Below are 214173 nucleotides of genomic sequence, written 5' to 3'. Positions count from 1 at the left end.
ATCAATTTTACAGCATCATTTAAACTTTAAATGGGGAAAGGGATATGCTGAAAAAGCCTTTCTCTGCAAAACACGAGGGGTTAAAAACCACCTCAAGATTGCATTCGCAGCAGCTGACCTGAATTTATACATAAATCATATCAATCTATGAAGAAGGTTAGATGGGGTCAAGGCAACCGCGAACATGAAGCATTCAATATTTCATTACTTTCAGAGTTCTTCTTAGATAGAATTTGTGATGCAAGAATTTGCTTTTGTGAAGAGTGAGTTATTATTTTAACTGCTAAATGTCTTGGAACACACCTGGCAGCTTACAGTTTTGAACGCCGTAGGATGCTGTCCACAGTCTGTCACACTGCAGGTATACATCTCATGTGTGTGTTTCTTTGTATTCGCCTGCTCGAATGAAGCTAGCTTCTTTTTTTTTTCTTTTTTTTTATTGTTTCCTTTTTGCACTGATGTCAATTTGCCCCTCTCCCTGAGGAGGATAATGTATTTTATATTTTTTTCTACTGAGATGAGTCAGCAAATCACACCATTATTTCACACTAACTTTCATGGCTGTAAATTCAAGTAGATGTTCATAAACTCTCCCTGTCGGCTATTTATGTCTGAGGTGTTTGGGGTGTAACAATGAGTTGGTGAGGTTTCTTGCTGAATTTATGGTCTGCCATGTCAGAGTCTCACATTGAATTGCCCCCTTGAAGTTTCACCCAAGACTCTGTTCTCCTCTACTTCTAATGGAGAGAGCGAGCTGGAGAGCATTGTCTGAGTTGTTAGTTGCCGTCTCCGTTGAAGTTTGCTGTGCAAAATCTGTCCTCTCGCACAGAAGTAACACAAAAAGTCTCTCTCAAAGAATTGTCTCTGGAGAGAAGAATCTAAAATTCTCTTTTAGGAAAGTACAAAGTCGTGCTTTTAACCCCCCATACTTAAAAATAGAAATGTGGGGTTTCGTGACTTTATTATGTGTGGGGAAAGCTGTGGAAACAAAACATTTGACAGCATCATTTTTCCAATTCAGTCACCCTTTTGTGTTCTCAAGGCAACCCTGGATATTTGTGTACCCATCTGAAGGAGAAAAAGTGTTCTCTGTTAGGTCTCAATCTTCCCTGACTTTGTTACACTAGGTCAAAAGACCCATAGGCAAACACATGCATATAATATATGCTGTTACTGACTGTATATAACTGCAATATGGGTCCATAAAAAGGTCATTTTATGTTACACTGGATGGTATGGAGTCATCTTGAACTTATGCTGACACCAGGGTTGTACGCTATATTAGATTTTCACTACACGATTATTGTGGCCAAAAAAAAAAAAAAAAAACACCACATTAATGATATTATTGATATCTTTTGGAAAAATAAATAAATAGTGCAGTTAAAATAATTTGGTTTATTTTGTGTTTCTAATAAATAAATGACACTCAAATAATGAGTACAGGGAGGCAAAGAGAGTTTGTAACAACACTCGTGGTAAAATATATGTGCATTGCAGTGTCCATACATCTATATACTATATCATCAAAACACACAGGGACTGCAAAAGTGAATGATGTTCCAATAATATCCAATAACTTTCCTGACAAATTGTTTTTTTTCTGCTAGCTTTCTATCACTCTTTAATGCTTTCAAACATAACAGTGTGTTTCAGTGTTTAGGTGATATTTCTTGTTGAGTTTGGATGATACATAAATATTGATACAAAAATTTGTGCTCCTCTGCCTCTTGCAAAAGTGTAAACATGCAAAAAGAGAATGAAGCAGTTAAAATGTAAAACTGATTAAATATGTTAACTGCATTAACACAAAAATAACATTTTTAAATTTGTTTAACTGCATGTGTTACCATGTTAACTTTAAATCCACTTTTTAAGTGCCTCATCTTCTTATGCAACTCCATCATTATATTCTCACAGCAGGTTTTTCCTTTCACTTTATTCTCGAAATATCTGGCAGTATAGAGGATGGAGAATACTGGTTTCTATCTAAAGGACAATATTCGGAAACTTTACGTCCAACACGCTTTTCCATCCCGCGTTGGATTCTACTGATGTTTTCCTTTGGTGTTTCTCTCACGGCCCTTTTATCCAAACAAACAACTGCAGAACATCCATACCGAGACACACTCAACCCTCTACAGAGAGGCCGACTTCAAAGCACTGCTGTCAGTCACTAGAAACCTCACACCTTTCCTTTCTAAATGATTCATTCTTTACTCTGTCTCTCTCTTTTTAATCTGCACAAGCCCAAAAATCCCCATGGAATCACGAAGGAGCTGAATCTCACTCAGGCATTCTCTCTGTCACCAGGAGAAAAACGACCATTCAGGGCTGGCATAACCTTCCAAAATTGAAATAACAAAAAAAAAAAAAAAAAAAAAAAAAAAAAAAAAAAAAACCAACAAAAAAACAACAACAACAAAACATCAGTAGTACTGGAAAGAAATTCTGGGACGGACAAAAAAAAAAAAAAAAATCTCCCATCTCCTCATTTCTATTCAGGGATGCCAACATATCAGTAGTACTGACATTATTATTTATTGAGTGAAATGAATGAATAAAATTCCATGCTGTGACAGACACGTGTGTGGTGCCACACCACATACACACATGCCCTCATGACACAAAGCTGTCAAAGTATTCATTAACATTCAAACCAACCCGCTGAGCCACACGTTCTAACCTGCACACATTTAAAAGCACCCACACACAATCACATTTATTCACCTCGTCTGTTTTTTTCTGTCTTTTTGCTCCCAGAGACCCTGGCATGATGCATTAGATCGGCTGTCACATAACCAGCTGGTACAGAGAGGGTAGGACCGCCTGTGATTGATGGCGTGAGGATAAAGCATGATTGGCTCTATGACTAATGATCATGGTGAGTGAGAGTGACACAGTGGAAAAGAAACATGAAGTCAGGAAATGATTATGACGGGCCAAAACAAATGACAGCTACTCTGACTTCACCCACTGCCCGATGACACACAACAGAGCGATGAGGGCAGTCAGAGAGATTGAGCTGTTGCCTGCCTTCTCTACTGTGATGAACAATGCACCATTTACCCAGGTTTCCTTGCTTCACGTCAGACTGCATACAAGTGCACAGAGGTATGTCAATTTGGAGTGATCTGTTTACCTGAAATTATGCACTTGGGGTCATGCTGGTGTTATTAGCTCTGCTCCTAAATGCTCTGAGTGTGCTTTGCACAATGCAATACCTTAAAGGGATACTTCACCCAAAAATACAAATTATTTTAATTTTTTCACCCTCATTACATCCAAGATGTACTGTATATGACTTCCTGTCTTCTGTGGAACACTAACAGGGATTTTCAGAAAAATAAACCATCTCTGTGAGTACATGATGATGGGCCCCTCAAAATTGATGCTTCACAAACTACTCAGAATGAACACGACTGTAATCCATATGACTCCAGTTGACAAATCAGTGACAGTTCTCTGTGCTTCTGTTTTACGTTGTGTTTTCATCAAGCTTACCTTTGTGTTCATTTTCTGTGATTTTAGAATCTTCAGCTTTGAGGATCCCAAATATCTACATTATATGGACTCATGGAGATGGATTTTTTTTTTCTAAGCATTTTTTGGTGATTTATTTTTTACTAAACTTTTTTTCGGTGGCCAAGAGAGCTCACACGCTGCAACTAAAAAAAAAAACCACATGCAAATAGAAAAAAACACAAGCAAATTGAGAAAACATTCATCAGTTTGACAACACATGCTGCAAATACTCACAACGTAAACAAATAAAGAAACATGCTGCAAATACTCACAATGTAAATAAATAAAGAAACACACTGCAAATACTCACAACGCAAAAACAGAAATCCGCTGCAAATACTCACAATGCAAACAAATACAGAAACACACAGCAAATACTCACAATGCAAATACAGAAACACACTAAAAAGATTCACATTACAAACAAATACAGAAATGCACTGCAAATACACATAACGTAAACAAATACAGAAACATGCTGCAAATACTCACAAATGCAAAGAAATACAAAAACACTGCAAATACTCACAAGGCAAACAAATAAAGAAACATGCTGCAAATACTCACAAATGCAAACAAATACAAAAACGCAGTGCAAATACTCACAAGGTAAACAAATACAGAAATTAATTCTTATGATCTGCTTCACATCATATGAATTTATATGAAATTGTATCCTTTTAAAATAGTTATGTTTTCCCATGAGATTGGGTTGGTTTGAGCATCTACTAGTGACGGGAATCCAGTTCTTTTTTGAGAACTGGTTCTTTCAGACAGGTTTTCCCAAAAAAAAAAAAAAAAAAACTTTTGTGTCAAAATCAAGTAATCAAATAATGACATAATGAACATGTAACACTATCATCATATTAGGTGAAATTAAAGACAATACTCAGTAGAAAAATTTATTCACATGTCTTGACAGAATTTTTTTACATTTCACACCCTCATTTAACTCCACACATGCTCATACTATCAACAGCTCACTCATCAATGCCTACGCCTTCAACTTACTGAAATGTGTGATCACTCATGTAATTGTTTAAAGTAAACAGTGTTTCAACCACGGTACGACTTTAATAAAACAACAGCTTATGAACAACACGTCACTTGCCATTAGGCCTACCTCAAGCAGGTAATTCAGTGTCCATAGCTCGTTATTAGTTAGCTAAAAAAAACAACTTTCTTATTGTGAAAAGATTGTTAAATATATACACAAATATATGTTAAACAATACAAATGCATTATATTTTTACTCAGCCTGTTATTGGTGTCTTTATTATTTCACAAATATTGTGATTATCCTAATCCTGTCAAAAACTGTAAATAAATGGTTTGGAATCATTAAAAGGGGTCATAGGATGCCCATTTTCCACAAGTTCATATGATTCTTTAGGGTCTTAATGAAAAGTCTGTAACATAGTTTGTTAAAATTTCTCAATGGTAGTGTAAAAAACCCATTTTACCCTGTCAAAAACAGCTCTTTTCAGAGCACACAGTTTTGTAGCATTTTTCCTTTAAATGTTAATGAGCTTTGCTGACCCCGCCCCTTATTTCCAAGCCGCTCTCAGAGAGACTGTTTACTTTAGCCGCATTCATCGTAAAACTTGCTAATTAGCACATTATTAGGAAAGGTGATTTGCAAAGATTCATTAAAAAACCTTACACTCACTTTTTCTGTAGGTGAAGCTGGATCATGAATAATTTGTGCAAACATAGATGCATTTATGTAGATCAGGGGCGCATTCCCTTCAGAAACAAACATAATCCACTGTGTCTTCAGCAGCTCAGACGTCGGGAGTAAATGACGACTGCTATGTTCATTATTACATCCAACAACAGAACACCTCAACTGCTCTGGTGGTGAAACAATGGTGGACTGATGACAGCTCAATCAGGGCAGGCCTATGGTAAGACGCCAGTCCAGTCTGTGCTAAAACGCTACTGTCAATCATACTAACATGGGAGGGGACTGTTTTTGTGACATCACACAGACAGGTATCTGAGATCGGCTCGATTTGAGACAGGGATAAAGATATGAGCAGATTTAAAAAAAACACTGGGTGGATTTTTATCATTATAGGGTGTTTGTGTACACACACTGCCAACAACCATTTCAGTTCAAACAACTTGTAAAAGTGCATGTAGCCCATTTGACCCCTTTGAAGCCCATTTTCCAAATAGAGTCAGAATTCAGAGACTGTATTCAGTGCATAAAAATAAAAGTGTTTCTCACATTTTTATTATGAACATTTCTCTTATGTGGCCATCTTTGATTTATTGTCTTGACGCAATGCATTCTGTCATTGCCATCTCTATTTAGTCAAGGATACATGTATCCATCAAGGATACACGTAATGTTATCTTGGAATTTGGCCAAAATATCTTAGGAGGCAGCATAATTCAGTTGCATACTTTTTGGAACAGTCTTTGCAGCAGGAGAGCGCCTATTATGTCATGAAATTCTGCCTTCAGAGACAACTTACTAGATTCATTTTTCGAATATGAGAATAGCACACATTTGATGTGATTCTGGTGTTTAGCACGCTGATGCACCCTGGTTGGGTTTTGTTGGAGGTTTTCATGGAAACACACACAAACACAGGTAAATACACACTTTAAAGGTTACAGCTGATAGGAAGCCCAATTTATTTTGTGATGGTAGGTGAAGACCGTCTGGGTCTCTCATCTGTCAAGCTCTTTTCAAAATGTCAATGCAGTTCCTCAGTCAATCACGGCGACGGTAGAGGTGTCCCACATGAGTGCATGAGAAGAGCCTCTCTCATCTGTTTGACTGGCTGGCCCCTGCGCTACACAATGAGAGCATTTATTCAAATGTAGCACACAGTCATGCATATCAATGTGTGGATTCAACAGATAACATGAGTGGTGAAGCAGTTATTTGACAGAACTGCCAAATTCCCAACTATTATAAGTACCGAGTAAATTCTATTACAGCTATTACAGCTGAGTAAATTCAAACAGAATATCTTACTGGAGCAACTCTCTTAGATTCCAGATGTTTAATTTTCTTTTAATTGGATAGTTCACACACAAAAAAATGCTGTTATTATTTACTCACCCTCATGTTGCTTCAAAAACTTATTTCTTCTTTAACATTAAGGTAAGAACATGATGATGACAAAGCTTTATTTATTTATTTAGTATTCTTTTCAAATTTATATTAAAATAATAATATAATTAAGATTTAGGAATTATTCAGATTTTAGTATTTTTGAAAGAAGTCTCTTAAGCTCACCAAGGCTGCATTTTTTATTAGGGGTGCACGATAAATATCTGACGATAATTAATGCGCTTCTCGTCAGTAAAGCTAGTTCTCTAATCAGCGGTAAATTCTATCAGGTGCGTGATTGCACATAGAGCAGCTGTTACTACACAGAGCCGTTGTTAACTGACAAGCTGTGCAAATCCAAACCTGATGGAATTCACAGCTGCGCATTAATTATCGGCCGATATTTATTATGCACCCCTATTTTTTATTAAAAAAGGTAAGGTTAGGATATTATTACAATTTAAAATAACTGTTTTCTATTTGAATATATTTTAAAATGCAAAGCTGAATTTTCAGCCATTACTCTGTCTTCAGTGTCACATGATCCTTCAGAAATCATTCTAATAGGCTGATTTGGTGGGATTGGGGAAAATATCACATATTCCAGAAAAATATGAAGAAGCACATCATATGTAATGTAATGTAATTGCTGCTGGAGAGTCAGCTGTGCCATCATAGGAATAAAAACAATAAAATGGAAATCAGTTATATTATATTATAATAATGTTTCATAATACTTCTATTTTTACTGATTAAATAAATGCAGTTTTGGTATGTTTATGGATACATTGATTTGGACTTTGAGTGCAAGTTTCAATCAAAAGGCATCATTGTCAATCCTCACATGTGCAGGTATTATAATCTAGAACAGTTTCCTGGCACCCTGCCATTCATATTCCATCCAGAGAAATGTCAGGGCTCTACAGCCTTCTCTAGGGTCAGTGCTCAGGTAGAAACTCAGCCCAGAGGCTCAGCTGTGCCATCGCCAGCGGAAATAGAAGAGGTCACTTTATGACCTGTGAAACACCTGAATGAAGATTTAGAAATCAATGGAACTCTCTCTCTGAGTGTTTTGCCGTTTTTTATTAGGTTTGCCTGAAAATACAATCCACTCACACAGACCACAAAATGTAAGTACGTTTTCTCCTTGGTGGCTAAAGCTAAAAAGACCCCGATTTAGTATAAAAATAGCACAAAATGTAGTGGGGAGCAGTCATTTTTGTTCCCCTTTACAAAAAAGTTAAATTAATTAACATTTATTAATGAATTGGTTACATGAGAGCATGTACAACATTTATTCATCTAATGGTAATTTATAAATATATGACTGCTCATTGTTAATTCATGTTCATTCATAATGCATGAAGTTGTTCATTTATAACTTGAAATGTTAGAAATGTATTAGTATATATAGAAAATAGCATTGACCTAGATTAATAAATGCTGTAAAGTTAGTAAAATTATAAGTTATATAAAAACCCCACCTGAAATTATAACCTTAGTTCTGTACCTTTCCAAAGAATAGATGTCACACTTTTGAGCTCATTAAGCACGGAGGAAGCATGTTATTGTAAAATTTATCCCATAACTATGAATATAAAAATATCCCAATGCAGTATATCTTTGATCAGTGTGAGGAATCAATTATATGCTGATGGCATCACTGCTGTGGCTTTAAAGAAAGCTGTCTTCATCAGAACACCTACATGTACCTTCCAGAAGATTTGGTCTTTTCTCAGGCAAACCTTCCCAATTTACCTTTCAGGAACAGCAGGGGGGATGAGAGGAAAAAAAGAGATGTAAAAATAGAAGCAGTGCTAATAATAAAGATGAAAAGAAAGGATGGAAGGAATGACAAGCAATAAGAAAAAGATGATGTGTTGTACTTGGTGTCCTGGTTTAGCTGTCCCTTTCATGCTTCTGTCTGAGTGATAAGCCTTTCCTTTGCCCTGGAGAGAAAAGGAGCCAGCTCTTTGTGTCTATTCCACGCTGCAGAGATCACGAGATATCCGTTTATGATTAGTGTTCTATGCAGCAGTAGCACCAGTAACACAACATTAAAAAAAAAACGTGGAAAATACAAACAGGATCCGCTAGACTAATTGTATTGTGTAAGATGATTACATTTCAAAAGGCTTTAAACATGAACATTCTGAAATTATGAAACCATCTGGGATGTGGAACCAATCACAATGTAAACACTCTCTTGTTGCTTCTCAGCTCACGCATCATCACCCCTCTTCACTACTGGAAGCGTGTGATTTGATGGGAAGGCTTGCCATTCCATCCTCTGGTTGGAAATCGTCCAGCTGCAGTGATAGGGCTATCTCATCAAAGGACAACAGTGGAAGTGTACAGAGCCCCTGCCGGTAGGCCATATTGTGAACATGAATTGTATTCTTTTATTTTCTTTGATGGTGTAATAGGTCTATCTTAAGCAGCTTTGGTGATGGGCCATCATATGGAAAACAGGCAATGTCATTGACATCCAACCGTGTTTATGATTGCATGGCCATTGGCATGGTACAGCCCATCTTGAAATGAGATTGGTAACTGTGGTTCTGGGTGGAAAATCCTACTGTTTAAGTATTCACAATACTCAAGGTCATAGGATGTGGCTCCTTCTCACTCACATGTTTAGCTTGGAGTTTTAAATTGCATTTAGCTTTTTACTAACCAGGGTAAAGCCATCCTATCATAAGGGTTATCTTCAACAGCAGCACATTTAACAGAATATAACTGGTATATCTCTATAGGATCTGTGCTGATGTGTTTAATTCCTTTTAAAGCTATAGTTTATCATCTGTTAAATGTTTTCTCAATTATTCCTATAATATAAAGATATATAGTTGTGTCAGCAGTGATGACTATGAACTAGAAAAGAGTGTCAAGATTCTTAAAAATGGTTCCCTTCATGTTCCACTGAAAAATAAATCAATACATAACTAAATAACAGCGCAACTTGGAACATTTGGGTTTGTGTTAAAGACAGATTTCTTAAGTGAACTATATCACTTAAATCACACAAATGAATCATTCATTTCAATTCACTCAGTTCACTTGGCAGCCATCTTGGCAATTCCCCCAGGCAGCTATTATCTATCTAGGCAACAGGCATGCAGTATAGTTTTTTATCGACTTGATAAGACTGAAACCTCCTGTTGGCAAAGCTTATGTTTTAACATGCCAAATCCCCATTGAAATCGGACAAAATATTTGCTTGTAAATTCTGGCGTAACAACAAAAAAGAGGGATAATGTCACAGTATTAAAAGCCTCATATATGGATTTATATAGGATGGACAATATTCCTACTTAAATACCTCTGCAGTTCTTTCCAAATATAATGAAATCTTATGGAACAAGTGGTCACTTAAATATTTTTTCAGAAACCTCCATGCTTTTAATCTTATGAAATGCATTCTTATGTAAAGCTTCAACACAGCTGGATTATTTAAGATGAATTGCTAATGTACAGGCACTGACAGCTTACTGAACACTTCCAAATTAGTCCTAGATCCTCAGAAATAGGGGACAAAATCCTGGATTTTCTCTCCTTCATATGTTATCATATTTTTGAGGGACAAAAGGGACACAGCTTTTTCAAGGGAAAACAATTGATGAAATTGCCTGCAAAGACAAAAAGACCAAAAACAGTCCATGGGTTGTCTGTTCAGCTTGAAAATGAACCACTGAAACGTGGCAGTAATGAAAAATCCATAATGCTCTGGTACGTTCACCATACTAAAGTACACTTATCATGTAGGATGTATGTGCCGCCATTCATCTACTCACTTTAAAAAATGACATTACCCAGGTTCATCATCAATACAATGGCTGAAAAGAATTCCCTGATATATGGCCATGTTGCTGAACATTAACTGAGATATATGAGCTGATTTGACTAAGTTTAAGATGGAGAACGAGCCATGGATCGGTCCGACCGCCGCCGGTGATGCCGTTGAAGCTAGTCTAGTGCTTCTCCGCTTCCATCGACCATCTCACATTCAGAACCCCAGTCGAGACAGCTCTCCCCCGATAAGGACGTCAACCCCACTCCAGTGCACTCTACCACAGCCATGCATGAAATATGACACTGCAGACTGTAATAACACAATACACAGAGCATTCAATTACAGCACTGCCATCACCAAGGTCCTTCTCCTCAAGCCAGGGGCCAGTATTTACACCAGTCTGCCTACAGCTGTCCCCCCAGGCCTGAGTTATTGCCCCCACCCTGTGCACTGGAGCACAGATGAGTCCCACACTCACATCCTCAAAAGCACACAAAACGTCTGTGCCAAAGCCCAGAATACTGATAGCAACCACCTCACATTTAATTAAAAACACACAATTATTTCATAATGATTTATAGAGCTGTCAGCAGGCAGGGAAGGAGATAGAGGAAGGAAGAAAACCTCTCATTTTTTCTCTTGTTTTGACAGGTAAGGAAAAGCAAAGTCAATTGTTTTTTTCCCCTCCCTTTTATAATCTGCCAGGCTCTTAAAGACTTGAGCAAAATGGAGAACCATATCACACTGTGACCTGTTATTTGTATTCATTGGAATTCAGAAGGATTCTTTTTGTATTTAGAACTGTGGAAGAAAGATAAGACAAGCTTGCCATTATGGCCCTGAGCATATGATGAGTCAAAAAAATAATTATACAGAGATGGGCTTTTTCACAGTTAATTACACAGCTCTCATATCTAAAATTTGGGAAGATGGTAATATATTTTTTGCTACTTTCATTCTCAGATCATTTCAGCAGCTTTTGACAAATTTGATGTGTTGTACCTAAAGAAATTAACACAAAAAAGTGAGTGTTTCAGGACTGTGTGCCCAAGATGAGTGATCACCTCAGCATAAACTCTCCCCGTCCTCCCGAGATGGAGCACAGCAATCATTCAATGGCTGAGACACCTGTAACAAGCTAATGAAAATATGGAAATAAAACTTGGAGAGAGGTTGACAGATGAATATGGCTGGGTGCAGCTAAAAATGGTGAGACTCAGTTCAGATATTATCATAAAAAAAGATGTTACACATTAAGTAAATGGAATGTACTTTTTTTTCTTAGCTGTTCTTGCTTTAGCCATCTCTGACATTTTTTTTTCCCTGTTGAGGACAACATGTTTATTTTCTTTATATTATTATTGTAATTACACCATTTATATCACTCAGAGTGATAACAATCTCTGCAGGGAGCAAGCAACAAAATCTCCAATGATCCCTTTCTTGCTTCAGATGTAAAGAGTTGTCCGTAGGGTTATCTGTCATCGCTGTCAGACAGCAGATGCAACCTTTGATAAATCACGTCGCTGCTGAGAATATCCACATTTATTGAACTCAAGAAATCATTGCCTCAGTCACACCAACTTCTGAATAAATAGATTAAACCTCACATAAGGTCATTACATGGAGCTAAGCAAAGAATTTTAAAATAGCGAACACTATTTATTCCCTGGGTGTGCGTGGATATCCATTATAATTTCAACAAGGTTTGCTATATTACAGTTAGTTCCAGACTTCTAGTTTGACTGGACAAGCAGGTGATTTAGATCTCACCACCAGTGACATGCCAAGACTGTAAGTTTGGGTATTGGGACAGGCCCAGATTCGCTGCCTGGCAGGCTGATACCGATTCCTGGATATGGAATTGATTCCAATATATTTTTTTCCCTTTTAATTCTTAAAAAAGATTGGAGAAACAATCATTAGAGTTCATCTTGCTGTGAGGATATGGAGTCTTACCTCCATTTAAATTTCCTTAGTATTCATTGATTATTATAAGCATGTTGTAGAAGTGGTGCTCAGAACTTTCCATTGTGAACAACAGAACAAGGCAGTTTCAACCTTTAATAATACCTTAATTTTAAGTGTATCAAAATAAACTACAAAATACAGCAGACACACCATGTATCAAAATAAACTACTGCATTTTTGTATTTTAAAAATGAAATTTCCACACAAACCTTCCATCAATTGGCCTATTTGATCTATCCCTTTACCATTACACACTGACTCAGTCTGGGAGGTTGATAGCAACAGTCATGTAGCCATGACTCTGCCCGAGTCATGCAATAAATGCAATAAATCTGACATATGCAACAAGTTAACAGATCAAATATTCACATATCCCTGTGATCTCCCAGATGAAGCTTAGTTTTAAAGTAACCAACAGTTTAATGTTTAACTGTTTGCAAATGACTCATAATTGTATCCTAATTTAGTTACTTGGTGTTTGGTAACGAAGGGCCTACTTTGCATCAGCAACACTGACTCAATGACAAACAAGTCATTCATAAGAAGACAACTGAAGGCACCTGTATTCATAGCAACTAGTTTCTAACTTATTTGATTGTTAATCATAAATATACTAATATATTATGTGTCAGGTAGTCATGCATGCAATGGTATGCAAAATAATGATCCTACTAAACAACTACTTCAATCAGGGTACAGTATTCAGCAATCAAATATTTATTTATCAATCACTGGCCACCTATTTGGAAGCTGAAAACAAACATTTTAGCATTACAACAATTAATAAATGATCAATATGTTTTGATTTTAAATGTAGCCAGAAACATAATCAGAAAGTAGCAACAGAACTTGTCAAGGAGTATTAACCCAACTCCAACCACTGAATCTATTGAGAGCCATAGAAGTATAGAGGACACATACACTTATAATAAGTGCAATTGCACCAAGCAAATCACATCCTATTACTCATTCATTCATGCTTCCTTTTCCACTCCAACGTTCCAATCATTTCTGCCCACTAAAAGCTGCATGGCGCGGATATATTTGCTTACCCTGACAGGTCTATCTATTTAGAAAAAGTTCAGTTGATTCATATATCATTGCCACAATATGTGTCATATCACCCAGCCCTAACATGCAGTAATATTTTAAACACATTTGACAAGCTAGTTAATAAAAGACACCAACCGATTGACTGTTAAAACTGATTGGCTAACGTTATTTTTTGCCTTGTTGGATTCCTTGTTTATTCTTTCATGTTAACTGATGGTAAATCTGAATGATGCACTATTTTAACTTTAATCAACATGTACAATTGACCATATTTTATTTATAATCAACATGTGCATATCTTATTTTTAATCAACATGTACAATTGACCAATTATCTTATTTCAGTAAAGTCACTCATCCAATGCTATATGTAGTTGTACAGCTGCAGCTCACGTGATGAATGTTGGGGTTGAGGAGAGGGGTGTGTTTGAACTAAATCAGCACTCTGATAAAGAGGTTGACTGGCACAAAGTAGTTTATGTATTTTGAAATGACAAAAATACTAATCTAGTATTTAAATACAAATTACATTTGATTTTTGCTTAAAGGCTTTAAAATACAAAATTGTATATTTTATTCCAAATATGTATATTAAATACATGTATCTGAAATACTGCTCATCCCTGCCTATGTCGTACAGTGAGAGAGGTTCAAAGCAGGGGCGTTGCACAAGATCCCGGGCCCTATGCATAGGCAGTCCTGATGGGCCCCCATGCCCACCCCCCATACTATTTTAGTTTTTTAATCCCTACATGAACAAACTGCTGCAGATTGACTAAACCATTTGGTGCATTAGCAAGGGGGGTGGGATCATGAGACCGTCAGTCAATCAACCAAGTTATTCAGCCAATACACAAAATTTAAGTTTCATCTGACATTCATTATGAAATTTAATTAGGAAATGAAAATATTCAGGTAAAATAAAATATATTCCAGACTTTTCAAGGGCCCTCTCTTCCTTTGGGGCCCTGGTAATTAGTACTGGTTTTACCCCCAGTCCGACGCCCCTGGTTCAAAGATGGCCATTTTCATGGTCCAAAGATAGCCTACGACCAAAGATATTGCGACCAAAGATAGCCTACAATCATTTTCTGACAGTGTCAGAAATTCAGCATGATCATCGCACAGTGTTCCCTTTCGAACGTTCTCTCACATTGTGTATGGGGAAACTCCTGTTTACACTGAAACTGAAACCTGATTTGTTCACATTTGTGTAGCTGCACAAACTAATGGTGCTCAAGCCTGCCAGAATGGGCGGAGCCGACCTCTATATAAGTCGGCTCAGAGCGTCATTTGAGAGAGCATTAACCTAACCTAGAAGCACTTTTGAGAGGAAAGGAAGGATCAGTTCTTGCAGAGGTTGGAACTCCCTCTAAGAATGCTTGTGCTCGCTCTCCATCCCTCCATTCAACACTGAGTGATGGAAGTTTTATTCAAGCTGGGCACGTCCTTTAAGTTCAGTGCATGCCCAAGTGTACAGTGAACTTCCAGCTGTAAAATTAGAACCCTTTTGCCACCCGGCATTATTCAGGGACTGGCACCATCTTTCAAGCCAGGGACTTCGCTTCCCCTCAGGAGTTTCCAGAGGATACTCTGCATAATGGCAGCCACCTCCTCTGTGATTCCTCTAGGCCTGCTTCACATGCGGCCTCTCCAATTTTGGCTCAAAGCTCAGGTCCCTTCCCTCGCTTGGCGCCTAGGTTGGTTTTATGTCAGGGTAACCCATCACTGTATCAAAGCTGTGGCCCCTTGGACAACTTCTCGCCAGTTGGGACTGACCTCCAGAAGGAAGGTAGTTTCAATGGAATCCTCCAACACAGGTTGGGGCGCCCTGTTAGAGGGCTGTCTGGCTTCCGGCTCCTGGTCGACCCACGAGCAGCTCCTTCATATCAACTGCCTTGAAATGATGGCATTTTTTCTGGCCCTGAAAACCTTCCTGCCTGTCTTAAGAGGGCAACACGTCATAGTCAAATCAGACAACATGACGGTGGTAGCCTATATCAACCACCAAGGTGGTCTCAGGACATGTTCCCTTTACATGATGGCTCAGTGCCTCCTACTTTGGGCACAGAGCAGACTCCTCCCAATTAGAGCGGTTTATATGCGGGGCAGTCTGGACTAGGACTGCACGATAAATCGCATGTGATTGTCATGCACATCTCGTCAGTAAAACCAAGCTGCATGTGAATCGATGATTGTCCCTTCAGTCAAATGATTCTGATGAAATGATGCACTGAGCTGACTTATATAGAGGTTACCTCTGCCCATTCTGGTGGGCTTGAGCGCCATTGGTTTGTTCAGCTACACAAACGTGAACAAATCAGGTTTCAGTATCAGTGTAAACAGGAGTTTGCCCATACACAACGCTCATTCCCTTATCTTAGGGAACCAAGGTTACGTCAGTAACTGGAGCATTTGCTGCAACGACCTACATTTAATGACCAGCCAATAAAAATGTGATATGAAATCAATGTGATGCGGCACTAAAACATAAAACTTCTTATTTCAAGCTCTTATCCCTTCTTCTTTCACCTCTTCCACTTTTTTCAGCACACATAAAAACTACAACTGCCAAAGTGTGATTCATCATGCTCTTTTTGTTTACCACTAGCGCATACTGATGACGTTTTATTATTCTATAGTAACGTGTGTTGTAGCCTACGGTGTGTTGTACCATACAGTGATATATGCATATATGTACAGTCTGCATACAGTATATGTCGTACTCAAGTTTATCAGTTTCATGTTGCATAGTGTGATTTGCAATGATCTTATAGGATTGCTAAAATCATGCAGTGTGTCCTGGGCTTAAAGGGAACATTTTGTCATTAATCACTTACCCCCATGTCGTTCCAAACCTGTGAAAGCTCCGTTCATCTTCGGAACACAATTTAAGATATTTTGGATAAAAACCGGGAGGCCTGTGACTGTCCCATAGACTGCCAAGTAAATAACAGTGTCAAGGTCCATAAAAGGTATGAAAGTCGTCGTCAGAATACTCCATCTGCCATCAGACATGTAATCTGGGTCATATGAAGCGACGGGAACACTTTTTTGTAAGCGAAGAAAATAAAAATAACGACTTTGTGATTTAGTAACTTTGTGACTTAGGCCTATGTTTTTTTTTTTTCACTCTCAAAATGCAATCTTATACAAGTTTTTTTTTTTGTTTTTTTTTTTAAACAATGCAGCAAACATTTTTACATATCTTAAAAATACTTTGATGTCTTTAAAGTGTTGATAGAATTTTTTTTTTTTTTTTTTTAGTAGCCTACATTTGGCCAGAATCTAGAAAAGATGACGCTGTATTGGCTGTGAGTAAGCGCAGCGGGTTATTGGCTAACTTTCCCAGATCTCTCTTTTTCCTTTTCTTTTTGGGTAAAGAAAACGCTGTACTTTATTATTATTATTATTATTATTATTATTATTATTATTATTATTATTAGGCAAATTATAGGCAAAGAAAATTGTTTTCTTTAAAATAACGTTATTAACCGGTATTTCTTACACCCGAACCGGTTTCAGAACGGTAGCTAATAATATCAGAGGAACGAAGGAACAGAAACGTTAAAATATAGATTCTGCTCGGAGTGAACCGATTGAATTATTTTTCGGTTTGAAGCCCTGTTAAAAATTTGAAACATTTTTTATTATTATTATTCAGTATAAAATGACCGAACGACACCAGAGGGTTAAAGAGAGTCGATTCCATAAATTGGAAACGATTCAGTCAAATGGAATCAACTCCAGCGTTTAGAATCGGCTCTCGATTCCAAAAACATTCACAGCAAGTTCAAAGGACAGCACGGTGTGGAGCACGAGTGAATAGTTAATATCTTCAAGTTCATTCTAGCTGCAAGCTTCAGCAGGAAATAATATTGAATGAGCATCAGAGGGTATGTTGAATGCAACCGCGGAAGGACGATGCTAACTTGAGAGTAATGTCACCTGGCTATAATTTGTGCTTACAAAATTTTTATGCCAGCGTCTGAGTAGGCTATATCTTTGTATTTCTCAAACTCAGAAAACAGTAATTATACTGGAGTGACAGCAGAGCTGAGGAAAATTGCGTCAATCATTTTTGTTATAAAGCCTTTTTATTTAATGTATTTATATTGTATTTGTATTTATTTATTTATTTATAGAGCACTTTTCAGGCTACACAGTAACTCCAAAGTGCTGTACATCACAAATAATTAAGGTAGCATTAAATAAAATATCATCAACAATGATAAATAATCAAATAAAAGGTATTGTTGTTCCTCAATCACTTTGGATCACTTTGGATCAATTCTCTAATTATTAGAGATTATTTTCTGAAAACAATAAATTCAAATCTTGAAACAGTTAGTTTCTTGTTCACACCAGATTTGAATTTCTTATTCATTTAAGCAAATTTCTCATGTTTTGGCATGCAGTTTGCACAATTCACATAGCATGCTGATTTGATTCCCAGTGAAATTGTCATACTCTTCATAACTTCAAAATATTGTTCCTGCATGTTAGCCATCACATGCAAAATGATCCAGTCTGTCAAACATGGATGTAAATCCCATAAATATCTGTGATGCAGAATGTTTTCTGTTTAGATGAAGACCGTGCTAGAAAAATCAATGCATTATTCTTTTTCTGCATACTACAGTATTGACTTTTCCTAAAATTTTATCTACTATTGAAATCTGTTTTTTTAAAAGTTCAGTGAAATTCACATAGACATCACTCACAGTGTCAACAAAAATTTCTCTATAACAAACATTTCCAGGGCTGACTGCCATTTTCTGGCCAATTTACTGATACAGTGACTAGGGTTTGAAGCATGGATGTTTTGGGCAAGTTACTATTATGTCCCATTAAAACAGTTGTAACAATTGCAGTTAAAATTTGGAGAATGTTAAGCCCATTTCAAAATATAAGCCAAAGTGATTAAGAAAAACTAAATAAATAGCCATTTCAGCTCATTTAAAAGTTTTGGGCATACAAAATCTCAGGCAGGCTACTTCCATCCATGTTTCAAAGTGAGTGTAAAAAATGACCTATAAAAATAGCGATTCCCACAGACCCATAACGTTCCGCTATTCCCAGCCGTTCCTCAGGTCAAACCCTGCCGCTGGCGTTGTACCCGATTAACTAAAATCATGTTGAATTAGAGCAATGATTAACTGTGTGTTTTGCTAAATTCCCATGATTAAATATTTGGCTCTTGTTCTAACAGCATGAGGTGATGAAAGCTGACTCACTTGTGGTACCAAATGGAAATGCTAAATTGATGATTATTTTCAAACAGATTTTTCAAAGTCTTAATGCCCTTTCCACCCTGTCCTGTTTTCCGTTGTTCTGACAAAAAGGTTGTCCCATCACAAATACATTCAGACTCAGATCAGAGCCAAAGTATAGGGCTGAGGGTAGGATTAGTAGTTATAGAAGCAGAATGGAAGAATGTTATAATACATTCAAAATATAAAACAAGATAATGGCTAAACTGAGTGAAACACCATTAGTAGCATTAACAGGGGCTGCAGTGACGTAGTGATGGTGCTTGGCAGAGGGGGTGTTTGGAATGGTGTGTGTGAGCTGAAATGACGTCAGCTCAGCACAAAGACAGTGGTGTGATGAGACTGCTTTTTTGAGTCAGCAAGAGCTGGTCAAGAACATTTGCATTTGATTTCTATTCACAAAACTACAAATTTGACAATCTTTAAATAAAAATTCTGCAAAAGAATCTGTAAAAGTCTACTATCCTGTTGATAAATAATCGTTTGCACAGCATAGATGCTGTTAGATAAGTACGTGTGTAAAGAGTTCTGAGTTTTTCAGTGCTCTGGGAAGTTTGCCTGCTAACAGATCGGGAGGAATAAAGATCCATCTGTTATATAAGCCCATCATCAGGTTTATTAAAAATTGATTTGTGCATTCTGAAGAATGCCTCTGCTTTAGACCTTATCAGAATGAGATCCTCACCAAGAAGCTTCTGCATCCACTCAGCCCTTCATCTTCAGGCAAATATATAAACATTGTTTGTCCAGTGGATAATACATCTACCATACAAAATAATAATAATAATAATAATAATAATAATAATAATAATAATAATAATAATAATAATAATATAAAAATATAAATTAGTCTATTTGGTTTACAGGGTTAGGGTTAACTGTTAAAATGGCTTGTTTAAGCATTCAAATATGAGTAATTAATGTTTCTAAGAAAATAAATTGTCATTTTTCATTAACGTTATTTTTGCATACTGAGTCCATTTCTGGCACTGAAAACATATGGGAAACTGGCTCTTCATTATAAGGAATATCTAGGTTTAATTGAATATATTTTTAGACCCAGGTAATGAAAGCCATTTATTAAACTAAGCCCACCATTGAAAATATTTTTTACATTTACAGAACAGTAATGGATGTCAAACTGCTTAATTCATGTTCACATGTCAGGTCGATTTTAGAGACTGAGAAAAATATCAAGTTGACGAAAACAGAACAGGGTGTTGAATTCAAGGTGCTATGTCATGAAATCAATCATACAGAACCTTCAAGGTGAAGCCTCATGATGAATGATGTTAGTACTGAAAGAGATGGAGTCTTTTATACATCTTAAAACCGCATGCAATTTTAAAAACCATGTTTGAATCCCAAATCTACACATGACTAATATCAGTTCTTTTGATAACAGAAGATATATGGTCCACATTTCTACCCCCTCCCCCCAAACCCAACCCCAACCCAACCCCAACCCAACCCCAACCAACTTTGATTATGACAATTAAATAAAACCATCACAGAGGTTTTTTTCAAGGCCGGCCGTGACAGACCTCCAGCTCAGCTGCCCCTCCCTCCCACACCCCCTCCGCAAAGTGTGTTGAAATGAGGCCTGATGAAAAGTCTATGGCGGGTGTGAATAATTCATGAATCATAAATTACAGCGCATGCCTCCCAGTAGGGGTAGTTATTTCACACCAGCTGTTCCGTGGCTGCCTCCTGTGCGGAAAATTAAAGAGAGGCAGTATCCTGAACCATCCACTGCACTGTCCGAGTCTCAACACTGTCCACCTCTGCCAGAGCTTTTATCATGACATCTTGTTCTTCGATTAAAAAAAGGAACAGAACTGTGTGTTTTCTTTGTTATGCCCGATCGATAACTTCATTCAATATCTTCACACAGCACAACACACCCCATAGGGCTCCCTGGGATTTTTTTTTTTTTTTTGAGAAAACAAAGTACTAAGTGAAACTAAAAAGAGCTGACGCTGAGAAAAAGTCCTATTTCTGATGTCACGTGTGTAGTGATTTAAAGATAAAGATTCAGCAAAGTATTTTCTTGTTGACTTAATATAACATGGCTCTTAAAAATGTTTTTAACAACAACAACAAAAAAAAAATAATAATAATTGAACACCACAACATTTTCTAAAGCCCTTTAATGTGTTTTATATACTGTATAAAGAACAAAGAACAAATGCTTTCATAGGTCTTAATATTTTATTTATTCATTAGATTTTTCAAAACTATTTTTTCATAATAAATCTTCACTTTGAGGTCATCAAAGAATTGTCACAATAAAAACAAAAGAAGGTATTATAGAAAAATTGTACACAAATAAAAAACACACAAAAACAAAAAGCAACATTTTATTCAGAATGTCATATTTTATACCTCTTGTACATTCCACACAGTACAAGATAGCAGAGAGAAGCATGTTTGCAAACACTTTTGAAGGGGTGTTTTTGCTATCTTTGTGCTTTTGAGCTATAATCCAATACTCAGTTTTGGGGGGCTGAATTCATTTGTTACTTTTTGAGATTATGATATTGTCTCTCGGTAGACTCGGAGTCCTAAATACCATGCATAATTTGTTTGGTCACTAAGACAAGCAAGAGGATATTGCTTAAACAGTCCAAAATCTTATTTTCCACATGTCTGTTTGCTTTCCAAAACCTATACTCATACTCGTCTTTTAATGTTGACACAACAGCAATTGCAAAGAAAAAAAAAAGAAAAGAAATTAAAACAAACAAAGAAATAAAAAAGGAGTATGTCAAAAAAGAACAGATGTTGGAGATGCACATAACAGAGGGAAAATTAAATCTGTATAGCTAATGGCAGAAAAGGTTCTATCGCTATAGCAACACATTAACATTTAATTTTCTGTTTTTCATTTATTTTCACCTTGGTTTTTTTCTAAAAAAAAAAAAAAAAGAAAAAAACATTTGAAGAGCAGGTATACTGTAGTTGGCATCATCTATATAACAGGCTATAAAACACCACTTCAGCCACAGTCCAGAGAGCACACAGATAGTCTTTGCACCGTATATAAACATGTAATAAGATACTTTACGTGCATGGAGATTTTCCTCAATCTATCCCGAATGGCCCCAGTATTCCTTGTCGTCATCTGTCATCGTTTTGACAAACATACAAACAGAAAGAAAATCCATCATCCTTTACACTTGGATTGATATTTAAGGCCTCCACAATTCTCTTTGACACCAAGGGTTCTGTCCACCGAATGGAAATCAGTTCAGATCCTACAAGGAGGGGTCTTTTCTCATCCAAACCTGCAATACTGCCATCAGAAAAGGGAGTCAGATACTTTGGCTGATTTAACAATCATAGGTAGCATCTCATTTTTAAGTCCTTCATTCCTTTTCCATCTGTCCCATCGGTGAATGTCTGTTTGGATTGTTGCAGATGGTTTGTCTGGCTTTAGAGGGAAAATGTTCCGGCAACACATATACAGGCAACATAATATGAAATACAATTAATTCTAACCAACGGCCTTGTCTCTCAGTGATCCACAACTGTAGTGACTATGTGGATTCTTCTTGAGCAGTTCTATTCACACTTTTCAGCTTAGTAAAGTTCTGGTGTGCTTGGTTATAAATTATGTTTTCTTGTTGTTAGTAACAGTTTATTGTGTCTTAGGTCAATCTAAGACAGTTTTGTCTTTTTATTTTTTATTTTTCTCAATTACTATACACAGGTGGATCTCCCCTCCCCTTTTGTGTGTGAGTTCAGAGCACAAGATCTGTGGTTGAGTTGTAAGGGGCGGGGAGAAAGTCTGTGAGATCAGACATAGTACTCCTTGTCCTTGTTCTTTTTATCTTTTTTATTTTTGGGCACGCCAATGGGCTTTTCTTTGACGGCAGCTCCGTTGGGCTGCGTGGCGGAATTACTAATGTAGTTACGGCTCTCATCCACATGGTACGAGCCCTCGTCGCGATTTCGGTATTTGTACATGGCGTAGAGCAAGATTAGGATGCAAAGGGCGGCTGCCGCGACGATGCCTACGACCATGCCCGTAGTGCTACTGGACTCCCGAATCACTTCCGGGCTGGGGTAACCCTTGGCCTCAGGAGGTGGAGGGTGAGCTGTGGACACACAGGAAAGGAAAAGAGAGAGAGAGAGACCCTTCATTACAATCACAGTGCTATTCATTTAACTCTATTATTACAGAGCTTCCTATAACACTTGATTCTGATTGGTTACTTGGGGCTTTCAGTTGGTAGTTCACTTTTTCAGCTATTTCCCAATATGCACCATCATTCATGACAATGCTAAATATTAGTCAGGTCAATTGGGTAACCAAAACCCCCACATAACTTGATCTTCCAGTCAGTGTTAATTTCGTTGACAAATTATTTTCGTCATAACTTTCGCCAACAATTTTAGACCAAAACGAGACCATAATGAAATAAAAACTCATTTTGAATGACAAAATCTATTGACATTTTCGTCAACGAAAAAAATAAAAACGAAACAAATGTTAAGGAGGGATGATTTATGGGAAGAAATCCAGTCAGAACAAATCTCCTGCGTAATTTAGAGGTTAGATGCGAACATTTGAACTGTAACAGTCTATTGATCTATCCGGCGGGACATAAGCTAGCATACACTTGTTGCACTTCCCATAAAAAGTTAAAAAAGGTCAATATCTGCGAGTAAGAGAAGAGCAGACGTGGATAAATTTGAAAAGCATGACGATGCTAAACAAAACTCAATTTGGTCCGGTTCTGTCACGCACACAGAAAAGTGCCTCTCACACAGCGCACAAGTACTGAATTCAGCCCTCTTTCGCGTCACATGAACAGAGAAATACATACAAAATTATGTTGAATCTTATTCACGTTAACACACTCGGTTACTTCTTAAGTGAACGTAAACAGCTGGGAAAATACTGGATGTGTAAAAAAAAAAAAGATCAGATGTATATCAGTATAAAGCACCCGTGCATTCGGTTTTAAAGGGACAACAGCCTAATTTACTTGCTGTTGTCTGTCATTAAAGTTAATCAAGCAACCAAAGAAAGAGAGAAAATAACTCACTGCTCGACTGAATCACTAATTTAAATTTATATATGTATATATATATATATATGTTGGCTTGAAAAAATAAAGAATGTGGTAAGTTGTTATAAATAATGCATATTATATAACCATTGGTATTTCATTGAAAGGAGGACCATGTTCTGGTTTCTTTATGAAAAGTGGTTTTAATTAATTTTAATATAAAGGCTTCTTGTGTGTCACAGCAGTGAAATCTGTGTCTATGTTGCATGATGAAACCTTAATATCAAACCTATATAATGAGTTTGGAAATTTTAGAGAAATGCTTAATAAATGCAAAATCTACTGTAGATTTAGTCTACTAAAATATGACTAAAATAAAATAGAATTAGTCTACTAAAATCTTATATTTAGTCGACAAACTAGACTGAAACTAAAACAATTTAGATGACTAAAATAAGGCTAAAATTAAATGGCATTTTAGTCAAAAACTAAGACTAAATCAAAATTTGTTGTCAAAATTAACACTGCTTCCAGTGGTTCTCCAACCCTGCTCCTGGACCCACAGACTTCAGTAACAACCCTGTTCCAACAAACCTTCCTGTAATTATCAAGTAACCATGAATACCTTGATTAGCTGGTTCAGGTGTGTTTGATTGGGGTAGGAACTAAAGTCTCCCATGGGTTCCCAACCCTGTTCCTGGGGTAACCCAACAGTACACATTTTGGACGTCTCTCTTTGGCTGCGTTTACACTTGCCATTAACATGTGACCTGTATCCAGATGTTGTCCACATACACATTGAAAAGACAAGTGTAAACGCACTTCTGATCAGAATGTTATCCGATCAGCGTGTCCTGGTCCAGAGGTAGTCGAGGACGCATTGTGATCATATCTCAGTGTGATGTAAACGCAATCCAGCCATCGTGTCTGCATTCGCAGGTGGACGTCAAGCAAAACGCAGACTTTGACACATCCATTTCAGGTCTTGATGTCTCTACTAATGAGGTGTTAGAGATTCAGGTTGGGGATACTCCAGGACCAGGGTTGGGAATCTTGTACATCACAATACTGAAGAAATTACCCATTGCTACTTCTGTTTCATTGCGATATTAGTACTATAATATTGTTGGAGTGCTTATCTTGTTGCTAAGCCATTTGTTTCGTACACTAACGCTTTTTATTTTCCTTAGTTTTAAGATAATACTCAGGTAAAATTATAACTTCAACACACATCGATATTTCATGTCCACATATTTAATATATTTATATGGTTAGAAGCAATTTAATTAACTCAATGTTGGGGTCGTCCATCACCCTGTCAAGATTTAATTTGCAATAATGGCCAGCTGACTGCATATTACCCCTTTCTTAAAAACCTAAAGTAATTGTTCTTTCTTCATACTTCTTTCACACCAGTAACAATATTATTCAGTTCTGAGCAGACAAGCAATACTAAGAGGAATGAAGCTAGAAGAAACTTCAAAGAAACCCAAAAATCAATATTTCTTTGCCAAATTGATTTCTCTCCTGAAGAGATTAGATATCCCACTGAGAACCTGCTTCACGACACCATACAGTCACTTTAGTAAATAGGATATGAACCACAAAAACGACACTCAACCTTGCAATATATGTATAGTATGTGCCACCACTGAACGGACAAACTTGTAGTGTAAGCTTGTGCTAACATACTTTACTTAGCAAACAGTCACAAAGCACATCTGGTGAAAACAGAGTGATCAGAATGGATATGTTGCACATTTCCCATGAGTCGTCACCACTGAGTGAACCTCACTTCCTGGCTATTTATTCCTGGCAGAGAGTAGCGTGGTGGGTAGAATAGTGTGGTATAGTTTCTTCTGATTTATGTCTCTTGGAGAGGGGACAGTAACTGTGAGACAGTGCGGCTGCAGGCTGTGCGCAAATGACAAAACAACACCTGTGACAAAGCCGTTTACAGCTTAGGCCCGATCCTCTGCAACCTGCAGGTGCAGGAAATAAGAAGATGACAAAGTACAGCAGGGAATTATGGATGGTGACCTCTGCTCAAACATCTGTTTTTAGAAATGTTGTGTGGAAGGAGGACACTTTGGGGATCCGTAACATCATTTATCGGAGACCTTCTGAGCTTTGGCCAACATTTTATGTTTCTGCTTTTTTCTGTGCTTATTATCAAGATCATTGCATGATTTGTTAGCATGTTTTTCCATTATGTCATGGACATGCTTTCATTGCCCCATGTATAATGACTGCTGCATGGGCCACTAGCGGCTGTAACTAAGCCAGCTGAAGGAACCCAGATTTGGTTAACCTTTAAGCTTCATTTTTCATGTCGAAAGTGGTTTGCGCAGTCGACTGAGTAACCAGGATGTGCCTGCTGCGTGGAGAAATGAGAAATGCAGTATGTGCTACGCTAGCATGTTCTCTGGCCTTTTCTGAATTTATACCTCAACAAAATTTGCCAGCTCTCTTTAACCTGCACACAACCAATGAGACAGAATAGGGATTATGGGTAAAATTTTAAAAAACATAGACTTTAGCAAATGTATTATGTAACTGTGCATAAAACTGGCAAAAATGAAATATGTGAGCTGAAATTATACAGAAGCACAAAGAAATTTGATGACAGGCACAAGTTTAAATTTGTTTAATATAATGACCTATTTAAAAACTCATCTAAGGAATGAGCTCCCTCTGTGCCAAAAAGAAAATTAAAATACTATATTTACAGCACATAAACAGAGTAAAGGATTTAATGTGGTTTAATGAGGTATTAATGTCTGTTTAAAGAGGCAAAGGCAGATTATACAAACATATATTTCAGCGCACACTGTGAATACTTTGATAAATGAGCACATAAGCAACAACGCAGCTCAGGTTACAGCGCATCCTAACTGGCAACAAAACGATAAAAGCTTTTTCGAGTTAATCTGAGCTCCTGTTTAAACTAGCTGCGACAAGCGGTGACTGCCGCTACATTTTCTATTTTTGCACAGCAGCTTCGGATTATTAAACATCAAACATAGATGAGCCTAGGAAAGGTTGTTTTTGGAAGCTGAGAAACATCGGATATGACAAATCCCTCAAGATCCACAAGGAACACCACAAAATGGATGCCGCCTCATGGAAGTGAAGAATATACAATGTGTTATAGGTTTTTATGCTTTTCACTTCACCCTCGCTGTTATGATTGGCTGTTTTATTGCATTGAATTTTCGGATTCAGTGTGACCAGGAAAATGACTTCTCGCTGGAATCTCGTCGCGCTTGACACAACGGACACATTATTTCTCAGATTGTTTTTATTTTTCTTCTGTACAACGTGTCCACTTGGCTGAATTTTTGAGAAGTGCTGCCATATGTTATTTTAACACACATTTTTGTAATGATTTGTAAAATGTCAAATCTAAGGATTGTTTCACCCCCAAATTATAGTAAGCAGACACTACACAGAAAATGGGTTTGCGTTCTCTTACTTGTACTGTAGTCAAATAATCTTTCATGGAGTGGTTTCAAATAGAATGATGAAAAAATGGTGAACAATTTTGGAAGAAAAGAACACATATGGACGGTAATAATATAAAAGAAAGATGACTAACCTAACCCACCTGAACTTGGGTCGCAAGGGTCAATGTCCTCATCGTCGCTGGGACATTCAGCCGACGCTACCAGAAGATCATCCTGTACCAGAGAGACACAGAAGAGACGAAGGGTTAGTCAAAACACCTACAGTAGTGGCATCATTACAGTTTTATAGGGCTGCTGTGTCATCTAAGGCCTCATGCTGTGAAAGAGAGAGAGGAGCGAAAAAGGAAATGTCCTTTTCACTGCCACTCTGAGATCTCTCACAGGTCCTCTGAGCTTTAACTCACAGGCGTGATCAAAGTTGTCCTAACCATCAAAGGTCACAACATTTGCAAAAACGACTGTTTCTGTGTTCAGATCACCTTATAGTACAGTCTGGAGAGACTTCCACATCAAGGCAGTTGGAAATATCGTTTAGAGCAACACAAACACAAAGATTTCACAAATCCCTTGACGAATGCAATTTTGCCAGCAGTTGCTTAATAAAGACAGTCACACAGGAACATGTGGTGTGAGGAGCATCAAATCCCCTCACATCCTTCCGTCCCACTGGAAAACAATCTCATCAAACATGCCTTTTAATCTGAAATAAAACCATAGGAAGCAAATCTAAAGACAAGCCCTATCAAAGACAACACATGGCGCTGAGACGCGCACAACACCACATACTAGAGGAAATCTTGCCTCTGCTCCAGTGATGGTTCCGAAGGGAAAGAAAGCCATGCTGAGATTTCACGGTTTGAACTCCAAAGATGGTATCCGACTGAGGTTTAATAGCTCAGAACGTCTCTCCGTGCAGGAATTCTCCATCAACTATGCAAAAAGGCAGCGAGCTCAACATTCCTCTCAGTGCTACGGCAGAAAATTCCATCTGACGACGTCGCATTGGTTGCATCCATTTAGTGCCAGTCTTCACACTTCTCTCTCTCTTTCTGCAATTAGCCAGAGTGTCTATACATTTGCCAGCTGGCCAAACGTGTACAGGCATGTGTGTTTGTCCCAATAGAAATGCAGGACTGGCTGAGTGTGTGCACGCAGGGAGGAAAGACATTGATTTGTCTCTCTGAGCTCACACAGTCTGCCCACAGGCTGCGGGGCAATGCCCACGCCAATCAGGACCTTTCACCATCATCACAGCCACGAGGACCACATGAAACAACATGGAAAGAGAAAGAGACTGAGAAGAAAGGGAGAGGAAGGTGGGAGTGGGTGGGCACCCTGCACAGTTGTTTTAAAGTGGTTGCTATAACTACACGGTTACCATTTTCTTTGCAGCGATATCTGTTCAACTCCCAGCTCTCAAACACCCTGCAAGTAGGTCAGTGCGGGTGAATAATTTAGATCCCTGAAGTTACAGTGCTGGTTTATGTGCTGCTGCTGCTGGATGGCTGGAAGGCTGGGAGACATGGAGGTAATGTGTTGCAGCAGGAGTGCACAACAGAGCCCTCACTAAAGGCCGGCAGCGGCATGTGTCTGCCTGACTCTAGAGAGAGAAAGAATAATAACACAGAGGTCCTAGGAGCCACGGGCCGATGGGTGAAGTCATCCATACCGCTCTGTCTCTCATTCTGTGAACTGACATGTAATGCATAAAAGACCTCAACTGCCATAGACACTGAATTAAGTAGTCAGCCGAAATGTGGTTATGCTTCTGATAAAAGGGATGGGGGAAAGTTACACAGTCTTAATAATACATAGGCATAAGCATGACAGACAACCTAGAAACAATGTTCCCTCTCTTGACATGACCACAGACAGAAAGGAGGGAGTTCTAGAATGGTGAAGGAGGAGTGTGGAGTGTGTTGTGTACTACTAATAGTAGTATTGTGAAATATTATTACAATTTATAACTGTTTTGTATTTTAATATATTTTAAAATATAATTTATTCCTTAACTTTTTTTCCCAGAATTCTTTGATGAACAAAGTAAAAAAAAATATTCAAAACTTTAGTAACATTATAAATATCTTTACTGTCACTTTTAGTCAATTTAGTGCATCTTTGCTGAATAAAAGTATTAATTTCCTTTACTGACCCCAAACCTTTTAAAAATTGTGTATTTCCAATTATTCTGTAATCAATATTAAATGAAATTCTAATTATGTTTCCTAAATAACATGTCATTAGTCATTTAGAGATCCTTCCTTGAATTCTTTTGTTCCAGTAAAAACTATCCTTTTCAATTAATCATTCAAAACTCGGATTCACATATTTGTGTGCTCACTCAAAAATGTTCAAGGACATACTCGAATGGCATTTTTAATGTTTTAAAAGACATGTAATAGAAAACATGCCTTGACTATTTTAACTAGATTTTATGTTTTGAATTTTTTTAGAGCTTACATTGAAGTGTTTTTAGTCTATTTGGTCACAGTTAACTCTTTGGTTTCAATAATGGTATGAAACAGTATATATAAACAGTAATTGTAACCAAATAGATTAAAACATTTGAATGTATTTATATTTAAAATAGGATCAAAATGGAAAAAACTGATAAATCGCCAAACTCTAATTATATAGAGCAGACAGGAATCTTCTAAATAACTATATGACATTGTGACTGGCGGCTTTACATGAACATGCTCCACCCAAACCTTTGTTAGGATCTGTATTTGAATTCCTCTCACACAGCTGAGTGCCTGAAACCATCCTTCTTTTGGAAACACTGCCCTTCAGCAAAGTGTCAAAACTCGAATCTAAGTCCTCAGATGTGGCGTTACACAAGCGCATGAGCATGAGGCTGTTTTCTGCAGAAAAGTCACGTATGACTAAGACCGAGCCTTCAGCATCCATCTGCCTAAGATTGCCGTTCTCCATCCACTGCCCACTCAACAGCTGTGCTGAGGCGGGTGAGAGAGACAGAAGCGGCCTACATTATGACTGTCCATTTTCCTCCTAGTGAATAACTACAGTGCAGCATGTTAGAGACTGTGTGTGTGCTATCGGAGCAACATTTACGCACACACACAGACCCACATGCACAGTATCAGACTCCGTTTTGTTTGCTCTTAATTACTGTACTGCCAACAGGCACAATAAGAGATGTGACACAGAGCCAAAATGGGCGGGAGAGCAGAAGGAGAGAGAGAAGACGGCACTCGGTTCACCTGTGAACGCAGAGGGGGAACCAGCTGTGCCCTAATGAGAAAGGAGTAACCTCAACACACACTCTCTCACGAAACACACATTTCTCAAGCTCCACCTCCATTCAGCCCATTCCAATTACCTCTTAGCTGCGAGACTGATCTACAGAGACACAGACTGAAAGTAGGACCTGACTGAGCCAACTGTACATGCCCTGGATAAGACAGGAGCAGGAAGTGGGTGGATCTGACCCACTGATCTCTCCAACCCTAAACTTTTTTACCTCGTGTAAGTAGGTTTTATGTTATTACCTTAAGTAAGTGTGTCATATATTGTCTAGCAGTTCCAGCCAACTGCTCAGTAACACTATCGGACTCTTACTCTTAATTTTGTAGTCAGCAAGTGCTGACCCTCAAAACCCTCTAACGGTTGCCTAAATTTCCATCTAAAATATATCACATATCTCAAGTCCTTGTTCTGTAATCATTTGCAGTCAAAAAAATTTTTTTACAGCCCACCTGAGATGGCCAGGCTCAGATGCTCACATTAACCTCTATCTCTCCATCTCTATCTCTTTCAGTCATTAAAATGTTAGTATTCCACCACGAATACGAATATCTCAGAACAGTGCACTGTCTGTTGTTGTTGCCATGGTGACATGAAGATTCAGCTTGTTCAAAATGATAGGAAATAAAAGCTGAATCGCCTTGGTGGCTCAGCTGGGACCTGCAAAGCAAACCATTGATTTCTCGCTACCTGTTTTTCCTTTTTCTCCATATTCCTTTCCTCCAGCCAGAGTGAGAAAAAGAAAGAGTGAGAGAAAGCACAAGAACATCAAAGTGTGCCAGCTAACTCAGCAGCACCACTAATTAAGTGTGAATATTCATAGAGAGGTCCTGGTGCTAAATGCAGCCTCAGTTCGCTGAGAGTGGTGTGTTTAAAATACAGGGAGCTCATACAATGAATTAAAAAAAATGGCCACTGATGCACTGCAGTATTCTCTGACAAGAACAGTTGTAAAAAAAAAAAAAAAAAAAAAAAAAAAAAAAAAAAAAAAAGTAGGAAACACAATGGAAATACACTTGCTTGTATAATGCCATATAGAGCTGGCCCACAGGGCCTCCATATATGCGCTCACTGAATTCCTGTATGTGAGATTCAACACACACACACACACACACAGTTTCCCATCTCCTAATGCCATACTAAGATGAGTAATAGAGAATCTGGACCTTTCATAGAAGATGAAAATTAAGATGGCTTCCTGTGCAGGTCTTCACAAATCAAATCAAGAATCCTTCTAATTTAGAAATGAGATTATTTCAGCACATTCAAAAGCTTTACAATACCTGGTTATTTATAACACCTAATTAATATTCTCTTATTAAAGGTGGCATAAAATCAAAATGAACCCATTTAATTTTTAAATTCATGTTTCTGCTTGTATTTTGAATGATACATTGGTGCATTCTATTCCAAAGAAAACAGTTTTTGTCTTCATAGATATTAACTGAATGTTGGATAATGTTAACCATTAGCCAAATAGTTGTTTTTATTGAGCAAACTCACTAAAAGCATTCAGTCTGGCTTCTTTTCTGGTTTGTAACATTAACTTTTTGTTGTCCAATCGATTCCAGAAGGATAAATTCTAGTTCAGTCCTATTTTTTCCCTGCTTAGTTTCAAGTTTTACTAAGAAATATGAAAAATTGCTTAAGTAAAATAGGTTGCAAATGGCAATTCAAATTGACTTGAGTAAATGAAAAGGCTTTTAAGATTTTTTTTTTTCTTTAAGTTAAATACAATTGAGGTCTTTTATATTATCTACAAGAATATAACATTTTAAAAATAAACAAACAAAAAACAGGCAAATGCATTAAGGCTGACTATGAAAGTACTCAAACAACTCTTGACTCATTCTGAGAAGACATATGAGTCACAAGTAGCCATTACAAGGTCATCCAAGTGGGCATAAATAAATCTGATCATACACGTTGCCCACAGACAGAACATGCCATTACAGACTGAAGCTCTAGATTTTATACAAAGAGAGAGAAAGGGCAACCTGCAGACTTCACGCAACACAATTTACACACTTTTTTTATCACAGCACACTGGGTTAAACTTTACTGGAGGACAGCACTTAATCTTTGCACACTTTTAATGAGGGGCAAAATAAAATGAGATGCAGATCAAAAAAGACAAATGACAGCGTAAGTGGGCGGTCGAGAAGACAGAAGGAATAGAAAGCGTCTAGTCAAGGAGGAGAAGAATCGTGCATGCCACGAATGTCTCTGGAAACGCAAATTCGCTGCAACAGATGTGGACATCGGCGACTTACGATGCCAACCTCATGCACGCTTACAAAAGCACTGCAACTTTTCCTTCTTTTCCCTTTACTACCTCCCTGCTACCCCAATTCACTCTTCTTTTTCTTTCTGCCCCCCCCACCACCGCTCTCTCTCTCTCTCTTGCTTGCTCTATGTGCAGAGCGCTGCAGACAAATGGTGCATGCCTCTTTCACTGCATGGATATGACAACATCAAAGACTGCATGCGATGATGGCTGGATGGAGAAGGACCGTGAGAAAGAGAGACTACCTGGGATGAGGAACAATGCCACCTCGCATCCATGATGGCAGCCTGGCTACACTGTCTGCTTCCTCTACAGAGCTTTGCTTTTCTGTTTAGGTGAGAGTTTGTCCTCTCCCCCTCTCTGATCTCCCCGTCCCTGCTCCTAGAGCAATAAAAAAGCCCCACACAAGTAAAATAAAGTCCGCTCTGTCAGATCAAAAGTGTTGACTGGAGAAGTCCTACTTTGGTAAGCAGATAGGGATGATAAATTGTCTGTGCATCAGAAGAGACTATGAGTGCCTTCTACAGACTAGAAGAGAGAGAGAGGGAGGGAAGGCGTAAGCGAGTGAGAAGAGAAAATGAGAAAGATACACACGGATAGAGGCGGGAGAGAGAGAGGGAAAATACGGTACGGCTGCAAGCTGATCACCTGACTCATCTCAGCCAATCACCAACGCCCCTCAGCTTGAGGTTGCTAAGGGTTTGCTCAGTTGGAGACATTTTATTATAGCGTTTTTTTTAGAAAGAGATTGATGTGTGTATATGGATAGGAGGGGTGTTGCACACCTTCTGCCCTGCCATGAAACTCCACAGCGACTAAACCTACAATCTAACATCAAACATGCATGCATACTCTCAAAATACATTCGAGAAAGCGAATGTTACACAACGGATGGCAAAAGCTTCATGTTTTCATCTCCACCAGCCCTCCTGATCCTCTGGGACCTTGGGTTATTCGGCTCCATCTAAATGCCTCCACCAAATAAACTAACCAGCATGAATGCTTGTTTAACTCGCATTCAAATTTGTGCTTTAGGCACGTACACACCCACTGAGAAAGGAGGGGTCGGAACAGATAAAGACAGATATTCAGTAGGCAAACGTTTTATTCGCACCATGGTCAGTCTCACAGGATTCTATTTGTCCCCTGTGTCTGCAGAATCTGTGTACGGACACCAAACACAACCATACATTATGAATGTGACAGAATTCATGAAAAGGAACAAAAACTGAGCCAAGGTCTCTACGGCGACACACATTAGAGATTAGCAATGACAGGTCGGAACACAAATATCTGGTTTATCATGAAGACTACACAAGAGACATGAAAAGCCTTTTGTGAATTAACAAGGTCATCATTACCCAAAAGCACACAGATTAATAACTGTTTGCAATATCTACCACCTCTGGAGAGAGAAAAATATATTCAACAGAAAAAAGAAACCCAGGAAAAGTAGCTGAGCAGTAGTCCATTTTATTTCTCACTTTGTGCCAGCTTAAACAATCGTATTGATTGACTGATTTAAGCGGTCAGTGTAAATGAGCACTGGGACAACAGTGCATGCAGGGCAAGTCACAGGATCCATTAATTAGACACAAGTGGAAAAAAGGCACAGGAATCTGGACCAGTTTAAATCTATCTGTGCTGAACATTGTCCTGCCCTCGTGATGCAACAGAATGAAATGACTGGGTACCTCATTATGCTGGACTGTTGTATTTTGGGAATTGTGACACAAGTGGATCACACACACACACGCACATCTAACTGAGGTCAAAGTACAGCATTTAAATGTAAAATATTAATGATCACTACTAGGTAATACTAGGTAATATACAATATACAATAATATACAATTTAAAATTAAGCAACATCACAAATTTCATTTGGTTCTTTGCCCAAAAAAGTGTTAATAGACTAATTTTGTGATAGACTTCTGGTTTGATTTTGTGAGGCAAATATTGCTGTTTAATATTATGTATTGATATACTGGTTTATATAAATGAAAATTAAATATAAGATTAAAGATTAAATATAATTCGCACAAACAAAACTGACACAATGCCTGGATTGTTTTGAATCTAGTTGGCAACAACTATTGTTTTTTCAAAATGATGATTCCTTTAAATAAAATAAATCACCCTATTTTAAAGAATTTCAGAGTGTATGAGAGAGTGTATCACTAAGTATTGCTAGGCTAGGTTAGACAGACTACACACACACACACACACACACACACACACACACATAGTTGAGCGCATTATTTGTAATCACAAAGGCAAAACAAAACAAATTTAAACACATTTCCACATGCAATTTCCATATATATATGCTAGCATTGATTTGTAATGACACCAGGACCACACATTGTAAACACATTTCAGTAATTCTTTGTGAATTTTTCCACCAAGAGAAAAAGAAATATGACCTATTTTGCATCTGATGGAATCAAATCCACTCGGCGCCAACACAGGGCATCTATAAATGTATGACTCTCACGTGGCACACGCCCACGCTGCCATTTTCTAGGCAGAGAAGTGGCGCTTCACTGCCCTCTGCCCATCTCTAGATCTAAAAGATACCCTAGGGTGTTTAATGACATGCACAGCTCACACAGGAAATGCTCATTTATTATTTAAAGCCCAGCACATAGCCTGACGGCCCGCTGCAGCAAGATGTCCCTATAGAGGAGAATAAGCACACGGGTTCCTGGCATGCCAAATCCCATCGAGCCAAACACCACGGCCACAGATGTGGAAGGGGTATCAGAAACAAGGCATCAAAAACAAGACAGACCAGCCACATCATCAACGTGGTGATGTAACAGGTAAAATGCAGAGAAAGTATTCTTCAGAGAAGAAAAACCAAAGAGAAGGAGTGGGACAAAAGATAAAGAAGATAATAAAAAAGCTGAAACTTCTGAACATCACTCGTGCAGGACGTAGTCACAAAGGAAATCAACTTCTGATAGAAATATTAAACATCTCATCTGTCAATCACAAGCAGACAGTGCATGCATGTGTTTTTTCTAAGCATGTTGGGCTCTTTTGAGACAGCCTCGGTTGTTTGTTTGTTGTGGCTGCTGTTTGAACAGAAACGAGTAAAACACAGCGCTTCTCCTCTTGCTGCCTTTCTATCATTAACGCTTCTTTAAAAAGCTTATATGCTGTGAGCCACTGTCAGACAATAGCAAAACCAGTTTATCTGAGGATAATCCAAGCTCCACACGTCATTTTAAGATTAAGTGTTCTCACAGAGCAGATCTGAAGCCATTAAACGAAAAAAACTGGTCATGCACAGTATGCAAAATTATTCCAAAGACTACAGACCTCATTTATACTACAGACAAATTTGCTGTATTACAAGCAAATCAATTGATCTGCATGAAATACTATTTCCTTTTGTAAACCATTTGTACAAAAAAATTATCTCTATTACCTACAGCGACTTTATCTACAAAGGCCACACTGATCAAAAGCTCACTAATCAAACAATAATTATATGAGTCAGTGATGCAATGCTCATTTTTTGTCTTATCTCTTAGTTTATTCAGAAATATATTAACAATGAAGTTCATTCATAAAATGACTTGAATATACATCATCTATGATGAGCATGTTTTTAATCTCTGAATTAAGATTCATTTTTCTTTTTGTGGTTAGTTTAGAATGTAAAATATAATGCGGTGTGACTCCCCAAAAGCAATGATATTGTTACACGCATTAGGTGATTAAATTTAATCTTTTCTTGAAAATTCTTTAAAAACATAAGTACATTTTTTTACAACTTGACAGGTGTTTTAAACTTGATTTTTTCTTCTTTTTAAAAGATTTTTCCTTTTTTTCTTGTGCACAGTATTGTATGTCACTGACCCACATAATATAATCCAATCAAATAATAATCTGCGTTCATTTTTCAGTTCTTCCAATTCACAAACTTTTCATACAGATTGGACAATTATGTATTTATGCAGCTCACTATTCTTTAGCATAATGCGCAGCAATTTTCACACTCTCAAGCGCCACTTAAATTCCTTTAGCCCGTCTTTCAGGTCTTGGCTAATTCGAGGATGTTTAAGGGGGAGACCTCGACGGACACTCTGGAAAAGTGTTAAGAAGATGAAGAGCCCAAGAAGTTCCATTAGCTCTTATTACAGAGAGCTCTCTGGTCTAATGGCTGCTCCAGTCTAATGTGCATCACAAAGGTCTGTAATCAAAGAACCACAAACTCCTCTTTGATTTCATATCCCTCTCTATCCATCTTTTATCATTAATTAGATATTAAAAATCCATCTTAAAAAAAAATGAAGAAGCTGATTTGGAAAGCACAGCTGTGCAGGGAGAGAAAAAGAGATTGTAATGGATGATAATGGAGTGCAGATGGCGCAAACTTAGAGAGTGTTGTAGACACTGCTGTGCTGAGAAGAGAAGAGTCTCATATTTCCATGGCAACATTTACCATCATCGACGGTGTGTGGAGGGCGGCGAGCCCACCATTTTGTAATGCAATCCACACATGAGGCCATGATAAGCCAACAAGGGCGTTAATAGTTCGAAATATCTGTTATTGCACAACTATCGCTTTCACACGACGTGCCTGGAGTGCCCTTGAGCAGGGAGGTAATTTAATATGCAGTGCCAGAATCAGTTTTAACTATATCAAATTACGATTTTATTGTTGTGGAGGCTAAATCACAGTGCGTAAAGTCACGCACGAGGAGACGAGACTGAACTGGCCTTGGCAAGCCTGTCAATCACCCTGCTCAGCCTCCTGCTCTGACATGTAATTACAGCGCCACCATAATTAGAGCTCACTGTCAGGGCCCTGAATGATGCCTCGCGCTCGACTCAAAGAGAGAAAGACCAGCAAGAGAAAACCTGCAAGTTATAAAGGAGAAAAGCATGTCCACCTACACGGCGCTCATCTTCCCCACTGATTTCTCCCCTTTATGGCCCTGATTCCATTTGCCTGTGGGCTCTCTCTGTTCACACAGACTTATTGACTGACTCTAGTCTCCCAGCATCCCCCGGCACACTCTCTCATCCTGAGCCCCAGCACATCCACAAAAGAAATGGGCCAATCACTTTATGTCTGAAAGCAATTGAATTGTGCCGGGCCGAAACCCTTTGCCGGTTTGGTAATATGCGATCCAGCCACTGGCTTGTCTTTAAGTGCCCTGGTCTTAGTCTCGAGGCCTCTTTTGCTTGAGAGAGCATGGAGTTCAGTTTAAACCGGCCTCATTGCTGTCTGGGTCACTTATTGAAACACCACTTGTAATGTTTTGGATGGTAAAAGAGAAGCTGAGCGAGTATATGTGAGAGGAATAAAGAGCAAGGCCAAGAGTAATGATGTAGCCAGCCGGTAACAGCATAGAGACCCAGACAGCACACAACCTGTCTGCACAGGTTGAGCCAATGGAATCTTCGTGACCTCTTCATGACTACTGGATAAGTGTTTTTAAAAAGAATCATTCAAAGTGAGACCTATTCTAATGAGTCATTTGGATCACTTTGTCAGCTGAAGATTCATTTGCTCAGACATCGGTATGATCGGCATGCAAGTTTTACTCTACCTAAAAGCAACACCTAGAATATTAATTTCACAACTAGCGCAACATGTTTAATGGCATGAGAAATTTCTAGACTTTTCAGAGCCCAGAAAACTCCTTTTTATAGGTGCACTCAGCATTTTTTTCCTCATTAAAATGTTTTACACAAAATAAACAAATGTTAATTTGGAAAAAAAATTATTTAAACATATAATATCATCATGTGCACTCACATGGGATGAAGACATTTTAATGTTATTTAAAATGAAGCAGGGGGCAGAATTTTTGAGATCACATGACCAGTCTAATACTGTTCACTAATCATCTCAGTAACCCCCTTTATTGCACACTTTTGCTTGTGTAATAAATGAATAATGTCTGACTGTAAACAGCACATTTTTTACAGAGTCAATGTTAATGGAAAACTTTTGATGTTGCATGATTCCAAAATTTGTACAATAATCACTGAGTGCATCTGTAAAATTCCCGGTTGATTCCAAGTTTTTCAGGAATGTAAAACACTAGTGTTATTCTGACAAGGAAAAAATAAAAATCAAATGCCAGCATCAGCTTTCACAGGATATTGGTCTAGAATAAAGTGGCGGCTGACCTGTGGAGTTGTCGTCTGCTTGCCCTGGCGGTTGGATGCGGTTGTAGTGGTGATGTCGTTGATGGAGGGTGACGTATCTGAGCGGTTGCCCGTGGCAGAGGCGCTGGACTGAGGTGTAATAGACGAGGAGGGCATATCTCCCACAAGCCGGGCACTACCCTCCACACGTATGTTGGGGTCGCCCTCGGCGGCCATGTTGAGCACTTTTAGGCCATTGTAGTAAAGCCCTGAGAGCTGGCCCTGGAAGGGCCGACTGCCCTTCTCCCAGCCTCCAATCTTTATGGTGGTCTGACTGTTGAAGATGGTGAGCTGCCGACCTGCCGGGGAAGAACGTTACAGAAAATACAAGAGTGTTCAACGGCCCGCTCCCCCACGCCATGGACACGCACACATACACATGCACACGCTAACAAACATAGACGCGAACACGCTCACACGCACACGAGAAAACGAACTGATGGAAGTCCTGATGGTAAAACACACAACAACCGTAACCTTATTTTCCCTGGGGATCATGAAGCAATAAATTACACTAATGCTAACAGCAACACTGGTAATTTATCGACTGTAATATAATGGCTGCTGTTGGCAAAAAGTAAATAAATGAAGGGGATGAGAAAGCTGCCCCCCCACCCCTAAAAAAAAAAAAAAAAAATCAATGGGACTTTGCTAAAAGGACAATCAAATACCAAAATATTCTTCATCTATAAAAAGTACAAATTTCCCTTTTTACGTGAGAAAATTACTTTTAATCTTTAAATACAGCAGTTTATTACAAATTACAAAGCCTGTATGCACAGGTCTAGTACATTTTATTGAGATTGCCTTTCAGCAAGGGCAATGGTAATTAAAATTAATTAGACTGAAATAAGGTTTATGTGAGAATGGCTTTACAGCTACATGACACATTACAAATGATACATCATGGTTATAATTCCATTGAAAAGGGAAAGCAAGAAAACAAGCAAACTTGAAAACAAATCACTTTGAACGATTCAATTTGTTACATACATTGCAGCATGCATTCAATCTTTTCCCTTCTGGTGTGTTTAACTTGCTTGTTAAAGGGACTTCATATCTGATGCCAATAATCATTGAAGCTATTTAAGAGACATTTGCTTTGAGTTTTTAACTGTGCACTTTAGCAGTTTCCAAAAGAAATATGTTTAGCATGACAAGATATGCATATATACATTAAATAGTGTGTGTACATCATTATGAATTCAAATAATTTCAACTGTGGACATGTACTTTAATTAGTCATTTAGATTATTACTGCTGCAAAATAACATTATTTAAATAAGTATTTTAATGATGTAAACATATTTTGTTAATGATTGATCTAACTTCAGTTATCAGTATATTACCAGTCCCTTTAACCTCTGACAGGTTTACAAGTACAGTATAACAACACATTATTGAACTGTACAGTGCAAATATTACAAACTACATTTGTTTAATTTTTAAACTTGGTTATACAGGGGATTTATGTTTTAGATGGTTTATTTGCTGTGCAAAATATCACTTGCTTATGATCAAATTATCTTTTATTTAAAGTTTTAATCAGTGTTTTTACCTTTGTCGAGTAGCCATTCATCAACTACTCGACCAAGCCGATATGGGATTCGCTGTCTAGCAATCGCCAGGCGTTCGTTATCAATGTTGCCTTTAAAGTTTAAAGAGACATTTCATTGTTAAAAATCTGAAAGGTCAAAGATTAAAACCTACAGTGAAACATATACCTTAACTGTCTGTTTTTTTCCCTTTTCCTCTTATTTTTCTTTCTTTTTTTTTTTTATTTGGAACACCAAGGTTGCATACATAAGAATGATGAAGCTTTACATTCAATTAAAATTTAAGCAAACAAATTAACCCTATTTTAATAGAAGCACTATGTTAAATATGCACCTACTCTTCTTGTGTTAAGAGAAACCATACAAACTCAATAACGTTTATACACAATATCACTCATTTACATAATACATTTACAAAATTGTAATCTTTTAAATCTTTTTAGCAGATTTTTCATCTAGTTATACATGAAAACTAGCTCATTTTAATCTAAATATTGTCATTACAGTACATTCCAGCGTTTTGCAACCAATTTGATTTTAGCTTCACATTTGCTATCTTATCTAAGGTATTTTCAGTCAATTTTGATATGATAAATCTCACATTATCAGATCACAATACATTTAAAAACATCAAAGTAGCAGAACAAAACACTCAAAGGATTAAAGCAACAGGAAGATTATCAGTTCATCAGTAATGCATGTAAGATCAGTCACTAATCATGTTCATGTTCCCCCATGTGAATTTGAAATTGCTCTGACAAAAGCTTGACCTCAGAGATGTCCATATGCACACATTTAGGTACTCGTCCCCTACAGTGGGCGCCATGTGATCTCGAGCAGAAGCTGTGCTTGAATGCAGATATTTATGCAACATATCCAGGCTGAGCCAGCTACAGTAGCTCTATTGAATTGAAATTATTTGAAAACATTTCCCATTACAGCCCACACATAATTACCACTCCTGACTTCACTGAAAAATTCAACACAAACCTGACTTGCTCAGATTTCCAAAGAGTATAATTATGCCTCACAATTTTTACTCTATGAGCCATTAACTTGTTATTTGTCAATCAAAAATGAGTTGCACTCTCTCTATATGCGATTAAAGTATGATTAAAAGTATGATTAAAATATGAACGCGTGAAAATGTTTCCTCAACGAGATAGTAGCAAGACAGCCCGAAGGCTATGATGTGAGAAATTCAGTGTGAGAATTACTAGCAAATTTCCATTCTAATGTGTCCTCATTTCCTATATACATAAGCACAAATACTATACACTAAACTGACAGAACCGAAAATTCGATCATCAATCCTACATTACTTTTTTTCTTCAGTGGAACACAAAAGAAGAAATCTGAAAAAATATAACGGATGCTCTTTTAAGACATTATACACACTATTTCCTTTTGTGTTCTAGAGAAGAATGAACATCCGGTTTGAAATGACAAAGGTGAAAATTTTTGGCAAATTATTCCTTTAAAGCACCAAATTTAAGCGTATACCTCCTTACATGAGTATGGCTGCTCTAGCCGACTGCACTTTTGAGGTAAAGCTCTTTATTCTGTATCCGACACTGAAATGACATGACTAAATTGCTTCTCAAACACAGTACAATACTGTTTTTGATAGGTGATTGCAGGAGGAGAACACCCGCGGACAGGGAAATAAGGCTTGCACAGGGCTGCACGTAAGGACAGATGGAGTGCTTGATTCTGGACTTGAGTCCTAGAGTGCCGATATTCTGCTGTGAGAGCAGAAAGAAGTTCGAAACTCAGTCTATTGCAGTAGGCCCCCTTTCCTTTTACTTTCATTCATTTGTATTTCCCCCCCTTCTTTAATTCTGTCATTTTCTCTCTCCTTCCCTGGGCTGTCAGGTCTAACTGTGATTTATGTCCACTTGTGCACTTTACCTACAGTAATCAAGAGTGAAAGGAGCAATTTGTCTCAAATCATAGCTTAAAAGAAACAAGGCAAGAAGGGGAAAAAGCAATAGGAGCTCTTGAAGTAGGACCGGATGACTAAGTTGTGCGCATGATTGCTTGAATGCACATAAACACATGCACGCTCACACACCCACCCACTCATACACATACACACGCAGTGGTCATGTTCTGTTTAAATGAGGGGGCAGCTGCCTTAGGGCTTCTTGGTAAAGTGAAAATGACTGCCTAGTTAGCTTAGCATGCTAATAGTCTGAACACTCTTCCTTTCTAAATATTAGGCTAAGACACTTTCCTGTTTCAGCAAAGGCATCTAAATAATCCAAGAAAACATTTTTGTGCTTTTATATCTGTTCTGCATCCTTTTGTAATGTTAGGCAATACACAGTGATTTTCAAGGACAGTAACAACACCTCAATTTATCCCTCTGCCAGTCCAAACCTCATGCTGTGGCCATTTTGTGACCGGCAGTAGCTGTATGGTAGTAATTTTGTCAGAAACATTTTTTACTAAATATGAAAAAGGTCTACTTAAGTGCTTGCGTAAATTTAAAATGTCTACAGATGGACATAAAGCATAAGTAATTTTAAATGCTATATATGGGGTTGTGGCCCTCAACTTTCATCAAAGTTCCTTTAAAAATCTGTGATTACCTAAGCTGTCAGAACTTTTTAAAAATCTAATTTTAGGCATTTTATTTCACTCTCAATCCTACATTTCATATAGTCATTAAGAAACAAGTTTTAGAAGTTTTATTTTAATTTGATTTAATTTCATTTTAAGTAAAAATAAATTAATAAAAAAAAAAGTTAAACGGACAAAACTTTAGAGAGATGAATTGATGAGAAAGAAGTTATACAAATAAGTGTTTCATTTTGTAAATTAAATTTATTAGTTTAATACATCCTTTATTACTATATGTAATTACTATATTACAACTGCATTACAATACAATTGGTTAGGTGAAAGAATGACGGCATAGGTTAAGAGTGGGAGGAAAGATTGCATGATTTCTTCGTATGCTAAAGCTACACTAGTTACAGAGCTAATTGTACAAGATAAACAAATCCCCCATTTTATTCACCCTCATTGTCAGTTTAAATTCTATGCATTTATTATCTCGCCTAACGCAGAGCAGAGTCAATCAAGCGCTGATTAAAATTAAGCGGTCATGACTAATTTTCTTTTTTTATATATTTCATTGGAAAAGTTTCTTCCATTCTGCCACGGACATCTGATGCATTAGTATTCGGGCAATCACAAGCACACTGCTCACTAAATCCACAGACACAATGGAAACAGGAAGCGAGGAGAAAATGGCACATTACAATGACTCGATTTTAACAAGCAATTGTCTTCCACTCCAAATGAAAGACGCTGCTGGTATTTGGGTTGTTTGTTTACACTAAAACAACAAGAGGGTCTCGACTGGGAAAAACAGTACCTCCACATCTGTTTCTATTTCTGTCCCTCTGTATTCTTTATAGTCCTGTTTCCAAGAACTTATGTCTATTTCCATGATATTTTGTTTCAGCGTATGTCCTAGTTTGCCTAAGCTGTTGTAAATACAAAATGTCAACTCTTGGATTTGGATAATCCTGTTAAGTATTTTACTGTTCTCCAAATTAAATAACACAAAATGCAATTGTATGCAAGCAATGTATCTACAGCTGAATCTACTGTGTCTCACGAGTATACTGTACATTTGCATTTCCCTGCACATTTTGAATTTAATGACAAGCTGTATTGAACGCAATGAAGAGCAACGTAGCACTTATGGGAAGCATGCGATTTTCCAAGCTTCATTACCACTTCAGTCGTCGAACACTCTAACATTTACCACCAACAATCTATCACGTCTGCTCCCAAGAAGAAAAGACGTTTGCGAAGATCAAGAGCAAATAATCTCTGTAATGGAAGAGATGGTTTAAGAAGAGCTTGAAGTAAAATACTAATTAAAAGACTAATACAGCCGCCTCCTTTTCATCAGGATTGACAAACGAGAGCAATGGGATTATTTCTCATCTCTGATCTCTTGTCAAGCTTTTGTCAGGGCTTTTCAGGCGACTGAGAGGCTGGTGAATTTGATAACCCTGGCTCTGACATTTTCAGCCTTCCAAAGCCCCAAGAGCAATCATCTCTGCTGACATTTGGAAAGGATACCAGGGTTACCTTTTTTTAACTGTGAGAAACCACAATCACAGACAAAAGCATTTTATTCTTAACCCTGTGATTCAGACTCTTTTTCCTGAGCTCTGCCAGCCTTTTATTGTTCCCGTTGTGCATAGCTGCATGGCTGAGATTATGTGTGTGTGTGTGTTTGAACATGCGTATAAAGGCTGAGGGCTCTTACCTGTTGGGTAGCGCTCAATGACTGGCAGATCATCCACCTGCAAGGTGGCGTTACCACCACTTCTTGTAAAGCGAATTATGTGGTACTTTCCATCATTTACAAACTTAGAGGTTTCTTCAATGTTTATGTCATCGGTGCCCACATTGAACACCACTTTGATATTTCCTCTTTCCTGTAAAGATAGATAGAGAAAGGAAAAAAAAGAAAGAAAGAGGGAGATAAAAGAAGAGGACTTTAAGGTTATATCATGGTTATTCTGTTCTGATTCACTCCGCCAACATAAAGCTTCAAGTTATATGCCCTGCCATAATTTAGCATATGAACATCACATTTAATGATCATCACTCTGTTTTAGCAATCTTGCAGAAGACAATTTTTGATTATTAATAAACGCTCTCATAAAGAAGCAGCTATACTCCATCTTAACTGGCAGAATAACAGATGTACCGAATTTATTGAGGACCAAACAAGGTGATAGTTTATCAGCCTGTGCACAATTTCTCCTGACAGCACAATGCATCAGAAAGATTTAACACCACTTTAATTCACCAGCAAAAGGCGACATTCATATTTAATAACAAAAATATCCATAATTTATGTTTTAAACATGAAGGAAATGGATAGTAATAAAGAAACTGGCAAGTATTTTTCTCCATTTTAGCAGTTTTGCTATTCTCTTTTGATAATAATTAGTGGGGATATATTTGTTATGTCTGTGTATATAGAGAGAATATTATGGTTTTGGTTCAGACATTTAGTAAATATTACATGAAATCAAATTTAGTGTGTATTATTGTATTTGCAATGTGATATGTAAGTGATGTACGGGTTAATAAATCCTGACAGGTTGATCAGGACACCATCGTGCAGCGGGAGGGTCTTGTATCACCCTAAAATCGTTTATTTTAGATTAATGACCGGTTGACTGTACACCATCCTGCTCATTACATGATTACTTACCAATTAAAGAAATAAATGGACATGAAATATTGATTTCAGTTGAAAGTATTTAATTACAAGAATGAAAATGCTGCGTGATATGAGAGACATACTGTAGCTGATACCTTCTACAATGTTCAATTAAACAGCTCAATGCTAATTATACAAAAACACTATATAGCTTTATAGAATACTGCGATTCAAAAATTGTAATAAATGACCGCTACAATGTATAACTGCCTGTTGTCAAAGGCAATTGATATCCTGCATAGCTGTGCAAGTTTCATGTCTCTCGTATCACTCGTGTCCTCTTACTTCTCATATCTTAAAATAATTTAAACTCAATCCCCTTTGAATCAATTCTGCAGGGTGATACAAAACCCCTCAGCTTTGTGTGGGGTTCTGATATATAATGTATAAAACAACACCGATGGAAAGACATAAACTTACATGCTACATTAATGGCAAAACAATATTACCAGCAGCAATCCGTAATTTTAAAGAGGGTGGCACAACGGCTGCAGATGTCAAAATAAAATTTACTGTGTCACACATCAAGCCTTGTAAACTAAATAATACTACTTTTTCATTAAATCACAAGCTAAAAACTATATCAACAAGTATGGAGGTAAATCAGTAGCTAAACTCGAGAGGTTGGACATCTGAATGTGAGAACTTGTCATTTTAACATTCGTATTTGTAAGTTGAAATTTACACTCACAGCTCTGATGTGAAAAGCTGAATCTTTCAATTTGCACACACAGACACAATGATCAAACACCCGTGTTTTGAATTGGAAGTTGTATATTAATAGTCACAAATGTGTAAAATGACATACACAAATGTTTACGACATATTTACTTTTGCACTTTACTTCAGTTTCGCTGCACAACGTCAAGTCGGCACTTACAACCTCTCAGATCTGGCAGTACGAGTTCAAATCCTAGCGCTCTGACTTTTGCTACTCTTTTTGCAGTATTCCTGTTGCAAAACTCACTTGTGCACTTGTATATGCAGATGTGAGAGCGCAGAGCCAGGGGCGGGGCTTTGGTGCGAATGAAGACATTTTATTGGTCGATGCCTGACCAATGAACAACGCCAGCCATCGCGACTTGCCAAGAAAGAAATTTGTGTTTTATTTTATGCATATGTATCAGTTAGGCCTATTTGTATATCCTAAGCTTTTACATGATTTTAAGACAGTGCATTCATTTTGTCATTCAGGTATTATCTAGTAGACAAATAATGCAACATCTTTCATATGTATATCCCACTGCATATTGCAGAGTAATATCGCTGCACCAGAGCAGCTGAGAAACAGTTGTGACATGCTTTGATCTCACCGCCACGCGGTCATGTGGAGCTATCAATAGTACTAAACATCTCGCGCTGTCAACCTATTTGAATGGGATTAATCAGGACAGACAGCGGTTTCACTATATTTGCAGCGATTTTTAGTAATTATTAACACATAATGTACATTGATTGTGCATGGCTGACTACGCTTAGCATTTTATTCTGGAGATGAAACAGTATTATATTCGCATTTGCATACTCCTTAGCAGTCAAATGTGATCAAAACACCTTCAGTGGAACTTTTAACCAATAAAATAACTGTACTACATAGCTCTTACATAGCTCTTACTTAGCTCAGTCCTGTTTAGTTAATTTGAAGAGATTATGATACTAAATAATATGCGCAATAATTATGATCCATGAATGACCATTTAAAATATAACAATTTCTAATATGCTTATTATTTATATTACAATAAGTGTAGTATTTAGGGTTAAAATAGAGAAAATGTTTTTAAAATTCCAGTGCAAAGAGGCAAATTAGAGGCATTTGGTGTCCAGAAAAGATAATATTCATATGTAATGCCATTGTTTAACCACTAGATGGCCTTATTGATGTTTAATAAATAGATGTATTTAGCTCTACTCTAGTTGCTCAAAACAGTATTGCTGGTCATAACTGCTTATTTTTTAGGTTTTGCTTTTTAATGTACATTTAGACATTATCAAACACTCGATTTTTATAAGCTTTTTTTTATGTTGCATTTAAAAAGGTTCATTACGGACAAGCAAATTAGGAATTTAATCCAATGAAGAAATTTAAATTATTTTTACAAAAATAATAAAAACAACAGAGTTATGTTGCAATTCTGGTACAGCGATATGCAGTGGGATATACATATGAAAGATGTTGCATTATTTGTCTACCAGTTAATACCTGAATGACAAAATGAATGCAGTGTCTTAAAATCCTGTAAAAGCTAAGGATATTCAGTGAAAATACTTTGCAGTGTTTTACAAATAACTGATACATATGTATGAAATAAAACATTTCTTTCTTGGCATGTCGCGGTGGCTGGCGTTGTTCATTGGTCAGGCATCGACCAATAAAATGTCTTCATTCGCACCAAAGCCCCACCCCTGGCTCTGCGCTCTCACATCTGCATATACAAGTGCACAAGTGAGTTTTGCAACAGGAATACTGCAAAAAGAGTAGCAAAAGTCAGAGCGCTAGGATTTGAACTCGTACTGCCAGATCTGAGAGGTTGTAAGTGCCGACTTGACGTTGTGCAGCGAAACTGAAGTAAAGTGCAAAAGTAAATATGTCGTAAACATTTGTGTATGTCATTTTACACATTTGTGACTATTAATATACAACTTCCAATTCAAAACACGGGTGTTTGATCATTGTCTGTGTGTGCAAATTGAAAGATTCAGCTTTTCACATCAGAGCTGTGAGTGTAAATTTCAACTTACAAATACGAATGTTAATATGACAAGTTCTCACATTCAGATGTCCAACCTCTCGAGTTTAGCTACTGATTTACCTCCATAAACAAGCCTGCAGGCAGATAACATAATCGAATCACAGGAAATCACAGGAAAAAAAATAACCTTATAAGATTTTCCCCCTTCAAATCAGTGCCTCAAGGCAATATGCTGGTCATACAGAATAATGTGTGACAGTCTCACTGAAACGGAATCTAATCTGTATTCTGATGCGGCGCTTGTCATTTTCAGTGTAAATTCTCATCAATGCATGTTTCTGTCTTATTAATGCGAGCAGTGAGAGTGAAATTATTCCGTGTGCTTCACTTCCACACCACTAGATGGCCTCAATCCTTAATGGTTTCCTATTTGATGCAGCTCAGTGGTTGTGTTGTCTTTTGCTAATTACAATAAAACGCATTCATGTGCACACAATCTCTTCTCATGAAAGTGCATGCTAATAATACTCACTCGATCCACTTGGTGCTTGTCTTATATAAAACCGTAACTATGCCCACTCTTTGCTCTGCTTGATGACCTGCGTGCCTACATGCACTACTTGGTTAACTAAAAACTTGTTGTAAACTTGTTATGAACGCTATTACAAGCCTGCACATGAGTGCAAGCAATCGTGCAAATTATTATTTGACATATTTACGACAGATGAAGGCCATTAGTTTCAAAAAACTGAAATAGGCTGCTGTGGGAACGTGTGGTCCTTTCGATTGATTTGTTGCAGATTGCAAAAGCTACATGTGGCATTTGAAAATAATGAAATGAGGTGTGCATGAGAAGATCCCTTTGTGAATTCCCCTAATTCACACCTATCTGCAGGAAGAGAGCAAGCAGAGGACAAATCTCAACACCAGACTTCATTATACCCTCCCAGGAGATGTGTGTTTTTGTCTAGAGCTCTCTTTTTTTGACACACACACACACACACACACACACACACACACACACACACACACACACACACACACACACACACACCCCCATGTTGTCATCTCCAGCTGGGCAGAAGCTGGATGTTCCTTCCGCCTCTCACACCTCATAATGAAGACAGACTCTGCCTGTTAGCCCTATCCTCTTTCCATCACAGGGAACAATGGGGCAGTGTCTCCTTCACCCTCCTCTGCGCTCTCTAACAGTTTTTCTCCAGGGCCAATCTCTCACTCCCTGCCCATCTTTTCAGCTTTGTGGTCAGAGAAGTGATGTGAGAGCTTGGCCTGCATTCCAACGGGCTGTTACATGCCACGCCCCCTTCTAATTGGAGAACGACCTCTCTTTCACCCTTCCATCCAGGCCGTCCCTTCGGGTAGCTGACCTCATCCTTCATTCTGTGTTTGGTGGCTGGGACCAACACCAAGGGTGGCAGGCCTTTTGAAAACTCTGTAATGACAGCGTTGAATCAACCCCATCCTGGCCAGGGGGGACGTGGACATGGTAATGAAGTTTGTAAGCATTTAAGTTAGTTCTGACTTGTATGAGTGGGTTTGGACTTTTGCAGGGGTCTTCGTCCTGCAACTTAAAGTGGGCATAGTTTAAGAGAGACACCCAACGTCCTACATTCAGTCCCGGGTGTGATAATGTCCCAGTTTCGCAGAATTTTCTGTTTAAAAGAAGAAAAAAAGGCGGCTCTATTATGAATGCCTCAGGGGCTAAACATACGGGAGGGGAGAGCAAAAGTGAGCCGTGACACCAAATCCCAGATTATCACAGAATAACAAATGTTTTGGGTGCTGTGCTCAGGATTTTGTGTTCACTAAATGATCCCTAAAGCGAGCAAAGGATGGGGTGTCATTTAAAAGGAAGGCCTGGTTCCACACGGCTGCCTCTCGGCCGTTCCTGTCCATCTCCAGCTTCGTGTCACCTCTCCACCGAGACCTGCACTGCAGCTCTAAATATAAAGAACTAATACAACTGGATTCTCATTAGACTCAATGGGGGTTGTTATAGCAACACTGTTCTCTAGAGTTCTCTCGTTTCTTGTAGGCAATTAGATGCCAACCATGGTGCCATCCTGATTGACAGAGCTGTTCATCTACTCTGGAACTGCAACGACCTCCTCTTGCCAGACACAAAAATAATTCAGTTGTTCTGAACTTGAGAATATATATTTTAGAGCAGTAGGTTTCTTGTGCTTAAAAATATACTTGTTAGCAAATATTTATTTATTACTTAAGGCAAGACACCACAGGTGAAAAAAAATAAAAAAAAATAATAATCATCACCTTACTTCCCAATTTTCATATTTTTCACAGTACATTAAGTTAATACATTTTGTATTACATATTTTAAAAAAATGTTATGTTTAAATATGAAAATGAGGCATTACCTAATTAAAAATACACTAATTTACAGACCTGAAATCTGGAATATTTGATAAATCTAGGTTCAGATTTCATGTTTTGTTGATATCTTAGAGCTAAATGTTTTCAGAGAGGGGATTTTGAATATTTTTAATCACTTAAAAAAAAAAAGTCAACAGCCAGAAAAAAAATAAATGAACAAACGCCTCTGTAAAAACTTTAAGAATATAGATAGGAATAAAACTGGAAAGTTTGCAGTATCTAAGCGCTACTAAAGTGGAGATTTCTGGCTTAGTGCTTAAGAAGAAGAAGAAGAAAAAAAACTCATTTAGAGAAAATGGCCTTTAAAGATATGTATTGTAATTTAAATCTACAGACATAAATAGATAAAGTGTAATAAAGTGTGTATTTTGGAATGAAGAAGACAAGTTACTAAAGCCAAATAGCCCACAATTTCAAATTGATCATTGCTTTAAAAAACAATTGCCTGTGGGGCCTTGCCTTAAAGTGGCAGTTTACCAAGCGGCGGAATTTCCAAAAATGGAAATTCTATCATCATTTACTCACCCTAATGTCATTCCAAACCTGAAACACAAGCTGTGAAAAAGATATTTCAGAAATGTAACTGTTTTTCTCTATATAATGAATGTCAATGGGGTCCAAATCCACCCCACTGACTTCAACATACCTTCTTTTGTGTTCCACAAAGAAAATTGCACTGGTTTGGAAAAACATACGGGTGAGTAAATGACGACAATTTTCATTTTTGCGTGAACTATCCTTCTAAGCTCTAAATAAATCGATGCAATAACTGTGATATTAGAAAAAGGCAGAACATTCCATCAAGAGGAGCCAAACACACACACACACACACACAAACACACACACACACACACACACACACACACACACACACACACACACACACACACACACACACACACACACACACACACACACAAAGGTCTGGGACAGTTACTCCGGAAACCTGGAGGACAGAAGAGCCACTAATGATGTGTCTTATTTTAGGAAAAGGTGCAGGCAGAAGCTTATGGAGTATGACGGAGTGTGTGCCACAGCGGGGATGCTGATCTGCCATGGCATTCAGCTTAAATGAGCTGGTGCATCCAGGAAACCTCAGCCACTTTACATAAAGAGCCTCTCAGTAATGCTCAAGCTAATACCAAGGGAATGCGCTTAATTGGATAGAACACCCAGACATGCAATATACGCTCTCATAAATAACTTGTGTTTGATATTAGATCAAAATATCACACCGTGTGTGACACGCTCCAGAGAGCATGTGCCCTTATGTTTGAGTACTGCAGGTTTGGTGTAACAGATAAATTTGTTGTGTCCGCAGAATAATTCCACTTTGGCAAGCAGTTCTTGTTGTTTCACCTCCTCCTCCTCCTTTCTTTGTGTCTCTCTCTCCCGCTCTAGTATTCGCTTGCTCTCGCAATCTCTCTTTATCGTCTGGTAAGGACTGGATCTGGTGAGATCATGAATCTTTTTGGCAGCAGAGAATTCTTTTCCAAGTTCGCTAACAACTGAAAATAGCACTCTGTCCTAGTTCCTCTCGAACCTGAAAACCAAATGCATTCTATGGGCGTTGTCTACTACAGAAGATATCCAAGAACTCATGCACATTGTCATTGTCACTGGTGCGACTTCCTGAGAAAAAAAACAACAACAACAAACAAATACAAGTGCTGACCTGAATGCAATATCTCTCGCAGACAATATCATTTCATATTACAATCGACAAATCCACGTCAGACTGGCGCACTGCTATTTTTGTAGTGATCCTTGTCAACCCGTCACTGGGCTTCAATAGTAACACGTTCTTTCATGCACTGACTCTAATCTGAAGAAAAAAGCGTGGTAAACATTTTTTTTTTAAAAAAGCAAAAGAACGAGTGGGCTGAGTTTGTCACAAAGAGAGCATTTAAAAGAACACCTGTCTCTTTTATTTTGATGAATAAATTTAAATATTCGGCTTTTACTTCTGCTGCCATCTGTCTGCTTATCCTTTCAGATACTAAAGATAGCAAAGGCACAGTTTGCCATATGGCGCACTTATTCAAGGAAAAATGGCTGACGAAGACCAAACATTAAATCGTCTGTGACAAGTCAAACTGTTTTCCACACCACTCGTAAATTGTATAATGACCTGGCATATAGTTTGACGGTATGTAAAAATGACAGAGTGCATGAGTGACTTATACTCAAATTATGCGGGTAAGTGGAGAGAGGAAACAAGTGTCGCTGGGTTTCAACTGAGAGAAACAAAATGGCATTTTTCCAAAGCACTGGCTGTTTCCATCTAAGCTGCTGGGTGGAGACAGGCTTAGTCTGCACTGACGGTATGAGGTCAGAAGACATTTGCTGTCACTCAGAGCCATGTCACACTTCACTCATGTCTGACCAGGTATGTCCTGCCCACTCAGACACAAGTGAAGCAGAAAATCAGCATCTGTCGCTCTCTTTCACTTTCACCACCATCTAAATGTGAGTGAGTGTGCGTGCATATGTGAGCATATGAGCCTCTCGGGCTGCCCGAGTCACTTTGACTGGAGACATCAAAAATATATACAAAAATATACAACAAAATATGGAAAAAAAAAAAGGATTCATATGGATCTAATATCAATTTCCCTATTTTAAAGGAACAGTTCACCCGAAAATGGAAAAATGATGCTCTAAAACAACAAAGATGCAGCATAATCTTATCATGAAACTGGTCCAGATGAATTGTGTTCTATATTCTAAACAGTAGTCAACATTTGAAGTGAAAGTTCATCAAAGTTGTCCTAAGACAAGAATGGGTATTGTTATGGTTTTAGGACAACTTTGGGTTTTGATCCACTTCAAATGTTGACTACTGTATAGTCTTCTGCTGCCATATGTTTTGCCAAATGAAAGTCTGAAATTTGAAACTATGAAAGTTAAGTTAATACACTGATCTTTTCTTCTGCTGAAGAATTTGAATGGACTACATACACACAACTGTTCAAATTTAAGTTTTTTTTTTTTTTTTTAATTCATGCTTTTATTTAGAATGCAAGGGCATATTACACTGATCAAAAGTGACAGTAAAGACTTCTACATAATAAATGCTGCTCTTTTGAACTTTCTATTCATCAAAGAATCTTGAAAATACTATCACAGTTTCCACAAAAAATATTAAGCAGCACAACTGTTTTCAACAGATAAAAATGAAAAATGTTTCTTGGGCACCAAATCAACATATTAGAATGATTTCTGAAGGATTGTGTGAGACATTAAAGACTGAAATAATGACTGCTGAAAATTCAGCTTTGCTATCACAGAGATAAATTACATTTTAAAACATATTCAAATAGAAAATAATTTTAAAATGGTAATAATATTTCTGTATATTTTATCAAATAATTGCACCCAACATTAAAAAATTTAAACTTTTGAATGGTAGTGTCATATGAACAAGTTGCATATACTACAAAAAAATGGCACTTTGATGCTTTAAAATATTGGTTCTCTCATCACAAATATCTTAAGTGGTAATGACACCACTACATTCAAGACTGTGATATTATATGGCTCATAAATACTGGGAATATAAGCATACAAGTCACACTAACCACTTTGAAGATCATTCTGTGATGCTTTTTTCACAGTTGTTTAGTCTCCATTCATTTTCATTGTATTCTTCAAAAATTCACACTTTGTGCATCACGGAAGAATGAGTGATACGAGTGTTTTGAGTGCTCTATCCCTTTAACTATCCCATGTCCAATGTGCCCATTCTGCTATCATCGACATCTCAGCACAGGTGCTCTCTGAAAGCTTCCCTTCACATCCTTTCTCTCCTTCTCTCTCACACACATTCTCTATCCCCTTGTCAGTACTACTGTTCACACCTCTGTACCTAACACTGCTGTGTTAGCTGTGATCGTCACCATTCTTCATTTGGACTGATGTGCTCATTAGACTGCCCGCATGCTCACACACACAATCATTTGGCATCGAGAGTGTAAGAGGTCAGAAAGTGCTAATGATTTGGTCAAACCCCAGGAGTATAATCACTTGGCTTTGACTCGATTACAGTCATCATCCATTTCTTCTTCGCTCCTGTCCTGCTTGGCGCCTTGCAAGACTGCCACAAATGGCCAGGCGGTCTGCAGGGCATTTGGCCATGGGTTCCAGCAGCTGGCAAGCTCATCCTGAGCAGAAGAAATATATTTAATAGGCCATTACCCCTAAAAATGTGATGTTATGCTGAGTGAAAGAATGTGTACCATTTTTTTCTTTTTCTGTACAGTGCCTGTCTCACCATTCCTTACAGTTCTCACTCTCCATCTTGTTATTTCTCTCTCTCTCTCTCTCGCTCTCTCTCGCTCTCTCTCTCTGCATGAGCAAGTGGCTCAATGATTTGGGGTGAACAATGACTAATGATAATCCCCAGTGATGGTGATATGATGAGATTTAAATGAACTCTGTCACAAGTGTTTAGGGTCATAAGCAGAAACGGGGCGCGGGGGGAGGGACGCCACTGTCTTGTTTGAAAAATCAGGACATCAAGGGCCGCTCATTAACATGGTCAATGATCCTAAGTTAATTCACTTTCAGAAAGGCAGTCTCTGGATAATGATATCCTCCCAGAGTACAGACAGGTTTATCAAAACATTCCGTTACATCACTGAACAGTCTCGCCATTAATGTCAATACTGACATACTTAATCTTGTCAGTGCCTAAATATAATTAACGGAAAATGGAAGGGAACCCCCCCCCCCATTAATTATGGGGTAAAATTGGTACTAGATATATGTTTTATGGATGGTTAGCGATGTAGGTACAGCTAATTTACCCTCCTACACAAGGCTGATTCATTTAGTAAATACCTTTTATGCTGGCTTAGCAGTCATCAGTCCAACAAGCATCAAAAATGGCAGACGTAGCACTGCAGAGACTCCACCAGTCACACATTAGAATTAGCCTAGATATCCACCGCTAATCGCATCAAGACATTAAGGGGCCTTTAATTTGCTCATAAACATTCCCTGCCATCCCTATGCCAAAAAGCCATATATCAGTCATGGATGCCTGATTAATTGTCATGCGAATATATGGAAATATATCATCTGTGATAATCTTAATTACAGGCATTATGTAAAGTGTTACATATCTAGGGCTTATGCAACTCCTGCGAGCTCATTTCAAGACGTATTTCACGAAGACATCACTGCTACCTACCACCTTGCATTCTAAAGCACATATCTGAACTGGGAAGCGAGGAACACAATGTTCAGAGTACATGAGATGGTAAATCATAACCCACAGCACAGTCTACTAAGGCATTTGATATCATTCTTGTGCTCTGAGCTTCTGTGATTTTGCCGATTGATAACACATACCGAAGCAACATGTCCGTGCTGCAAATTCACACAGGGCACAGGGCATGCCAACTAAACCTACCTACTGTTGCTACTTTAGCTTCTCGTGGAGAAAATGTCTTTTATTATAGGAACGGTTCACTAGAAATAAAATTATGTCATGAAAATGGCGTTAAAATATGAATTTCTTTCTTCCGTGAAACAGAAAATCTGAAATTCTGAATAACGTGCTGGTTGCACTTTCCATGCAATTAAAAAATGATGGGGACTGAAGCTTCAAAATGAACACAAAAGGATCATAAAATCATAAAATGATAGACAAACCTATTTTTTTCAGTGTTATTTTGAAGCTTGACAACCCCAGTTCTCATTTACTTGTATTTTATTGAATAGAACTGTTAGGATACTCTTTAAAAAAAAATACTTATTGTGTGTGTGTGTGTGTGTGTGTGTGTGTGTGTTTAAAGAGAAAATTAAATTTGAAATTTTAAACAAGATGAAGTTTTCATTTTTAGGTGAACTACCCCTTTAAATAAAAACGTGAAGTACATCAGACACCAGCACGCATTGTAAACTCCAGGGCTCAGCTGGAGAAATCATTACCTCACCGAGCTCGGAACGCATTTGCTGAGGCAGTCATGCAACAGTCACACCATGATGCCACCCCTGAGAGAGAGAGCTGATTCTTCTGGGAATCAAGTTTGTGATTACAGCAGGAGTGGGCGTCAAAAAAATAGAACGCATGAAAAATAAATAAATAAAAACACATACAACTCTTCGAAGCTCAGTGCCAAACACTTTTCCATCCCCCTTTCCTCCACATCCTCCACCTCCCACTCCTCCAGCACAGCATGTCATAGGAAATGCGGGTTCTATCAAATAGCATCCTCTGAGCAAGCACTGGTAGCGCCTTCTATTCTGAACATTATACAGATTTTATTCATGAGGGCGGTCTGAGGCGCTGGAACTTTCTAAAACAGACCAGCACTTGGAGTGTTGGAGGAGGCGTAGAACACTATGATTACCCTAATGATCATTCACAGGGCTCGTCGGGAGCATGATTTTCTGTGAATTTCTACTCTAGGGTTTATGTGAAAATGAATGAACAGCAGGGGTTCTCAGGGGAATCTGTGCAGGTTTGAGCAAGTTTAAACAGTTGGGACCAAAAGTCCATATTGACCATATTGAAAATCTGGGATTTTTTTTATTTTTTTTTTCATTTAAACCTTGGAAATAAAGTTTTAAATGTTTGAAACATTAAAATCAAAATAGAAATTCTGACATAAAATGAATAATAACTACCATCTACACTATAAAATTATTTTTCTATGTCAAAATTCCAAGTTTAAATCAATGTGTGATTCTTTGTAATTATTTGAAAAATTTAGTAACAATTTCTAAATAAAAATTAAACACCAAATTTTCATGACAGAAAATGTAAAAAAATATTTTTCAGAGTTGAAAATAAAAAAGATTTTTGGCGTACATTTTACAAGAAAATACTATTTCAGTCTTCCAAGTTTAAATCAATGCTATTTGCCGATTCGTTGTAATTATTTGTGAAATTTAGTAACAATTTCTGAGTAAAAATAGTTTAAACACACAATTTTCATAACATAAAATGTAACAAAAAATATATATACATATATTAATAAAAAAAACAAATTAATATAAAACAAGGGAGTACATTTTAGAAGAAAATACTCACTCTTTCTATTTCAAAATTCCAAGTTTAAATCATGTTACTTTTTCAATTATTTGATATGTTTTCTGAGAGAAAATAGTTTCAAGTTCAATATTATTTAAGTGTATTCAGGATTCTGCAATACTTCTTTGTCTAAATGACTATATTTGTGGCATCTATCATGCGACTCTTTGCACAGACGGTCAGATGTTCTTTCAACTCACTGGATAATTCTCAAATAATGCTGGATAACATGATCATCAGGTCTGACACAAACTTGTGGAATTCATGCAGTTTGTTGCTGCTGCATTAAAAAAATGGGTTTGTAATAAATACCAAGAAAATCTGTAATACATGTAAATTATTTAAATAAAATTTTCACTTGAATTATGATTTTCACTAGTGGCTTCAAACTTTGTGACCCAACAGTTAAGTGTGTGTTTGTTTCTGTAAGACTCACAATCTGAAGCTGCAGGTAGTCTCCCAGGCCAGAAGAGCTGTCCACCCTAACCAGCACTGCATCCTTCTGCTGGGTGCTAAAGCCGACAGCCAGTCGGTCAGCTCGTGTGCTCGGTCTGTCGTTGGGCGGCCATGTGTACACAATGAGCCCTCCATCACGTCCAAATATGTATGTGGTTCCCGCTGCAGAACGAGAAAGAGAGATAAACATAATATTAAGTGTAAGAACATCAAAATAAGTGGGAAAAGTATTTCCATGTATATGCATGGCTCTGCTCCATTACATAAAGTGCGGGAGTATCTTGATGAACCCATCAGAGTGCCAGACAGCCCCTGCTGGTCCCTGATTGGCTAAATTATAGGCCTTATCTGACCCTCGGTACGCTGATGTCACCAGGAGCACCTGTGTCTGCCGAAGCATGAGCTAAACAGAGTCGCTCTTGCTACAACCACTCAAAGCACGCAACCCCCCATCCGAGCCCAGGGCTGATTGAGCTGATTACAGCCACTCTCTTCACCCGCCGACACACCGGACAATCAATCCAACCCCTCAGCCCCCAGCCCAGTGCCTACTTCTGCATGCATTTATTCTGCCAAAGGTGGGCAAACACAGCACAGACCAGACAGCTATTCCTGCTCAGCGAGATGCAAGCTAATGCCTGATGGAGCTAATTACAGTGTCAGAGGCAGGTAGCTTACTGTGAGCAGGGTCACTGTGATTCAACGCCTGCAGGAAGGTTTCAATGGGAAATCAACGTAGCTTTTTGCATCAAGAGATAGAGAGAAACACTACTAATGGAGCTGATCTCATTAACTGGAGGACTGCGCAAGCTCTTTTGATTAGGCGTGACTTCAATAGCAATACAGGGCGAAAACGCTTCGATTGTGGCAGGTGCAGTCGGGATAGTGTTCGCAGAGCAAAGAGCTCATCAACCTCAAGATAACAGCCTCGGGAGATGCGAGACGCACTTCAACACTCTCCTCTCTGCGGAGTGTGACTGCTGCGCTTCTGAGCTCCAGATGCAGATAAGATGGGCGGCGAAGCAGCACAGGGAAAAAAACCCAGAGGAGGCTGGAGCTCTCAGAAGAGCAAAGTGCTGAGAGTGGTTTCAAAAGGGCTGGGTTATTTCCTGGCACATTTCTCTATTTGTAGAGCCGTGCTCATTAGCTCCACTCTGTGTGATTTTCACCAGTGGGCTCTCGCCGGGCCCCTTGAATGCATCTCAATGAGACTGTTTCACACCGTGTCAGCAATCAGCTTGACCCCCTCCGAAAACAACACCCTCGGGGCAGGCACATTCGCTTACACAGGTACACAAATGTTCAGGAGCGCTCACGGATTCACACGCAAACTAATGCCTGGTTAGTGATGACTCTCTTGTCGGGCTTGTTTGAAATGCAGGGAAATGAGCTCTGCTCATTAGCGGGGCTCAGATGGTTGAACTTCACACACACATATGCGCACAGGCCATCATGGATGTGAAGCGGACAGGGAGAGTGAATGGATGAGATTTCGGCTCTGTTGAAATCTGTTTCGTGTGAACCGATACGGCTGCCTGCCTCATATCTGTCGCTCAGTATGACTGCAATTCACAGCTGTGGGTGAGTGAATGGATTTGCCCAGGAAGGGAAGCGTAAAGCTGTGCAGAGATTTATGGGCACAAATGGGTAATGCACAGTGTACTGAAAGTTACAATCAGCGCAATCAACTTTTAAAAATACAAGATGACATCTGACTCATAAATGCATTTGTAGGGATAGTTCACCCAAAAATGAAAATTCAGGCATCATTTACTTACCCTCATGTCCTTCCAAACATCTATGACTTTTTTTTTCTTTTGTGAACGACAAATAATATTTTTTTTAGAATTTTGAAGAATGTCTCCCTTATTTTGTCTATACAGTGGAAGTCAGTGGTGTCCAAAAAACCCAACTGTATAGGCAAATAAAACAAATAGACATTATTCAAAATGTCTAAATTGTAAGGTATCCTTGTTAGAGAGTAATTACACAAATAAATACTGAGTGATATTATTAACAACATGTAGTTACTATAGGGTTAGGATTTTGTTGAGGATCAGTTGCTTGTAATTATGCAAAATTATACAGTTATACACTGTGAAATAAAGTGTTTCCATATCTTATGTTGTGTTTCCCGGAAGAAAAGAAAGTCTCGCAGGCATGGAACGACATGAAGGTGGGTAAATAATGACATTTTTGGGCCAACTAACCCATTCAAGGGACAACAGATCATAAAATAAATTCCTAACAGAGTGATTAGTGCTTCAATCAGAGGGCACTGACTGAACATTATCCATTTTTTTTTAATGCAGCCACTGATTAAGTAAATAAATGAGCATGAATTATTGATTGTGCTGAAATATGCTAAAATAATTTTGTCATAAAGAGACTGTAAAGTGCTATGAAAGACAAAGAGCTGTGAATTAATTCTCTTGAAATACCCGCTGTATTCTTGGAAGCACGGTATAGTGACACATTCTTCAAAACCAAGATGTGTTGCAAAAGTGGGAAATGTGGGTTCGAATCTGGCCTGTCAAGTTTTGATCCTATTCTGCCCTTTTCTCTCCATCATTTCCTGTCATGTCTCCACATTCACTATCAGTGAAATGGTGAAATGCTGAAAATATCTGCTGGATTCTGTGTTTGTGCAGTTGGCTCTTATCCCGACTACTCGGGAGCTTCTCCAAGACACCCTCTTTTCTTTCTTTCATTCATTTCTTATCTCCCTCAGCCTGACTTTTCACTCCCATCCCTGAAGTGGTTAAGGAGCTTGCTGCCCTCCCTCTAACGGGGTTAAACCTCTTCTCTGAAAACTATTTTCTGATGCTGTTAAATGAGGCAGGCTCTTTGTGCAAGCCAGACCATTAGCCCCTTAAATATGTTCAATCATCTTGGCTGGGTGGACAGCTGGGTCTGGGTTTTAAAGAAGACCCTCGCTACCTAACAACCGTGTGGGTCTTTCCACTCCAGCACCCTTCTAAGGTCAATCAGCAGGAACAAGCAAAGGAGAGAGGGCCGATTGCCGCCCCATAGAAAGCTGTGTGTGAATGCTTGAGAGAGCTGTTCTAATGAGATAGATATTACCTGGCCCTCTGGAATCCCATCATAGCTGTAATCTCCTTTATGTGCTGGTGAAATTAAATTACGCACCAGCTTCTTCTTCTGCCAGGGTCTTGGAGGCTCCATATGGATCCCTCTCCACTTTTATTCACAAACTAAAATACTACTTTTGCTTAAAGGAATAGTTCATCCAAAAATGAACATTCTGTCATCATTTATTAGCTCCCATGCTGTTGGCATACAGGTTTGAAAAACATGAGGGTGATTAAATAATAACAGAATGTTCATTTTTCAGTTAATTATACCTTTAAGACTCTTTATTTGCATAACACTGCAAAAGTTCCTGTTAATGTAGCCGATCGACTAGCATATGTGACCCTGGACCAAAAAAGTGGTCGCTGGGGTATATTTGTAGCAGTAGCCAAAAATAAATGTATGGGTCGAAATTATTGATTTTTCTTTTATGCCAAAAATCATTAGGATAATAAGAAAATGTCATGTTCCATGAAGATATTTTGTAAATTTCCTACCGTAAATATATCAAAACTTAATTTTTGATTAGTAATATGCATAGCTAAGAACTTCATTTAGACAACTTTAAAGGCGATTTTCTCAATATTTTGATTTTTTTGCACCCTCAGATTCTAGATTTTCAAATAGTTGCATCTCGGCCAAATATTGTCCGATCCTAACAAACCATACATCATTTGAAGGCTTATCTCTTCACCTTTCAGATGATGTATAAATCTCAGTTTCAAAAAATGGACCCTTATGGTTTTGTGGTCCAGGGTTACATATGTGCTTTGACACATTGAGACATAATGAGTTCGAATCTGTTGTGTAATTTCCCGATCCCCTCGTCCCCTCTTCAAACTATAATTTCATACATAAAAGAAGTTATGAGGATGGAAAAATTCATATTTTATCATCTGATTTCTCGGATCCATGTTTAAATGTAAAATCAGTGACATCCAATACAGTCATTGTCTTGGGGACTTATACGCAGCAAATCATACTGCTGAAAACACAATATTTATAAGCTGTGCTGACTTTCCATCAATAAACATTTCAGATACACAAAACATTGTGCTCGTGTCTTGGAATGGGAAATGAATTGAGCTCCCACTCTATTCTGCTTCATGTCCCTAGATGCCTCTTTCCTTAGAACAGATGCATTGTGAGGGCCCTGGCAGTTTGGTCTAAAATTACGGTGCATTGTGTTGGGTTGCCCACCTCCTACTTGCATGCAAGAATGAGGAACATCAGTCAAACTCTGCAGGGTTGGAGTCATTCACCCGGTGGGCAAACACACATACACATGCACACACACTACAATACAGTTCTGCACATCAAATGTGTACACGTAAGTACACACACTCACACGCAAACACACATGCACCCCACTGATATGAAAATGCTGTCAAAATAAACAGATGGCAAAGTGAAGACCCCACACAGAGAAGTATACGAAAATCTAAAAGTAACACTTCAAACCACCAAAAATGAAATGGCATGCTGTACTGTAACCTTCACTCAAGTCTCAAGAGCATTGCAAGTTACTTATGAAATATATTAGCTTAATTTGAATTATATGAATTGAACAATTTACATTACATTTCTAAATGTCTTAGAATACTGTACAGTTTGTCCCCTGCAACTATAAATATAATTCATATTCTCCCCCCATATTCTCCCTATATTTAAAAATTTTCAAACTGTAAATTCTTCTGTTTGTTTCCAGGTAAAAAAAAAAAAAAAGTTTCTGGACCCCACTGTATGTTTTACAGGTATGTGGTGTATTGTTTTCTGTGTGTTTTGCTAGCTTATCCACCTGGCAGGTTATGGCCAGAAAACTGTTTTTGTTTCATTATGCTGAGAAGAATAGGTGTGTGTGTGTGTGGGCAAGAGTGAGTGTGCTGATGGTTTTTTATGTGAAGCAATTATAATGTTTACGTGAAATATGAGTCTGTGACATTGTATTTGTTTATTAAACATTCAGTGCGAGCTGTGCTGCAACTACAAAACTGAGGCTTCTGCAATAATAAACAGGCAATTAAAAAGTGAATTACTGCAGCTTCAATTACCAGACTGACACCACAGCGCTCCACACCAACTGGGTAATTACAGGCAACAGCTCGAGCGGAACACTGGCCAACCTAAGAGGGTGTGGATGTGTAGATGAATGTGTGTATCTGAATGGCCGTTATCTTCCACAGAAACAGCAAGATAGAAGCGTTCGTAAATTTGACTGCAGTTTCTCCCTCCCTCCCTCTCCAAGAATCGACTTAAGACGCAGGTTTCAAAACGAGACGTCATGTTAATGACGGGTCTAGCGCAACGCATGGTTTTATTGTCTACCCGTGAAGGAATCCTCCGGCTGACTGACAGAGACTCCATCTCCAGTTGGGAGAGATTTTAGGACCTATGGTGGGTGGGTGGTTGGCTGCCTCGGGAAGCAGTCGAGAGTCCACGTGGACAGCTCTACTACTGTTCAGTTCCTGCACGCCTCATGGGTTTGATTTTTACATGCATCATTGGCACTGTCAAAACATTTTCCTTTCCTTTCTTTAATACTCTCTTCAGTTTTTATTGTCAGACCTGAGGGGGCTGAATGAATCAGAACTAATAAAACAATAAAACCCACTGTGAAATGTAAAGTCTTCTGATTTATTTAATGTTTAGTGTAACGTGATTCAAAGACAACAGCCTGGCACAAACTGAATTTTCTACAAATCTGGATAGCAGTGCATTATACAGCATATTATAGCAGAACAATTTACCTTTGAGGATACTCGCCACAGCCAACTCTATGGTGCTTCACAGACTCAGAAGAAAAAACAGCAGTTCATAAGTAAAAAGAGACCACTGAAGAGTGAAAGAGGCAGGGAGCATTGGGGTTTGTGGTCGTGGTAGAGCTGCTGCTGACCTTTACAGGGCTAATTAGGGTAGAGCTGGGAATGAGCGGTCAGTGCTGTGCTGGCTGAAAGCCTGTCTGCTGTGGCACTTTAGTGGATGTTGTTTTGATTTGCTTTGTGTTTTTATAACGAGCTTTCGGCTCCTGAGCATGTCCAGGGGGTTTGGGAGAAGATGAGGCTTATAGGCTTGGGGTGTGTGAGCGTGTAAATTATCCTGTGAGTGTACAGTATATTTATGTGTTGATCTTTGGTGATTTGCATTTTTTTTTTGGATTGAAGGAGTATTTAGTAATGAGAAAAGAAATGAAAGGAGGAAGGAAAAAATTAAAGAAAAAGGGTAAGGAAAAGGAAGTTCGAATGAAAGGAAGGAAAGATGGACAAATGACAAGAAGGAATTTAAGCAGAGAAGGAAAAAAAGGAGGAAAAGAGAGAAGGAACTGGGGGAGTAAAGAAAGAAAGAATGAAAAAGAAATTACAGATGAAGAAATTAAAGGAATGAATGAAGCAGAGGACGAGGAAAGAAAAAGCAGGGAAGGAAAGAAAAGAAAGAATGGAAGAAGATGGGAGAAGAAAGAAAGGAAAAAAGATAGGAGGGAAGTAAGGGAGAAATTAAATTAAAGAATGGCAAAAATGAAGGAGGAAAGAAAAGAGGGGACAAATAAAGTAGAGAAGGAAAAAAGGAGGAAAGGAGGAGAGAAAAAAGCAACAAGGAAAGAAAGAAAGAAAAAAAGTCAAACAAACAAAAGGAACAAGTGAAGAAAGAAAGGAAGAGGAGAAAAGATGGGAAAAGTGAATAAAGGAAAAATGGGGAGGAACGAAAGAAGGAAAAAGTTAGGAGGAAAGAAAGGATGGCGAGAAGGAAAAAGAAAGGAGGAAGGGAGGAAAAAGCTGAAGGAAAGAAAGGGAGAAAGCGAATTAAGAGGAGGGAAAGACTGAAGGAAGGGAAGGTAAAGAAATAAAAACTAAGGAAGAATAAAAGAAAGCGCTATGTCGACTTTGAGCGATGAATTCACAAATAACTCTTTTATTAGACGGAAGCATGTGTAATAATCTCTGCAGGTGTGTGTGTGTGTGTGTGTGTGTGTGTGTGTGTGTGTGTGTGTGTGCGTGTATCAGTACGTCCAGTCTAAGCCTCCCTGAGCCCCATGTGTGAGCTACAGTGACATAATGAGAAATCTCTCAGGAGGTTTGGCTTGACTGGGTTTAGATTACACACCAAAGCTATTGTTCCTTCTATCTCTCTCTCTCTCTCTCTCTCTCTCTCTCTTTCTGCAGATTCTCTCAGGAGAGTGTATAGCATTTAAAGAATCAATCACCTCCATACTATCAAGGGGATGATATGTCTTTCTCATATAAACTCGCACACCCATGCACAATGCACCCACTATAGAGTTCAGCTTGCAGCCCTGTACAGTCACTCACTGTCTCACTGTTTGCTGGTGGTGATGCTATATTGTTCCCAGTGGAATATCACTGTCAAGTGCATGTAGACTTTGACCACTCTGCTCATCCGTTTGCCTCTTTTAATTCCCTCTATCTCCCTCTTAGTCAAGACAGCCTACGCTTCCAATTCTCAGCCTCTCAGAGTATCATACAGTATTTAACTGGGCACAGCACCATTCACAAGCAAATCCATGCTATCCTCTCATTACAGCAATTCGGGCCTCTCAAACTATAGCTCTGACATAAAAGAGAGAAAATAAGACAGAGATAGATAGAGGAAGGTTTCTCAACCTCACGAGCTCACTTACTCCAACTCTACTCAGATTTGCAGTGATGGAAGAGAAAGAAAGAGAGGGGCAGCATACTAAAGCAGCTCACATAGTCATTAATAGCCTTTGGAAACATATGCAAGAAAGAAGACACTCACACGAACACACTTTTTTAAGAACGAGGGGGAGTGATGTTGAACCTACATGGTTCGATAGTTTTTCTGTAGGTGTGAGAGAATGCAGCGTTCTTCTACTGTATAACTTCATCTAAATGTAGCTTCTGTTATATTTGTCAGTGTAACTATGGAGGAAAGAGGAGATAAAAGTGCAAGACTGCAGCAAAATGAGAGGGGGAAAGAGGGGGAAAAAACCCACTGTGCTGGAGCCCAGGGTAACTTCTGATAATTTGCCTCGCTTTCTGCTTTCATTTTTTTTATTTTCCATCCAATCATTTCAGTGGGAGAGAGGGCACATTTACTGGTGCACGCAGACAAGGGTGCATGCACACACTTTTCTGCACTCCACATAACCTAATGTAAATGGTTTTTAAATGATAATTTTGCTGCAACAACAGAACTCGTGCTGTTCTCAAACTCCTTTTTGCGGCATACTAAAACAGTGCTGGAAGCAGGTAGGGCTGGACAGATTTGAGGTTTGGCTGAGGTGGTGTCCGCTGGTGCTGTAAATAGCATAGCAGACACATAGCTGGAAGCGGTTTCAGTTTATTATTATCAGAGCTCGTGAATTATGCTCAGCTGCGAACAATGTCGCCGAATATTCTTTGCCAAAAGAGGTCCGGAGGTTTGAGAGGTTTAGATTAGCTTGGCCGGGAGGGGGGCAGAGGCAGAAGCAATGGACCCTGATGCACTGCCTCGCCGCCTGGGGGGACGCATTCCAGCAGCGGGGCTCTGTGATCTCAGCACACCCTGCCATTAGAGATGCCAGCTGTGTCACACACACACACACACACACACACACACACACACACACACACACACACACACACACACACACACACACACACACACACACACAGAATAGAAGAATATGACAAAGACAGAAGGAAAGAGTGATAGGGAGAGAGGCAAGGAGGTAGAGAATAAAAACTAAGAGCCTTTCAGAAAGGATGATAAATGGCTTGTCTCACTTCACAAGCTTCCACTCTCTTCCTCCTGCCTCTATTCAATAGTATTTTTAATTTTTTTTTATCAAACCATAATCTGTGAGGATGATGCTGAGATGCAGCCAGGTCTCGTTATATAAGTGCAGTGGATCACATACTGACAGCACAAGCCCCTCTGTACACACAGCGTGGAAATCGCCCTGATAGTTTTAAACAGCCAGCTGCAACGAGACATTACAACACAAACTGGGGAGGAAAATCTGGTGCAATAAAGCTGAAGGCAATTTATACTGTATACCAGTCTCAGGAGTGGTGGCCAGTGGGATTAAATGGGAATGTAGAAGTAATAGAGTTTCAAAGGTGGTGTGGGGGGTGCTCCAGTGTGAAAATCTCAGGATAGCTCTCAGGTCTAATAGTGGCAAAAAAGTCTGTCCACTGTCCATTCTAGACCTATGACATTCAATTTGGCTGGTTTGCTGCATTAAATCCACACACAACAAGCTACGGTGACCACGATGCAATTTGAATATAATTTCATCATGTCAAAGGTCAGCTCAAGTCGGCGTGCATGGATGTGGCCTTTTGAACAGGAGAGGTTAAGGATGTTGCCCCAGTGCTTATATTAAAAACACAGCCTCCTCAATGGCCCCTAGAAATAACACAAAGACGCATGTATTCAAGCATAGTCAGCGTAACAGAAGGCTGAATCGCCGGTCGCTAAGTGATTGTGGTGCAGCCAACATTATGCTCTCAACATTTGTACTCTGCATAATGCATCTGCATAATGTTCACAAACACCTCTTAAAGATCGCATTTGCATCCTGACCACATAATTGCGCAAGTGCACTCATAGAGCTCGGCCAATTACTGTGAGATTACAAGTGCATGATATCGTTTCTTATGCTAAAATCTCGGCACACAGAAAACAGAAGCTCTAGGAACGAAAGGTTACTGATTTGCAAAGCGGTGAGAAGGTGAATGTGGCAGTTGAATAAGTTACGCACCATGTCCTGCCCGCAGGGGGGCGTGGGATCTGGCGGCAGGCACGAAGTGATGAGGCATATGTTGAGGGACGTACAGCTCCCCAGGCCCCTCTGCCAGAGCCAGGACTGACCCCAAAGTCAGCGGTGGCAGCCAGAGAGCTACGCGCAGGATGACGCGGAGCAGGATGGAAGCAAGACCACCAGGTGCCCCGCAGGGCCACAGACGCAGCATGCTACCGGAGTGCAAGGACTTTAAAGAGGGGCGTCCTTAGACCACCTGGCAACCCATGTCCTGCTCAAGCCTTGGATCCTCACCATGCAACAGCCCAATCACAGATGGAGAGGCAGAACAACAGCACGTGCCGAATCCACATGGAGAGGGAACTTCCACAGAGTTCTTCCGAGATATGAATTGAAAAAAAGAGCATAGATGAGGTAAACTTCAGAAGGTTAATGATCCTGGTTTAAATTCCTCTCTTCACAGCATTCAAAAACACAAAATCCTGCAGGAGAAAAAAGAAAGAAACCACAGAATCCGATCCAGTACTCCAGTAAGGTAGGCGTAGTGGTGTATTTGAGAACAGGGAGAAAAGAGTGAGCAGCCTTTGTTACAGACCTCCCAGCAGTCCAGGACTTTTCCTATCACCTGAATCCCAGCTGTATCCCATGAAGACAAGGTTGCATCCCTCGTTATCCCCGTTGAGAGAAAAGGAGAGAAGCAGGGAGACTACCAGAAGCGATGGCACACACAAGACGAGATCGCCGCTGCAGCATTTAACTCAATACAGAGTGCCTCTCCCCCTCCCCAAACGACACACACATTCTCCCTCACACACACCACACAAGAGCTGCTGCTGCCTGGCTGGCTGAGACCGCACTGACTCTCAGAGGAAACATTAGCAGACACATCACAGGAGAACAGGAAGAGAGAACCAAGAAAGGGCAAGAGTGGTCAAGTGGTCCGCATGTGAAAAAGGTTGTCAGAGTTTCTGAAAATGTCAGCGTGAAGAAAGTATTTCTCTTCTCTTACTCCTTACAGCGTCTCTGTAGCGGAAACATTCCTAAGCAGCATGCTTAGATGAAAAGACCCTCTGAATGAAGAGAAGGGGAAACAGGGAACGGTGAAGCTTGGCTGAGTTTTCCTCCCCCTCTTTTTCTCTCTTCCTCCCCCTCGATCATCACGGAGGCGCGTGCAGCTGTGGAAGGGGTCTTGTGTCTCGTCCTCCTAATCGTTCTTTCTCTCTTCCTGTCTTCGTTTCTCCTTGACAGAGGGGTGGCTCAAGAAGAGTCCAGCTGGAATTCAGAGAGTGTGGGCTCTCTTTCCCTTCACAAACTAGTCAAACCTTTATATACTCCTCCCTCTTCGGCCATTGTGTAGCTGAATGAGTTCTCTCAAGATGCAAAAGTAGCTTCAATGTTTTAAGTAAGGATTGTAATTGTAACTGTAGTCTGTTTTTATCTGAATAAATTTGCAAGGTGTTTTATAGTTTGACATTTTGTTTGCAGATTTTGTGATTAAATTTTACATTTTATGAAAATGAGGGCAAGTCATGCAACTCAATCATGGTGCCATCTGCCTAATTTGTACCAAGTCAAAATACTGCTTAGATGGATGCCCAGGCTTTGACGTCAACAATAAAAAGACACAGGAAACATTTCCTTAAAGGGGCAGTTCACCCAAAAATATAAATTCGGTCATCATTTGCCCTCCAATCTTGTACAGGTTTAGTTCTTCTGTGGAACACAAATTAAGATATTTTACAAAATTTCAACCATTTTGTTCATACAATGGAGTACAAAACAACGTTGAACCCTATCGACTTTCATTGTATACTCAAAATATTTTCTTTGCGTTCCACAGAATAAAATGTAAGTCAAGTTTTAGAATTTACTTGCACAATTATATGGTTAGCATTTAGCATATTTTTTTACTCTACTGTCCATAACTGGTCACAACCCTCCAGTTGAGAACCACTGGTCTAGGTAAAACACAATCTATTCTACTAGAGAGTGGAATAGGATGTGTAAATGAGCAGTTTAAAAGTGCCATCAGTCAAAACCCCAAATACAGTGTATCTCTGATTTATATGTGCGAGTTTGTCACTAACAAATGAAACAAAAAAGGACATACTAAATTAATATTGTGCGAGTTTCACCCTCCCCCTCATGTGCACCCCATGTTGTGGGTGTATTTGCTTGTTGGTTCAATAAGGAAGACTGCAGGTGTGCTTCTCCACAGAGAATCCAGTTGGAGTGTGAAGAAAGATGCACTAAATGTGACACTGGTGTCATCTCTTCTCACACAAGGAGATCGTTGCTTCTCCCTCGTCTCAGCTTTGAGCATCGTTAGCACTGTATAATTAAAGTTGACAAAGCCGGGTGATCAGAGCTGCCTCACCAGGGGCTCCAAGACAGACTGCATCAGGAGCTGAAACTGCTCTATTTGGAAGACAATTTTACCACTATGACTTGAGCAATACACAGTATAGTACGCAATGAAACATCATATCCAGAGGTTTATGAAATCATTTGGGAACCAGTCGGCTGCATTCATAGCAAGCTAATTGTTCCCTGAGATATTAAAAGAATATGAGGACCCAGCCTGTAAAATGAGCATGTACTTTATTTACTGTTTACAAGGCTGCCACCTAATGGTATACACTGTGTTGCTTTGAGCAGAGGTCCTTGCCATTCTCTGGCAGTCACATGTTTGAGCCAATCCATTTCTTTTTTCAGCTGACCTCAAAAGCAGATTCAAAGGAAATAGAGCATGTTTTAATACTAGTGCTTTCATTCTCTGTAGAGAAAAAAAGGTTTAGAGTATTTTAAACAGTAAGGGAGAAATAAGTGAAAAGGTTTGTTTTTCCTTCCTCTCATTTCGCTCCAGTTTTTGTGTCCAATTTTTATGTTCTGTTTTTTTTTTTTTTTTTTTTTAATAAATAAAGGAGGAATGATTTATGAAGTGAATCTCCCCATCTATTCATTGACTACAGGAAGCATGAATCAACTCCCCCCACCAATGATGCTCCAGTAACCGGTGGGATGTTGTTTATTAAGAAACAAGATCTTTGATAAGCAACAAGCTAATTAAAAATGAAGCACATATTTAAATATATATTGTTCGGCTAGAGAGCAGATGGGTGCACTGCCGTCATGAATAGCGCAAATCATCTATCTCTTCACATTTTTCTCTACAGCTGTGGTCATTTTTAAACACGTAATTCTCTCGTCTCTTATCTACGCTCTGCGTCTTTAATAGTATTTATACCAAGCAAACCAGTGGAGAACCTCGGCTCTGCTATTTCTCCTTGCTAGTTTTCTAAAGTGTTCTTTGATAACCAGCTCAAACCAAACTGTTCATGTTGATAGTAGCCATTCAGATCTGATGTGTGTTTGAGTCCATGCATGATGAGACTAATGGAAAAATGAACCCAAGCAGCGTTCAGAATTAACTTTTGCCACAAATTCCAATGATGAAGAGATTGAGAAAATAGCCTAATATTTCTTACAGACCATGAAATCTTGTTTTCTTCTTTTTTTTTTTATTAAAATTTTAATATTAATACTTAAACATACATTTGCCATTTTGAAAATAAGGATATATTTACTTTTAGTGCCCTGAAGTTGGCGATATCACTTCTTTTGAAGCAGAAATAAACTGATGCAGAAAAAGCTAGGGGCAGTGCAAAATGTAATGTGTAATTGGAACGCTCATTAAAAATGTAGTGAAGTAAAGAGTAAATGTTGCTATTATCTTTGATTCTCAGTAAAACTACAAAGTAGACAAAAATATACTAAAGAACAATAATTAATTACATTTACTGAAATACTTTACACCTTTGGATTTAGTTTTTATTTTCTTGCATAAAAATAGAAATTTAGAAAATTTATCAGTTTAAAATTTCCTACAGGGCATGAAGCCATATTTATTTATGTATTTATATTAAAATATGAATATGAATAATAAATCATAACAATATTCATGCATTTGTCATTATACAAATTTGATTATTTAGTTTAATATTAAAGATTTCTTACTATCCATGAAGCAATGTTTTTAACAAAAATATTAAATGTCGTTAATTAAAAATAGTAATAATATAAATATTACTAATTTGGTCATTATCTCACAGTTTAACAAAAACAAAAACATGAAGATCATTATTTTGTTCCTCAAATTTTTATATTGGCAGATTAATACAAGAACTTTTCTAAATATGTTCTTACAAATGTACTCAAAACATAAATAATGTTGCATTTGTGAATAAAGCTGTTAAATAAAGGTGAGTCACTCCTCATTTTTCCTCGTATTTGGCACGTGACAACTGTTAATTCTGGAAACTGCACCCACCCCGCAGGGATCTGTGTATTGATCAGTGTGCGCATGTGTATGTGTTAGTGAAAGCTTGTTTGAGAGATGGGGAATTGATGCGGAGTGTCCATACCTTGGACAGCTATGGGTTTGTAGTGTATGTAGTGCAGGTCTTGAGGTGGAATGATGTGGTCATGCATGTCCACGTCTGAGTTTCTAACCCAGGCTTTCCTCCCTGCCACTATGCTCAGACAAAGCCTCTTTCTCTTTGCACTGCCTTCACGGCCTGATGATCACTGGGCTTCTACTCATCTAAATGAGCCTTTGTGTGTGTGCGCATGAGCATATGACCATGCAGGAACATTAATATTGTGTGCACATATCATCCTTGCTCAAATAAGTGCCCAGTAAAAAATGGATTCAGTCTGTAATCATTAACCCCATGGGCTTACACACAACAATGAAGGCGAAATGTGTAAATCCACCAATTTGTTTCATTTATCGGTCTGAATCACTGTAGAAGGGGGGGGGGGGGGGGGGGGGGGGGGGGGGGGGGGGGGGGGTAAACTAAAAGAAATGTGTTTTTCTTTAGAATTCTAATTAGGTAGCAAAATGATCCTATCGTCCTCTACCGTTCTCATCTCTAAAAACACACTAAATAGATTCCAGCGAGGTGTGGGGATGCGGTTGATGTAATGCAAGCCATCTATGTGACTTCTTCCTCCTGAACAAAGGCGGGCTCTTATCAGAACCCGCAGAATGGATTAGATGTGCATGGATTGAGCCTGCATTAGATCTTTTCTGTAAACCATCTCAAGGAGTTTCACTCTGCTTCAGATTCCTGGCACTCAGCACTTTCATAGGCCACAAGCACTAGAGGGTTTCACATCAAATTCAGTCAATGCTCTTGTCGGAGTACAGCTCAATATTACAAATCCATTCAGAAATGCCCACACATGCTTATGCGATGTTTCCCTCTAGATATAAGTTATATCTATGAGAAACAGTCTACTAAGTCTATTTAATAGCTCATTGCAGCACATTGTGATATACAGCATGGTGCAGACCCCCAGCTATGCATTGTCCACCAACCCCCTCTAGTGGTGTAGCAGAAGACTGCACAATTTTGAAAGTGTGTGCAATAAGAACAAAATGACTATATTTAGAATGGAATACAACATACTATTAACTGTAATCAAAATAACCAAGTTTTTTTTTTTTTTTAATAGTGTGAGCATGTGGTGTATTCTGTGTAGTAGGCTATACACAGCACGCTAGTATTCAGTTCTGGAAATAGCCACTTTCTAAGGGTCACTGAGATTCCATTTTAATTCAGTGTGATTCACATCTGATGTGAATATGAATCGGTCTGTTTATTTTTCACAGTTTATATATTCAATACCATTTTCAAAAAATACAAACTGACTGATGTTTTTTAGAATACCAAAAATAATAGTGGCGCAAGTGCTCTCATCCATTGACAAACCAATTTAGGTGGTTCTGGATCAGTGCGCTGGGTTTCCCTACAGTAGCTCTAAAGAAGGAGAGGTGATAGACTCACGGTCATTGCAGAGCGGCCCTCCAAATGATGTCATGCTGCAGTCGCAACTGAACCCCTCCCACTGCTGCAGACACACGCCCTGATTGGAGCAGGAATCCTCTTGACAGGTAGTGCTGGGACCTGAAGAGACCGATGACAGAGTAGTGTAGAAAGAGAGAGAGAGAGAGAAACAGACAGAAAAAGAGGTATATAAATTCATAGGCCCCTTACGACATAAAAATCCAGACAAGTGAAAAGCTTTTATTGCAGCAGAAACTGGCACACAGAACCATCCCATCTGCTCACTCCCCTAGATGAAAAACCAACTACCAGTGAGGACAAAATCTTCTGTTTAACTAAATATTAATCTTTCTCAGACTCACTCTCTAGACACACTTTATGTATATGTTGGCAATGACATATGATGTCAGCTACGTCACTGTTTCCCACCATTTACAAATATGATACGATGTCCAATGGGTGCACACCTGGCATAATTACGAATACTACATTTCCGGACAAACTACTCATTTGACATACTCCTTTTCACATGTTATATTAATGAGGAAGTAGCCATATTTGGACGTCCTTTTTAGACTTACACTGACACCTAGTGGCTTTGATGTACACTTCTGCTCATTATTTTGGGTCAGTAAGATTTTTAAATTTTGGACAGGAGTCTCTTATGCTTACCAAGGCTGCATTTATTTAATAAAAATACAGTAAAAGTAGTAATACTGTGAAAATATAAAGACTTTAAATAACCATTTTCTATTTGAATATATTTTAAAATGTAATTCATCCCTGTGATGGTAAAGCAGATTTTTAAATTTTTTTTATTTTAGCCATTACTCAGGTCTTCAGCATCACATGAGCCTTCATAAATCATTCTAATATTCTAATTTGGTGCTAAAGAAACATTTTTATTATTATCAAATGCTGAAAATATGCTTATTATTGCATATATTATTAGTTATTAAAACTGATTTTTAAACCTCTTTATTAAACTGCTTAATATTTGTGGAAACTATTATACTTTTTTTCATGATTATTTGATTAATATAAATGTCTTAACTTTTGATCAATTTAATTCAACGTTGCTGAAATTTGGACATTAGTGTAGCATTACTCAAACAGCAAATATTTGTATTAAATGTCACTGTAAAAACATGCTATTCGCAGCAAGTCATGATTAACTTATTAAAAGTATATAATAATAGGGTAACCTCCCTATTATTATATACTTTTAATAAGTTAATGAGTGATCTCAACATGTCTGCTCTCATGAGGCAAACTGCTCCATGTAATCAACTACACTCTTAGAAAAAAAGGGACAAAAGTTGTCACTGGGGTGGCACCCTTTCAAAAGGCACACATTTGTACCATATTTGACCCAAAAGGATGCATATTAGTACCTTAAAGTCACATTTGAGTACCTTTTAAAAAGGCACCGCCCCAGTGACAGCTTTTGTTCCTTTATTTCTGAGAGTGTAGTATTGAGTCTCAGGTGAGTACGATTTTTAAAAAGTACTATTTAAAACTTTTTTAACAAGGTAAAAACAAATAAAAAATAGAGAGTGCACCTTAATCGGTCTCATTACTCAAGAAGACATTAAATGTGGACAGGTGACTTGATTAGTGCAATTCAAGCATTGCACCAGTGGCTGTGTGACAGAGTAGCATTGGCGGTAATGTGCAGTGTATTGGCTGCAGTAATAATAAAGGCCCCCGTGTGATAATAACATCTGCTCCTAGTATTGCTGAGGTGGGTTTAAAGCAGCAGCACTCCCTGGGGACTCGGGGCTGTAAGATAAATGGGGGCCGTCTGGAACAGCTCATTTTGTGTTCTGTCTACAGAAGCGAAGCGACGGGCGACGGGCCAGGCATATTACAGCCTGCGGAAACACTTCTGTTCTCATTTCTCTCATTACTTCAGCCAGCATGTAAAACAGGCCCCTGGTCCTCAAACGCTCCCTCCTCTCCATCACTCAGCCATTTGGCCAATCAGTCGCACATTTGGGGCTTGGCCATTTGACTCGGAAGTGAAGCGAGTCTGGCAGGGAGAAGGAGGAGGAGGAGAGAGAGATGCTACGACAGCCGCCGGTACGATCCAGATGAGCTGCGCTCTTCCTGTCTCACCTGATCTGTCTGAGCGAAGCTCATTTAAAGTCTCCGGCAGAGAAACAGAGGGTTGGCTCGCTCCCCTAACGACACTCTCTCAAACCAAGTGTTATATATCTGAGCAAAGTAATCTGCCTTTGAACTCATGGGAGAGATTCCCTAACCGCTTGAGAAATTCCATCTAGTTTTAAGGCCCTTATCGGGGGATAAAGTCTATAGACTATTTCCGTCGCATTTTGGAGTTGAAAACGCATGCAGTGGGTGAAGGAGGGCACTGTCAGAAGAAGATCTCTTGGCAATGAGTGGGACATGTCCATATCGTTCACCCCTAATCTACACCCCTGTTGCCAACAGCAGAACACAGAATCCTGAAACCGGTTAAAACTGGCCCAGCATGAAGAAAACACAGAACAGATGAAGAGAACAAGAAGCAGCAAGGATGAACAAGTGCATGAGAGGAAACAAGGATTGGAGATTGTAGTCATCAAGCGAAGGAACTCGCTAAGCCGACCTGGTGTATTTTTCATTCATACCATTTTCCTCACCTTCGCATCCTCTCTCCACCTGGCCGGCGTTGGACAGTGCGTCTGACAGCAGGTCTGGCAAACGGCCGTTCAGGTCTACAGATGCCAAGCAGCCTTGGAAGCCCTCTTTAGAATGCACCAGTTTTGGCAAGTCCTTATACATCTCTTTGGCCACACCTCCCACATATAAATCACCTGTAGAGACAGGAAATATTATGCTCTGACTGACAATGTCTTTTCAATTCAACTATGTTGAGCATGTTTAAATGCCATAGAAAAGGGACACCACTGTCCCCTGCTGGTTCATTTGTTTGTTACAATACACAATGTGTGTGTCAATGTGAGGCAAAGAACACACACCATATGTTGTTTTTTTTTTAAAAGGACAATATTTAATTCAGCAAATATGCATTAAATTGATCAAACCTGATAGACATTTACAATGTTACAAATAATTTCCATTTCCAAAATATTAAGTTTTCAAAATTGACAATAACAAGAAATGTTTCTTAAGCACAAAATAATTTCTGAAATATCATGTGACACTGAAAAATTGAGCTATTGCTGCAGAAAATGCTGCTTCGGTCAAAGGAATTTATTACAAATAATATTTCACAATATTAATATTTTTGATTTAAAAAAAACTAACCGAGCCAAAACTTTTAAATAGTAGTGTACACCCAATATAATATAATATATTATAATATAATAGTTTTTTTTATTTTATATAATTCTAGTGTCATGTTATGCTCTAATGATCAGTTCAAATCATCCAGAGATCCTTCTCATTAAGAAAACATCAAATGTACCTTTCAGATCCAGGTTCTTGGCTCCCATGGTAGTCTGTGTGGTGATTTTGGTGTCTATTTTGACCGTATGGAGGTTGTTTGTATCTCGTGAGATCATCACATTGTGCCAGTGATTGTCATTCAGCGGTGTGTTGGAATTCCCTTTGATGAGATGAGCTCCATTTCCAAGGTCTGACACATAATGGAGATATCTGCATGCAAACAGTCATGAAGAAAATTATTGATCGACTTATCACATGTTCTATGCATTCCAATCAAACATGGTGCATTAAAAACCAATGGGGCTCACCCTTTAACCAGCTCTACTACTATGAAGTCATTGCCATCTCCTCGGTTGTACAGGATGAGCCCATCTGGTGAAGTGGTCTTAAACTGGAAGAACAGGTGCATGGAGTAATAGGCCTGAAGGGTGGGCAAGGTCACATAGCTAGAGCGAGACTTGAAGGTCACCGGGTCTGCCACGATGCTCTTGTAGCCGATCATGGCATTCAATTCGCAGTAGTCGATGTCGCCGTTCTTGCACAGGTCAATGTAGGACATGCCATTGAAAGACAAACCCTGCAGGTGTCCAATGAAGTTGGAGGGCACAGCGGGCATATAGCGCTTCTCTGTGACGATGCCCGTTTCCACATTGTGGAACTCCAGCTGCGTGTGGTCTCCAGTGATTTGACCACAGGGCAAATAATCGAAAACAGATTTAATGCAGGAAGGGGAGAGTGTCAAAACAGGCCCTGTCCCAAAAGGTTGAGGTAGTATAGACTGTCATGTAGTAGACAAATGGCAAACCAAAAAGTCTTGTGGAATTCACGGACACGTTGCAAGTTGTTGCAAGGCCGCATGTACACAAAGTGAGATATCTGGGACAGGGCCGCAGTATTGCCAACTTAAATTTACTGCAGCAAAATGAGATTTTTAATAAACATAGAAGACTAGAAAAACCTAAAAGCATTAAGAGTTGGAAGAATGTTAGAAATATTTTAGGGAATTTGAAGGAAAAAAGGTTAACTTAATCTTTCTGCAATCCAGTGGGAGAGAAAGAAGCCCTTAAATATTTTAAAAACCTCTTTTAAAGCTTCCCAAGAGGAAGTTCTTTCACTCTAAAATCTGTAAGGTTATGCGAGTATAATGCATTCCCTCAGTGGTTTGGCCTCTGAATGCATCAGCATTAAGCGAAATACCAAGTCTATTTCAAAGTGTCAAATACACACCAGTAAGTTCAGCAAGAAACTAAAGATGATTGTACTGCACTGTGGGAAAGAACTACCTATTTCTTATGATTCTTCATTCCGTGGGCAAATTGCAAAAGGTGTTTTTGCCCTTGAGGAGCACTGAGGGAAGGCTATTGGATGTGAGCCACCCAATCTCTTCACAAAAGGCCTTTCCACAAGACCGTTAGCAAAGAGTACATGCAATTACTTAAAGAAAATAATTATGATCATGTAATAATCTGTGGTGCGTCCCTGAGATTTTTCTTAACACTACAGGTGATTTATCTTACATGGGATTTTAATTAATTTACTTACAGTACATAGAAACCTTGGCATACACCTAAAGGCTATATCAACAAGGTTATCTTTACATATTTTATATGATTTGTATTTATAAAATTACACTACTATTCAAAAGTTTGGGGGATTTTTTTAATTAATACTTATAACTGTTATCTCTAAACTGTCTTTAGTATCATAATAATAACTTTTTTCAGCACAGACAGCATATTAGAATGATTTCTGAAAGAGCATGTGCCACTGAAGACTGGAGTAATGTTTGTTGAAAATTTTTTGCCATCATATGAATAAATTACTTTTTAAAATATATTAAAATAGAAAAGTTATTTTAAAATATAATAATATTTTACAATATTACTGTTTTTACAGTATTTTTTTTATCACATCCCAAACTTTTGAATGGCTTTTGTATATGCATGTATATACGTACAAACCAACGGGAAATATTTTAATAAGTAGAAAAACAAAAAAAAAAATTAACTAGGTCACTGTTAAATAGGTCATATTTGACGAACAGTTTTATTTGCCATTGCAATCTCAATTTTTTGGTATGCTGTCAAGGTAACTTTCTAATTCAAAACAAAACATCACATATATATTCATATAAGGCGAGACAATAACCTTCATCCTTCCAACTCCCCACTTTAAGTGCTCTACACATCATAATAGGACATAGGGTGCTCACTTTCAAATTTGCATGTGTGTGAGTGTGAGTCTTAAGATGGTAGAATACTTGGGAATGTGCTGTACCTTCAGAGGGCTGCAGGTCATCCACCATTAGCTTCAGACTTTTGCCTCTTCTGATGACACGAACTGTGTGCCATTCGTTGTCATTCAAGTTCTGGCCAGCAAATATGGTCTCTGGACCTTTACCTATAACATGTCCCACACAGTGGTTAACACAAAGAGCACAGAGAAAGAGAGTGATAGAGAGACAGAGGAAAAAAGGGGTTGTGAAACGGGATAAACTAAAAAGAGAGGTGACTGATATTCATGTAGAGAAAAAGAAGAAATAGCGGAGGAAATGATACTCTCACACATCGCATTCACACTATAGATCTATCTATGTCCTGTGGTTCATTTTATGATCTCTACAACAGCCCTGTTATGAATTCGCTCTTGCCTTAAATAATGCATTTGTAAGCACGTACAGAGTGCAGTGAACAGAATCATCCCACCTCCGCCACTAGATGGAGCCATGTAACTGTTTTATAAAGGCCCTTCTTGAGGAACCATCTTTATCTGTGATGTCAGTCGAGATGTTCAGCTACATATGCTTCTCACGTTCTTACAATTCCTGAGTGGTTTAGGAAACGCATCCAAAAACCTATACAGACTGTAAACTCGATTCAAGAAAGCAATTTCTTGCCTGTAGAGCCTCCCCTTACCCTCGTGTGCGTGTGCAGCGAGTTCGACGGGGCCCCTGGACCTCCAGGCTCCAATCGAACCCCCACTAGATGATCAGAGCACGCGAAGAGGAGCCTGCAGGCTTTGTGATTTCAGTCGGTCTACCTCTCTTTGACACGTCGTTGTCTCTCCTAATAAGTCAAACTGCTGCTAAGAGGGCAGCGTGTCATTGTCAGAGGCCCCTGCAGCCCATCTCACTTGATAACAGGTAAAAAGAGTCGCCATTAAAGAACTGCCAGGCTCCCAATCGATTTTCTATCCCTCCCTGCTCTCAATTACTATGAATCCAGATCGGCCGGCCATGAGCCAGCTCTGAAGGCAAGAAAAGCAGCAGCATGTAAGGTTTCAGACTGTGCAACAGCGCCCCTAAAGGAATCTTTGCAAATCTAAAAAAAAAAAAAGAAAAAGCCACCTTTGAGAGGTAACACAAAGGGGCAGTACCGTTAAGCCTCCGGCGATATACAAGACATGACATGTGCTTTTTTTAGGTCTCTGACCATTGCTGCAAAAGGATGTATGAGAAAAGGTGACAGCGTGTGATTGGACAGCTGGAGAGACAGCTAAAGGTCCAGGGCTGCTATGCCTTTATTAGGAAGTTGTGTTCAGACAAACTCACAAGCAGCAAAGACAAAAAGCCTCTCTCTCTGTCTGGGAGGGCAGCTCGTTGCCATGGAACTGGGGCAGATGGTTGCGTGTGTCTGGTCACTTTGATTCTCATCTCCCAGGGTGGAGAGAGAGGGCAGAGTTAAATAAGACAGAGGCGGGCAGGGGCTGGCTAGAGCGCTCTGACAGGACAGGACTAGCAAGAAAACACAGACCAGACGCGCACACACACACATACACACAAACACTCATCTCAGCCAGAAGAGATGAGATATATTCATATCTAGCTCATCCAGCTAAGAACCATACCCATGTGAAACAAGTGCAGGCAGCCATTTTGAGGCAGGACGAGCTTCATATTGAGGACACAGTAATTCAACTCTACTGGGACTGACTAATCAGCAATGCTAAAGGCGTTTTACAAACTCTTTGATCAACTGGCATTTTTAAAATATGGATGTGTTACAGAAAATATATAGAGTAAAACTAAGGTGAGGTAAAACCAAAAATAAATAAATAAAAATAAATATATAATGTAATAAATAAATAAATAATGTAATAAAATAATATGAATAAAAGAATAATGAATAATGTAATAAATAAAATAAAATAAAATAACATAATAAAAATGTGAGGCATTAATTGACCCTTTCCCTATAATAAAATGAATTTCTGACAATGGTATAGACTCTTGTCTGCAACCACCCGTGTGTGAGGGATTTAATATATTAGAAATTATGGTTACTGAAAAAAGGTACTGTTATGTTAAATTATCATTCAAACTGGGGGGGAACAGGCAGTCTTTCTGTTTATTAAAAGAGCACAGCAGGTTAAAACATTAAATTTCATATCACAGCATAATAAATAACCGCAACATAAAACTCCAACCTTATACCAATACGCCTCACATTTCATTCTGTCGTATGAAGCATTTTTATAGAAAATAATTTAAAGGTCATCAAAATCCGAACAGCTGAACCATTTCGATGGTGCAACTGTAAATGTCAGAGACCCAAGGTGAAAATATGGATCCCTGGAGTCTAAACCTCTAACCAGACAAAATGCTGCTCTCAACCTATAGCCTGATTCAGCCAAGAGCGTATAGTGACCCCACTAGTTTCTAAATATACATCTTTCATGCTGCTGACACTAAGACCATATTAACAACCCACGAGCTGATGTGACAGCACGCTCTTAGTTGAACACACTGTCACCCAGGGGTAGGCAGAGTCCCTAATTGGCAACGGCTTGTTCTTTGTGTCAGAAGAGGAACAACGCTCATAAACACACACACACACACACACACACACACACACACGCACCAATGACAGGAGTAGCTATGGCTGACACAGATAATTAATGAGGATACAAAAAGAGAGAGATGAGACTGCACAATAGCAAGCTGTTCAAACATGTAAAGCCCCTGCTTCTGTTTCTCCACGGGATAAAACATCTCCTTTTGCTCAGAATCCCTGATTCTGGTTTTCTGTCATAGATTCAGACAATTAGAAACTGTGTCCTTGAGCACATCAACACTCGCACTGAAAAAGATGCAACAAGACAGATAGCACCACAAAAGCTCATATATTTTGAACGTTGAATTGATTAATCAATTTAATGCATCCTTGATGAATAAAAGTATTCATTACTTAAAAAAATTAATAAAAATAAAATCATGACACTGACCCCAAACTTTTGATGGCCACTCTGTTTCTGATGCACACATGAATCAAACAGATACTATTTTTCTCTTTCAGTTCCTCAGTGGAAAAAAAAAAGCAATAAACACAACAGAATAAATGACATAATGGCTCATAATAGCTCTGAAAAACATCTTACTCAATTCGCTTCTTGGGTAAATAGAAATAACAGAATGTAAACAAGCAACACACCGAGTCCTACTCGTTTTCTGTGTGTTGTGTTAAAAGGTAAACTCTCAGCAGGGGACTACAGTGTGAAACTTTTCCCATTTCTGAATTGTTAAGACCTTGTAACCAACTGTACCTGCAGGTGACAAACCACTCTTCAGACATACCCGAGCTTCCTTCTTCACTATCGATGTGGAATTGGTTCCTGTGGTTTTCATGGCACCATTCACACCTTTTCCAGCTTCCTCTGTGTTCATATGTAGTTGTGTATAATTATCTCCCAAGGCTCCCTATTGTGTGGGTAGATGCCCAACTGCGAGGGAGATGTGGAGGATCCTGACAGCTCCTGGCAACTTTGTGTTTCACACATCGTCAAGCTAGAGCTGTTTTGCTTCTTCGATGCCAAAACACCCAGCGCAACCAGCAAGACTCTATGCTTCGTAGAGGTGAGCGCTTGATGGCGTGGGTCCATTTCAACTGTTCCCCCTGCAACCGTTTCCCTTTAAGGAATAGATGCAGGTGAGAATGTTCTGGTAGCTTTATTTAACATCAACAGCATGTAGTCCCATCGGGGTAAAAATACATACATTTGTTGAGAGAACAGAGTATCACTTTGAACCCCTGGGGCTCCTGATGGCTCGCTTTTGGAGACAAAATTGGGTCTTCATTAGGAAGAAACAAATAATTTAAAGAGTCATGTGGGATAAAAGGTTTCGGGTCTGATGCCCAGTGGTTCAAACAAAGTCATCCGTCCTGTCCAGATTTGAACATCACTGAGGAAAACTGGGATACTGAGGCTGTGATGGAACAGGGGGCATCATGATGTGACCATCTGCTCCATCACTCAGAAATTAGGACTGGTTAGGGCTGAAACTGTGGGACCTGTTTAAGTAAACGGCCTTTTAATACTATTCTCAAAGGACAAACTCACAATGTGTGAGATATATATATATATATATATATATATATATATATATATATATATATATATATATATATATATATATATATATATATATATATATATATATATATATATATACAGTCAGCCACACCATGTAAAGATCAGTAAATACAGACAAACAAACAAAACACAGACAGTGGTGTGGCTCGCTCAGGCTCGGAGGGCTTGCATCGCTTTTCACCCTGTCCGCCGTTCTATCTGCATCATAAATGAAACAGGAGCATCGACACTGCATATTTATGAACACTGCTGCTTCGGTAAATGGCAACTCTGCTGCATATTTATAGAGTAGGTTGTTTCAGAGAAATGAGGTCCTCTTGAATCAACATGAATCTCTTGATTCTGGTAAAGGATGTGCTGAATGCATCGAAATGTCTTCCACTTGTCATCGGTAAACACGTTTCTGTGGAGATCGAGCGCAAGGTGTTATTAAATAATCAGAGTGGAGTTTGTTCATGCGATCTGCTGTTGGGGGACATGTCAGTGTGCAAAGGGATGTGTTCTTTCATTTCACCTGTGCTGTCTTTGGAAAATATAGTTACATTTTTTATACGAGGCTTGGCAGCTCAATGTCTGTTTTAAAAATACGGACCAATCAGATACATCGTAAATGCATTCAGTGTGCACATTATCTATGGTGTATGGGCATTAATGCGCCTGTAACAACACCTTCTGTTCAATTATGTTATGCTCTGTCTAACCATTTTTAATCAAGAATTCATCATATGTGCAGTACATCTGTGTAAGTAAGTACATTTACATTCACCATTATAATTGTGCTATAGCAGATTATTGCGTAGTTGAGTTACAGTCTTTATCTGTCTAAGCATACATGACACAATACGTAATCAAATATTTGAAGTATTAAATACACACCAAGTCACCTCTGTCTCTCAGAGCAAGAGCAAATTGTTGAGGCCACTTGCAGTCTCTTTCATGTGTATATGCAGAATAACCCCCTTCAGGTTGCTATAACAACCGGCTGGATGTACATTATCCAATACTTAACTAATGAACCTAATTGTAAAGTGTGACTGACATTTATAATGTTTCAAAAAATTCAATTTCAAATAAATGCTGTTATTTAAACATTTATATTCATTAAAGAATTCCACGAAAAAAAATAAGCTGTACAATGGTTTTGAATATTGATAATAAGAGGAAATATTTCTGGAGTGAGAAATCAGACTATTAGAATGATCACAAAAGGATCATGTGACAAAAAAATCAGCTTTGCAATCACAGGAATAAATCACATATTAAAATATATAAGAACAGAAAACAGATATTTTTAATTCATAATATTAAAAAAAATTGTTTTTACTATATTTTTGTTGAAATAAATGCAGACTTGGTGAGCATAAGCGACTTAAAAAAAAGTAAAGTAAAAAAATCATCAATAATAAACTTCTGAACGGATGTGCTACACGAATCCAAGCTACGATTGCATTATCCACATCTGTTAGTCTGACTTCACACACACACAAAAGAACTGAATTGGAGGCATGTAGCTATGAATGCAGCTTGTCAGATTGTATGATTATGAGCCAAGTGAGAAAAGCCAAGGCAGACTGTGTGACATCAACAGATTTTACGATATACGTCATTGACTGGGCACTCTGTGCCCCGTCTGACATCCTTATTTGAGAATCAGCATGTCACACTAAGAGTTCGAGTCTGCTGAATTTGCCCTGTGACAACAAAATTTTAAATTAACATTTTACTATCTTTAAAATTCGTCCCAGTCTGCAAAATTGTGGCAAAAATCTTAATAACATGCACTCTAATTCGCGACTGGCCTGTTTATAAGACTACTATGTCTGAGAGTGTGTTGTGCTCCCTTTATGCAGAGGGAGCAGACAAAAGGATGTGGCAAAGACCCTCGAGGAAGCTCAGGTGCTTTGTTATCTTTGGCATTCAGGTTAACAAAGATGACTGCCTTATTGTCAAATTAGCCAATATACTGAGCTCAGGGTAGCAATGAAATAACAAAACAATAATCCACTCACAAAAGCCTGTAAAGACGCACAAGCAAAATATACTTAGTAAGACCAAGGGACAAAACACTTTATCAGATGATGTGATTAAAGGTAAAATCCTTGAAATGTCTGAATGCTCTTGATTGGACAAGAAACTCAGGCTTGCCTATTTCTGTGAATGAACAAATTTGCTTTTGTTACTATGCAACAATACAAGCCAAATTTGGATGCAGAACCATATTAGTTTGATGATGAGGGAGCTGATCATTAAGTTCATTCTTTGAATGTGAATGAGCAATGGCAGTTTGGGAACATAACATTCTATGATGAGTCACGCAAAGAGATACGTACCGGAAACAAGCAAACACAAAAACAAACAAAGACTGCTTTGAAAGAGCCTTTAGAGACTGCCATTAATTACCCTGAGACTTTTGGAGAATCAATGCCAGGGAAGGCTGGAGCTCTCACAATAATATATATATATATATATATATATATATATATATATATATATATATATATATATATATATATATATATATATATATATATATATATATATATATATATATATATATATATATATATATATATATATAAAAAAAAGAGTGAAAAAATAGACTGGCAAAGCCTGCTGAGATCTCTTTTTTTCTTCTTCCAGTACCTTCCCAAACATGAAGCACATCTGTCTGCTGTTAAAATGCTAGTTCAAGAAAACAGTAGAAATCTGTCATAATTAAATCATCCTCACATTGGTTCAAATCTGCTGTTATTGTGGAAGTGGAAAAGAAAAGGCGAATGTTTAGCAGGGTTTGCCATATATTGACTTATTTGTGGTGGCCACAATATCGACAAATTGACCTCCACAAATAGATTTTTCAAAATGCTTTGACTTCGTTGAATAAACATGAGCACTGGACATTTCAAAATCAAAACGTGGCACGCATGTTTTTATATAAATTTATCTTTTTGGAAAGGAACTGATTGTCTTCAGAAAAGTTTTGATGTAATTTTCATTTCAACTTTCCTATAATGCCTGATAAAGATGCTTGTAACAGTTCACATCTGTTAAGCTCCAAAAGAAAAAAAAAAAAGAAAAAGAAATAAAATCACTTTGACTAGTCAGTAAACTGAATCAGTACACGATTGTCTCTTTTATAGTAGTTTGATTCATTAATGAATCACATTTGATTCAGTGATCCAGTCATAGCAGTTTTCCAATTAACAGCTCACTGTAGAGGAAGACTGTCAGTGAATCATTTCATTTAAATATTGTATGACTTCAGAAGAATTAGAATATAGCGTACACCATATGGACTACTTTTATCATGATCACCCCCCCCCCCCCCCCCCCTTTTTTTTTTTTGTAGTGGTACAGCTGTGCTCTATGTATGCCTCTATATGGAAAAGACCTGGTGAAGATTCTATTATCTAATTATTTTTGTTGCAGAAAAAGGAAATAAATTCATATAGGCATGGATCAACACAATGGTGAGTAAATAATTACACAATTCTCAAAAAATAGACACATTTTCCTCTTCCCACCGAAAAACAAACACTTCCTGATGGTCTCTCCGTCTGCAGTGACCAGGAAGCAACAAAAATATGAGGGAAGGAAAATAAAAGGCAGACAATGGCTCTCAAGCTCGGGGCTGAGGAGGGATTTGAAGAGAGGCTCTGAGGAAATGATCTTTGTGAGGGTTATTGGAAGCGTGAGCTGGAGTGTGATCTAAAAGTGAGAAACTTAATCGCCTCTCCTCTCATTCCAGTCAGCTCCATTTCTCACATTCCTAGAAAATGGCTGCCAGGGAGCCTGAAGGCTCCTGCAGCCCACAGGCAAAAACTAGCCACACCTGACAGCTTGCTTGCACTTTGGAAACAACACTCAAAGCTCTGCTGGCCGCAAAACAGAGGCCTCGTAACCGCAATGTTTTACACTTCTAAAAGCATACACGCGCACACACATACATACAAATGAACAGTACACATACAGAGGGCACTTTGGTTCAGCATCATAGAGGCAGAGAGAAGAGGAAGAGAGGGGATAAGTCACTTACTGGTAGTACAGTTTATCCTGATACAGTCTAGATGGGGGAGAACAGACAAGATGTAAATTCAGCCTTCAAGGTTATGACTGCAGACATCCATTACAACACATCGCCCACAAACTGGGGACGGACACGCAAACCAGGTGGAACGGAGAGGTGCTGTTTCTCTGACCAGATACGCACTCCTTATTTTTTACCTCCTGCATGCTGATAATGAACCCCAGGTGGAGTGAATATGGACTCACTGTCTGTGCTAATGAATATTCATGCCTTCACTGTGCCATAATATATTTAGAATTAGGGAAATTTGGCATGTATTGAAATGTGATTATACCCAGTTCCATACTAGTCTCGAGACTACTGAATATTCAGAGGTAATTGATTAATTTGCTCTCTGGGTTAGCTCAGAAAGCGGCCCAGGAAGCAGAAAAGAGAGAAAATCTTGCCAGAGAAACAGCCTGTCCTCGCCAATGGCGCTGCTGATGCTCTCATATGCACATTTTTTAAAACCATTTCCCTTTAATGAGCCAAAACAGAGGAATTAAAGAACGATTCATATATGAAGAATTTGGAAATGGGAAAAAGGCCGCAAGATAAGAAGGAGAGGGAAAAAGTAGTGTTTATGGACATGTCGCAGCAGAGCACCAGAGCGTGTCCACAGTAAGCCTTAGCCTCCTGGGAGAAGAGCTGAATTCAGAATGCTCCTGTAGATAAAAACACTCCAAAAACTCACAGCCCTTGACTTGAGGTTCACTTTTCCTGCTGGCATGTGAGAAGAACCCCATGTGCATGAATAAATATAGCAATAACACGTTTTATAGTAATCTCTCAAGTGAAGCTTCAAGGAAAGCTAGTATGGGTGAACAATAAAATAAAATAAAAAAAAAAAAAAAAAAAGAAATAAAAAAAGAACATATGTCTCAGTAATTTCCCTAAAGACAGTATACTGACACGATCATTATTAATGCTACTAATACCGCTTTTAAACAAAATCTCCACAGGGCTCAACAATAAGGAATTTTCTCAAGTTGTTTTTACTTGCACTGCCAACACCTTCACTGGCCCCATGACAAAAGAAAGATCACTTTAAATGCTAGAAATTTATTGTATGTGCTAAACATGAAATGCTAGAAATCAATTTTTATTTTCAATTTACAATTTACATTTTCAATAATTTAAATGCTAAATTATATATATATTTTTAATTTAAATTATATATACCCATCATTATATCATAATCATTCTTACTGAAGATATTCATAAGTGATTATTGCAATTTCAATGCTAGCCAGCTTGATATCATTATGTTAGTCACAAATCAACAATTTGTCACAACAATGTTAACTACATCAAATAAAACCAAACGGTTAAGTTTTAAGGCATAAAAATCAACGTGCAAGATCAATGAACGTAAAATTGGCCTGTCAAGTGACCCAAAACTCTCTCACACTTACTGTCGAGCCCTGATATCACTTAAAATTCAAGATGTTAACTGCTTTTCCAAACCCCTATGTTCCCATTGGAATTTGACTTAACTGACTTAAATCTTAAAAAAAAAAAAAAAAAAAAAAACTCAAGGTGAATGGTCTTTAAAACACTAAAAAGTACAGTACCACTGAGACTCCTTACTGAACAGTGCAATACAACTGCTTTTGTTCTGGCTGGTACTGTATAATATAAAACCTTGCTTGAATCCTGGGAGGATGTCCCCCTTTTCCCATTACTATCTTTTGCAAAGCGTCCTTCTAGAATGGAGAATCGATATTTCTCATGCACAGTCTGGGCTGTCCCATGCTTCAGTGTGTGCTATGATGGAGTGGAGGGCCGAGAGGAATTCAGAGCATTACACAAATCCAGCTCTCTCTTTTTCCCATGAGGCTGCAGCCCGTCGCGTGTCGTCAACCACAGTGAAAATCGTGGCCGCTAACAGCCAGAGAGCAACGTGTGTCCACCCTAACAGGGAGTGCAGTACCCTCCGGGACAGAAGGAATGATTGGTGTTTGTGTGGGTGCGTGTCTGTTTGTGTGTGCGGAGGTGTGCAGGTTTGAGCCTGCCGGGACTACTGGAAGGTTTTAGACATGCTATATGCAAGCGGACATGTTAAGTGGCACAGTGTATGTCACACTGCCAGATGGGAATGGCTGACATTCATCTTAGCAAGGGAATGTTTGGTTCTGCACATTTCTGCAGAGGAACTTTTTTAGCTCAATTTTGCATGAGAAATACCTGACATGATGTGGGAGGACAGTTAAAGACTGATGTTCAAATTTACTTAGTCTGAACTAGCTTGAACTCGTGAACAGCAGAGGTGGTGCTTTATGAGTGGAGCAAGACTGTATAATATAACGAGGGAGGAAAGTGTAGTGGCTTCTGGGTGGAACAATGGGTGGAACAATGGCTTGTCAGTACTCCTGGCACGTGTAACACTCTAGCGGGGAGTCTAAAGTATGCAGGAGTAGGACTATTGTGTATCTGTATAAGACAGGGACTGTGCACTCTCTGGTAGGGAAAGTCTACAGCGTGCTCATCTGGGAGTGAGCGCTTGGCCGCAGACTCTGGCAATTGAAGGTTCTACATCTTTCTCTTCAACACAAAAAGGATTGTAAAATGTTTAATGTATGTTTAATTTAACACAACAAAATAACCCAAAAAAAGCAAAACAAAATTTTAAAAACACCCAGGAATGTTCTAATTTTTAAAACGTATAAATAACACATGTTTAATGCAATGTAATGTAATATAATATACCGTTCAAAAGTTTGAGATTTTTTGTTTTTGAATTAAGTCTCTTATGCTCAACAAGTCCACACATAAATCATCAAAATATAATAAAATAATAATCAAAAAAAATAATAATCACTAAAATTTACAACAGCAGCTTCAGTGTCACAAGATCATTCAGAAATCATTCTAATATGCTGATTTGGTGTTCAAGAAATATTTCTTATTATCATCAATGTTAAAATCAGATGGGGTGCTTAATCTTTTGTGGCCGTGATATAATATTTTTCATGTTTTTTTTGTTTGTTTGTTTGTTTTGATAAATACCAAGTGCAAAGAAGAGAATTTATTTAGCATGAATAGAATCATTTGTCTTTACTGTCACTTTGATCAATTTAATGCATCCTTGATGTATGGAAATATTCATTTCTGGGGTCTTATTGACTTGCAAACTTTTGAACGGTAATATAATTTATATAATATAATAGTTATATAGTCTAATAGTCTATAGTATAAATAAATAGCTGTATATAAAAACAATAGCCTAATAGTCAATGATATGTCCCTATAGGCAAGTAAATGTGTAGGTGTTACCTGAAAAATAAAGGGAAATATTGGCAAAAAGAAATCTTACATTGTTAATCTTATTAACATAGACAATAGATGAAAAAATAATGTAGTAATATAATAGTAATATGCCTGCAAACTAATACCAAAATATTCCATGCTGTGTTGTGTGACATTTCAGTACATTTCATATCTATGTGTGGTGTTAACTATTAAGGTGAGCGATCCAATTGGCTGATGTACCTAGATTGACAGTGAGCCGGACACGCCCTCCGTCCAGCTCCAGTCTCAGAGTGTCTGCTGAGTTCCGGGAGGTGGTTGCCATGAGAACACCATAGGCACGCTGGGAACGGAAGCGCAACGACACGTCTTCTGCTTCTGTGTGCATCACTACTGGCAACTGAATCTTCATGAACTTACTGCCATCATAACTGAGGATGGTGGCATCTGAGAGAGAGAAGAGGAGAGAGAATTTAGGAAACACTAAAAAAGGTGGGTGCTAGGCAGTGACAGCAGCTCTGTAGCTGATCATAAACCCTAGTGTTGATGGCGACAGATGAATGACTGGTTACTAAAATGTTTTACAGCCAGACACTGAAATTCTCTACAGCATTGCACAACAGTAGCACAGAGCTGCTCAGTCTAACCAGAAGATAAAGGCCATAAAAATGACTCATTATACACCACATTTTATTTGTTCTTTTTATTGCAAAGCAGTATTTATCAAGACACCATATAATGTATTCCTGCTGAGGGGCTTTTGAAGCACCGTTTACCGCCGTCCGTTGCTTTAATCTGTTTATTCGTATCACAATTATTTTATTGAGCGATTCAATTTAGTGGGCCGGATCTCAAGACATCTCATTTGCAATGGGAGATAGTCAAGGTCTCAGAGCGACTGGCATAATCTCACCAGCTGCTCAGTCAGAGATATACAGTCCAGAAAGAGAGGATAAGAATCACATGCCAACTGACAGGGTGCTGATGTCAGAAGCAGAAGCTATTATTTTACCCAAGGCAATGTTTTCTTGAATTGTATAACATTACGTGAGAACCACAGTTACAATAAAATTATAGGTTATTATTTACAAATATTATATAAAATGGTACTTGGCAAATACAGTACTTTGTAAATGTACTCTAGTTATTACAGTAGTTATTAGTGATGTCAATAGATAAAAAAAGGATCTAATTAATAGCACTTTTTTTTTTCTGAAATTAATCACAATTAATCCCACCTATATACTTTTATATTGCAATAATTTTACATGCAATCTTCAAATTAATGTAGAAATAATATAAATATTATATTTTTTAATAGTGTCATCTTTTTTTATTTCTGAAGGTGAGTATCAGTAGCTGGGTTTCCATCACACTTCTTTTATTCACATTTTGAAGCATCGCATCAGAAAAAAATGATAGAAACAAAATAATTCTCAAAAAAATAAATACACCCAATAGAATCAAATTTTTGACTTTTGCGTAAAAGGGTTAATGCGAATAATGGGAGATGGAAATGCATTTTTTTGCAAATAAATTCCTCCAAGCGCATCAAAAAAAAAGTCATGTGACTTTGCACTATGGGACGGTAAATTATTATATTCAGTAGCGTCTCTACTTTTCTTAGTGATGTATAGTGCCAGTTAATCAGCAAGTGACGATTTTGTTCTCTTTGACTCGTTGGATGGAAACGGTGCTTTTTCACAAATGTTTTGTGCGATATTCCTATTTTGCGCAGTTAAAGTTAAATTCGCAACTTTGGATGGAAACCCAGCTATTTTGTTATCCGGCTATATTATTTTGGCTGCTTTAAGAGCTGCCGCTGCTGAACATGATGCGGATCTGACACGCATCATATTTTCTCACAACACTTTACCTTTTCTGACCCACTTCAGGTCTTTAAGTCTCTAGTAATGAGCTGACGAGACGAATCGAGTGTGTTAGATAAAGGAGACGGTGCTGGGCTACTCCAGGACAGTTTTGAAAACCACTGCATTTCAGAAACATGTTTTTAAATCTGACTCATATAACAAATAATTATATGCACAATTTTAAGGCAGCTTTAAATCGCCATTTTTGGTAACTTCCTGACTTAAATGATGACATAACTACGACATTGCAAGCTCAAAGTTTATTTTTCGCTTTAATATGTTATAGTGCTTTAATATAATACAGGACACACCAAAATGTACACTATAACATCTGAAAAGAAAGCAAAAACGATCACAGTATAACGGCTGACAGGACAGGAAAATTGGTTTTTACTGACATACGGCCTGACAACATGTCATCTGACAGCAGCTCACTGTTGTTCTACTGAAGCTCCTCATCATCTGTACCTTTTCCACACTCGTTTGACTAGTGCCTGGCACTGAGGTGAAGTTGGAGTGCGCGTCTGAAAAGTCTCCCGTTTGATGTGGTTGTCTAAATAAACGCAATTATTGTCAAGAAAAAAACAGACAGCACTTGTGAGTGGGGTGGCCAACCCTAGCTCCAACCCTGTGTTAATCATGTTAAATATTTTTAATGCTGTTAAACTGAAAAAAAGAAAAATTAACTGTATGCATTAACATGCTAATTTTGACATCACTAGTAGTTATATCTGTGTTCTGTTCTTAGGGGAGAAACAAGGGCCAATTCTAAGAGAGGTTTGCAGATCACTAGCACAATTTTGTTGGAAAAGGGGTACAGAACAACAGAAGTGCTGAGTGTGAGAGTTTTGTTTAAAAAAAAATAGAGAGAAAAGAGGCAGAAAAAATTCCCAAATACAGTAGGTCCGATGAGGTACTTGGTACTGTGTATATGCCTAGATAATTTAGCACGATAATGGAGGCCGGACACATCTGCCTCTGTGCAAAGACCAGCCTCTCAGCCAGAGGACAACATCTGGCATGGAACCAGTACAGAGACATCACTCGCTTGTGAGGAAGCTCTGGAGATGACGAGGCTGCAGGCTATCACCAATTAGGCTGCCCTCTTCTTCACACACACACAGACACACGCTCTTCCTGTAATTTTTGTGCCGGTCTCGTTTCAGCATCCTCTGTTTCTGTTACACCATTGCCGAGCCCGAGAGCAAACAGAGAGAGCGAGACAGCGGAAAACAAGATGAAGACAGGAACACAAGTATGGCAGCATGCATACTAATCAGTGCAGCGATGTACATTCACCCCCTGAGGAGGAGAGAGTGCGTGAGACAATGTAGCCATTGACAAAAGGTACCCTAGTCATGTTGCACGAGTATTATGTGTCTCAACTCTTGCAAAACATTGATTTACCCAACAAGCACCACCTTACAGCAGCTGTCAATGTAACTGTACTCAATTTTTGAGAGGCTCTGCAAGAATGCATAATGTTAGCTTTATGTTTCATAGTTTCTCGCCCATGTTCTCCAACGTGCACTTCGAATAGTTTTATTCTACCTCCTGCCCAGTGTTGTCCTCCAAACAATGCACAAACATAAAATAAATAGCTGTAAAAATAATGCATTACTGTTATTTTTTTTCTTGTTCATTTATATTAGTAGGAAGTATTAGTTAATTTGTAAGCATAGTTGTTACTACGCACTTAAATATACCATTACTTTTATGGCATGTAGAATTTCAACACTTTTTATTTAGTTAATATTTATTTCAGTTGTTTATTTTTAGTTGTTGCAGCCCTAAACAAATATTTTTTTTTTCCTTTTTATTTATTTTATGACAGTAAAGCTTTTTTATTATTATTATTATTATCATTATTTTTTTAAATAAATGCTGCAAAGAATCCTGAAAAATAGCACAATATCACAATTTCCACAAAAATATTAAGCAGCACATCTGCTTTCAACACTGATAATAATGTCTTCAGCATTTTACAATATTTTTTAAAGGACCATGTGACACTGAAGACTGGAGTAATGGCTGCTGAAAATTCAGCTTTGCTATTACAGGAATAAATTGCATTTCAAAATATATTAAAATCAAAAACAGTTATTTTAAATTGTAACAATATTTCACAATATTTCACCCTTTGTTTGGTTAGAAGGTTTTGTTTGTGTACCGTTTTAATTACCGATAACTGGCTAAAACCAACAGTAATTTAATGTTAGTTAACATTAACAGAATAAAATAAATAGGAAAGGAGCTACATTATTATAAAACCTCCTAGTTCCACAATCAAATTTCCAACTTGCATTTGTCTTCGGCTCTTTTCAGGTACAGTATTTAACTTTTCTCTATCTAATCAGTTCTCAAATGATAAAATCAAGTCCTACCCTACATTACAGAAGGATCTCAAATACCATATCATGTCGATTTTAACAAAAACTAGGATGCACCACAAAGCAGGTGCCCACCTACTCTGAGCTGGAGCTCCCACTGTAGCCTTTAACCCTAAACCCAAATCTAGCCTTTCCCACCAAGGCCTGCTCCAGAGAGGAGGCAGCCTCAAAACAATGACAGCTTGACAAACGAGCCCCCCTCTCGTCTCCAGTGCAGCAGTCTCACTCCAGGAGAGAGGATAATGAAAAGAGAGGTATGGCCAGTGGTTCAGAAAGACCCTCATTGCCTCCTCAAACAGCGCTATGCAGTCACACAGCGGGAGAACGCAGCAGTATGGCATCTGCACCGCTCGACAGCCCACACATCACATCCAATCTGGACAAGATGGAAGCGACGCTCTCTGTGCCTCGCAGTGGTCTGCAGAGGTTTCAAATGAAGAAACATGCTAGGAAAACAGCATGGAGATGGAACAGAGGGAGAACGGGAAACGACAGAATTGAAGGACTGATCGACGGAGCTCAAATGTTGATAAATCTAGACACTAGAAAAGGATGTTTCTTCAATTACAGGCACTTCTGGATGCTGTGGACTTAAAATAACTCTCTTTAACTAGTTTAATATATCTACTAACAATTCCCAACAGTGTAGGACAGCAATATTATGGAAGTTTTATTAATTTTCTGAAACGTCATGAGTACTTCCGCCATAATGCCACAACATATCAAATAATTTATTATTTAATAGCATTCTAATGGAAATGTAAACATTTTTAGAATGAAATGTTTAATTTTACATGTAGTATTTTATAAACCCTCAAAACATAATTGAAAAATTATATGCACCATAAAAATGTTGTTCACAATAGACCTATTTACCATGTTTTTTTTTTGTTGTTGTTTGTTTGTTTTTTAATGTTTCATTTCTCATGTTGTATTAATGTTATAAAAAATTATTAAAACATTAAAAACATTTTTTTTTTCACTTTTTGTTTAGATCACTTTTTTATGTATGTATGTACAGTATGTATTTATTTATTTATTTTAGACTGAAAGTCTTGATCTGGGCAGAGTGTAATACAAGGCATTTCAAAAGAAGCACAAATAGGTGATAATAATGCTTTTAATGTTACCTTTCATACAAAAAAAAAAAAAACAGCTCAAATCTTAGCATTATAATTCCCTTAGTTGTAGAAACACTGATAATACAAATATATATTATATAAAATATATAAAAAATTACCTTGATTTTTTTTTTTTTTTTGACAACCAATTTGATAACAAATGATAGCAACTGGACAGAATTTTAATTTTTTTTTACTCATTGTTTATATCATATATATATATATATATATATATAGATATATATATATATATATATATATATATAGTAGCTTGAAAGTCTGGATCTGGGTAGAGTGCAAATCTATATATAAAGCATTTGAAAAGTCGCAAAAATAACTGATAAAGGAATGGGTTTAATGTAACCTTCGTATAACAAAAATGGGAAAATCTTACTGTTATAGTGCCCATAGCTTTATGAACACCCGTGACGACTTCATTTTATCTTTTTGAATGACACAGATATCTCAATTAGAGGACAATCCTGTCGCAACAAGCACTGACCAGTCACGAAATCTCCTCAAACTGCCGCTCTCCTGGTCTGTAATGAGAGAGACGGAACTGGAGGACCGCAGGTAGAAAGGAGTGTACATGGCTGGTCACTCTCTCCATCTGCCCCTCCATCTGTTGCCACTTTCGTTTAGTGCTCTGTGCCGTCCAGCTCCTCTGATATGCAGAATCAGCCAAACACATGCAAAAGGAGACACTCACAGCTACGCAGGAATATATACCTCATCCGTTTCGGTCTCCCTTTCCATCAAGCTCCCACATAATCTCACATGAAGCACTTTTTCTCCTCTATCTCAGACAAAACCAAATTAAATAAAATAAAACTGGCCTGGCAAAATTACAATTTTATCTAATAAATTACATGATGTGCCAATCCATAAATAGGTCTAATCATTAATCGCATACCAGTGTTATTTTAGTATCATTGACATACTAGAATTTTTTTAAATCTTATTTTATGTTAATTATTATTTATTTAATATTTGAATTTGATTTAATATTTTTTTGTTTTTATTTCAGTTATAAGAATTTGGTTTTGTTTTTAATTTTTTTTTTTTAAATATGTCTATTTAGTTTTCAAGTTTTTTTTTTTTTAGTTAATATAGTTTTATTTTATATTAGTACTTGAAAAATGAGAAATGTTGCCTTGTCAACTAGTTAATAATAATCATTTTAGTTTTAGTAACTTTGTTTTTTGTATTATTTATGACTATTTTTTTTTCTTGAGTTTTATTTTTTCAGTTTTAGTTGTAGTTATTTTAGTACTTTAAATGAAAATAAGAAATGTTACTTTGGCAACTAGATGAAATAAAATATGGTAATGATTTTTATGGGTTTAGTTGTGTCACATACTTACAATATTTGCTGAATGATAAAGAAAATTTTAAATAATTCAAAGACATTACTGTCTGTACTGACAAATGTCTGACTTGCTAAAGCTAATTTCATGAAATTGCATTTCATATATCCTTAATATGCAAAATTACATAATATTTTCATGTTTTTCATGTTATTTTGACATAATTATAAAAAACATAACATTTCAACAAAGTAAATTAATATTTATCATGATTTTCATCTTTTCTGCACACATATAGCATGCTCTACACTAGTTTGTAAACTGATAGCCCCCAAAATAAGCTTTTACTGTTATTATCATTTTTGGCCTTTTTGCCATTTAACTGATAGGGATAATAGAAAAAGAACTGGAAATGCTGCAGGCAAGGAAGAGCAGTTTCAGGAAATGACACAAGTCAGACGCAAATTTGCATCATCTGCATAGGTGCTCAACATTTCATAGTGCATTTGTTAATCACTTCTAGGCCATGCAAATGGTCTAATCTGACTACATCTGAATACACTCTCCCTGAATTTTGAAGTTCTTTGAGTTTAGCTTGCTAGGTGACATCCGGAGAGTCAGCAATCACATGGTGGAGCCGCAGGCCCTCCCTGTTAGAATACTGCAGTGCACAGGAGCTATGGTTGCCACAGGGATTAGGGAAATGTATGTTCAACAATCATGATAAACAGGATGAGTTGGCTCAGAGGCATCATACATTATTCAGGATTGCTCGTGGTGAGTTCCCGCATGCCGATGGAACCTTCACCGTAAATGCATGTTACAATTTTTCTGCTCGCAACACTACACCTCATGAAGTCTAAAAGCATGCAGCGGATGGGGTAATGAAACAAATACTGACATGGGAATCAACATGAACGACCTGCCAACCGTGCAATCAAGCAGGTGTGGCTGTGGGAAATAAAAGTGAAGTCTATAATGGCTTGGCTGTTTGAACCCGCTTGTAGCACATCCTATCGCCTCTCTAAACAAAATGAACGCTGTAGGGTAAAACTAAAACTATCAGGTACTGAGGGATGAGCAGGGGTTACATGCTAAGTTTAGTCACTATAAGAGCCCATTAGGACCCTTGGAGACATGACAGGAAATTAGGGCAGATGTTATTCTGGGGCGTTTGTTTTCCTTCAATGCTTTGTTCAAGAAGAGCAGCTAGATGGTTATGGATTTATGCACTGAGTTTATTTCACCTCAGACAGCTGGGGAGGGCCAACTGTGAACGTAATGACATGCTCAGATAACTTTTTGTATTTTTTTTTTCTTTTGCTCACCCTAACTCACCCCTTCTACATCTGTCGGTGGTGTTCAATTTCAGTTTTTTCTTCTTCTTTCTTTTGTCCTGTAAATTTAGCCTTTTGTCATGTCATATTCATTAATTTAGACTGAAATATACAGTACATAGAAATATCACATAATCATTTGAAATAAAATAATTGTATACTAAATAAAACAAGAATTTTAGTATTCCACACTTTAAAAAAACAAAATTCCTAAAAAAATCACCTAGAAAATTCACCAATTTTACTTCATTTCATATTCATTAATTTTGTCCAATTTACTCTGATTGAAATATAGAGTACATAAATATCTAATCTACTATACAGTAAATTACTCTACAATAAATTAATATTATATATATATATATATATATATATATAACATTAAATTTCTTTTAGTATACCATACATTAAACAAAAAAATCTTTTACATTTCAGTAATGTGTAGTCAAATATTAGTCAGATTATAGACTGAAATATACAGTATATAAAATGATTATCATATAATCGTTTGAAATTTTGTAATATACTGTATTTATATAAATAAAACATTTTATGTAATTAGGTTAGATCAAACATTAACAAAATTCTGTAAAAAATTTCTACATTTTTTGAAAAAAGAGAGAAGAGATTTATCAAAAAAAAAAAAACAACAACAACAAAAAAGCCATTATGATGGGTAAATTATTCATTATTTTTCAGTTACTGTGTTCTTCATGCATTAAAGACTGTTATTAATTTTCCACTTTAGAAACTTTTCTGAATATTTCTGAAGTGTAACGTGTTATGGCAACAACAACTTGCTCATTCTGACTAGCACTCAAGTTTGTCTGTCAATTTGCTTCATTATCTGTGCAAATACACACACACACACACACACACACACACACACACACACACACACACACACACACACACACACACACACACACACACACACACACACACACACACACACACACACCACTGTTCAGCTCTTTCAGATTAAGCTCTTTCAACATACTATAATTAGATATTTTCAACCAGTTCTTTCTGCATTTATCTTCTTCTAAAATCTTTTACTGCATTAATATCTTAGTTATCTTTCCCTCATCATATTTTAAGCATGTTTTAATTAAAATAGTTTAATTATTGTCATAAAGCATCTTTGTCATCTCATCTTCATTATCATTGACAAATACAGTATATAAAACTTTGTTAACAAACATTTCCATTACTAATGCTTTTTGTCTCTCTGTCTCTTTCTCTGTACGTCTATCAAATTTAATTTCTCCATTCTACCATTGCACAAAAAGCTGTTTTCTGTGAATGGATTCTTATAAATGTGCATCTGGAGGAAGCTGGCAACACCCTAAACTGCACCAGACTGCACCATTCTCTTTCTGATTGCTGTTTGGGGTGAACTTTGCTCGGGTGATGATAAAGCAAGCCATCTTTGATGGGTTAATTGACCGAATCATTTCTATAATTCCTGCACAGAGCTTCAACAATGCGCGTATAATTGATTGTATTTTCCCACAATGCCGGCTTTGCTGCAGGGTGATATCAGTGTCCAGACAACAGCAACAAGCTTAAGAGAGATGCACTTCCATTAACGAATTACACACTATAGCTTAAAGCACTTCGCAGAGGCCAGCCAGAATGAATATAAGGAAACGCCTATAAGGGGTACGAATGCAAAGCTGGACTTAGAGCTCTCGCTGGCTCCCTTTTTAGGAGGGAGGGAGTGAACGCTGGCTGCTTTGTTCATCTGGAAAAACAACAGAATTAAAATTCTGCTAGGGAGGGAGACAGAAGGCAAAAACATAATCCATGCTTGAGTGGCTCTCTCTGAAGATGACATGGACTGAAGAGAAACACAATTACCACGGTAACAGTAACGTCAGCTCAGCTGCACTTTCTTCCTCACTGTCAAAGATGAGCTGACAAAGAGAGAGATTTTTCTATGCTAAGGCAGAGGTGACAAAGCGGTGAATGTCACCCTCCCCTACACATCATAATGGACAAAATATCTCTGAATGAGTGCCACGTCGTATAGATCTTTCACAGAAGCACTGATTACGTCAGTCCTTACAGTGAAAGAGAAAGAATGCACTAACCAACAAAATCACAGCTAATGAGAAAATACGTGGTTTATCCCTAAAATGTATTTGGCTATTTAAGCCACACTTCAAAACGTATGAATGCCTCATATTAGAATTAAATAAATGATAAAAATCAAACCAAGTGGCATTTATGTGATAGAACTATAGTGCACTTCTTAAACAAAGCATTTAAGGTGAATAGGATGAACATTATAACTAACAGATATCACCATTCTTCCCCAGTTAAAACATATGTATTTGAAATCAGATGCAACACTTAAATGTGTATTTTTGTAAGTTGTAGAAGCAAAATAGCCTAAAATCTCAAAATTGTCAGGGCCATGAAAACAATGGTTTTGCCTACAGTGTCTGCTCATTAAAAGTAAGTTTGTTAGATAAAAATAAATTAATAAATCACTCTCATGCAAGTGGTTAAAAAAAAAAATGTTTTTAAAAAGTTCTTGCATCATTTGTTTTGAGATCAGACTATTATCTATTTGTTAAATCAAATTTTATTCTAATACAATGGAATTCATATATTTTAAGTGTGGCTTAGGTGACCAAATATGATTAAATACTTTTGTGGGCCACTATTAAGTTAAGGTCGATTTTACACCAATGAGATTTCACTGTGAAACTGAATTTTGGACTACAAAAACAGAAAACAGAAACCAAACTTACATCAAAACTGATGTCATGACCATCATAAAAATATTTGTCAAGTGACACAATGTACGATCAAAACCTAGACTCTAAATGCAAAATACAGGTACTCACCTCTCTCACAGGAGCGTCCCAGATAGCCCGTCCCCGAGCAGTCACATACATATCGGTTCCAGCCCTCTCTGCAGGTGCCGCTGTTCAGGCAGGGGTTGCTTAGACACTGTTTGGGAGGTTCCTTAGAGCAGGACGGCTTCACCCCGACAGCTCTCTGGGCCTCCGCTATCCGCCGGATGTCCTTGCTCTGGCCGTCCATGAACAGATCTCGCACACAGCCCACATAACCGTAGTTTAGGAGTGCAGTCCAGACCTCTGTAGGGAAGATCAGACCGGCACGCTCCTCTGGTAGGCCGCCCAAGTACAGCATGTCATCCAAGTCCAGGATCTCACTCTCACCGGGAGCGTTGTAGGGAGTACGGATCGAGTTGACGGAAATGGTGCCTGTCACAAAACCACAAGGAGCAAATGTAATTTTGTTAACTTCATGTTTAGATGCTATTTCAGCAAAAGTTTGATTCAGTTTTAATGAGAAATTATATATGCAAATTACAGACTATGCAAATGAGGCTCTTTAAGGGTATTGAAATTATCCTTCATTCTTTCCTCTAAATAAACCCCCCTTTGCTTTCAAAGCACACAATGCAGACGAAAATCTCTCAGTTTCAGTCTCCTCAAAGTAAATTTGAAATTATGTAGCTACTGTATATTCATGTTTAAGCCTGGAAGTGTGAAAGATGATTTCAGAGCAACACTTTGTCACCATTTGTCAGAACAGCGCCTATAGCACTGATCTGTCAGTTTTGCATTTGTAGATATGTGTCGAGTATAAAAATCACTCTGGGGATGATCAAATCAGCTTGATATAGATGTCAATAGCAGAAATATGAGTTATGAACAAGACTGGAGCTTGAAAAAAAATAAATAAATAGGAAGCCCGGGACAGAATTTGAGCCATCGGAACATTGAGGAGTTTTTAGCATAATTTCTGGTTAAGGTATGCCCTTATTTAATGTATTCAAATTGTTGGAATAGACAGAATTATTTAAATAACATTCAAAATAATTGTTTATTATTTTTTATTACAAAAGTTTTATTTCATTACAGACATCATTTTGTTGAGGGAATCTGTATAATAAAGTCCTCTGTACAGTACCATATTGTGTGTATACTATTACTAGATGTATATAGTAATAATTTAAATGTTACATATTGTTGGAAATGGGGCCTCGCAGTCACAAAAACATCACAGATGGATTACCATTCATATATGTCCACAAGCTTTAATATTATAATCAGTTTTGGGCTGTCTTGAACTGAGAGTGCAAACCCTTACACAAAGACAAAAATTCAAAAGCAGTCTCCATAGCAACAGTAGACAATATGTAGCAGATTCACTGCATAGTCATCGCTATCAAAAGGGCATAGAACAGAATAAACGCTGAGCTCTATTCATATCTAATTTATTGGTTGTGACTGATTCAGTTCTCACTAATTATTTGTGTACCCTTTCAAAGCACGCTTCAGTCCGCCCTCTTCTTTTATGGTTTACGTCTAAAATACTGCTTTTACAACAGTGGTTAATATAAAGAGCAAAAACACAGTGCTCTCAGGTGAGGCGAGCCTTTCATTCGCTCTAATAACGCTAAAACACTTTCATGAGTTCCATAATCATCTTCATTGTTTTCCTGGCGACTCCAACAAACAGGCATTTATACTCAGTCGACAATTCAGAATTTTTCTTCTCATTTTCCACCACTGTGCACTGCCATTATTCACGCCTTGAAGGCGGTTACAAAAGAACAGCCATTACTGGCAAGATAGGAGAGAACAGGCAGGGATTAATGCAAAGCACTGGCCACTGCTGAATCCTGTTTATTAGCGTCCCAATACTCAGTCCAAACTCAATAAAAGGCGGCTTAAAATGAAAGATGCCACCTTTCAGTGCCAAAACCTTATTTCTATAGTGACAAAAATGCAGCTTCTGTTATAAATACAAATTAGTGTGACTGTAACTGAGGGGTCAGCTGGAGGTGGTACTGAAAGGCATGCAACATGTTAAAGGGAGAGCTTATTTAATGAAGCACTAAAGCAATTGCTCATGGAGGTGCAAGTTAGGGAAAAAGCCTCAGAAGTTTGTTTTTACCAATGGTTGGGCAACAAGCAGTTTTTATAATCATAGATGTGTTGGGTATGGGTATGTGGCTGGTGTATAGGATCTTTTTTCATGTGCTGGTGGTCTTTTAGGACTTATTTATGCTTCATTGTTAAGTAGGAAATGTAATATACAGATCAGTTTGTGACCTTAATTGTTTTAATAGATCAAGACAGGCTTGTTATTAACTAATTATTGAACACTGATTGCAATGTAACCATTTTTCACCTGTGAGTGATCCATTATCGACTTTATTTTATTTTATACTTTACTTTATTACAAAATTCTATTTTGAGGAAACTGCACCTTGACAAACGCTTGTTGCTGAAATATCGGTAAAAATAAGCTTAGTATTTATGGGGACATTCCACTGGCTTATATAGGCTTTATACTGGTCAAACTGTATTTTCTATCCTCTTCCCCTAACCCTACCCCTTACAGAAAACTTTAAATTTAGAGCATTCTGTATGATTTATAAGCTTGTTTCCTCATGTCCCCACAAGGTCAAATTTTACTGGTATTACTATTACTGTTATGACTTTTTTTAGTGACTTGTGACTTTAAGTCAGTCTGCAAAAGCTAACTTGGACAATAAATGGCTCTAAAATCTAAACAAACACTGGCCAAAAATGTATGGATTTTCATTAACACAGGAAAAAAGCGGCCCTGTTAGTGAGTATGTGCATTTATATGTGTGCCAAGCTCCAGTTAAGGATCTATTTGTTCTCAGATCTATGATTTATTTTCATCATTAATGGCTATTGTGGGATTTGAATGAATGGCTGCAGTATCGTTCTGCTATGCTTTCCAGTCTATGATGTAGAGCTCTGGGCCTGAGCTCAGATGTGCCTCACATACCTCGAGAGGGAGAAAAATTCACTTTGAGATTAAATGTGATTCCATAGACTGATTGCGGCCTCCTGTATCTGACTCATTATTCACAGGCAAACCCAAAGAAATGGCAGAAACACTTAACGGCCAGACATGGTGACACAGTATAATTATGCTCCGTGTAAGTCGTTCCCTGCCAAGCGTTTCAGCGAATATGCTGAAATAGTGCTTTCCATTCTATTCCACTTGATACATCACTGCAGAGATGCCACTTGTAACATGCTAGCAGTGTTAGTAAATAAGAATTTCATTTGCCTCTAAGTCTGTAATAAGTCTGTGTGGATTTGATAAGGCATAGTAGCACTTTCTCCTCCTCTTGCACGCACCCCCCCAACCCCACCCCACACACACACACATTATCTTGTCCTATGTTGAGCACTTGGCGACTGTACCCCTAAACAGCAGCCAAACATCTCCCCCGGGTCATCAGTAATGAGCATTCTCCATCATCTCGACTTCCATTCACTCTGTGATTACATAGCACGGCCTAATGCTGGGCCGGTTTTACTTTATGTACACACACACAAATATACACACACCAGTGGAGTAGAGTGGATTTCTAAAAAAGTAGGCAAAGTCCCATTTGTTTTTTTCATTCCAATGTAAATTCATGTTCCAGTTCATTTGATGTTTACATGGTGTTGGCTTGAAATGTGTATGGAATTTATCTTGCACTATCAACAAACAATAAATGCTATAATTTTTTATTTTTTTTTGTATGCATTATATTAACATACTATTTCTTATGGATGTGCTTGAAGTCAAGTATCTTATTCAGAAGCGTTCAAAAATAGCTAAAACATACAATGCAATGGTGAGTAACATTACACTAAGACTATATTTTAACCCCCCCCCCCCCATTTTTTTAAAAGAATAATTCTTCATTTAGATCATTTATGCACTTTGTGCAAATAACCTGCCTTATTGGCAGTAACTCCACTCTCCAACGTATATCAACACTTTAAAAGCAGCTGAAACTAATCTGTTGCAGTGGTGCAGATGGTTAAGTGTGTGCCCTTGGCTTTTTGATGCGATTGACCCGGGTTCGATCCCACCTTTTGGCAAACTTTTTTTTCTCCCTTTTCAAATCTTGTATCACATCGTAAAGGCATTTATTTTCAATTCAAAATTAAGGAAATAATCAAAAAGGTGAAAATAAAGTATAGGGTAGGGTTAGGGTAGGTCTAGGGAGGGCTTTATTGTACCAATAAGGTGGCATCCATTTAATTATTTGAATTAAAATTATAATTTACACTCAATACGTCATTATTGCATACTGTTTTATAATGTACTACAATACTAAAGTGCAGATAATTGCCACTATATGCAACAAGTAGTATACATAACAGAAAATCCTGCTATTTTAACATAGTGTAAATAGTGTAAGTGTAAATAGACACTCTGTATGTTTTATTCCATAGTAAGTGCAATTCATACAATACATTTAAACTGAGCTACTTTAAGACCATCTCCGAACTTTCTACCACGACTCTGCTGTTCGTCAGCTGGTTCTTTCTGTATATGTTGATTGACAGATGTCTCATCCAGTCAGCGGTGAGTAATCCCAAACCAATGGCACTGTCTCAAACTTTGCCTACCTCTTCCGGTTTGTCTGATTTGTCCTTGTGTTTTCTGACTTGTTATTTTGTTTTCTGAATTTTTATTTTGTTTTTTTTAGATTTGCATTTATGTTTGTAATTTATTATTTTGTTTTCACAATTGTAATATGTTTTGCACTTCTCGGCCACCGTAAATTCTATATGAATACAGATACAGAACAGATTATTTGTCAGTGCAACAGATACAAAGAGTTAATGACTTCACACTAGTGATGGGTCGTTCTTGAACGATTTGTTCATATTTTAAGGAAGCTTGTAAATTAATTTATCTATCCACTGCGGTCACGTCATGTGACAAAAGAAAAGAATAGGTTAAAGCCTTTTATACAGTCTGTGGTTAAAGCTTATGGGGCTGTCACGTGATGAAGGAACGTCACAAACCCAAAGACTGGATAGATGAACTAATCAATTCTCTTTCTGGCTCAGACTGCATAGGTTAAAGCTTATGGGGCTGTCACGTGATGAAAGAACGACTCCAACCCGAAGACTTGTCAGATAAGAGATGAGGTGAGCTAATCATAGACTAAAGATCCAGGTAAACAATGAATTAATCTTTTCTGTTTCTTATAGCATTATAGTTTTGTATTGTTTGTAGTGTGATCAATGGTTGCACAAGTACTAGTAGACATGTTAGGGAAGTAACACATAACATTTTAATTATATTTTGATAAAATGAATGAAATGACTCACATAAGATTCGTTCATTTTGCTGAACGAGACTCAAAGGTCCGAGTCGGTAAAATGATCCGAACTTCCCATCACTACTTCACACAATTTTTTAAAACCACATCACATTAAAATCTCATCAAATTTAAACAATTTTTAATATTGTTGAAAAAGTAAGAACTGCAGTAGTATAGTATTAAACGCATAACTCATGTGACTTGTTACTGGTAACTGATGTTTGGCTATTATTATTAATAGTAACCTTCTTTTTGGACCATTAGTCAACAAATCCTCTGTAAACACTGTAGATTTTATGATGGTCACAGGCACGGAAGTGCAGCTTTCATTTAACTGAACTGAGTGGTCACTAAATCCTCACTCACATATCATCACTTCCAGTTCGTTTCAATTCAGAAGTGACCGAAAGTGGTGATGTCTGAGTGGGTGTGTTTACTTTGTACTTAGCCTGTCCATTTCCATCAAATTTCCATTTGACCCATTCTTTCAGGACAATTTGTGGCCTGGCTGACTGTTGGACAGTGTCACTTTAGAAATCTAAGTGGTTTATACACCAAGCCATCTCATATTTCTATATTCTCTCATCCTACTTTTTTTTTTTTTGTGGAGGCACAATAACGCCCCTGACACACATCTATACATGTACATGTGCACATTCTCATTAATAGATGCATATGCAGACGCACAACCGTACATGTTTGCATACACGCATGCAAAAACACCAGCATGCCCACACACGCACTCGCCCTGCACAAGTACAGCTGCCTATATACGATCAAATGGCTTGCGTAGGCAGCCAATTCATGCAGGCGGGAGAGTGACACAGCTCATTCTGCGGGCCTTAAATGCAAGGTCCCATCTGTCAATGGTGTTTCAGATTCCCATGAAATGCTACTAAGAGAAAAGGTTTATTCTCTCTTTCAAAATGTGCCTGAACTCACAACGACAGCCATTGGATTGTGCAGCGATAAAGCCTGGAGAATAAGATCAAACCGAGCCCTGTGGATAAAAACGATTTGATGAAAAACGCAATTTAAAACCATAGAAAAAAAGACCTGTGCTCCTAACGAAACCGTATCCAATCCCAATTGAATAATGTATTGGCATTTAACTAAAATACCACTCTTATTTTATAAATCTGATTTCATAATTGCTCCAAAAGCTATTTAATTTTCTCCTTATAACTTTCACAGTTTAATCTTGCAGTATATGTCAGAACTAATGCAGGTGACTGGCGTTTCTATATCCGGAAAGAGAAGATGAGAGATTCGCAATAACCACGGATCAATAGAGCCTTTTCCCACTTTTTCACAGAAATGAGAAAATGAACGGGTACCAAAGGCCGTTCCTTTTGACTCCAGGCAAACGGCATTGACATGCGAGGAAAAGGGGAGTAGGGGGAGAGTTAGGGATGAATGTCTTTACTTGGCAGAGCTGTGCTCGCTCTCTCCTTTGGGAAACCAAATCTGGTTTCCATGGCAACTCCGCCAGAGAAGACAGAGCAAGAAAGGAGGAGGAAGACAGGAAAGACTGCGGGTCCTGTTCATATTCAAATGCCTGCCTGACAGTGTGCTCCGGAAGGCAGGGTTACGACTGTGTTCACGCGAGCGTGAGAGAACACTGCTGTCAATATTTCGTAGACCTTGAATATCAGCCAGTATCTAACCATACTTTGAATTCATTAGCAGAACAAAAGAACAGCTGTACAATTAAGTCACAGAGCCAAATTCTACCTGATCTTCCGTCTCTCTGAAAGTCCACGTGGTACCATTCCCCATCGTTGACTTTTTTGTTGACGGCACGGGTTTTGGTGGTGCCTGAGCCCATGTCAAGCAGAAGGTACAGGTGCCCGTCCAGCATCTCAATGGCGAAGAAATCCACCTTTAAGGTTTTGGGGCTCTTGGGGTCTTTCTGCTGCTGTGGTTTGGGTTTTCCGTGGCTGAAGAGGAGAAGCCCGTTGGGCTCAGTGGTGCGGAAGTCGAAGGAGATGGAACCGGCTTTTTTGGCGGACCACTTGTCAAGGGTAATGAATGACTCTGGAGTCTCGAAGGTGACAGGATCTAGGGTAGCCACGTTCTCACATTTGAAGGCCACCACACCGCTCACCTTCATTTTGGGGTCTCCTAGCTTGGCCAGTCGAGACAGCTCGAGCCTTACATCATTGTTCTTGTACACAACCTTTATGTGAAAAGAGAAGAAAAACAGACTTCCAATGAGTTAACAGCAATAATTCACATTGTTTATTGTATGTTACTGTGTCTTGCAATTAGAAACAGGAGTGTTGGACAAGGGGTAGAAATCACATTAAATAGCGTTAAACTAGTTCCACTACTATACAATTTTCAACCAAATTTGTACAAAAGGCCCAGAAATCCTATACCGTCGCCCCTGACTGCACCTGCAAATAAATAAATTTGTTGGTAGATTTACTTGTAATATTTGCATTTGTTATAAAATAATAAAATGAGATAATAATAAATAAAAAAAATCCCCATTCTATCTAACATGTACTCATCAATGTATTGATGAACTCCACTTGTTCATTGCTGTTAAATCCTTCAAAAATTCAATAATCAATATTTTGACTATATGTGAAATCCTTTCTTTGACTGCTGCATTAATCACAAGCAGGTTCAATGACACTAAAGTGACACTAAAAGCTTGGTTTGAGAGGTTACTGATAATTATTGGTTATTTATGCAACAAACTTAATGTCTTTGCCTATTTCAGGTGCATTTTTAACAAATAACCACCAGTCTCCTCTGGCATCTGTGTCGTGATTAAAACTCATGATATCACAGTATAAATAAAAACAAATATTTCAGATTTTAAATAAATTAATTGTCATTTCAGTTGTCATGCTCATTTTGAATAAATTTTTATGGAGGATAAAACCTGTGTCATTTTTGTGAAGTCTTTGAAAAAAAAAAAACTTTGACATTCACAATTTTGGTGTCTCAAGCTTCCCGGTGTTGTTTTACTATTCAATCCGAATGGAATCAAATAACAGAGCCTTTTCTGCCCTTTCAGAATGTGAGGCATAACTCTTTTCCTCTCTCCTCCACAAGGCCAAAACCCGTGATATAAACCCGAGCACCGGACTGTGAAGTGTACACGACAACACTCTTTTAATTCAGTTTCGATTTCATTTGAGCCCTTGCCAGGAAGAAGATAATGGTATGCGGATGCAATAAAAGCTTATTGATGATGCTTCAGAAATGCCAATCACAGGCAGGCACAAGAGCCTTTCCAGCCATTAATGGGATACAGGAGTGAATCCCCCCTCCTCTTTCCCGCTTCATAAACTCACACGGGGGAAAAACACAAGCGATCTGTGATAAAACACTGCACAACATGGCCGCCGGAGAAGGATGCATTACAGATGGGAGGTTAGGGGCAGGGACAGCAGGTGGAGGACGACGCATCTGTCTGTGCCACCTGATCTGAATGATCAGGAGCCTGGAAAGCACTGACCAAATGCCCCTGAGAGGAGGGGTGAATTAAAACAAATGCACTAATGATGAATGGGCTTCTTGTTCACCCTGCTCTGAACGCCTGAATAAATCAACCTTGGCGTAAATAACTACTCACGTATGGTAACGAACACACACCTAGAGGTCCTCGATGTACCTCACACACACTCATAATGCTTGAAAATATAAAACATGACCTTTGCAAAGCAAAATAATGGCAAAATAAAATGTTAAAAGGTCCCTTGTACTGCCTACACACAGTCGTCCTTTTAATGTCAGTAAAGCTTATGAATGAACCAAGAAGAGGATCCATTCAAAATCCTCTAAGTATGAATTCTTGTTCATGAGTTCAAAGCACTGGAGTGTTTGTTAACACAGGTCAATGACCTTAGGTCTGCTGCTAATCTGTGGAAATGATATCGCCTAAGCACAGACAAGAGACACCAAACGCCTACATACGGCAGCAGACCAAAGCTTACACTAGTCTGCACTTTCATGTTTTGACACTGATTGATTGCTTGTGGATTGGTTTTGAAATGAAGGCTGGAGGCTTAGAAGGGAAACAAATGGGGAGTCTGCACTGTTCCAATGCTTCCAAAATGTGACAAAATTACATATTTTTCATGTTTGTGCCTCTTGTAAGAATTTGTGAGCATTTAAAGTGTTACATTTGCATTAAGAAAGGCACTAGTATTACTGTCTATTTGATGCATTAGATGCTGCTGTCTAAAACCAGGATTTACATCTAAACTACTGGTTCTCAAAAACTAGTTTCTGGTATATTCCAAGAGAGCTACAGACAGCCAAGAAAATCAATGCTTATTATAAATAAAAATGCAATAAATAATAATAAAAAAAAGGAAGAAGAAGATCTTCATTCAACGTACAATAACCATTAATCACTATATTATAATTCTGTTGTATTTTATCTAACTAAATAAAAATAAAAGACTAAACTAAAACTAAAATCAATCATTTTAAATGTTAAATGTGAATTTAGGCACTACAATATTATAATGTACACTGTATAAAAAAAATATTCATTGAGTTATTACAATTTGTTTTTAAACAATTTACTTTACATGAAGGGTTCAAGGACATCAAAGGTAATCTTAATGTAAAAAAACAGGTGTAACAATTAGTCCACTGAAAGCAAGTTGTGATGAACCCATGTGCAGTTTAAAAAAATCCAAAAGTCAGCCAAAACACAAGAAGCAAGGCTTGGCATGAAAAAGACTCGGCATGGAAACAACTCACCAACAGCAGCTTACACAGTACAAAGATAGACAAGAGACAATGGCAACATGAGGGATATTTATATTAAACTATAGGGTCACATGACAAGCATGACACAACTAGACAACCAAAAATTTAATTAAATTTATGCATTTAGCAGACACTTTTATCCAAAGCAACTTACAGTGCAATCAGGCTATCAATTTTTACCTATCATGTGTTTCCAAGGATCAAACCCCCAACCTTGCACTTGTTAACGCAATGCTCTACCACTTGAGCTACAGAAACACTTTTGAAACAAAAGAAACAAGACACATGATGGAACAGGGAATCACATGACTAGACAGGAACAATGACCATGAACAGACATGAAGACATGAAAAAATTAATAAAATGTTTTAATTTTCTATTTTATTTAAAATTTTAATTTTCCTATTCAATCTACAGTATGTCTGCAGTTTCCAAAACATACCTACGTCTAAGGAAACCCTGAACAAAACTATGCAAAACTATGCAAAACTATGCAATTTTATTATTATTATTTTTTTTGTTTGTTTAATTTTTAGTATAAATTTTAGTATTATTTATTTATTTTTATCAAATGCAATAAGCAATTTTGATTCTGTGTTGGGTCAGATGGTGACCAATGAAAAAAACTACTCCCGGGGAAAAGCTAGTTGAGAACCACTGACCTAGACAGTGTAAGATTGGACATGATAAATAGACTAACAAGGTAAATGCCAGCGAGCATCTCTCACTAATTGTGGGTCTACAGGTTAATGAATAAATCACCAAAAGCTATAACACCTTAAGTTCAAAAAGAGCAGTGCTTCATTGTCTCCCTGTTTCATAAATCAATCACAATCAGCTCAATTTAACTGGTTTTCACAGGCAAACCTAGGTTACATAAAGATGATTTTTTCTATATATAAAACAAAAATGGCTGGAATTTAATTTCTGTTTATAACATCAAAAGCATTTCCGACTTCCTGGCAGTCAGAACAGCTCTTTACTTCACCAGCTGGCGTATCAGAGGACATCCCATTCCACAGAGACGTGAATCTAACATGTAGGATAGAAGCTGATGGATGAGACGACATGTTCTCTACAGTTTTCCTCTGAGGAGTATTACTATCACAGATAGCTCATGTCAAGAAAATGTGAGGTAGTGGACCGATGATTTGTCATGCAGACCCATCAAATATTGCTGGAAATTGAGTGATTTGAATGTATTTCATTAGACAGGCTTTTAATTTTCACATGAACTGAAATTTATTATTTACTTATTTATCCTATTTGTCACACTCTTGTTTATATGTTAGTTCTGTCACTGTTGACGATCTGTGACCCATTTTCAAATTAACAGTCTTCAGATGTGAAGAAACCTCATCAGCAATGTTAATTAGAGAATGCATTTCAACTCTGCTGTTGTGTTTCGGCTCCTGAGTCCGTGGCGAGTGATAAATAATTCCCTCAGTTGTTGGTGTACGTGACGTGTTATGAGTTCACACAGGCCAGAGAAAGCAGCATAACCATAATGTGTACTGGGACACATCCTATAGAAAGTCTAAATCCTATAGAAAATCCAATAATCCTGAGACAGCAGCACAGCATTGACATCAATCAAACATATAAAAAGTAACTATGACAAATGATAAAACCATGCATACGTGTGTACTGTATGCTGCAGTGGCATTTAAGTAAGGTGACATTCATTGTGTGAGTTTGTGTGTGTGTGTGTGTGTGTGTACAGTATACACACACACACACACACACACACTCATTTACTTTTTTAAATTCAGACACACATACAGACACATAAGCTGCAAAGTAACATCTCTCTTTTTTGTTCCAAAAATAAATGAATATTTTTAAATGAGGATTCTTTCAAAAAGAAACTAGTTAAATCAGTACATTGCAAATCAATATAGTGAATTAGCTTCAAGGTCATATCTTTCTACCATTTAAAAAATAAATGAATACATGTAATACAGTAGCAATATAAGGTGATTCAATTACTGGAAGATTTCTGGATGGAATGATTTTTCCCAAGAAGAAATTTTCAGAGCACTTACCTCTTTCAGGCAGCCCATAAAGTTGTTGCTAACGGGGGATCCGGGCAGATCGGCAGTGCTGGGACTACCCCCGACATAGAAAAAGTCATCCGAGCCTAGCATGGTGTAGTCCTCTTGTGTATATCCAGTGGTGGTCAGAATTCCATCCACGGATATTGTAACCTACACAACAAAGCACAGGGAAAGGACACGCTATACTCACATATAAATTGAATACTGTTACAGGGATTTGGTCCCCCCTCGTAAGGATTTGGATGCTTGGCTTTGTTTTGTTTTTGCCATTAATGCTTCTGATTTATGCATTTATTTATTGCTTTTCTCTTTTAATTGGTTTAATGTGAACCCATTTTCATGTCTGTTTCAGGAATTCTTTTTTTTTTTTTTTTTTTTTTTGGTCTTTCTAGATTTACGTTTTTGGTATTAACTTCTAGTAAGTCTGAGCTGAGGAAGTCTGCGGCACATTAGCCCAGGCTCAATGTTAGTGGTGCCATTAATAGAGCACAAAAAGTAAATCAGCAGACACAAAAATGGTGTTAGTAGTAGGTGTGTTTCTGAGAGTTAGTATTGCTTGAATCCAGTGCGTGTGAGTAGTTTCAGCAGTTTTCAATGTTATTGTATGAGGTAAAACAAAGAACACAGAGTGCTAAGAGGTTAGAAATGAAAGCACAGGCAATTAAAGGCACATCTCTCACAGATCTGGTTGAATGGATGCATGCTTCATTATCCCTCCCTCTCCACATGCAAGCAATGGTTGGTTAGAGAGAACGATTCTTCTCACAGATTAGATTGCACAGGAATGAGTAAAGAGAGAAGGGGAGGGAGAAGGACACAAACACGACGCAGCTCATGAGACCAATCACAGCAGAAGTGTCGGCATGCATAAGCGTGTTCACATGAAGAAAGAAAGTAAAAACTACAACAGACGAGATGACCGGCCACCCATGCCAGCCTCAAATGTACTGATGGAGCAGAGGTGTTAGTACACAGGGTGGCCAGGGAGCACACCATGCTGAACAACGGGCCTCAAATCTAGCTGGACCAATGAAAAAACTCAGAGCCAGCCAGCCGAGACCGATTGGTGAGCAAAACCTTATGCAAAAGAACCCAAAGAAGGAAAAGATGCAAGATAACCTAAGAAAAAAGAAAAGATGGACGGGACATAAAGAGCTGAGGAAACCCAACTAATGAGAAGAAAAAGAAAAGGGGAATTTGGGCAGGGCAGGGGAAGTAAGCGTAAAGAGAGTACCAACCGCATTTTCCCCCTTTTTTTGTTTAGAATTGATGTCTACGATTCAAAAAAAGGAAAATAGACACACGGCAAACCCAAACTAAGAAACAATTAGAATGATATCTACCGAACAATGTAGTTTGTTTACCATAGCGTGTCCAATGCCTGAGTGCTTTGTGGAAAAGGGGGGAGAAAGGAAATTAAAAAACTGTGAACAGAACACCGTTCCTCAATCAAAAAAGATGGTCTCTTGCCAAGGTTAGTACATCAGCGTTGCACGTTAGTAAGAGGTAACAGGTTAGTAAATGACACATTCCATGGATGAAAGGTTAGTTTCTTTCCCCAAAAGCAGGTTAGTAAACATTTAAAAAGGGCAACAGAAGAGAAGGGAAGGAGAAGCAGACGAGATCTGCACCGTGGAGTTCCTCTGGGACGGATCTAGTCTATTCTGTTCTAAACACTGTCTCTTCCTATTCCTGGCTCTCTGCTAACTTTACTGGTGACAAAATGCACCACAGAGCTTTTTATGTTTACTGCCTGTCCTATCCAACTTTGTGCCACACATCTAGGATCTTTTCTGAGTCTTGACACTTCAAAAGTGTTCTGCGCTGACAGGTGACGTACTCATGTAATGTAGTGAGAGGTGGCGCTATCAAATAGTGACAGTAAAATATGGATGCCACAGCGCCTGAGGTTGAATTTAAATATTAGTCAAGGGGAACAGGGTTAAAGGTATGTTCACTCATGTCTGAAAGATGAATTAATGGCTGCTACTTGAATACTTTAATATTGGAAGCATCTTTTTACATCAGCTCTGCTCTGTGCTACATAAATTAGCTCTAGTGCTAATTTAAAATGTTAAAAGTGCACCAAATTCCTAGAACTTTCTCTTTTAGTCTCGTCTTTAAGCAACTTTCAAATACATAATTTGGAAACTATTTTAAATGGGTGTATGTCTCGATCAGGGTCGGAAATTAACAGGGGCTTGGGGCAAAAATGCCACCAAAATGAACAAAAACGCCCCTCAAATTCAAGATTAAAGGGCAAAAATTGCCCCCTGCACAATTAAGCTAGATCAGTTACGTCTGTCATGCTTAAAGAGAAATATAAAATGAATTAAAAGAGTTGATTTCCGCATGACATTTACAGTAGATTTGCTCACATTACATTATATTTCTTTTTATGCATTGCTTGCAGTGTTGAGCGTAACAACCACTGACACACATTTCTGTTTAGTATATGAATGCCATGTCCAATCAGAGACGTCTGGATTCGTCACCACTGAGAATGCCGGAGTTGTTCAGTGTGCGCTCTCATTGACAGAATTCTGCATCTGAATTCGCAAATTCTCTCATCATAAACAACAAAGTGCTTAAAAGTTCTAAGTAAGAGATTGAATTAGCAGTGTAGATAGCTTCAGTGATTATATCCCCACAAAAAGCACCCTGTAATTAGTTTTAATTTATAGGCGATTTACATTATGGAATTTTTGTGTAATTACATGTAAATGTGGAGCATTAAACAGTCATACTTTATTAGTAACACAGTCACATTTGATTAGGTAAATATAAAAATCTCCCTTACAAAGGTAAAAATGCCTCTGGGAATTAGTTCCAGAGGGCAAATATTGCCCCTTAATGGAAAAGTTCATTTCTGACCCTGGTCTTGATTTAAGTGGTTACATACATTTAAATAAGGTCTGAGGGTTAGTTTGATGCTACTGATCTGAATCTGAATGTATCCAATCTCGACCTCAGCCTTTTCTGCGCTGTTACCTGACGAAGGTTCCTGGTAACCTTCACATCATGCCAGGCATTGTCATTAAATTTCCCATTGACGGGCTCCACCAGGGCCTCGAAGGCCCCAGAGCCCAGGTTGATGACCAGTGAGACAGCACCATTCTTCAGCGCCAAGTTGACGTAGTCTGCAGATTTTCCGGTGTGGAGCATCAGTCCATTGCGCTGCAGGGTCTTGAAGGAGAGTGTAATCTCATCGCTACTGCTCTGGATGGGGTTCGGGGACAGGTCATAACAGAAATACTCTGAACCCTTGAAGGTGGCCACGTACTCTTCTCTCTCTGCAAGAACATGGAGAAACAAAGCAGTTAAGCTGGGAGCAGACCAGTGTTTTTTTTATATACTCTACTGCAATATAGTGCAGAATAAAAGTCCAGTTGGAAAGATGAGCAAGTATAGGGGTCAATGACTTAATTTTTTTGGCCAATCTATTTATTTATTCAATAATACAATACAAATGCAATTCATAGATATAATGAACAATCAAACCTCTTGTATGATAAGCACATTTGATATTTTGGGGGCATAAGATGATATAATGTGATATAATGTAGCTATTCTTTATGAAAAACTTGTTTAAATTTTTTTTTTTTTGGTCATAATCCTTTATTACTATTTTTAAAAGATTATCACTGCAAAATATATCTGAAAACCTTCTGACTGTCAAATCAATAGTAATGTGCTCCAACCAACATACAAGAAAAAAAAAGAAATGACATCACAGAGAGGACACCTGCAGACCCTCACGACTCTGTGTCAAGATAAATACGTCTCTTAAAATATCAGATCATTTGAACTTTTCATAATGAGGCAAGGTTGTAAAATGCCATGTGGATGTGGCTTCCCAAAACCTTAGTATTATGATACTTATGAAATAATAATTCATGACATTACAAAAGTAAAATAAATAAATCCTTTTTTGAATGGTGGAAAAAAATTAATAAATAAAAAATACACATGTACATTTAAGCAAAAATGTCCTAATACTTCTCATTTTGTTGCATCATATGACTTTCTTGGAGTCATTAAATTCAAACCTTTCTTGAAAATGGTTTGAAAGTTTTCCAAAACCATATGAATGCAACATCAAAGCACCTTTTCTTTGTTGTGAATGCTTTTATATGTCATTGACCCTTTAGATATGTGATCATATGGAGCCCTCCATCACATAGTAATACGGAGTAGATGACTTACCGTATAATCTATCAGCTCCCATGCTTACTGGACACAAGACTTGCTAATTTCAAATGACCTACCTCTACAAAGCCAAAAGCCAGTCTAAAGTCATACTAAAGGGGTCAAACGTATTAGGAACTCAGTTGCCGTGATCTTGCCAAGTAAGACATGTTCCTGGATCAATGTCTTTTGATGATCCTGAATCAACATTAATGTCCAAAAATATAGACTTAACACAATCCCTACCCCTAAACCTAACCCTACCAATAATTTATTCCTAAATCAGTGGGAAATGATAGCTGATATACAAAGGTGTAGAAGCACCTAACCCTAATTTTAAGCCTAAAACAGATATTTCCTGAAACGTTATCTCTATTCTGATTGGTTGATTGGAATGTTGTTCCAGGATCAACAAGGATGTTGATCCAGGAACATATTGTACTTGGTGAAATCACACTCACCTAAGAACTCACCACAGTCAATCTGAGAGTGATTGGTTGCTGTCAGTATGTGCACAAACACCTACGAGATTGAGGTCAGAGCCATCTTGCTCATAAATGAGAACCAAGGTCCTTGATGATGGTGACCATAAATAAAGCAGCCACACATAGAAGGACATAATTACCAAATCAGTCAGTGAGACCCATTACTGTAAGTGTGCTGGCACAGAACCCAGGCGCACACACTCTCACTCCTCTTCCCATTTGCGCAAACAACTCCGACTGTCACCCAGATCCGAGTGTATTTTTGGAACTTGGTTAAAATATAAACTGAAGAGGCGCCCATTAATAAAGTGTGAAGTCCTATCTCCACAGCTACCGGTAAATACAATTTCATTATTACAGAGCAGAACTGAGTCTACTTCTCATCAGAAGTATTAATGACTTTAACAGGCAATTTACAGCAAGACTGAACCAAATTACCATAAATCCAGGAATCTTGCAACACAATTAACCTAACACACCATAAGACCAGCTCATTTGCTCTGGAATTATCTGGAATATTCTTAAGATAAACCCTGGAGATATCAACAAGGCTCATTTACTCCATCTCTTTCTCCATCCTTCATCACCCTTCCTGTGTCCACTTCGAGTTAAATAAGCTTTTTGCCTCGGCTGATGAAGTGTTTGTGTGTGTGCACAAAGAGCCAAAGGGTGGTGCTGTATCTGGCTCTCTTCCACCTCCTCTATATACCACTGAGTCAGCTATAAAGTGACTCAGTGCAGGAAGGCGCCCACAGAGTCGCACCAGCACACACAAACTGGCTTTTGCACCAACACACACACATATTGGGCCATACACACACCGTTTCACACAGGTATGTATATATTGGATGCCCAGAATAACAACAAAATCCCTTTAAATCCCCATTTCAATGCCAGTAACAGAGTGCTTTATGAGTCTTTCGTGGCACCATCAGTCTCTTTTGGGACTTCCCTGTCCAATCTTTTATCAGATTTGATCTCTGCAAATACTTTTACAGGAAATCAAATCTTCATCTTCAAGAGCAAATAACTAGGAAGGCTCATTTAAATACAGCATTATGCTATCTGTTGGATAAAGGTGACCTCCAATCACCTCTTCGTACGATAGCACATAGCAATTTGCTCTGATTTCTGCATAACATCATATGTGCTTTAAAAAGCCTACCTGTTATCATTTATCTTTGGCAGTGTCTATTTACACAAACCTTGGTAAAAGCTATTTTTTTCTTACTGCCACTACTCAGGCAATTTACCCTTCGTACAAACAGCACATTACTTCCATTTGGTCTTAATGCAAACAAGATGCTATTTTTGCCATTTATTGTACACTTGGTGGAACCTATATGTGCCTCTTTTTACACTTAATGTACTGTACCTTTTTTCCTGCACTGTAGGCTACCTGTAGTCTATTTTCATGTTAGTCAATTTTCTTGCAGCAAAACCACATTATATTTTCTATCCTTTCTCTTCCTTATCGGATTAAACTGGGTGTTTTTGATACTCTGCCTTTAAGACAATATATTGGATGTCTGCTATGACTGGTTAGACTTTTTGAATGTGAAAGGAACAACATTGCTTGTGTATTTGCTGTCAGGTCCAATATAATTGGCACTGCTTCATCTTTCAATAACAGCTTTTTTGTAAAGTTTGCTTTCACATTCACCAAACAATCTACACGCAAATGTGTCACACAAAATGCTAAAGTAGGTCCTTTACTTTGAAGTATCGAAGTACAATCCATGACATCAAATGCTGTATAATTTGTCTATCAACCTACCGACATTGCATTTGAAGATGCATACTAGTTCTGATATCACTGTCTCACCCCCTATCTGCTGCTTTAACTCTTATTAATTTGGAGTAGCTGCATTCTGACATATTTTTAAGCAGCATTCTGCTGTTCATGCAAAAAAACTGTACATACATTATTTTTCTTATTATTGTCAATTTTGATATTTTTGAGGATACATAATTTTTTTCAGGATTCTATGATGAGTATAAAGGAACAGCATTTATTTGAAACAGAAATATTTTGTAACATTATAAATGTTACATCATTATCTTTCTTTTCTTTACTGCCTCTTTTACTTGCTGAGCAAAAGTCAGTTGTTTCAGTAACCTTACTGATCCCACTTTGTACTATCACTGTGTAGATTCTCCACTAGGGTTGCCAACTTCAAAAGAGGAAAATATGTGACAATCATGGTTCTTTATAGGAAAATAAGGGACAAAATAAGGGACATTCAAAATATTAGTACTGTAACACATAGTGAATGTCATTTCAGTTTCTGCAGTTAAGTATGTGTATAAAAGTTTCTTAGATATAAACACATTTGTTTTGCTTAACTCATTTATGTACATTTTATTTTTAAAAAGAATTTTAATGTCACACCAAAAAACAACAACAACAACAACAACAACAACAACAACAACAACAACAACAAAAACACGATACACAGAAACCATAGGCCTGAGCAAATTGTACCACTCTAGAATTGTGACTGCACCACTGGTGTAGTAACTTATATATAGCTATATCAAAACATTTAAAATATCATCAACCTCTCTTCAAAACAATACATTTTTCTTTTCTTTTTTTTTTTTTTCCTTTTTTTGTCAGGAAGATACATGGATACATACATGTAACCCTGTTACTAGAAAACCTTTTTTTTTATTTTTAGTGTGCAGGTGTGTGTATTTGGTAATGTGTATTGCTGCTTTAAGAGTGTAATGCACTTGGTTGAACGTGCTTAACAGCATGTTTGTATGTTGCTGTTATCACTTTGGTCAAAGTCAAGTGTCTGAGTTCATTCTTCCAATCAGGATGGAAAGGAGGCGGGATTTGGAAGAGAGGGAGGAAGATTGAAAATCAGTCGAGAGAGAGACGCGAGAGAAGCAGGATATTGTTTAGACAGCCAAGGATTTTAGGCCATAAAATCCAAAACGGTTCCAGCGATTATCCTGAAGGAAATATAAGAAACAGTGTTTTAGACCATAAAACGTATAAGTTTCTGGAGTATAGTCAGCATTTCGTCAACATAGAGGTATTACTCGTGCCTTTATAGAGTGAACGAGCGAAGAGTGTGACGCAGTATTTAGTTTGGAGAAACTCGGGATTTTAAGCCATAAAATCTTTTATTGTTTCTATCGATATTCATGTATGCATTTGTCTAGCGATACTACTCATGCTGCTAGAGAGAAAGGAAGGAGAAAGATTATAAAGATTCGTGATTTTGAATGATTCATTGAAGTGAACTGATAGTTTATCGTTTGACGTGTTTCAACACGAGAAGATGGATGGAGGACGTCACCAGATAGCCCTTTGAGTACCGTGAACTCAACAGGTCCTCTGGCATCGTTGGATGACCAATTCGACGCATCACCAGATAGCCCTGTGAGCGCCGTGAGCTCAACAGGTCCTCTGGCATCGCAGGACGTCGCGTTTCACCTGAAGAGCTGAATCATCGTGCACCAACCCAAACAATCTGATCAGCGAGGTAACACAGACTTTTTAAATTGCTCGGCTGAGCGAAGGGGCCTTTGTTTACTGGTCACAACGATCGCTAACCTCAAATCAGGCCTGCAACGGGCTGGGTTTTAAAGGGATTCGTGTGTGTGTGTGTATGAGTGAGTGTGGATCCACAAAATTAGTTAATCTGACCGGTCTTAAGTATTTCACTGTGATTTTCTTATTTGAGCTGATTTATACTGTTAAAGTTAAGGGTTGTTAAAGTTTTGTACTAAGAGGAACACAAGTTGTTAGTATAAGTTGAAGTGTTATAAGTTAATGCTATAAAAAAGTATTCACTTGATGTGGAAAGGTAAATTTCAGTTTGTGAGATAATTTAAAGTGAACGACAGGGAAGAGGGAAAAACTAGAGCATTATAGTTAAAAGCAAACTGTCGAAGAGAAAGAAAATAGTTAAAACAAAAAAATAAAAAAACAAAACACATTAAACCAATCAATTTAATATTATATTTTGTATTTCATTTCATTTAATTTTTTGAATTTAAATTTACTTGTCAAAACTATACATATGCAGCATTTATATCATTGCCTACTCTAACTTTAATACATTGCTGAAGTCACTCACTCAATTGTGTAGTGTGTTATGTTTCATTGCTGGGGTTGAATTTAATGAGTACAAAAAGTGAACCTAAGTTAACTAGAATTCATTTCATCATACCTTTAATTTCATAATACATTTCCCTCGGAAACAGTTAGACAAAGGATCAATTAGAATCTTGAACTCAGGCCCTTTATCGTGTCCAGCAGTAAAGTGATAAGGGGGCTACATACATGTGGCATACAATTTGAAAGCATAACAACGGAATGTCTATGAAACGTTAGTCAATAAAGCATTTTTTAAACAATGACACTGGCTGTTTCTCAATATGCGTTCTTTAGCGATCTTGCGTCCTTGTGTTCTCGCTATACGTCATCATTAACCGTCGAAGTTCAATTCCAATTCTCAAGAACGCAAGTACAGAGGACGCATGGAAGTGCCCGGATGTGTTCTTGATATCGAGGATGCATCGAGTGCAGACTTGATAGAATCGAGCCGTTAGAAATCACAGAAGACGCTGCGCGCGGCCGGTGTACGGAAGCCTGTAAGCTTTAAACTCGCTCTCGCAAATGCTTAACGGCTCTTAAAAATAAACATTTATCGTTTTGTTTTACTTAATTTTAATAAAGATATGAGACCTGGAGAAAGTCTGCATTATTTTTTATTGGCACAATAAAATGAATCTTAACATAGTCATAGTTAAACAAATAACACTGTAAAATAAAACGTTATACAATTATATGTAAATAATATCTATAATAGTATAAATGTTTTAATAAGTTATGAAATTTGTTTCTAATGTTATGTTATATTTATGGTTCATTGGCCGCTGCTTATGCTGTGATTATGCGGTCCGTTAAGCAAGAACGCAGCACATCTCAATACTCGTAATGGTGTGTTCTCGCGTCCTTCCGAGTTCGTTCTTCCAAGGAAGCTTAGCAAGACCGGTCTCCACGAGAACGCAAGTCCGTTCTTTGCGTTCTTGGAATTGAGAAACAGCCACTGTTGTTGCAAACTATGTACTGTATGAATGAATGAAGATGCATATTTTTCAATTAGCATTCGTAGCTTTTAACACTTTATTGGTCATTTTTGTGTTTTAATAATGAGGTCCAAGGTTAAGAATACGCTAGAAGTTATTTAAATGTGAAATGTTTTTCTCGATTTAACAACATTAAAGGTGCTGATTGACACCAAGTGGTTGAACTAGGTATTGCAGTCCAAATTCAAAATATTGGAGAGGGTTTTTTCACCCGCCACCTCCTCCTCAGACTTGACACAAACACAGGTTGCCAGATTGATGACACAAACATAAACAAGCGCACTTGACGATGAATGAAATGGAATATGTTGTTTTTTCCCCAACTGGCAACCCAGGGAGCCGAAATATCATTGGGTAAACTGGCAGTGGGCGGGTTTCACAAACCAAAACAAAGATTGACATTCCGGCCAGATGACACGTTTTCAAAGGAGAACAATCAACGGTAGCATTGTTTTTCAGATAAACAGGTATGTTAACTTAGCATGTTTCTTAAATTTCTGCAAACATATTATGGTATTGTTATGCTTTAGTTGATTCAAAATCTTACATACAGCACCTTTAACTAAAGATGACTTGCCTTTTTGATCACGTCTTCCCTCAAGTATATTACACATTTTCTTGAGAGGTTGGATGTTGGACTCATGAACAATATTCATGTTGTTTGCATTCGCACCAAACTGATTTGCTAAAAACTAAATTACCATGTTTTCTTTTTAGGTTATTATTAGGTTTTAAACCCTTCCCCGAATTGGTATGTTGGCGAATCAAGTGACTTGTCCAAAACAAATTATTCATTCTCATTTTTGAATCTGATATTCGTATGGTCTAGGGGGTCATACGATGTACGCCTGTGAATACGGGACAAACTATGTTCCATATGGCTTTCATACAGAACAGTTCTTTGATGCCTTAAATACAGGACGATTCTGTATTAAACATAATGGTTTCCAGTGATGTCCAAAGTAAATTCTGAGAACCACTGCTTTAGCTTCTGTTCGCACTTGTGGAGTGATGCGTTGTATGCTGAATGAGCAATTATCTCTTCATCAGCTTAAATTTAGACAGGAACGTTGGGGGCAGCATGTCTGTGGGCTTGTTACCTCAAAGTTGCTACAGGCGACAGCCTGTGAACGCCAAACACAGCCAGTCAAGCATTGAGAACTCCCATGTTACAGGAAGACAAGCTGTACTATGTTTTCCTATCGCTGTCTGAAAGAAGAGCTTTACGAAAGCCATTATTTAATGACTCCCCAGTAAGGGTGGGATATTTACAAAATAAATCTGATAATAGTGTCAACTTTAATTATCTGTATCGTGCTGCACGTAATACTCACAATATGACAGAATTTGTCTAATTAGCAGTACTGCAGGGGTGGTAATGAATTAATACTTTTTTTCTATTCAACAACAGACATCTCATAAAGTCATTTTGACATACCCATATCTTATTCAATCTAAGCCTGTTTTTTTTTTGTTTTTTGTTTTTTAATGGACATACGGTAGTAAAACATTAATTTTGTAATCACTTACAATGGCATAATCTACAGGGGTCTCAGCAGCAACAAAAACAATAATGCTTCACAAAACATTAATAATTGACAGTGAACATAAAACTAATTAATTCTGGCCTTTGAATATGTCCCTAAAAATCTATACCAAAATGATAAAATTACAAAGTGTCTAGTTAAGAAAAGAAAATCACAGCAGCTTCTCTGACTGTAAGCTGATTTTTAACTATAAGTGACCATTTGGTGTCAGACTGAACAGGTACTAGGCACCAGTTAAACTGTCAAAGCTGTCTACATTGATCTTTCATAAGATGCAAGTTCGATCACAGTTATGGGAAATTAATATGTAAAAAGTAAAGCAATTTCAGCACTAGCCCACAGACTTATGTGAATTTTAAATCTATAGAGAAATACTGCACTGTCATTTACTAAAGTGTAAATGATTCACCTGTCAACCATGTACGTCAGTGGCCACAGCTAGCTTGTGCAATCAGTTTATCTGTATGCTTTGATTCTTCCTCTCTTTGTGCTTTAGCCAAACGACCTTTGCAGGCTCTCCAGAGGTATGTTATGGTGAATCACATATAGCTTTACCACCATTGCCCAATTCACGCTGTAGGGAATACAAGAGCGGAGATAAACGACAGAGGGGCTGAAAGGGAGACTGAGGCTCTGGGCACAGATAAATCTAGAGGGAGGATACACTTCTTCAAGCTAGCCCACTAGATCAAGATTACTTACAAACCCATTCAAGTAATAGCTTAGCCACTTGTATTTTATCTGCTTGAGAAAGGGGGTGGGGTAACAGCATACCGTTAAACACAAGCTATCGTTCTTTTATTTAATAATGACGTCTAACTGGACCACAAATATTAAATCACTCTACACAACATTATAAAGCCTAACTGTTTGGGATTTAAAAATGATCACCACTGTTCTGTTTTTAAGTTGGAATTAAAAACAAAGATTATACACCACCCTACATCATGTTTGCTATATAAAATCCAATACTTGTTTCTTAATCATTTTTTGGGTCCTGTTTTGCTCTAGCACATCACAATTTCTCACAAAATATGATATGAATTGCATAGCATTTGGAAGGTGGAATGCAATCATGACAGCTGACTGTAAATCTATAAAGAGGAAGTTCACTTCTAGAGTGTGTAAATGTCATCTTGTTGAAACTTACATCAAGTTCTTTGACATAAATGGGATGTTTGAACATATTTTTCAAATACTTTGATGTGGCTGCCTTTGTTGTTTTGATAAGTGCATAAGCTGGTACATACTGTATTTATATATTAAGAAAGAAAAAGCTTTTATTGATATTTTTTATTCTGCATTGCCAAATTAGGTAATATTATGCCTTTTTTTTGGTAAAAAAAAAAAAAAATCATTTTTTTTTTTTCAAGATGTATGGCTTCAGTCTTTACAAATGTCACGTTTAATTCAATGTGTTTCTTGCCATTTCTTGGTAATAAAATTTAGTATCAATTTTAGAGGGAAAATTGTTTCACCAACAATTTTTTTTTCTTCAGTATATGGAAAATATAAGAAGCTTGTTCATTCTGTTAAATATCTTCTTTTATCTTCCATCCATGGAAGAAATACAAAGGATTTTTTAATGACATGAGTTCATTTTTGGTTACGCTGTCCCTTTAAATAATTTTGAAACACTTTTGTTCTTACCTGCAAAAAACAATGTGATCTTTTTCTAAATAAAAACCTTGCTGCTTTATTGCAATGCTGCGAGGAAACTCACTTCAAATCTCTTGGAAATATCAAAGATGCAATGCATTCTGGGGAGAAGCAGAAGCAATTAAGTAAGCTCATATTACATGCATGTGTATTCACACATTTCCTTCTCCCTCTTCCATAACACATCCACCCTTTCTATCATTTATCACCAGCCTTCACTTCGCCTCTCTCCATTTTTCACACCTTCTTTCCCTGAGCCACCAGCCTTAAAATTTGAGCAAAATATTGTCCTCCACTCTAATTCATAGTAGGTGCAGTGCATCCCCAAACAATTTGCACTTGGTGTGTGTGTGTGTGCGTGTGTGCGTGTGTGTGTGTGTGTGGTTTTTATGTTAATTGTGTGACACTCACCTCACCTTCACAGGATTAAATCTAATCTGTGGCATAAGGTACACAGTTTTGTGTGTACGTTTATGTATCCTTTGCAAGATTCTTATATTTGTGTTGTTTACTTTATTTAGTACTGCAATGATGAAACCATTATGTAAACTTTTGAGCAGAATAATAAAAAAATAAATTACACATAATAACATAAATGTAATAATATACAGTAAATGTATATACAGCATATATATAGTTAATTTTGTTTTGTTAATTAATATATTATTAAGCAATGAATATGACTGAATTAAATAGATCAAATGAGACAGTAAATCCATTTATAATGATTTCTAGTCAAAACACTTATTTAAAATAAATGCTGTTCTTTTGAACTTTCCATTACAGTCAAATAAAAAAAAAAAAGTATGGATTCTGCAGTTTCTTCACGACAGTACTAAAAATGTATAATTAACTTATAAAAAACTTCTAACAGATTTTGGTAAGACGTACACAGTAAAAATTATTTTTTTAAAAGTTTTACAAGACAATAATATTTCAATCTTTGTATTTCAAAATCTTATGGTTAATGCAGTTATTTTTTATTTTTTATTTTTTTCAGAAATTTACTAGCAAATTGTTTCAAAATAAATCCTACAGAGAAGTATATAAACCAAATGTATATTACTGCACATCCAGTACATATAGGGGCTATAAGAGAGAATGGGTTAAAGTGGCTCCCAGCGAGCAGTACACTCACTCAGGTGGCTTGATTTGCCACTGGAGACGATAGCACATTGAATTAATGAGAGCAGCTCCAAAGCCGCAGCCGAGTCTCAATCTAACAACGGCAAGAAAAACAACAGGAGTGACAACAACAGAAGATAATAACACCACAATTACCCAAGCTAAATATATACCGGGGGCTATGGACCATGGACAGCAATGATACCATTAGACTCTGAGGTCTAGTTATACTGCCAGTTAGCTCTTTCAGCTACTAAGAAGTGCCTCAAGTACATTCACTGCATCAACTGACATAATATAAATATAAATACATATTGTTGGATAGCAAGGAACCATTACATCCATAATTTCAATTCATTTCTCTGCGTGATGTCACACACCCACCCCCTCCCCCCTCCCCCCAATGTTCAGGCAGGGCACTATATTACTTGTGACAAGTTTATTCAGTCTGCTTAGCTGTGCTGACCTTGATAAGGCCAGTTATCAAAATTTCTCCATCTCAGAGCGTAGCCGAGACCCATCAAGCTATCTGAGCTGGCACTACGGAGGAGCGTTTCACACTTGACTGGCCACAGATGTGTTTTGTTGAATATTGATTTATTGTTTGATTGATTATTCCTCACGTCATAAATCTGCCAGTGAATGGGATCAGACGGTGAAAGATACAAAAAGCACAAAAGACTGGCTGGCTCATTATTTCAGCTGTCGAGGCAGCTATATTGTGGATGCTGTTCAATCTGAAATTACAATTTCTCCAAATGGCAGTGTTTCCATTTCAGGGAGAGAAATAATATTTGAGTCTTTCTTTGCTGAGATAAGAGCTCATATCTGGTAAAACTACAACTGAAGGTTTTGGAAAATCATTCTAATGATTCAGTACTGATGAGACCGAAAGCACCTCTTTTACAAAACAGTACATGCAAATACTGGGCTTCTCCACCTTAAAACATGAATTTGGCAACTGATCTCCCATAAACATCATTCATAATATCTTTTATTAACAATCGGAAAGGCTGGGTGCTTTTCTGAGGTTGAAAACGCATTCACGCGTCTGAGATTCACTGAAAAAAAAAAAGATCCAAGTTTCATAGCTGCAGTGTTCATGAACAAGGAGTCCAATTATCATTGGTACTATTAAATGTCTTTCTTTATTTATCTGTGACCATACACCTTTAGCTAAACGCTCCAAACACATATCTCTCAAAAAATAGCCGTGAATCTGTGGAACATGCAGCACTAAGTCACAACTCACTTCAAAACGCTCTATCCACCTCCACAGCACCTCATTACTGCCTTTCTTATGCAAATGCAAGGAGACAAACCGGCATCACACAGACACACAGCCTGCCGTCCTAGAGGCATCTCTTCCTCTCCTAACGAATCCGTCTCAACTTTTGAACTCCCTCTCTCTATCGCTCTCCCTTTCTTGCAGGTGTGGAGGCTCAGCGTTTTTAAATGCTGGCATTTTCTAGGACACCATATCAAATCGAGAAGCCTGTGGTTGAGTGACATAAAATCCTCAGATCTCATCTCAATTTCACGGAGAAGATTCAGTTCATACGGCATCTGGAAACCAGCCAAAGAGATGAAAGAAAACAGATTCTTCCACTAACGTTATTTATTTCACAGCTCTTCTTGAGAAACCCGTGTGGGCACTTTTATTTTGGAAAGTCCTCCTCCATGCGTTGGGACCTGTCCGACCTGTCAGAGCCAGCCACCTCTCTGGAGCATCAAACCAGCAGCCAACCATCTCACTCAGTCCCTGCCATATGTCCTGGTGTTCTGCCAATTCCTTGCACACAAGACCTCAGAGCACCCCATTAGCGAAAGTGTGAGAGAGAGAGAGAGAGAGAGAGAGAGAGAGAGAGAGAGAGAGAGAGAGAAGATGGGGAGCGAGACATGGATATAAACATATATCGAGAAAAACAGTGGGGAGATGGAGAGATCAGCAGAAAAAAAGAGCCTCAAAGAGAGCAAAAGTAGAACAGAAACATGCCTGAACTGAGTAACAGAGAAGATCAATCAGGAGAGAGAAAGAGAGAGAGACAGTGCAAGAGATAGATATTAAAGGAACAGTGTGAATGAAAATTTTAAAAAATTTCATCATTTGCAATCCAAATGATTGTCCTGACCATAAGTGTGTAAAATTATATTTTATGTAATAATATTGACAAACCCCATTTGGTGTATCTTTAGTCATTAGTCAATTACTCTATGAGTCATAAGTTCAGGAATCAGACTATACTGACTGTGCTGTATGTTTTTGATTCACTAAAAAGAACAGACTCAAGGTCATTCATTCAGGACTTTTTTTTTTTTTTTTTATTATTGCTTAATTTACATAACAAGACAGGGAACCAACATTGTAAGACACTTTCATATAGACCAGCACAGAGTTTACATTAAAGAACAAAAAAATAAAAATAAAAAAAATAAATAAATAAATAAATAAAATAAATAGGAAATACAACAAAAACACAATAACAAGGAGCAAGGATGAAACCAAAATTGTAGTCGATGAAGTTATTTAAAAAAAAATTTAAAATAATAGATATTTTGACAAAGAGAAGCATAACTTTTCCGATTTTCGATTAAGTTTTTTGAGGCATTTTAAGCTCTGAAACATTTTAACAAACTCACATAAGAATATATTGAAGGAAGGTTTACATTTTTTCCATTTACAAGTATGTATATGATATTTACCCATCAACAAAACAAAATTCACAACATCAGAGAAGGATGAATTTAAATCACATTTAAAAAAGAGCACATCTTGCTGGGTTATAGGAGAAACTGTCTTCATTTTTACTGACAACCAGCTATGTATATCAAACCAAAATTTAGAAGAAACCTCACAGTAAAAGAAAAGGTGATCAAGTGTTTCAGGAAATGAAGAACAGAAACCACAAGGATCCACCTCGAAATGAAATCGTTTTTGTATAAAGTCAGGTAATCCTAAACACAATTTTTGTAATAAGTCTCCTTGACCTTTGGAGCAACTGGGTATGCCGTATAACGGGTAAAAGCTTTGTCCCTTACTGAGGTTTCAACATCTCCCAGAAAATAACATTTATAATCACCAGTGATGATACGTTTAAGTTCTTTATAAATAAGTTTGTTATTACACTTATAGTCTAAGAGGTCAACATTACATATTTTCAAAGAGGGAAGAGAAACTACTGGTCTAGATAAAAGATCAGAAAAACTACTTTGAATTGTTTCTTAACAATCCAGTAGGTATAGCATTGCATACCTTATTATAACCTTTTAATGTAATTTTAACTTTGTATTTACTAATGAAATCAATATAAGATAAGAAAAAGCCATTATCATCTAACAAATCATGAATAAAAAAAAAATACCTTGGCTATACCAATCACTTTTAAACAGAGATTTTCTATTAATAATTACAACCCTATTGTTCCAAAGAGTGGAGTTGTGAGGGGAAAAGTTATGGGGTAAACATCATTTTCCAAAATAACAGTACTTGTTTATGAAAATTAGATACCTTCAAAGGAATTTTACAAGGGTCGAGATCACATCTCAACACAAAATCAAGGCCGCCAATTTTTTAAAAAATGTGGTTAGGAATATGGTACCATATCGAGTGTGACTTTATTAAACACTCTTTCAACCATTTTATTCTGAATGTACCAAGAAGAGATTCAAAGTCAATGGCTCTCAAACCTCCATGTTCATACTCTTTTACCATATGAAATTTACGTAGATAATGCGTTTTATTTTTCCAAATAAATTTAAATAAGATTGAATTCACCAATTTAATTACTCTCGGGGCAGTATACAAGGCTTGAGATAAGTAAATAAGTTTGGATATTCCCTCAGTTTTAGTTAAGAGAATTCTACCCAAATATAGATAGGTCTCGAGATAACCAATGATTTAAGGATTTTTTCATACTTTCTATTTTTAGAGTTAAAATTTGAATGTTCTCTATTAACAACATTATTTGTAATCATAACCCCTAAATACTTAATCTCTCCTTTTTTACTGGAATGCCCTCTATAACGTCTAAATTACAATTATGGATTGCCATTAATTCACATTTTTTAAAGTTTAGAGTCAGGCCTGATGCCTTTGAGAAAACAGAAATTTTTTCAATAACTAATGGAAGTACCTCTTTATTTTTTAAGAAATAAAAGAGTGTCATCTGCAAATTGGCTTATAGTAAAGGTTCTACCAAGAATGTCTATGCCTATATTATCTTCAAAGTTTTTAATGAATAAAGACATAAGTTCAACTGCAAGATTAAAAAGTAATGGTGAGACAGGGCATCCCTGACGAATTCCTCGTTTAATTTGGATTTTGGGTGATGAACCAACATTGAGAGAAACACTACTAAAAATATCATTATAAAACATGGAAATTACTTTACAAAACATAGGGCCAAAACCAAAAGTTTCTAAGGATCTAAACAAAAAGGAGTGTTCAAGGGTATCAAAATGCCTTGAAGAAATCTAGAAATAGAAGTAAGCTTGTCTGGGGAATTAAAAAATTATAATCAAGCATATCAAGAACTAGTCTAATATGACTGTGAATACTTCTCCCTTTAATAAAAGCCGATTGTGTTTCACTGATAATTTCACCAAAACCCTTTTTTAGTCTATTTGCAAAAACATGAGAGAGCAGTTTGAAATCATTACATAAAAGAGTTATTGGTCTCCAATTGTCTAAAAATAATTTATCTTTGTTCGACTTTGGAGCTAGAATAATTAAACCGTGCTTCATTGATGGAGATAATTCAGCTTTATCTATACATTCCTTTAGTGCTTCAAAAAACTAAAATTCTTATTTCGTGCCAAAAATGTTTATATAGTTCTACTGTGATGCCATCAATACCTGGCGACTTTCCATTAGACATTTGCTTTATAGCAGTGTCTAATTCTGAAATCTCAATGTCAGCATCCATCATATTTCTAAAATCAGAGTCTATAATAGGAACTCTATCTTTTATAAAGGAAAAGAAGAGATCACAATCGCTTTCTGAAAATTTAGATTTATATAAATCGGTATAGAAGGAATATATGTAGTCATCAATTTGTGTTTTTTCTTGGCTTATACAATTATCAATGCTAAGTCTATTAATAGTTTTCAAAGCTTGTTTTTGTTTTTCTAGATTAAAGAAATATGAAGAATTTTTTTCCCCTTCCTCAATCCACCTGGCTCTAGATCGTATGAATGCTCCTTTAGCCTTTTCTGTATAAAAATCATCTAACTCTGATTGAAGAGTATAAAGTTCTTTTTCCTCACTCTTACTAAGTATGTCTTTATTACTGAAAAAATTTAGTCTTGATAAAATTGTTGTCTGCCGAAATTTTCTAGCATTTGCAATTTGTTTGCCTTCTTTAATCGCTATTTTTTTAACATTAAATTTGACCCCATTCCCATTTGCCAATTGAGGTTAATTCAGACATGGTTTTAACATTATTAATCGTTAACAAAATAGAATTACAAACAAGATTCACATTTTAGTAAATTATTATTAAACTTCCAGTGAGTTCTGGTAGACGTAGAGCTGTCATTACTCCTAAGAGAAAGTGATATGGCACTATGATCCGTTTAAAACTGAAGGAGAAATATTACAGTCAAATGTAGAAGAAAGAAGATTACTAGTTATCAACCAAAAATCCAACCTGGAACGCTGAATGCGCCCTGAAAAGGAACCCCATGTAAATTGTTTCTTATGTGGGTTCTGTACACGCCAAACATCAATTAAATCAGAAATTGAGATATATTATAAATCAGGGGGTTATAGGAAAAAAGTGGTGAAAGGGGTGGGGTATCTATCCTGCCATTCATCTGGAACAGCGTTAAAAATCCCCTCCAATAATAATTTTATCTGTAAAATATGTGTTCTTCCAGACATCAATTTTTGTAGCCATATTCTGAAAAAACAACTTATTAGCGGCCTTGTTAGTGTAACCATAAACATTTATCAAAATTAAGTTACATTCATTTGATTCAAGAACCACCATAATCCAGTGACCCCTCATTATCGCTTGAACTTGCAACAATTTTGCTGTCCATCCGTTTAAACAAAAAAAAAGCGACCCCTGCTGAGTGAGAAGTTCCATGAGAGAATAAAGCCTCTCCACCCCATTGTGATTTCCAAAATCTCACATCTACATCAGTTGAATGAGTCTCTTGAAGAAAGAAACAATTTACTTTTACTTGCTCCTTGCAAAAAAGAAAAAGTGCCTTACGTTTAACATTACACCTAATACCTCGAACATTTAGAGATAACAGAGAAAAAGACATAAACTTGAATTAAGAAGAAAAAAAAAACTAATTACAGATTTTTCAGATGATCAAATATCGTTCCTCTTACACAGGCATATAATAACACATTTAAGGCCGATAAAACCGAACTCAAAATAAGCCTTAAGGAATGACGTTATCTTTGAATAGAATTCTAAATGAAATACCTAGATCCCTACAATCGCATGATCTTGAATACGACATAGCTGTGCCTTAATAGTCAATTGAACCTATTCTCCTCTCAGATTTAAAGTAACTCAAAAGCTAGCACATCACTTCATTCACCACTAACTAAGCTGTCACTCTCTGACCGTTAATCACTGCATATCCGTCGCGAAGGTATGCTTTCAAGTTTTTCTTTCTTGCCTCCTCAACTTTAGGCCATAGACGAGCATGAGCCTCCCGGTCGTCCTTGCAGAAATCCTCTCTAAAACGAATTTTTTTCTCCATGCAGACCGGTGCATTCTTTGACATTCTCCAAACCATGTCACGTACAAATCTCATGCCAAACTGAATGATGATTTGCCGCGGTCTTGCACCCTTCACTTTTTTGCCAAGGCGATGAACTATGTCCACAGTATTCTGCAGTTGTTCTGGAGAGTGAGGGACAATCTGAGACAAGATATCAATCACGACGCTTCTGACATCCTCATCTTCTCTTTCTGGAACTCCATTTAGCCTCAAACACCACCTGCGTTTGTATCGGTCATGCTCCACACATTTCTGTTTCAACACTTCGTTTTCCTTCTGTAAGTGAGTTACCTGTGATTTCAAATTAACCACATCCTCCTTAACACCTTTCAACGCCGTCGTATTGGCATCCAGAGACTCGGAAATTTTTGACAATTGCATCAGTGTTCACTTTCAGTTGGAATTCAAAGGCACGAATGTAGTCCGAATTTTCATCGAACTTACGACTGAGGCTTTGGATGGCGGCGTACAGAACGCTAGTGGAAATATCATCATTTTCCTTTTCCTGTACTGCTTTCACTCTTTTGGGTCCGGGACTTTTGAGAGGGGTGTGAGGCATTGTCTTCTGTCTAACATCTTTAGCAGACGACACTTCAATCTCCATCGTATCGATAGATTCATCTCCTTCTTCCCCTGAAGCTATTCTAGCATAGACATGTTCTCCAGTTTTCCCCGCCATAACGCTTCAGCGAGTGCAGCACAAAAAGGCAAGCGAATAGACTCGTATAAACAAAAAAATCTCACGAATGTAGTAACAGAAAACAGAGTAAATAAATAATCTTAAATAAAGAAAAACCGTAGACTAAGAATAGACGGCCTTTTACACAATTACATCAGAGCCTGTAAAAAGTTCGACTTATCTCTCCACAATCTGGACTTGTCATACACCTTCATTCAGGACTTAAACTGCACTGGTTACACTGTGTGCTTTTGATTCACTAAAAAGAACCTGCGTGTACAAGTCATCTATCTGGGAATTGAATTATACTGGTTACTCTGTATGTTTTTAATTCACTAAAAAGAACCAACTCAGAGTCATTCGTTCAGGAATTGGACTAAACTGGTTGCACTGTATGTTTGTAATTCACTAAAAAGAAGTGTTTGGATTTGGTCCTCACTGGTTGTGCTGTTTGCTTTTAAGTCACTAAAAAGAACCTGCTTGTAAAACTCATTTATTTGGGAAACTGGACTGCAATGGATGCCCAGCATAAGTTTGATTCATTAAAAAGAACCAACTTAGAGTCATTCATTCAGGAACTGGACTATACTGGTTGCACTGTATGTTTTTGATTCACTAGAAAGAGCTGGCTCATAAGAGTTATTTATTTAGGAATCAGAGTATATTTGGACACTGTAGGTTTCTAATCCACAAAAAAAAAAAAAAAAAAAAAAAAAAAAAAAAAAAATAATAATAATAATAATAATAATAATAATTGGAAAGAAGAGTCTTTCATTTTGTCTGTTTGTGCTATACAAGTAGAATCAGTAGAGATATTACACTGCCTTCTGCCTTTCGAAAAAATTTCTAGAAACTCTTTTGGAGTAATTTAGTAGTTTACTACATTTGAAGAAATTGTAACAAAACTGAACATGATTTAAGTATGGGAAAAAAAAAAAGCCAATTATATTCTTAAACCAAAAAACTTTATTTATGTCCAACAGAAGTCAGTCAGTCATCTAAATGACACAAGGTTGAGAAAATAACAGCATTACTGTTTTTGGGTGAACTGTTCCTAAAAGAAAAACAGGAGGTGGGCGTGTACAGACTGTTCCCATGGACAGAAGGAGAGATTGTGAGAGAGGTGTTTTTTTGTAAACTCAGTCAGAGCATAGTGCTGGATGAGTGTAATTTGAAGTTATCATCAGACCGTGAATGTGGATACATGGGTCTGTGCTGATATTGAATAACAGCAGGGAGGAAAGCTCAGAATCTCAGTACTCAGAGCACTACCCTCTCTGCTGAAGCTCTCCAGCATAGACGCAATATGGCATACAGTCTATTCGTGCCAGAACAGCTTCGCAACTGATCAATGCACACACATACACACACACATACACACACTTTCATTATAGACCTTCCCATCACAGCAGAGACAGCCTATAGAGCCAGCATGCAGCGCTCTCTCATCCCTACTGCATATCAATGCCATTATCTCAGACCAGATTTCCACCAGATCGCTAAAGTAAGCTCTGTTTGACACTGTGTGGAAAGCTGTCCTCTCAGCACTGGTGTATTTTTAGAAGCTTGAATACGAAAATGTAACACAGCTCTATGCTAGTTTCCATCTTTAAAAATGTTTCTCTGCTTTTGTCAGTCAGACTGTAGGTTATCGATCCTCTATATTTACACCCTCACACAAACAAATCTGTGTAAGGTAACCACTAATGGAGTGACCACATCGTTTGTACTGTTTCTCCCAGGTGTGACCCTCAAAGAGCTGCAACAATTTCTTCTCTCCTTTCATTCATGAAGCTCAATGAACTTCTTATGTAGGAGTCTAGGCTAGTTCACACTGCAATTTGTGAAAATGACAGTTCTGTATGCCAATATTCTACAAATAAAAGTGCCGGTGTTGCTGTAGTAAAACTATGGCCAACAGCACAACTATGATATTACTTTTGTACAATAAATTAATAAACAATAAGTTAAAATTGAGTGACTTACATTTTAGGCATAATACTGCCAGTTACTTTTTTTTTTTGCCTGGCCACGAAAAGAGTTGAAAATGAAGCACAGCAGTAGGAATTAGCTGAGAAAATTCAATGATTCACTCATAAAGAAAGTCACTTGTTTAGTTCCCAGATGGATTTATGTTTAGAAATGGATGGATTGAATGATACACTCATAAAGACAGCCACTTGTTATGCCTCTGAATGAATCAGGGTTTTTGAACAAATTAGCCGAACGGTTCATTGACTAATTTCTGTATTTTTTTATTTTGTGAAAATTCTTTATTTTTGCTTTCCAATTAAAATATAAACATTATTAAAGAGAAACTGACTTGAGAAGGAAAATTGTGTAAAGGTGCAATCACATTTACCATTTTTCTGTGATTTTTTGTGATTAAAAAAAAAACAATTCCAGGAAAAGGAAGCAATATTTCTCCACGCAGATTGAGCAAGTTGGTCAAGTGAACAGCAAGCTGATTGGTTTGAAACTGACTTGAGTTCAGCTACACAATTAATAACAGACAACTTTGGCCTACATAATTTTTCTGACATTTGAACACATCTTAAGACAGTAAGACTTGCTTTCACTGAACAGAACTTTGTAAGTTTAAGTTCTTTCCCCATCTGGAATTTTTTTTTATTGTTTTTTCTAAACTTAGGAAATTCAAATTTCACTGAATCACAAAATACAGACTAAATTTTTTTTTTTTTTTTTTTTTTTTTTTTCCTGCAGTTTGTTTGGTCAGTGTGAACCAGCCCTTCTTCACTTCAAGCTATGCTTGTTTCCTCTTTTCTCTCCTCTCACAGAAAGTGTTGTCGCTTATGTCGCTCCAGTAGCCATTTTACCATCCATGATGGAAGACTTGACGGTTAGCGCTGCAGCGCTGCACACTGCTTCACAGCAAGACGGCACCACCCGAACACACTGCAAAAATGTGATTAACATATCAGTGTGCTTTACACATTCGCCATTCTCCAGAGAAACTACAGACTGGGGAGGGAAGGAGGGAGGGAGGGTGTCGGCAAGCCCCAATGGTAATTGTTGGTGCAGAGGAAAACAAGAGCAGGTTGAGACAGTTGGGAAGGGAGACGCAACTGCTCATTTTCTGTGCGGAAGCTCCCCTCCGTGCTTAACAGATCAAAGAAGAGAATTTAATGGACCACCCATAGAGATGGATGACAGCGAAGACAGGACACGGGACGGCTCCCCTTCAGAACAACCAAGTCATTGCACTGCAAACGCAACAGAATCTTCTCCCAACTAAAGACATCAAAGTGTTCTTGTACCTTATGGTGGATATGAAACACTTAGTTAGAGCACAGAACTACCTTTCATTTCCAAACACCAGCCGAGACAAACAAGACGATTACGCTCGGGTCTGCGTCTCCTCCTCCTGAATGCCACGGTTATCAAATTCTCCACAGTGTGAAGACCGAAAGCAACAAAACGCCAAAGCTACTGGAATGATAAATAGGGGGCCGTATAGCTTGGCAGGAAGACCAAACGACAGGATGAGTTAGTTGAAAGCTACACCCTCCTAAGGTAGAGGTTCAGTCTCACTCCGGGCCCCAGCTTCCTCCATTTCCATATACACAGACATAAACACACGTAAACACCTCAGCTAGGACTTTATGAATGACTCCTGATCCATAAACACACACACCCAGAGACGAGCTGAAGGAACAGCCCTGCTGCTTTCTGATAAGCTTCCCTTCCTTCTACCTTCACTTCATCTACATAATTCTGCCTCTGTAAACTATGCAGTTGTTCATTTCATGCCTCAAGTGTTTATGTGCTTATATAAGTTAAATGAGAGGCTGGGGCTTCTCTGTCTTTACTTCTCTCAATCTCCTCGTCTTTAATTTTCTCTCAGCCACTTCATTTCATTTTTTCATATTAAATCACAGAGCATCTGAGCAGGGCAGTCACCAGGCTTGTGGAGTGACAGAATATTTGGTGTTATGTAATCAGGATACAAAAAAACGTAACTGTATTCTTTTAGAATTACATGAAAATTACCTAATTAGATTATAGTTACATTTAAATTACCATTTTAAGTGTATAATGACAAAATAAAGTACTCTGGCTCTTAGAAGCTCACTTCACTTCTTTGGGCTAGAACTTTCCTTTTCTGTCTGCCACTCTCAGTGAAAATGAATTGTAACTTGTCCAAGCAGCTTCCCAAAGTCCAGTGTTACAATGAAACAGATTTCAAATAAATGCAGTTCTTTTTAACTTTCTATTCATTTAAGTGACATTGTTTCCACAAAAATACTAAGCACAACTGTGTTCAATATTGATAATAATAATAAGAAACATTTCTTGAGCGCCAAATCAGCATATTAGAATGATTTCTGAACGATCATGTGATTGAAGTAATGGCTGCTGAAAATTCAGCTTTGCCATCATAGGAATAAATTACATTTAAAATAGAAAACAGTTCTTTTGAATTGTAATAATATTTCACAATATTAGTCTACAGCATTTTTCATCAAATAAATGCAGCCTTTGTGAGCATAGGAGATTTCTTTCAAAAACTTACAATTTTTTTACTGACTCCAACTTTACTTGTTTTCCAAGAAAATATCTAAAAATCCTTGCAAAAGATAATAACACTTTTCAATAAAATATTACATTTTTATTGCTGTTTCTACAGTATTTTATGAAACTTTGCCAGTTATATGTAGTAACTGACCTACATTTGCCTTAGCTGTTCTAAAACTACTGTAAACAACAGCAAAATACACTTATAGAGACATATTCTCTCAAAACCAGTCTTTTATCTTATACAGAGTTGCTTCTCAAGTAAACTTGTCTAATTTTAATGATTTGTAGATGCTTCAACAAAAGTTAGACTTTTTGCTGTGCAGAAATTAATTTAAGAAACAACTCTCTCATCTCTATGGTTATTTGGGAATTTTACCTGCACAGCTCGGCTGTAGCCCCTGCGACGCACACATTTCTAAAGTGACTACTAGCTGTGCTAACACATGCTCCACTGCTCAACGTACACACACGAGCACAGTCCCCGTCACTTATCTCATCCTGCATGACTGCCCTGCTAACAAAATTGCTCTCCTCTGTCACAGTTTTCAAGCTCTTCTCCTGTCTCACCCATCTAAATTAAATAAATAAGTAAATGCAACAACCAAAGCCATGCATTTACAGAGAGAACAGAGTCGAAAGACATCAGTGGCTTCGATTGGATGGACATGTGATTGGGTTTTGACAAAAAGAAAGTAGAAATCTGACATTCATCTTGGTCGACTTGGCTTCACAGAAACTGGTTTTTGATTTCAGGGCACAAGAAATAAAAGTTATCTCTCACAGCACGCTTCAAATGCTATTCAATAAGAGTGAAAATGTAATTCCTACCTCAGCCCCTGTAGGTTTGTGGCAAGTTTGCGGTCTTACAAATATTGGTGTTTTTGTAATGGGAAAGCCATTATCTTGGTTCGGCTCCTGAGGCAAGTTTTTACTGCTAAGATGTAAAGGGGCTGATTTAATGTTATCCACTGTGAGTAACACTCGGTGTGGAAATCTCAATAGATGTCATTCCCTCGACCGCAATCATCACAGACGTGCGAAGCATGCTGCAGCAAGTGTAATTCCATGACAGGACGTCAGTCAAATATCACTGTGCTAATATGAGCATGGGGAGGGAATGAGCAACGCAGTGATTTATCATGATACGTTATCAAAGATCAACATTGTCCTTCTGAGAACAAAAGGGAGAGATGGAAAGATCTAAGATACACAATTTACATCCCACTGGAGGCGATAACAGATGTTTATCGCTTTTCTAAAAAACATTGAGCTCTGGTGAATTATGCTATTTTGTTTGCACATTAATTCAAAATAATGTAAGAAAACTTTAAATAAAGAGGAATAATAGGACATGATAATAATTTCGAAATTATAGAAATAAATCACAAATTTGTCCTTTATTTGCAATTTCCCACTAATATGAAATAGTAAAAAAAAAAAAAAAATAATGAATTTAATAAATACACTGTATGCCCTGATTTTGTATCTAATTAAACAATTTAATTACAATACACTGAAATATTCAAGTTTGACTGCAGTACTTATAAAATATAAATAGATTCTACTCATTTGTAGACACATTTGAACTTTAAATAATTTAAGTTAAATGAACTCATATTATTAAGTTGTATAGACAAAAAAAGACTGTTGTTTGTCTAAACGATGGGACATTTCTCATCCGTTAGCTAGCTAGTTTTCTCACAGACAAGGCTGAAGGCTAGTCCCAGCCTAAAATGCATGTTTGAGCTGTCTTAACTGAAAATACCTTGTACTGACATATCTTACATTTACATTACATTTACATTTAATCATTTAGCAGATGCTTTTATCCAAAGCAACTTACAAATGAGAACAATAGAAGCAATCAGACCAGCGAGAGAACAACAACAGTATACAAGTGCCATGACAAGTCTCAGTTAGTCTAGCACAGAACACGTACTGTAGCTATGTTTTATTTTTTATTTATTAATTTTTTTTAAGAAAAGAAAAGAAAAGAAAAGAAAAGAAAAGAAAAGAAAAGAAAAGTGCTACTATTAGTTGGTTAAGTGTTGGCGAAAAATATGTGTCTTTAGATTTTTTTTTTGAAGATGAGTAAAGACTGTTCGAATTGAGATTGGGAGGTCATTCCACCAGCTGGGCACAGTCCAGGAAAAGGTCCGTGAGAGATTGATTTTGAACCTCTTTGGGATGGCGCCACAAGGCGCCGTTCACTTGCAGAACACAAGCTTCTGGAGGGCACATAAGTTTGAACTAGTGAGTTTCGGTATATTGGTGCCGCGCCAGTAGTCGTCTTGTAGGCAAGCATAAGTACCTTGAATTTGATGCAAGCGGCTACTGTTTGCCAGTGTAACCTGATGAGGAGAGGAGTAATGTGAGCTTTTTTTGGCTCATTGAAGACAACTTTTGCTGCTGCATTCTGGATCAGTTGCAGAGGCTTGATAGAACATACAGGAAGCCCCACCAAGAGAGCATTACAATAGTCCAGTCTGGAGAGAACAAGAGCTTGGCCTAAAAGTTGTGTGGCTTGCTCTGACAGGAAGGGTCTGATCTTCCTAATGTTGTATAGGGCAAATCTGCAGGACAGGGTCATTGTAGCAATATGATCTGAGAAGCGTAACTGATGATCGATCACAACTCCTAGGTTTCTGGCTGTCCTGGAAGGTGTTATGGTCGACGAACCCAGCTGTACAGAGAAGTTGTGATGAAACGATGGGTTAGCTGGAACCACAAGCAGTTCTGTCTTAGTAAGGTTGAGCTGAAGGTGATGGTCCTTAATCAAGCTAGAAATGTCTCTCAGATAGGCTGCAATGCGAGCAGCTACCATCTGATCATCTGGTTGGAATGAGAAGTAGAGTTGAGTGTCATGAGCATAGCAGTGATAAGAAAAGCCATGCTTCTGAATGACAGATCCTAATGATGTCATGTAGATGGAGAAGAGAAGTGGTCCAAGCACTAAGTCTTGAGGAACCCCAGTAGCAAGAAGTTGTGTCTTATAAACCTCACCCCTCCAAGACAACCTGAAGGAGCTACCTGAGAGGTAGGACTTAAACCAGGAGAATCTGGTGGTTAACTGTGTCAAAAGCAGCAGACAGATCCAGCAAGATGAGTACTTAGTATTTGGAAGCTGCTCTCACCAGTGCTTCAGTAACCTAGAGCAGGGCAGTCTCAGTTGAGTGGCTGCTTTTGAAGCTAGATTGGTAGCTGTCCAGGAGGTTGTTCTGTACAAGAAACATAGAGAGTTGGTTGGACACAACTCACTCAAGTGTCTTTGCAATGAATGTAAGAAGGGATACTGGTCTGTAGTTTTCTAAAAGTGCTGGATTTAGAGATGGTTTCTTAAGCAGTAGGCTTATCCGAGCCTGCTTAAATGCTGTGGGAAATGTACCAAAGTGAAGCGAGGTGTTGATGATGTGAGCAAGTGAAGGTATGGCTGAAGAAGAAATGGCCTGAAGGAGGTGAGTGGGGATCGGATAAAGTGGACAAGTAGTAGGATGATTGCAAATGATAAGTTTGGAAACGTCCGTCTCTGAGAGTGGAGAGAAGGAGAAGAAAGAGTGTGTATTAGTTGTTATGATGTTATCATCAGTCTGCAGTGTGGAGAATTGGTCACTGATGGTTCTTGTCTTATTTCTGAAGAAAACTGCAAAGTCATCAGCTGTAAGAGTTGATGAAGGAGGAGGGGGAGGAGGACTAAGAAGAGAAGAGAAAGTTTTGAAAAGTGTGTGAGAGTCAGAACAGTTGTTAATTTTGTTGTGGTAGTATGTTGTTTTAACAGTGAAGACATTTGCAGAGAAGGAAGAGAGGAGTGACTGATACACACTGAGGTCGGTAGAGTGTGTATAACTCAAAATATGTCAGTGCATGCACGAAATATGTCTAGCATGCACAAAATTTTTTACACCTATCCCACCTCCAGATCAGCAGTATGCCATGTGGGTTAACTTAGACCTGTTCTGAGGATGATTTATTGACTGGCACACTGCACAATTAAATGTAAACCCTAAAGTCAGATGCCCTTATAAAGACCGTAACTTTAATGTTTGCTCTTCACCGAAAAGTTGTCAACGACAATCCAGACATCAGCCAGATTGTACTTCAAAGGCCAGCTCTTTTTACAGTTAACCAGGTACGTATAGGTGCATTTATCCCATATCGTAATTACCATGATTACAAGATTCCAACTAAGAAAAAGCAATGATGTCCTTGTAGAACTCATAATTACCATCTGTATACTAGGGATTTTCTGAGAGCTTCTACTTGTACCACGTGACCACTGTACCTGACTGCTGCAGATTAATTTAGGTGTTGATAGTGTTGCCATAGAAACGCATAATTTCCGGTCCAAGGACATGAACAGCTCAGAGAAAAACGTCATAATGTTGTCCTCTCGGAATTACAGTAATTATGACATGATTATAAGTGTGAACGCAGCATATGACCTTGAGTATTTGATAGTCACTAGAAAAATGCTAACGCTTCTCTTTTACATACAGTAAATTAAAAATACATGGTGATCACTGACTGTCGAACATGGCAAGCTAAACAAAAGCTATACCATTATACTATTATATATTGCACTTATATATTGAAATAGTTATTGAATAGGTTATGGTCATGGCCTTTGGTCTGAATCTGTCTAGGGCACTAAATGAACCTGGACTGCTATTTGAACCCAAAAACATAATTAGGTGCATGACACCTGAAAATAACCCAAAACAAAATCCTATACATTCATTGCAAAGATGCTAAAAGTAGGTGACTCCTAATAGGAACAGCAATGAGAGGAGGAGGGTGGGAGATGTGACTGACACACTTGCTCTATTATCAGGCTCTCCAGATTCAGACCCAGACTCCGCCGTAGTGCATGAGTCACATGGCCCCATGGCCCAAATTGGCAGTTTCTTTGAGAGGGATTGGGGTTATGACAGTTAACCAGTTTCATGGAGAAATGGAAAAGAGATTATATTTCACCCCACCTATCATAGCTCTCAGCGCCAAACAGAAGACAATTTACAGACATTCACACACAAACACAGACATCCTCGAAACATGTGTCTGACAGACAGACACACTCATTCCTGTGGCTGTCTGTCATTGTGATTTCAGACACCCACTCGTGTTCTCTCTCTGACACATACAGACATACATAGACAGTTAAGAAAATTTATGTGGGTTTTAGTCAGTCCCCTGTAGAGAGTGAGCCAAGTGTGAGGAAAAAATTACGTCAGCTTTCCGTTCCTGACATTCGCTAACAGAAGTGTTAATCAGGTCCCAATAAGATGCATGGCGCGGTATAGTAAACAGATGTGAGGTTGAACTCAGCCTGGTAGAACAAACTTCACAAATCCACTATAGGCATTGCAGTCGTGGCCCTTCCATGCTGGGAATTTACAGCCGTGTCATTAGATCAGACTGTTGGACATAAAGGATCACTGAATCAATCTCGGGGAGCTGTCGGCAGCCTGGTAAACACTGCGGACACTGGCGGACGCTCCCTATTATGCTGGGGATTAATGGTGTTGACAGAATATTAACTCACATTGAAAGGTAAACAGGAACACTATGGAGAAGTGCAGAGGTTGACACTGAGCCAGGCATCCTGGAGGATAAATTCTCTCCTGAACTCAGCAGGTCATGGAGGAGAAAGGAAAAAGAAAGAGAGAGAGAGAGAGAGAGAGAGAGAGAGAGAGAGAGAGAGAGAGAGAGAGAGAGAGAGAGAGAGAGAGAGTCGGGAAAATAACATGTCTTGGGAAAAACAATGATGCTGGGATACAGAAAAAGAACTGAGTGAAACTAGAATAAAATGCGAAAATATAAAGGTTAAAAAATGCTCTGTTTTGTATGGATATCTCATCCTGCACTCCCTGGCCGTCTCAACGGGCATGCCCAAGGTCACTTAGACCACTCTGCATGCGAGCAGACATCGGCCTTGGCTCTCTAAAGCCAATTGACCAGCTGTCAGTGCTGCTAAGAGAAGAAGCAGCCCCAGTGGTCACCCGAACCGCTCACACAGAGACGGCCCAGCGCAGGGCCAGTGTGGATGTCCGATGTGACTGGCAGGTCAGGGCAGAGATTTCACAAGGGATGCCCAGTCAATGTGCCTCAGTCGATGCTTCTGTCACTATTTGGTTCCGGTTAAATATCAGCTGCATTCACTGATTTTAATGCTGTGCTTTGTCACCCATTCTGACTTCGTCTGATTCGCTACAGTGAATAAGGTGTTTTAGCAGCGCTGAATGGACACTGTGTAGACTTTGGGTCAATGGCCACAGGTTTTAATGAGCTGTCCTAAAAGGCTGAGATATTCCAGAAGCTGGCCAAAAAACCCCTAATTGCATGGCACTCTGTTCGCCTTATGCAACAACAAAGAATGCTCAAAGAAGATACGCAAAACACAGATCATATGCTCGCTTAAGAGGTAAACAGTCCTAAGCTAATGAACTAGCAAAGGCTGTTTGAAAAACTGCTATAATGATATAGCCAGTTTTTTTTTTTTTTTTTTCAGTATATAAATACATGCTTACTAACGGATCCAAACTGAAGCAGAACTATGTAGGAAACATACTGTAGGTATGTTAAGAGTCATTTACACTGAGGACAATAATTATAATGATAACTATTAACTATAACATTTTAATAGTAGTCCACATCACAGCTATAACAATAACGACACAAAGAAACAATATCATTGGACTCATTTTCAGAAAGATATTTTCTCTTATGTATAATAATAAACAGTCAATCAGAGTCCATCCTACAAGTATTTAAAGTGGTAGACAGCATAACTGCAGTGTGCATTTATAATCAACAACATTATTGTGCATTGGTGTGGACACAAATATAATTATCGATGTAGCTCTTGGTGTGAAGGGGCCTTTATACAGCATTGCCATGGACACAGGTCAATATAATTTATGGAAATGTTTGACCCTTGAAGATCACAACTGAGAAATCAGAATCAAGTTTCTAGAGAGCCGTATTAAATTTTTCAGAAGTTTACAGCTAACTATTTAGATATATAAGCTAACCAGTGAGAAGGTTAACTGAACTCTTATACAAAAGCAAAATGCTGTAGCTACACCAACACTGGAAATCAGAAAATTGCTTATGTTTAATATGACAGATTTTATTTCATTTTGTCTTAAAGTGACAGTTCACCCAAAAATGAAAAATTATTTTGTCATTTACTTGCACACGTCACTCTAAACCTGCATGACTTTGTTTCTTCAGTGAAATATAAAATACATAAATAAATAATAATACATAAAGGTGTTTTTTCGTCCATATTTTGTCCGGTTTGGACCACACAGATGTCAATTTTATTAACAGTTGTCTGAAATATCTTCTTTTGTGTTCCTCAGAAGAATGGAAGTCATACTGGTTTGAAACAACATAAGGGTGAATAATGACAAAAGTTTTCTTTTTGGGTAAACTTTACATCCCTTTTAGCTGTTTAGCTGACAAAATGTGTTGTTAATGTGCTTTTATTTTTTGTTTTGGAGTCTTGTTGAATTACTTTAACCGTGTGTAGCTTGTAGCTTAGCAAGTAGCATCAGCAACACAGTAAATAACAGCCACATTTGTGCATTACTAGACACGCACAGCATAACATGCATTGCATATGAATGTAAGCTGCTCCACTTTGCTACACTAGCCTCTAGATATACCTTCACAGCAGCAACTTCCTCTTGCTAACAAGTGCATCAACACACACTGGAGCCAACCAGGCCAAAAGCGTTTCAAAAAAGATCAGCACGAGTGATAATGACACTTTGCTGCCAAAAAAGGAAAAATAAAACAACATCTTGAGTCACCAGCGGGCCACACAAACTAATTAGAAAGTGTTGCCTTGGGCTTATCGTGTGTAAGGGAAAGTGTTTGAATCTAATGAGAGGTTTAATATCAGCAAACAGCGCACACAGCACAGGAGAGGATAACAGCCTTTGCTTTAGATCTAAAACCAGAATTTATCTCTTGTTTTCCCTTCTGGACTAACTGAATTCTTTGATTGCATGTGTTGCTGAGGTTTGGGGGTTGCAGAAGGTGCCCCCATTTTGGATGGAATCGGTTTTGTCTCCACGTGAGTCATGAATCTCAAATAGACTCATGCATTGTGTGAATACAGATATCAGCTCATCGCTGTTCTAAAGTGTGAAGGCAAATATATTTATCCAAAGCGCTCACACTCGCACACATATCATGCCTACGCAGCGCATGGTGCACCACAGATAAAGGGTTTAACATATCCAGAGAGTTCCAGCAGGGATGGAGTTGCTTTCCTTTTTTTTTACGCCATGTTTGGGTCACATTCACATTTGTCAAGACTTTTATCTGTGTTAGTTCACTCTCCACTCCAGGGAAACAGCACAGCTTTCTCCACACAAACTTGCAGAAATGCATGTGCTTCTAGGGGTTAAATTGGCCCGGAAAGGCATTTCGCCACCTCCCAATCAATAAAGAAACAGCTGTTTGTCAATCCATTTTATTGCCTGCATGATTCAGTTTTTATCCAAGTCACAAATCTCAACTAAAGACAATATTTACTCAAAAAAAAAAAAAAAATTATATTATCCTCCCCTCTAGTCAGTGGCAGCTCCCCTCATCCTCATCCTTTCTGGTCCAGTGAAATCACAAAATAAAATGCAACCTAATGAAAAAAACAATATACTTTGTGCTTTGGATTGTGGCATGCTGGTATCCCCAACATATGTGTTTACTAGCTAAACCAGCAAGACCTCCTTGGTCTAGTTTTTTTATTTTTTTATACAGGTATATACAGCACGTTTCATTCACAACCGTAATTCAAATTGCTTTGTATAACTAAAATAAAGACAAAAAAGACACATAAAAGTCTATTTTAAAGCATTTTAAAAGTAAAGAATAAAATATAATAAAAAAAGTTAAAAATGAATAAAACTACTGATCGACCGATATATTGCTAAGACCAGTATATTAGTCAATATTTGTCAACATTTTTTAATGATTTTTTTTATTGTTTAATTGTTTTTCATATTAATTCATTTTCAAATGATTTATAGTTTATTTAAATATTCTGTGAAAAAAATACACATTCCATTGCAGCATGTGTTATTTACTACCTTTAAATTAAACAGTATAATATCATACTGTATACTGGCTTTATTTCAGCCATCAGCCACCCTGCTCTCTAAGATAATGGCATCAACTATCAAAACAATCCATACTGGTTGACCACTAATAAAAAAAGAAGAAAAAGAATACACTCTAGATGAAAATAACACCATGCAATCAGTATTCAGTCAAGGAATGCATACGTGTTTTCAGTTATTTTTTGCTTGTAAACAGCATGGCTACCATCTAGACCAGCCTAAAACAGCATGGAAATTCATGCTGGTTTAATCTCATAGCTGCAGTTTTGCTTTTTTTTATGTGCATTTCAATTAGAACTGGTCTTCTAACCAGTCACTAACCAGCAGGGTTCCCTCATACGGCACACATTCCCTCCAAATCTCAGGTAAGCCAGTATGAAAAATAGACCATCAGGGTCACATTTCCTTCACTTTAGCTTCAATGAATTCATTAAGTGACTTTTATCTGTCTGCCAGTTGTGTGGACCAAAACAGATGGACTTGAGGAAGAGGTCAGAAATGAAATGTGTCCACGACACACCCAGAGAGGACACCAACTAATTTATTTCTTGGTTGCTGGGCAACCCTCCCCCTCTCATGAACCTGAAGGAATGAGTCCAGCTGGGAAATTTGCCTGCATGCTAATTGACTTATTTGATTTCCTTCGCCCCGGTTTTCAGCAGGTGTGACATTCTTCGGCCCATGACAAGCCATTGACATGTCTGGATCAATTTCAGTGATTGTGTTTCCTGAGACGGGCAGTCTATTATTACTTCAATCAGTAATGGAACACACTTTAGCCCAATACAAAACCAGACAAAATCTTTTAGCTTTTCCTTAGCATTGATGGCTGGCATTAAGTGTCTTTCTCTCCTAAATAACAAGCCTTTGATAAGCTCGAAGTAAGTTACTTGGCGTTCACAATGGCGCTTGTGTGGCGGGGGAAGTTTGTTTGCATGTAATCCCCGCCATATTTTCTGGTCTGATTAGCGTGTGGCATGCGGTAGGGCTAATCTGACCATAGGCTTGTAATAAGCTTTCTGAGTTCTGAACATTCTTGTTATAATGCTTCTGTCAATGTCAGCGCCACCACCTCGGTTTGACCTTTAAAAATGAAGAGTGTTCTCCGGCAACCTAATCTCTACCTTCATATGTCGTCTTGACGCATTCTATACCATATCAAATCACAAGGCTTTGTTCTGTCACTTTCTCTCTTCTGTCCCCTGTCATGACTTCATCACATCTGTCTATCGCCAGCTGGAATCATCTTCTGCTTTCTATTTCTCTCAGACTAAACCCCTCCTGTCTCTCTCTAGCATTTCATTCCATTTGTGCGTTCTTTCGCTAACCTCCTCTGCTCTCTCCTCCGCTCCTCCCTTCTTTCCTTCACCCTCCCAGGTGGGAGACCATCTACGCTTGGCTGCTGGAAAACTAATTTGGGTCATCTTTGAAAGTACTGGTGTTTCTATAGCAACCCAATGCTAAGGGGCTCCATCAGACAGTCACTCTAAGCATTTATTTGTGATGATGGAGGAAAAGACAGTGTGTGTCTCCACATCCACATCGCTCGGCTCCAAAACCAATTTTGAACGCTAAGTAGACAGCAACTCATTATCAGCATACAAATAGAGCTCCACACACAAAGAATCTAATTTAACAATGGATTTCAATAGAGTTTGGCTTTGGCATGCTGCTAAGTTAACAAAGTGGCATTCATTTATAATTATTAAGGAAAAGACAGTTTGTGTCTCCACATCAGCTCTGTTCCAAAACTTAGCTTGCTACTGGGGTTGGGTATCGAGAACCGGTTCCATAAGACACGTGCGTACAGACTCCGCTAAAGAGAAAGATTCTAGTGCTCGCATTTTAATGTGATTTTAAAACATTTAAGCGCAAGAAGGGAAATAACTTTTTTACTGAACCTGACTTGTCTTTCACATCTTGCAAGCAATATGCACAAAATTACACCAGTATATCCTTGTAAACACAGCCATTTTTTGTCTTAAATGAACATAAAGAGATGAGAAAGAAAACGCACGTGTAACAGTAGGTGCGTTCGACATGAAGCGGCGCTACACAGACTGATCTGTGTATGCCATCAAAGTACCGTGAGCGCTATAGAGAGCAGATGGCTCAGTATGCTTTCGATTCACTCTTGCGGTATTTTGATGTCAAACAACGATCGGTCTGCGAGGCGCTGCTTCAAGTCAACACACCTAGTATTTTAAATCTGTATGTGTTCAATGTTAAAGAGACAGCAGCCTAAAAACATTTGCTGCCTGTCATTAATGTCAATCAAACAACAAAAGAAAATCATTCAGTGATCTTGATTGAATATCTTTCGTAACTTTAATGAGGATTAATCTATATTTTATTTCTGAAAATAAAACTATGCAGTGTTTGTAAACTTTTGATTTCAATTTCTGTACCTGAAAATGTTTCAGTTGTATTTATGCTAACGCTAATTGATTTGTTTGTTCCTATTTTATTACTGATTGTTTACTTGTTTACTGTCTTTGATTCAATTCAGTTCAATTGACGTCTATTTGTACAGCGCTTTTCACAATACAATTCGCTGCAAAGCAGTTTCACAGAAAATTTGGTAGTTTTGTATGTTGATTCATTAATGTAAACATAACTTGTTTGATAAAAGTAAATGACACAGAGTAATTTTTTTACTTTTTTATTGAAAGCTCCATGAATTGGGAAATGAATTCATTGAAATTTAAGAATTTAATCAAATGAAAACACTGTATAACAATTCATTTATAACAAAAAGTTTTTTGTTTGTTTGTTTTTTTTTGTTTGTTTGTTTTTGTCAAATAAGATGCTGCAATATCAGATTTTGTATAGTGTATAAATTAAAACATGGATGAAAAAAAATCATGGTAATAATAATAATAATTAATATTATTATTACTATTATTTGAGAAATACATTTTACTATACAACAGTACAGTATATTTCTGTCATGATTTCTTCAAATTAAACCAGACTTTTACTTTGGCAGTATTTGTCAATAGCTTTTATCAAATGAAAGGGTGATAGGTTCGTGAAGTAAAACAGCTCATTTACTCAGAGACACACAGAACATTTTAGCATCATGCTCCTGATTGTCTAGATGTAGACTAAATATCGAAAATAACTCAAAAGCTTATAATCAGTATAATTTTTTTTAATCAATTTATTGCCCAGCCCTAATTTCATTGTTGCTAAGCTAACAATGCATGTTTGAATAAGCATAAAATATACGCAACACGCAAATATTAGATAAAACAGATGGTTTTCAATTAGAATGACACTTTCCCTGCTTCATTTTTCTCTGTTTTCCCCCCACTGTCTACGTAGGCTGCACACTAGGTTTTGGAACAGAGCCATCCACACCATCTTCCTCTGTGCGTGAGCACACATACGAGTGTTTACGCCTCCCTCCATTATTTCAAGGACGACTTTGCCTGAGCCTTTCTGAGAAAGACTGAAATGCATTCAAACTTGCTTGACAACCACTGCACCTTAGATTGTGTGTGCGTGCTGTTATAGTCACAGGAGTGTGTCGGTGTGCATGCCTCAGCGCATATCTCCATGGACAGCTCCACTGAATCAAAATGGAGGACGCAGAAAACGGAGGCAGCACACTGCTTTATCACTGCTGGCGCTCATCCTGCCTAGACTCAGCAATACATCATTTAGTGATAGTCAAGAGACGGACATGAAAAGAGGAGAGATAGATAAATGGATACGTAAAATGCAAGCAAGAAAGAAGAGGAGTGAGTGACTGAGAGAGAGATAGAGGCAGAAGGACAAGGAGAAAAATATTCAGTCAAGAGACAGCAAGTGCAAAGAATCAAGAGAAAAGAGGAGAGAAGAAGGGAGGATATTCAGAGCTCTGATGCGTAAACTCTTGAGGGATGCTTCTCTCGGTCTCGACCATCATGACTAATTGATGTGTCTCTTGAATACACAATTCAGTTTGATGCACTTGTGCCTCTTCTGAGCTTATTTTTAGAGGTAACAGAGATGGTCTGCCTTTGGCACACATTTAAGATGCACACAGCTACCAGTAAGCAAACTGACATCAATTGGAGCAAGCTGTGAGAAAAGTATTTCAAAACCTTGCTCTTAAAGGAAAAGTACACCAAATTGTGTTTTTAAGTATTATTTATGTATTAATATAGTACTTATTAAGATTTTTAGTTAGCTCTTATTGTTATATTTTCAATTTTCATTTTAATTTTAAGTTGTAGAAATTTAGAAATTTTTAGTAGTTTTAGTAGTTTAGTAGTTTTCTGATTTCCCTTTCCACTTTCATTGAATGCAAGAATGCAGAAAAACATTCTTGAAAACAGGGCTACACTATATGGAAAGAAAAAAAAAAACACTGGATTTTTCTAAATCTGATTATATTATAATAATTTATAATTATTCTAAAATATGTATATAATATTATAAATATTATAATAATTTTATTTTATACTACAAATGCATGAATATTACAGTTAATATAACTTTTTAATTTTATAATGTTTTTTCCATTGCGCTTTTATTGTTGCAGAAAATGGCAGGGAGCCCTTTAGAGATTTTTTTTTTTTCTTGATTAAACATGCAGCCCTACTTCAAAACATCACCTTTTCTATTCTAGAAAGTCAAACATGTTTGAAATGACATGAGGATGAGCAAACGAAGACAGAATCCCTTTAAAGATTAAATGCATGGCATAAAACCGAGCGTATTCTGTGTTTGGAAGCCCAGCAGGCAAGCTATAATCATTTTAGTGGTGCGCTAGCATTGAACTGAGGTATAGTAACATACGATTTTATGTACAGGAGTCCAAATTCCCACCAGTAAACAAACCCTGAATCCAGTGATAAAGAATAAAATAATCCACCAACATCAGACTCTCTACTGCACTCGCACAGGGCAACAAACGCATAGCCGCACATACAGATGTCGAGCTGTCAGCGACTGGGTGAGAGTAATGCATTGAAATCTCATCAGCCACCATGTTTGAGGACACAGTATAAACAGATAACAGGATTAGGATCAAAAGCAACCCCTGTCTGTCAGAGAGCAAAATCGATTGAGTATGGAATAGAAAGGGGGGAAGAGGGGAAGATGTGAAAGAGGGAGATTGAAGGCAGGGATAGATATAAAGAGAGAGGTGAATGGAGGAAGGGAACAGACACAGTCACACACCCACATCGTATCTAAACCAAAATAAAAAAAAATAAAAAAAGACTTCAATCATGGCAAACTCATCACCATGTGGATTGCTGGTCGCAAACACGTTCACACACACAAACACACACACGTCCTCCATCACAGAGCTTTTTTTCAGAGATTCATTTCCGCCCACGTTTCATTTTTCATATCTCGGCTGGTCTCAAACTTTCACATCTTCCTTCCGCAGTCAGCTTAAGAAATCCCACAAAGCCAGGTACGAGAACGCCATTATTTTCCCGATAAACACAAGAAAATTTACGCTCTGACAGAAATGCCTCGAACACAATCATGACTTAAAAAGCACAACATCTGTGCAAAGGATGAAGCTACAGTAACCTTAACATGTAATGACTGTTTTCCATTCATGGTGGCACCTCAAAGTCAGATGCAAGAGGTTGAGCATGACGCTACATTGCGATGTGGTATACCAATACTTCAAATGCATATTTAATAAGCAAAGCAAATGCTGTTTTTGATATGCACACATGCTCCCACTCATATCTTAGCTGAACTATGAAACGCAATTACACTGAAAAATGCAATGGCATAAATACCAGAATCCCACCCCACGCACTCAATATGATATGCAAGTGAAATCACATGTTTGCATGTTTATTTCAAAATGTAACAGCATATTCATGTTATATGAGGACTGTTATATATTCCATATATAGCACAACCCTAAAGCACAGGTGTACGGCTTAAGGTGTCTCACTACCAGCTTTGCAATGTTCATTAGAGTCGGTTTGCGATTAAATGTAGGCCTGAATGTGAAATATGAGCCATTTGTTAAAGCAACACTTCTTCGATACGTGTGTCTGCAAGTTTGTCAACTGCCAATGTGTTCCACGTGCACAGTGTTATGTATATGTTGTTGGTAAATGTGTTAATGGGGAAGTATATGCATAGCTCTTGCTGAGTATGAATATATGGTTGGCGAGCTGCAAGAGAGAAGGGAGGTGAACAACGTGTGACACAGATACGATGAGTAATAAAGGCAGTATGACAGTAAGATTGAGCAAGATCGTCTACAGTTTAAATCATCATGAATTTGAATGATTATTCAGGCTGGTTAATACTGGTTTGGTGCAAAATACTTGTGGTGAAGCTGGTTGACTGATAAACTCTTGCTGGTTACGCTGGTGAAATGAGCAGTTTTCCCTCAATAAACTGCTAATGCGCTGCTTGTTAATAGTTAGTAAGGTAGTTGTTAAGTTTAGATATGGGGTAGGATTGAAGGATCTAAAATATGGTCATGCAGAAAAAGGCATTAATTTGTGCTTTATAAGTACTATTAAACAGCCAATATGCTAGTAATATGCATGCTAATAAGCAAATAGTAGTGGGAATAGAGTGTTACCAAAATAACAATTGTTGAGCATTTATACATATAATGAGAATTTCATGAGAATTATAGCTTAATCCTAAAATAGGCTTCATTGTCTTAATTACAAAACAAATTGAAATAATAACATATTATTTTCTTTTATAAACTTCTTATTTTCTTCAATAAAACAATGATTGGATGCTAGCGCTTTCAAGCTTCAAAATGTGTGTCCTTCATATAAAGCTAACACATGACTTTAGAAGACTTGACTTTTTGTCATTTTTGAGTTTACAAGTCCTCATTCATTTTCATTATATTGAAAAGTGGCCAGGATATTTGTCAAAACTTGTGTTAAATGGAAGCACAGAAATCAATCAATCAATCAATCAATCATACACTTGAAGGACATGAGGGTGAATAAATAATTTTCAATTTTAGACACACTATCCCTTCAAGAAACATGCTGCTTGCACCATCTAACAGGATTATGTACTGAAACCACCAGTAAAAGATATGTTTACAACTCTCTTATATTCCTACCCATAATCTGTAGGGATACGTGTTACAATCAATGTCTCCTTATCCTTTTCACCCAGTGTGGCCTGGACAGTTTGTAGCTCTTTCTTTCTTCCTCCCTCCCTCATTCCTTCTCTCTCTCTTGCTCCCTCTCCAATTTTCTTCATTGACTCCCCCCTCCCTCCCTTATAATATAATTTATTTATACCCTTTCAATTTCCCAGAGAAGAGGCCGTAATATTTTCTCTTCCCATCAGTAAAAGCAATCTTACACTTCTATCAGTCAGGGTGATTTGTCATTATTTAAAACCCACATTTTTCCTCCCTCTTTTTTCTCTCCGAATCCCTCCCTGCCTCCCACTTCGAACGTGGCACCTCCCCAAATGTGTTTCAATAGCTCATTAGTCCCAGTCACAGGCCGGGGTTAAAATAATAACCAAACAAAATAAATAAATTGGAAAGGAATGGGCTGCTTCTCTCTGCTATATTTAATGTCTAATTTATCTCAATTAAAGAGAACCCTCTCATCAGGAGGAGGAGAAAGGGTTAGACTGCTGCAAAAAAAAAAAAAAAAAAAAAAAAAAAGTTTCAAACATTTCTACCCAAAATTGACTTGATTGAAGTTTGAAATTAAATACACTATCAAATCAATTTTAACCACTTGCCAGCACCCATACGACACCTACCCAGTTGTCCAGTGTACAATTCATGTCCTGAGCATCCTTTCTCCCCATCCAATTACTCATGAGGGCTTCTTCCCACTTCACCAGGCTCTCCAGCAACCTTTACCTCTTCATCCCCATGGCTGCATGCCCATTCAGTAGACACCTTGATGAATGAAGTTCAACCAGAAGCATGAAATTCTATATTCTGCAGCAATGAATTTCCCTCTCTCTCTCTCTGGTGCTCGCTCTCTCACTGTGACCTTGCAACCTGATTACGGTGTAATCCTCTCCCCCATGACATGTCCTGGGCTATTTCAGTGGGTTGCCAGGCGACAGGGCCTGCCTAGGACCCCCATCGGAGGCAAAGGAGGGCGGTGTGACCGTGGGCTCTGTAAACATCACACTCACACCCGCGGATGTTCACTCTCACTCATTCACAGGATCTGCATCAGACTCCACGTCTGCCGTTCACTACTTTGTGGTGGTCTGCAGTAACCCGATAGCCTATGAGATCACACTCTTACACTCACATGCACGATCAATCACCGGTGAGGTCATGGCTCCGAACGCTTACAGTTTCATTCACTCATCTACTGTCTCTCTCACACATCACTTATTGCTCTCTCTTGAACCATTCTCAGATGGATGGCCCGTTACTGTCAATGGATGCAAATGTATGCAAATGAATGCACGCTCCAGATATTAACCTTCAGTCCAATTCGGTCTTATAGCAGAGTTCACAAAAAAAATAATCGGGGCCAGAGTTTTGGAGGGTATCAAAGTTAATCTTGCTTAAGTTTCATTCAGTTACTGTGACACATTGCCAGGTTGTCTGGAATTGATCCATGGAGGCACACAATGCATCGTGGGCATGATAACATAAACAAAAAACACAGATGTATGAACAACAGCAAACAAAAGTCAGTTTCAGCTGGATCCTTTATTATGCAGAGTAATTATTGTGCAGGAAAAGGTTTGCGTACTGTTGTACTGGTAATTTATGGTTGTAAAGACCAACTACTCTAAACAATAAAAGCTTCACATACATAAACAGCCTTTAACGTTCAATCAATACTGTACAGCTGCCTCGTACTGTACATTAGCCAATAATTCAAACATGTTACATTTTTTAAACAACAATTGGTTACGTGCATTTCTCAATACTGACCACACTTTTTTTAAACTCCTCACACAGTTCACAACACAAAGTCTGACACATCAGTAAATCTCACTTTCAGTGTGCACCAAAATACTACCTGATGTAAAACCAATATCATAAACTCCTTCAGCCATTAAAGAGCAAATGCTCTCAGCCAGCAACAACATTTTGTCACTCGAAACACACTAACCTTAAAATACTAAATACTGTACAAGTAGCCTTATACAAGGTGTATCAGTGAAATAAAAAAGGTCAATTTATTAGTTAATGCATTAGTTATCATGCCCTAACTATCATGAACTTACTCTTTTGGTTTACTACTGTTCATCAATAATTCACGTTCGTTCATAATTAATTGACGACAATATACACTACCATTGATAAGTTTGGGGTCATTGATAAGTCTCTTATGTTAACCAAAGCTTTGTTTATTTGATCAAAAATACATTAAAAACAGTAATATTGTGAAATATTATTACATTTTTATTGTAAAACTGTTTACTGTCACTTTTGATCAAATAAATCCATCGTTTCTGAATAAAAATGATTATTTAAAAAAAATTAAAATAAACTTACTGACCCCAAACTTTTGAACAGTATTGTATATAACTTGAAATGTCAAATATGTATTTACATTAATCAGCATTAATCAAAATGCTGTAAAAATAATGTATCCCACCCTCCCTGCATAATCACTCTGCAAAGCCACGCCTCCTCCAAAACACATGAATGCGTACAAGCAGACCAGAGGCTAACCAGCGACACGATGAGAGACAGCGTTGGTGTGGGACTGAATGCAAAACTGTCGAATTACCTCATGTCTCATCAACCATTGAGAAAATATTACAGTACAAAGTGCATAATATTACAATAATAAAAGCTTCCATTGTCGCTTGGTCTGCAATAGCATAATGGAATCCACTGATGATATATGCAAAAACATACATTGACAGGCAGGTAGGACAGCCTATCATCGTCCTCGGACCGAGGAGTATGATTGGACAAACATTTTATGGTCCTACTCCTTCCACAGATGATATAAATACATTTAGACCACTTAACTTAGTGATTGCTATGAGGATATAAAGAGACTTTCAACCAGCATAACAAAAAATGTTTTTCAAACCAAATCACCTACCCTGCCTTTAACATGCAGAGCATTACTGTGAAGCGTTACCAATGTTTAATTTAATTATCTTGGATCTGAACAGCACATGTATTGTTATGCACCAGTGATGTGATCTCTTTGCATGTCTGGTCTGTCCTTGGCAATCCTCTGCAGATAAATCTGAATATCCTGCATTTACTGCGTCTAGGAGGGCCATCTGATCATATGAATAGTAGCCTTATTCTTTATAAGGAATTCCTGGGATTGAGGAATGTTATGCTGATACACTACAACTGCAAGACAGTGGTGAAAAGCCCTTTTCTTCACTTATTCTTCAACACACACAAGTCTTACATAAAGGTCATCCTAGAATTAAAGGATGCATTCTGCATTGTGACCCAGTTACAGATGCGTCCAGTCACTACTTCCTCTGACAACCACAAAAAAGCACAGTGATTCATTAACATGTATAAAATAATTATGAAAATTATGAGTTGGTTCAGAAAAACAACTGCGAATGATATGGTCATTGAATGCATTTCGTATCAAAGCAATTGAAAAGCAATTAGCAAGTTTAGACCACAGACACGGCTGCTGCACTAACTGTGTGAAGAGCTTTAAAGACGTGTAATCGGCATTGAGTAATGCACATAATCAATTGTAAAAAACTAATCTGCACAGATAACACTTTGCACAGTCCTGGTTTTAAGTCAATTTTTATATAAGAACAAAGAACCCTGCAAAATGAAGTGTGACTTGACTTTCCATCACATCCTTGAAAATTTAGATCACACTTAATTTTTAATCGCACATGCTTTAGTAGGAGTGTGAACCGCTCCATCCCGACAAAGTCCAGATATAAACATGACTGTAAGGCAGCTATGCCCACTGCATCTTCAAAAGTACAGACAATTAATCATCTCTCAGCCTGCTGGAGCCCTATAATGCACTGCCTATTCTTGAATTACCGGGATGAGTAATCCTTTGAAATGTATGTGCAAAACAATACTTCCTCCGAGAGTGGATGGAGATTTATACCTCCATCTGAGAGAAGTGGGTGCGATGATCTAATTGCTGTCTCCTACCATCCTCTTCACTATGAGTCGCCCTGGTCATCCTGTGGCGCACGGGCCCACGTTAGCATACAGTAGCTGTGCTAATTGGCCGTGTTGCATATTGTAAAATCAGATACAGTCACACGTCGTGCATCACATTTCACGGAAACGGCAGCTTGAATAATCGTTAAAATGTAAATTCTTGTCTAAATGGGTTTCTTTTTTGCAAGGAACATCTACTGTTCCCGAGAAGGGTAATAAATGCGTTACTGGGAGGCTTAATTTTAATGACAAGCCATAAAGGTAAGAAATTAAAGCTAATTACCAGGTCTGCTGTAGAAAAGAGTCTGGTCGGCCCTATCCTCGCACACCAGAGTTGCCTCAAATTTATTGAGGTCAATCACCATTTACGCGACATTGCCCTACTTCTCGCCAGGTTCAATTAAACGAACCGGGGAACGAGGACTGGATTGCTCGGCTAAATATTATGACTTGCCTGACACAATGTAAAATTTTACAAAAGCACACCTAACGCTGACGCACTAAATGCATCCTTGCGAGTCACGAGTCCGGTCTTATCAAAAAGCGTTCTTCTCGACGAAGCAGCGTGAAGCCAGCTCTTTGTGAAGAGATAGCGCCCGTTGGCATATCTACCAGTTTTCAGTCTAATTTCCTGTCAATCTGGCAGATCATCTGTCTCTGCCTCGGGCTCTCCGTGGCCTCTTTGTGCATTCTATCACCCTGAGCCTTCTCACCATGCTGCCCACTGGACCGGTTGCCCCTCCCTCTGTCCTGACCTCCTCTCCGAGTGCCTATGGTCCTTGGGTGTGCGGCCACAGCCTGGAGGGACATTAATAACAGGCAGTGCTCTTCGTTACACCTCCCTGTCGCCCCAGCAACAAATTAATTCCACTTATTTATCTCTCTCGCCAAGGTCGGTGTGGATGGAACAACTGTTTATGGAACAAAAAGGACGAGGAATTATGGGTGATGTGCTGTGGCTGACAGAACCGTTTGTTTTCTCTGGCGCACTGCGAGCGAGATAAAGCTTATAATGATCAATTTGATAACAAAAACTCTGCAGTTTCACTTTTCCCTGCTCGTTTTTTGATGAACATATTTTTTTTGTAAGTGCACTAACTGCATAAAATGAGAATATAGAGTTAACGGCGAATGATAAAGAGGCAGCCATTTTGAGAGCATTTATCATGATCATTGTCATCGTCTTGCGAGTAAATTCTCATCAGGCACTTTTGTCTAGGCAACAAAAGAAGGAGTCAGGACTGATGAAATCAGTTTTCCCGACCACAGCAGCCCACAGACCCTCTCCCTCCTGCTGACATGAACTGTCCGCCTATGAAAATCATACAAACCGTCTTTATACAGTACATCATACTACACTGCTCTCATTATTCACCTCGGGAGCGAGAAGGACAGCAAGGTCTTTAAACAGGAAAATCTTGGCAAGTCAGGATGTTTTCCTGTAAATTGCACATGACAGCATAAAACAACACTACACGTAGAAATGAAACTCGTGAGGTACGGGATAAACGTTCATCAGGATTTAGGGAGATAATAATTGGAGAGTATGAGAGATCTGAGATCTTCAAGGCAACAGCTTGTCATCTTGAAGTTGCTGCACCAGATGTTGCGATTGTGATATATATATATAGTGTGAATTTTCTACAGGCTTAAATCTGTGAAGAGGATCTCTGAAGTAGCTATTCAAGGTGAATTGTGACCTGCTCCATCACACTGAATTTTTTTGACCCACAAACACAAGGAAAGTCTTTAGATAGATAGATAGATAGATAGATAGATAGATAGAAAGAAAGATAAAAAGATAAAATAAAATAAATTAAATTAAATTAAAGGAAATAGAGTTTTTTACTTTTTAATTTATTATTACCCCCAGCTGCTCCCCGGGCACCCCAGCATAAATGGCTGCCCACTGCTCCGGGTGTGTGTGTTCACTGCTGTGTGTGTGCACTTTGGATGGGTTAAATGCAGAGCACGAATTTCGAGTATGGGTCACCATACTTGGCTTATGTCACGTCACTTTTTCACTTTTTACACTTTTTAAGTTAGCTGTCGAACGTGAATTTTTACCAAACCCCCTCTACAGATCCCATACTGTACTGTGCTAAACCATGGTTCAAAATGGATCAAAAAGTGAAACAAACTATGAGACTCCAGGTCTTCCTTTCACAACGAAGCTTCCAGCAGTTATTTTCCACATTGATTTTCCTCACTGCAGCTTCGTTTGGGCAATTTGAGTCCTCTATTATTAATGTGGCTGACAGGCCTCTCGGTAAGTCCGGGCCTCCCGTACCCTGCCACTCACAAAGACCATTTGAGTCAGGAAATGAGCTTGCAGCTCCACGCTATTATAACAAAGCTAGTGAGGACGGTAAAGCGAGACAACATTCAAAAGCCTTGGATTACATCCTTGGCTGTTAAAGGAAAAGAATGGACAGTTCAGTGACCTCCCCCTCCCATCTCTCCCATGGCATTGACTGCGCTGAGGTGAAGATGAGTCAATCACAGAACCATTAAATATTGAGGCAGTGTATACACGAGCGCTATAATGAACAGCTGGATGAATAGGCAAGTGCCTGGACACACACACACACACACACACACACACACACACACAGTGTTTTGGCTGCAGGCTGTGTCTGGGTGTAGTGTTTTTTCCCTTAGGCTCAGTGGTTGCCCAGGTCCCTAATGGCCTTATACACAGGCATCTCTGCTCCGCATCGTGTGGCTCCTGCAGCCGCAGTGGCAGTGAGAAATGGCTGCAATATCCCAGTCGCCACAGCAAAGTCTGTCAGCAGTAATGGCACCACCTTTACGGATCTCTCGCTGCTCTTCTACCTCTCTTCCTCCACGCTTTCAATTTAGTTAAAGCACTGACAAACTAAATCCATTTGGGAAGATAAATTAGCCCCCTTTCTCAATGAAGTATCAGGCATGGGTCATGAAGAAATGTACGGGCACTTATTCACATTGCTAGCGGTGGAGGATTAAAGCGCCACTATGAGACATACGTACGTATATTTACATTTACATTTAATCATTTAGCAGACGCTTTTATCCAAAGCGACTTACAAATGAGAACAGTAGAAACAATCAGATCAACGAGAACAACAACGGTATACAAGTGCTATGACAAGTCTCAGTTAGTCTAGTACAGAACACGTAGCCAGGGTTTTTTTTTTTTTTTTTTTTTTTTTTTTTTGGAATATGATAGAAAACAAAAAAGGTAAGTACTAGTATTAGTTGGTTAAGTGCAGGCGAAAAAAGATGAGTCTTTAGATGTTTTTTGAAAATGAGTAAAGACTCAGCTGTTCGAATTGAGATCGGGAGGTCATTCCACCAGCTGGGAGCAGTCCAGGAAAAAGTCCGTGAGAGTGATTTTGAACCTCTTTGGGATGGCAACACAAGGCGTCGTTCACTTGCAGAGCGCAAAACTTCTGGAGGGTGCATAAGATTGAACTAGTGAGTTTAGGTAAGTTGGCGCCGTGCCAGTGGTCGTTTTGTAGGCAAGCATCAGTACCTTGAATTTGATGCGAGCGGCTATACTCCTGCGAATGGCAGATTTCGCCACATTTTCTATTTCTCTGAATCAGCACAGTGACTTCCTGGACTCAAAGGGTGTGTTTCTTAGAAATATACATCCTTGAGGTCTTCTGACATTTGTAATTGCATTAATGAGTAAGAAGTGTTGAATTATGACAGCTGACCAAGGTTTGAAAGTTTTGACAAGTATTGCAATTTTGATGTTAAAGGAATAGACACCAAAAATGATTATGTCACCTTTATGTCATTCCAAACTTGTATTTTTTTTCTATTTTCAAAACGAGCACTGGTCCCCCAATGACTTTTATTGTATAGAAAAAAAATATTTTCTTTTGTAATAGGCAAGGCCTATAGTACATTTGATACTGAATGGTAATACAAAGTGTTTCAAATAAAATGTATTAATAATGGATAAATGGATTTTAATGGGCTCATATGATGGGATTTAAATTTTTCCTTTCTCTTTGGACTGTTACAAGCTCTTGGTGCATGAAGAAGATCTGTAAAGTTGCAAAGACTAAAATCTCAAATCCAAAGAGATATTCTTTATCAAAGTTTAGACTCCGCCACACCCTCCTAAAACGCTTCATTCAAACATGCCCCCACATATCTACGCCACTATGTGGAAATATTTGCGTAATGCCACCCAAATGTTCACGCAAAGAAAGAAGCTGTGACCACAGTTAGTGTTGAAGCAGCCATGTCAGGGAGATGTTGTGTGTATCTAGGCGAAAGCAAAAGCACTTTATTTGGCCTTCCGAAAGTATGCATTTAGGAATCTTTAAAATTACTTACAACAGAACAGCAATGCATTTTATGGACGACCATTTCGTGAACCTAGGAGAGGAGGTAATTCTGATTTTGCTGCGACAATCTAGTGCTTCGGAATCAGCTACTGTAAGAATGTTTTGTTATTAAAGTATTTGCTATTGACTGTTCAAATGCGGAGTTTTGCGTGTTGTGTGTGTGTGTATGTGTGTGAGAGAGAGAGACAGGGTCACACAGTGGAATCAGCTGTCTTAACCGTCTGTGGCTTGTGTACTGCAAACACATATGAGCTTCATCACTGTGTCTGTCACGCGACTCTGTTCCCCTTTCGGGCTTGAACTGATGGTAAAAATAAGGACATTATTAACTGTCTTTACATTTGTTTTGATAGATGAAGCTCGCGATTATGGAAAGGGGCATTACATTTCCGACAAGTGCTTGCGGTGTTCGGCCAATCACAATGCACTGGGTCAGTTGGCCAATCAGAGCAGACTGTGCTTGTCAGAAAGAGGGACTTTGTAGAAAACGACGCGTTTGAGAGAGGCGGGGCATAGAGGACCTACAATAATGTACAGTATTTGAAAAATAATGTGTTTTTTTGAACATTAAAGCATGTCAACATATTCTGTTACACCAAATATACAAAATAATGATCTTTAAAAAAGCATCATATGACCCCTTTAAAAGAACCATAACAGATGATTAGGAAATAAAATAAAAAAAAGCTAAAAATAAAGTTTCTAAGAAAAATTAAGTCGTACAGGTTTGGAACAACATGAAGGTGAGAAAATAACCACAGCTTTTTCATTTTTGGGTGAATTTTCCCTTTAAAGTCACTCTGAATGGGAGAGCTGAAGCAAAACTTCGGTTTTGAGGAACATGAGGTATGATCCACATCATAAAAGAAGGAGAAAAGTATATCATTTACAGAGAAGAGCACACAACATGAACCCTGTCGGTGTGCCCTTGTTACATTAGAAAGAGGCCTGCTCTGTTTCAGCACAGGCTACAGAGCAAAGTTGCTCTTTTGACATCTGTTCCATTTGCTCTTCTCAGTTCGCTGAGTGCTTTCTCTATGAGGTATTATGGTTTTTGGCACATGCTGTGGATGCCAGCCTGCTCTCTTCTCTCTCTCTCTTCCTCTGTTTCTCACTCAAATCATTGTATGAATGCACACATGCACATCTGAAGACAGAATGAACAGAAAAGAAATCAGAATCAAGGCTGTTTTTGCCAGGCTTGGCACATGCAAGATTTGTATAATTGCTTTTGACAAAAATGCTTTGCCTATCAAATATCATTCTTCATTAAATTGCCTAGGATTCAATAAGCTGTCATATTTCCATATTTCCAATTTGACAGGTTGTTCTTGTGGAGGGAATCTAAATGGATTCCAAAACTCGCTCTCCACTCGAGCACAGTGTGGTTCGCACTTATCACGAGGAGCAAAGAGGAGAGAGAGAACTCATTTCTACCCAGTGTAAAGAGCTCCAATTCATTAACATAACACCATACCAGACATGAATATGGATTATTGGAAATCTTATGAAAGAAAACAGCCTCACTTATCCAATCTTTCCCCTCCATTTTAAAAAGCATTAATTGGAGATACAGATTCAAAGGAAGAAAGACTCAATTAAAAAGCAATTAGAACCCAGACAGACCAATGCAGCCAGAACATGTTAGACCTTTCAGCAATTACCTTTTAATCAATTAGCAAAAGCATTATGAAATAGGATTAATGAAGATCGCTCTGCACTTCACTGTTTGCAAATACAGGAGGGACAAAAAGACAGAGCAAGAGATGCAACGTTCTTCGTATCCATCACCCATTTACATGCCTAGATCTGCGGAACTTCAAATATTCGAGACCCGAAAGTGCTTTTCATTTGAATATGACTACATATACTTTGAATAGCACCGCCTTCCATAACCAATCAAACAACTACTCCTCCGGCATTGCTAGGCAACCCTTCTCTGTGTGATGATAGTCTTCTCCTTAGTCCCAAGGGGAACATCAGCTATTGTTTAAGACCTTTTCTGGTAACCACGACAACTCCTCTCACATAAAATCTTTTGTTTTACATCATTCAAGCATCATACAGCTCTTTTATAGTTTCAACACAACCCACACCAAAAGCACTCTTTGCATCTTCCCACTACTGTGAATGTTCCCTCCCAAATTAAAAAGGGATCTTAGAAACCAAAACAAGCAAATGGATGAATATTGAATAGATCTTAGTGCACAAGGCTGTAGGGCAGAATCAATATGCCTTGAATTGCAAGAAAAGTGTAAACAACATACATTTAAATCATGTACAAGGATGGAATATGCATACATAGAGGTGAATAATATCCTTCCTGTCTCTGTAAACAAAGCCAGCAAGAGAGAGCAGCTGTGATGGGTAAATCGAAACGGTACAGGCACATATCTCTCGCTGGTAGGTGTAAAGTACAAGGCAGTAGTGTTGTGCAGGGTATATGCAGGTATGCGGCATATACCTACTTCTTTATCAGTCAGCATTGCGTATACCCACTTCTGAATCCCCTCTGATGTGTATCATTCAGCAGGACATAGGCACCAGCATCCCTTGAAATATGACTGCACCCGCACCTACTCCGTCCCCCACCCCAGTCAGAGAGGATGCCAGCAGCAGCATCCTCATCCTCATGTTTCCATCCAAAGTTGTGAATTTAACTTATGTGGAAAAGCTGGAATATCACATAAAACATTTGCCAATAAGCACCATTTCCTTCTCACGAGTCAAAGAGACACGAAACAATAAATGCAGTCATTGTTTTGGAAGTGGATGTCTGCTGTTTGGGAATGCAGTCGTGTAAGACATTTCTGAGAACCAGTTATAAAGAGATACTTTGATGACAGACTGTGCTCAGGCATTTTAGAATGAGCATAACAGTTCAGATGCTGTGCAACAAAATCGCTCTGATGGTTAGACAGGTTATCCCATCCCATCAGACAAAGTCACATGACTTTTTTGAGGCGCTTTAAGGAATTTATTTGGTAAATGTGTTTCTACCTTCCATTATTCACAATAACTCTTTTTCGCAATAAAAGTCAAAAACCACCTCAAGCGAGCGTTAAAAACTATTCTGGATAAACTGAGAATCACAATTTTTTTTTTTTTTTTTTTTTTTTTTTTCAAATAGACATCACGATTCTCCCATGATTCTGAACATACAACTAAACAAAATAACATTATTTATTAGAGATTTTAACAAAATGATAATTAATGCAGTTATTGCAAAATCTGCACCACTTCTTTGGCTTATATTAATTTCAGAATGATCCTTACAATCAGCAGAAGTTAAAGGGATAGCTCACTCAAAAATGAAAATTTTATGTTTATCTGCTTACCCCCAGGGCATCCAAGATGTAGGTGACTTTGTTTCTATGAAACAAAACAATATATCAAAACCAAGCCGTTGCAGTCTTCAATCCATAAAACATAAAATTTAAGTGGATGGGAATCATGGCTTTGAGAGTCAAAAAACATACACAAACAAAACCAAATTAAACCCTGCAGCTCGTGACAATACATTGATGACGTGTCTTCTTCTTCTTCTAGCTTTACGGCGGATCGCAGACTTATAAGTGCATTACCGTCATCAAATGGGCCACTGACACTCTATCTACAGTCTCAATTCAATGGTCCACTTGAGAGATAGGTGGCGGTAATGCACATATAAGTCTGCGATCTGCCTTAGATATCTGCCAGATAAGCATCAAATTAAATGTTTTGGGTAAACTATACCTTTAAGTGACAATGTGCAAATGCTACTGGCTCATTTTGGGGTGAACTGAATATGTAAGACTAGTCTTACATGTCACTGTTTATAACACAGGGCGTTTATCCTTTGCTGGGCCGCTTGGGGGTTTAAATTAAGAGTATACTCATTTCATACTCAAAAGAACAAAAGCAGGGTGGAAAGATAATTCTGTACTGTACAAAAGTTGGCAGTCTTATTTGGAAAGGTCACACTTCAGTTTGGGGATCAGTTTTCACTATTAACTTACTATTAACTACAACTTTTGCCTCAATAAACTCCTAATTAGCTGCTTATTAATACTAAGCAAGGTAGTTGTTAAGTTTAGGTATGGGATAGGATTAACGGATCTAAAATATGGTCATGCAGAATAAGGCATTAATACAGTATACTGTATGCTTTATAAGTACTAATAAACAGATATAAGTACTAAAATACAACCAGTTAATAGTGAGAATTGGTCCCTAAACTAAAGTTTTAACAGCACGAACAATGAAAAAAAATAATAATAATAATAAAAATATATATATATCTGATATCGACTTTGAATTATATTTCTAGAATTCTATTAGAACTCTACAGTGACAGAGAAAAATACTAGACTGACTGCACAACAAGTACAAGGATAAATTGATACAGTTAACTTGTATAAATTAAATAATAATAATAATAATAATATAATACTTTAATTATTTTACAAAAAAACTACTGATAATATAATATAATATAATAATATATTAATTGGTCAAAAGTTTGGAATAATTATGTTTTTTTTCTCTCTCTCTTATGCTGCACTGATAAAAAAATATATAATAGTCATTGACATTGTGAAATATTACATATTTGAAAGAACTGTTTTTCTATTTTAAAATGTAATTTATTCCTGTGATGGCAAAGCTGAATTTTCATATACATATGATAGTTTCACTGCACACAACTATCTCACATTTCATCATCAAATCCTGCTGCAAGACATTAAGAGGGTAAAATAAAAAGGCAGCAATGAGTTTCTAAGCAACAACGTACACGTAAAGTACTCCCATTTCCCCTCAATCAAAGATACATGATCATACCACTCACACCAATTATTCGTAAACAAAAACCACTCCACTATCCTTTACAGACTGCTTGTTATATTTCATTAAAAGCATACTTCATATAAAAATCACCACTTCAAAGTCTTTAAGAACACCTTCTTAAAAGTTTTTTTGCTCAAGGAAAATTACCACCTAAACCAGCCAAGGAAGTCATTTAACACAGCACATTGTTTCCATTTCCAGTCTTGACTCAGGATTCTGTTTTTGTGTTTCCTGTTCTTTTAAATTTGCATGTGTCTTTGGCGTGATTTATGGCCTAATGATCTCTGGCCCAGTTTCTCCAGAACAGAATGAGCACAAATTATCCCCGTCCAAGACGTCACATCCCCAGCCAGGGCTGATTTACTGCCCCCCTCTCCACACGAGACGAATGATCAGCCCAAGAGCCAATGTGGCAGTGAGCCCATCTTGTGTTTGCTATTAAAAATGTGATGGGCCATACGTTTAGATTGAGACAGCCAATCCAAGAGGTTTCTCTGTTAAGTCAACTTAAATGAATTGGCCAGGCAGCAACTGACGATCACAGGAAAACAGTCTTGTATCTTTATGAAACTTAACTAGCAGAGTTTGCTACTTCAATCAACTTTATCACTATATAAAATTTTGATCATGCCACCACTGTTCGATTTTCATGACATGCCTGTGCTTCCAGAACTGACAGTTCAGCTAGAAATGAAAATTCTGTCATCATTTACTCACCCTCTTGTTGTTTCAAACCAGTATGACTGCCTTTCTTCTGTGAGGTTCAAAAGAAACATTGGTCCCTATTGACTTTCATTGTATGAACACATAACCCCCCCAAAGGCATTGTTAAAAATATCTTTGTATTACACAGAAGAAAGTAATAAATAAAAAAGTCTCTGCCATACGATAAAAGTCAGTGTTGTCCAATGTTGTTTTGGACTGACTTTTATTTTTATTTTTATATTTTTCAAAATATCTTATTTTGTGTTCCAGAGAGGGGAAAAAAAAAAACATATACAGGTTTAGAATGGCATGAAATGATGACAGAATTATAATTTTTGGGTGAACCTTCACTTTAAGAGATTCTGACCACATCCATTAATCAACTGAAGTGGTCAATAGGAAATGAGAAAACCACCCGCCAGAAAGCCTGAAGATAGAATGGCTGAAACATCCCTTCCAGAGCAATGGCTTAATTGACCTGGAAGGTTTTAATGACAAGAGGTTTCCATTTTAATAAGGGGGTAACTACACCCAGTCCATGGCTCAAATCAATTATACCCTAATATAAATCCACACTCATTGAAATTCAGAGAGCTTCCAGCCCGTGTTAAAAATATAAATGGCAAACTATTTTTAGAGTTGACATATAGAGTGGCAAACATTATGCCATTACAGGATAATTAGCTAAATAATTAAGCAAACAGAAGGAGTATCAGCGAGGGCAAGACACATAATGCTTTCCGTGTGAAACATGTCACTGCGGTTTGTTATTAAAATACACACAATGTCAATCACATCCCGTCATTATATCAGTGATGTAATTGTGTTGTTGAGTAAATTACACACTCATTAGAAATGTCATGCAGATACCCTTATTATGTTCAGCTGGCTGTGCGGTTAGCCGGATATCCGTAAAGCCCCGGCCATGTCGTGTGAATAAACACGTGCATTAATGTAGAGAGACACTGATGACCTCATAAATGTCAAACGGAGAGAATCATGATCTCTCAGTATCTACTATTAAACAATTACTCTGCCCACTTTGGGACAGTGGGCCGGAGATTAATGAGTACCCACGCACCCCCAGGGATGCCGACTGGTGCCGGCCGCCACAGATTTGGCAGGTCAAGAGGAATGGAGAAATGGCAGAGCTCATTGTCCCGCGGGGGTGCTCCCCATCCCTTCAGTGCGAGAAATTTGAAATTCATCAAAGTGGGCTAAACGGAAGGATTTAAATATGTATTTTCCCTTCTGAGGCCTTTACGCATTCATGTGTTCTGTTAATTAAGGTATTACAATTACCTCAAGAGGACGGCTTGAATTTGCACTTGAATCTGCAATGGGGCAAACAGCCCTGTTTATGGCTTCATTAAAATACCTGTCAATCAGTCGCACAAAAGATGACTGTCTGTTTATCTTTTTGCATCGCAAACCTTTAAGGGCAACTAGCTGCAGGGATCCGACTGGTTATTTTATTTATTTATTTATTTTTTCTTACCTGAATCTGAAGTTCACATTTGGCACTTAAAGGAGTGACTATGAATGCATAAGCTTTATGACTAATGAGATGTGAGTCACACAATCCACATCTTTCTTCACAATCCACCGACTGTGAAGAGGAAAATGCTTAACAGCCTTTCTCATGCATATTTACTGCTTTTCAATACACAAGCTGTCATCACGCATCACTTCAGAGCTTAAAAAAAACTTTCTGTGCGCGTGTGTGTGTGTATTTAAGGTTCATTTTCAAATGCGCATGTTGGTATGTTTAATCGCTTTTAAAGGTCACGCTGACTACAGTGCTTTATTGTAGGAGCTCTATCAGAAATTAGAAAACAGATAAGCGTCCTGTTTATTCCTGGCATCAACTTGCTGAAACAACTATAAATCACGATATCACATCTGCTACCGAGGTATAAAAGAATAAATAAAGTAAAAAATAATCTCTTGACAATTTGGCTGCTAGCAAACGATGCTCTATGAAGATAAGTGGCACAACAGGGAGTGAGATACTGCCAGCTCTACTCATGGGAGATTTATGCTGATCTTAAATAACCAAGGTCGGACGTATTCCCGCTGAAAATGAAACGGTTGTGCAAACTCAGCTTAGGGCCCCCACCCCTCCGCCTCAGGGACTGTGACTCATCTGCCCAGGATATAGTTTTCCATCACCTCAGTCACTCTCCTCTATTGACTGCAGGCTATCGATTCAACGTCTGATCTCCATCTCGCTCACCTAGGGAGCTTGTGTGTCCGTTGTGTATTGATTTGTGTTGCCAATGATTTCTCTTTTTGTTTTATTTCATTCTTTTTTTTCCGGGTTTCATTTTTAGAGTGTTTGTCATGACTTTCTACTTCTATGTAAAGCTCAAAAACACAGTTCTATGTTTTGGTCACTGAATCACAACTGCAGGATCCAAAATATCTATAATATCTGGAGAAAACTATCCATTCATCTTATTCTGGTGCCTTCTAGATTTTAGCTGTATTTGGTATGAATGCAAACATTTTTTATCTCCCTTTCAATTTATGAGAGTAAATCTTAATTTAATTGTCCATGCCCCAAAGGAAACTGAATTGGAATTTGAGTTGGAATGATAGGAAGAGAAAAGTACTAAATCTATAAAACTTTAAACCTTTATAAACACTATCAAACAAGCCTTTGACTGAACAGAATTTGGTTTAACTTAACTTTAATTCTACTTCCTGACATTTAAATTTATTAAAGGGGTCATATGATGCGATTTCAAGTTTTCCTTTCTCTTTAGATTGTTACAAGCTGTTCATGAATAGATAAGATCCCTAAAGTTGCAAAGACTAAAGTCTCAAACCCAAAGAGATATTCTTTTTATAAAAGTTAAGATTCGTCCATGCCCCCCGATACGCCTCTTTAAACACACCTCCACATGTCTACATCACTGTGTAGGAAAATTTGCATAACACCGCCCAAATGCTCACGCAAAGAAAGAAAACTTTGATTTTCGCTGTTACTGCCACCGCCATGTCGTGGAGACACTGTGTTTCGTTGTGAAAGCGAAACTACTTTTTTTGGCCTTCCAAAAGAGGACACAACTAGAAATCAGTGGTTAAGTTGTATTTACAACAATGTTCCAGAACAGTTCAAACCAAATATTCAGATGTGTGCAACACATTTTACGGAGGACGAGGACTGTTTCCTGGGAGAGTAGCCTACAATGCCGGTGTTCTGACAATGATGCTGACTCACAGCCTGTAAGTACGTTTTCATATGTAAAGGATTTGCCACTGATGATTCAAATGTTAGTTTTAAACAGTGTAGAGCAGTGCTTGATGTTTGTCATTTCTCCTATCACAAATGCAGACATGGTTTTATGTTTACGCAGCGTGATGCAACGCAATGTGTAAAAAGACAGTATAAGTGTAATTATGTCCCCACTGGATGCTACAAATGACTCGTATGTAATGGGATTTATTGGTTTTGTCTCGTCGCGCCGGGAAACATTATGACAGTATGGTAAGGGGCGTAACATTTCCGTCACACATTTCCGAGGTATTCGGCCAATCACAACGCACTGGATAGCTGGCCAATCAGCGTAAACCTCGCTTTTCAGAAGGAAGAGCTTTGTAAAAATCGACACGTTTCAGAAAGGCGGGGCATAGAGGAGAAACAATAATGTACAGTATGTGGAAAATAATGTGCTTTTTTAGACTTAAACCGCATAAACAGATTTCATTACACCAAATAATGTTCTTCTTTAGCAAATCATATGACCCCTTTAATTCAAACTCAAATTCCAATACTTTTTTTTAATCAAATTTAATTTAAAGTCCATGAGCCAGACTGAAATTTAAAAAACATTCTCAATCCAAATCTGAATGGTGTGTTATCTTGGTATTTAGTGTAAATTTAGATGTGATTGCATTATTATTCTGTCACACCTCAGTCCATGGACCATTCGTTCCATTCAGTTATTTTGTTTTAATATTGTATTTGAACACTGCTCCCTATACCCCCATTGCCAGGTACTGCCATTCTGCCTTATCAAGTATTCTTTCCTGCCCATGTTTTCACCCTGCCCTTGTATCGACCTCTTTTGCTTGACTTTCAGATTATTCCTCATTTAATTACTGATTTGGATTTATTTGCAGATTGTCTGCTCTACCGTGTTTAGAACTTTGCCAGGATTTTGATCATGTTATTCTGCCTGCCGGTTTGGATTGTTTGCCATTTGCTTTTTTCAAAAAAAGGCAAATGGATCCTAACGTCATGAACACTATTCAGCTCCTGCCATGTCTACATTACATATACATTTAAAAAAAGATATTACCCCCATAATTAAGTACTATATACTTTTATGCAGTGACTTGCAAAAATGCAAATTAAACACTTGATTTTAGTTTCAACCACTTTAATTATGGCTTGGCTTACAGCTTACAAAACTTCAATTTCTATCTTCCCCAACACTGCACACAAATCAAGAATGCCAATCACTATCAAATACCAGCAACAGACTTCAACTAATTAAATGTTTACAGGCCAATATCCTAAATCTCCTCCAAAAGGTTATATCAGCTATCAACTCACCACAGCACGCATGTGAACATGCAGTAGATGAGGATAGGACCCACCTACCAATGCTGGTAATGACATTCTGGCAGGCACACCACAACAATGAGTCCAAGCACTATCACACCTTGAGGGTATTTCAAAATAGCTTGACCTGATGGAAAAATAATGCCAGCGAGCATTGCTCCAGCAAATTAGGCTCAGCATGTTCCTCTCCTTCAACAAGATAACAGTGTTGCTTCAAATCCAAAGGAGAGAAAGACTGAGCCTATCTATTCCTCCCTCTCATTACATAGTCTTTTTTGCTCTATTTTGCCTCACTGATTGCAATAAAACACTTTGCAGTGTAACACGTATGGCTATAATATCTGCTAATATCACACTGTTTTTATGAGGGTCATTTAGGTCTTAATGTAATGCTTGAAATAAATATGCTATTAAATATAATTATATTCCTAATTATGTATAATAATCTAATGTTGCAAGCTATTACTTGACAATTGCATGGCTCACAGCAAATATAAATGGCACTGTTAAAAAATATTGTATAATATTGCTTCTCCCTGGAAGAGAGAGAAAAATATATATTCTATGCAACTTTCATTTGCATAAAGAGATAAACAAGGAAGAAAGCCTCGTAACTCAGTTATAAAAAATATTGCACCACATAAATTAAAGACCATCTACACAATATTGTGGCTTGATTCTCTAAATATCAACAGTGAATATTATATTCCTTGATTTCAGTACACAGCGTTCACACTGGCAAATTGGGGCCACTGATGTCAGTGTTCAGTTTAAATCCATTTAGAAGAGGTGGGTAATACATTTTGAATCGGTCTGGCATAGTGGCATTTGAGATTAAAGTGGCTCTCAGCAGCTAGACTGACCTATCAAGAAATCCTTTTGCCTTTCCCAAAGATAAACCCCCCATCCCCAAAATGCATGAATGACATCTGCTGATTACTTTTTAATTTCATTATAGGAATTTAATGAGAAAATCATCTTATTAACAATGATCGGCTCTACATAAATGGCGACGGTGAACTCATTGTGGTCCCCTGACTGTCTGAGTACTCAGCACCTTTAGCCCAGACACAATCCTAAAATGTCTGCTGCTCTGATGGGGTTAGCCAAGCCTCTGAACCCTATGAAATGAGCTGTCCTCCATTACAGACTGCTCCAATTGAATAAAGGTTGGGACATAACCACCGCCATAACCACTGCCATAAATCGTTTGTATTATCTGCTGAAAACACTGGCAAACTGTAGGTGTAGGATGAATTCGGACAAAGTGAAACACTTGGGTTTAATAACATATCATTTTGTGAAAGAAAAAAAAAACTATTCAGGAACACTATATACTAGCAACAAGCATTTTTTAACGGCATTTACTAATTAATTTATAAATATTTTTAATTCATGCTTCTTTTAAAATACCTCAGCTAAAATGACTATACAACTCTCATTGGTCAATCGCTGCATTCTGCAGTTAGTTTTAGTTTACTAATAGTCACTGTCGTCCGTGATAACAATAATGTATATTAGACGCTCATCCGGTAACTGCATTAAGTTCATGTTTTGTGTAGGCTGATATTATACCTGAATGGAGAACACCATTACATCTAACATCTACTCACCAAATGTGCATCCATTTTTATGGCCCTGTCATTCATCCACATTAATTTGTATTTCAAAGATAGTTTGGCTAAACTGGATAAATTGTTTTGTCTGTCATAATGGACATTTTTGTTTTAACTGGAATCTTTAAGATTACCTACAGTAAAATAGTGAGGTATTGATGAAGCCATATGGATCACATTTGAAAACCAACACCAATGATGAATTGTCATAAAGTGTCTCACTTTACCTGTATTATCTCAGTTGTTTCTGCTACACAAGTCTTGTTTTCAGTCTGAAGTGGTTTGAAAAGGTTTGTGGAGAGTGCTTCAGAAATGTTTGAGAAAGAATGTCCCCTCCATTATTACATGACTGCGAAATATCATCCAAAATGATTCCAATTGAAACTCTGTGTTTGACTGAAATGCGCACCCACTTTGAGATAAGATCTAGCATATGACTGGTGTCTTTTATATATGAAGACTGAGAGTCTGGAGGGAGTATTAAATCCATAAATAACACAACATACTCTTCCTCCAGAAAAAAAAAAAAAGTATTTTTCTTTCTTTCTTGGCTTTTTTTATACTTCAAGCTATACAACATCAGTTCCAACTGGCAGCATGCCTGAAACACTGCTTCTCTTCCTCATAAAAAAAGTCTTTGAAGTTTTGTGTCAGAGAGCATTGAATGAGAACAGAGTAAGGTGATGGGATTTGTGATGGATGAGCGGCTGTTAGATTGCAGGAAGTGCTTATAACCGAAATGTGTGACCTTGTGTGACTTATGCTACAATTAAGATAAAGAGTTGGTCAGTTCGTACTTGTTTTTAGCCTGTACACAATGTCTCACATGAAGCCAAAGTACAGAGTAGATTACCATCTTTTAATCACCTGTGTCTGTGAGGTAGCAATATTGATTTATTTCTAAATATTGACATTGTGGTTAAGTTAGAAGGATAGTTTTTTTTTTCTTTTTTTCCCAGAACAGAAACCCAGTGGCGTTTTCCTCCAGTGCACACGTACATTATTTTCTCTGCGTTTCATTTAATACACCACAGTGTATGAATGAATGCGACAGTGGAAAGTCAGCAAAGGTACGGTTGTAGTAATTTAAGAGGCCGTTCCACTTTTGTAATTACATTAACGAGGCATCCGATGTGCAACGGCAGGCGTAATGGGATTTTAAATACGTATTGATCAACACGTCACAGCAGGCTTTCTTCTTCCTATCACACTCATCTGTGACAATGACACAAGTGAGTGATGGTATCTGAGGCGCATTTCTCTGCAATGAAGAAACGATTGTAAGCCACTACCACAGCATTTTTCTAGATTATAGCAAAAGCTAAACACGCTAAATGGAACAAGCTGCCTGGATGATTTCACTTGCAACCGACATGAGAGCTAATGCACAAAGACCTTTCACGAATAGAACAAATTTGATACATCTACCACAACATTGCTCACAGGTGCAGAAGGTTACAGTTCAGAGGATTTACCATAAATACCCAAACTGCTGGTATTCTTTATGCTGCCATGTCAATTAGACTTAAAGAATTCTAATTTGGAGTCTGCAGGCTTTGCAGTGCCTGCAGCAACGATTCAGCTTCACAGGCTCTCTCCTTGTGAAATGACAGCAATTAGACCCACCAGCCTTTTGCGCACAACCCGTATTACCGCACATCTTTTGTCCTCCCCAAAGCAACTTAGCATGAGAGCAACAGTAATACAGCTGCAAAGAGTAGACAAGCCCAATCTCATAGACGCACACTTCATCTATGCTGTTTGGCACTTATTTAAATAAGATATTTGCACTTGTCTTTGAAAACCCTAAAATCAAAAAAAAAAATGTTTATTAATCACCACAAGAAAGCAAACACACTAAAAAAAAAAAAAAAAAAAAAATGTCTCTGTGAGGGCTTAGAGTTCATTCATGCTGAAAGCAAGGACACTGCTCAAAGTACCCCTGATCTTCAAAGGTCTCTAAACATATGACATAGTATCATATTATGTCATCTGGATTACAAAGACAGAGAAACTTAGTTAACAGGTAAAAGAATGTAAAGTTTAATACAACTAAAGTTTAGTTTACCTGAGAATTTACATTTAACAATGTAACTGTAACAAATTATTGTAATAAATTATTACAGTTATTCAACATTAGGTTTTTAAATGATCAAGCTTTTTTTCCTTGGGGTTTTATTAACTAAAATTGTCTTCAGTCTGCTGTAAGAACTTGCATGGACTGTTTTTGTAACATTGCAAATCTTGCAGGGCTCTTTGTGAAAACCAGCCCAAACTTTCATTATAAATGCTAAGATGACAAGCATGTGAAATCGCATGGTGATAGATGTGCTCTTCCTATTTTTCGCTTAAAAACTTTATCTCACATTTAAACACACCTTTAGGAGAAACAGAATAGCTAATACTAAAACTTTTTTCATAACTTCAGTTATCATATTCGGTCACAGCTTAATTCAAATTTAAAACTGCAACTAAAAATGTCTACTCTGTTATTTAGTTCTGGCACTCAATTAACATGCATAAGAAAGTAATAAGAATAGAGATTTTATATGTATATATTTATTGACTTTTACAATAAATTTCAGTCATGTTGCTAATTTATATTCTTAGCCATGCAGAGCTCAACTGAACATCCCAATATTAAGATTGAGATGAAACAGAAGTTTTCCTGAATCTCTGATTTTATTATGTGCTGCCTTGTAATTAATTAGGCTGCAGTTATTGGTAAATTTGTGTTGTAATTGTTTCAAATTTAATTGCAGGGCTTCACTGAAGCACATAACAAAATGTGTGCAATTAGGAAGATGCTATGAGAACGGTAAACAGAATATAAATGAACAAGAAATGCAAATTTCACTTCATTTCCTTTCTCTAAAACAAATGTGGTCCTTACACAAACATATATCCACAGAAAAATAACACAATGCAAAATTCATTTGATAATGCCAGCGTGACCCTGCTGGCAAGGTCAGCTGCAACACGCACCATTTCATTCAATTTTACAGACAGATGAAAACCAATTTTCTATGAGAAAATGGAATGAGAGAAAATATAAATGCCTCTGAAAATGTATTCAAATGTGCTAAGAGAAGCCTGAAGCCCCCACATCTCCTGTGGGCATTAGCCCATTCAGGATAGTGAGATGGCCTGGGTGTCAATGCCTTACAGAGCACAATCAAAGAGACCCGCCAAAGACAGAAAGCACACCTACCTGTTCCGCCTATCCCAGATCCCTCATTTTTCAAACCAAGGTGAAAAACCCCATCAGTCAATGTGTGTTTATAGTTCAGTGGATAAACCAGCATGCAGTGGTCTGTGAGCCAAGTGCAGGATGTGAGTACTTGCAGTTGTGATAGTGCCTGGTGCCGTCCACTTACCTTAGCTGGATCTCTTTGGGCTCTTCAAAAATTGTAATTTAATATCAAAAAGCAGTAAAGTGCTACTTAATTAATATGCATTGGTGCGTATAGGCTGTATGGAATGTTCTAAAAGAGACTAAAGCCTGCAGAATGTGAAAATCCGAATATTACCTCTTACCTGATTTTTTTTGTGATGATCTGACAACACATGTATTTATATTGAATGCTTTTAAATGTGCCCTTGTCAACTCCTTTGTGTGGTCAATATTTCATGCTGATTTTTTATATATATATATATAAATAATGGAGATATCCCTCTCTATCTATAGAGAACTTTATTCTATCCATATAGACATCTATCTATAATTTTATTATTATTTTGTAATACTGTAGATTATGACAAATGGTTAATTGCCTTTAGGAATTAATAAATTTTATGTTGCTAATAATAATGCATCTACATTTTCTGTGCATTACTAGCAGACTAATAAAAATGTGCTGTTTTCCTTTCTAACCCTACATTACATTCGTTGACACATTGCACAATGACGCATTCCCAATTTCATGACATCTCACCTACCTTCCAGCCCCTCATCATATTTATAGCGAGTGACACAGAAAAATCAGTGTGACTTCAGTACCACAAACACATGAATAAACAGATGCATGTGTAAAGCCACAGGTACAGAAATATACAAGCATAAATAAAACAACTCAAACTAAACCACAACATAACATAAAATAAAAGAAGCATTATATACCTTTTCTTTTCCCTATGATATTGATATAATGGTTCCATGAAGAGAAAGTCCAGAGAGATACAGGAAAATACAAAGGAGAGGAAAGAGGGCAACAGTCAGAATCATGGCCGCGTGTTAGATTCAGAGACAGAAAAATGAAAGGTTACGTTCAGAAGAGACTCCATGCATTGCAGACAAATAGAGAGAGGGCAGGCAAGAGGAGATGGAAGCTTCCTATCGTGATACATGCCAGAACACGACAATGAGAGAGATGAGGGAGAATGCATGAATATCGAACAGACGGCTAATGCTTTCCAGTTTCAGAGTTTGAGAGAATACAGACTAGCACATTTACAAAGAGTGAACAAACCCCTGAGAGAAGTCCCTGTAACTCACATCATCCACTGGGTTGAAAGTATTTTTCCCCCTCTATATGAAAATGAAGTTGGCAAGCAGCAATGGAATTTTGGGGCTGTTGAGAGAATGACGGAGAAAAAAACTAAAGCGCAAAAGAAGCGGTATGATGGGTTGAGGAGAAGTTAAAGCGAAAAGACAGAGAGAGAGAGAGAGAGAGAGAAGGAGAGACAGAGGAGAGGGTGGGGAAAAAATGGAAAAGACCAAACCATTCATTGACTCAGCGCCAAGCCAGAAAGAAAGCAGCCCCAGTAAATCCCTACCAGCAGTGAAGGGAGATGAGGAGGATTCAGCACAAGACAGTGAGAGAGATAGAGGCTGAGAGATGGAGGAGGGAGTGGCTGATGGAGGCAAAAAGGTGAGTAAGAAATTAAACCCATACCTTGGTCGCCCATCATCAGGTGCGCAAGACCTTAAGGGAAGACAAGAGCACAGTCAGCACAGAGAACGGGATCATGGGAAGGATTTTTTGTCACACTGACACACGGGCATCGTCTGGACAGAGGATGCCTGCGGTGCAGGGTAGGGGGAGGGGGGTTGGGGTGGGTTCAAGAGGTGAGGGAGAGAGTGGGTGTGAGGGAACATTCAAAAAGCATTTCCTCAACCCACCGGTTGCAATGCTTTATTGGTCACACTCAAAAGAGACAAATCTAGATTAGAAAATAAAAAAAATATCACTTCGCTGTCACCATACATCAAACATGCCGTCCGCCTGGTCAAACTTCCACAGGAAGAAGATGACACATACACATACTGGATCTTAACAAAATTAAGGTTAAATAGGTTGCACACTAAAATGTCAATACAATAACAAAATATCTGCAGCTTATATTGGGATAAATAAATATTACCCATTTCATCTTTCATAGGATGTCTGTTTAGGTCCCTGTGAGCCACAGCCAAAATATATAGTAATACCTCCAAAAGAATGAATCTGAATAGAGAACGTATGTTTTTGCCTCAACTATAAACTGTATTTGGAATTGTTAGTAAGAAATGGGAGTTTGTCGTTTGTCCATGGTACTTACCTGTCAAAGACTGTCCAGGTTTTCCATTGCAGTGAACGCTTCGTTGTGTATGGATGTGAATTTCCATGTAATTTATTCACTATATAAGGGTTTCCGAAGCGCATATTAGGAGCTACAATCATGTGTCTGTATCTTTGGATGGAATTTAAACAAGTTTGTGTCCATTTTGCTCCAGCCTCTGGTTTCTTGAACCATGTGCATGGATTTGAGTGAACCATGTGTTTACTGACAACTTCTAATTAAGGAAGCGCTCTCGATAATAAAGCTGAATGAAGTTGCATACCTTTTACCTGTGTTGTACACCAGTTCCACTTACTGTTTTTGTACCATATTCAAATAAATAGGAAATACAGAATATTTCTAAAAGAACGGGTTGAAATATGAAGACAGAGAGAAGTACATGAGTAGGGACAGGGGTCGGATGAAAAGAAAATAGGAAAGAAAAAAATGTCTACCCACCTCCTACATAGGCCTCTTCTGGAGGGGCGGCCGAGGCGTGAAGAGAGAGAAGGAGACATTGATTAAGAAGCATGCAGACTGGAAGGTGGCCCAGCCTTGAGGATTACCGTGGTTACCATGCGTCTTATCATCCTGTGCCCAGGCCAAACATTCATTACCATGGAAAATACGGAGATTAGAGGGTTTATTTGACTTTAAGTGTCCTCTGTCCTCCTCAAGATTTAATCTCACTGAGTCTATAGCATTCTGAAAGAGTGTTGTTCCATGGTGAAATGATGATAACACATTATTAAGTCATTCAAAAACTGATAAAACACAAGGTGAAATTGACTCTTCACAGTATATCAATGACCATGCGCAAACATGCACATCATAATTAACTGGAAGACGGAGAAAAATGGTGGGACCACAAACTTCACAGAAGTTGTTTTACAGAAAGCAAATTAGGGAAAAATTTGGGATTTTTTTTTTCTTTTTTTTCTGATGGGTATTGAAGGACTGTTCAAAACAATTTGCATCCTTTGAATTAATATTTATCATTTTGAATGGCATTCATGGTTGCGTGTGAGGGGAATTTACAGGGGCTTGATGTGAAGCATGCACGTGTTCGGAAATAAAAATGCCGTTAGGTAGATGATGCAAAATGAACCTACTAAGAAAAAACAACAAGGTCAGTAATAAAGAAATGTACAATACCTTAATATGCATATGCATGTCATGTTATTACCCCCTTTTACATTGAAATTTTCATTTTTTTTTTAATTACCCTTTTTTCTGTTCCAAAATAAAAAGGGTACATTACCTTCATTCATGCATTCATTCAACACACCTTTTACTTCTGTTGACACTTTCAGTCCCTGGATCAACTCACCCAAGACTCCCTAAAAATGGACTTGGCTATCTTAAAGTTAAAGCATCCAATCCTACCTCCATGTTTTGCATCTTGAGGAGGAGAACAATGACCCGGGACTTACCGCAGCCGGTTCCTCCACCCGACCAAACACAAATTGCATGCACCACTACTTCCACAAAAACAAAAATGCTGATGAATGTATGAATAAACAAAACAAAGGAGAAAAAAAATAAACAGAAAAGAGTCATGCCAGAAAATATGACAAAGAAATATTTAGCTGTTAGTGTTGCAGTGATAAATGACAGGTGATTTTCTATCCTCTCTTATCAGCTTATGAAGAGACTGACAAACCCTACTTGCTTTGACAAATGTGCAAACTCATCCCACTGACAAAAAAAAAAAAAAAAAAAAACAGCTCAGAGGGATAAAAGTAATGCTACAAAAACAAATCCTAAACAGTTTAATTAGCTTAAACCATCACAAAACACTAACTAGCCATCTACACTGACTCTACAGCAGTTTAAAGGACCCACTCTATTGATTTTTTTGCTTCAGCCCATCCTGCATACTGCAGAGACGTGTGTCACATTCTCTCTTACATATACAATACAATATAGATATACAGTATTTGTGTGTGTGGAAGCAGCAGCCATTTTGGAAGAACACCACACACACACATATACGCTCCGCCTGGTCTTCTCAGAGGCCAGCTGACTGAACAGCGGTTGTATTTACATTTCACTGACTGACAGATCAGGATCATGTAGCCTCTCCTTAGCACTGCAGAGCTCACACGGAGCCAGAGACATGCAGGCTTTCATTGAGCTGACAGCTTCTTTAAGTGCTGGCCTTGCATACTGCCCCGAATTTGGCAGAGAATAAGAGATAGAAATGGAGGATGACCTACACGCACACACGCTCACCCTTACTCCGGCAGAGGCCAGCGCAGGCATGGGGGCAAACACGATGTGACGCCCGCACTCATGCAGCCCTTTACAAACAGGACTGCAGCTCCAGATGCTCGTTTAAAGCAGTTTTCAGTAAGTCAGAGCATGTTACTTCCAAACGCACAGGCATGGAACTTGCCCAAGGGGATCATATGACGAGCGTACGCTTCGCATAGCGCAGCGGCAAAGTCACTTAAGATGTAGCTGTCAACAACGATTTAATAAAACATCAAAAAACTCTGATAATGACCGCCTGGTTGAAACGGGGTGAATTGTGTGGTACAGGTTCCTCTGCATTTGATATCCTAAAGAAACATCCAACTCCCATTTGACTAAATATTAGTGAGTTTTGCCCATAGTCAAACAGAAACCACTGGAAAATATACCCAAAACATACTTCTAAATATAGTGCTTTGTCATTGCGCCAGTGATGGGGATTTTAATCCTCTTCACCAAATCTAGTTTAACATTTCCCCCACAGGGAGCAATGTGCAGCATGTTCCATATTGCAGTCATCTACAGTACAGAGAGATTAGTGAGCTTAGTCCATCTGGAAAGGGTTCATCCGCCACTGATAGGGGAATTCTCAATATACAGTGTATTTGACAAGGGCTCCCCCTCCATTCAAGATTATCAAGTGATGTTATTGGATCAAGGAAGGTAAAAGTCAATTGCAAGACATGGGGAGAACCCATAGATATAGTCAAAAGATTTTATACGGGCCTAATCCATTTTCTGTTTTTGACCTACATTGTTTGAATTTGCTTCATTTATGTAGGCATTGTAATGTGCTGATTACACAAATGTCTTTTGGCTTAAGGATAAGTTACCCAAAATAAAAATTCTGTCACCATTTATTCAAACCCATATATATGTATAGTTAGATGCCACATTCGACCTCTCCAGACACGTCAATGCATCCGCCATTTTTGAACTGTCTGTATGTCGTCACTCACAATAACAATCAATTAATTTCAAGATGAAACAACATACCGCAGCATCTGGTTGTAAAAACCACCTAAACTGAAATTCCTGAAGAAACTGGATAAACTTTCACAGGTAAGAATGTGTTGGTTTGGGTTTTTAATATGTATTAACTCAATAAATGCCTTGTTAGCTAATGGCTTTGTCTTCTTGTATTGTGTAAGTTAAGCAAAAGCATCTTCTGAAGTCTACTGAAGATACAGATATCCATGTGCGTATAACTAAAGTTGTAGTGCAGATGCACCTGTACCTTGTTCTCGAGTGTTCACAGACTGGCTTTGACATTCTAATATGGCGGACGGCTTATGTATAGTGGCCCATAGAAACAGCCGCTAATAGAGCATCTAGCTATACATATCTATGTTCAAACCTGTGCAACTTTTGTGTTTTGTTGAGCACAAAATCAGTTTTCCTTCATACAGTGGATCAATGGGGTCCTATAATCAAGAGATTTTTATACTGGTAAGTCTTACTCAATTAATCCATTTCCTGTTTTTGATTAATAGTATTTGCTTAATTTATGTATTTTTTTGTTCTGTGGAACACAAAATAAGTTTTTGTCCATACAATGAAAGTCAACATGATCAGTTAGTCAAGAGATTTCACACGCCTTGCCTTATAGTGAATTAATCCATTTACAGTTTTCCACTTTGCAAATATTTGCTTAATTCATGTAGGTATTGCAATGTACAGATGACATAAATGTCTGCTGATGTAAAGAGACAGTTCACCTAAAATTCTGCGAAACACGCAACATATTTTAAACCGTTATTGTCCATACAGTGAAAACCAATGAGGTCCAAATGTTTTGGGCCTCTATTGATTTCCGCTGCATGGACAAAAATGGTTTAAAATATGTTGTGTGTTTCGCAGAAGAAAACAAGTCGTACAGGTTTGGAATGACATGGGATCAAGTAAATGGCAACATTTACATTTTTTTGGCGAACTATCCTTTTAAAGTCTATCTTTTGTCATCTTCAATACAGGCCCCTGGTGACGTGATTAAATGAGTCACTAAAATTAATATGCTGATGTATCCCATTAAAGCAGGCCCTTTATTTCATTAGCAAGAGGTTAATGAGTGTACACTACACTACACCACCCTAATTAATTTGCATAGGTCCAAAGCAGAGGTAAAAAAATGCATTTAAAATATGACTGCATCATTAAACGACACAGTGCACAGCCAGGGACCGACCCTTACAACGTTAGCTCCACCACAAAAGATAATAGATGAGGTGAAACAATCTAATCGCTGTTGTAAACAAGCCCTCCAACACAATCCAATTCTCCAACCAAAGTCTCCCAGCATATGAAACCACATGGACATCAATTGCAGATCCCTTACAGCCATCTTAAACCAGGAGACGGAGCACATTATACAGTTAATAGAGCATAAAGATAAGGTATCAATGGCTGCAAGCTGATACAGACCAGACCCTTTTGGCTTTCCAATTCAGACTTGTAAGAGCATTAACCATAATAACACAAAATAAGGCTCTTTCTCTAACCCCAGCAGGACAAAAAATATCTCATTACCCGTAGCACTGTTATTCTTTGCGGTGCGGACTGCCTCTCCCGCTGAGAGCCCCACACCTGCTCTGCTAAAGAAGGTTATTACCACAACTGCCTGTCGAGAGTATGACTGAGTGGACGTGTGGAGAGAAAGGACATATTTAATCCACATACAACCCTTTCCTGCCTGAGATCTACAAACACGTACACACGCTCTCACCGCACTGCAATTTATTCCATGACGACGGAGATAAAGCGAGCAGCACATATATCTAAATGAAAAAGCTAGCCATTCATCAATGAACCATTTAATATGCAGCTATTTCTTTTTTATCTGCAAAAAATACGAGTCTGAGTGTTTTATTGGCAACAGGGGTCGGTGGTCAGGTGACAGATCACTTCAGTCATGAAGCTGACAACACACAAAATGACAAAAAGTTGCCTGCTTTCCCCTCAGCAGGAACTTCATGGGCCAGATTTGCATTAATAAAAAAAGAAAGGACAGATTTAGGCTAAGAGGAGTTTAAAACAATGCTGTATATTTCATTTGAGGAATTAAGCCTTCATAATGGCTTTCCTGTCCTGCATGGTGCCATTTGGAGATTTGTCATTGCTCTAATAACAAAAACAGCCAAAGACGTAACGAAAGGTAATTTGCACAATTCTGACAGAAAAAGGAGGGATCATACACTATTAAAAATAAAGATTTTAATTGGAATCTATGGTTCCATGAAGAAATTCTTACATCAGTGGAACCGTTCCGTAGCACAAAATGTTCTTTATAGTGGAAAAAGTTTTATTACATTATTTAAATATACTTTGCCAAAAAAAGGATATTTTTCATTAAATTGTTTTCTGGGGAACTCAAAATGGTGGTTCTTCTTATGGAACCTTTATTTTTAAGAGTGTAGTTCAGTTAATCTAATAAAATGCATGGTAGATTTTTGAATCTAACCAATCTGATAAACAATTCATTTGTCCACTGACCAACAAAATCATCAAAGCAGTCTAAAGTGGAAAAAAAGAAAGCAGGCAGCGCCAACGCCTAGCACCGCTAGCCTCAAGATCCTCCAATAATAAATAAATAACACTAATGATTCAGAGCAACACGTCCCGTAGCCTCCACCATCTCCACATATCCTTATGTGTCATCCAAAAGCGTGTGACGGAGGCCACTCAAAAGCTGCGTGGGCAGGTCTGTTCTGACTCACCCGGCAAAGATGCGCATTTCTACCAGCACAGGGGCTGGAGAGTGGTGCATCTTGATTTTAGGCAGCTGCTGAGCATCTAAGGGCCCTGCCCTTTTGTCATAATCTCATCAAATCCACTAGACGATGCTTTTCGCTGAGAGCCCAGCGAACACCGTACCACAACAAGACTGCTATTCTAGTTTGAACATTTGTCAGTGAAACATACTGTCTCTCTGTTGAGCTTTAGGAGGGCAAAATTTACTCAGTGGGTATGTAGTTTCCTTGGCAACATGGTGCCTCTTCGGCTTTCGGCCTAACCCAGACTATATCCATCAACATCAAGATCAGTCCACAGAGACCATTGTAAAAATGAAGAAAAAGATGGAAAGAACATAAAAACAGTGAAATCAGACACCAAGGGAGTAAGTCAAACTAGGAAACCAACCAGAACATACATATTCAAAAGGGAACAGACTTTGCATGAAAATCTGAATTGTTGTAATATGCGTACAACCATCCATTTTCAAAAGATCGAATCAGAAACGGCCTCCCCCTATTTAGTTACATCATCAATCGTTTTAATCACTTCTGTAATTAAAATAAGTTTGTAAGTGCAGTAGTGGAGGTTTAGTTGTAAAGCTGGATTAAAAAATGCTTTGTGATGGTTGCTGAATGCTGTATTGAGTATGTCATTATTTTTTCTGTGATATTGAAATTGTAACTTTGGCTAAGTCATTAGTGACTCTATGAAACATCTGGCTGATTATATAATTAGAGCATCCAACCCCTTAAATTCAGACGGAGAATAATATTCAAATCATCATACTTCAATCATGGACTTGTGTGCATCATTTTTGCAGTTAATTGTAATGCCAGTGCAGTGTCAAGAGTATATTAAATTAATTTAGCATAAAAAAAGAGCAAGAATCCTCTGCTGACGTCATGTTATCAAAAACACAGGCTTTCGTGGATGCTCCGGAATTGACACAGATGGCACTAAAGCCTATTTAAATGATCTCCTTCAGATCACTGGCTTTCTCCGACCGAGAGCAGCGGTAATCTAATCATGTAATGTACTGGGCCCATAGTGGAGGCCGGGAACAGACATGATGTAGCATGCACTGCCTCTGAGGAACTAGTGCAATGTTAAAACGAAAAAAGAAGTGAAAAGGCTGTGTTTAAAAAGACATTTCAACACCTCAACAACGGAGACGACGAATCCAGGCCTCTTACCTTCACTGCAGTCTTTTCCCTGGAATCCCGTTTCGGAGCAGTCGCAAATGGGCTCGTCGTTGACGATGCTGCAGACTCCTCCGTTCAGGCAAATGTGGTCAGCTTCGCAAATGCCACTGCTGACTCCCTCGCTACCGATAAGCAGCGGCTCGGAACTGTTCACCCTCAGATTGGTTATCCATCCTTTGTAGGGGACCTGATCTTTGATGGCCGAAGACGTGAGGCGTAATGCTACAGATCGCAGTTCAGGAGGTATCCCTCCTAAGAATAAATGGCTGAAGACCGTCATGTCCCTCCTTTTCGACTTAACCTCCACCCACTTGATCTCTTCATCCACAACTAACGTAGTGATTTTGAAATTCCTGCGCAAGGTCACAGCATGCCAGCGGCTGTCATTGACGGCGGTATCGGACAGCACCGTCGCCGGCTCGGCACAGAAGATGGAGAACCGCAAACTTAGTCTACCATTATGGATGAGCAGTTCCAAGAAGTCACAGAATCCCTCATCGTCAAAGTACACTAAAAGTCCATGAGCGCTTTTGGTCTTCATGTTGAAACTCATTTCGCTTTCACAGCAGGCATTCCACATAGGAAACCGTGCCCACTGGCCTTCTGCGCCGGTGAACTCCATACTGGCCCCCATGTCGACAAGGCAACAAACCAGTAAGCCTATCCAGATTAGATGTGCTCCGTTACGCATTGAGAAGCTCATTGTGAATAGTAAAGGAAGTTAGAACTAACAATAGAACTAATCAAAAACTAAAATGCTTTAGCTTTCTTAGTGATGTGCTCCTAAAGTGTAACAGAGCTCCCTATAACATACAGGACTGCTATGCATTTGGGGTAATTTACTCATTGTTCACTGGGAGAGGGAGAAGGCCTGTGTTACAGCCAACTCTTTTTCAAAATCTAAATATACAAATCAGAACAATAAAGGGTGTCGCTAAGGTCCAAATACTGGTCTACAAAAATAAAAAATAAGGCTACTGTTTAGCTTAAAAAAAACCTTCAGTGGGATCCAGATGTGCTACAACGGGGCCAAGTCATCAAAGTATCTATAAATTGCAGCCATGTGTAGTGCTGTACAGCAGAGAGTTCATTAGCGGTATACAGGGACATTAATGTCAGGGTCTTTTAAGTCTAGTTAAAAGTCATTGTGTAGGCCTAAAGTCAGCACTAATCAAAAGCAGAAAAAAAGTAGACTTTGCAGAGTTAACGCGCAGGCCCAAATAGGGCCCTCAGTGTTCACAAACCTTCAATTCACATCCGTTTTGACATATTGATCCATAATCTGAAAAGAATGAAAAATAATATTTTAATTTCTTCATTGGAAAAGAAAGATAAGGTGGCCACTTTTAAAAAGATAGATAGCATACACAATACAATCATTCATACACAAAACCACAATTTCATAGTGATATTGATATTGAAACCACCAATTTCTTGCTGATATTGATTGCATTAATCTTCAATTACAGCAGAATTTTTTTATTTGCTTTTCTCATTATAGTTCTCAGTGATTAGAATTCATGGCTTATGAACCAGAAAACTCCAGTGCATTTCAGCTGTTGTTTTTTTCCCCCAGTATCAAATAATGATTTAATAATTTAATAATCAAACAAGGCAAAAACAAATCTATAATTTTCAGAGGTATATTGGGTTAAATCAGAGTAGCTTTAATGAATATAAATAGTACAAAATGGTATCCAATAGAAAATAAATGTTATTTTGAATTGGACTATGGCTATTCCATACCACTTTGTTTTAATTATAAAGAGATTCTCAAATGACATTTCCTCTTTAGTACCATGAAATATAGCTGCTGTTTCAAAATGGGTATGTAAAGTATAACTTTTTCAATTAAATGTACAGTAAAATAAAATACTGTAAAAATAGTGATTACTACATGAAGCATTCTGGTCATTATATATATATATATATATAGAGAGAGAGAGAGACAGAGAGAGACAGAGAGAGAGAGAGAGAGAGAGAGAGAGAGTTTGATATATATGGTTAATATGCCATCCTATTTTAAGATAATTTTGTTTCTGTAAATAGAAATTCTAATAACACGGGTAAAATAATGGAAGACCACATGACGGCTTAAACGTCATCAAAATTTGTCTTTTCAGCAACTGTGTCAATAATAATATAAATACAAAACAAAGTGTTTCCACACAAAAGCACAAAACAATATTAGAATAACACACATACACTAAAATAATCCAGTAAATATTAACTTAATAATATGACATTAATATGGCATGCAACATAAAACCCTCCAATGTGCATACCATAAAACAAAACTTAAAATTTCCCCATAATTAAGGCTATTCATATTTTAAAGTTATAAAATGAATAAACTTTTTATTGAAATTATACATACCATTGGATATATGTAAATATGTAAATAGTATCCATAAAATATTTAATTTACACTTTATGTATATATTTTTATGAGTACATTTTTATGTATAAAAAAGTGTTAGAACATTTTACTACTGGATTGCGTTTTAAAATATAAAATCACATCGTAAGGTATGGTTGACTTTTTACTATGGTATTTTGCCTTCTTTTCCGTTATAATTACAAATATTTTTATAGCGTATGTAGCCGAGTCAGACGTACAGGCAATCATATGTACAGTTATTTCAGCAAGAGGATATGTGCAGTCTGACAAAAGGTCCAAACGGGCGGCAACATAGAAACTGTGTAATGGGGAAATCTCGTTTGATTCAGTGAACCTCGCTCGGTTCAAGTCCTGCATCCCAAAATGAGCCCAGGGCGGGGGCTTATCGCGCGCCTCTTAAGCATTAATGACACTGCAATTGTCTGGCCTCTGGGCTGTCTGTCAACTGATCTCAACCAATCATTTCATGCTTGAATTCCTATGCGTTTACTGTCAGGTTTACACGGGGGTACTTAGCAAGATAACAACCGACCCCTTTCACAGTTGGACCTTACACAACATATCATATGCGATTAATGTAGAGAAGGCAGTCTTATTTACCGTATTCGCGAAACGCTTACGGTAATGCCTTGCTATCAGTAGCTACTGTAGATGGAGTCTCGAACAGCCCACAATCATCCTAATGGCGATTTACAGTCTCACAACAACGGGATCCTACAAAACATATCTGCAATTTAAAATCTACTTTGAAACAATAACAATTTTCCTCTGTTTTTCCTTTCCTTTGATTAAAATTGGCGATGACTCAGATGCGCAAAACAGCCAATAATCAACCACCATCTGCTCAAACTGAGCTATAAAGACACATTTAACACGCTTCTACCGCGCTCTCTTTCAGACGCTGCGAACAGGAAATATAGGGGGTCATCAAATATCGCTTAAGATGAAGCAAAGGCCAGCTGTAAACACGAATAAATCGGCCATAGAGCGAAATTACACACAAATGAAGCCCAGCTGCATCATCTCACCTGCGCGTGACTGCAGTGAGCGCGTGAAGCACAACCATAACTCTCACCAAAAACGGCTCATAACCTTAAATACGCCTTCAAATTACATTTACACAATCCTTAAATATTTTACCTTGAGAAATGGACCATTGTGCACCCCTTGACAGGTTAACCTCACTGATGAATCTGGTTGATTTCCTCCACATCGATTCAGGCTTTCATCTGATTAAAAATAAAAATAAAAATAGAAATAAAAAAATCACTGCATCGTTGTCGAATGAGCAGAAGAAATAGGAGCGATAAAACTGCGTACGCGGATCTCCTAAGTCCCAATAGATTTAAAAAGAAATAATAATAATTCAAAATGGAGCCAACAACCAATTAAGATTCAGTACAAAACGGTTCATGCTTAAGAAAATCTCCAGTGAAAATGTTAGTTTTTTTTTGTTTGTTTTTTTCCTCGGTGTATATAAAATAGAAGATATCGCTCCCTGTTCTGTGTGCAAGACAAGGTGCGATGTGTTTCTCAGGCGAGCTTTGCCAGGGACTGTCAGCACATCGCGTCACGTGTCTCCCGGTTAGTGTGTGATGGAGACGGGCGGGGCGAGAGCGCTGCAGCACCTTGGACAGCGCTGACTGTTATTAACAACTCCACACACAAGATGAAGAAACAGCTTTAGCCGTGATCGTGTCCGCCACGAATAAAAGCATTTGCTTACTCTTAACATTACAGTGTGCATGTTGATAAGTAATATCGTCAGTTAAGGAGTCATTTGAGTGCATGCTGTTTATTTGTAATATATTTTATAAATCTGTTTTTGATAATAAAATAGTCATTGATAAGCTATCGTTATTTAATTAAACGTTTAATTATACTTGCACCATATACGTGTAACATGGGCACTGTAATGTAAACTGTCAGTGTGCATTTATATAAAATAATATGGAAGAACAACATCAGCATGGCTGTGATTTGGCCGTAGGCAGGAGCCCACAGGTAATAACAGCAATGCTGATATTCAGTGCTGCTGAAATGCTGAACAATTCTTTAAACAAGTACAGCAATTAATATCAAGTAACTTACGTTCCAAACTGATTAGTCAGTATATTTGTTTTCCACCAACTAAATTAGTTCCAAAAGAAATGTCAAGCTGTGTTTGTCGCCAAGCAACACCAAGACTAAAAGACGGTCTGGAATAGTGTATGTGAGTGGAGCAGAGTGACAGATTTCTGTTTCCGGTTGAAAGCGTCCCTTGTGAAAAAGAAGTGTGCTTAATTGTAGTAAAAGTGTACTTTTTGTGTAGTTCAATTATTAAAATTATACTTTTTAAAAAGTACACTTGCAGATAATATAATATAATTTAAATTAAATGCCACTCAAGTGTATTTAAAGAGGGTACACTTTAATTACAATAGGTCTTAACATATTTATAAAAATGCACTTTATAATAATGTCTAATTAAGTATTATTTAAACATACATTTGACATAATTATGATTTTATTGTGTTTTAAGTAAGTACACTTATTTTGATATATTTATCATTATACTAAAGCACATGTAAAATAGTTGATTCTAATTTCAACTTAAGTGTGTTCTCCAAAATTATATTTGTTAATGTATTTAGTCTATAATATATACTATGTGCATTAATGCACTTGAAATGTATATTTCTTCTAAACTTAAATACACTTTCTTATACAGTATACTCCAATAAAACTTATTGTTGAAATTTTCATCACCAGCTCTTGCACTATGAACTCTACGAAGTTTAATTTTCGACATACTATTTGACATACAGTGTCATTTATGAGAGTATTGTATTTTTATGTAATACTGTACTTTACATTTGTGTACAGAATACTTTCAATATCATTATTTTGTTCTAAGTCACTTAAACACATTTAATTGCATTAATTGCAAGCAAAAGTTTAACAGATCTAAACAAAATTAATTTGCATTAAAATACATTTGATTTTAATTAGACTTGGCTACACTGCACTGTAAAAAAAAAAAAAATGACTGACTTTTAGTTGTGTCAGTGAGTCATGAATGAGTCTACCAAATCTTTGGTCTAACTACACAGTGAGTTAGGACAACTTGAACTTGAACTGAAATGAAAAGCCTGAAATAACATGTAACCACGCACTAATAAGTATCTCTTTTGTTGTATGCGCCTGCGCCAAAAATCCTACGTCATGCCGCGCGCTACTTCAGCAGAGTTTGAAAAATGCAGAAAAATCCATGTTTCTGGAGCCGTGACGCGTGAAGGAGCTTCGCTGATCAAACGAGAAAAGAGGAGCAGCACGTTTGGATGATTATGAGACTTTATGTACTGCAGATAATGAATCAAGTAAGTACATCTTGATATATCTTTCTTTATTCTTAATTTAGTCCTGCGGCTTTCAACGGCAGTTTTTGCTATATTGACTCAGGAGGGGATTTAATCCTGTCCTATAATTTATCTATGAATGCATTCTGATGTCTGAATGTTATCGCATGCGTGGACCAAGAAATTTGGCTGCTCAAAATATAATATATATGTTTTAACTAAACGATTTAAAATGAAATTTAACGCTACTGAACAAAATGCAAAGATCCGATCTTGTAATGTTTATAATCGATAACCACCAGTGAAAATCAATATATCAGCCACCTCTAGAAATAATAAAATGTTGTGGGTTTTTCTCTCTCCCTCTCTCTCTCTCTCTCTCTCTCTCTCTCTCTCTCTCTCTCTCTCTTCTTTTTGTATTTGAATAGCGAGATATTACGTTACTGGTTGTGTTTGTAATATGGTATATTTTTGTACTTATCTGGAGTTATTCATTTTGCAGGATCAGTACAGATTTGTTACTGGAGATACAGTGTGGAGACCAGTACTGAAGAGGTGATGTTAGAAGTTTTTAATGAATTGTTGCCCTGTCAGCTCGCCCTAATCACACATGACAAGCTAAAAGTGCTATATTAAGTCAGTATCCCTATGGATTCTAAATGCTTTGAAACTTTTCTATTTGCAAGTAATATATTCTCACCTGTGCATTTACAGACCCCCTCTAATCATCATATATTTTAAATGTAACAAACCAGAGGAAGAGGACAGCAGCTTTGCTGTATCAGTCGTAGTAAACACAGGAACATCCTTCATGAACGTGTGCCAGAGAAGCTTGCAAGGCAAGATGAGGGAAAAAATTAAAGGTACCTTTCTTCATTTTCATAGATTTTGGGATATTTATCTACATTTGGGTAATTGATAAAGTTATGTTTTATTCCCTGTAAAGTAGGAATAAAAAATGTTTTTAAAAATGTTATCTATTTTTAAAGCCCAGTGTCAGTGAAGATGGTGTGATCAGGAAATCTGGTATTTATGGCTGAAGGAACATCTACCAGTAATCTACTACGACATTGCCCTGATGTTGAGGTAATTCACCTCTTAGGTGATGCAGATGTGGTCAAAAGTTTACATATACCTTGCAGAATAAACTGCTGCATCAGAGCAGAAATTGCAATTATTTAATGATTCTACCCCTCTACCCTCTTACTGCTTAAATTATTACCATTTTGCAGAGACTGCAAGGTGTATAAAAACTTTATACTGCAACTGTGTCTATTGATTTCACTCAACTGAACCATTTATAATAACTGGATATGTTTTATAACAATTGTTCTTCTTTCTTTCCTCAAGGAATTTTTTTTTTCTTTGGAACATTTCCGTTCACAGAGACTGTGGAGAGATTGGAGAGTTTACTGCCGATGGAGAGCTTCTGGGACACTGACAAACAGCACTTCCCAACAAGTTAATTTGGAGTTCTTTTTTATTATTTATTTAGTCAAACTTGCATTCACTAATGCTGGAGTAAGATTTTAGAAGAAAACTTTCGGTCCTGTTTAATGTTGGTGCTAGTAAAGGTTTGAGAATTTATGGCCTGGTTTCACAGACAGGGCTTAGACTAAGCCAGGATCATAGTTCAATAAGGACATTTAAGTCATTTTCATTAACATGCCTTAGAAAAAAACATTACTGGTGTGCATCTTGAGATAAAACAAAGGCACAGATATTTTTAAAGATCAGTCTGTGCAAGTTTCTTTCAGTTGAAACAGCTCAGAATTATATTTAATTCAATTCATATGAGCTTCATTGGCATGACTTGCACAGTATTGCCAAAGCATAATTACAGAATTACATTTTAGTCCGGGGCTGGTCTTAAGCCTTGTCTGTGAAACCCGGGCTACCATTAACACACTTTGGCAATATTTTACAATAAGGTCTCATTTACTCTACATGGAATGATAATTTTCTTGATTTTTTTTTTATTTTATTTTATTTGTATTAAGTTTGTGTGTTAGTAATCCTATACGTTATCGGGGCCAAATGACTCCACAAGGATAGTAATACCAGTAAATTGTATTGACTTTGTGGACATTGAGGAAACAGGCTTATAGATCATACAGAATTATGTTTTCTGTGATGGTGAGATTAGGTACTTTGGTATGCAAGTATGTAAGTGATTTTGCATTGTTCTCCAGACTCTTTCTAATAAGTGAGTTAAAGTGTTGCAACTGTGTATAGTGTTGGATTTTTCTTGTGCATCAGCAAAAAGCCTTTTTGTGTATTTGTTTTATTGATTGTTTTGTCAATAAATGTAGAGGGTTTTCAATTTTGTGTTTGTGTTGATTGTAACTAGGTAATAAATACATTGAAATTACATATTATAAGTATATTTTAGTTCACGTGAATTGCTTATTCAGAAGTAAATATTTACTATATTTCAAAGTACACATAAAATGTACTAAAGTCCCACTTAAGTGGTTCAAATATATCACTCAAAAGTTCAACTAAATGCATTTAATGTAATTTTAAACTAATATATTTAAAATCAATTACAAATAACATGCATTTAGGTGGTCAAAAACATTACATTCAATTCATGCTTAAGTGTATTGTTAACTGACATTAAATTATATTTTAGTTAACATTAATTGCTTGCAAGTACATTAGTAGTACACTATAACCGTATTTTAAAGACACTAGAAGCAATTATGAAAATACATATAAAGATGTACTAAAAAGTCCCACTTAAGTGGTTTAAAAAATTACTCAAAAGTTCACTAATTGCATTTAATATCTCTTTAAAATGTGAAACATTTGAAGTTAATTACAAATACAATACATTCAAACGTCCAAAATAACATATTTAATTTGCACTTATGTGTGTTTTTTTAAAGTATATTATTTCTGCAACAAGTACACTTTATAAAAGTATACTTAAGCGCACTTCTTTTTCACAAGAGGTTATATCTCCACTTTTCTTTTGAGAACTCCTAATGAGAGAAACTCCAGCCTGAGAAATCTTGTTGTTATTGAATCACAACGTACAAAATAAATAAATACATTTTTGCTGCAGAAAAAAAAAATACTTATCCCTCTCATTTTGTTTTGGTCATAGCTGTATTCTTCTGGGATACAATCTTTATTGTTACAACAATTGTTATTGTTTTTTGTATCGTATTATATAATAAATAAATAATAACCAAAAAAATAAATAAATACTTTTTAAAAAACTATTTTACCTGGTGATTAAACAGAAAATAGCTATGATTTATATTAAGTGAAGTATATTATGTAGCCTACAGTACATACAACTAAATAAAAAAGATGTTAATAATATGCATGTTAATACAATTTCATTGTGAAAATGACTTTGCCGTGACAATGCAATGCCATAAACAAACAAACAAAAAAGACAAACTGCTTTACAGATCAAACTGTACACACGTTTTTAAGGGAAGAATTAATGTGCAGTTATAAATGCTGTTATAAAAATAAAAAGCTTTGCATTCCTGCTTTTACATTAAACCTAACATATTCTTTTCAAGCATTTGATGTAAATATAACACATTGTGAACAACTAGATTCACATTTGCGCCTACAAAGGTTAAGGTAAGCATCATGGGTAGGGTCACCACAGGACTGTCTATGAATAGTGTATGAATACTGCATGCAAACCTTGCAAGAAGTTCACTACCATGTAGCCATCCACCACCTCATTCTTTTCTGCATTGTTTGTAGTCTTTACTGTCATGTTATGCATTTTAACAACAACACATAAGTACCCAACATGTACACTGTAATCAATTTTAATACATGTGCTGTGCATAGTAGTTAGAGATAACTAATAGAATGTGGGTCCAATTAAATTTATTCAAATTCATCTGTAAATAGCAGTTTGGGCACCATCTTGTGGGTATGGGATTTTCTCAGAGAGGAACACTAAACAGGATGCTCAGAAACTCATATGTTCGATGTCCCCTCTTCTGCTCAGTTGGCTATTATCTTTTGACAAGAAAAGTGGGCCAAAGCTCCCTTGGGAACCTCCAGCTTTGTACTCAATAGTTGCATGGTTCAATGGCTCGTCCCTCCACGTCAAAACATTGCATTGGTAACAGGCCCAGTCGCTACACGTGTGAAACCGGAGGTGTTTTAATACACAAGGTGTGAGCTCCTCAGGCACTTATGGTGAGGCGTGAGATGACATGCATGCTTTCTGGGGAAAGCTTTGCTCTTTGTTTATGTGTCTTCATCATCACGGATGTTGTTTGGGATGAAAATAAAATCTAATTTAGGGTACCTGTCTCCTGTGAAAGAGGCTAGAATGAATCAGCTGTTTTGGTCTTCTTTGGCATTGGGAAAAAGATCATAAAATGGGTACAATACATTTTTAAGGATTTTTTTCACAGAAACTTCATGATTACTTACTACTATAATTATCAGTTTTGTGTGTGTGTGTGTGTGTGTGTGTGTGTGTGTGTGTGTGTGTGTGTGTGTGTGTGTGTGTGTGTGTGAGTGTGTGTGTGTGTGTTTTCCTTTCCTATTCCTTTTCCTTTTTGATGGACCTGTATCTTGATTCCATTTTATGAGTTCCCCAGAGTTCTTTCTAATTTCAGCAAAGTAATTATTTCCTCATTTAGACTTTGAAAATTCAAAGTCATTACTCAATACAAGATTATGTTAAGACAGCATTTTAATGGGGCTTCCCATTACAAATCATAACATTATATTCACTTATGTATTTACATCCCAAATGATTTATATAACCACTTACAACATACAACATAATTTTGTCAGATGTGCAGCGTATTCAGTCTGAGCATTATGATTTCTCTTCCAAAGCCTCATGCTCTGTTCGTTCTTTGGCTTTTAAAGGTACATGAGAGAGAATTTATGAAAGTATGATTACTGTAACACAATCAAATGCAAAAGATGTGTCTTCAGACATATTCACAATGGGCCTTACTATATCCCTGCTGTTCATTTGTCTTTCGAAAGCAGAGTTGAAAGAATGTTGCATCCCAATATTGCCCTGTGGCCCTCATTTAAAATCATGGTATTAAACATTTATAAGGAATTTGTATTTTAACTGATGACATGGCCTGGTTTGGACCATAGTGTAAATGAAAGTTGCAGGAATAGCTCAATTTAAACACACTCATATCCGCTCTAAATGCATAGTTATTGAATAATGTAAATGAATGATTAAGTACTGTATCCTCAAACTTCTGTTATAGGATCATATATTTCTAATAAGCTTCAACACAGTATTGTGTCTGTTTGGCTCTATATAGTTCAGGGCATCATTTTCATGACGTTGAGGAGGCACTAATTATGTCACGCTGTTCACAGACTGCAAATTATTCTTTATTGCAATAGAGCCCTTCAGTTATGATGTCAAACCGGAAGAATAATTCGCAATAGTTTTCCCTCAGGAATTTCTAATGGGTTTTTAAAATAGTGGTTTAGGATACATGAATAAAATACAACATTACTTGAAGAGACACGAGTTACAATTTTTTTAACCACTATATAAAAAATATGTGTAATAATAATAATAATTACACCAGATGAGACCATGGTTAAAATTCATTTTAATAATAATATTAATAAAAATGTTAATGTTAATTTGACTAAGAATCTTATTTGAAAATGTAACACCATCTTTTATGTAGTAAAAGAAAATGTGAAAGACTCTTCAGGTAATGGTAATACAGATCTTATTTTATTTATAAATACAAATAATAATAATAATAATAATAATTAGAAATAAGCCTAACACTTTAGTTTAGGGACCAATTCTCACTATTAACTAGCTGCTTATTAGCATGCATGTTTATTAGTACTTATAAAGCACATATTAATGCCTTATTCTGCATGACCATTTTAGATACTTTAATCATATACCTTAACTTAACAACGACCTTACTAACTATAAGCAGCAAAGTAAGAGTTTATTGAGGCAAAAGTCATAGTTAATAGTTTGTTAATAGTGAGAACTGGTCCCCAAAACTAAAGTGTTACTGAAATAATAAGGAATCAATGGTTCATAAATTGAAATTTAAAAGAAAATGATGTGGGAATAGAAACTGACCATCTGTTATTAATTATGAGCATAAAATGAACAATTGATACAGGCACTATGAGGAAGCTTACCATTTCTAAGCAGGTGCAACACAGCCTTTTCTTGATTTGAATCCAGAAACATGAGATTCTATTCAGATTAGAAAAATTATTTTCATGATGATGTAACCATAGGTTGAGAAGATTACACTTCTCGTGCCATTTACCACCATCAGGTCCTGATAAGGAATGTCAGACTGTTAAGCTCCCAATAAGACATTCACTGGGGAGCATTACAAGACATACTGGTATAAACCCAATCTAGGCTTCAAGAACTATAGTCAGCCATCACTCTAGAATTGAGCCTTTAGGAACGAGCAATAAAACAAACTGAAAAATAAATAGCTGGGACAGTCTTGTAATAGAAAAACCCACAAACACTGAGCTACAGTTGAAGTCTTTCAGGGTAGCCACTGGGACATGACCAGAAGTCTTTTGAGGATGTGGCATGTGTAATGCAGTGCATTAGAGCTTGATTGTAATGTAGACCTTTGTCTTCTGTCCATCAGATAAACAGAACTGAAAGCATTTCCACTATTTTCCAATGTGTTCCCTTCCCTGTGTGCATTAGGTTGGAGTGTGGGGGTGGGGGGAGGGGGTAAATTTACATTAGTGAGGAATTGTCTCAAGCAGTGTTGAAGGAGTCAGCAGGGTCTTATCTGGTGTTGGCTTTGTTTAGCTGCAGAACAGGGTGGCAGGTTGACGAATGCAGTAATCAGATTGGGCAGCGATCCCTCAGCGATTGCAGTGGGGAGATGTTTCTTGTTTCTCCAAGACTGGCATCCTGTCGGCTGCGTCAACTCCCTCGCAACCATACTGCCTGTGCTGTTACTGTGAACAAGAGTGAAAAACTTTTCTTTACTAAACTGAAAACAAATGCATGCTCATTTTTCTGTTCAACTTTTTCAAGCTTTTTTCTGTGTTCAATAACAATTTTTTTGTGTTGCATTTTTCAGATGTTCTATGTTTTCATTAGAAATCATTTTATCAGCATAACAATTTCAATCAGTTGTTAAATGCTATTAATTTGTAATGAAAATGTAGAAAAGGTGAAGAAAAAAAATCACAAGTGTATTTTGGACCCCAAAGTAGATACAGAAATGTACCCTGACATGCAAAAGATGAAGAAATTTAGCCACTAATAACTCATTCCAGTTGAATGGTGAGCAAACATACCTTCTTGTGTTGTTGCATGGTTCAAAGGTCTTTGAAAATTTGTGTCAAGCATCTCAAGAGACGATGACTTGTGATTCAGCACAGGTGAACTAATTACAAACAACATTCTCCCAAACACCTCAGAAAGTCTTATAGCTATAGAGCACCTGTGCACAGAAAACCTGAGAGAAGGAATTTAATGAATACACGTGATAAATCTATTTAATTATAATTAAATAAATAAAATGTGTTATTACAACAAGTTACTTTTTCCCAAATGTTTCAGATGAATTATTTTTATTATTATTATTATTACTACTTCATGCATTAATGTAATTATCATAATAAATATAATTAAAATGTGTTATAACAGTGTTATATTTTTCCCAAATGTTTCATTCTTTTTCTTCTTTTTCTTCTTCGTCTTCTTATTTTATTTTTACTTTATTATTATTGCAACTAGTATATAATTATATAATTATGATTACATATTGGAATTGTATTTATGTTTATAAATAAAATTACACATATAATAATTAATAATTAAAAATAAAATAATTATTTAAGAATAAAATATTATAATAAATTAATTAGACTATTAATTAAATAGACTAACTGGTTTAAAAGCATACAGAACAGCATTTGCAAATATGATATTTGATGTCTAATATAAAGTTACGAGAAGCAGGATTTTAGACCAATCAGATTTGACAGTGGGCAGGGCCAAATAAATAGACAGTGAAATGTTTGGACAAAAGCTCAAATTTACATAAAGAGGGTGCTTTTATCGCTTTATAGGCCGGTTATGTTAGGACACACAAAGGTGCCTCCAACAAGCACGTCTCAGATCATTACATAACATTTATAAGCTTTTGTGTGTGGGTCCTACACTACCATCAGCCACAAGTGGCATTCAAGAGCAGCCTGCTGGATCAGCTGTGTTCATATAGATTGCTGAGACTCATGCAAAGGGACAGTTGAGCGCATTGATTTAACTCTCTAAGGCAGTCACATTCACTGTTAAAGGCCGGATCAGTGCTCGAATGTCCCCTCGGGGCTGTGTGTGCATGTGATGGGTTGGTTTAGGGATGCGCACTGGATGGGTCGGTTGCACTGACTGGTTGTGGGGTGTTTAACAGGCCAAGTGTGTCTAGTCTGCTATGTGTTATGTGCAGGACTGGTGCACATTCCCAGGGAGGATGAAAAAGGGAGGGTTTTGTCAGCGGTGAAGGCCATGGAGGAGCACTGCTGTCAGTGATTAATGGCTGGCAGGGTTTACTGTTCTCTGGGTTATGGATTTCCTGTCTCTCTCTCTCTGTGGTGGCTGCCTCTCATTAAACACCGCAATCAAAGAGGCCCTGGCAAGACCCGCAGCTCAAGGAGGGGAAGAGAGTTCACAAACAAACCGAGAGTAGGTGCCGGACAGATGAGGTGAGCGTAATGACCTGAGGACAGGAGAGGAATGGGTTAATAAGAGTTATAAATAAAATCGCCCACCAAACCCAGATGATCCATGTCCCGAGAGAAACCGGAGATTATGTCAGAAGATGGATATATTTTAGCAGAACAAAACAGGGAGGGAGTGGCTCTGCACTCTCTCTTGACATGGCCGTATGGTGTTTTGATTGAGAGAGCATGCCCAAATCTAATGAAGTCATCAGAGACGAAGAGGAAAAACCAGCTATGGAGAGAGGAAATGAGTCAAAGCACATTTGAGTGACAGATAGTGTCTCATGACAGCCAAAGGCCTACACCTCATAGTCTTGTCAACATTAGACAGCAAATGAAGGATGCTCACACTGTACGCATGCAGGCTGAAAGTGATCGAAACAAGATCCATTTTCAAGCTACTGAAATTCCAAGGTCAAAGATGGTGGATGCTGGTCGCTGTCATCTAAAAAGATAACTAACAAGCTTCAGTACTGGACACTGCAGTATCAAATCCATCTAACCCCCACTCCCTCCAGCAACACTCTTTAGCAATTCACAAACTAGATATTTTTATTAATATTACAAGAAATAAATATTCCGTTTTTTTATATAATGTACATCAGATTGATTTTGGAATTGTTTTTAATATTGTTTTATTTTTTAAATATTCAGGTAAAATAGTAAAGAATTTCCATCTATAACATCAGTGCACCACTAGACAATCAGAACAATTTAAAATTGTTTATAAGCAAATTTAATTCTCTTTTGTGATGTTGATTAGCCTGCCATATAGCTTTTTGTTAAACATCTATAAATAAAAATTGTAAATGAGCAAATTGGCAGCAATATCTGTGGATGGCGCCAGACAAAATAGCATCCCTGACATTTTTACAAAGCTATTCAGATTACAGAGAATTTACACATCAGTAAACATGAATTAGAGGCATCCCGTGTGTTGCTGTGCTCCCTGGAAGAATTAATTGCTAATGAAAATGTGAGCAGCAGATAGAATCCCACGGTTAACCATGCAGGGTGCTTGTCTATTATTCAAACAGCCGTCAATCATTCCTCCCCATGTAGAAGTGTGATGCTAGCATCAGAGTAGTCTGTCTGGACAATGACCTGCGAAGTGAATCTCACTGGTGTTGTTACTAATCATGACAAAAACTGAATTTTAAGTGCCAGAGGATAACCTGCAACACGAAGACTTGAATAATCTCCTCTGTCTGACCACTATCCATCTCACTCACTTTCCAAAGCAAGTTTTTTTTATTTATTTTTTTTATACCACAAACCGAGAGTCGAGTCAATGTGTGGCCATAGGCAATGATTCAACATGCGTAGGGAGTTCTGTGGGAAAGACAGAGCTAGTTCAGGGTCTTAAGAAGAAAGTAAGCCTAAAGTTAAATAAAGAAGAACGGGAAAAACACAAATCTAGGCTGAGCTTTGTTACTGTACACCCCATGACATCTCAGTAACCAGCTTTATGATACTCAGCATCACTAGATTGCAGTCGTTGGACTGTTTTCTGCCTAGCCACCTCGTTTTTCTCCCGTTTATCCTCCTTTTTTTAAGTGTGCATTGATTACTGAACATGCCTGCGGGCTCTAGAGGAGCCTAGCCCTCTTCTCCATCAGTCCACAATCGCATCACTCAACAGCTATAAATGTCTGCCAGCTTCCCTCACAGACACTGACACGTTCTTTAGTGCTCAGACAGGTTCTGAAACAAACCTCACTCTGCCTTCGTGTCCAAACAATACCTCAACACTAATGTTTTTGACGTTAGCACAGCTGGAATCGCAGCATTTGTAGTCTACCAAGCTATATGTATGTACGCATGGTTATATAATTATACATTAGTATAATCATATGTTGCGTGGTTCGTGTCACACAGATGGGCAGGCATTTAGGCGCCAGGCAGTTGACAACTAGGTGAATAATTGAGCGCTCTTTCGGAGACTGTGTATAGCGTGGCATTCGTATCAGTGCTATTAGACCCAATTCCTTTTATGAGTTCAGACCTTGTCTAATGGAACTGAATGTTGCGGGACATAAAGACATCACAAGTGAGTAATGCCTTCACGGCTCTTTCACATAGTGAGCACAACTGTCACTGTTTCATGTCAATTTTATGAGCTGTTACATCAAAAAATATGTTAAAGGATGGATCGATTTATAGTCGTGGCACGCAAGTTGTGACGCCTGCTGAGTGTCAGGGTGTGTCACATGGTGCAGTTGCTCTGAATGCTTATCTAATCACGCCTCTCTTTCTTGTGTCAGGGTGCACCTTATTACATTAGCCATGACATGGATCAGAGCACATCTAATTCAACTACGCGCACAAGATGGACGTTAAAAAGCAACGACGTGTGGGACAGCCTGAATCCAAATCCTGCAGTGGTGGGTGGTAGCTCTGAATGCTGATTCTGGCAACGGCTGGACTCACAGGTAGGAATTTGCTGGTACAACTGGTTCGGATGGGATCAATGAGGTGCTTAATGTAATAGCACATGTAAAACCGGCAAATCCATGGGAAATCAACTGATTTAATTTTACAAGTGCGCCAGTATGTGGGTTTTCATCCTGCATCCAGACAGTACTTCATGGCGATATCACTGCTGACTGTGACTCTTTTTCCACTTGATTGATTAGACACTAGCGTAGTGATGAAAGTGATCTGGGACGGAGCTAAGGCAGTGCTCACAGAGAGGTTACATGGTTCGGTGGCCAGAGCTTTGAAAATGCCAACCACCAGCAGCTCTAGTCTCCAATGGAGATGTTTTCAGACACAATGCAGTGGGCTTCAAAAGCCTATTTGTGAAAATGCTTCGGTTTTGAATTTTTTATTCATTTAATGCTGTTTTTAAAATGTCAAAATATATTATGTGCATAATTTCTGCAAAGATGAACTGAAAATGAATTTTGAATTTGGTATGTCACCCTTTTGCGCCTTTTTCAAATTATAGCTGATAAGCAATAAAGGGATATTACATTTCTACACTATTTTACATAAATACATTTCAGTTAAGACACTTAAAACTTAAAATCAATCATCTTAAAAGCTACATATTCATTTAGACATCACAGTACTATAATGTACAGTTTTAAAAATCAATTGCTATTAAAAATTAACTTTATATGAGCATAAAATGATAGCAAAAGTCATTTGAAAACTATACAAATTAAAATCAATAATCTTAAATGCTACAAATGAATTTAGGCATCACATCCAAATATATAGTCTGAAAATTAATTATTGTTATCAAAATTATTTTATATGATATATTATTTTGTAATATATATTTTTTTATATATTATGTATAAAGGTAAATTAAATTTAAAAATAAAAACACTAAAATGAATCATCTTAAATGCTACAAAAGAATTAAGGCCCTATGATTTTTCTGTGAATTCACAGTTTAACGTGGAATGTTACAGAATTTGTCAAATTTTGAATGAATTAATCAAAAGTAGGTCATTACACTTAAACCAAATCACAATATGGACTAGTATATGTAAATATTAAGCCTTAAAAGTCAATTTAAATATGAATCCTGCATGTTCTGTGCGTCTCTGTTAATAAATGGTGCAGACGCGCGGTTTCATTTACTACACATTTCAGCGTCTGCCGACTCACAAAATGAGGACAAACAATGAAACACATGAACAACATCTCCAAACTGCTCTGAGAGCCACTTCATGAGCATGTGACAATTTAATTTGAGTAAAACTAGCGTCATATCACATACACAGAACTGTAATGGTACTAATGGCAATCCTTCAAAATAAAAGTCTGTTATGATTTAAAGACATTGTGCCTATTACTATTTTTCAGTAGAATGTACATAGCCTACTACTACTACTAAAATGAAACAAACATTCTTTTTTTAAGGAATAACCACACAACATTTCTTCCATGTTTTAATTTTAATATTAAATCCACTTTGTTTGACAAAAAAAAATTGTTTGCAATAATATTTATTATTATCAGTACTTAAAAGATAAATTTAATTAATGTTTTATTCTTTCCTCTGATAACCAGAAAATTTTAAATACACAACACAGAATTTCTGAGGGAAAACAAAAATTCATAAGGCTACTTTAAGAAAAAAAAATTAAGTTGTTTTATGCATTCAAATAATTATACATGCTAAAACATAGAATTTATCAACAATAAAAAATGTGGTGAGAAAAAATAAAACTTTCATAGGGCCCTAAACATGTAATTTTTGTTAAACTTTTAATAAATTGATGTGAAAAATGTATGTGTTTCATGCTTTTAGTTAATTAGACATGCTTTTTGGTAAATACAATTTAATTTAACTATCAAAAAGGAGCAGAGAAAAAAATAAAAATAAAGAAACAGAAAATAAAAAATAAATTACAAAAAAATAAAACCAAATTCACATAGCACCAAGAACCACCAAATAAAAACCTAAAACAAAAAATACACAAAAACAAAAGAATTTAGGTATCACACCATTATAATATACATTGTGAAAAATGGATTAATGGTATAAAATTATTTTATATGATATGTGATTTATATTACATAGTTGATTATATTATATAAATATATAATTATATAAATTATGTTATATTATATATAAAAGTAATCTAAATTTAAAAAAGGGCAAATAAGCATGCACAATTGAACAGCTCAATATCAACTTATATACAGACTGATATTGCTTTTTTTTACTATTATGTTATTTTTATTTACTATATTTGGATACTTTTTAGTATTACACACACACACACACACACACACACACACACACACACACACAAATCTAAAAATGAATTATGTTAAATATTCAACAGAATAAAATTTGACCTATTCAGGGTCAGTTTCAGGTTAAAATTCAATTCTACATCTTTAAATCTTCTGACTGTGGCTTTTTGAACCCCACTGTATTTACTCAGAATAAATCAGACATAAGTCATTACTCTCACCTTATGATGTAAATCTTCCCATGTGAATTCACTGTACATGAATTATGTGTTGAACCATACAAACATGTACACAGAATCACATCAGGACACGCATCACGTGGCAGATTAGATCATACTGTGCATTTCCCTGCAGACCAGGCTCGGCTCGGCTCACAGCAGCACACAAAAATCGCAGAGTTAGGTTTGAGTGATGCCAGTCAGCGACATGTTTATCCTGAGGCACTCGTCGCCTGCTCTTTAAACACAGGACTACGAACATGACTCGTATAGTCACTCCATGCAGTGGGCCACCAAACCTATTTAGTGCATGATGAACCTTTAACAATACCCTTGCTTACATCTGTTATTGTTCTTTAAAGTAATTTCTGTCCCTTGCTCCCTGAAGCATGGTGAAATTGGATGTGGCTGCTTTGAATAAAAGCCAAATTACTGCCTGTCCTTAGCTCACATACTCACACTCACACATTATCCTTTTGGATGCTATCATTAAAGATGGGAGGTTCTTGATTGTCTGGCTTGGCTGAGAGAGCATTTAATGCTCAGTAGTAATTAATCTTTCATAGAGTCAAAGTTAGCAGAGAAATCAAAACGGGCACTACAACACTCTCCCAAATACTGAAATAATGTGTTGTTGTTGTTGTTTTCATCTAACATTGCTTTTTTCCTTCAATTTATGCCTCTCCATCCTCTTTAATAGCATTACTGTAAACACGAAGATGGTGACACTTCAAAAGCCAGCCAAGATCATTTAGTAGAAGGCTGAGAGGAGAACGTAGCAGTCAATACAACAGGGTTCGCTGCTGCCATCTCTGGCCAGAATTAGGACCTGCACATACAGCAGCACCTGACATAGTCTGCCAATTTCTACAAATTACTCCTCTGACCTCCACTTTCCATGTGTCATGGTTGAGAGCCAAATGATGGCAATTTCCCTTAAAATGCTCTCAGCTGTTCTGTGCTTTGGCAAGTGATATTGCAATCCCATCCATTTAGATTAGCAACACTGAATAAGGAAGGACAAAATGAACAAGGGATGTAGTTCATGTAATATTTATAACAGGAGTTACTTAAATGTGCTTTATTGATTTTCCTATGCATGCATCTCACACCAGGGAACAACTGGACATCAGAAACAGAGGTACTCTGCGATGCATTTTAAAGGCAAATATATGCAGAGGTGAGTGATGGGTTTATTCTTAAAATTGAGATACTGACTGATTGGTATGCATCATAATGGCCATGCACCCTGTTGGAGAATAAATCAATCACATCATTTTTCTGTACCACCATAAATCCAACGGCAGTCAGCCAATGCAGGAATGACAGCATTCATTTTCCCACTGTCCCACTGTGGGGGAGCCTCATCTCTATGACGCTGCACAGTCAGCGAAAAGTGTAGCTGGAGTGCAGGAGCAAACCACCCATGCATGGCACACAACGCACACACACGGAAACTGACATACATATCCCACATAAGGGACCGAAAAGACTCGAAACAATACTGTTTGGGTGGTCAGCTTCAAGTCAGCAGGCGATAATGCAGCCTGAGCTATCAGCCCAAACATGGAGACCGACTGGAGGAGGATGAGTATTTATGTCCTTCAGGTGAGCTCGGGGCTCTTTCTGATGCAGGATTAATGGGAAATGGTTTTTACATACCTCATGGTTTCCAAATGAGTTCCAACAAAAAGTACATATTGAAATTATTGAAACAAAACTATTGAATTTTCTTACAGTCTTTGCTGACATCATATTGGGAAAACAAACACAGAGATTAAGGATAGTCAAAAATATAGGTATTGATAACCCTGATATTGATTCTTAAAATCAGAATCCGAATGCAATTAAGAATCACAATTCAGAATCAGAATGTACTGAATGCAAGTTCATATGATATCGCTACACCCACTACACAGTGAACTCTGTGCTACAAGCATCATACATTGTCAGGATGAAAAATTAATCTTTTTGACAGCACTGATAAATTCCGCATTGTCTTACCCTCCTTTGAGTTGCATCTTTGTGTCTGTTGCTTTTGGTTTCATGGTATTTGCATGAGAAGAGGGAGGAGCTGTGGACACCAGGACTGCTCTGACTCTAAAGGTTAATGACATTTTGACCTACTGAAGCCATTTTTCAGGGCCCATGTCATTAGATGGCCTTTGATCTTCTTTAACACGAGGCAAAAAATCCATATACCCATTTTAATCACAATATAAATTTTCACAAGGCAGGAAAATGTCATTCTGCTTTTATGTTATTGCAAATCACAACAAAATATATGGTCCAGTCAACTGCGCCAAATCTCATGAAAGATTCATTTTCATTTTTCATCATTCCTTACAAAGGACCCCGAGGACATTCAGAGAACAGCTCTTTAATACCCCTGTATAAAGAGTGTCAATGCAAACTCCACAGCAAGCTGAGCCAAACCTCATTTAAACTTCTCTTAATCATCAGACTCAGAGCACAATCAGTAGGGCTACATTCATCGCTGTCACCGCCGCTGAGTGACCTTCATCAGAGGTGCCAGGGCAGATGCCAGACAGGCTGCCATGTCATCTTTGACAAGGCCGATTTCTCTGAGCGCACACCCACGCAGATAAAAAGCTCACAATGGCGGCGAGGCTGAAATACTGCACATTAACATTCATTATTGACCCTCTACCTCTGTTCGGATTCTGTAATTAGATCTCCGCTGCTGGACTCGATGGGAGAAGAGAGTAGAGCAAGCCTTGAACTCAACATGCTACTGCTCCTCTTCCATCCATCTACCAGCCTCTGTGGAATGGCTGTAAAACTGACTGTGGTTTCAGGAGAAGGCAAACTGTTCGGGAGTGATTTTGACATCCGTTCGGGAGATCCGGGATGCGGGGAGGTAATGAGGGTGTGACAGAGACCGGGGGAGCCATTAAACATGGGCAGAGAGGCTAAAAGAACTGGGACGATTTGGCTCTCATTTCAAATGTAGTCTCCTTGGTCCAAAAAAGATATTTATGGATACTCTTTTAGGTGCCTGTTTACAAATGACAGAAAATCACTTTATGATGAATGTAGTCATTTAAAACATGCAAATAAATGTCTTTTAAATAACATACTGTAGGGTGGCAAGGAGGTGGCCAAGGCTAATAAAGAGGGTCCATGCCATGACGGAAACTAATGTGTTGGGAGAGCTTTTTGACTTTTTCAGTTTATGTAAATTTACTTGGGGTTCAGAGTATTTCTTTTTTCTAGTCTGAATGTTTAATAAAAATATGTGGCTTTGTTTCATTAATAAACTGTATACTTTTTTCTTTATTTACCCCAAAATAAAGAATGACATTAACTGTAATGGAGCAAAAGGACTAATGTTAGCTTACTGTCACAGTTACAGATGTTTTGTTGTGTTTTTCATGCCCCATGTTCTCTGTGTGACCTAGTTTCTGTCTCCTGTTTATTGTGTCATTATTATCAGATGAGTCTAGTAATTATCCTCATTTACGTTCCCTATATAAGTTGCATTCTGTTCAGTGTTTGGTTGCCTGGTCACGTCTATGGATGCGCCTGTGTAACCCTGGTGTGTGTGTGAATGCTATTTCCCTGCTGTGGATTACCCTTCTGTGGATTATTAAAGACTGTTTATTGTAATCTTTTTCGTTTAGGTGCTTCTCTCCCGCACCACACCGTGACTCAACTTTTGCAGGAGTTGTTCAGGAAACCTTAGAAAGATGGTAAACCATGCACATCGGACAAGAAGCTCCAAGCTGCCATGTTCTCATGTTACAAGTGACAGTCTAAAATTTATTCACTGAATCTAATCATCATACAGGCGCAAACTTCACTTCAAGAATGAAAAAATGGGGGTCAATGAGATTTGTTATATAAACAATGCAAATGGAAATGGTAAGGGCAATCTATCTTATCTCTCCATATGCAGTATGGACTTTACTCAGTCCACAGACAGACAAATGCATTATTGAAAAAAAATTTATACACACTCTTCCAGCCTAGGGTGAAGTCATTATGTGCATTAACAACGATGTGAGACAAATATAATGTAATTTAATGGAAAAATATGTGAGCGGCACGGCAGGATTTTGAACAGCACTGCACATCTTGTACAGCTTGTGTCCAACTTATTCTTCTTATTCTTCTCCCTCTTAATATTAATGTTAATATATTAACAATGTGCATGTCAAAATAAATACTTTCTCAAGAGGTGAAAGGAAATGTCATTCATCAAACTGCCAGTAGCAAATAAGTGGCAAACAGATGTCTGGGGTGTCTAGTGCCACTACTGGACACCCCTCTGATTCTATAGGCTACTTCACACTGTGAGTTGTTGCCCTGCATCATATTCATCACCAATCAACTAACCAATCAATGACATGTAGGTCTGGGGCAGGGCATGCAAATAATTTTTTTGTTTATCCATGACTAATAAATTAATTTAATGTGTTAAATCCACACACATGCACACACACACACACACACACACAGAGTATATGACCCAACCTTTCAAAATATTGAGGCCAATATGATTTTATTTTAAATTTTTGTAAACATTGTTTCTGAAATGTGACTTAATTTCCAGTAAGGGAGCATAGTGAGCATCGATGCTCCCTAGTTTTTGCAGTGCATTGTGGGATTTTTCAAGGAGCAAAGGTTCCAGTGCACTGGAAGGATTTTGCAATTGAGACAATCCTTAAAATGGCCAACTCCCTGATCAGTGCCCTGACTACTGAACTAAGGAGCTGACTGAAATGCATTCTTGCTTATGTGGTAATCAATGTTACGTCACACTTGCTGTCAATTGTTTAACTTGCACTGATCCTGGAATATTCCTTTAGATAAATAATTTGCTTAGTATTAAATTAGTGAAATCTTTCAAACTGTTCTGCATTCCCCCCACAGTTTCTAATAAATAATTCTGACAGGGATTGAGAAATCAATCAGTTTGCTGAATTCTGTTTGCATTCCAATAGTCATCAATCTCAGAGGAAAACCCAAGCAGCATCCAAACAAAGCTCCACGTTGAAGCAAATCTGGGCTGTGGAAGGCACGTTACTGAACTCAGACGTGTGATCTGTTCTGATTCCCGCACTCTTTCATGCCGCTCACCCTTTTAAAGCACCTTACATCAAAGTGTGAATGTGTAGCAGCGGCTACCATAAACACTCTGATGAAACAATACAGCAAGTATAAATGATTCCACAGTGACTCTAATACCAGTTCTAAGAGAAACTTTGCCTGCAGGAGTCTTCTTGGTTCCAGAAACTTTTCTGCTTTTCACACTGTCCTCCCATCCTCTCAGGCGGTAGGCTGAAGTGACAGATAGAGGTGTGTGGCCTCTGCTTTCCAGCTTCTTATTTTCTTTTTAGTGTTTTATTTTGCCTTGTATCTTTAATTGGATGCTCTGTGATGCCTTAGCCCTGACCTCACAGAAGTGCTGACTGACAGTGATGGAGGGTCGACAAGGCCGATGCACAAGGAGGAAGACGAAGCAGAGCAAGGGATTGTAGGGCAGCACTAATTTCAATGCCTTTAGTTACTTATTTGCCTTAGTAGCCAATGCCTCATCACACAGGTGGGCAGTTACAGTAGTTGACCACAGCGATGAGGAAAAAACAAATGACTCCGACAGAGAAGGAAAAATCAATCAGTTTG

General features: G+C 37.7%; 1 protein-coding gene and 2 long non-coding RNA genes across 23 annotated transcripts; 1 reads left to right on the top strand and 2 right to left on the bottom strand.

Annotated features, from left to right (window-relative positions):
* Positions 1-6147: 6147 nt before the first annotated feature.
* LOC122147109 lies at positions 6148-6763 on the bottom strand. The gene is made up of 2 exons (XR_006161428.1): positions 6605-6763; positions 6148-6327 (listed from the first exon to the last, which is right to left on the bottom strand). It is a non-coding gene; the product is annotated as an uncharacterized LOC122147109 (long non-coding RNA).
* Positions 6764-21028: 14265 nt separating this feature from the next.
* Positions 21029-193083, bottom strand: LOC109099898 (neurexin-1a). 21 transcript variants are annotated; one of them, XM_042767632.1, is made up of 23 exons: positions 192669-193070; positions 189119-190409; positions 182397-182414; positions 181292-181321; positions 180517-180528; positions 117046-117347; positions 115419-115442; positions 114043-114204; positions 108992-109436; positions 101970-102353; positions 91329-91532; positions 87807-87833; positions 79679-79801; positions 77710-78091; positions 77421-77611; positions 76621-76806; positions 73988-74107; positions 58302-58483; positions 44748-44919; positions 40456-40545; positions 38880-39196; positions 27301-27382; positions 21029-22784 (listed from the first exon to the last, which is right to left on the bottom strand). In XM_042767632.1, exons 2-23 carry the CDS (start codon positions 189828-189830, stop codon positions 22483-22485), a joined length of 4467 nt encoding a protein of 1488 aa, XP_042623566.1. In that variant the 5' UTR covers positions 189831-190409; positions 192669-193070; the 3' UTR covers positions 21029-22482. The 21 variants fall into 21 exon arrangements, with proteins under 21 accessions (XP_042623566.1, XP_042623567.1, XP_042623568.1 ...); XM_042767633.1 differs by having other exon boundaries at positions 182397-182411; XM_042767634.1 differs by having other exon boundaries at positions 27310-27382; positions 192669-193069.
* Positions 193084-194545: 1462 nt separating this feature from the next.
* On the top strand, positions 194546-197187 carry LOC109100339. Its single transcript, XR_006161427.1, has 5 exons — positions 194546-194887; positions 195369-195421; positions 195581-195729; positions 195856-195952; positions 196217-197187. It is a non-coding gene; the product is annotated as an uncharacterized LOC109100339 (long non-coding RNA).
* Positions 197188-214173: the final 16986 nt, after the last annotated feature.

This window comes from Cyprinus carpio, chromosome A12, assembly GCF_018340385.1.
Source record: "Cyprinus carpio isolate SPL01 chromosome A12, ASM1834038v1, whole genome shotgun sequence".
In the NCBI taxonomy this organism is placed as follows: Eukaryota; Metazoa; Chordata; class Actinopteri; order Cypriniformes; family Cyprinidae; genus Cyprinus; species Cyprinus carpio.
This window is presented reverse-complemented; position numbering and strand designations above follow the sequence as displayed.

Bases quoted from the DNA above. Each gene is read 5' to 3' on its own strand.
- LOC109099898 (XM_042767632.1), bottom strand. From the start codon at position 189,830: ATGAGCTTCTCAATGCGTAACGGAGCACATCTAATCTGGATAGGCTTA. The intron at 109,437-114,042 runs GTAAGTGCTCTG...TTTCACATAAAG, and splicing joins TTATGGGCTGCCTGAAAGAG to GTTGTGTACAAGAACAATGA. The intron at 58,484-73,987 runs GTGAGTCTATCA...CTCGTTCTGCAG, and splicing joins AGGGCCGCTCTGCAATGACC to CGGGAACCACATACATATTT.